We start from the raw sequence: 288,358 nt of genomic DNA on the forward strand, positions 1-288,358 counted from the left end.
AAATTCGTCAAAAAAAATACAGACAAAAATAAAAGATAATATTAATACGTAAATATCATATAACTAGATAAAATTTTGGCTTTGCACTGACCTTTCAATAACCTATTATATAGAATACAGTAAGCAATACAAATTCTTTCATACATGTGACTTTACATAATAGTTTACACAAGTATTATGTGGTTAAACAATTCAATCAATAGCGTCAGCAATGACGAATATGTGCAGGTAAGAGTCTCATAACTTTTCACAAACAGTAATACACAAAAAATCAGTTTATACAAATATTCACATAAACGCTTTCCATAGCCCAAGAATAAGCAGTTGACAGTTCCAGCAGTAGCACCCAGCAATGGTCAACAGGTGCAAAAACCAACAAGTGACATTTTTTTAGTAGAAACAGTCCATCAGTGGCACCCAGTAATGTTAAACAGGTGCAGACACGAACAAGTGACATCATTTCAGTAGAAGCAGTCCATCAGTGGCACCCAGCAATGTTGAGCAGGTGCAGACAGCGACAGGTGACATCTTTTCAGTAGAAACAGTCCATCAGTGGCACCCAGCAATGTTGAGCAGGTGCAGACATCAACAAGTAACACCATTTCAGTAGAAGCAGTCCATCAGTGGTACCCAGCAATGTTGAGCAGGTGCAGACATCAACAAGTAACACCATTTCAGTAGAAGCAGTTCCATTAGTGGCACCAGCAATGTTGAGCAGGTACAGATATCAACAGGTGACATCTTTTCAGTAGAAACAGTCCATCAGTGGCACCCAGCAATGTTGAGCAGGTGCAGACATCAACAAGTCACATTTCTCAGCAGAAGCAGTTCCATAAAATTCACTAGCACTGATCACACTGTTCATCAGAGTTTATAAGCAGAAATTAAACATGTCCTAGCGGCACCAATCATGTAGAAAAGGTACAAGTAACAGTCCATAATTTTTTACAATCACTGATCACACAGTTCATCAGCAGAAATTAAACATGACTAAATGTCACGCATCATGTTGAAAAGTGCAGCACCATCACTAATCAGACAGTTCAGGCATGAACAATAGTTTGAATACACATACAATGCTTTTACACTAAACATACAAATCATAACAAACACACAAATGATATCAGATAATTGTCCTATTAACTATTACAATACACAAATGCCAGTAAACCTATAACATTTATGGGTGTCAGTGCAAGCCACTACCAACAAATAAAATAATATTTAGGAGATAGGTGGGTAGGATTAGGAAAGGAAAACACACAAAACACACTCACTCATCTTTCATCCACATTAAGTACTACTGTGTAATTGAATAGTGTTAACTGTGTAAATGTAACTCTGTCCAAGATTTGATGTTCATCATGTGTACCAAGTAGTAGTGGCAGCAATGTATAACAGTCAATAATAGTTAAGTCAACGTCATAGTCATCATGTCAAGACCAATGTTTGCCAAGCCAGATCAAAATGTACGGTTGCTGAACAACTGTCAGTGTACCAAGATATGCAAATGCTTCCTCTCTCAAAAAAAAGTATATACTGCTTTGTGATTTGACAAAGTGTGTGTGTAGACAATCTTCCTTCTACTTGAGTGTTCTAGTCTGCCATCTTCATCCTCCTTGTTCCATATGGACCAACAAAAAAAAAAAATATGCTCCTCACTTACTTTACCTCTTATCCACCAAAACTACAATAATCGTCAGCATAATCTCAATAATTCACTAATACCTCTTCAATACGTCGATACATATAAACCTTATCATCAATATCATTTACCTTACCTCTTGTCCACGAAAACTCCAATAATCATCACTTAATCTTAATACTTCAATAATACCTCTTCACTACGTCGATATATATAAACCGCAGCACCAATATCATTTCACTTCCATAACAACTCTCTCCTCTAGTCAGTCTCCTCGAACAAGTACAGACAAAATCCTAGTGCAACTTCAATTCATCATCCCATACAATCCCAAGACACAGTGTCTACACACAACCTCTGTGTAATCCATCTGACCCAAATTTTCTACTCATTATAAATTATAAGACACATTTTGCTTCCTTGTCCATCATTAAATAAAAGAAATGCATACATGACCTCTAACAGCCTTTAGTTTGAATAACTTTCAGTAATTAAGTACGATTACGGAGTGTGAATGATCATAATATTTCACAGTGTGTACACCACTTCAAAAATTATGGCAAACAGAAGCAAACATATGGAGTATTTCTTGTGTCAAGTGTCACTTCCTATTTCAATTGCTCACGAAGAATGCAGTGTAATAACTGTTAATGGTCTAACCTAGCGTTGGTATGTCATGTCGTTAGCTTCCTTCCTATTAGCATAAATTTATACACCTTCCATAAAACCTCCAGCTCATGTGGCTTCTGTGAAGTTTCTTGTACTAATGTCGTTCGTCGAATTATAGCAGTTCATTTTCTTATCTTAAAATATAAGGCACTGAGCATAAGCAAAACATGCAATAGCGAGTAAATATACCAGTAGAGAACAGAATGTCAACAAGTGGATGCAGCACAATTCTTACAACGAGGCTCTGCCAAGCGAACAATCTATAATTAATACCACAGTGTAACCTAAACTCTATGTTCGTACACTGTACATCATCATTGCTATATTCTAAATTGGAGAGTAGTTATGACAACAAAACAGAAATGTGTAAATATGCAATCCATACAAAAAGCAGCAAACATATATCTTACGTAATAAACAAGTCATTAGCATCATATCAGCATAAGCAAATAAATGTTCGTATGTAATCTTAATAAGTAAACATGAAGGCGCAAGCAGATAAATCACAAAGTGTAACCTACATACATAACAGCACAACTAATAGGGTGACAATTATAATTTAAATAAATAAGCACAGCAGGCACATAATAAAAATTATGACATCAGTGAAAAAGCAGTGCAGCCAAGCAATGCATAATATATACAAATAACAACCTTGTTCATTAGTCAATCATTGTCAAAATCAGTTAATGTGCGCAAGCACGTCGCTTCACTAGTAAATTCATAGAACATGAAATTTAGCACAAAGTATGAATCACGTAATCGCGAGCAGCAAATTACGTCTAAAGTACGTACCTAAGTGGAAATATGTTACCTGAAAAATAAACTCAATTAATCGTTACCTTTTTGGTTTTTTACTTCCTTTTTTTTTTTTTTTTGAAATTACATTCTTTCTGAAATTTTCTCCTCTTAACGTCGGACACACATAGAATTTACCTGAAGGTCTTAAATATTTTATACAACCGTATCCTGAAAAATACTGAACGTTAATAACATAATTTATGAAGTCCTTATAGCTTTATACAGAATTTAGTCGGAGAAATTAGACTGTGTATTTGTTTACGTCTGTCAGTGCATTCCCACTGAGCGCTCGATCAGCTGTAGGCGCGTGACGTAGGAAGTGATTGTTTGCGGTCAACGACTGCCTCGTGCGCCGCGCAGACTTCACTGTTGCTTTGAGTATCTGCCGCCGCCGGAACACGGCGCGGTATCCTTGTACTCTCCGCATGTTTACATGTAGCTGTTAGTTTCTCTAAAGTATGTCATTCCACAAAAATTTTTACGTTCGATATATGATGTATTCCCTTAGAGCGCCGAGATTTAAGAGTTTCTACTTCAACAGTGTTATCATGAATAATTTTGCGAACTCTATATGGACCGTTATAAAGCAGAAAAAATTTGCGACACAAGCCTTTTCCTCTGTGAGACGGTGAGACTTAATTATTACCTTTTTACCAACTGACAAGATTTTTAAACGACCAGGACTTAATTAATACCTTTTGACCAACTGACAAGATTTTTAAACGACCAGGACGTTTCGCTGATTTCTCTCTTCTAGCAGCCGCAGATGCAATATTTCGTAGAGCCAGGTTGACAACTTCAGAATGCCGCAGTTTCCATGTGGGCGGAAAAGGAACGATTTCAGAAATGCGATTTGTTGGTACTTTATTTTTTAATATCAATAGAGGCGGTAAAGAAGTTGAGTCATTAGGAAGTTCATTCAGTATGTTTTGAAAAATATGAAGATACTGATCCCAAGTTCTGTGATTCTGATGACAATAAAGACGGCACAATTTATTGATTTCCTTCATCCATCTCTCTGAAGCGTTAGATTGAGGGTGAAAAAGTGAAATAAAAATTGGTTTAATCTTACGACGCCGTAGAGTACGAAGCCAAATTTTAGAGCGAAACTGTGATCCATTATCTGATATAACCTTATCAACATGACCAACTTCTTTAAGAAAATGTTTGATGAAAGCGTTAGATACTGAACGAGCTGTTGCTTTGCGTAAAGGTGTAAAACACACATATTTTGATGTCAATTCCACTGCTACAAAAATGTACGCAAAACCATTAGTAGATCGAACCACTGGACCGAACAAATCAACTGCAGCCATCTCCTTTAATTTCGCTGGAATGATAGGAAACAACGGTGCTCTGTGAGAAATTGTTGGCGGCTTAGCCTTTTGACATAATTTGCATTTGGCAAGAACAGATCGAATACGTTTTTCCATATTACTGAAGTAGCAATTTTCTCGTAATTTATGAAAGCATTTTCTGGGACCAAAGTGCGCATAACTAAAATGTGTGTACCAAATCAATTTATTGACCCACTCATCAGGAATACAAACTAACCAAACAGAGTTGTCGACCGATTTTCGTTTGAAAAGAATGTCATTGCGAACTAAATAATGCTGTCTAATCGCTACGCTTTCCTTTCTCCTCCACTTCTCCTTAATGTCCTTCCAGATTGGATCCTTATTTTGCTCCTTAGCGATGTCCTGGAGCGAAGACGAAATAAAGTTCTCAAACGCAACACCTTGAATGTACATCAAACAATAATGGTTTTCTTTGCAGTCCTCTTCAGCACTTTGTTTCAAACCCATAGGTGCACGTGATAAAGCATCAGCAACAATATTTGAAGATCCCTGTATGTAAACAATACTAAAATCAAATTCCTGTAGATACAGCGCCCATCGTGACAATCTGCCATGAGTTAATTTTGTCGACATAAGAAATTCCAAAGCTCGATGATCAGTGTAAACCTTAGTATGTCTACCAAACAAAAATGTGCGAAATTTTGTGAAAGCCCAAACAACAGCCAAAGCTTCAAGTTCCGTAATCGAATAATTCTTTTCGGATTTAGAGAGAACACGACTTCCAAATGCAATAGTCTTCTGTACTACAACGCCGTTTTCTTCTATCTCTTGAAATAAATGTGCACCTAGGCCTTTGTATGATGAGTCCGTCGCCAAACAAAAATCTTTAGATAAATCCGGATGTGAAAGAAGTGGAGCAGCAACTAAAGCGTCACGAAGTTGTTCAAATTCTGATTGAGCTTCCTCATCCCAACACCAATTAGAATTCTTTCCAGATAGTTCACATAAACGAGGTGTGGCCAAATTGTCCAATCTAACAAAGCGTCTAAGAAAATTACAGACACCAAGGAAACTACGAACATCACGTTTTGTGGTAGGAACAGCATAATTACGAATAGCGTCTAGTTTTTCTGGATCAGGAAGAATACCTTCTGTAGAAATAATGTGACCGAGAAATTTCACCTGAGAACGACCAAATTCAGATTTTTCCAAGTTCACTGTCATGCCAACTCGTGCAAAAATACGTAATAATGAATCCAAAATTTTGTTATGCTCACTCCAAGAACGTTTAGCAATAAGAATATCGTCAACATATGAAGTAATATTGTCACGAAGATAAACAGGTAAAATTTCATTTAAGCTACGAATGAATGCTGCTGAAGATACAGTAAGTCCAAACGGTAATTTCCAAAACTGGTAACAGTTACCAAAGGCTAAAAAGGCAGTATATTTTCTACAATCAGGGTGGAGTTCTATTTGCCAAAAACTTGCGCGCATATCAATCGTGGATAAAACTTTAATTCCATGGAAATGTTGAAGAAGTTCATCTAAATTTTGTGGACGGTCAGTTTCAGGAATAATAATATTATTTATCTGTCTGGAATCCAGAACCAAACGAATTGACCCATCCTTTTTAAGAACAACGTGTAATGGGCTGTTATAAGGGCTGACTGCTGGCTCAATAATGCCCTGATCTAACATGTATTGAAGTTCATTCTTAACCTTGTCTCTGTAAGCCGAAGGAATAGCGTACGTTTTCCCGCGAAATGGTGTGTGTTCTTTTACTTTAAATAAATATTGTAAGCCTTGTATAGTTCCTGTGTGATAATTAAACACTGTAGCATGTGAAGTCAAAATATGGTGCAGTTCTTCTCTTGCAACGTCATCTGGCACTTCAGCTTTTTTAACCTTTTCATTAATTAATTCTTCGCTACTAATTATATCCTCCATCGCGTCTCTGTATCTATTGTCATTGTCATGAATAAACACACTGTCGTCATAATGCTCAACGAAAACATCAGAAGTAAGAAACCTTAAACATTTTGTATCTGATTCAGATCTTGCTAAACACTCGAAAAATTTCAAACATTTCGGCATTCCGGCAACAGTCAAATTCACACTTCCTTCTTTAAAGTTCAAAATTGCCTTATGTGTGTTAAGAAACTCCATACCTAATATAATCTGTGTACTGAGTAATGGAACAATAATAAAATTAGCAGACAATTCGTATCCTTGACAAATGAAATTTAGGTTGGTCTGTTGTTTAACTTCCACACCTTTTCCAGAAATCGCTCCTCGAATTGTAGTTTTAGAAATAGGTAACACAGGACAGGCAATAGTTCTTTCACATATACGAAAAACTGATTCACTAATGACGTTCAATGGGCTCCCAGAATCTAAAACTGCAGTGAACTTATTCTTACCCACACATACTTCAATAACAGGATGTAAAAATGCGTCTACATTATTTTCCTTTTCGCCTAGCAAAATGTCTCTCATATCTTCCAGGCGTACGTAGTGTAAAGTTGTAGTGTCATTACTTTCTGAACCGTCTATATTGCTGCCAGAAGCAGAAGCTGCTAGTCATTGTCGATTGTTTGCGTCACGTCTTTGATTATTCCCGACATTTCGCGGATCAATTTCTACTATTTCCACTTGTCTCTCTGAATTTCTGTCACGTGGAGGATGCCAATTAGGTCCTTCCTGTCTGTTAGATGCAAATTCTTGGTTGTGTCTGTTATTAAAATTTCTGTTTTCCTCTCTGTCTGCATAACTACTCCTTGTATAATTTCGACTGTCACTTCTGAAATTATTGTTAGACCTACTACCCTGGTTATTTCTGTAGTAAGAGTTTCTATTATTGTATGAATAATTTCTGTCTTGATGATACCGATTACTGTTTCCGTATGATTGATCATTCCGGTAAGAATTACCGTTATTATAATTGTCTGTGTAATTTCTGTTAGAACGTCTGTTATTGTCATAGGGCTGGTATCTATTGTCCTGTCTCAAAATTACTCATATAACGCCCGTTCCGATCACTATCCCTTTTCTCTGAAAATCTATCGTAATTACTGTTACTGAAAAAGTTACAAGAAGTCCCGTCGTCGTTGTCATACTCAAGTTCTTGCAATAAAGTCTCGATGTCGTCTTTACATCTTCCAGCTAAAGCAATTTGTCTTATGGATTGTGGCAGCTTAGTTAAACAAATGCGAATTAATTCAGTCGGGCTATAAGGGTTGGAAAGGAACTGATTCTTTCGAATCATGTCTTCAAAATATTCCGCTGGCGTGCGGAACTCAGACTGTTTGAAATTACGCTGCATAATAAGACTGTGTTTGACTCTGTCTTGCGTGCTTTCGGACCAATATGCCGATAGAAATGCATGATAAAAATCATTCAGATTATTACAATCTCTAATGAGTGCGCGCATCCGCGTCGCCGATTCGTTTTCTAAATATCCACACATAAGTTCCAGTTTGTGACTTAGTGGCCAATTTGGTGGGAGTGCGTACATAAATTGATCTAACCATGCACATGGATGTATGTCATTCTTAGAATTGCGGAAGATTTTAAATTTCCGAACAGTCAAAAAGTGTTTATAGTCAAAGTTTTCGCCTCGTGGCGACAAAGACCTACCGCATCTGTCCCAGTTTGAATGTCGATTATTGTCAAGTTCGCGCGCCTGGCGCTCTCTTGTTGCGTCCCGTAAATGAAACAAATTATCTTCTTCAAAGCCCTCTACTATCTGTGATTCTAAATTTCTTCTGCTGTCTTTTCCTACGATTTCGCCTTCAATTTGTTTGACTTGCTTTTTTAATGCCTCAAATTCCCTTTTAACGCGTTCATTAAATTTTCCCTGATTGTCAACATGTTTATTTATGTTCTGGTACTCTTCGGTCTCTGCAAATGGTAATGGAGCTGTATCATCCGAATCTCTGTCCCCATGAAAACTAAGATTTGTCAATTTATCTGAAATCTCCTCAACTCTTTCCGATAAGTCACCTATTTTTTCTTTCTGTTTACTTAGTCTTCCGTAAGTGTCGCGACTCGGGTTTCAGTATTGACACATTTGGTAGTTAACTGTCCATATTGTTGTGTTAGGTTATTTAATCTGTCATTTGGTACGGATTCCTCGATTCTCTCAAATATTTCTTCCTTATCGTGTGCACGTTGTGAATTTAACTCTGAAAATTTTTGTACTATCACGCGATCTCTTTCCTCCTGTTCTCTATCCTGTTCCCTTTGTCTAATCTCTACTGCAATTAATCTATTATTGTGAGCATTCAAAATCGGTTGTACTTCTTCTCTGATTTCTTTCTTTAATTCATCTTTCATATTTTTGAAACATGTCCCTATTCGTGAATCTAACCGTGTTTCCATTGTTCCCATCTCAGTTTTTAATTCAGATCCAAACCGTGTTTCCATTGTTCCCATCCGTGTTTCCATTTGTGTCTAACCATGTTGCCAAAGTTCCCATCTCTGTTTTAAATTCAGATCGTAACTGTGATCCCATTGTTCCCAGCTCAGTTTTAATTGTTCCTATTTGTGATCCCAAATTTAATATTGCACCCATCAACTGCTCCATAATAGCCGGTTCGAAATTCTTTTCGCCACTAACATTTCCCGCGAAACCAACTTCTTTCGTCATAGCTATAAAGCTATCTGTGTTCGATACTATTTCAGAATCTTCTGTCGTTAATCTCGGATTCTGTGAATTTTCTGATTGAGAAAAATTTTGAAATGGTTCCGGACTATTTTCCCGACTTATTACATTGTTTTCCACTTCATTATCCATCATACTGTTTTCCTCTGTTGGCGAGTTCGCCATGTTAACAATTTCGTCATTCTCACTATCCATCATTTTCGCCTTTTTCATTGATCGCGTAATCATTTACAAAACATACAAAACTCGTCACTGTACGGAAATTATACATAATGACTCTTTATCTCCAACAATACCATTCACTCGAAATGTTTCCCTCAAACACGATTAACGAACAATTGAAATAATTGCACTAAATCGTCAAACGCGTATACAAGACAACAATCAAATTCAGAGAAAAAAAATACCATTAGAAGAATGACAATTACCAAATCTACACATGCAAAATAGACTACAATTACTAAATTACAAATTACTACAACAATACTACTGTCTACTATTTTTACAATCAGAAGAATTCCAAGGGACGATCCGAAGCAGCGGTCGCCACGTGCATGGGGGCTTATTTAAAATAGAATGCAAATAATTTTAACTTTTTGCTTCAGTAGCTGTTTGTCCGATTACGAAGTCTCGTAACGGTTGGCCCTGACTAGTATTATTACGCTATCTGACTGCATAGAACAATAACAAAGAATGAAATGGAAATTTTCATTAACACAATTAATTAATTAAGTCCCCAGCAACTATAAAACCTACGAAACCAAAGCACAAGTGTATCTGTTCTGCGTGTGGAAGTATAACTCAACGTACACATCTGGCACGGTTCTTCTTCAACAACACAAGAAATTTTAAATATCATTTATACTGAATTAATTAAAGAAAATAAAAATACCATAATTACTCAAGAGAACCAGAATTACACTCTAATCCAAGAACACAAGCCAGATGCTTTGTTGACTGAACCTGTAATGACGCATTATTTAAAACATGGAAATAATGAAAAATAAATCAAGTTTCGTTACCTTCATATATTGACCAAAATCACTCTAATCATTACAATATATCTCCACACCGACTCGCTATTACCACATCTCAACAAGAACCTTTCAGTATCACATCTCAGCAAGCACTCCCTACTAGCACATCTGAACACGAACTGACTACTACGAGTCCTCGGCAAGCACTCCCACTACGACATCTCAATAATCACCGCCAGTGGAGGCGGCGGAACAATGCTCTCTAGCGATCTCTGGCGCTGTGGCTCAGTGTAGCCACCTTTCAACGTGGAAACGTGTAGTACAACGTTATTATCAAACGCTCCCAAACAGGACCAACGAGCTGTTATTCTCTTCTTGGCTGCCGAAGGACAAACAGCGGTAGACATCAATCGGGGAGTAAATGTGCTGTGTGGAGCAGCACGTCCCTCGAAAACCACCATTGTGAGATGACGCGCCAGAGGGTGGCGCTGCTGCATAGTAACGCAAGTCCCCATATCACAAACGTCGTAACGCAAAAAAATGGTTCAAATGGCTCTGAGCACTATGGGACTTAACATCGCAGGTCATCAGTCCCCTAGAACTTAGAACTACTTAAACCTAACTAACCTAAGGACATCACACACATCCATGCCCGAGGCAGGATTCGAACCTGCGACCGTAGCGGTCGCGCGGTTCCAGACTGAAGCGCCTAGAACCGCTCGGCCACCCCGGCCGGCCGTCGTAACGCATAAATTAGGCCAACTCAAGTTGGGGACACTCGAGTACCTACCTGAGCCGTGTATCGACTCGTGCTACACCTTGTATTTAGATTGCATTGGTTTTCCTTTACTTCCCGTGGCATGTTTGATATGTTGTCTGTCATTAAGTGGCTGCTTGGTTGTCTTTTCCCTCTGCTATCGATATCTGCATTTACTTCCGGGAAACTGCTATGGAGGAAGTGAGATCTTTGACCGGTTGTAACCTCGTGTGGTGGCGCGGAAGTAGGGGCGTTGCGCGCAGAGAGTGTGGTGGACACGGGAGGGCAGTGTGGCTCTCCAGCGCGAAGCAGGCGTGGTCGGTTGTACCGAGTCGCCACGTGATGTGTGTCGGTTGTGTGTAACGAGCGGGTCGAGTTGACGGAAGAGCTCCCCGCGTGTTGGTTGTACACAGAAACGCCCCACGAGTAGTTGCTGTTCATTTCGCCTTGGTGGGACGTTAACGAGCTTCTTTAAATCCTCCGTTTCAACACTGGAGTTTAAAAGGAGACACCTAACATGAAGGAGCGGTCACTACCCGTCAACGTTGCAGAGAAGACGTGAACTCCGGTGACAGAGCGTGTTGTCGCGTGACCGTGGCGTGTCGGGTACGCTGGCGACGCGTGCGCGGTCGGGTGTGTGGATCCTTGCCATCGGAGGTCGTGTACTGCCTGTTAGAGCATAATTGCAAGTTAAGTTCGTGGAAGGTTTAATCGTTAAGCAATAATTATGTGTAAGCAGCGTCTCTTCTGCCTTGTGGCCTCCGGCGACCGGGTTTCCTGTGCCTGGCACCGGTGTTATTGAAGACAGTGATCTTTCCTCCTCCTCTCGTTACTGTCCGATGGGAGGTGTAGTTTTGGCAGTTTAATTGTTTCGCTATTCTGTCGTGGGTTATGAGTAAATTCATGCTTCTTGTTGGTTGATCATGTGTTCACTCATTCAGGACTGTGTGGTGTAATGTTTCCTTGCACGAGGTTACCTCTAATTCTGTCAGCAAGTTAAGCCATCTTATAACAAGTTTTCGCTGGCTAAAAGTCGGTGCAGTGACCAGCCTGAGTGTGGCAATTGTGTTTACGGGCGTATTTAAATTGGTCAGTATTCTACCTAGCCTGAGCATCCCTGAGTGGGTGATTTGTGGCCGCCTTACACGGGTCCGTCATATCTGTTATGTTCTAATGATATTCCAGGACACTTTTGTTTAAATTTTTTTTAAATTCCTCCAAGTTTGTCGACATAAAAGTTTTCTGGGTTTGGAACCGTGTCATAATGTAAAAACTACTGCTGCTATAGAAAAACAAACGTTTCGGCCACGATTGCAGCGGCCTTCTTCTGGGTCATAGAAAACTTTTATGTCGAATGACTCTGGCCGCGGAAGCCTACGCAATTATACCCTCCAACTTTGTAAATTGCTTTTATTGCCATTAATCGTGTGTTTGCTGAGACCTTTTTAATTTTTTTAATGGCGGTGTTGTTAGCTTCACTACCTCACCGTACTTTGTTAATAAAGTTCTGTATTTACTTTAGGAGCCTGTTTACTAATGCTCTTTAATTTTTTTTTAAATTGTGGTATTGCTATAAATTACTTGATTGCCATTAGCGGCGTGTTTTAAAAGGTTGTTTATTGCCGTACTGCTAGCTTCTGTGTTTTTTCTAAATTTATTTGTTGTATTGCTATAAATTACTGGATTGCCGTTAGCGGCGTGTTTAAAAGGCTGTTTATTGCCCTACTGCTAGTCTCTGTAAGATACGAATAAAACATTTGTGAAAATCTCAACTCGACAGTAAACTAGTAGAAATTTGGCCCCGTTTCCCAGCTTGTAGTGTGGCTTGTAGTAACCGCAACCACTGTGTGTGTCACTACCTTACAGTCCTAATCCCTCCCCATGCGATTATCATGCCTTCAGTTCTTTTTTTTATTTTTCAAAAAGCCTTTGAATAGTGTACGATTCCTATTGGACGAGGATGTGCAGCAGGCAGTTACGGACTCCTTCACACAGCAGGACACCGTACTTCTAGCAGACGTGTATCTTCAGCCCGGTGCGTCGTTGTGATGATTGGCCTTCGGTGCTCACGGTTATTTTGTATCATTGACATACCCATTCTGAATACGACCTTCGAACGGAAACTTTGTAAGACGTCTATGTTTCTATTGTCTAATGTCAAACCACAATTTATGAAAGATGTTTATATTTTATTAATAGGATTAAGTAGGAATAATTAATATTTGACATGTTGGAAATAATTGTGGTAGCAGGGAATGTCTGCACCAAAGTATTGTTGGCAAGAGAGACCGCAATTTGATATAATTTTAAAAAGGGCGGGAAGACCGCGTATGGATACTTTTTAAGAAAAGAGCGGGAAAGACCGCGCAGTGATACATTTTGTAATGGTAGCAGGGATTGTCTGCACCAGAAAGCATTGTTGGCAGGAGAGACCGCACTTTAGCGTTCGTAGGAAGTCAGTAGTAAGCGAGATGTGAAGCGAGTCGGTAGCAGGTCTGAAGCGAGAGGTTGAGAGGAGCGGTGTGCCTGCCAGCCACTAACTATGATTTACAAGAGATTATAAACGGATGTACAGAGACATCAGCTAACTATTATAATAAGAGGAACTAATATTATTGAATTAATTTTTTGGGAAACTCAAGACTAATGAAGGTATGTTTGCGCATTGCTAGTTGTAAGATTATTGTAAAAAGTAAGTCCCATTTGAACCTTTGTAAAATCATTTCATTCAGAATATAATTAATTTTTGCCAGCAATATTGCATTTCTAATTATAACCCATCCCAAAAACCATCAACGTAAAACTTTGCAAAATGTTATTGTTGTCAAGAAAAAGTTTAACTATGAATTACGTAACTTCAGTCAAATTAATTAAAGAATAACGTCAGCTTTGGTAATAAATACAGACACATATTATGAAAGCCCACCAGCAGCTAATAGAGTATAGTAAAACAGAGTAAGTATATTCATGTCGCAGTTCGATGTAGCAGTCAGATGGCGATCCAGTAACAGTAAAAAAGGTAAGGAACAGTTTTGGGTTATTGCAGGTAACGACTGAGGGCCACGACGACGACAAATTCTATGTTTCGTCGAAATAATCAGAAAATCACTTTTAATAAGCAGCAATTAAATTTTTATGCGAAGATTGAGAAAGAGAATAAATTTCAAAGGGAAGATTTCATTTGTTATTATTAAGCAAGAGATAGAAATCCCAAGGATAGGTTTTATAGGTTATTGTAGAAGGGAATGTTGCGTAACAAAAAAAAAAAAAAAAAAAAAAAAAAAAAAAAAAAAAAAAAAAAAGAGAGAGAGAGAGAGAGAGAGAGGTATAGAGGAGACGGGAAGGTTTCAACTTTTCGATGTCCCCGTATAATTTTACCGTTACCGTCACTTGTGTGAAAACTACACACTAATAATAAAATTTATCAAAGTACGACGTGAATAACAATTTGGCGCCGGCCGGTGTGGCCGAGCGGTTCTACGTGCTTCAGTCTGGAACCGCGCGACCGCTACGGTCGCAGGTTCGAATCCTGCCTCGGGCACGGATGTGTGTGATGTCCTTAGGTTAGTTAGGTTTAAGTAGTTCTAGGGGACTAATGACCTTAGATATTAATCCCATAGTGCTCAGAGCCATTTGAACCATTTTTGAACAATTTGGCAATCTTCTGCCTTCATGGTATGTGACTTGCATGAAGAAAATACGCTGAAGCACCAAAGAAACTGGTATAAGCATGCGTACTGAAATAAAGAAATATATAAACGGGCAGAATATGGCGCTACGGGCGGCAGCACCTATTAAGAGACAACGGTCTGGTACAATGGTAGTTTACAATGGTAGGTTACCAACATTTAACTTAGTTTGAACATGGTGTTATAGTCAGCGCACGAGCGATGGGACACGCTATCTCAGAGATAGCGATGAGGGGGAAATTTTCGTGCCCGACTATTTCACGAGTGTAGCCTGAATATGACGAATCCGGTAAAACATCAAATCTCCGACATCGCTGCGGCCGGAAAAAGATCCTGCGAGAACGGCTCCGACGACGACTGAAAAGAATCTTTCAGCATATACTAAGATGGTATCTGTTCTTTAGGACATGTCCATACCATCAGTGGCCATGTAGCTAGTTAGAATGAAATTACAATGAAATGAACACCCTTCGCTGCTTACAGGCGTTGACATACGTCAACGGGGACAGGTGAAAATTTGTGCCCCGACCGGGACTCGAACCCGGGATCTCCTATTTACATGGCAGATGCTCTATCCATCTGAGCCACCGAGGACACAGAGTGTAACGCGACTGCAGGGATTTATGTCTGGCACGCCTCCCGCGAAACCCACATTCTCAACGTATTGTCCCGCACTACATTTGTAGTGCCCCCGCCCATTATACTCATTACTCGCGGCGCGTTGCCGATTCCCTTCCGCCAATTTCTGCGTATTTCAATGCTGGGCCATCAGAGTGCGAACCATTCACTCAAACATCATCGATATTGGCTTTCGGAGCCCAAGGCCCGCTCGTGTACCCTTCACGATTGGAAAAAACAAAGCTTCGCCTCGCTTCAGCCCGTCGACACCGACATTGGACTGTTGATGACTGGAAAGATGTTACCTGGTCAGACGGGTCTCATTTCAAGTTGTACTGAATGTATGGAGACAACCTCCATGGGGACCCTGCATGTCAACAGGTGACTTTTCAAGCTGGTGAAGGCGCTGTAGTGGTGTGGGGCGTGTGCATTTGCAGTGATATGGGACCCCTGGTACGTCTAGATACGACTGACAGGTGACACGTACGTGAGTATCCTGTCTGATCTCCTGCATCCATTCGTGTCCATTGTGCATTTCGACGGACTTGGGCAATTCCAGCAGGACAATGCGACATCTCACACATTCAGAATTGCTACAGAGTGGATCCAGGAACACTCTTCTGAGTTTAAACAGTTACACTGGCTGCCAGACTCCCCAGACACGAACATTATCGAGCATATCTTGGATGCCTTGGAACGTGCTGTTCGGATCTTCAACCCCTCGTACTCTTACGGATCTATCTATAGCCCTGCAGGATTCGTGGTGTTAGTTCCCTCCTGTACTACTCCAGACATTGCTCGAGTCCATGCCACGTCGTGTTGCGGCCGTTCTGCGTGCCTACATTGTATTGGGCAGGTGTACCAACTTCTTTGGCTCTTCAGTTTATACCAGCAAACAATTACAAAAAAATGTTGTTTTAAGGAATGGAGCCGCCTCGTTACGTTTCACGAGTTTGTAATTAGCTAGCGTGAAATAAACAGACGGGTAAAATATCATGTGATTTCTAAATAGTCGCAAATACAGGGTGAAAAGTATTTAAACCGACAAACTCTGGGAGGTTGTAGGGGACATCAAAACAAACATTTTTCCCTAATGTCACTTTTTCCTACGAGGATTATTTAAACCGGTGGAGGCCGTATTACGCTCTTCAGTTGTAGGCAACTGCTCTCCACCAGTGTAATAGTGCATTGTCTCTGTTTACTAATGGAGCGATACACCTGGAGTGAGTACACTGATATGATTGGTGCGTACTACGTAGCGCACCACAACGGACGAGCTGCACAGCGGGTTTATGAACAACAATATCCTAATCGCCGTATCCCGCATCATACGACCTTCGCTGCTGTGTACCAACGTCTGCGTGAGATGGGGCATTTAGCAGATTACCTGGACAGGGACGCCGTCGCACGGTAAGAACGCTGCAATTTGAGGAAGCTGTCTTGCAGCATGTGGAGCGGGATCCTTCAATCAGCACTCGTGCAATTGCACGTAACATGGGGACGAATGAGACGAGTGTAAGAACAGTCCTTCGAGAGCAGTTGTTTCGTCCATTTCATTTACAGCGTGTCCACAACCTGGAACCAGTAGATTATCCAACCCAGAGCACAGTTTTCGCAGTGGTACCTGGAACAGTGTGAAATGCATCCTACGTGTTGTTTACCAATGAATCAACGTTCGGGAATGTTGGAGTATTCTGTAGTGTCGGCAGACTTGCCAACACTACGCACACTAATTGAAAGAGGCGGCCAAGATGCACGCGCTAACTCACGAAGGATGGAGTGAGGTCTGAAACAGGAGACTTAATGAATGTGATAAAGAAAATACGTATCTTTGGAATATACTTAACTTTTAATACATCCTTGTATACATCGTTCTTGATGAGACATCTGGAGATTGTGGCGATACAAGTGACTCTTTATATACAAGCTATTTAAGGCTAATGGCGCCTTGCTAAGTCGTAGCCATTAACTCAGCTGAAGGCTATTCTAACTGTCTTTCGGCAAATGAGAGAAATGGCTTCGTCCGTATAGTCGCTAGCAATGTCGTCGTACAACTGGGGCGAGTTCTCGTACGTCTCTCGAGACCTGCCGTGTGGTGGCGCTCGGTCTGCGATCACACAGTGGCGACACGCGGGTCCGACATGTACTAATGGACGGCCGATTTAAGCTACCACCTAGCAAGTGTGGTGTCTGGCAGTGACACCACATATTCAACATGCACAAATCGCATGTTTGGAGTGAGGATAACCCACATGCCACAGTTACTAGCGCTCATCAAGTGCGGTTCTTCGTTAATGTGTTGGTCGGTGTTGTTGGGGACTGTTTAATTTGGCCGTATCTGCTACCTAGACCATTAAATGGCAGGCACTATTACAATTTTCTCGCCAGAGCATTGCCAGAACTGCTGGAAGACGTCCCGCTCCCTACAAGACAACGCATGTGGTTCCATGACGGGGCGCCGCCACATTTCAGTCGTCGTGTGCGTCGATTCCTGGACCGACGGATCCGAGAAACGCGGATTAGCAGAGGTGGTCCTGTGCCATGGCCTGCTCGATCCCCAGATATGTCCCCTCTGGATTTTTTTGTGTGGGGAGAGATGCGCAACCTTGTTTACGCAACTCCTGTTGCATCACAAGAGGATCTGGTTGTCCGGATAGTAGCAGCAGCAGGAACAATTCGGGATACTCCTGGGGTTTTTGCCCGTGTCAACTAGAACATGATCCGACGGTGTAACCTCTGTTTACGTGTCAATGGAGGCATTTTTGAAAATATACTGTAACTGCAATTGGGTTGTGTTAATGTGTTGTCTCTTGGTCATAAAAAAAATGGAAAAGTGTTTGTTGGTTTAATTAATTTGCCGCCAGAGGAATCTTCCTCTACCGGTTTAAATACTCCTCATATGAAAAAATGACATTAGGGAAAAATATTTGTTTTGGTGTCCCCTACAACCTCCCAGAGTTTGTCGGTTTAAATATTTTTCACCCAGTATAGCTCTGAGCCAAAAATTCCTTTGCAAAGGAGAAACTAGATTGTAGCACCTGGACCGCACCTGGACCGCTATCCCAGTGAAACAGCGTGTTTTCAAGTACCTCAGGTGTTGGCGCTTCAATTAGGTAGCGGGGTGGGCGGCCCGTATGAGGAGCACTTGACTGATAACACGGTGAGTCAAGTCGCGGTCGTGGACTTTGTAAGAAGCGGGGCTCATATAAAGGCACACGAAGGCGTCTTGTCGGCAGTTGCGAAGCGGACGCTGACGGAAGAACCACTCTTACAGGTACAGCATTAGGCTATTTTGGTTGTTCCTTTTTTTCAATGGAACATTGGCACATTGGACAAGCGTCAGTTACCTAGAGGAGACATCAAGATAATACCGTGTAACTTTTGAGAACGCTTTAGATATAGCGACTTCATATTGCAGTGATAAACATAGTTCTACCTTGTTAACTGAATCTTCCGTCGGTTCTTGGTAGAACAACATTATAATAAATGAAAACAGCTAGTTTTCTTTCATTCTACAGTATTACTTTTATTGTGTTAACTGGTTTTCGGCTTACGAGGCTATCTTATCTGACTATTGTCGCCAAAGAAGCGACAATGTTCGTGGACGACATTGGAGAAGAAATTACACATCTAGACTGATGCAGAAACGTACAGTAAATAAGATCCGTCAAAGATTTCAAGAAAGCTGATCACTTGCTTCGTAAATTGGAATAGTCTGACAACAATCTTACAGCTCGCAACAGCAAATTTACCAAAATAATGTAAATGGGCTTAATTTCTGATAAAAAAATAAATTCTTCAAGAATACCGGTTTGACAATAGCCTTTATTATTAACAATCTTTTGCAGAATAGGCTGAAACATACAACTAGAAACTGCAATAATATCTATCTAAATTTCGGCGTTATTAAAACATTATGTAAACACAGAGACAAATAGTACATTGGTCTGATAGGTCGGAACTTCGCTACTCCTTATGAGGAACACAATTCAGGTACATCTCGTGAGAAGCCAGTATTTGGCCAATACCTGAAGCATCACAATCACGCGGAAGGATCTATAACGAATAATTTAAAAGTTCTTCAGAATGCTCCTAAAGGATTGTTACTCAGCACATTAAAAGAGATAGAAATTTATGCTCATTATGAAAATAAACACTCGTCCATACTCAGCGAGCAAGTAGACTTCAGAGAAAATTATTTCTATGATCTTTTTGATGACTTACTACATAATTTTCCTGCTCTTCTTTTCCTCTTTCATACTTTATTTTGTTTTTAATGAGAAGTTTTTTGATTGTATAAAACTTCGTTCACTTCATTTTAAACTCTTGTCTGCTTATGTTTTTACTTTTTATTCATGACTGTCTTAATACACCCAGTTTGTTTTATGGCAATTACTGTGCAGCGCCTCCCTTCATGTAATATCATGATTTTGCTCAAGGCTAACCAAAGAATGGTACTTTATTTGTATTCGTCTTCATTACTCCAAATAATAATTGTAAATTAACGCTTACTGCTATTTTACGGATTTTTTGTGACTGTAAACAACTACGTTCAAAGTTTCTTTTAACTTTCGACTTCTTAAGCGTTTGAAACTTCCTGGCAGATTAAAACTGTGTGCCCGACCGAGACTCGAACTCGGGACCTTTGCCTTTCGCGGGCAAGTGCTGTACCATCTGAGCTACCGAAGCACGGCTCACGCCCGGTCCTCACAACTTTACTTCTGCCAGTATCTCGTCTCCTACCTTCCAAACTTTACAGAAGCTCTCCTGCGAACCTTGCAGAACTAGCACTCCTGAAAGAAAGGATATTGCGGAGACATGGCTTAGCCACAACCTGGGGGATGTTTCCAGAATGAGATTTTCACTCTGCAGCGGAGTGTGCGCTGATATGAAACTTCCTGGCAGATTAAAACTGTGCGCACCGACCTTTGCAAAGGTCCCGAGTTCGAGTCTCGGTCGGTGCACACAGTTTTAATTTGCCAGGAAGTTTCATATCAGCGCACACTCCGCTGCAGAGTGAAAATCTCATTCTTAAGCGTTTGTTTTACATTTACAACTACTTAGATGGTTCCATGATGTATTATATCATAGTGATGTAACCTATATTTCCGTACATCTTAAATTATGTAGCCCTATTTCATGGAATATTTTTGACTATAAACAAGTATGTTCATTTCTTTTAAACTTCAGTTTCTTCTGCTCGTTGTCAATGGCATTTTGTACCGTAGTTCTATTGATGGAATTTATTTTTCCACGCTTTAGGTATTAGGAATGAGTAGGCACTCTCGGATGCAAAATGGTTTTTTTATTTATTCAATTTGCGACTCGCTTCACTCTCACAGGATCATCATCAGGCATCTGGGAGAAAAACAAGTTTCCTCAGCAAAACTTTATGAGCCAGGAATCAGCTATAAAGCTACATTGTCAGTTACATAAACTCCAGCGGGACTACCTATACATTTGCCACTTGTGTTCGTGTGTTTTTACTCGGTGAGTTTGTCTTCGGTTACTATCGTTTCACAACTCATGACGTGGTTTCCCAGTTGCTTTATTTAATTGATAACGTAGCTTCATAGTTGATTCCTGGCTCATGAATTTGTTCTAGGCGCTTCAGTCCGGAACCGCGCTGCTGCTACGGTCACAGGTTCGAAACCTGCCGGCACTGATGTGTATGATGTCCTTAGGCTAGGTTTAAGTAGTTCTAAGTCTAGGGGACTGATGACCTCAGATGTTTAGTCCCATAGTGCGTGTACTGAGGAAACTTGTTTTTCCCCCAGACTTCAGGCAGGCTAGTCGGTTTCAGAAATGTTATTGTCTACAAACCACTGTCCCACAGATGCCGCTTTACGGCAGGGTGCTCTGTCACAGAGTCATCGTCTCCAAGCTGTTCACCGTTTGCTAGAACATATTTCTGTAAAATGTGTTCGTATTCTTGCGTATTTTGCGTTTTCCCAAGTGCAGTAAAGGAACTATAGCCCTAACGACGCCAAACGAACCCAGACCGTAACACCACCTTCCCTGTACTTCATTCTAGGTACCTGGCATGATGACTATAGTTCAATTCTATTATCTTGGCGGCTCGCGCATGCCCGCCCAGACGCGGGAGATTGCTGCGTTGCCAGTTGCAAACGACGCACGCGCCAAGAGAAGCAGCGCCATAGTATAGTACAGTTTGCAAACTTACGTTTAGGGGGGAGCGCGCGGTTTATGAAGTAAAGCCACCACGGCCGCATTAACTCTTCCGCTGCTACAGAGACGTGCTCCCCGCATTCCGGGCTGTGCGCGATTTTGTCATCACTGCACTGCTCGCCTGTGCAGACACATGGGGTTCCGACTGCTCATTCGATTTCACAAAAACTATTTGGCCCAAAAATTTGATTTTTACACATCTTCTTGACTGATACCTTCCCCCCATAAATGAATTAATTTTGTTTCTATGCTCAACGCAGTTATTGTGCAGCATTAAATGTAGTAAACCATTGCACGAAATTTTGAAGAGTTTGCAGAGGTAGAAGTCCATAGCGTATACTTTCCGCATGGTCGATTTTAGTTGCCACAATGTTGAGAATTACATGTGGACAAGATACCTAAATTTCATATACAATTTACTGTGTAACAATATCTCATTCAAGTACCGATAAGTGTTGTATGTAATATTGAGAAATATTCCGTCTTTCGCGACTATAATAAAAGTTTGATTTATACCAGAATCATTTCGCGTTTTTTCTAAAAAGTTCTGATTAGAACAAAGTTGGCGTAGTACACAAAACTGAATTGTGGACGTAATAAAACATAGAAACTAAAATATATTGCCAGTGAAGCGCGGTGTGCAAACAATTTATGTTTGTCACACCGGACAGCAAATACTTGCCAGAATATAGATCAATCGACGAAAACATTGAATATGAAGATGTCGCCAAAGCAGCGAAATAAAGAATTGCGACAGACAATCAAGTAGCTCGGCAACGTACGAGCCGAAATTCTGCTCTAAATAATATTTTTAATAGTGTCACAAAAGAATATATCTCAATATGAATAGTAAAACAGCGACTGCGGAAGAGAAGATATACAAGCAAAACAGATAACATGAATATTGTATGCGTGCCTTTTCATTGTTTTTAACTGCTGTGAAAATTTATTATGATTATAATGAAGAGACAAAGCACTAGAAATTTCAAAAAATTACATTCAAACGAATAAAATTCATGAAGTAAGACACTTAGATATTGTTTTTAAATAAAGAAAATATTAAGCACCGAACAGTGTTGGAATTTGGAACCTTTCGCTTAGCAGTCAAAGACCTTAACCATAGCGATACTGCAACTTGTTTTTCTACAGACTTCCTGGAGGACTCCAAAATGTAACGCAAGACACCGACAAACTCTGTTGGTATGACTATGAATTACTCACGTTTCGTCGAAGTACAATAGGAAATAAACAATTACTGCTGTTATTTATTGCGAAAAAGCGGTTCTTGAGAATGATACAAACACCTTTCCTTGCTATCGCCTGAATTAGGAGGCTTATTGCTTGTTTGGTTTAATTAATTAATAGAATATGAAGCAATTGGTATAAAGAATGCTTTTTCCAAACTTTCTATAAAAGAAAGTCTGCTATCAAGACATTGCTTTTGTTCAACTACTTTATTTATGACTGAACCTTTCTAAAACTGAAGACACTCGTCCGTGCTCTGCACTGCAGTCGAGCTCTGGCAACGTCGTTCTCTGTTCATTGGCTGACTGTGTTTTGTGACGTCAGATGCGCAGAACGAACCTAAACTCGGCCGCCGTCGTAAATGACGCATAGTAACGTTTTCCACGCATTCAGCCAACCCCGACACTCCCATAGTACTGCCACAGGGCAAAGCGTGGTTTGTCGCTCCGAATCAGTGGTTCCCAGTCGTCCACTGTCTTTACACCAGCTCAAGCGTCGCTTAGCATTTATTACTGAAATGTATGGGTTATGTAACGTTGTACCCCAGTCTTTGTAACTCACTGCGCATAGTCAGTTTACTAGCAGCTCGTGGTCTCGCGGTCGCGTTCTTGCTTCCTGAGCATGGGGGTCCCAGGTTCGATTCCTGGTGGGGTCAGGTGTTTTCACCTGCCTCGAGATGACTAGGTGTTTGTGTTGTCCTCATCATTTCATCATCATTCACGAATGTGGCGAGTTAGGACTGAGCAAAGGTTGGGAATTTGTACGGTCGCTGATAACCGTGCAGTTGAGCGCCCCACAAACCAAACATCATCATCATCATCAATGTTCGACCGTCCCTGTTCGTCACTACATGAGGTCTGTGTGATCTTGGTTTATCTGTTGTCATTCCTTCGTGTTTCCACTTCACAAACGCATCACCAGCAGTTGACTTCGGGAGTTCTAGAAGGGTTAAACTGTGCCCGATGGATTTGTCAGTCAGGTGACATCCAATGACTAGTCCACATTCGAAATGACTGAACCCTCCTGAGCGAACCATTCTGATGCTACAACTTCTGTATTGCCAACACAAAACGCCCATCCTCCTTTGACACTGGGGGCTCCATCTCTCATAACATTTAGCAGTCAGTTCCGTATTACACAGGGGTGTCGCGGTATTTTTACGAGGGTAATTCCAAAATCTAAGGTCTCCTATTTTTTATAAGTACATAGACCTGTTTATTTCTACAATGGTTTACATCAGTTTACAGCTTGAACATTATCTAGTTTTCGACATAATCACCATTTCTGTCGATGCATTTTTGTAGACGCTGTGGCAGTTTTTGTATGCCCATGTCATACCAGCTCGCCGCCATGCTGTTCAGAAAGCTATGAACTTCTTCTTTCACCTCTTCGTCGGAGCTGTTTGCCACAAACGAATCATTTAACGAAGAGGAATTGTCTTAAAATCGGTATTTTAGTTGATACTAATTCCCTCTGTGATATTATGCGAAACTAACAGGATACCTACTCCGTCGCTAACTATTATAGTTTTACGTGGACTGCACTGAGCGCTAGATTGCGCCAGACCCTCACGCAGTAAATCGCAGTTTTAACACATTTTTTAACATTTATGGGACACTTTATATGAACGATGATAAAGATGGACTCTCGAAGGAATATTTAAAGCCAATAAAAGAAATGAGGCTAAAAGAAATTTTTACGTCTACATCTGTATTGACACCCCGTAATCCACCTTACGGCGCGTGGCGGAGGGTAAACAGTACCACTACTAGTCATTTGGTTTCCTGTTCCACTCGCAGAAAGAACGAGCAAAAACGTCTGTCTATAAGCCTCCATATGAGCCCTAGTTTCTCGTATCCTATTTTCGTGGTTCTTGAGCGCCAGCCGGCCGCTGTGGCCAAGCGGTTCTAGGCGCTTCACTCCGGAACCACGTGGCTGCTACGATCGCAGGTTCGAATCCTGCCTCAGGCGTGGATATGTGTGATGTCCTTTGTTTAGTTAGGTTTAAGTAGTTCTGTCTAGGGGACTATGATCTTGGTTTGCGTAAGGCTGGGGTCTATCGTATTCCTTGCAGTTGTGGCATGTCATATATTGGTCAGACAATCAGGACTGTGGAAGGCCGGTGTATTGAACATAAGCGTGTCACACACGCTTACAACAGCCGAGCAAAACCGCTATTGCAGAACACTTCCTTGACACCGGTCATCCTATGGAATACAACAAAATGGTTCAAATGGCTCTGAGCACTATGCGACTTAACTTCTGAGGTCATCAGTCGCCTAGAACTTAGAACTAATTAAACCTAACTAACCTAAGGACATCATACACATCCATGCCCGAGGCAGGATTCGAACCTGCGACCGTAGCGGTCGCTCGGCTCCAGACTGTAGCGCCTAGAACCGCACGGCCACTCCGGCCGGCTGGAATACAACAACACGGAGATTCTGGCTTGCACGTCCAGCTATTGGGATAGTGTTATTAAAGAATCTGTTGAAATCAAACTATCGAGCAACCTTATTAACAGAGATGGTGGATTTTGTTTAAATGCTGCTTGGAATCCGGCTCTGTCTCTCATCAAAAAACAGAGGGACAGAATTAGTGCTACCTCACCTGTTGATTAGTCACTATCGATATTTCTGGTGTTGGTCATCATTGATTGTGGATACACTTGTTCTGTGTGTGTGGTATCTTCCTTGTTTCTCCTCTGTGAACCGAGGTATTAAATTACCTTGCACGTTTCTTCCTCCTTGCATCTGTGCCTTGAGAATGGCAGGGTGTGCTCCAGTCGAAACATCGGCGGTGGTCAACGACGTCACCCGTCACCAACCCGTAAGTTGTTCGAATCTTCTATCCTGGTCTAACGCATCGAGTAGGTGGTCGTAACGTTTTGCCGCTTCAGTCTACCTGTTGACGTGCACCTGCTGTTTCCAATACGTCCAGCGTGAGTAGAGCGCGCTGTTTATCAGCTGATCGGAGCCGCCAGGAAGTCGTTCGCCTGGCCGCTCCGGCTTACGTGAACCTAGATCGGTGTCCTAACGCCGTGAGTCAGCCATCAGCTGCCGGAAGTCGCGACCTTGCACCCTGAGCGCATGCGCCGTGGCTGCCTCCACTCAGATCCTTCACAGTCTGCCAGCGACGCGCCGACGCGCAGCATTGCTCAGAGGTACGTCTGGCAAGGTTCTCTCGTTTCACGTTTACTGGCCTCTTGTTTACGTTCTCTGAGGGGGCATAGGGTTAGCAGTTGTCTCTGGTAGTTCGCCTCTCCCATATCGGAATGTTCATCTCAGAGTGGCACTTCGTCATTCATTCACTCACTCAAATTGCTCCGCACATTGAAACGTCCCTTTAGAAAAATTAATGAATGTCTGTGCTGATAAACCACTTACGAATCCTAAGGAAATGAAATTCGAAAACAAAGGAAGTAGGTTACAGTACGCTTGTTCGCCCACTGCTTGAATACTGCTCAGCAGTGTGGGATCCGTACCAGATAGGGTTGATAGAAGAGAGAGAGAAGATCCAACGGAGAGCAGCGCGCTTCGTTACAGGATCATTTAGTAATCGCGAAAGCGTTACGGAGATGATAGATAAACTCCAGTGGAAGACTCTGCAGGAGAGACGCTCAGTAGCTCGGTACGGACTTTTGTTGAAGTTTCGAGAACATACCTTCACCGAAGAGTCAAGCAGTATATTGCTCCCTCCTACGTATATCTCGCGAAGAGACCATGAGGATAAAATCAGAGAGATTAGAGCCCACACAGAGGCATACCGACAATCCTTCTTTCCACGAACAATACGAGACTGGAATAGAAGGGAGAACCGATAGAGGTACTCAAGGTACCCTCCGCCACACACCGTCAGGTGGCTTGCGGAGTATGGATGTAGATGTAGATGTACGTTATTTGATTTTCAAACAGCTGGGCAGAACTCAACGTAGTCAGACGTTTCGCTCTTTACTTATTCTGATCAACACTAAACTGACACACAATATTTTTAGCGCAACGCAATCTGAATTTCAATAATCCCTACAAAAGAATGGCCCTGACTAACGATAACCTATACCTTTCATGAATCACTTACCTCACAAAAATCTTCGTTACTCGAACTACTGCAATACAGGGAGCACCACTACTGCCAGCTAAATAAAAGATTCAAACTACTGAAGGCACTAACTACTGATAGGCATAGTCAGCAAATGAAAGATTTTGATAGAGAACAAACAATGTATTTACCTTAATAATGTTCAAAAGTCATCTCATATATATATATATATATATATATATATATATATATATATATATATATATATATATATATATATATATATCAGTTCATGATGTCCAGTATTACAAATTTCAAATTTACTCTATCTGGCGGACACGCGTCCAGATCGTCAGCTCTCAGAACTCTGCCATCTCTCTCCCCACATCCACCACTGCTGGCGGCTCACCTCCAACTACGCGCTGTTCACATCCAACTGCCCAACACTACAATGGCGAATATTCCAACAATGCCAACCAGCCACAGACTGCGCACAGCACAGCCAGTGATTTTCATACAGAGCGCTAGGTGACGTTACCAACATAAAAACCTAAACAGCCTACTTACCACATTACAACAAGATGCAGAGCCCCCAGGGAGGTGGAACTAATCAAGATCTGCGATAGAAAAAGCAAACCAAATCGTAGCAACTTAACCCATCGGCTTATACTACCGGCTCGAAGCCGGCCGGTGACTTCAAGTCTGTTACTGCAGTGCCGTCTGAGACGGTCCGAGCATACTATAGCTTCTGCTTAGTACTCCTTTTTCTCTGTTAACAGATGGCATGACGTGTTATATACAATTGGAAAGCTGACAAATCGATCTGTTTAGTGCTGTGTAACTGATTCAATTTCTTCCGATATTTTGCTAGGCATAAGCAATCGTTTCACGATTCTGTTAGGATTACCCCCCGTCCGGCCGAATCCCGTCAAGAATGCACCGTCAAGAATGCACCGTCCAGCAAAGCAAGGAAGAAGAAAAGTGATACACGGTATGAATGTGACAAGTGTCTAGTCGTATTACACATGCCTGTATTTTTTGGGATATACCATACCAACAAAAACTTCTACAATACTATTATCTTCACTCCTCGTAACTTCAATAATTAGTAAGTACAGATTTGTAAAGAATTCCTGTCAAAAAGTTATATAATTCTGAGAAAAATTTCTACGACGAAATACACTGATTTTCGTAAATTAAAATAGTAAATATGGGAACGACTATGGGGAAAAATATTAATACGTGAATGGGTTAATAACGATCGTGCGAAACCCAATTCGCTCTGACCGTTCACAAAATACAGAACGCAACAGATACTGGCGCCAAACTAGCTGCCGTATTCCTAGCGGAAGGCATTCGATATAGTTCCGAGCGGGCGAATGTCAGCGAGCGCAATAGCACACATCTTCTCCTTCTTAATCGAGAGAAATCATCATACGTAAAAGTAATTTAGAGTTTACCCAGAGCGAGTATTACAGCACCGTTACTTATCAGAATATATTTAAATCGTCCACTGCATAACGTCGGAATCTCCGTAAGACAATTCGCGGATGGTGGTGGTCTACACAGAGAAATCGCCAGGCTAGAAAATTACAGCGAAATGCAGAAAGAGCTTTGGAGGAAAGTCGCTTGTTGCAGGAAATAGCGGTGGTCCGCAACATACAGGCTGACAATTACTGAACTACACTACTGGCCGTTAAAACTGCTACACCACGAAGATGACGCGCTACAGACGCGAAATTTAACCGACAGGAAGAAGATGCTGTGATATGCAAATGATTAGCTTTTCAGAGCATTCACACAAGGTTGGCGCTGGTGGCGACACCTACAACGTGCTGACATGGGGAAAGTTTCCAACCGATTTCTCATACACAAACAGCAGTTGACCTGCGTTGCCTGGTGAAACGCTGATGTGATGCCTCATGTAAGGAGGAGAAATGCGTACCATCACTTTTCCGACTTTGATAAGGGTCGGATTCTAGCCTATCGCGATTGCGGTTTATCGTATCGCGACATTGTTGCTCGCGTTGGTCGAGATCCAATGACTGTTAGCAGAATATGGAATCGGTGGGTTCAGGAGGGTAATACGGAACGCCGTGCTGGATCCCAACGGCCTCGTATCATTAGCAGTCGAGATGACAGGCATCTTATCCACACGGCTGTAATGGATCGTGCAGCCACGTCTCGATCCCTGAGTCAAAAGATGGGGACGTTCGCAAGACAACAACCATCTTCAGGAACAGTTCGACGACGTTTGCAGCAGCATGGACTATCAGCTCGGAGACCATGGCTGCCGTTACCCTTGACGCTGCATCACAGACAGGAGCGCTTGCGATGGTGTACTGGACGACGAACCTGGGTGCACGAATAGCAAACCGCCATTTTCTCGAATGAATCCAGGTTCTGGTTACAGCATCATGATGGTCGCATCCGTGTTTGGCGACATCGCGGTGAACGCACATTGGAAGCGTGTATTTGTCATCGCCATACTGGCGTATCACCCGGCGTGACAGTATGGGGTGCCATTGGTTACACGTCACGGGCACCTCTTGTTCGCATTGACGGCACTTTGAACAGTGAACGTTACATTTCAGATGCGTTATGACCCGTGGCTCTACCCTTCATTCGATCCCTGCGAAACCCTACATTTCAGCAGGATAATGCACCACTGCGTGTTGCGGGTCCTGTACGGGCCTTTCTGGATACAGAAAATGTTCGACTGCTGCCCTGGCCAGCACATTCTTCAGATCTGAAAACGTCTGGTCAATGTGGTCAATGGTGGCCGAGCAACTGGCTCGTCACAATACGCCAGTCACTACTCTTGATGAACTGTGGTATCATGTTGAAGTTGCATGGGCAGCTGTACCTGTACACGCCATCCAAGCTCTGTTTGACTCAATGCCCAGGCGTATCAAGGCCGTTATTACGGCCAGAGGTGGTTGTGCTGGGTACTGATTTCTCAGCTTCTATGCACCGAAATTGCGTCAAAATGTAATTACATGTCAGTTCTAGTATAATATTTTTGTCCAATGAATACCCGTTTGTCATCTGCATTTCTTCTTGGTGTATCAATTTTATTGGCCAGTAAAAAAAACGTATATTATATACAAACTTCTGTGTGCACACACTTCATTCAACACGTAAACGTCACTACAGATATTCGGATTTAGGTTATGACATGTTCGATGATTCTGCCATCATTGACGAAGATGTGGCTCAGGCGAATACCGAAATTCTACATGACCCATGTCAGAACTTTGATGCTGTCCGTAACCTCCTGAATGGCTGTTTTCAGCTCAGCAGTGGTTTAGAAACTATTGCTGTACACCCTGTTTTTAACATAGCCACACAAAAAAGAGTCGCATGTGTTCAGATCCGGAGAATACGGCGGCCGATCGAGGCCAATGCTAGAACTAGAATTCTGTCCGTAAAGTGCTCCTCCAGAACACCAAGCACTCTCTTGCTTCGTTGGCGTCGGGCTCCGTCTTGCACGAACCACATCTTGTCAGAATGAGGGTCGTTTTGAATAACGGGGATGAAATCATCTTCCAATACCTTCACGTACCGATCGGTAGTCACCGTGCTATTCAGGAATATCGCACCGATTATGCCGTGACTGGACATTGCACACCACACAGTCACCCGTTGAGCGTGAAGAGACTTCTCGATCGCGAAATGCGAATTCTCGGTCCGCCAAATGCGCCAATTTTTCTTATTGACGAGCCCATCCAAACGAAAGTGGGCTTCGTCGCAAAGCCAGACCATGCATGAGCATACTAATTCCCATCATGTCCCGCGACCAACCGTACAGTGTGAACGTCCTAACGCAAACCGTTCAGAAGTTGCGACGATTTTATTTCATATAGTACAATAACTGTCACCTTCCAAACGTGACGTATTGCACACAGATGGACGCAGAGACCAGATAGTGTATAATGACACGATTGCCAAAAAACAATTGGGAGTATGCATACCGAGCGACTTGAAAGAGGAAAGCCACATACGACCAATTGCAGCTCAGGCAGTCATAATTCATTGTAATATTCCTCAGGAACTGTACTTCACCCACGAAGGAGGTACATTAAAAATCCGTCGTTCGACCAATACTCGAATACCGCTCATCAGTCTGCTATCCACACCAATTAGAATTGATGTAGGAAATAGGGAAGATCCAAAGAAGAGCAGTGCGTTTCGTTACAGATTCATTTAGTAAGCGCAAAAGCGTCACGCAGGGGTTTATCCACCACCAGCGGCAGACGCTACAAGAGAGGCGTCTTGCATCACATCGTGGTCTACTGTTAAGGTTCTGAGAAGCCCGCCTGGTTGGCCGTGCAGTCTCACGCACGGCTTTCCGGGCGGGAAGGAGCGCCTGGTCCCCGGCACGAATCCGCCCGGCGGATTTCTATCGACGTCCGGTGAACCGGCCAGTCTGTGGATGGTTTTTAGGCGGTTTTCCATCTACCTCGGCGAATGCGGGCTGGTTTCCCTTATTCCGGCTCAGTTATGCTATGTCGGCGATTGCTGCGAAAAGTTCTCCACGTACGCGTACACCACCATTACTCTACCACGCAAACATAGGGGTTACACTCGTCTGGTGTGAGACGTTCCCTGGGGGGTCCACCGGGGGCCGAACCGCACAATAACCCTGGGTTCGGTGTGGGGCGGCGGAGGGGTGAAGTGGACTGCGGTAGTCGACCACTGCGGCTGCGGCGGGGACGGAGCCTCTCCGTCGTTTATAGGTCCCCGGTTAACATGCAATACAATACAATACATACAAGGTTCTGAGAGAGTGCGTTCCTAGAGGAATAAACAAATATATGGCTTCCATCTACACTCATGCTAATAAATTAAGGATAATTGCAGAATGTGGTGCCACACAACGTGGCACTACGCAAAACTGGCGCTAATAGCATAGGCACATAGGGAACACACACGACACGGATCTGTAAGTTCACGGTATTGGTGATAAGTTGAGAAAACCATGCCTAAACAAATGTACTACAAAACGTTACTGTTTCCTGCGCATTTACCCCGACATCAGTATGGGATATAATCACCATGCACAAGTGCACAGGTAGCACAACGGGTTGGCATACTCTGGATCAGGTGGTCGAAGAGTTGCTGAGGTATAGCCTGCCATTCTTGCCATTCTTGCCTATCCGAGCTCCTGAAGTGTCCTAGGGGATTGAAGACGGGCAGCGATACGTCGACCGAGAGCATCCCAGATGTGCACGATGGGGTTTAGGTCTGGAGAACAGGCAGGCCACTCCATTCGCTTGATATCTTCTGTTTCAAGGCAGCTCAGTGGGGCCGTGCATTATCATCCATCAGGAGGAAAGTGGGACCCACTGCACCCCTGAAAAGGTGGACATACTGATGCAAAATGACGTCCCGATACACCTGACCTGTTACAGTTCCTCTGTCAAAGACATGAACGGGTGTATATGCACCAATTATAATCCCACCCCACACCATCCAACCACGACCTCCATACAGGTTCCTTTCAAGGACATTAAGGGGTCGGTATCTGGTTCCTGGTTCACGCCAGATGAAAACCCGGCGAGGATCATTGTTCGGACTACAACTGGACTCGTCCTTGAACATAACCTGGGACCACTGTTCCAGTGGCCATGTACTATGTTCTTGACACCAGGCTTTACGGGCTCTCCTGTGACCAGGGCTCAGTGGAATGCACCTTGCAGGTCTCCGGGCGAATAAAACATGTCTGTTCAGTCGTCTGTAGTGTGTCTGGAGACAACTGTTCCAGTAGCTGAGGTAAGGTCCCGAGCAAGGCTACCTGCAGTACTCCGTGGCCGTCTGCGGGCACTGATGGTGAGATATCGGTCGTCTTGTGGTGTTGTACACAGTGGACGTCCCGTACTGTAGCGCCTGGACACGTTTCCTGTCTGCTGGAATCGTTGCGAGGTGGCGCAGTGGTTAAACACTGGACTCGCATTCGGGAGGACGACGGTTCAATCCCGCGTCCGGCTATCCTGATTTAGGTTTTCCGTGATTTCCCTAAATCGCTCCAGGCAAATGCCGGGATGGTTCTTTTCAAAGAGCACGGCCGACTTCCTTCCCCGTCCTTCCCTAATCCGATGAGACTGATGACCTCGCTGTGTGGTCTCCTTCCCCAAAACAACCCAACCCCCATAATCTTGAGATCACACTTTGTGGCACACGGAGGGCCCGTGCTACGACCTGCTGTATTTGACCAGCGTCCAGTCGCCATAATATTCTACCCCTCGTAACGTCAACACACAGTCACCATTAGCACGTCTGAAAACGTCTGCACACTTACTCGCTGCACCGTATTCTGACATACACCAACACACATACGCAGGTATGTGGACTGCTGCCAGCGCCACCGTGCGACGACCGCAGGTCAAATGCACCTCATGGTCATACCCCGAAGTGATTTAAACCCGCAAACCGCCCACCAGACCGTTTGTTCATCATTGATCAGCATTATCCGTAATTTATGAGCATGAGTGTACATATACCACACGAAAACTCCAGGGAAGTAAAATTAGAGAGCGCGTTAGTAGACTCCGCGGCCCTGGTGCAGCAACAGGAATCAATCATTCCAAAAGGAAAAAAAAGTCCGTGTTGCAAAAGGCATTTTCGCTAATGACAAAAAAAAGGTTCAAATGGCTCTGAGCACTATGGGACTTAACATCTGGGGTCATCAGTCCCCTAGAACTTAGTACTTAAACCTAACTAACCTAAGGACATCACACACATCCATGCCCGAGGCAGGACTGGAACCTGCAACCGTACCGGTCGGGCGGTTCCAGATTGTAGCGCCTAGAACCGCTCGGCCACTCCGGCCAGCGCTAATGCCACGTTTGACGCGGTTGGCACACGTTCAAATTATTTGCAAGTAATAAAAAAAAAATCCTTTAGATGAAGGTACGCGAACGTATCTGGCACCGACAATCACCGAGAATGAGCTGATGGTGCGGTATAAAATTATTGTACTTGACTTGAAATAGCATAAGGTTCATTAGTCATATTGGGAGCCTAAGTAACATAACACATCAGATGAAATCGAAATTGGGAATAATGACTACCATCAGCTGTTGAATGGAATGACGACAATGAAAATTTGTGCCGGACCGAGACCCGAATCCGGATTTCCCGCCTTACCATTTTCTTTTATTTTTATCTTTAATCTTGTTCGTTATTGGTCATTGTATTTGTTAGGGGCGGACGTCCCATAACGTTCAAGTTCATTGTTGATCCATTAACTCAGTTCTCTCTCTCTCTCTTTTCTTTTTTTTTTTTTTTTATAGGAGAACAGAAGGTGGCTGACCATCTGACCGAACACGCTGAGATATGTCGTCTGACCCGTACGGGAATACACGTAATGGATGTGCGAGTATAGATTGGTATAGATCGTAGACGTATGGTTGAGCACATACAGAAGTTTGGGTTTGCCAGTCACTCGTGTGCGGATAGCTAAACCGTAAGATTACTGCTCGCGATGAGCGGGAAATCAGGGTTCGAATCCACCGTCTGGCACACATTTTCGTTGTCGTTATTCAATTCAACAGCTGATTGTAGTCATTATTCGTAATTGCGAATTAATCTGATGTGTTTAGTAACGGCTGTGGTCGCCGCGGTGAATCGTCATCAGAATAACACCGGCACAGCAATACCGTAAGTAACACGAAATGCGCAATTATCAAGTCTGGACCAGGAGGACGGCGTACAATGCCAAGATGACACAAGTTATATTAAAATCGCTGAGAATCCTATTGAGCTCGTAAATAATATCAAATCCACGTGAGGTAAGGAATAATACACCACTGGCCATTAATATTGCTACACTATGAAGATGACGTGCTACAGACGCGAAATTTAACCTACGGGAAGTAGATGCTGTGATATGCAAATGATTAGCTTTTCAGAGCATTCACACAAGGCTGGCGCCGGTGGCGACACCTGCAACGTGCTGACTTGAGGAAAGTTTCCAACCGATTTCTCATACACAAACAGCAGTTGACCGGCGTTGCCTGGTGAAACGTCGTTGTGATGCCTCGTGTAAGGAGGAGAAATGCGTACCATCACGTTTCCGACTTTGATAAAGGTCGGATTTTAGCATATCGCGATTACGGTTTATCGTATCGCGACATTGCTGCTCGCGTTGGTCGAGATCCTGTGGTGTCACCGCCAGACACCACACTTGCTAGGTGGTAGCCTTTAAATCGGCCGCGGTCCGTTAGTATACGTCGGACCCGCGTGTCGCCACTATCAGTGATTGCAGACCGAGCGCCGCCACACGGCAGGTCTAGAGAGACTTCCTAGCACTCGCCCAGTTGTACAGCCGACTTTGCTAGCGATGGTTCACTGACAAATTACGCTCTCATTTGCCGACGATAGTTAGCATAGCCCTCAGCTACGTCATTTACTACGACCTAGCAAGGCGCCATTGCCAGTTACTATTGATGCTGTAAAACTTGTACCGTCACGAGCGATGTTCACCAGTTGTGGATTAAAGTTAAGTATTCCAGCAGCAACGTACGTTATTGGCTATATTAATTACCTTGTCCTGCTCCAGATCTCACGCCAGCCTGCGTGAGCTTAAACGCGTACCTTTCGGCTTCCTCATAGTGGCTTGGCTGTCTTGCCAAGCCACAACAGATCCAATGACTGTTAGCAGGATTTGTGGGTTCAGGAGGGTAATACGGAACGCCGTGCTGGATCCCTACGGCCTCGTATCACTAGCAGTCGAGATGACAGGCATCTTATCCGCATGGCTGTAACGGATCGTGCAGCCACGTCTCGATCCCTGAGTCAACAGATGGGGACGTTTGCAAGACAACAACCATCTGCACGAACAGTTCGACGACATTTGCAGCTGCATAGACTATCAGCTCGGAGACCGTGGCTGCGGTTACCCTTGGCGCTGCATCACAGACAGGAGCGCCTGCAATGGTGTACCCAAAGACGAACCTGTGTGCACGAATGGCAAAATGTCATTTTTTCGGATGAATCCAGGTTCTGTTTACAGCATCATGATTGTCGCATCTGTGTTTGGCGACATCGCGATGAACGCATATTGGAAGCTTGTATTAGTCATCGCTATACTGGCGTATCACCCGGCGTGATGGTATGGGGTGCCATTGGTTACACGTCTCGGTCACCTCTTGTTCGCACTGACGGCACTTTGAACAGTGAACGTTACATTTCAGATGTGTTACGACCCGTGGCTCTACCCTTCATTCGATCCCTGCGAAACCCTACTTTTCAGCAGGATAATGCACGACCGCATGTTGCAGGTTCTGTACGGGTCTTTCTGGATACAGTAAATGTTCGACTGCTGTCCTGGCCAGCACATTCTCCAGATCTCTCACCAATTGAAAACGTCTGGTCAATGGTGGCCGAGCAACTGGCTCGTCACAATACGCCAGTCACTACTCTTGATGAACTGTGGTATCGTGTTGAAGCTGCATGGGCAGCTGTACCTGTACACACCATCCAAGCTCTGTTTGACTCAATGCCGAGGCATATGAAGGCCGTTATTACGGCCAGAGGTGGTTGTTCTGGGTACTGATTTCTCAAGATCTATGCACCCAAATTGCGTGAAAATGTAATCACATGTCAGTTCTAGTATAATATATTTGTCCAATGAATACCCGTTTGTCATCTGCATTTCTTCTTGGTGTAGCAATTTTAATGGCCAGTAGTGTAATAAAACGAAAGTAAACACAAAGCTGAAGTGTAAAGCTTAGCATCGATATGAAGACGACGACAAACTTGTTAAACGACATGTGATCAGGCAATACAGCGATCCCAGATAACGACCATAGCGAATGGATCGCTAGGTAAGCTAACAAAGAGGACCCTACGAACGCCCCTTGGCGAGCTGATTCATGTTGGTAGTGTGTGTAGGGCACCACCAGGAAATCAACATATGCAAACAGGAAGACGCATCTCTCAGTCGTTTTCAAGAACATCGAGTTTAAAACTTTTTGACTTGCCTGAATACCAAGTATGGTAGCAAATACTCAAGCACTTCGCAGCTGAGCGAATAAATCAAAGCTGAAGACGTACTGTTCCAGGGCAAAGTATACTTTCCCACCGCCAGGACAAACGCCGTAAACTGACGGAAGGGGATGGCCACCCATTATCTGTATCGCACCGATGACGAGAACGTCATAGACTTCTGGTACATGCTGCAAGAGCAACATATCTTGCGGCGACACGTGAACTACACAACATGTTTTTCCAGTTACTTTGATTCGTTATTCACGGAAGGAACAGACAGAAAATGTTGTGGGGAAGGCTAACCAAAGACTGCGTTTTATTGGCGGGACACTTGGATAATGTAACAGATCTACTAAGCAGACTGTCCTCTTTTAGAATACTGCTGCGCGGTGTGGGATCCTTACCAGATAACACTGACGGAGTCCTTCGAAAAAGTTCAAAAAAGGGCAGCACGTTTTGTATTATCGCGAAATATGGGAGAGAGTGTCACAGAAATGATACAGGATTTGCGCTGGACATCATTAAAAGAAAGGCGTTTTTCGTTGCGACGGAATCTTCTCACGAAATTCCAGTCACCAACTTTCTCCACCGAATGCGAAAATATTGTTGATACCGACCTACATAGGGAGGAACTATCACCACGACAAAATAAGGGAAATCAGAGCCCGTACGGAAAGATGCAGGTGTTCATTCTTTCCACGCGCTATACGAGATTGGAATATAGAGAATTGTGAAGGTAATTCGATAAATACCTCTGCCAGGCACTTAAATGTTATTTGCAGACTATCCATGTAGATGTAGATGTAGACCCTCCGGCTAATTGGGGTGTTCCGGGTATGAGAAGTGAAATGAGGAGATAGCTCAACGTTCAGGAACTAACGTTCATGCCCGATGTATTCAGTGAACGTCCCGTTAGAAATATGTGAACTACTGTGCTGATAAAACTCTCACGTTATTTGATTTTCAAACAGCTGAGCAAAACTGAACGTATTCAGACATTTCGCTCTTTATTTATCCTGATCAACACTAAACTGACACACAATATTTTTAGCGCAACGCAATCCGACTTTCAAAAATCCCTACAAAAGAATGGCCCTGACTAACAATAACCTATACCTTTCATGAATCACTTACCTCAAAAAAAACTTCGTTACTCGAACTACTGCAATACAGCGAGCGCCAATACTGCCAACTAAATAAAAGATTCAAACTACTGAAGGCACTAACTTCTGATAGACATAGTTACCAAATTAATGATTTTGATAGAGAACAAACAATGTATTTACCTTAATAGTGTTCAAAAGTCATTATATATACATATACATACATACACATATATACACTCCTGGAAATTGAAATAAGAACGTGAATTTATTGTCCCAGGAAGGGGAAACTTTATTGACACATCCCTGGGGTCAGATACATCACATGATCACACTGACAGAACCACAGGCACATAGACACAGGCAACAGAGCATGCACAATGTCGGCACTAGTACAGTGTATATCCACCTTTCGCAGCAATGCAGGCTGCTATTCTCCCATGGAGACGATCGTAGAGATGCTGGATGTAGTCCTGTGGAACGGCTTGCCATGCCATTTCCACCTGGCGCCTCAGTTGGACCAGCGTTCGTGCTGGACGTGCAGACCGCGTGAGACGACGCTTCATCCAGTCCCAAACATGCTCAATGGGGGACAGATCCGGAGATCTTGCTGGCCAGGGTAGTTGACTTACACCTTATAGAGCACGTTGGGTGGCACGGGATACATGCGGACGTGCATTGTCCTGTTGGAACAGCAAGTTCCCTTGCCGGTCTAGGAATGGTAGAACGATGGGTTCGATGACGGTTTGGATGTACCGTGCACTATTTAGTGTCCCCTCGACGATCACCAGTGGTGTACGGCCAGTGTAGGAGATCGCTCCCCACACCATGATGCCGGGTGTTGGCCCTGTGTGCCTCGGTCGTATGCAGTCCTGATTGTGGCGCTCACCTGCACGGCGCCAAACACGCATACGACCATCATTGGCACCAAGGCAGAAGCGACTCTCATCGCTGAAGACGACACGTCTCCATTCGTCCCTCCATTCACGCCTGTCGCGACACCACTGGAGGCGGGCTGCACGATGTTGGGGCGTGAGCGGAAGACGGCCTAACGATGTGCGGGACCGTAGCCCAGCTTCATGGAGACGGTTGCGAATGGTCCTCGCCGATACCCCAGGAGCAACAGTGTCCCTAATTTGCTGGGAAGTGGCGGTGCGGTCCCCTACGGCACTGCGTAGGATCCTACGGTCTTGGCGTGCATCCGTGCGTCGCTGCGGTCCGGTCCCAGGTCGACGGGCACGTGCACCTTCCGCCGACCACTGGCGACAACATCGATGTACTGTGGAGACCTCACGCCCCACGTGTTGAGCAATTCGGCAGTACGTACACCCGGCCTCCGGCATGCCCACTATACGCCCTCGCTCAAAGTCCGTCAACTGCACATACGGTTCACGTCCACGCTGTCGCGGCATGCTACCAGTGTTAAGGACTGCGATGGAGCTCCGTATGCCACGGCAAACTGGCTGACACTGACGGCGGCGGTGCACAAATGCTGCGCAGCTAGCGCTATTCGACGGCCAACACCGCGATTCCTGGTGTGTCCGCTGTGCCGTGCGTGTGATCACTGCTTGTACAGCCCTCTCGCAGTGTCCGGAGCAAGTATGGTGGGTCTGACACACCGGTGTCAATGTGTTCTTTCTTCCATTTCCAGGAGTGTATATATACAGGGTGTTTCAAAAATGACCGGTATATTTGAAACGGCAATAAAAACTAAACGAGCAGCGATAGAATAACACCGTTTGTTGCAATATGCTTGGGACAACAGTACATTTTCAGGCAGACAAACTTTCGAAATTACAGTAGTTACAATTGTCAACAACAGATGGCGCTGCGGTCTGGGAAACTCTATAGTACGTTATTTTCCACATATCCACCATGCGTAGCAATAATATGGCGTAGTCTCTGAATGAAATTACCCGAAACCTTTGACAACGTGTCTGGCGGAATGGCTTCACATCCAGATGAGATGTACTGCTTCAGCTGTTCAATTGTTTCTGGATTCTGGCGGTACACCTGGTCTTTCAAGTGTCCCCACAGAAAGAAGTCACAGGGGTTCATGTCTGGCGAATAGGGAGGCCAATCCACGCCGCCTCCTGTATGTTTCGGATAGCCCAAAGCAATCACACGATCATCGAAATATTCATTCAGGAAATTAAAGACGTCGGCCGTGCTATGTGGCCAGGCACCATCTTGCATAAACCACGAGGTGTTCGCAGTGTCGTCTAAGGCAGTTTGTACCGCCACAAATTCACGAAGAATGTCCAGATAGCGTGATGCAGTAATCGTTTCGGATCTGAAAAATGGGCCAATGATTCCTTTGGAAGAAATGGCGGCCCAGACCAGTACTTCTTGAGGATGCAGGGACGATGGGACTGCAACATGGGGCTTTTCGGTTCCCCATATGCGCCAGTTCTGTTTATTGACGAAGCCGTCCAGGTAAAAATAAGTTTCGTCAGTAAACCAAATGCTGCCCACATGCATATCGCCGTCATCAATCCTGTGCACTATATCGTTAGCGAATGTCTCTCGTGCAGCAATGGTAGCGGCGCTGAGGGGTTGCCGCGTTTGAATTTTGTATGGATAGAGGTGTAAACTCTGGCGCATGAGACGATACGTGGACGTTGGCGTCATTTGGACCACAGCTGCAACACGGCGAACGGAAACCCGAGGCCGCTGTTGGATCACCTGCTGCACTAGCTGCGCGTTGCCCTCTGTGGTTGCCGTACGCGGTTGCCCTACCTTTCCAGCACGTTCATCCGTCACGTTCCCAGTCCGTTGAAATTTTTCAAACAGATCCTTTATTGTATCGCTTTTCGGTCCTTTGGTTACATTAAACCTCCGTTGAAAACTTCGTCTTGTTGCAACAACACTGTGTTCTAGGCGGTGGAATTCCAACACCAGAAAAATCCTCTGTTCTAAGGAATAAACCATGTTGTCTACAGCACACTTGCACGTTGTGAACAGCACACGCTTACAGCAGAAAGACGACGTACAGAATGGCGCACCCACAGACTGCGTTGTCTTCTATATCTTTCACATCACTTGCAGCGCCATCTGTTGTTGAAAATTGTAACTACTGTAATTTCGAAAGTTTGTCCGCCTGAAAATGTACTGTTGTCCCAAGCATATTGCAACAAACGGTGTATTTCTGTCGCTGCTCGTTTAGTTTTTATTGCCGTTTCAAATATACCGGTCATTTTTGAAACACCCTCATGATATCTAGTATTACAAATTTACTCTTTCTGACGGACACACGTCCAGATCGACGCTCTTAAAATTCTGCCATCTCTCTCTCCACATCCAGCACTGCTGACGGCTCACCCCGAACTGCGCAACTCTAAGCGCTATTCACATCCAACCGCCCAACACTACAATAATAAATATTCCAACAATGCAAACCAGCCACAGACTTTACACAGCACAGTCAGTGATTTTCATATAGAGCGCTACGTGGCATTACCAACATAAAAACCTAAACAGCCTACTTACAACTATACATCGTTTTTAAGTTAGCGGGGAGCCGACATGGATACGCGCCAACAGGGCCATTGCAGGGTCCCGTTTTCTTTTCTTTCTTTTTCTAGTGAACTCTCTAGATGGCGTTAGGAGCCTTTCTTACGTTTGGATGTGTTGAATGGCATCTTTCGGTTTTTGTATGTTGTGTTTAGTACCCAGGAAAGGCAATAAAAATCAATAGCCACAGCAGATACCTCAAATAAAAATTTGAAAAATATGAAAAGAAAAATAATAAGAAAATCCCTTTCACATCTTGGACCACATCCCCAGAAAAGGGAGGGTGGAGACATTGTGACCAAACCTCCTGATGCGACCCTTGTTCTACCTGCCTCCGCCAGCCAATAACCTAATCCCCCTCATATAAAAAAAAAAAAAAAAAAAAAAAAAATAGTGAAAAAGTGGCGAGGTGAAAAAAATAGGCGCGTAGTTTTGTATGTGCGAGGTCTCTTGATCGAACCCCGCTGTTGGTAATTTTTCATTCCCACGTAATTCTAACAACGGATTTATTACGACTATTCAAATTATCAATATTTAATTTTTCACCAATTATTTAAAAAAAATTTATCCTGAAGAAAGGAGGAAAATATTTTTCGTAAGGATATAAGGAAGTAAAAAAAAGGGTGCAAGGGAACTGTCAATGAAATCATTATAGTTATTTAATTTATGTTATTGTATTTACATTTTTGATAAGTATTGTATGTAATTTATGGAGCACTGCGCGAATCAGAATGATGATAATAGTAGGAACTTGGAAAACAACAATTATTCCGACATAAAAATTGTGTGTGAATACCTAAGGGACCAAACTGCTGGGGTTATCGGTCCCTAGACATACACATTACTTCAACTAACTTAAGCTAACGTATACTAAGAACAACACACACACTAATGCCCGAGGGAGGACTCGAACCTCCGGCGGGAGGGGCCGCGCAATCCGTTACATAGCGCCTCTAACCGCGTGTCTATAAAAGCCTTTCAAACGGTTTTCGCAACACACAACTGATGCAAAACTATATGAATCCCGTACAGGCTATGATGTCATACATACCCAACAACAAGAAAAACCAGCAGAAGATATCACTGACATCGATTTCTGGGCATCGACTGGCCCCTTCTCCCTCAAGTGCCACACCAGCCACTACAGTAACGAACAATGGACAAAAAGTTCTAGGTTAATTTAGTTTAAGACAATTTATTTTTAAGTAACGTTGCTCTGTATGTATGTATGTATGTACAAACGCCTGTTGGTGAACAGAACATGTTCGAAATGCGTTGTATTATTTTAGATTAAACATAAAACAAACAAAAGTGATTGGTAGCAGAAATTACAAATAAATAATTCGCCCAATATTGCTACCAACGAATGATAGTGTACGATTGATTGAATTTTTATAACGTCTACTACAGAAGCTATTCTTTCCGATGATGTACGCGCAATTTTGTAATCGTTTTATGATGTTCTTCTCTTGCATTTAAAAACAAAAGTCGCTCGGCTACACCAGCGTAACACATTTGAGAGGGTATTACATTAATACTGCACGTTGGCAGAATAACGTGGGAAAGAAAAAAGTACCAGCAGCCAGATTCGATCAAGGCACCTCGCGATTATGGTTAGGTTAGGTTAGTGTTGTTTAACGTCCCGTCGACAACGAGGTCATTAGAGACGGAGCGCAAGCTCAGGTTAGGGAAGGATGGGGAAGGAAATCGGCCGTGCCCTTTCAAAGGAACCATCCCGGCATTTGCCTGAAACGATTTAGGAAAATCACGGAAAACCCAAATCAGGATGGCTGGAGACGGGATTAAACCGTCGTCCTCCCGAATGCGAGTCCAGTGTGCTAACCACTGCGCCACCTCGCTCGGTCGCGATTATGAAACTAACCACTTAACTCACCCAGCTGCGGACTCCTTGGATGATGATGATCTTTCAGAGTATGTAGGCGGGCATAAAATTTTCAAACTATTATTTTCTCGAAAATGGTTGAGAGTTGCATCTTCCTGTTTAGATATGTTAGTCGTGTCTTACACATCCGGCCAATATGAAACCGGTGAGGGGAAGTTCGTACGGCTCCCTTATAATAGGGACTAGCGAGGTCCAAGAAAGGGCCGAGTGGGTTACCTCAACCGATCCACTCATTCTAATTATTAAGTGGATACGCTACATTGTTCAAATGTATTAAATGTTTATGACAGCCTTCCTAGCCACGAAACGCTTTCCATTTTAGCTTGGTGAGTATTTACTTCCGTACTCTGATTATTCTTTATCTCAAGTGGATTATATGTTGATTCTTAGGTCAATAGAATTTTTAATAATTTTAATATAACTTCACTCTTTTCGCCATTCTGTGCCGTCCTCCTGACCCAAAGTTGACTACTGCTTATTTAGTTTTTGCCTTATGTTACTGAGGCGTCCCACTATCTGACTAATGAATCTTTCGCTGTTTCATGGGGGGGGGGGGGGGGGGGACAATAATTTTTACACCCCATCTCAGTGATTGTTACTATCAGATAGATCCGCACACTTCCGTGTAACAGAAACTTTTGTGTCATTACTTGCAAACATTCTGAAGAGGAATCAATCGTGCGAAACGCGTCGTTAGCTGTAAATCCTTTTACAATAGAGATTTATTTTTCTTTTTGAAAAAAATTGAGAAGTTCGATCTGACACGAGGCTCACTAGGAATCGTTCTTTCCCCGTAACTTCGCGTTTGGAACAGTGGTACCTAAAGTACCCTCCGCCACACACAAATGAGGTGGTTTGCGGAGCATAGGTGTAGATACAGACGTACGCTTTATTAACAAAAAGCTCACAATCACTCGCCCCGGAAACTTCAGCAGACGGTCATTTAAAGCTTTTTCTGGAGATTCGCCCTCATTAGTGCCTAGCATTCTACGGATCGGAGCGTGGAATGTCAGATCCCTTAATCGGGCAGGTAGGTTAGAAAATTTAAAAAGGGAAATGGATAGGTTAAAGTTAGATATAGTTGGAATTAGTGAAGTTCGGTGGCAGGAGGAACAAGACTTTTGGTCAGGTGATTACAGGGTTATAAATACAAAATCAGATAGGGGTAATGCAGGAGTAGGTTTAATAATGAATAAAAAAATAGGAGTGCGGGTTAGCTACTACAAACACCATAGTGAACGCATTATTGTGGCCAAGATAGACACAAAGCCCATGCCTACTACAGTAGTACAAGTTTATATGCCAACTAGCTCTGCAGATGACGAAGAAATTGATGAAATGTATGACGAGATAAAAGAAATTATTCAGGTAGTGAAGGGAGACGAAAATTTAATAGTCATGGGTGACTGGAATTCGTCAGTAGGAAAAGGGAGAGAAGGAAACATATAGGTGAATATGGATTGGGGGGAAGAAATGAAAGAGGAAGCCGCCTTGTAGAATTTTGCACAGAGCATAACTTAATCATAGCTAACACTTGGTTCAAGAATCATAAAAGAAGGTTGTATACCTGGAAGAATCCTGGAGATACTAATAGGTATCAGATTATATAATGGTAAGACAGAGATTTAGGAACCAGGTTTTAAATTGTAAGACATTTCCAGGGGCAGATGTGGATTCTGACCACAATCTATTGGTTATGAACTGCAGATTGAAACTGAAGAAACTGCAAAAAGGTGGGAATTTAAGGAGATGGGACCTGGATAAACTGAAAGAACCAGAGGTTGTACAGAGTTTCAGGGAGAGCATAAGGGAACAATTGACAGGAATGGGGGAAAGAAATACAGTAGAAGAAGAATGGGTAGCTCTGAGGGATGAAGTAGTGAAGGCAGCAGAGGATCAAGTAGGTAAAAAGACGAGGGCTAATAGAAATCCTTGGGTAACAGAAGAAATATTGAATTTAATTGATGAAAGGAGAAAATATAAAAATGCAGTAAATGAAGCAGGCAAAAGGGAATACAAACGTCTCAAAAATGAGATCGACAGAAAGTGCAAAATGGCTAAGTAGGGATGGCTAGAGGACAAATGTAAGGATGTAGAGGCTTATCTCACTAGGGGTAAGATAGATACTGCCTACAGGAAAATTAAAGAGACCTTTGGAGAGAAGAGAACCACTTGTATGAATATCAAGAGCTCAGATGGCAACCCAGTTCTAAGCAAAGAAGGGAAGGCAGAAAGGTGGAAGGAGTATATAGAGGGTTTATACAAGGGCGATGTACTTGAGGACAGTATTATGGAAATGGAAGAGGATGTAGATGAAGACGAAATGGGAGATAAGATACTGCGTGAAGAGTTTGACAGAGCACTGAAAGACCTGAGTCGAAACAAGGCCCCGGGAGTAGACAACATTCCATTAGAACTACTGATGGCCTTGGGAGAGCCAGTCATGACAAAACTCTACCATCTGGTGAGCAAGATGTATGAGACAGGCGAAATACCCACAGACTTCAAGAAGAATATAATAATTCCAATACCAAAGAAAGCAGGTGTTGACAGATGTGAAAATTACCGAACTATCAGTTTAATAAGTCACAGCTGCAAAATACTAACGCGAATTCTTTACAGACGAATGGAAAAACTGGTAGAAGCGGACCTCGGGGAAGATCAGTTTGGATTCCGTAGAAATGTTGGAACACGTGAGGCAATACTAACCTTACGACTTATCATAGAAGAAAGATTAAGAAAAGGCAAACCTACGTTTCTAGCATTTGTAGACTTAGAGAAAGCTTTTGACAACGTTAACTGGAATACTCTTTTTCAAATTCTGAAGGTGGCAGGGGTAAAATACAGGGAGCGAAAGGCTATTTAGAATTTGTACAGAAACCAGATGGCAGTTATAAGAGTCGAGGGGCATGAAAGGGAAGCAGTGGTTGGGAAAGGAGTGAGACAGGGTTGTAGCCTCTCCCCGACGTTATTCAATCTGTATATTGAGCAAGCAGTAAAGGAAACAAAAGAAAAATTCGGAGTAGGTATTAAAATTCATGGAGAAGAAGTAAAAACTTTGAGGTTCGCCGATGACATTGTAATTCTGTCAGAGACAGCAAAGGACTTGGAAGAGCAGTTGAACGGAATGGACAGTGTCTTGAAAGGAGGATATAAGATGAACATCAACAAAAGCAAAACGAGGATAATGGAATGTAGTCAAATTAAATCGGGTGATGCTGAGGGGATTAGATTAGGAAATGAGACACTTAAAGTAGTAAAGGAGTTTTGCTATTTGGGGAGCAAAATAACTGATGATGGTCGAAGTAGAGAGGATATAAAATGTAGACTGGCAATGGCAAGGAAATCGTTTCTGAAGAAGAGAAATTTGTTAACATCGAGTATAGATTTAAGTGTCAGGAAGTCGTTTCTGAAAGTATTTGTATGGAGTGTAGCCATGTATGGAAGTGAAACATGGACGATAACCAGTTTGGACAAGAAGTGAATAGAAGCTTTCGAAATGTGGTGCTACAGAAGAATGCTGAAGATAAGGTGGGTAGATCACGTAACTAATGAGGAGGTATTGAATGGGATTGGGGAGAAGAGAAGTTTGTGGCACAACTTGACTAGAAGAAGGGATCGGTTGGTAGGACATGTTTTGAGGCATCAAGGGATCACAAATTTAGCATTGGAGGGCAGCGTGGAAGGTAAAAATCGTAGAGGGAGACCAAGAGATCAATACACTAAGCAGATTCAGAAGGATGTAGGTTGCAGTAGGTACTGGGAGATGAAGAAGCTTGCACAGGATAGAGTAGCATGGAGAGCTGCATCAAACCAGTCTCAGGACTGAAGACCACAACAACAGTGCCTAGCACAGAGTTTCCCAAGTTGTGTCCCACGGAACACTGGTGTTCCACAGGAATTGAATAACTGCTCCGCGAAAATGTATGATTAACGCGAAAATGAATAATTAATAAAGCTGGGCTTTTTCCACATTTTTCCTTATTTAAAAAAAATTATTATGGTTCACCACGTCTGGGCGTTGGTCAACAGGAACCTGTCAGGAGGAACTAAAATTAGTGTATCATCCCATACATTGGCAGACTTTCAAATAACCTCGTCAAAAATTTAGTCTCGCAACCACCGATTTGCTTTTTATAATATCAACAGCAAATCAAGAATTCAATAGTAATGACAAACTGCAGCCATTCGCACAGAGTTGCGGGTATAAAATTACAATTTAGAACTGTGGAAAAGCATAGTTAGGTCACTCAGGGAGAGCTGTGGCAATTATTTTATCTGAACATGACAAATTTGTCATAAATGGTACGAGGTGTGTGAGAAAAATAAAGAGACTGACAACTCTTCGAGCGACCTGGCAACGCTGTGTTGTTCTGCTTGTGCAGACCGGTGTGTCCATCCTTTCCAGATGCTCAGTCGGAGGTTCAGCTCCACACAGCCATCACATTATTCTTGAGAGCGCCTCCACTGAAGTTCTGCTTTTGTCGTGCATTGCGAAAATGAAAGAGCAGAGTTCAGAGCAACGTTATGCCACCGAGTTCTGTGTTAAAATTGCGGAATTCGCCAGTGTGACCATTGAAAAGCTGAAACAGACCTATGGGGAACATTTCTTATCAAGAGCACAAAGTTTTTCGCTGGCACAAATCATTTTTTGCAAGGCCGACAACACGTTGAAGACGAACCTCGCTCAGGAGGTCTTAAACTGCAAAAACTCACGAAAACGCCAACGTGTGCGTTCTCTTGTGAGATCAGACCGACGTTTAACATTAGAGATGATAAGTGACCTGTTAAACACTGTCACCGTACATCGAATTTCGACCTTAGATTTGCGCAAAGGTTTGTGCGAAAATGGTCCCGAAAAGCCTCACAACTGAGCAAACGGCAATCGAAGAAATGTGTGCATTGATCTTCTTGAGGGGACTGCTAATGACGATGAATGGTTGAATCGTGTGGTAACAGGTGATGAATCCTGGATTTTTGAGCACGTTTCTGAGACAAAACGTCAAATGAGACTCCTCCACGACCGAAAAAAGTTCGAATGAGAAAATCATAGTTCAAATCAAGGCTGATCTGCTTTTTTGACATTAGGGACACCTTGCTATGGAATTTGTTCCTCTAGGATAAACTGTGGACAAAGGCTCAAGGAAAGGATGAATCGAGTGAGACCCGACTTTGCAAACAAGTGGATGGTGCATCATTGCAACGCCCCACGTCACTCAGCCACTCCCATCACAGAATTTTTGACCTCAAAAGGCGTTCCTGTTGCTCAACAGCTCCCCTTTTCAGCTGATCTAAGTCCTTGTGACTTTTTTCTTTTTCCGAAATTGAAAAATGTTTTAAAAGGACCTTATTTTGGGACTCTGGAGAAGATTAAAAAGAATGTGATCTGCATGTTAAAGGCCCTATCAACTAAAATCTTTCGGTGCTGCTACCAAGACTGGAAAGAACGACCCCACCGGTGTACAGCTGCCGAAGGGAACTAACCTGAGGGGACAATTTTGTTGTTTGAAAAACGTAAAAACTTTGGTAGATAAAAAATCAATCTCATTGCTTTTCACACACCTCGCATACCTCTTTTTCCAAATAATAGAGCAGATCATAGAATTAGGAATAATCTTTATAAAGATTCAAAGTCACTATAGATCCGAAAGGCCTCCATTGTCCAGCAGCACACATTTTCAATAACTTGCAAGCACTCATAATATAGTTAGCTACTTATAAAGGTCTGTTTAAGGGATGCCGAATGATTTATTTGTGATCTTCCCCTTCTACTTCACTGACAATTTTCTTCGTGTAAAAGCAATCCACCTACACACTATCACCAACATCAAAAAACCTCTGTGTTACGTAAAACCCGACCCCTGAACGTTTTAGAGCAGTAATGCAACCTGTGTACCTAAGAGCTGTAACCCGCTTTCTGTTTGATGAGGTCTGTTTGCACATGCTTTCTGTTATCTGAGTCCGAGATCGGCTTCCATACAATGCTATTCCCCACACGCACGTTGTCAGAAATTTCTTTTTCAAAACGAGGCCCATGTTTAACACTAGCAGACTTTTGTAACGGCGACTGCCCTCTTGGTCTGTGTTAATCTGTTTCTTATGCCCTCACTGCTTCGTCCAATCTGCATTATTTTGCTTTCAAGGTAGCAGACCTTTTCGTTTCTACTTTGTGACCACCGATGTTGATGGTATAGTGCGAACTTTGGATGAAGGGCAACAGGCACATGGAAATTTCTATATTTCCCCGTGCAGGCTGTGAACGTAGATACGAGCGAGTGGAATAATTTCACAGATATATGAGTGCCTCGACGACTTCTTAAGTAATAGAACCCAGTACGTTATTCTCGACGGCGAGTGTTCATCAGAGTCAAGGTTAGAGTCAGGAGTGCCCCAATTAAGTTGTTGTTGAGATCTTCAGTCCTGAGACTGGTTTCATGCAGGTCTCCATGCTACTCTATCCTGTGCAACCCGGGAGGACGACGGTTCAATCCCGCATCCGGCCATCCTGATTTAGGTTTTCCGTGATTTCCCTAAATCGCTCCAGGCAAATGCCGGGATGGTTCCTTTCAAAGGGCACGGCCGAAATCCTTCCCCGTCCTTCCCTAATCCGATGAGACCGATGACCTCGCTGTCTGGTCTCCATCCCCAAAACCAACCAACCAACCAACCTGTGCAACCTTCTTCATCTCCCAGTACTTATTGCAACCGACATCCTTCCGAATCTGCTTAGTGTATTCATCTCTTGGTCTCCCTCTACGAGTTTTACCCACCACGCTGCCTCCAATGCTAAATTTGTGATCCCTTGATGCCTCAGAACATGTCCTACCAACCGGTCCCTTCTTCTTGTCAAGTTGTGCCATAAAATCTTCTTCTCCCCAGTTCTATTCAGTACCTCCTCATTAGTTATGTGATTTACCCATCTAATCTTCAGCATTCTTCTGTAGCACCTTACCTCGAAAGCTTCTATTCGCTTCTTGTCCAAACTATTTATCGTCCATGTTTCACTTCCATACATGGCTACACTCCATACAAATACTTTCAGAAACGACTTCCTGACACTTAAATCTATAGTAGATGTTAACAAATTTATCTTCTTCAGAAACGCTGTTCTTGTCATTGCCAGTCTACATTTTATATCCTCTCTACTTCGACCATCATCAGTTATTTTGCTCCCCAAATAACAAAACTCTTTAACTACTTTAAGTGTCTCATTTCCTAATCTAATTCCCTCTGCATCATCCGAATTAATTCGACTACATTCCATTATCCTCGTTTTGCTTTTGTTGCTGTCCTTTCAAGACATCGTCCATTCCGTTCAATTCCTCTTCCAAGTCATTTGCTGTCTCTGACAGAACTACAATGTCATCGGCGAACCTCAAAGTTTTTATTTCTGCTCCATGGATTTTAATACCTACACCGAATTTTTCTTTTTGTTTCCTTTACTGCTTGCTCAATATACAGATTGAATAACATCGGGGAGAGGCTACAACCCTGAATCACTCCCTTCCCAACCACTGCTTCCCTTTCATGTCCCTCGACTCTTATAACTGCCATCTGGTTTCCGTACAAATTGTAAATAGCCTTTCGCTCCCTGCGTTTTACCCCTGCCAGCTTTAGAATTTGAAAGAGAGTATTCCAGTCAACATTGCCAAAAGCTTTCTCTAAGTCTACACGCAATGAAGTATGAAAGTGGAAATTTGTGGTAAGACCTTATCGGACCATACTGCTGAGGTCATTGGCCCTTAAGCTTACACTGTATTAAATCTAACGTAAACTAAGGCACGGCAAGGACTACACATACACCCATGCCCGAGGGAGGACTTGAACCTCCAAAGGGCGGAGCCGCGCCGACCGTGACAAGACGCCTGAGACCGCGTGTTTACTCCGCGCGGCAATGTGACAGGACCGGTGCTGTCCTCTACATGCATAAACGATTTGGCGATCAGGGTGGGCATCAGTCTCCGGTTGTTAGCTGATTATGCCCTGGTACATGGTAGGGTGTCGAAGTTGAGTGACTGTAGGAAGATACAAGATGACTTAGACAAAATTTCTAGTTGATGTGGTGAATGGCAGATAGCTCTTTCTTTCTTTCTTTCACTGGTGCCATGTCCCGCACTGATGCAGGGTCGACAGTGTTTGGCAATGTTAGTGGAAAGGGGTGGCCGGATGCCCTTCCTGCCACCACCCCATACCACCCGGGACAGAATTAGTGTACTCCAACTGTCTGCATCTAGTGTAATTAATGGAATAGTGCGAGCGTGTTCAGATGTCTGCGAGTCTTGTAACTGAGGCGGAACGTGGGGACCAGCCGGTATTCACCCAGCGGGATGTGGAAAACCGCCTAAAAACCACATCCTGGCTGTCCGGTACACCGACCCTCGTCGTTAATCCTCCGGGCGGATTCGATCCGGGGCCAGCGCGCCAACCCGAGTCCAGGAAGCAGCGCGTTAGCACTCTCGGCTACCATGGCGGGTAAATGGCAGAAAAATCTGGAAAAATAAAGTTAATGCGCGGATGAGTAGGAAGAACAGACCTGTAGTTTTGATATACAGTATTACTAACGTGCTACTTGACACAGTCAATTCGTTCAAATATCTGGGCGTAATGTTGCAAAGCGATTTGAAATGGAACGAGCATGTATGAACTGTGGTAGGCAAGGCGAATGCTCGACTTCTTTTTGTTAGGAGAATTTAGGAAATAGTGACTCAACTGTAAAGAAGACACCATATAAGACGCTGGTGCGACCTATTCTTGAGTACTGTTAGAGTGTTTGGGGTCCGTACCAGGTCGGATTGATGGAAGCCATCGAAACAATTCAAAGGTGGGCAGCTAGATTTGTTACCGGTAGATCGGAACAACACGTGTTACGGAGATGCTTCCGAAACTCGGATGGGAATCCCTGGAGGGAAGGCGACCGTTCTTTTCGAGAAACACCATTGAGAAAATTTAGAGAACCAGCATTTGAATCTGACTGCCGAACGATTATACTGCCGCCAACATACATTGAGCGTAAGTACCACGAGGATAAGATAGTCCAGAAAAGGGCTCCCTGATTTCAGAATTAAATATCTCGAAAACAAAGATCGATAGAGGAATGCAGTAAACGGTATGTTTATTGTGAAAGCTGTAAGAAGTTTATACAGCAGTTTGAAATAATAGTTACAAAAGCTGCTAACAGATGGCGCTGTACGCTGTACAGCTCATATCAGCATACATAAGTGAAATAATCGTATGAAAACAATCTTTGCAAACAATCACATCACAATGTTTTCAAAATGTTCACCATTGACACTACAGAGGCGGCGCAAACGAAGAATGAAATTCGCCATCACATTTCGTAGTGTCTCAACCGAAATGGATTCACATGCCACAGAGATCGCCGATTCAAGCTCGTCCAGCGTGGCGGGATGCTTGGGGTAGACCATGTCTTTCACTGTGCCCCACAGAAAAAAGTCACAGTAAGTCAAATCCGGCGAATATGGAGGCCAATCCATGCCTGCACCAGTAAATTTGGGATATTCCAAAGCAATGACTCGATTCCCGAAGTATTCCTCAAGAAAGCGAAACACTTGTTCGGTCCGATGTGGTCGGGCTCCATCTTGCATAAACCATTCAGTACCTCGTCGATCCTCTAACGCTTGCTGTGTGGCGACAAATTGTTCCAAAATTGCAACGTAACGTGCACCAGTGACTGTTTCTCGAATGAAAAAAGGGCCAATAATGCCTCTGCTGCATACTGCAGCCCACACATTAACTTTAGGAGAATACAGGGGTTTCGCTTCACATCAATATGGCTTTTCGGAACCCCAAAACCGCCAGTTCTGCTTATTCACGTATCCATTCAGGTGGAAGTGTGCTTCATCTGTAAACCAGATGCAGCCAACATCAAATCCTTCACTATCAATCATTGTGAGCATCTGATTAGCAAAGGCAACCCTTTGTTGCACAGCACGTACGGGTATGGCCTGGTGCGTTTGAATTTTGAATGGAAACATGTGTAGGCTTTTTTTCAGTATTTTCTGCGTGCTGGAACGCTTCAAACCAGTCTCAGATGCAGTTCTACGGACGGATGACATTGGATTTCGCTGAATAATTCCAGAAACTGTGGCGATATTTTCAGGCGTAACTGCGGTTTGCTTGCGGCCAACATGCCCCACTAGATCATCAGTTACGCTGCCTGTTCGTTGAAATTTTGCGAAGAGCGTACGAATGGTTTTCGCATCGGGTCCTTTTGGAACATTAAATCGTGCTTGTAAACTTTGCCTTGTTGCCGTAGGACTCTCTTCTAACCTGTGGTACTCTAGCACCAGAAAAACGCGTTGTTCAATGGAGTACATGGTTTTAATCTCTTCCTTCGGTACGCTAACCTTCTCTCACGTTTCAATAGTGGAACTGATCGCTCTGGGCTTCGGATCACTATTTACACTAGGCATTACGTATGGCGATTACAGCGCCATCTGTTAGCAGCTTTTGTAACTATTATTTCAAACTGCTGTATAAACTTCTTACAGCTTTCACAATAAACATACCGTTTACTGCATTCCTCTATCGATCTTTGTTTTCGAGATATTTTATTTTGAAGTCAGGGAGTCCTTTTCTGGACACCCTGTGTGAGAAATTAGGGGTCATACGGAGACAGTCGTTTCTCCCTCGCTCTGTCTGCGAATAGAATAGGAAAGGAGATGCCAAGTAGTGGTACAGGATACCCTCCGCCATGCAACGTATGGTGACTTGTGGAGCATCTGCGTAGATGTAGATGGCTCAGCCTATATCCTACGCTCGTTTTTCCTGAGAATGGCAATGTCATAGGCGTGTCTTATCTTTTCGAACTGAATTTTATTCCCACCGCTTAACCTTTCTGTTATTTCCAAAAGTGATTCTTCGTAGTACAAGCTGAACAATAGTGGACAAAGATTGCATCCTATTACTTTTCTCTTGGAATTTGTCGCCGAGAGACGTATATTTGTGTCAATCGCCTGAAACCCATCACCGATTCTTTCAAGAATCCACCTACAGTGTATAAAACAGCTTCAAACTTCTGATAACTCTACCAATGAGATAACGTATGTTAGACGGTAAGCATGTAAAACTTTTATGGTTGTAGACGCAAAACCCAATTTATGTTCCTTTTATTAGTTTGGAATTATTCGCTGGATGAGTTTACTGTGGGTAATTTGCGCACCTTTCTAAGAGAGGGTAGTTTTCCGCAGGTCTAAATTTTTATGACATAGTATCTCCTGCATTATGTGCTGCACAATGATATAATTTTACACGGTACATTCAGCGGTATGTGTGGACACTGAAAGCAAAATGTGTTCCTATTAGAGTTGTTAGGAAAGAAGTAACAATGTAGTAAGCGATAAGCTTTCTTCCTGTCATTGTTTTGTGGGGCGTGTCAGCCAGTAAAAGTTCTCAAGTCCGGACGCATGGACAGAAAACAGTCTATACCGACAGGTGTAGCCCACTTAGTGATGCAGTTACAGCCATGCAGAAAACATCAGGTCGTTAAGTCTGTGACGTGTTTGCGGAAAGAGTATTCGTCGCAGAGAAAAAGCTATCAACACGCTGATGTATACAGGGTGAGTCACCTAACGTTACCGCTGGATATGTTTCGTAAACCACATCAAATACTGCCGAACCGTTCCACAGACCGAACGTGAGGAGAGGGGCTAGTGTAATTGTTTAATACAAACCATACAAAAATGCACGGAAGTATGTTTTTTAACACAAACCTACGTTTTTTAAAAATGGAACCACGTTAGTTTTGCTAGCACATCTGAACATTGAAAGGTGGCTACACTGAGCCACAGCGCCAGAGATCGCGATAGAGAGTATTGTTCCGCCGCCTCCACTGGCAGTGATTATTGAGAACTCGTAGTAGTCAGTTCGTATTGAAATGTACTAGTGGGCAGTGCTTGTCGAGGTCTCGTAGTAGTCAGTTCCTGTCGAGAGGTCGTGGTGGAGTGTGCTTGTCGAGATGTTGTAATAAGGAGTGCTTGTTCCATGTTTTATGCAGTTGTTTGATGGGATTGACAGCAGATGGTTCGAATGGAAATACTGTAATGATCAGAGTGCTTTTCGTCAATATATATGAAGGTAAAATATTATGTGTTTTTTTTTCATTATTTCAGTGTCTTAAATAATGCGTCATTACAGGTTCAGTCAACAAAGCATCTGGCACGGTTCTTCTTCAACAACACAAGAAATTTCAAATATCATTATACTGAATTAATTAAAGGAAATAGAAATACCATAATTACTCAAGAAAACCAGAATTGCACTCTAATCCAAGAACACAAGCCAGATGCTTTGTTGACTGAACCTGTAATGACGCATTATTTAAGACACTGAAATAATGAAAAAAAAAAACACATAATATTTTACCTTCATATATATTGACGAAAAGCACTCTGATCATTACAGTATTTCCATTCGAACCATCTGCTGTCTATCCCATCAAACAACTGCATAAAACATGGAACGAGCACTCCTTATTACAACATCTCGACAAGCACACTCCACCACGACCTCTCGACAGGAACTGACTACTACGAGACCTCGACAAGCACTGCCCACTAGTACATTTCAATACGAACTGACTACTACGAGTTCTCAATAATCACTGCCAGTGCAGGCGGCGGAACAATACTCTCTACCGCGATCTCTGGCGCTGTGGCTCAGTGTAGCCACCTTTCATATGCCCTTCCTCCACAGGCTAGAATTTGATGGTATTTTTGCCAGCATTGGTGGTGAAAATACCACCAAATTCGTCAAAAAAATACAGACAAAAATAAAAGATAATATTAATGCGTAAATATCATATAACTAGATAAAATTTTGGCTTTGCACTGACCTTTCAATAACCTAATATATAAAATACAGTAAGCAATACAAATTCCTTCACACATGTGACTTTACATAACAGTTTACACAAGTATTATGTGGTTAAACAGTTCAATCAATAGCGTCAGCAATGACGAATATGTGCAGGTAAGAGTCTCATAACTTTTCACAAACAGTAATACACAAAAAAATCAGTTTATACAAATATTCACATAAACGCTTTCCATAGCTCAAGAATAAGCAGTTGACAGTTCCAGCAGTAGCACCCAGCAATGGTCAACTGGTGCAAAAACCAACAAGTGACATTTTTTCAGTAGAAACAGTCCATCAGTGGCACCCAGTAATGTTGAATAGGTGCAGACACCAACAAGTAACACCATTTCAGTATAAGCAGTTCCATTAGTTGCACCAGCAATGTTGAGCAGGTGCACACAGCAACAGGTGACATCTTTTCAGTAGAAGCAGTCCACCAGTGGCACCCAGCAATGTTGAGCAGGTGCCGACACCAACAAGTGACATCATTTCGGTAGAAGCAGTCCATCAGTGGCACCCAGCAATGTTGAGCAGGTGCAGACATCAACAAGTAACACCGTTTCAGTATAAGCAGTTCCATCAGTGGCACCAGCAATGTTGAACAGGTGCAGATATCAACAGGTGACATCTTTTCAGTAGAAGCAGTCCATCAGTGGCACCCAGTAATGTTGAATAGGTGCAGACACCAACAAGTAACACCATTTCAGTATAAGCAGTTCCATTAGTGGCACCAGCAATGTTGAACAGGTGCAGACCGCAGTCCATAATATTCACTTTCACTAATCACACTGTTCATCAGCAGAAATTAAACATGACTAAATGTCACACATCATGTTGAAAAGTGCAGCACCATCACTAATCAGACAGTTCAGGCATGAACAATAGTTTGAATACACATACAATGCTTTTACACTAAACATACAAATCATAACAAACACACAAATGATATCAGATAATTGTCCTATTAACTATTACAATACACAAATACCAGTAAACCTATAATATTTATGGGTGTCAGTGCAAGCCACAACAAACAAGTAAAATAATATTTAGGAGATAGGTTGGGATCACTTCTCTGGGATTATAAAAGGAAAACACACAAAACACACTCACTCATCTTTCATCCACATTAGTGCTACTGTGTAATTGAATAGTGTTAACTGTGTAAAAGCAATTCTGTTTAATTTTATGTTCATCATGTGTATCAAGTAGTAGTGGCAGCAATGTATAACAGTCAATAATAGTTAGTCAACGTCATAGTCATCATGTCAAGATCAATGTTTGCCAAGCCAGATCAAAATATACGGTTGCTGAACAACTGTCAGTGAGCCAAGATATGCAAATGCTTCTTCTCTCAAAAAAAAGTATATACTGCTTAGTGATTTGACAAAGTGTGTGTGTAGACAATCTTCTTTCTACTTGAGTGTTCTAGTCTGCCATCTTCATCCTCCTTGTTCCATATAGACCAACAAAAAAAAAATATGCTCCTCACTTACTTCACCTCTTATCCACCAAACTCCAATAACCATCAGCATTACATAATCTCAATACTTCAATAATACCTCATTTACCTTACCTCTTGTCCACGAAAACTTCAATAATCATCAACTTCACATAATCTCAATACCTCAATCATACCTCTTCAATACGTCGATATATATAAACCTCAGCACCAATATCATTTCACTTCCATAACAACTCTTTCCTCTAGTCAGTCTCCTCGAACAAGTATAGACAAAATCCTAGTGCAAACTTCAATTCAGCATCCCATACAATCCGAAGACACAGTGTCCACACACAACCTCTGTGTAATCCATCTGACCCAAATTTTCTACTCATTATAAATTATAAGATAAATTTTGGTTCCTTGTTGTTGTTGTTGTGGTCTTCAGTCCTGAGACTGGTTTGATGCAGCTCTCCATGCTACTCTATCCTGTGCAAGCTTCTTCATCTCCCAGTACCTACTGCAACCTACATCCTTCTGAATCTGCTTAGTGTATTGATCTCTTGGTCTCCCTCTACGATTTTTACCCTCCACGCTGCCCTCCAACGCTAAATTTGTGATCCCTTGATGCCTCAAAACATGTCCTACCAACCGATCCCTTCTTCTAGTCAAGTTGTGCCACAAACTTCTCTTCTCCCCAATCCTATTCAATACCTCCTCATTAGTTATGTGATCTACCCACCTTATCTTCAGCATTCTTCTGTAGCACCACATTTCGAAAGCTTCTATTCTCTTCTTGTCCAAACTGGTTATCGTCCATGTTTCACTTCCATACATGGCTACACTCCATACAAATACTTTCAGAAACGACTTCCTGACACTTAAATCTATACTCGATGTTAACAAATTTCTCTTCTTCAGAAACGATTTCCTTGCCATTGCCAGTCTACATTTTATATCCTCTCTACTTCGACCATCATCAGTTATTTTACTCCCTAAATAGCAAAACTCCTTTACTACTTTAAGTGTCTCATTTCCTAATCTAATCCCCTCAGCATCACCCGATTTAATTTGACTACATTCCATTATCCTCGTTTTGCTTTTGTTGATGTTCATCTTATATCCTCCTTTCAAGACACTGTCCATTCCGTTCAACTGCTCTTCCAAGTCCTTTGCTGTCTCTGACAGAATTACAATGTCATCGGCGAACCTCAAAGTTTTTACTTCTTCTCCATGAATTTTAATACCTACTCCGAATTTTTCTTTTGTTTCCTTTACTGCTTGCTCAATATACAGATTGAATAACATCGGGGAGAGGCTACAACCCTGTCTCACTCCTTTCCCAACCACTGCTTCCCTTTCATGCCCCTCGACTCTTATAACTGCCATCTGGTTTCTGTACAAATTGTAAATAGCCTTTCGCTCCCTGTATTTTACCCCTGCCACCTTCAGAATTTGAAAGAGAGTATTCCAGTTAACGTTGTCAAAAGCTTTCTCTAAGTCTACAAATGCTAGAAACGTAGGTTTGCCTTTTCTTAATCTTTCTTCTATGATAAGTCGTAAGGTTAATATTGCCTCACGTGTTCCAACATTTCTACGGAATCCAAACTGATCTTCCCCGAGGTCGGCTTCTACGAGTTTTTCCATTCGTCTTTAAAGAATTCGCGTTAGTATTTTGCAGCTGTGACTTATTAAACTGATAGTTCGGTAATTTTCACATCTGTCAACACCTGCTTTCTTTGGTATTGGAATTATTATATTCTTCTTGAAGTCTGTGGGTATTTCGCCTGTCTCATACATCTTGCTCACCAGATGGTAGAGTTTTGTCATGACTGGCTCTCCCAAGGCCATCAGTAGTTCTAATGGAATGTTGTCTACTCCCGGGGCCTTGTTTCGACTCAGGTCTTTCAGTGCTCTGTCAAACTCATCACGCAGTATCTTATCTCCCATTTCATCTTCATCTACATCCTCTTCCATTTCCATAATACTGTCCTCAAGTACATCGCCCTTGTATAAACCCTCTATATACTCCTTCCACCTTTCTGCCTTCCCTTCTTTGCTTAGAACTGGGTTCCCATCTGAGCTCTTGATATTCATACAAGTGGTTCTCTTCTCTCCAAAGGTCTCTTTAATTTTCCTGTAGGCAGTATCTATCTTACCCCTAGTGAGACAAGCCTCTACATCCTTACATTTGTCCTCTAGCCATCCCTGCTTAGCCATTTTGCACTTTCTGTCGATCTCATTTTTGAGACGTTTGAATTCCCTTTTGCCTGCTTCATGTACTGCAATTTTATATTTTCTCCTTTCATCAATTAAATTCAATATTTCTTCTGTTACCCAAGGATTTCTATTAGCCCTCGTCTTTTTACCTACTTGATCCTCTGCTGCCTTCACTACTTCATCCCTCAGAGCTACCCATTCTTCTTCTACTGTATTTCTTTCCCCCATTCCTGTCAATTGTTCCCTTATTGTCTCCCTGAAACTCTCTACAACTTCTGAATCTTTCAGTTTATCCAGGTCCCATCTCCTTAAATTCCCACCTTTTTGCAGTTTCTTCAGTTTCAATCTGCAGTTCATAACCAATAGATTGTGGTCAGAATCCACATCTGCCCCTGGAAATGTCTTACAATTTAAAACCTGGTTCCTAAATCTCTGTCTTACCATTATATAATCTATCTGATACCTATTAGTATCTCCAGGATTCTTCCAGGTATACAACCTTCTTTTATGATTCTTGAACCAAGTGTTAGCTATGATTAAGTTATGCTCTGTGCAAAATTCTACAAGGCGGCTTCCTCTTTCATTTCTTCCCCCCAATCCATATTCACCTACTATGTTTCCTTCTCTCCCTTTTCCTACTGACGAATTCCAGTCACCCATGACTATTAAATTTTCGTCTCCCTTCATTATCTGAATAAGTTCTTTTATTTCATGATACATTTCTTCAATTTCTTCATCATCTGCAAAGCTAGTTGGCATATAAACTTGTACTACTGTAGTAGGCATGGGCTTTGTGTCTATCTTGGCCACAATAATGCGTTCACTATGGTGTTTGTAGTAGCTAACCCGCACTCCTATTTTTTTATTCATTATTAAACCTACTCCTGCATTACCCCTATCTGATTTTGTATTTATAACCCTGTAATCACCTGACCAAAAGTCTTGTTCCTCCTGCCACCGAACTTCACTAATTCCCACTATATCTAACTTTAACCTATCCATTTCCCTTTTTAAATTTTCTAACCTACCTGCCCGATTAAGGGACCTGACATTCCACGCTCCGATCCGTAGAATGCCAGTTTTCTTTCTCCTGATAACGACGTCGTCTAGAGTAGTCGCCGCCCGGAGATCCGAATGGGGGACTATTTTACCTCCGGAATATTTTACCCAAGAGGACGCCATCATCATTTAATCATACATTAAAGCTGCATGTCCTCGGGAAAAATTACGGCTGTAGTTTCCCCTTGCTTTCAGCCGTTCGCAGTACCAGCACAGCAAGGCCGTTTTGGTTAATGTTACAAGGCCAGATCAGTCAATCATCCAGACTGTTGCCCCTGCAACTACTGAAAAGGCTGCTGCCCCTCTTCATGAACCACATGTTTGTCTGGCCTCTCAACAGATACCCCTCCGTTGTGGTTGCACCTACGGTACGGCCATCTGTATCGCTGAGGCACGCAAGCCTCCCCACCAACGGCAAGGTCCATGGTTCATGGGGGAAGTTTGGTTCCTTGTCCATCATTAAATAAAAGAAATGCATACATGACGTCTAACAGCCTTTAGTTTGAATAACTTTCAGTAAGTAAGTACGATTACAAAGAGTTAATGATCATAATATTTCACAGTGTGTACATCACTTCAAGAATTATGGCAAACAGAAGCAAACATGTGGAGTATTTCTTGTGTCAAGTGTCACTTCCTATTTCAATTGCTCACGAAAAATGCAGTGTAATAACTGTCAATGGTCTAACCTAGTGTTGGTATGTCATGTCGTTAGCTTCCTTCCTATTAGCATAAATTTATACAGCTTCCATAAAACCTCCATCTCATGTGACTTCTATGAAGTTTCTTGTACTAATGTCGTTCGTAGCATTATAGCAGTTCATTTTCTTATCTTAAAAATATCAGGCACTGAGCGTAAGCAAAACATGCAATAGCGAGTAAATATACCAGTAGAGAACAGAATGTCAACAAATGGATACAGCACAATTCCTACAACGAGGCTCTGCCAAGCGAACAATCTATAATTAATACCACAGTGTAACCTAAACTCTATGTACGTACACAGTATATCAGCATTGCTATATTCTAAATTGAAGAGTAGTTGTGACAACAAACAGAAATGTGTAAATATGCAATCCATACGCACAGCAGCAAACATATATCTTACGTAATAAACAAGTCATTAGCATCATATCAGCATAAGCAAATAAATGTTCGTGTGTCATCTTAATAAGTAAACATGAAGGCGCAAGCAGATAAATCACAAAGTATATCTTACATACATAACCACAGTCAGCACAATTAATCAGTTGACAATTACAATTTAAATAAATAAGCACAGCAGGCACATAATAAAAAAATATGACATCAGTGAAAAGCATAGCAGCCAAGCGATGCATAATATACACAAGTAATAACACTGTTCATTAATCAATAATTGTCAAAATCAGTAAATGTACACAAGCACGTCGCTTCACAAGTAAATTCATGGAACATGAAATTTAGCACAAAGTATGAGTCACGTAATCGCGAGCAGCAAATTACATCTAAAATACGTACGTAAGTGGAATTATGTTATCTGAAAAATAAACTCAATTAATAGTTACCCTTTTTTAGTTTATTACTTTTTTTTTTTGAATTTACATTCTTCCTGAAATTTTCTCCATAGCAAGTCATCTTAACGTCGGACACGCACAGAATTTACCTGAAGTCTTAAATATTTTATGCAACCGTATCCTGAAAAATACTGAACGTTAATAACATAATTTATAAAGTCACAATAGCTTTATACTGAATTTAATCCGAGAAATTAGACTGTGTATTTGTTTACGTATGTCAGTGCATTCGCACTGAGCGCTCGATCAGCTGTAGGCGCGTGACGTAGGAAGTGATTGTTTGCGGTCAACGACTGCCTTGTGCGGCGCGCAGACTTCACTGTTGCTTTGAGTATCTGCCGCCGCCAAAACACAGCGCGGTATCCTTGTATTCTCCGCATGTTTACATGTAGCTGTTGGTTTCTCAGAAGTATGTCATTCCACAAAAATTTTAACGTTAGATATGTGATGTATTCCTTTAGAGCGTCGAGATTTAAGAGTTTCTACTTCAATAGTGTTGTCATGAATAATTTTGCGAACTCTATATGGACCGTTATAAAGCAGAAAAAATTTGCGACATAAGCCTTTTCCTTTATGAGACAAACGGTGGGACTTAATTAATACCTTCTGACCAACTGACAAAGTTTTTAAACGACCAGGACGCTTAGCTGATTTCTCTCTTCTAGCAGCCGCAGATGCAATATTTTGTAGAGCCAGGTTGACAACTTCAGAATGCCGCAGTTCCCGTGAAGGCGGAAAAGGAACGATTTCAGAAATGCGATTTGTCGGTGCTTTGTTTTTTAATATCAATTGAGACGGTAAAGAAGTTGAGTCATTAGGAAGTTCATTCAGAATGTTTTGAAAAATATGAAGATACTGATCCCAAGTTCTGTGATTCTGATGACAATAAAGACGACACAATTTATTGATTTCCTTCATCCATCTCTCTGAAGCATTAGATTGAGGGTGAAAAAGTGAAATAAAAATTGGTTTAATCTTACGACGCCGTAGAGTTCGAAGCCAAATTTTAGAGCGAAATTGTGATCCATTATCTGATATAACCTTATCAACATGACCAACTTCTTTAAGAAAATGTTTGATGAAAGCATTAGATACTGAACGAGCTGTTGCTTTGCGTAAAGGTGTAAAACACACATATTTTGATGTTAATTCCACTGCTACGAAAATGTACGCAAAACCATTAGCAGAACGAATCACTGGACCAAACAAATCAACTGCAGCCATCTCCTTTAATTTCGCTGGAATGATAGGAAACAACGGTGCTCTGTGAGAAATCCTTGGCGGCTTAGCCTTTTGACATAATTTGCATTTGGCAAGAACAGATCGAATACGTTTTTCCATATTACTGAAGTAACAATTTTCTCGTAATTTATGAAAGCATTTTCTGGGACCAAAGTGCGCATAACTGAAATGTGTAAACGAGGTGTGGCCAAATCATCCAATCTAACAAAGCGTCTAAGAAAATTACAGACACCAAAGAAACTACGAACATCACGTTTTGTGGTAGGAACAGCACAATTACGAATTGCATCTAGTTTCTCTGAATCAGGAAGAATACCTTCTGTAGAAAGAATGTGACCGAGAAATTTCACCTGAGATCGACCTTCTAAGTTCACTGTAATGGCAACTCTTGCAAAAGTACGTAATAATGAATCCAAAATTTTGTTGTGCTCACTCCAAGAACGTTTAGCAACAAGAATATCGTCAACATATGAAGTAATATTGTCACGAATATAAACAGGTAAAATTTCGTTTAAACTATGAATGCATGCTGCAGAAACTATAGCAAGTCCAAACGGTAATTTCCAAAGTCACTTTTGGGTAAAATCGTCAAATCCGGTTATTCTTTACCTACCGTCTAGGTAGATGGATAGTAGAAGAGTTGTTTTTATAGATACAAAGAATAGTGAAAGAGTAGGCAGCGGTGCAGAAAACTAAAAGGGAAATAGCACCACTACAGCTCGGGGCCCTGTGAGCGCTACGACACATATTCACTTAGTGTAGTGAATCCCCTGAGGACATTAATAGCTGCACATAAATTTCAGTTTGTGACTTAGTGGCAAATTTGGCGTAAGTGCGTACGTAAATTGATCTAACCATGAACATGGATGTATCTCATTCTTAGAATTACGGAAGATTTTAAATTTCCGAACAGTCAAAAAGTGTTTATAGTCAAAGTTTTCGCCTCGTGGCGACAAAGACCTACCGCGTCTGTCCCAGTCCCAATGTCGATTATTGTCAAGTTCGCGCGCCTGGCGCTCTCTTGTTGCATCCCGTAAATGAAACAAATTATTTTCTTCAAACCCCTCCGCTAACTGTGATTCCAAATTTCTTTTGCTGTCTTTTCCTACGATTTCGCTTTCAATATGTTTGTCTTGCTTTAGTAATGCCTCAAATTCCCTTTTAACGCGTTCATTAATTTTTCCTTGATTTTCAACATGTTTATTTATGTTCTGATACTCTTCAGTTTCTGCAAATGGTAATGGAGCTGTATCATCCAAATCTCTGTCCCCATTTAAGCTACGACTTGTCAATTTATCTGAAATCTCAACTCTTTCCGATAAGTTTACGTCTTCCGTAAGTGTCGCAACTCGGGTTTCGGTATTGTCACATTTAGTAGTTGACTGTTCACACTGTTGCGTTAAGTCATTTGGTACGGATTCCTCGATTCTCTCAAATATTTCTTCCTTATCGTGTGCACGTTGTAAATTTAATTCTGAAAATTTTTGTACTATCACGCGATCTCTTTCTTCCCGTTCTCTGTCCTGTTCCTCTTGTCTGATTTCTGTTGAAATTAAGCTATTATTGTGAGCCTTCAAAATCGGTTGTACTTCTTCTCTAATTTCTTTCTTTGATTCATCTTTCATGTCTTTGAAACATGTCCCGGTTCGTGAGCCTAACTGTGTTGTCATTGCTTTCATCTCAGTTATAATTGTTCCTAATTGTGATCCCAATGATTCCATTGTTCCCTTTTGTGAGTCTAACCGAGATCCCAAATTTAATATTGCACTCATCAACTGCTCCATAGTAACTGGTTCGAAATTCTTTTCGCCCCTAACATTTCCCGCAAAACCAGGTTCCTTCGTCATCGCTGTAAAGCTATCTGTGTTCGATACTATTCCAGAATCTTCTGTCGTTAATCTCGTATTCTGTGAATTTTCTGATTGAGAAAAATTTTGAAATGGTCCCGGACTATTTTCCCGACTTATTAAATTGTTTTCAACTCCATTATTTATCGTACTGTTGTCCTGTGTTGGCGAGTTCGCCATGTCAACAATTTCGTCATTCTCACTGTCCATCATTTTTGCCTTTTTCATCGATCGCGTAATCATTTACAAAATATACAATACTCGTCACTATATGAAAATTACACACAATGACACTTTATCTCCAACAATACCATTCACACGAAATGTTTCCCTCAAACACGATTAATCGAACAATTGAAATAATTGCACTAATTGTCAAACCCGTAGACAAGACAATGAAAATTAAATTCTGCCAGTATACCATTAAAAGAATGACAATTACCAAATCTACTCATGCAAATAGACTACAATTACTAAACTACAAATTACTACAACAATACTACTGTCTACTATTTTTACAATCAGAAGAATTCCAAGGGACGATCCGAAGCAGCGGTCGCCACGTGCATGGGGGCTTAATTTAAATAAATACAAATAATTTTAATTTTTAGTATTTGAATGTTCGTTTACAAAGTCTCGTAAACGGTTGGCCCTGACTATTATTATTACGCTATCTGACTGCATAGAACAACAACAAAGAATGAAATGGAAATTTTCATTAACACAATTAATTAATTAAGTCCCCAGCAACTATAAAACCTACGAAACCAAGGCACAAGTGTAACTGTTCTGTGTGTGGAAGTATGACTCAACGTACGCATCTGGCACGGTTCTTCTTCAACAACACAAGAAATTTTAAATATCATTATACTGAATTAATTAAAGGAAATAGAAATACCATAATTACTCAAGAAAACCAGAATTGCACTCTAATCCAAGAACACAAGTCAGATGCTTTGTTGACTGAACCTGTAATGACGCATTATTTAAGACACTGAAATAATGAAAAAAAAACACATAATATTTTACCTTCATATATATTGACGAAAAGCACTCTGATCATTACAGTATTTCCATTCGAACCATCTGCTGGCTATCCCATCAAATAACTGCATAAAACATGGAACAAGCACTCCTTATTACAACATCTCGACAAGCACACTCCACCACGACCTCTCGACAGGAACTGACTACTACGAGACCTCGACAAGCACTGCCCACTAGTACATTTCAATACGAACTGACTACTACGAGTTCTCAATAATCACTGCCAGTGGAGGCGGCGGAACAATACTCTCTATCGCGATCTCTGGCGCTGTGGCTCAGTGTAGCCACCTTTCAACATATAAACAAATACGTAATCAGTGCCGTTTGTTGCATTGTAAAATGTTAATTACATCCGGAGATATTGTAACCTAAAGTTGACGCTTGAAACCTCCGACATTCAGTTGCGTGTTGTAACAAACACGGGCCACGGTCGGCGAGCAGCATCTGCAGGGACATGTTTACGATGACGACCGTGTTTACGAGTGTGGCTGTAGTGCACTGTTGTGGTTTGGTCTAGCTGTCGCAGTGTCCGCATGTAGCGCTTGCTGCTGTTGTTATTCTGCATTCGTCTCCGCACGCAGACCAACTGTAGTACACCGTGTTACCAGACGTCTGTGATAGTGTAGTGTTGTAGGAACTGTGACCATGGTGTATTCGAACTCTGAAAAGGCGGAGATGATACTCATCTATGGCGAGTGTCGACGAAATGCAGCTGAAGCCTGCAGGGTGTATGCAGAACGGTACCCGGACAGAGAGCATCCAACGTGCCGCACATTGCAAAACATCTACCGCCAACTGTATGCAACAGGTATGGTCGTAGCACGCAAACGGGTCCGTAACAGGCCCGTCACAGGAGAAGCGGGTGCAGTTGGTGTGTTAGCTGCTGTTGCCATGAACCCACACATGAGTAGACGGGACATTGCGAGAGCCGGTGGACTGAGTCAAAGTAGTGTCATGCGCATACTGCATCGTCACCGCTTTCACCCGTTTCATGTGTCGCTACATCAGCAATTACATGGTGATGACTTTAATCATCGAGTGCAATTCTGTCAATGGGCATTAACAGAGAATGCGTTGCAGTTCTACCTGTTTACCGATGAAGCGGGTTTCACAAACGACGGGGCAGTGAATCTACGGAACATGCATTACTGGTCCGTGGACAATCCTCGCTGGCTCAGACAGGTAGAGCGACAGCGACCGTGGACTGTAAATGTATGGTGCGGAATCATTGGCGACCACCTCATTGGTCCTCACTTCATTGCAGGGGCCCAAACAGCTGCAACATACATCGCGTTTCTACAGAATGATCTGCCAACGTTGCTCGAAAATGTCCCACTGGAAACGCGTCGACGTGTGTGGTATCAGCATGATGGTGCATCTGCACATTTCGCAATTAACACTAGGCTGACCCTTGACAGGATGTTCGACGGGGGTTTCATAGGACGTGGAGGACGCATAAATTGACCAGCTCGTTCTCCTGACCTTACACCTCTGGACTTCTTTCTGTGGGGTACGTGATGTGACTACAACCCCAGAGGATATGAAACAACGTATTGTGGCAGCCTGCGGCGACATTACACCAGATGTACTGCGGCGTGTACGACGTTCATTACGCCAGAGATTGCAACTGTGTGCAGCAAATGATGGCCACCACATTGAACATCTATTGGCCTGACATGTCGGGACACGCTCTATTCCACTCCGTAATTGAAAACGGAAACCACGTGTGTACGTGTACCTCACCCCCCGTGGTAATGTACATGTGCGTCAGTGAAAAAGACCAATAAAACGGTGTTAGCATGTGGACGTAATGTGCTGTTCCAGTCTCTTCTGTACCTAAGGTCCATCACCGTTCCCTTTGGATCCCTACGTAATTCGGTGCTCTCCGATACACATGATCGAACAGCGGAGGAGTGGTACTCAAGCGTCAACTTTAGGTTACAATATCTCCGGATGTAATTAACATTTTACAATGCAAGAAACGGCACTGATTACGTATTTATTTATATGTTCAGATGTGCTAACAAAACTAACGGGGTTCTATTTAAAAAACGTAGGTTTATGTTAAAAACACATACTTCCGTGCATTTTTTTTATGGTTTGTATTAACCAATTACAATAGCCCCTCTCCTCACGTTCGGTCTGTGGAATCGATTCGTCAGTATTTGATGTGGTTTACGAAATATATCCAGCGGTAATGTTAGGTGACTCATCCTGTTTTCATATTAAGGTACCACATATAAAAATATCTGGACTCATACCCGTTGCACCCTGTACATAGGATGTCCCAGGAATAGTCAGTATTCGAGGATATGACAGGAACGATCATTCAGGACCAAAAGGTCTAGTAAACATACGCTCTAAAAGGCTACAAGAACTCGTTCAGTAGAAGAGATGTGTTTCAGAGTGCCGAAAAATGGCTCAAATGGCTCTGAGCACTATGCGACTTAACTTCTGAGGTCATCACTCGCCTAGAACTTAGAACTAATTAAACCAAACTAACCTAAGGACAACACACACATCCATGCCCGAGGCAGAATTCGAACCTGCGACCGGAGCGGTCGCTCGGTTCCAGACTGTAGCGCCTAGAGCCGCACGGCCACTCCGGCCGGCCAGAGTGCCGAAGATCAACAAGGCTCATAGCTTTTAAGATATCCACTTTACAGCCCATGGTTACTAGTCATTTTTTCTGGTTTTGGTCCATACCACTTCTCAAAATGTGGAAAGCTAAGAGACTCGTATCACAGTAGTGAAGAAGAAATGTTCATAGCACGGAAGTCCGTGTTTACTAGATTTTTTCAAAAATGGCTCTGAGCACTATGCGACTTAACTTCTGAGGGCATCAGTCGCCTAGAGCTTAGAACTAATTAAACCTAACTTACCTAAGGACATCACACACATCCATGCCCGAGGCAGAATTCGAACCTGCGACCGGAGCGGTCGCTCGGTTCCAGATTGTAGCGCCTAGAACCGCACGGTCACTCCGGCCGGCTACTAGATTTTTTGTTTAGATCATCGTTCCTGTTGTTTCCCTAAATACTGACCATTCCTCCTTGGGCACCCTTTTTGTATCATGTTAAGCAATACCCTCATTACGTTGGTGTCGAATGCGAGTAGTAACATTTAAGAGATACGTGTGAGTACAGTACGAAAGGAATCTTGTGTGTAGGTGACTGATCAGAGTTAGTTGGTAGTCGACGATTACGTAGAGTGTCGAACACGTATTAGGACGCGATGTACTTACTCTCCTGCATCTAGTGCTTGCAACATATGACTGAAGCAAGCTAATACATGCAGATCATTTTAGAGGTGGTTTTTTTCCTTACAGGAACGTCGTTACCTTCGAGCTTAAGAATATGCTACAGGATCCTGCAACAGATGCACGTTAAGTTGGTCTGTAATTCCCACTGTGCCTTGGAGAGTGATTATACGTTCTAGAGACTCAACATCACGCTATACTTCCGGGTCGATCTCCTTGAACTACGCGAAACGTTGTTAACCAGAAAAAGCGACTACTAGGGCTCTAGGCGAATACATGAAGTCCACGGCATGTATTTCTCCGAGCTTGCCGCCGTATTCAGTCACCTCGACGACTTAAAATGTGTGTGTTTTCTCTCTCCTTCTCTTTTTCTCTCTCTCTCTCGTACTTTTCAGTGGTTTTTCTGCTGACTTATTCGATATCGTGCGTTCCATTTCACAACTTTCCTTTCGGATTTTGTATGCACATTGAAGTTGTAAAACTCCCTCTAGTGGCATCACTGTTACCTCACATTCATGTTATCAGCATTACTCCTTATACATCGATATATACACGTATTTTCTGCTAAATACAGTGATGTGCGTGGCGGAGGGTACATTTTACTTCAGTAAACAAGGCGTGTTAAAAAATAAGGAGAATCTTCGTTTTTCGGAAACAGTTTTACTTACTCGTGTGCATCAATGTTATCCCATTCAAAATAGCTCCCATTAGATATTATACACTTATGCAAGCGCTTTTTGCAATTCTAATACAACAAAAAAGGTGGGAAAATAAGAATGGAATGCAGTAACAAAGTGCTCGGATTAGAAAAGGTTCAAGAGAGGGACGTAGTCCTTCACCCCCGCCGTCCATTCTAGACATTGAGGAAGCTATGACGAAAATAAAAGGTGAGTCTTATGACTAGGATCAAAATTCAGAGCAAGGATATCAGTGTTAATATTCGCTGCTGATACTGCTGTCTTCAGTGAAACTGATGAAAAATTTGCAGGATCTGTTAAGTGGAATGAATAGCTTACAGTGGATACGCTATGGACTGTGAGTACACAAAAGATGCAAAAGTGCTGATAAGTAGAAGACAGAAGGTTAGTGACAGACTTAAGATCACATCTGGGGGCCGCAAAGCAAACGAAGTTAAGGAAGTCTACTGCTTCAGAAACAAAATGCAAGGAGTACATAAAAAGCAGACTATCACAGGCAAACAGTACACTAAAATAACTGTACTAGTAGGAATTATCAGCCTCAATTTGAGGAAGAAATTTTGTGAAAATGTACGTCTGGAGCACAGCATTTTATGATAGCGAAACATGGACTGTGGGAAAACCTGAACAGAAGAGACTCGAAGCATTTAAGATGTGCTGCAGAAGCATGTTGAAAATTAGGTGGGTTGATAAGACAAATGAGGTGGTTTTCCGAAGATGTGCGATGAGAGGAAAATGTGGAAAACATTGACTAGAACTACTCTGGAACGTTACTTGACGGTCCATCTACCGTAGATGTTTACCTACTAGTTGTTTGGGCATGGATATGACGTCCTAGTCCTGCTAGGTAGACTATTTTTTAATAGTTTCATTCGAATTTTAATTTATAAATGTTAATCTTTAACTTTTTAAAATTTCTTAATTGTTCAACGGAGTAGGTTACAACTGTCCTTTTACGTTAGATTTCAGATGCAGCTGATGATGGGTCTAATACACCGAAACCGTGATAGTGTACAGCGACTTCTGTTGTGAATGACTTGGGCCAATAAAAATATTTTACAACTGTGGCGGATTTCATTACCGTGAACATGTAGTGGAACAGTTGTGGGTGTCGCACAAATAAAAATTTAAATTTGATTTCTTAATTGTTCAACGGAGTAGGTTACAACTGTCTTTCACGTTAGATTTCAGATGCAGCTGATGATGGGGCTAATACACCGAAACCGTGATAGTGTACAGCGACTTCTGTTGTGAATGACTTGGGCCAATAAAAATATTTTACAACTGTGGCGGATTTCATTACCGTGAACATGTAGTGGAACAGTTGTGGGTGTCGCACAAATAAAAATTTAAATTTCATGTGGTTATTGTTCTACAAATAAATGCCATAAATGCCGTTCCCGTGGGAAGGTTATTTTCTTCCTGTTTGTTGTGTTTTCTAAAGGTGTTACGTCGAAAACTTCATTTACATGTGGAAAGAAGCGTCGGACGGGTGTCATTTGCATCTGAATGTTTTCCTGTCGTAATGAATGGGCTTTCGGTGCTCGCCGTAGAGTCGTAACACCTGCTGTCTCAGCTTTTTCGAAAGACAAATGGGAACGCGAGAAGAATGTAGGGAAAAGTCTGGTGTGCTGTCAAGATTGCGATATCTGCTGTGTGTGTGTGTGTGTGTGTGTGTGTGTGTGTGTGTGTGTGTGTGTGTGCGTGTGTGTCTGTCTGTGTATAATGTGTATGGTGAATAGCCATCAGTTGCGAATGAATAGCCTACTATAACGTTCGGTCTTACCAGATAACTCTATTGCAACTGTGCTGAAGTAAAAGTATGTTGTAAACTTTATAGAAATCCTAGTGAAACTAGATCTTGTGCGGGTACGAGATTTTCCAGAGTTTTTGCAGCCAAAGTTTGGAAATAAATAATTTCGTTGAGTCGAAGTGAAACCTCGAGCTAATTTCGAATATAAATCAACAAGCTTTATTAGCAGAAATACATGTATTTTTTGTTGTCCAGTATTGTCGTTCGTAATATGAAATTTTAATTATTATGTAAGAAGATTTATTAGCGGACAAGTCCTGTTTTGTACATTTTATTATTTGCATAGATATTCCGCCTGGTCTCCTTCGAAGACGTACTTGAAGTCTTGAACGACAAAGCAGTCAAAGGCGGCCAATTGTCTCGTGCGCCGGCCACGCTGTCAAGGAATACCTATGACCAGAAGTTTATATCAATAATGTACATATTTATCCATTGAAAAAACGGTTGTTATTCGTCACCCAGAAGGTCTGCTGTAACACGATACTCATCATCTAATATGCGTAGTATTTCAAGGCACTTTTTTTTTTGAATCATCAGTCTTCTGAGTAGCTTGATGCGGACCGTCACGAATTTCTCTCGTGCGCCAACCTTTTCATCTCAGAGTAGCTCTTGCAACCTGCGTCCTCAGTTATCTGCTGGATGTATTCCAATCCCTGTCTCTCTTCATAGTTTTTGCCCTCTACAGCTCCCTGTAATACAATGAAAATCATTCTCTGATGTCTTAACAGATTTCCTATCATCCTGTCCTTTCTCCTTGTCAGTGTTTCCCACATATTACTTTCTACTCCGATTCTGCGCAGAACGTCCTCATTCCCTACCTTATCAGTCCACCTAATTTTCAACATTAGTTTGTAGCACCGCATCTCAAATGCTTCAATTTTCTTCTGTTCCGGTTACCCCACAATCCACGTTTCGCTACCATACAGTGCTGTGCTCCAAACGAACATTCTAGGAAGTTTATTCCTCAAATTAAGGTCTGTGTTTCATATTAGTAGACTTCTCTTTGCCAGGAATGTCCTTTTTGTCAGTGTTAGTCTGCTTTTGATGTCCTCCTTGCTCCGGACTTCATGGGTTGTTTTGCTGCCCTCATCAACTTGGTGACCATCAGCCCTAATGTTAAGTTTCTCGCTGTTCTCATTTCTGTTGCTTTTCATTACTTTCGCCTTTCTTCGATTTTCTCTCCAGCCATATTCTGTACTCATTAGACTGTTCTTTCTATTCAGCACATCACGTAATTCTTCTTCACTTTCACTTAGGGTAGCAATGTTATCAGCGAATCGTATCAATTAGACCTTTCACTTTGAATTTTAATCCATCTCCTGAAAATTTCTTTTACTTCCATCATTGCTTCTTCGATGTACAGATTGAACAGCAGGGGCGAAACACTACATCCCTGTGTTACAGCCTTTTTAATCCTATCACTTCGTTCTTGGTCACCCACTCTTATTATTCCAATCTGGCTCTTGTACATTTTGTATACTAGCTGTCTCTCTCTGTAGCTTATCCCTATTTCTCTCAGAATTTCGAACATCTTGCACCATTTTATATTTTCGAACGCTTTTGCCAGGTTGACAGATCCTATGAACGTGTCTTGATTTATTTTTAGTCTTGCTTCCATTATCAACCGCAACGTCAGAGTTACCTGTCTGGTGCCTTTACCCTTCCTGAATCTAAACTGATCGTCATGCAACACATCCTCAATTTGCTTTTCCGTTCTTCTGTATATAATTCTTGCCAGCGAGTTGGATGCATGAGCTATTAAGCTGATTGTGCCATAATTCTCGCACTTGTCAGCTCTTGCAGTCTTCGGAACTTTATGGATGATATTTTCACGAAAGTCAGGTGGTATGTCGCCAGACCCATACATTCTGCACAACAACGTGAATAGTCGTTTTGTTGCCACTTGAAACGTCGCCTTAGAAAAATTAATGAATTACTGTGCTGATAAACCTCTACGTTATTTGATTTTCAAACAGCTGAGCAGAACTGAACGTACTCAGACATTTCTCTCTTTACTTATTCTGATCATCACTAAACTGACACACAATATTTTTATCGCAACGCAATCCGACTTTCAATAATCCCTACAAAAGAATGGCCCTGACTAACAATAACCTATACCTTCCACGAATCACTTACCTCACAAAAATCTTCGTTACTCGAACTACTGCAATACAGCGAGCGCCAATACTGGCAGCTAAATAAAAGATTCTAACTACTGAAGACACTAACTACTGATAGGCATAGTTAGCAAATGAAAGATTTTGATAGAGAAAAAACAATGTATTTACCTTAATAGTGTTCAACATAAAAACCTAAACAGCCTACTTACACACTTACCCCAATGATTTCAGAAATTCTGACGGAATGTTGTCTATCCCTTCTGCCTCATTTGATCTTAAGTCCTCCAGAGCTGCTTTAGATTTTGATTCCACTACTGGGTCCCCTATCTCTTCTCAATAAATAAAAGCCTTAAAAGATCGGAGTTGCCAACTCCTGGTTTTTAGTAAAAATTGTTCTACAGATATTGAGAATATGTAACAAGTCGTGGTTTTGCAGACTACTCCGAGCTGAAGGTCACAACGAAATAATTGAAAACATAAACGGACCCTCGGAGTCTGTGCATGTACTGAGTGACGTGTTCAGGAAGACTTCTGGCCACGCCAGCATTGTACTCTATCGTACGATCTGCCACAGATCGCTGCCCATCCTGCCTTACAGAGCGGCAAATCGATCTCAACATTCTGTTATGAGGTCCCACGTCCTAACATTGTCACCTACTCGTTTCATCTTCTTTCAACCACATGTCATATATACAGTGGTTACAGTTAAAGTTCCAGCTTAAGAAAAGTTGTAACAAAAACCACTGCTCAGAATTACGTCAAATTTGAACGGAGTAATGCCGAAGATAGGGGACATTGTGCGTAGGAGCTAAGATTTACAGTTAATTTGTTGGATACGATAGTTGGTCCAATGTTTCTTGTTAATGAGCTCTGAAAAGAACTGTTTCTGCTATTTAGTTGATATGTCATTGCCAGGAGATCCTATGGATAGTCTGGCTGCCTGAAATCACTGTTCCTCAATTAGTACCCCCCAGGAGGCACGTGTAGGGTATTTTAAGGTTAAACCTACGGACGTGAGCAACGTTACTCTGAAGTTCCAGGTAATCACTGGAAGCAACATAAGTAAGGAGAGGAAGCTGAACAACGGATTGCCTCAAGGATCAGTTCTGTCACTCTTACTGTTCAACCTATATCTATCTGATCTACCTGACACTTCGTCCAGAAAATACTGCTACGCCGATGGCCTGGCCCTAGCCGTAAAACATCAGGAAATGAAGACAACAGAAGAGATTCTAGCCAATGACCTGTCTGCATTAGATAATTACTTCAAAATTTGGAGACTCCAACCCAGTGTGAGTAAAACAGAAGTGTGTTGCTTCCATCTGAATAACGGGTTGGCGAACGTGAAACTGGAAGTAAGTTTCAGAGGCAGAATTCTTCGTCGTAATTGGAACCCAAAATATCTTGGTGTCATCCTGGATCGTACACTATGCTTCAAACAACACCTTCTTAACTTAGCTCAAAAGTTGGGGACTCGAAACAACATCCTCCGTAAGCTATGCGGAACTACCTGGAGATCTTCAGCAACCACCCTGCGATCTTCAGCTCTGGGCTTTGTGTACTGTACTGTTTTGACGAACAGTCATCACACAAGGCTTGTTGATACTCAGCTGAATACGACAATGCGCATCATATCTGGCGCAATCAGATCTACTCCAGTTTATTGGCTTCCACTGTTAACCGGTATAATGCCTCCTGATCTACGCAGATGTACTGCCCTTATCAGAGAATTCCACAAGATCTCCAGGAATTCTAACCTACCCGTGCATAGCGACCTGCCACTTTTAAATCACAAGAGACTGAAATCACGCCATCCAACTCTGTGTGATGCTGCTGACTTGGTTGCTAAGGATTTCAAACCTCTTGAAGAATGGAAAGGTCGGTGGTAAGCAGTGACAGATGTGCACTTGCATAAAAAACATCTTCTCAGGTGCTAAACTTCCAAGTGGATTCGACCTACCACGCAAGACCTGGACTACTCTCAACAGAATCCGTACCGGCCATGGCCGATGCAGGGATGCTCTCTTTAAGTGGAAGAAGCTGCCTGGTCCAGCTTGTGACTGCGAGGCTCCATACCAGACTGTTCACCACATTGTCAGTGAATGCAGGATTCGATCCTATCACGGCACCAAAGAGGACTTCCTGCTAGTAACTCCAGATGTAGTGCGCTGGATTGAAGGACTGGATATTCAGTTGTAAAGACAAAGTTAAGTTTCTTGTGTGTCAATATGTACATATGTATATGTAATTTAATTTCATGATATGTCTGTATTAGCCATACGTTAAATAAATAATAATAAATGTTAGATCCGAATGTGCTCCAAGTAGTGAAGGTACGGGAAGTGGGTGAGCTGGCACAGGATACGAACTGGGGAAAGTAGACGGATGTGGAGGGGGAGGCGTACAGCTTTCCGCAGAATGCATCCTTCATTGGCCCAAACAGATGCAAGTCGGAAGGTACGATACCCAGGCTGTAGAATGAATGACGAAGAACACTCCCATGATGTTTTGTGAGCTGCTCTCGGGTGCGTAGACTTGTGTGGGGCGTCGCGTTGTCATGGAGAAGAAGTTCGTGTGAATCTTTGTGGCGACGAAGATGCGGAAGTCATTTCTTCAGAGTGTAGCACAATACACTTTAGAGTCGATCATTGCAATGAGAGGGAGTACATCAGGCAGATAACCCTTCAGAGTCTCAGAAGACCATCGCCATCACTTTAACGGTTCACGGTGCGGCTTTGAACCTCTTCTTTGGATTATCGTTTTGTTTCCGGTTCGAAGTGATGAACCCATGTGTCATTACCTGTGATGATGTTTGACAACATATTGTCGCGACCCGGCTCGTAACGCGAATGCAGTTTCGCACAGATGGTTCTTCGTCGCTCTTTATAGTCTTTTGTTAGGCAGCGAAGAACCCAGCATTCACACACCTTTGAGTACCCCGACTGGTCGGCCCAAAAGTGCAGGAGTCACAACTGTGAGCGGCCGGCGCACACACAGGAAATCGAAAAGGTTTGCGCGACCTCGTTGCGATGACAACAGACACCTCGCTCGACGACTCGCCGTGCTTTTGTTCACTGCCAGGTCTCAGTAGACAAGCGCCTGTGAATATCTGCGATGCTCTAGTTTCCCACCAAAAGAATAATAACTCTCTGCCCGGATTGCATCTCCATTACCGACGCCATTCTGAAGACTGCATAGAGCACCGCCACCTTTCACAAGTTCGTAAATTCAAAAGTATTAGTAAGTCAATTTGTTCAACAGACTTTCGATGAGCTCCATCCGCTACACGGTGCTGCATGCGGACCTGTCAGACTTAAATCCTGCAAAAGATTGCTTAGGACCGAGGTAAACGATACCCAAGAGGACTACCCTACCACATAAGAAATGCCCACCACCAATACATCAAGGTGGATAATTTGAAGAACATTGAACCGCATCAGAACCTGTGTAGCACCATTCAAAACAAATGGAACTTAGCGAAATGCAGGACACGGGACATCTACAATGTTCCCTATGTGGCGTAACACGACCGCCTCGAGTATTAGTCTAACTAAAAATGACCGTGCTGGTGGAGGAACCCCGATACGTCTCAACCGGTATCCGACGTGTGTAAGTTTGTAAGCAATTGAAACCAATAATCTTTAATTTTTCCCAGAATTATCCGAATAGTACGTCCACACACGCAAGGAAGGTTTATAAGACTATAAAATAATGACTATTCACACATCTGCCAAAATCAAAAGTTTACTCCTACCAAAGTGCTTAAGTAAACAGACCGGAAAAACCGTGGTTGAATGCTGTCTGCTAAGGTAATGGCGGAAATACAAGTATCTGAACAACAGACGACAGTGATCCACATGAGAATCGGCATAACAACTAGTTAATACGTAAATACAGGAAGTAACACTAGCAAACAAAGTGAATGTGCGTATATGTGTGTTAAAAAGTGAACGAATAATAAAAAAAATGAGGACTTTAGCATCTTTAGTACCGTATTTCCGCCTTAATTCGACAGTTCAGATATGCACTATACTGTTCGTTGTTTCTACAGACAAAATCGCACATCTCTAGCAGTCAGACAACTCGCCGATTTGCATATCCTAGTTTTAAGATTAGTGAGCCGAGTAGTAATTCCGAACGGGAAGCAACGCGACACGTTTGGTAACTAGTTCCTTATCCGCAGCACACAATGAAACCACCAAAGCGTATCACCGATCAAACAGTTATTTTACATCGGCCACTGACAAAGCACAGTTGCACTCGCGTGCCACTATACTCACCTTCTGTGCTCGCTGCAGATTCTTTGTTGGTGTTTTTCTCTGTAAATCTATCGATATGTTTCTACAGCTAAACACATCTCGCTTAACATTACACTTTCAGACATCCCGAGCACATCGATGTATAATTTCATAAAACACTAGAGCTTCACATAGTTATCCTCAGGAAAAGTAATTTTGAATTTGAAGCACATAAACATGCAAACACACAACATCAAAAGCTAAAATTGTTATTCCATTAACCCGCTTGTACTCGTATGATAATTCCTGACACGGTCACTCGCGCAAATGGCACATGTCATTCACAACATGAACGTTGCATTTGGACACTTTGAATGATTTTAGAAGTTTTTTATGTAAATCTAAATATAATATATTTAATGCAAAAATGTAGTAAGGTATAGGCTAAGTGATAAATAGTTTTGAGAACTGAAGCTGGAATATTCCACGATATCCCACAAAAAATTCCGCATTTTTTCAACCGAAACTGGCTGAGAAAAAAAAGTGTTGCATTGCTTATTGAACGCCTCTTATGTTCTCGATACCTCCTACTAAAGCAGAGGACCGCTTTCAGATAAAATAAATACACGTATCATTTACTATTTGTACAGAAACAATGTGGGGGAAAGACCCACCTACGTCACACAGGGCTGGTGTGAAAAATGGGTGACACAGGAGCACGACTCAGGAACACCTGGAGCAGCCAAAGTTTGTATACAGGGTGGTTCAAAACTTCCACAACCAATAGATATTGATCGACCACGATCCTCATGCCGCAGTACAAGCTAGACCTCAACACAGTTTAATATTAACGTCTGGCCTGAAACTGTATTGGTTACTGGTAGGGCCACACGTCGTCCCAGCCTGTCTTACAGGTGATGTCTATGGAAACTTTATTCGGAAAGCCGTCCAACACTAGAAGACGTGCCCCTGAAAATAAGAGCAAACGTGTGATTTGTGCACGGTGGAACTGTAGAACATTTCGGTCTCACAGTTAGAGACGCACTATTCGTTTGCTATCATGACAGGAGGACCACTTCCGCGGTATGTACGTTCCCTGGCCTCAGTCCTTTACATCTCTAGGGACACGTGTTCTGTCCAGCAGACCATCCGGATGCAAAAAGGTCTCGATCTGCTTGTCATGGAAGTTTGCGCAACCATTCCAGATCGTCAGGGAGCACTTGAGAGGGTGCGACAGCCCATGACTCTACGAGACGCCAACCGCCAGTTGCGCTCGGTTATTCAAAACGTGTGACGTCACCCACTGCGAGGAAGCAAGCGTAAATGGAATTTTGCTGCTGTCTTTAGCGAGCCAGGGTGCGAATCGGACACTCACACAAGCTATGATCTCCCTCCAAAGTGTCCCCCGTAGACGGGGACCAAACGTTGGGTTGTAATGTGAAATCCATTTGACCACGGCCTAATAGTCCGGTAGCAAAGAAAACTACAGAATATTAAAAAAAACTAGAAACCCGCCTCGATTGCAAAAAAAGCACGTAGTGTTAACCTAGGTTTCGGCGTAGATAACTACACCTTCTTCAGAACAATAAAACCCACAAGTGCCTAAGAAGACCTTTGTCAATGATTAAGAGAACACCATAGCTATACATTTATAAACGAAAAAGAAAAGGAAACACAAACAGTACATGTGTACAAAGTTAAAACCAGCATATTCCTACTAGAAGCGGTGACGGTACTAAGGGCTCTACTTATGCGGAACACCTTGTGCAAACGGCTCATGCGCCGAGCCCTCCAGTGTATATCGAGTTACTTCATGCCGAGGTTAAGGGCTTAAAACTGGATGTTTTGGAAGAAATGCAGATCTTTAAACATCTGCAACATGATAAAGACAATATCTTTTTTTGAAGGTTTCGCACCTTTAATTTGTTCTTCATACTTGTAAATCTGATGATCTGGGGATTTTCACATGCGCGCGCTGGTTGGCGAGCGCGGTTGGTCAAGCCGTTCATCTTTTTTCTTTTTTTTTTCCTCGTTTTCCTTTTACGATGAAGGTCATTTTAGCCCGTTGAACACCTCACGTTTTATCCCTATATCTTTATTACCACGACGTCTTTAGATTACGTCCCCTCAGCCCCCCCCCCCCCCCCCAAGCTAACTACTGGCTTACTGGCTTTAGGTATAATTTTAAGAGTTCCTCCTGTTGTCATAGGTAGCTTCATATATGTTTCTTTCCTAGCATAAGCAACCGTGTGCGGTTATTTTTAGGTTTCATCTCCTGTTTAGCTCGTCACTTATTCTATCAATTCTATTTTTTGATATACGTTGATCCACGGTTGGGAATATATGGGCTATTTAGCCACGACTCATGTATATACTTTCTCGTATTCGTATGTGCATGCGCATCCAAGTAACTTCCCTTGTCTTGCGCATGAGCATAGGTAGCGGGTCGGGCGCGTAAGTGAGCGACCGTTTGTAGCTGCAGTTTATGGCGGGTCATGGCCCATCGAACATAGGCCGGTGTGAGGTGGAGCTTACACCATTAAGTTAATTAGTGGTTTTGACTTTGTACATATGTACTGTTTGTGTTTTCCTTTTTTTCGTTTATAAATGTATAGCTATGGTGTTCTTTTAATCATTGACAAAGGTCTTCTTAGGCACTTGAGGGTTTTATTGTTCTGAAGAAGGTGTAGTTATCTACGCCGAAACCTGGGTTAAAACTAGATGCTTTTTTCGCAGTCGAGGCGGGTTTCTAGTTTTTTTAATATATTAACCAACGATTGCTGACGCGCTGCGATGTAGAAAGTTCTTAAAAACTACAGAATATCATCTGATATTAAGTTCAACGTCTTTCTTGGAGTAACCGACGTGGACCGATGTAGTCTAGTGGTTGAGGCAAAACGGCGTCACATCGTCATGGTGATACAGGGTCTGTTGATGTTGATGTTGTTCTTGTTGTTGTTCCAGGATGGATCCCTCAGGCAAAGTGGCGCTCATCACGGGAGCGGCTGGCGGGCTGGGAAGGGCCTTCTCAAGGGCGCTGCTCGCCGCTGGAGCCAAGGTCAGCACCGCGGCAGCGAGCCTGTCCTATTGAAATCTGAACTCGTCTCATCAATCTGATCTGATTCTGATCATTCGATACACTCCCGAAGACCCTTTTCCACAGGCAACGAGAACTTGCACATGCGTCCCGCCTGCCAACGCACACGCCAGACAACTGGTCTGAGGTAACAAAATGGTTCAAATGGCTCTGAGCACTATGGGACTTAACTTCTGAGGTCATCAGTCCCCTAGAACTTGGAACTACTTAAACCTAACTAACCTAAGGACATCACAAACATCCATGCCCGAGGCAGAATTCGAACCTGCGACCGTAGCGGTCGCGCGGTTCCAGACTGAAGCGCCTAGGACCGCTCGGTCGACGACATGCCTTGCTCAGGCCGCCTAAGGGCCACTACTGCAGTGGATGACCGCTACCTACGGGTTATGGGTGGGGGGTGGGGGGAACTCTGACAGCAACGCCACCATGCTAAATGCTTTTCGTGCAGCCTCAGGACTCAAACTGCACACAATAGGCTGCATGATGCGCAACCTCACACCAGACGTCTATGTAGAGGTCCATCTTTGCAACCACGACACCACGCAACGCGGTACAGATGGGCGCAACAACATGCCGAATGGACAGCTTGGGATTAGAATCACGGTCTGTTCACTGATGATTGTCGCATAGCCCTTCAACCAGACAATCGTCGGAGACGTGTTTGGAGGCAACCCGGTCAGGCTGAAAGCCTTACACACAATGTCCAGCGAGTGCAGCAAGGTGGAAGTTTTGGGGTGGCGTTACGTGGGGCCGACGTACGCCGCTGGTGGTCAAGGAAGGCGCCGTAACGGCTGTATGATACGTGAATGCCATTCTCCGACCGATAGTGCAACCATATCGGGAGCATATTGGGGAGACATCAGTCTTCATGGACACCAATTCGCGGCCCCATAGTGCACATATTGTGATTGATTTCCTTCAGGATACCGACATCGCTCGACTGGAGAGACCTTCATGTTTTCCAGACATAAACCCTATCGAATATGCCTGGGATAGACTGAAAAGGGCTGTTTATGGACGGCGTGACCCACCAACCACACTGAGGGATGTACGCGGAATCGCCGTTGAGGAGTGGGACAATCTGGACGAACAGTGCCTTGATGAACTTGTGGAAAGTGTGCCACGACGAATACAGGCATACATCAATGCAAGAGGATGTGCTACTGGCTATTAGAGGTACCGGTGTGTACAGCAGTCTGGACCACCACCTCTGAAGGTCTCGCTTTACGCAATGTGTGGTTTTCATTAGCATTAAAAAGGGCGGAAATGATGTTTGCGTTGATCTCTATTCCAATTTTCTGTACAGGTTCCGGAACTCTCGGAACTGTGGTGATGCAAAACTTTTTTTGATGTGTGTATAAAAAATTACGCATTTTTTTAACTGAAATTGGCCGAGAAAAAAAAAAGCGTTGCCTTACTTATTGAACGCCTCTCGTGTTTTCCGCATCTCCTACTTAAGCACAGGACCGCTTTGAACCAGCTTGATAGATATATCATTTACTATCTGTAAATTCTGAAGGTGGCAGGGGTAAAATACAGGGAGAGAAAGGCTATTGACAATTTGTACAGAAACCAGATGACAGATATAAGAGTCGAGGGACATGAAAGGGAAGCAGTGGTTGGGAAGGGAGTGAGGGTTGTAGCCTCTCCCCGATGCTATTCAATTTGTGTATTGAGCAAGCAGTAAAGGAAACAAAAGAAAAGTTCGTATTAAAATCCATCGAGAAGAAATAAAAACTTTGAGGTTCGCCGATGACATTGTAATTCTGTCAGAGACAGAAAAGGACTTGGAACAGCAGTTGAACGGAATGAATGGTGTCTTGAAAGGAGGATATAAGATGAACATCAACAAAAGCAAAACGAGGATAATGGAATGTAGTCGAATTGAGTCGGGTGCTGCTAAGGGAATTAGATTAGGAAATGAGACACTTAAAGTAGTAAAGGAGTTTTGCTATTTGGGGAGGAAAATAACTGATGATGGTCGAAGTAGAGAGGATATAAAATGTAGACTGGCAATGGCAAGGAAAGCGTTTCTGAAGAAGAAAAATTTGCTAACATCGAGTATAGATTTAAATGTCAGGAAGTCGTTTCTGAAAGTATTTGTACGGCGTGTAGCCATGTATGGAAGTGAAACGTAGACGATAAATAGTTTAGACAAGAAGAGAATAGAAGCTTTCGAAATGTGGTGCTACAGAAGAATGCTGAAGATTAGACGGGTAGATCACGTAACTAATCAGGAGGTATTGAATAGAATTGGAGAGAAGAGCAGTTTGTGGCACAACTTGACTGGAAGAAGGGATCGGTTGGTAGGACATGTTCTGAGACATCGAGGTATCACCAATTTAGTATTGGAAGGCAGCGTGGAGGGTAAAAATCGTAGAGGGAGACCAAGAGATGAATACACTAAGCAGATTCAGAAGGGTGTAGGCTGCAGTAGGTACTGGGAGATGAAGCAGCTTGCACAGGATAGAGTAGCATGGAGAGCTGCATCAAACCAGTCTCTGGACTGAAGACCAAAACAACAACAATCTGTACAGAAGCGCTGTGGGAGAAACGAACCTTAAATCTTTCCACCGTCAAACTTACTGGCGTCATGCACCTTCCCTCGTCACTGTCAAAGAGCTGCAATAGCTGCTGTTCATAACTCTGCATTCGTTCGTTCGACAGCACACGTCTTCAATAGTTTGTTTGCTTATGTGTGTACTTAGCTTCTTGGACAAAAAAAAAAAAAAAAAAAAAAAAAAAAAAAAAAAAAAGGAACAAAGGAACAACCACCATACTCCTGAACTTAAGCAGTTCTTTACAATCTCTCATTCGTGATAAAGTAACGCAACAGACTCTTAAGTAAGAAATGTTTCGAATATTATTCGTGCAACAAACACCGATCGACAAAACAATAGAAAAATTATTTGTAAAAAAGCATCCTTAATAGAATGTAAGCTATTTATTTTATTCGCTGACTGCTTTAGATATCTTATAGGATCGGAGTCAGACCATTTTACCCTGTGAAGGTGAGTAATGCGCTTTCTTAGAGGTCAAAGCACTTGAATACAATCATAAGAATAAACTAATATAAAACTGTGACTGGCGTATCTTTGATGACAGCAGGGGACTATGGCGCGCAGCAGTTCGCTCTGGAGAGCTGTGAAGAACACTGCTTAGAGGGGGGTCGGTTCGAGTTACCAAACCGAGTTGAGAGGATTTCAAGTCAGCTCCAGTTGACTTACAACCCGTGTTGTGTACACGCCGTACGCGGCTCCTGCCACACTATCGATCACAGTTTCGCCAGAGGTTGGAGTTTATCGCCGTCACGGCGACCGAATCCGACTTGATCCAAGTCGAGTCTATGCCTACAGAATGGGACTCGCTCACTGTGATCATAAAAAAATGCAGTAGATTATTGCGATTTATTTTGTTTCACAACATTAGCGTAAGGGTCACTCGGGAGTAAGATTTTACGTAGAAGGTGTCTGAGGGAAACGATGACGCCAGCCGCGGTGGCTGACCGGTTCTAGGCGCTCCAGTCCGGAACCGCGCTGCTGCTACGGCCGCGGGTTCGAATCCTGCCTCGGGCATGGATGTGTGTGATGTCCTTAGGTTAGTTAGGTTTAAGTAGTTCTAAGTTCTAGGGGACTGATGACCTCAGATGTTGAGTCCCATAGCGCTCAGAGCCATTTGAACCATTTTTTGAAACGATGACGTAGTGGTAACAGTGAACATTCATGCTCGAGCAGCGCTATCTGGCTACCGTAAGATCGCCTTATCGTCACCAAAATCCCTACAGCAAATTCTGGGTGTCTCGTGAGTAATTTTTAATTTCAGCCCACAACACAGCAACCATTCATGACGAGGCATTTAGCTACCTTACGATCGTCCGATCACCATCCAATTCGGTGCCTCATGAGCATATTTTCAGATTTTAGTCTGTAATTTTGGTCTGTAATGTGGCGTCCATTAATCTTCATGACGAGGCGTTGACTGCCTTACCATTACAGCAAATTCCGGGCGAATCACCATCTTCAAAATTTCATGTCGGAAGACTCGAAGACTCCCGCTTCGCAGTCATACTCGTTGACAGGAATTTGGCTACCACGATCGCCTGATAGTTGTCAAAATCTATACAGCATATTTTTGGAAGATTCGCAAGTCTATTTTTCAAATTTTAAAACAAAAGACCCAAAACTGCGGCTTGTAGCAAATTACGCATTCATGCTCGTCAGCAGGCTTTTGGCTGCCGTATGATCGGCCAATGGCTAACAAAATTTAAAATTTGAATTTTGCATGTTTCACAAGTGTATTTTCAAAGTTTTAAAAAACAGACTCAATAGTGCCACCTGTAGTGGAGTATGCCGTCATAATCGTGAACAGCCATTTGGCTACCTTACGATCGTCCGGTAATTGTCAAAAATCTGTACAGCATGTTTCGTATTTTTCACAAATCTATCTTCAAAATTTCAAGCCGAAAAACCAAAAATAGCGGCTTGTGTAACACACCCGTGACTGTATATATGATCACTGGTTAGGAAACCGCGAATCTCCGGTTGATTGACTGAACTGAATCGTAAGCCGCACAATGGCGAATGAGGGAACGGTGTTGAATGTTGTCTCAGTTTTTTCGTCCAAGTCGTTTTGAACTCGGTTTACGAAAACTTTCAGATCGGTTAACCCGGTTTGGTGTAAACCCGAGGTGGCCCATCAATAACACTGTTGAGTGGAGCTTAGTCGTTCGTGTATATATAGAGAAAGCTCCGTACACCGCCTCCGGCATAGCATCTCTTATAGTAGTAGTAGTAGTAGTAGTAGCAGTAGTAGTAGTAGTAGCAGTAGTAGTAGCTAGTAGTAGCAATCGAAGTAGTTTTAGTAGTTTATTCATCCAGAGACAATTTACACTGCATCCGTATTGTCAGAAAATACGCAGTAGAAATATATGCGTATAAGGATGTACAGTACCCTATACAACGTTACATTGAAATTGTACACACAGCTTCGATTAATGGCATAAAATATATTATTCATGGAAGAATTAGTTGAGATTTAAATAAAAACACAAATAGTTGTAACGCTTCTGTTCAGAATATTAATTCAGATCCTTGGAAACATTTGACAGAAAATGCTATTGACACTGAGTATGGCATATGGTATCAAGATAGAACATTAACTGCTACTAGATTGTTGAAGGTGTTTGTTTACACTGTGATAGCGGTTGGTCATTAAAAAAATGGTGCAAATGGCTCTGAGCACTATGGGACTTAACTTCTGAGGTCATCAGTCCCCTAGAACTTAGAACTACTTAAACCTAACTAACCTAAGGGCATCACACACACCCATGCCCGAGGCAGGATTCGAACCTGCGACCATTGCGGTCGCGCGGCTCTAGACTATAGCGCCTAGAATCGCTCGGCCACCCCAGCCGGCGGTTGGTCATTAAAAACTTGAATATTGCTTCCTTAAATGCAGACGATTTTTTTTAAATCTCTTTCATATGAGCTGGAAGTTTGTTGTACAATTTTGTACTTTGAATTTTTCTTTCTCTCTGTTCACTCTTTTTACATGGATATCATTGCACATATTTGTATTATGTGAATGCAGGTCTGAGTTGGTTTTGAAATTTTCAGTGCACCTTTTTAGATTAACTAGACTTTTTTTGTATGTAGAGTCATGGTAAATATGGAATATTTAGCTATTGAAATAGCTGCTTGGAGGGTATTAGCCTGTTGGTACTTATTGGTAATAGACATTGGTTGTAAGAGATGCCTACATTACGCGGAATAGATTTATAAAAAAATACATTGCTATCAGAAGTATGGTCATAGAATACATAAGATGCTCTAAATGTCATGTAAAAGACATGAGCTACAAAAAGTTCAAAATCAGAGAATAAATCAGTCTCCAGTGAAATTGGCTCATTTAAACGTAAGCTACCTACTGCAGGGACTTAGGCCAGTATTACACTATCAAATTTCTTTGTCAAATATCTTTGTCAAAGATATTTGATGGTGTAATATGGAACTTTGTCAAATGTCGTCCAATATTTGATCAAATCTAGGGCCTCGCTGTATATTTGATCAAAGAAGTCGATTGTCTTCTGTTCACTGCAATGTGACATGTTACCACATGAAACACTAGCATCGCTGCATTCTGTCGTCTGTAGTGTTTTTATAAACATTGCCGGTAAATACAATTGGTGTGTGCCGACAACTACAAAATTAATAGAGATGTATGAAGCTGATGAAGTGCTTTACAACATGAGGCACACTGATTACAAAAATAGATTACGAAGATTGGAGACCTGACTTAACCTAATCTAACCTAGCCTAACCCTCACCTGTAGCAAGGAATCGGAGTGTTACAGTGAGCCTGTCTTCTGCATATGTAACAGTTATTCAGAGAATATTGTGCTTTGTTATATGAGGATACACTTCATTGAACACATACAGAAATGTATGCTCATCCATTCTTAAGTAATTGATGTACGACTTGATGTCCTCCACTATAAGCTCACATAACAAGTTTTGTTGAATGCTTTTATCGTGTCGTCGTAAAACCCACGGCTTCACCCAGGTATGTTTCCTTTTTTTTCCCCCACTTTTCTTCCGCATGTACACACAGTGCAATTGTGGTACATGCAACTGCTGCAGATAATAACAAGTTGTTGTTGTCAGCCATATTGAACTTTGACGAAAAATATGATGACAGTCTATATATATTTGACGGAATATTTGATCACATCTTTGATCAAATCTTTGACAAAGAAATTTGATAGTGTAATACCGGCCTTAGGGCAGACGTAATGGTAAGTAGTAGAGCAAGTGCAAGCTAACAGCATTCTCTATAGCCAGTCCTGTATAATTAAATATGCCTGAGCGAAGTAGCGCTGTGGTTAGCACACTGGACTCGCGTTAGAGAGGACGACGGTTGAAACATGCGTCCGGCCATACTGATTTAGATTTTTCGTGATTTCCTTAAATCGCTTCCGGAAAATGCCAGGATGGTTCCTTTGAAAGGGTATGCCATACTTACGTCCCCATCTTTCCCTAATCCGATGGGGCCGATGACCTCACAGTCTGGTCCCCTCTGCAAAATAAACCAACCAACCAACCATAATTAAATACGCCACAAGAGAGTTTGTCTGTTAACACGTGCGAAAGGGCACCAAACATCATGAAAATTCATGGTCAGTTGTAAAAAGGAATACCTTGCCCAGATAAATTTTCCATAGTCTTGTCGTAATATATCGGTTTCGCGTGAATCTTGCTTCATGAAGCTTTCACGCAGACTTCATCAAACATGTAGACTGTTATTTAAATGTAACACTGCCGCATCGTTTTGAACATTGGTAGTTTATAGTCTGTTATAAAGTGTACGCATAACATACATCTTTACAGATTTACGAAGGGTGTTTGAAAAGTCAGTGCAAAAATAGAAACTACTTACGTCTTTCGGGCAAACCTTTTTTATTTTTCGACATAGTCTCCTTGTGACTTATATACACTTCGTCCAACGATGTCCTAATTTGTTGATCCCTTCTGAATAATAGGAATTGTCCAAGTCTGCAAAATAGCTATTAGTTGCTGCAATCACCTCCTCGTTTGAATAAAATGCTTGTCCCATCAGCCATTTCTTCAAATTGGGGAACAAACAGTAGTCCGAGGGAACCAAGTCTGGAGAATAGGGGGGATTTGAAACGATTTGGAATCCTATTTCCATTAATTTTGCCACCACAACCGCTGAGGTGTGTGCTGGTGCACTGTCATGATGAAAAGGGGCGTCTTTGCAGTCCAATCGCCGGCGTTTTTCTTGCAGCTCGGTTTTCAAACGGTCCAATAACGATGAATAATATTCACCTGTAATAGTTTTACCCTTTTGCAGATAGTCGATGAGGATTATCCCTTGCGAATCCCGAAAGACAGTCGCCATAACCTTTCTGGCGAAAGGAATGGTCTTCGCCTTTTCTGGTGCAGATTCTCCCTTGGTAACCCATTGTTTAGATTGTTGTTTGGTCTCAGGAGTATAGTAATGTATCCATGTTTCATCCACAGTGCCAAAACGACGCTTAAAGTCCTGCGGATACTTCCTGAACGGCTGCAAACAATCCTCGCAACACTTCACATGATTCCATTTTTGATCAAGCATGAGCAATCGCAGAACCCATCTTGTGGATAGCTTTCTCATGTCCAAATGTTTATACAAAATATTATCTACCCATTCATTTGAGGTGCCCAGAGCACTATCAATCTCACGCACCTGAACTCTTCTGTCATCCATCACCATGTCATGGATTTTATCGATGATTTCTGGAGTTGTAACCTCCACAGGGCGTCCAGAAAGTTCAGCATCACTTGTGCCCACATGGCCACTCCAAAATTTTGAAACCACTTATAAACTGTTCGAACAGAAGGTGCAGTCACCATAATGTTTATCAATCTTCTCTCTAGTCTCCTGAGACGTTTTGCCTTTCGTAAAGTAATGTTTAATCACCAAACGAAATTCTTTTCAATTCATTTTTTGACAATCACTCGACTTCCTTGATTTTCACGAATGCCAAACACAAAGGAATAGACCAGAATGGCTGAAACTTGGTCAGATGTTGTAACAGATGCAAGTGGTAGGGGTTGAAATGCAAAATGCCGCCTCGAAATATTCCACAATGGTTTCTGCCGAAAGTTCTGTTCACAGATTGCATGCGCAGCTGATGTTTGTGGCACAAAGCTCTGTCTCTTGCCCGCCACTATCTCCTATGAGACACGTGTTCGTCCTGTTCTTTTCCCTTTGCACTGTCACTCAGTATCACGAAACTGGCGAAACCAACCCAAAATGCTCTGGTGGCCAAGTCAACATTTTCTGTGATTGCTTACGATGAATGCACACTGAACGCTCATAACCAACAAACACTTCGCGTATTCTAACACACAAAATCTCGCCTCCTGCAGTGCTGCCATCTTGTGGATTGCCATCACAAGCCTGCCATCTAGCGTGCTCACGAGTCACAATGCAGGCTTTTTAAGTTGGACAATGTATCTATTTTTTCATGTACCACCCATCTTTGTACATCGTACACGTCAGTAAACAATTCTCTGAAACCAGATTAATCATTAAAGATATCTCTGTACGATGCTGCCTGCATGGTGTGCAAATGAAACGTTAATCAGTGAATGCAAATAAAAAATATTTACATGGCCTCCAGACAATAATCAGATTAAGCCACATTCATATGACTGAATGAATTCTCTCCTAACGTTGGTGTCTGGATGTAACAAAATATTATCAGCATTCATGTCTCCCTCTGTAGTCGATCCAAGCTGACACCATCTACTTTCGACTGGTTTCAGGTGGTGCTGTCGGATGTTGATGAGGCGGCTGGCAAAAAGGCAGTGGACGAGCTGGAAAAAGAATTTGGGAAGGGGAACGCCATCTTTGTCAAAGCCGATGTCACCAACTCTGCTTCCCTGGAAGGTGAGAAGTGCTCTTGCTGCCAATGAAGTCACAAATGGAAGGTCGTTTTCCAGCGCCATTATCGTCATCAGTCATCTGACGTCCAGCTCTGCATAAAGGAGTCCTCTAGACATCTCCGTTCATAGTTGTCTTCAGCTATACAGTTTTATGACCTGATGTGTGTTTTTTCATCTGTCAACTTTATACAATGTGGCTGTTACAACTGCGGCACCGTGAAGGCAGCTTGTAACAAATGTCAGAACCAGGCACGGCTCGTGGTTTCTATACTGGGGAAGGCTGCGGCATTTATCGGAGCCAACATAGACCTCGGGTTACGCTACAGATTAGTCTGAAATAAACAACTAAGAATTCAGGGGGAGGGGGGTGGGCAGTTCACTCTCTACCCATAATTTTACGTACAGTATCTTCTATAGTCAGGTATTAAATATCATTAGAAGCTAACTTCGAGTTAAAATCTTTGGTTAGTGTTTTTATACGTCATCATTACATTTTCTGACACTTTGCAGTAAATCATATCTATCAGTTTACCCAGAAAATAACGATTTTTTGATACATTTTCATTGTATATCTTTATATTACGGCGGTAAGCACTGTCTAATTGGCACATAATGTCCACTTCCCCTAGCATTGAAAACTCAATGAAGCCATATAAATGTTTTTCGCTGGAATTATGTTTTTTCACCTTTGCGTGAAAATTCTTTAAGTCAGTGATACCAGTTTCAGTCCAGGCACAATCAGTACTATTTGTAAGAAGAAGGTAAAACAGAAAAATGCATTTTTCACTTCACAAACACTCAGCAGCATCGTACATTGCTCCATTAAAACTGCGTTTGTATCCTTGCCTACATTTGCACTGTTTCTGTTCTTGATTGATAGTTAGATCGGGTCTGGGTGCACCTAGTTCTTTCACTAAAATCTTGCAAAATACACTCCGAAAAAGAAACTTGCTAATATCACATGGTATCATCAAAAGCAGTCAGCATCAGCAAGCAAGGAAAGGAGAGTAAAGTAACGGGACAAATTTCGCGCGCTTTGTCCTCTAATCACTTATAAAACTCTCGCTAGATGGCAGTACCGTTATGTTACTGTAGTCTAGTGAACTCTGGCGGGATATTTGCAAACTTATTCTAAATGTGGATATAATAGCCAATGGCAGAAACAAAACAACTACGTAAAACATTATCAAAACAATAATACTAAACGTAGATTAATGACGCATCGAAGCGTAGTAGAGATGTGCAGAGACAGAGATTGGATAGAGAAGTTTAGGCCACTCTACATTCCTTTATTACATAGATAGTGGAACGTGAAAAACATGTGGTGGTTGGTATGACACCCTTAGGCTGCAAGCTCTGAGCCTTCGGGTCGCCCATAAAGAGCAGTACTATGTAGAAGCCACGCCCCCAAACCGCTACTACATGCAGCTTCCGGACGTTCCAAGGCGCAGCCTACACACTACTAACCGTTCGGAAAACATCTATCGATACAAACAGTTCCAAAAACGTTGACCGTCGTTATTTTAATCGGAATGGGAAATATGCGAAATTCGTCCTGATAATTTAAATTATGTAATACGTTATTGCGAAATTTAGCATATATTTTGGGGCGGCTCCGCCTCAGAGCCTTTAATTACGAGCCGCGCCTGGTCAGAACTGTATGATTGGATATGCAAATCATTAGCATTTTAGCGTAACTGTATGAAGTAGGTAGTATTGAAGACATCTACATTCTGTATGTGTGGAAAGATTATGCAGTGGGTTTCCCATTCAGAAATTGTTATTTGTATGCGGGAAGATCGTGTTTTACTGTGGGTAAGAAGGGGAAACATGTTCCAGAACATGTTGGAATCGGACAGCATCAGGACCATGGCATATCGCAAGTGTGTTTTAGGATTCTCTGGTGCTGTTACTCGCTTTCATCTGGATCCAACATCCATAGATCCGTGATACTGTTGTTTGCATTACTCGGAAACGTTGGACAGCCGTACGAATATGGGATTCATAGGATCAATGGGGCCGTAGTAGATGCCACTAAAACTATTTGCCGGATGAGGACTTAAACTTGGAACCTTTGCCTTTTATGGATAAGTCTTGTACCAACAGAGTTATCCAACCATAACTCATGGCCCGCCATCGCAGCTTTACTTCTGCAAAGGTTCCAGGTTTTTCTTGCAGTCTGGCACACAGTTTTAATTGGTTGAAATTGCTCTGAGCACTATGGGACTTAACTTCTGAGGTCATCAGTCACCTAGAACTTAGAACTACTAACCTAAGGACATCACACACATCCATGCCCGAGGCAGGATTCGAACCTGCGACCGTAGCGGTCGCGCAGTTCCAGACTGTTGCGCCTAGAACCGCTCGGCCACCCCGGCCGGCACAGTTTTAATTACTAGGAAATTTCAAATTAGCGCACACTCCACTGTAAAATGAAGATTCATTCTAGACACGTTATTTTCCTTGCACAGTATCAGAATTCTTCCATGAATAATGACAGACTAATATGTTACGTCTGTGCTATTTAATATTCTCTAAATTGGTACCTCCTAACATACGTACAAACAAATCTCTTATATACAAAATGAAAAATGATTTGCTTCCCATCATTTCTATGTAAATCACGTAAATGATCACTGGAAAATGTAACTAAGTGGCTGACTGTTCTTTGCAGAGGTGTTTAAGGCAGCCAAGTCGACATTCAAGCGCCTCGACATTGTCGTCAGCAATGCAGGGATCATGAGAGACTCCTTGTGGGAAAAGCAAATCGACATCAACATTGTGAGTACTGTGGCTGCTGCCGTAAAATTACTGTATGTGATGATTAATTTAAACACGTGGCCCCGTGTGACTTCATTCCAAAAACAACCAAATAATTCGTTGAGTACAATGCATCTTTAGCATCTGATATTTCATTGCATTAGTAGTATCTATACATAGAAACTTAAGTGCCATCTATAACACTGTTTGCTCACAAAACTTCACATCAGATTTCGTTAACTTAGCTACTGCACTATTTTCATGCCATTTTTAAAGTACTGACTGATATAATTAATGTTCAACAATATGAGTTTTGAAAGCTATTGTTTTGGCTTATTTGTGTAAAGTGTGACTCACTCTGTTGTCTCATTGGTGCTATTTGAGAGGAGCAGGCTATTTGACTGTTTTTCACCTTTTCCCTTTCTTTAACCCAAAGGAACACCACCTTCGAATTAGCTGGAAAAACTGATCCCTTATGTCTGAACCAAGATATTCCTCATCTCCCCATTTTGACACTTTCGCAGCCATGGCAGTTCCATTCCATAGAGTTTGAATTTGATAAGGTCCCTGCTCCTGGAGAAGACGTCTTTTTGACTCTGAACTTCCTGGCATTTCCTCTCTCTTATGGACAAATGGTGAAGTAAAGCTGTAATTAATTTTGTAGCAGAGTTGGGGAAGAGGTGGTGGGGAGATTGTCCTTGTGGGAATTGGGCATGTGTGTGCCAATGACCTTGTTGCGTTGGATACAACGTTTCCCATCAGATCACCAAGTTAACCCCACATGTGTATGGCACTTGAGTGCATAACCATCCTGGCATGTTATGTGCTATTGGCAGTTTTACATTTGCCTTTACAGCAAAGTGGAGAAGCAGCGTGGTGTAAAGTTCCCAGTCACCAGTCCTTGGATTAAATTCCAAACCTTTCCTCAGTGTGTATTGAGGTGAAGGAATGTGGTGATGTTTACGGTCACCTGTCCATTGGATGGAGTCATTAAACTCTGTTGTCTCATTGGTGCTATTTGAGAGGAGCAGGCTATCTGACTGTGTTTCACCTTCTCCCTTTCTTTAACCCAAAGGAACACAAATCTGACAGTGGACCATACAAGCACATGTTGAAGTCAGGCACACAACACAGCCACAGGTACACTTCACAAGAGGTTGGAGGAAGACAATGTCAAACTATCTCCATTAGAGCCTTTCAATGAACTATGATATAGGATTCCTGCTTATGCTCCCCTACAATCATTCCTGGAGTCTGGGAGCACTTTGATATAATTCAATAAAATTTTGCTATAGCCTACAATTTGTGACGTGCTAAGGTAATGAGATTAAAAGAACTTTTATTTGGCACTTTCACTATTCATTTCACATAAAGTAGTTTGTATTTCATGGTAGTACTTAATTACAGAGAAAATCATCATATTACAAATGAAATTTTAGTCTGTCACATTTCTGTTATGCACCTACTATGACTGGTACAGCCATGCTACAAGTTATGTGTTATCCCCTGCTCTCATAATATTGTAATAGTTATGTTGACAAATGCTTCACGTTATTTGGAGATAACTATTACGATAAAAAATAGTTTCCTGCAAAAAACTATTTTTTTTGGAAAATTCAATTCCTTGTTTGACTATTGAGTCTCCTGCTAAAATGCTCAAGACGGTCACATGACCTAGCTATGACGAAATGAGTCAGTAAGCTATCTGTCAGACGCTACGGGTCTTAAGCCTTCATAGAAATTTCTTGGAATTCATTGTTAACGAATAAAATTAGCCTATCTGAAAATGGTTTATCCCAACTTCAAGAGATGAAGAATCTGTGTGTGGCTGCAACACTGAGCCAAAAGTAATTATGGGGCTTGGTTTGTATGAAATGAGGTATGCAAATAATTAGCTTCCCATGAAACTGAAATTGGTTCAAACCACCAAGACTCAGTAAAAATTTTTCTTAGTGACTCTACCAACTGAAGTGTCAAGGATTTGATAGGGTGCCAGTGAGAATTTGAGGCAAGGTGAATCCTGACTTAATTCATATCAGCTGTCCACTGAAAAATGCATCTGAATAAAAACAGAGCTCCTCGTCCAGGTCCTGAAGGCAGAAGGGATGTCGACAGACAGCCGTGTCATCCTCTGCCTTGTGCTGTCATGCAGTATGGAGGGGTACGTGGTCAGTATACTAGTGTTCCAGCCTTTTGTAAACTTCCCACACTGTGCAGCTGCTGCTTCTCATTCCTGTAGCACCCCAACTGGCAACATGAGACTGAGTGTACCTATTGTATTGTATTGTATTGTATTTTTATTGATCCAGGCAATCATAGTGTACAGGATGGCGGGTATGGGCAGGCGGTGGGCGTTATGGAATAATAGAGTAATTTTTAGAGAAAGGCCATTTATTGGCTAAAGCATGTTGAACGGGGATACATAGGCCTAGGGAGGTGAGGGTGAGCCAGAGCTTACAATTTGGCGAACATTGTTCACGAAGCTACCGAAAGTGGTTGTCTGCCAAAACTAAGTCCACAGTGCCGCAGCACCAGAAGAAGCGGGAGATGTTCAATGCTACAGGGCGCGCATCCGACTCGCGGGTGAGCAAGAATGCAAGAGCGCGGGCCCGGCGACGGGCGGCCGGGTATATTCGACGCACCACGCGGCTTCCTCCGCCCTGATTGGTCAGGACCGAGCAAACCGTGCGGGCGGCATGGAACTTTCCAGAGCTGGGGCGGCGTTACCTCGTAAGCACATGAGAGAGGCGCGTGTCCAAGGTGCCCTTCCTCGGTGCTGACTTCCTGTTACTAGACCGTGGGACGAAAGAATTTACAGGCAGCTAACACTGCCGGCCGTGGCTTGGCCGTAATGGAAAAATGAAGTTACCGGTTGGAGGCTCATATAATAAAGTAAAATCCCTTATTGTCTGGCTCATCCTTTACAATAGTATTGTACAGCTGTACATATGATATTGGACAGGTCAAGAGAGCTATTTACAAGTAATTTTTACAAATTGATTTTTACATTATTTTGTAGCAAGGAAATTATCTATCTTAAACAAAACACTTAATACAAATCATAGAATTGTACGGTTGTACATATGATTTTGGACAGATCAAGAGTACATATTTGCAAGTAATTTTCAATAAATTGATTTTACATTATTTTGTAATGGGGAAGTTAGCTATCTTTAACAAAACAGTAAATACAAATGTTGTATAGTAAAATACAAACAGCCAATACAAATGTAATAGTAAAATAATCCAGTATATTTCATAGACATGCACAGTATATAATAACCCAGTATATTTCTTAGACATGCACAGTATATAATTTTCAGACCTAATTGAACATTTATCACGAAATTGTTTACAATTTTAACCCCTTTCAAAAAAATGATCAACTGCATAAAGCAATGGTCCAAGAGATATTTTTTTAACTTATGTGTGAAGGCTCTTGCGTTCTTTGTTGCTTTGATTTCATTTTGTAAATTATTATACATTTATATTACAACATTTAAAACACTTTTTTGGTAGCAGGTAGTTCTGGACTGAATCATATGTGGGTCAGATTGCTGCCTTGTTGCATAGTTATGAATATCTCCATTGAATTTTAATGTGTAGTCATCAGGAATGACTTGACAAATGAGATGATATTATAAATGTAAGCAGAGGGCATTTGTTTTGAAATGGGAACCTCATGTCAGTTCCCCCACCAAGGAGAGAACCTTAACAGTAATGCGAGTCAAACCTGTGTCCTCCTTATGGCAGCCATTTACACTGACCACTCAGCTATTTTGGTGGATCCAGCTGAGTGAGCCCATAAAATCTACATTTATATGCGCTACAACTACATTGCAGTACTGAAGCTGAAATTTTTTCTATTAAATTTCTATGGTGCAGGCCTCTTTGTGGCATGGGCCTTAGCCTTGCTGCTCAGATAGTCTGCTTTGTCAATTATGAACCTAAATGGTAAGTTTTAGTACATGTGTACTATAGCCCAAATTAGGCTCGAAGTGATTTTTGCCTCTTTAGGTGCAGGAAAAAGTGACTCTATTCCTAATGCTGTCATGGGCTGGCTGCAGTCTCAGGAAGCAGATTCATTGTTATATGAATTGCTTGCTTAGCTGTAGCGTGATTTACTGTGGAAATATGGGTACAGAAAAACAAACTTTCTAATTTCGAAAAGGGGCTATTGGTATAATGAAACGAGTTCCCCATTGGAAGCCGTACAGGAAATATATAAAAAATTTAAAATAATGACACTTGTGCATTAAAGTATAAATTTTCAGCATTGAACAATCACGTTCATAACTACAAAGCAAAAAACAGAGATGATTTCCACAGATATGCTATCACAAACCCATCCTTTGTAACTATTGAAAGTCATATATTGTTCTTGTACACTTCCTTAGGTGAAGTAACACCAAGTGTGTGCAAACATTTTAAGTGAGAAGTAAGTTAGAAATAACACTTAAAAAACTAAAAACTATGCTCATCTGGTTATTGTAGATCTTCGTCAGTACTTGTATTATGGCTTGATGTTAACTGACAGGTATGATTGGGTCAGTTATTGACAAATAAGAACTCTGTTGTACAATGAATTTTTACCCTTTCTTTTTGTTTTTATGTCATATTTCAGTATAATTTCACAATTTTTTTCAATTCTTCAACATCACAATGTCATGACAGACACTTCACAATATTCCTCTGTAACTCACTGTGACACTAGTATTACTTATGTAATAACATTTTACAACTAACTGCTGCAGCTCTGCGACTACAGACTGATACACAATGATTAACTACAAAGATACAATATCTCACAGCTCAGAAGTATTTGAATTCATCAATCTTTACATTCAAAGACTCTAATACAGTTAGTATTTCTTGTTAAAGATTTCCAGAATAAATCATATAAATATGAGTAATGATAGTAGTTTCAGATTAGAGTTAGTGTTTAAAATTAATTTGCTAATAAATCTTGTGTTAATAGTGTCCAGTAGTTTTATTTATGAGAAAATATCGTAATTATTTTGGTTTCTAGATAACAAAAATCGTTAACACTGGTTTATGTCGTAGTCAATGTGTGTGTGTGTGTGTGTGGGTGGGTGGTGTGTGTGTGTGAGTGTGTAAAACAGAGAGAGATAAGGAGGGAAAGAGGGGGGAGGAGAGAGAGAGAAAGAGAGAGAGAGAGAGAGAGAGAGAGAGAGAGAGAGAGAGTGAGTGAGTGAGTGAGGTGCCCTGACCAGTTCCATTGCAACAATTAGAAAGCCATTCATGAAAAATTGTATATCATCAAGCCAAAATACTTTTTAGTGCATTGCCTGGTATAATAAAGAAACTTGTGAAATTCCATAAATTCAAAATAGAAATAAAACAGTTATTAATAACACATAGCTTTTAAACAATAAAGAATATCTGATTGTAAGAAAGTAATATTATTTACACATATCAAAGTGAGGGACATGAATTTGTAGATAACTTAAATATGAGAAGTTTTATAGCAATTAGCTCTGGCTATTAACTGACTACATTCATACAATGCGCATAGTTAATGGGCGAATAAAGGGAATGATTTGTTAACTGTTCAAAAGGAATTTGTCAGCCCATTAAGGAGTGTGACACACTTAAATGTGAATTGTGATTATGTAGATTTTTGATAGCAACATGCACTTCTATAACTTTTCTAATAAATCTTTTCTAACAGTATTGTTATTTTATTTGTATGTTATCAGGAGTAACTTAACTTCCATGCAGTTCACAGTGCTTTGCATAGTATGGTGTAGATTGGATGTAGGTGTAACCCTTGTACTTCTGAAATCTTGGCTTAACAGAAGGTAGGCATCAGATTTAAATTCAATGTTTTCAGCAGCGAGGGTGCTGACTCACTAATACTGATTCAGTCATATAATACGCACCTAAATCTCAGCCTTCAGGGACATGAAATTAATCGAGTTAAAAATTAGTAGGCATAACAACTACTACAGCCTACATTTTTAAAAATATAGTGTTCTAACAACAAATTCAGATAACCTACTTGTAAGCTATTCAGCTGTTTTTTTCCCTAATTCTTCAAATAAAGCATTTTTTTTGTATCTGTACACAAAACACCACAGGTACCAGCTACCTGTGTACCGGATCAATTACAACATTACTGTTAAATGGGATTTACATATCTAACATGATCTTTTACTTTGTTTTTGGATATCTGTGGATTTTCAATTTCCAGACTTTTGCACCATATTAAAAAGCTTGCAGTGTCACCTAAATATTATATCAGGAACTTGGGTAGTAAGTCTCACTGATATCAAGAATTTCCAAACAGTAATGTTCATGAGTTTTTAAAATTGATTTTGACTGTCTTCTTTCTTCTAGCTTTAGAGAGAAACATAAAAGATGCCATGTTATAGAAACACTTTTGTCATGGGATTGCATGAGTATGGAAGCTTATTAATGTATGTATAGCTTGGCTCATAGTTTACTAAATATTGTGATCAACCTTGGATTTCAGAGTTATTATTGGATTCAACCCTGTGGGTAATACATGCTTAACTGAAGACTCACCTATTTGGGTTAAAGAATATGCAGTCTTTAAAACAAAGACCCCTCCCCCTCCCCCCAAAAAAATAAATTATCTAGAATATTACATACTACCTTAAAAACTCAATTCTAATTCCTGCATAAGAATGCACAGTCTGTATGCAAATTATTTTTACATCAGGTACTGCATTTTTGAAATACATAGTTTATGCTATATTCACATAATGTTATGAGGGAGTACACAGTATCATGAAAGAATAAACATTTTGGCACATAGTCTAAGCGTAGGTATCCCCATGTTCCTAACAACGATTCTGAAACATATTAAGCATCAACTTTAAATAGCATTCTTACAATCTGTTTATGCACAATAAATACTTTTTCGACTCTGACTGTACTACTCCAGATGATTAGGACAGTAGTGGGTGAAAGTGTGCTAATAATCCCATCTGCAGGTCAGCACACGGAGAGAGACTTTTAAGTGGAAAGCAGACAGAATTGAACTATTAGCTTAATTTAAAGGCGTGTTGGTGATAGCTCAATTTATTATTCACTTGGATGCCCTGGAACATCACACATAGAGATCATCTGGAGTGTGCTTATTGATCTTGTGACCTTAAGATTGTTTTCACTATATATTTTAATTTCAAACCTGGCTGCTTATTACTCCAATAAACAAATATATCGGAACATTTGAGAACAGCAATCACAGCATATATTTACTTATCTTGTGTTTCATTGGAACTCTTGAAAGATCCTAGCCAAATAATTTGCAGTTTCTATCATAGTTCTGAGTTTGTCTCAACTTTTGAATGCTGCAAGTGGAATTTATCTTTGAATTTTCTTATACGCCAACTCCTCTCTCTTTTCAATTTTTCATTGCATACAGCATTTATTTGCTTTTATTTTCAAAATGTTACTTTTGTGGAGAGAAGACATCTTCACAGCTGGTTCATGCTAATACCAAATCTTATCTGTACAATCACCAAAGATGCCATAATAAACAAAGATAAAAATATAAAGACGAACTTAGAATATTTTGGCATGCAGGCCTTCTATGTAAATAATTTACCCTTTAAATTTTCATATGATTATTATTAAAAATTTGGATTTATTATTTTATAAAATGAAAGAAATTTTTGGAATGTTACAACTGTATAATGTGACTAAAAATGTATGAAAGTTAACATTAGTCAATTTGGATGTGATGCAACCACATGCACAGGTATTATTCCACAAAATTTGTAGCAGTCAGAGAATCTAAAATGATGAAACTGTGTCCCACACCATGAAAATGAAAAATTGAATTAACTGATAATGAATGGTAATAATGAAGAAGAGGCTGATTCACATCTGAATGAAATCCAATACCCTCGAAATTTTGCAATCTGAAAAGCTGAATGTTATTTTTATTTCTTTCAAATTTTGTAATATTAGGCTTAATAGGATTAAGTTCTTTCTCACGAACACTTTATAAGTCTGATCTAACATTCACCTGATCTTGTATAGTATAGACCATAGCTTTAGAAGAGGCATTTATTATCTTTAGTAAATCACTTATGTAGGTCAAGAACTGGGCTGAGCCAAGAACAAAATCTTGTGGTACACCGTGTTTAATGTTTACCCACTCCAGATTTAGTCTCATTTCTGCGATATAATTTGACTGTGTTATCTTGATTTGCAGAAGGGTGTTGTGCACACGATGTTGCTGGCTTACAAGCACATGGGCAAGCACGAAGGTGGAAGCGGTGGTGTTGTGGTCAACCTGTCCTCTGTAGCAGGCCTGGAGCCAGTATCTGTGCTTCCCATCTATGCGGGCACAAAGCATGCAGTGGCTGCTATGACCCGTTCCTATGGGGTCAGTAACTACTCACATCTGCACATCTCTAAAATAAATGTGTTGTGTAAAGCAATCAGACACCCATCTGAAGTAGTGCAGGGACACTGACATGTTCTTATGAACTGCCTTGCAAGCTTACATTTTCAGTTATTATACACAGCTGTTCCACCACACACCTACTTTGCTTTCCACACTGTGTCTTGAGATCTACCTGTGTTTAGTTTTTGCCATAAAATTTGTGCTCCTATCAGTAGTTTCTCAAATCAATAATTCCTATGGCTATACATATCATTTTATACTCATCTCATTCAGAGTCACACACACATGGCTTGATATTTCTGAGGTAATGTGAAACAGTTGAATAACACAAAAAACTTTGCATTATTATTGTTTATTATTATGGTATTCACCACAAAAAGAAAATATATTGCTACACTTCAGTATGGCTGTCATCAGTGTGTCATCAGTCTGCTAGCAACTGCTGAAGCTCACAGAAATATGGCCTGCCTTCAGCAGAGGCTGCTTATTTTCTTACAGTGACTTCTGATGTCATTATTGTGTCAGCCAACCACTACATCATAATTATGAATTACATTTTGCATCAAATTATTATTTGTACAATTTAAAATTATTCTGAAGGCCAGTATCCAGCAAGTGCCAAGATCCATCTTGTTAGCTTTATAAATAGTTTGGACAAGAAGAGAATAGAAGCTTTTGAAATGTGGTGCTACAGAAGAATGCTGAAGATTAGATGGGTAGATCACATAACTAATGAGGAGGTATTGAATGGGATTGGGGAGAAGAGAAGTTTGTGGCACAAATTGACTAGAGGAAGGGATCGGTTGGTAGGACATGTTCTGAGGCATCAAGGGATCACCAATTTAGTATTGGAGGGCAGTGTGGAGGGTAAAAATCGTAGAGGAGGACCAAGAGATGAATAAACTAAGCAGATTCAGAAGGATGTAGGTTGCAGTAAGTACTGGGGGATGAAGAAGCTTGCACAGGATAGAGTAGCATGGAGAGCTGCATCAAACCAGTCTCAGGACTGAAGACCACAACAACAACAACCATTTCTTTGCTTACACGCAGCTTTCTCTCCCATACACCCAAACCAATATATTGAGTCTGATGCCTTCTGTGTCATCCATCCTACCATCCAATCATTCTGATTCCCCCTTCAGCTCCACATCAACCATTGCATTTCCATAAGCTCCATAGAAACCTTTATAAGGAAAATTACCCACCCATGCCATCCCAGAGATCCTTACCCAAATATACAAACATCCAGCCCACCTAATTAAAATAGTAAAATAAGTAGAACTACCACTCAAGCACTTGTAATACCCAATCCACTAATCATTCATGAATATGCCAAATTAGATTGAAACTACTAAAAGTACTAATTGACTGAACATGGATACTAAATCACATGATCATCATCCACACATAAAAGACCATTGTGTACCTCAACCTAACCCATATGAATGTGGCATGCATTTCCAAACTGTGCAAGTTCTGTCACTCCCACCAAATTCTTGAACAATAGCCACTATGGCTCACTTTCAACATTTGGCTACCTGCTCCCATCCGTGCACACTGAGGTGACAAGTTACAAGACAATGATATGAGCATATGCAGGTGGCCATAGTATTGTGTCAATGAGATATAAAAGGGTAGTGCATTGACCGAGATGTCATTTGTGCTAAGCTGATCCATGTGAAAAGATTTCCAATGTGGCTATGGCTACACAATGGGAATTAATGGACTTTGAAGATAGAATGATAGTTGGAGCTAGATGCATGGGACATTCTATTTTGCAAATCCTTAGGGAATTCAATATACCAAGATTCACAGTGTCAAGAGTGTGCTAGGAATACCAAATTTTGGATATTACTTCTCCCCATAGACAACCCAGTGGCTGACGGCCTTCATTTAATGACAGAGAGCAGCGGTGTTTTTGTAGAGTTGTCAGTGCTACGAGGCAAGCAACACTACATGAAATAACCACAGTAATCAGTGAAGGATGTGTGAAAAACATGTCCAATATGGCACTGTGGAGAAATTTAGCATTAGTGGGCTATGGGAGCAGATAACTGATGCGAGTGCCTTTGCTAAAGTGCGCATCATTTATGAGGGCAGCCAAGTTTAGGTTCGTTCTGCGCATCTGACGTCACAAAACAAAGTCAACCAATAAACAGAGAACGATGTTGCCAGAGCTCGACTGCAGCGCAGAGAATGGACGAGTGTCTTCAGTTTTAGAAACGTTCAGTCATAAATAAAGTAATTGAACAAAAGCAATGTCTTGATAGCAGACTTTCTTTTATAGAAAGTTTGGAAAAAGCATTCTTTATACCAATCGCTTCATATTCGATTAATTAATTAAACCAAACAAGCAATAAGCCTCCTAATTCAGGCGATAGCAAGGAAAGGTGTTTGTATCATTCTCACTAACCGCTTTTTCACAATAAAGAACAGCGGTAATTGTTTATTTCCTATTGTACTTCGACGAAACGTGAGTAATTCATAATCATACCAACAGTGTTTGTCGCTATTTTGCGTGATATTTTAAAGCCCTCCGGAGATATATTGAATGAGAAGGTGCGTTAGCATAATGGCTAAAGTGTATGGCTGCTGAGCAAAAGGTTCTGAATTCAAACCTTGATCGGTACTTAATATTTTCTTTATTTAAAAACAATTTCAAAGTGCATGAATTTTATTCGTTTGAATGTAATTTTTTTAAATTTCTAGTGGCAACTAAAATCGACCATACGGAAAGTATATGCTATGGACTTTTATCTCTGTAAACTCTTCAAAATTTCGTGCAGTGGTGTAATATATCTAATACTGCACAATAACTGCGTTGAACATCGAAACAAAATTAAGTCATTTATGGGGGGAAGGTATCAGTCAAGAAAGATGTGTAAAAATCAAATTTTTGGGCCAAATAGTTTTTGTGAATTCGAATGATAAAGTGTGTCAAAGCAGTCAAAACACCATGTGTCTGTACAGGCGAGCAGTGCAATGATGACAAAATCGCACCCATCGCGGAATGCAGGGAGCACGTCTCTGTAGCAGCGAAAGGGTTAATGCGGCCGTGGGGGCTTTACTTCAGAAACTGCGTGCTCCCCCCTAAATGGAAGTTTGTGAACTATACTGTGGCACTGCTTCTCTTGGCGCGTACAACTGGCAATGCAGCAATCTCCCGCATCTGGGCAGGCATGAGCGAACCGCCAAGATAAAAGAATTGAACTATAACAGCATTTCACCTGCAGCAATTGTGACCATATCAGTTGGACTGTAGATGACTGGAAAACCATGGCCTGGTCAGATGAGTCCCAATATCAGTCGGGATTAGTGTGTGCTGCAGACCCCATGAAGCCCCGGACCCAAGTTCCCAACAAGGGACTGTACAAGCTGGCGGTAATTCCGTAACAGTGTGGGCTGTTTTTACATGGAAAGGACTGCAGCCTGTGGTCCAACTCAACCAATCATTAACTAGAAATGGTTATGTTCAGCTACTTGGGGAGGATTTTCAGCCATTAATGGATTCATATTCCTGAACAACAGACAGTTTAAGTTAATGGTTTGGAAACCCACATCACTTGACTTAAATCACACTGAACTTTTATGGGACAAATCAAGAACTCAGTTCATGCACAAAATCCTGCACTGGCAGCAGTTCCACATTTATGTATGGCTATAGAGGCAGCATGGCTCAGTATTTCTGAAGGGAATTCCAGTGTCTTTTCGAGTCCACGTCACATCGAGTTGCTGCACGGCACCGGGTGAGAGGGGGCTTGCCATCATATTAGGAGTCATCTAACTACTTCTGTCACCTCACTGTATTGTACCAGATTATACAATTCCTTCACCTCATGAATTTCCAAAAATATCTTGACCTGACCTACATCCTTAAAGGGGGGTAGGACGTCAAACGGGCCGACTTGGTGCAGGAGAGGCACCATAGGATATTTTAATTTCCACTGTCTATACTTTTACAAATAAATTCATAAAACTTTGTCAGCATGACCAGGAAGGATTCAGGATTCACATTCATAGCAGTGGAAGTTCAAAAACATAACAAAATAAATTTTTTTTATGTGAAATTCCATCATATTTTCACTTACTGTTGGCTTCATTTGTTGCTATAGGTACATTTTCTTCACAAGTAACAGAGATTCTTTGATGAATTTTGCACAACATACAAACCATACTTACAGGTGTATGAAACTGTAGAATTTTCCAAATCTATTAAAAACTGTAGTAAAAATTGAGATTAATTAACTACAAAATTTGATTTTTTCTAAACATAAAGTTTAAAACGTAACAGCTCATTCATTTTTTCATAAATTAAATAGATTCTAGAGTTTCAGACACCTGTAAGTACGGTTTGTATGCTGTACAAAATTCATCCAACTGTCTCTTTTACTTATGAAGAAAAGTGTACCTATAGCAACAAATGCAGCCAATAGTAAGTAAAAAAATGATGAACTTTCACATATAAAAAAAATTATTTTGTTATGGTTTGAACTTCTGCTGCTACAAGTGTGAATCCTGAATCCTTCCTGGTCATGCTGATAAAGTTTTATGAATTTACTTGTAAAAGTATAGACAGTGGAAATTAAAATGTCATGTGCTGCCTCTCCTGCTGCAAGTAGGCCCGTTTGACATCCTACCCCCCCCTTAATAAAACTTGATTCATGACACCACATTGTATCCATAATCTTTGAAACCCTTATACTTACGAGCTCATTCCACCTTCCTTCCTATTCAAAATACTTCACATTCTCCCTCAATGGAATTATAACATCTGTGAGCTTAACCTGAGACAATTCCTGAGATGCAAATATATCATTATTTCTATCCTACCCAGCCATTTGATCCCATATTAATGCTTCACTCCAAATGTTTACCCACACTGCATTCATTATTTCACTAACAGTGTGATAGTAATATTTATAAAAATAAAGAACTTTTTGTGTTTGCAGGATAAACTGCACCTGGACAAGACTGGAGTGTCTGTAATGGCACTGTGCCCCGGGGCCTCAGACACTCCTCTGGTGCACGATGCCCATCAGTTTGTGCTTCACGACTACCTCACGGAACCCCTTGTCCATGCTCTCAACATGTTCCCCATCAACAAGTAAGTCACCCTTACTTAATTTGTAACACATAATATGGAGTTAGATAAGTTAGTGGTAAAACCGAAATGCTTCTCTTGGGAAATAAAATGTGAATGTCTTGGGAGTGATTAAATTTTTTAAAAACACTTAATGTGACAATTTTCTATACTACTAGCATTTAAATAAGTAAGGCAAAAAGTCAGTGTGACGTCACAATAGAGAGATGACCAATGACAAAATACAAAATATCTCATAGCTTCTGCCACTCATATATTTATATTTTCTAAATAATTTGGTCATAATATTTTTGTCCTTGGAGTCTTTCATGGTGGAATGCTTCAATAAAACCTTCCTGGTTTACAAGCTGCATAATTTTGAATAAAACACTTGAGCTTACAACAGCTGTCTCCACCAGTAACACGAGGAGTTGAAATCACTGACTGCTGATACTGGCACAGAGCTCTGCTTATGTAGATGTAATGGCAATGTGGAACCTTGCAGAGAGGGCTGGGGTGGAAGGCAAGTTGGGCAGCTCCTAGTAGCTCTGTCCCATCACGGAGACAAGTGACGTCACATTAGTACAAGCAGTTGAGGCCACATTTGAAACTGCTGCTGCCATGTCCCTGCCAACATCAAGCCTACATCTTTGCATTTGCTCAATATCAAAAGCCTGCCTCCATGCCCCACTAAATGGGTGCCCCTGGTTTTTGTCATAAAATTTATCACAATGAGTTTCATTATGTTGCAACAGATTTTGCATAATTTATTATATTACATTTTCTTAACTTGATTCTTTCAACTTAAATGTTATTTTCCTTCTCAAGACATTCTTCATACATAAAAAATTCAAATTTATGCTTTCAATTCAATTTCTAATTTCATCCTTGATTTTATATGACTAATTTTGGGTTTCATTACTCACCCATGTGAATATGATGATGTAACATAATTTTAAAACTACAATCAGTTTTGGTTTTTTATATTAAAATAATTGTTTTGAAATAATTTAGAATTTACATTCCATAAACAATGTAGTCCCTCATACTTTTGTATTTTTACTAGACATTATTAAATTTAACAATAACAATATTCAATTACAAAATGAAACAATTTCCTCAAATCAGTAACCAACAGTGTCTAGAACAGGACTGCATCAGGTGCTGCACAAATTCTTCATATCACATACTACTTGTACATCTGGCTAAGATTGCTAAATTTCCACCTCTAGGCTACCTTACCATGCCTGTGGGTCTGAGAAGCTATGAAAGTCATTTATGTTTTCTTCCGTTACACACAAAAATCATAACCAGACATTATCTAATTGGATATATATCCTGTGCTATGGAAGACTAAACACATCTCCTTCAGGTACATAATGTATGAAATGTATGAGAAGGAAGAACTTATGCTCTTATTTACATTTGTTTAATTCTGGTGAGTGTCCACTGTCTGATAGTAATTGTGGCTTAACTTTTTTCCCAGTTTTTAAACCCTAGACGGAATCTATTTTAATGGCAAAGAACAAGAAGTTGCTTGACTGTGGGTCTGAGAAGCTATGAAAGTCATTTATGTTTTCTTCCGTTACACACAAAAATCATAACCAGACATTATCTAATTGGATATATATCCTGTGCTATGGAAGACTAAACACATCTCCTTCAGGTACATAATGTATGAAATGTATGAGAAGGAAGAACTTATGCTCTTATTTACATTTGTTTAATTCTGGTGAGTGTCCACTGTCTGATAGTAATTGTGGCTTAACTTTTTTCCCAGTTTTTAAACCCTAGACGGAATCTATTTTAATGGCAAAGAACAAGAAGTTGCTTGACTGAAAAAAACAAAAACTGAGAAATGGAAGTTTATGTAACTGTTTCTGAAAAGCAAGTTCAGTTTGGCACATATTTTCATTTGTCATGACATTTTCATTATGCTGCAAGTTCTGCAATTATGAATGGTTTTCACTTATATAACTTCATTACATTACATTTTCATTGATTTCATCCTCATTGACTCATTTTATTTCAGTGAATTTTATTAAACTGAAATAATCTTTTTTCTGATGAATAAAGGAGAATCCAGAATAGCAGCATTCCTCTAAATTTTCAAGAACATTAGAGTAAAAAATGAGTTGCATGATAAAGAAATGAGATTTATATTTTAAATAGTCTGATGGTAGGGTTACTGGAAAAGGAAATGCTTAATCACAGGACATTTGGCATATGACAGTATCCAGAACTGTAGAAACCATATGAAATTGTACACTTATTTCGAGAAAGAGGTACTGCCTCTTCTGCGATACCAAAACAAGTAATATAGGATATGGTGATGTGTCTTCTTGAAAAATTGTAAGTCCTCCCTCAAAAAGTCATTAGTGGTGCTATTGAATCCACATTATTTATGTCTGAAGTACTGGTGACAGTTCATTTTGATCACAGACCATAAAAAGCAACTACAAATGAAGTTTCTTTGTCTGTGTATGTGCCGCCTTTGGATTCAGACCTGATTTTGGTTTTGATGTGATAATATGCTGGCAGCAAATTGTTCATACTTATGACACCTAATTTAGGAAGCTTCTACTCTTATACCTACATCCATAGTCTGCAAACCACTGTGAATTGTACTCTCCACAGTATAAGTGAAGAACATAAGAATATGCTATAGCCTTCCACATATCCTTTGCACAGGGACCACAAAGAAATGATGTATTAATTACTGTGCAGACAGAAGAATTTAAGCAATCATTCTTCCTGACTATATACATATATGGCATGGAAAGAAATTCTAATACATTGTGGTTCTTGAAATTTTGTTACTAGGCTTTGGCAAGATAATTGACATTTTTTTTTTCAGCATCTACCAGAATTTCTGTTTTACTCTCCCATAGGTTAAACAATTGTGTGACCATTCATGTTGCTCTTTGTTGTATACATTCAACATCCTCTGTTAGTCTTATTTGAAATGTGTCTCACGCACTCGATAAATGTTCTAGTGTGGTTCTTATGAAATTTCGTAAAGTATCTCTTTTGTAGACTTAGAGCTGAAATGACCTGGCCTATTCTAGACTGCTGCACTTCAGGATGTACAAGAGAAGATTGAATGCGCAGTTAAACAGTGGTAGTATAGATAGATGTTTATTCATGCAGCTTTATACGGCAATCTGGTCCACCTCAAGATTGCACTGTGTGCATGGATACTCAGCTGACTGCAGACTGCACTGATCCTCCAGTCATGCGGTCGACATCCATTGTCCAAAGTCGCAGGTGGCAGCTGCCATGGCACCACATCAATTACCAGCAGGCAGAGAATGACAGTGGCTCACTAGTCACCCCTGTACATACTCATTACCACCATGACTGCCCTAATGCTGAGCAGTAATGTCCCAGTCACCCTCCAGGGGTAGAATGGGGCAGTGGCCAAAGATGTCTCATTGGCTAGGAGACCACGAGGGTGGACATCCCCCAAGAGGATTGTAGAAAGTTTGCAATCCATAGGTCCTAGCTACTCACAGGACAGAGGCTGGCTGGACCCCAGCTCCCCTCATTGGTGAAACTCCCGCAGCCACGATGCTACATTTATGGTGCCCCTTGTGCCAGAACTCAATGAGTGAATCAGTGGGCAGGTTACCTGCTGAGTTTCATCAACAAATGTTAGCCATGGTTTCTCTGAAACTCAAAAACTCATCATTCTCTCCATTTCAGAACAGACAGAACGGCTGCATGATTAAATGCCTTGATCCCCTAAGCTCGATTATTTATGAATAACAATATCAACACTTAAAAATCAATAACCATTCAAATTTTTTCTAGGCATTACTCATTCAGAAATCAAGCTTTGTGCACTTCTATAAGCATCTTTTGGGTGTACTCATTTATTCTATGACAACTCACCACTGTAATTTGACTTCTAATGTGGATAACTTCCCTAAAGCTGGGACCCCATAATTGTCCATCTATGACATGGAAATATAAGCATTGTGAGTACCCATCACTGTTTCTTTTTGAATGCCAGCACTATGGTTCCGTATTTCTACCATTTCAAAAATTTCATATACTGATTTGTATTTTTGACAGAAACCTGAGGATGTGTCTATACTGACATGAACCGAGTAGCTGCAAATAAAGCACCTTCATATAGCTATGCACCTTTTGGAAACACCTCATCATTCTTCACTTTTTAACTGTTGTAATTTTTATCATAATTTGAATGGTTGCTGAGTGCCGAGTGATGTTATTGTTATTCATAATATCTGTAAGCTGTGGTTGCCCTCCCAAGAAAGTTTCTTTTTTTATATAATTTCTACACAACATACTTGCCCCATCAGGTTCTCAAAGCGTCCTTGGATCCAAGCACCAGTGTTCTGGATGGACTAATTTGCAGTGTGAGAGTTTCTTGGTAGCAAAGAAGTGATCTGAGTTAAAATATAGAGAAATAATTATTGTTGGTTTAGATATGCATCTAAATTATGAACTTATGTTGCTATTAGGAATTGTTTAGCTGCTGTTTGCATTTTGGCAGCAGGTTTCATTTGAAGAGAGAGAGTATTGAACACTTTCTTGTGTAATGAACTCCATTCTGCGCAGTGCTAAGGTTTTGTTAGTTCACAAAGCAGGTCAAATTTTCTTATTGTGTTGTGACTGTGACAGGGGTTTTTGGTTTGTGCACATGGTTATGAATATCAAAAAACCTCAATGAGTGTATATATTGGTATATTATTCTCAAACTTCTTAAGTTTCTATTTAGGTTTCTGCATGAATGACTAAGATGGAACAGAATGTGTGGATGAATGATTGGATGAATCCAGCACAATTTAAATATTCTCTCCAACTCATGTGCGAATGATTACTCTGGAGAGGAGGGATGAAAATACTGCAGCATACTGTATCTTATGTGTCCTCTGCTTTCTGCTTGCAGGCCAGAGTTCATCGCTGAGGGATTAATACGAGTCATTCGTGAAGGTGAATCTGGATCCGTGTGGGTAGCAACCCTTCAAATGATCAAGCCAGTGATCTACCCAAGGCTGTTGCAGCTTTCTACATAAGAATGTCTGAAAACAAGAACTATGTAATACACATTCTATGGAAACAAAAAACATTGCTGTAAACTTCATGTTTACTTCATTATGCTGTAACTGAGTACAAAAATTCCACACTTAGAAGGAAACAGGCTACTCAAATAAATATTATCTAAATGATTAATGGAAAATCTCATATAAAGATGTGAAACAAATACTTTGTTAGTATTTGTTTCAAATAAATATTATATCACACACAAACACAAATGCCTGGGACTACAGAATTATGGATATGTAGGGACAATTCTAAATCTGTGCCAGACCAGGCCTCAAACCAGGTTTCCTGCTCACTGCAAGCATTAACCTTAACCACAAAGGTTGCAAAGCACAACACTAGGCCTCATTTAAACTTTCATTTTCACTGTTCCTACCTATGATTTCTGAACACTAGTGCTCAAGATCCTCTCCATCATTCTTAAAATTCCTATTTTGCATCTGAAAAAGCTTCAAACACAGCAGTCTATTACTGCACAATATTTATTAACATGGAGTAAAAGATAGAAAAATAAACTTGGTATGTTTGTGACAGATAGTGCTGAGGGCTGTCATTAAACAACATGACACACTTAGCTCCTTTCAGACATTTTCACTGTATGTGTATCACCCATAAAATCATCAAATTTTTGTGTTTTTAGTGATGTTAAGCTTGGTGGCATGTTTGAAACTTAGTTGGGAGGACAGGAAGGAGGAGGGCTAGCCGCTAGCACAACAGTTGCTAAGATGGACTGGAGTTGGATTCACTATGAGGGTCCTATATCCTCACACACTGTCCTCGGTATTTTCTTTTAGCCATTAAGATTTTGCTTGTTTCTTTTTTCAGCTGTCTGTTATGCTATTACACTAGTGATTGTTACCATGTGAAAATGTGACAAATATTAATTGGCTGATACAAGAATAAATCAAATTCTTTAAGTTACTCATTGACAACTACAAGCAGTAAGAAAGTATTTTTTGAACTGACTATAGAAGTCATCATTGTATGATAGTAAAAGATTTTAATAGGCTGTCAATCAGAGATGTTGTTGTCTGCATAGGCAAAGTGATATTATTATGTTTGGAATATTATCTAGTTTGTTGTGAAAGCAATTTAAGCATTAGTGTCAAATGTCCTTAGCAACTCAAAATTAGATTTGAAGTACACATTTGAATCTAGTGGCGTACAACATTATGCAATCTTGTGTCAACTTTCTTTAGTATTTATCACAGTATATGTGTTTGATACTATAAATACAAATTTTATTGCCTCATTTTTGTTTTCGTCCATTAGAAACCATACCTTCCACATTATTCTCCAGTCCTGAATGAACATTCTGTCATGAGCATTTCACGCAGAGTAATTTACGGGCAATATTTGACTGAATAGAACACATTCATTCCCCAGGCTTTAATGACTGTAATACAACTTCTGCTATAAGGCAAATACAAACCATTCATAGTTACACCCTAAAAATGAAAAACTGCTTTAACAAATGAGGTGTAAACTATAAATTCCTGTAATTGTTCATATTATAGATATGTTTGCATGGCAGACTGCTACACATTAGAACAAAGTTAAATTAACTGCTCATGGAGATTAATGAACCATACTGTGCTGAGTGGTTGAGTAGGGAGATTTTAGTCATTTAGTTATTTGGAAACACAGCTATCTTGCATTGTTAGCGTCCATCGCTTTAGCTAATGTTTTGTAGTAAAAATTTGCTGTGTTATTAATTGTTACTGAATTAATAAAGCTTGAAGTATTTTTCTGTGTTTCTTTTGTTATTAACTGTCAATTTTTTTTTGATAATGTCTCTGAAAAACTGCTTTCTAGAGTTTTAAAGTTTTTTTATTATTTTATTTTCAAAATTTCCTTTAATTGAAATTCTGGAAATTTGTGGTAAATTCCGATGGGACCAAACTGCTGAGGTGATCAGTCCCTCGGCTCACGCACTACTTAATCTAACTTAAACTAACTTACACTAAGGACATCACACACATGCCCGAGGAAGGACTCAAACCTCCAGGGGGGTGGGGGGGTGGGGTGGGGTGGGGTGGGGTGGGGGGGTGGGGGGTAGGAGGGATGGTGGAGCCGTGCAAACCATGCCAAGGCACCTCAGTCTGCGCATTGTAGCCACGAGGCCCTTTAATTGAGGTTATGCTGCTGCAAAATAAATTTTAATATTGTATGGAGGGTTAACTGAGCTAAACACTCAGTGAAACCCACAAAAATCCTTTATGCCCTCTCTTATAATTATTGTTATATATAAATCAATAGAAACATTATAATTAGACATACTGTGAATTACAGGATTGATAATTTCAAAATAACATAACAAAAACCACCAATTGTTGAGAACATCCGCAATGACAAGTTTACTTGCAAATATGACAATCATTCACTGGTGTCTGGGGAGCAACTCTTAAACAATGTACAGAAAAGGTTTTCACCTTAGGAATTGATGATTTCAGTTTTAAGCAGTCAAATGAACATTTGAAAATTTTCACAGAAGTTCAAGAAAGAATGCTTCCTGACTATGGCTTATTGTCACTGCATGTGATAGCCATTAAGGCTTAAAGACAAAAACCGACAGCATTCTGACATTATAATCTGCAAAGGGGAGTCAAAAATCTATACTGAACAAATGGTAAAGAGAGAAAATGGGAGGACTGATATAGCTCTCGGTGTTCATAAAATGAAACTGACCTCCAATGCAAATACAAGTTTCAGCAAGAAGACACACACTAGCCGGGTAAGGTAGCAACCACTGTCTAGAAGTCACTGATAGTACTGACTCAAATAGTCTGCAGAGCACTTGGACAGCCTCCACTTACTAATAGAGGTGAACTTGTGGCCATGGTTGCAATAATTATTGCTTCAGGGGCAGTTATGTCCCAGTTAATGATCACATGCTACTCAATGTCCTGCCTGGAGCTTCAAGTAGTGCTATAATATTAGACTGCATCAACAGTTGATTACATTTATCAGTTCCACAGCACACCATCAGACAAGAAGGCCCACAATTTTATGCTGCTAAAATTTTGCATGTCCTAAGAGATGGAGACACTTTACTGATGTTTGACTAGTACAATTAAATTTAGGCCTACAGGTGAAACAAGTTTTGTATGTGAGACGAAAGTTGAACATGTTGTAATTACTGAATCCAGTTCTTTTATGATCATTTGAATGTGCAAAGTGTTGTGAATGAACTCACATTGTATTAGCTTTTATTAGCATTTTGTAAGCTATTGTGATTTTATTATTTTTTGTTTGTATGTCAGTATGCTGTATTCCATAACATGCAGTCATTAGTTGCCTTGATATGTATTATGTTTTTGAATGTATACCAATTAACAATAGTGGCTCAGTGTACCTCACATCATGGATCAGTTTACCTCCTGCAGAGGGTTGAGTAGCCACTTACAATTATGGAACTTTTTGTTCCCTGTCTTCGTTAATATTTGGAGAGGGCATTTAATATTTTTTTCAGATATTTATCAACACAATGGCATGTTCAACATTTACCTAGTTTCAAAAATATTGACAGGAAAAATTAAAAAGTAAAAGCTGTCTCAAGTTTCTTTCTCCATCAGTTTTCCAGTCATAGACAATGAATTAATATTTAGAAAATAACCACATTGTTCTGCAAACTGAATTCCGAATTCAGATACTGAGAAGCTGTTGTTAGTACCTGCAGTTCCTTCAGCAGGTAACTGTAGGATGTTCTTGAGGTCACTGCACAAATAATTCTTATTACTCGATTGTAGACTCAGAAAACTGTACCTTGGATTGGAGAAATTACCCTGAAAAAGTATCACATATAAAATTAAGGAATGAAAGTAACTCAAGTATGCTATTTTTTTTACTTTTGTATCATGTATTTGACAATATCTGCAGAAATAAAGTTTATTTTATGTACTGAAGCAGTCTGTGGTATGCTCATCCCACTTGAATTTATTAACAAATTGTTATGCCAAGAATTTAATAGTCAACTTCTTCTACATGCTTGTAATTGTATTTTAGATATGCCGGAAGAAAACCTATTGCAATCACCCAACTGCATATAGTGTGTATTTTCAAAGTTCAGTGTGCAAATAATTGGGCAGGATCCACTTGATAATGTTCATAAAAATTTCATTAAGTGCTCTTCCCGAAACTTTAATGATGTGGTTTTTATTGCAATGTTTTCATCATCTGATAATGAAACAAAATTGGCATTTGATAACATTACTTATGGAAGGTGATTCATAGACTCAAGAAAAAGCAAAGCCCTAACATGAAATTAGGGGTGATACTGCATGTAATTAATTTCCAGTAGGATGGTGACACAGCTTAATGCAAGACTCTTTTCTGTTGACATTCTTTGTTTATTGGTAGGAAGAGATCATTTGAACCATTTCTGCCATTTCCTGTAATAACTTACTTAAAATATATTCTGGTTCACACAAGTGCCTTTGACAGACACAGAATATAGCAGTAGCCAGTAACTTAGTGTCTAATGAATTAAGTCCCTTCTCACTGTATGAGTAAATAGCGTTCTTGGTACTGAGACCTTGTAAAAATCTAAACTGTGACTAAACCAAGTCATAATGAGTCTTTATCAGTTGGTATGTGAAGACAAGGGGTAGTTTAAGTACTGAGGTGGTCTTATAGACTGCATTGAAATTTCTGTCATGGCACTCCACAAATCACTCTCACAGCATGTTTCTGTAAGTTAGAAATTTCTCAGTTCTTGTGCACTTTTCTAGTATTATCCTGGTGCAGTAAACCGAAAATTTTAAACAATTATATTTACCTAACATAGTGAAAACTATTTCTAAAAGAAAAACATAACTGTAGACCAGTACCCTCATTCCATTATGATCAACTATGCATTCAGCATCCCAGAATTTTTTTATATTTTGCTGGTAATGTGTACTATTAAATCTTGAGTTACTTTATTTGCTATAAACAATTTCTATGTTTGTTGTATTACTGTCACTGTTGTTTTTTGATCATGTGGCAGTCATAAAATAGTTGCTTACCTCTCTCTCTCTCTCTCTCTCTCTCTCTCTCTGTGTGTGTGTGTGTGTGTGTGTGTGTGTGTGTGTTCCACAGCTGGAATGCCATGAATGTAAATCATAAATGAATTTGAAGGAATGATGGTCAGTGAAATTGTTACCTTAATTCCAAGATGAATCTTTCATCCTGCCATGGAATGTTTGCTGCTTTGAAACATTGTGGAAGATTAAAATTGTGTGTCAGACGGGGACTCAGCTGAAAATGTTGCTTTTGTGGACAATGTTCTCGGTGTATGATGTACCCAGGCAAAAGCATGACCTTCTCTCACAGCTTCAACTCTACCAGTAACTATCTCCTCAACAAGGAATTTAATTTTATAAGTGTTCCTGCATTCCAAATTTTGTGCTGTAGCTGCAACCTCTATTTGTGAAGGCTGTTCTTTGTTTGCTGTTACATAAATATGACACATCTTTCAGTAATGATTTATCACTTATACAGTAAAAAACAGAGCAGCTTGTGTGTGTGAGAAAATGTTGAGTATCATGACCAATATGTGAAAAGTGGTCCTAGAATCATGTTAAATAGTTCATAGAGTTTGATTTGGTATGTCATTGGTAGTCTGTGAGGGAAAAAATGTGGCAGGAAAATGAGATAAGATAAAATGTGGCAGGTAAATTAGACATGTAAGGTACCTCACAGCTGACGTATGAAGCTGAAAGTCTGCTTAGGTGCCAACAATGAGGGACTTCACGGTCAACAACCTGTTCCCAGCTCCTGTATTTTTATGCTCATTCAACAATTCTATCTATGTCTTTGTTGTGATTGCACCATTGGCTGTTTCAGTCTTTGCTTTAGATTATTTACTTATATTTATTGCATTGTTACGTGCAACTGGAGAAAGGTGAACTTTGTTGGTCCTGCATATTTACTGATTTTCACAGAGAGAAACTCATGCTGCAGTGTTCTTCTTTGGCACACCAGTGTATAAGTGTGAACAAGAACAGCTAAGCGAAAAATCCATGCAACACACATGTTTATTTATATATAAAAGCCAACTTCAGAATTTTTGTTTTTGTGAGACCATGTGTACAAGATTTTTGTGTTGATTTGAAGTTCAAGATTCACATATTTTACTGTTCACATCACTTTTGCATAATCTTTCACCAACTGTTATCAGCACTTACTTGTATTCTGATATACTTCAATCATTCCAGTGGCTGGCAGAGAAGGTTGAGAGATCCAGCCTTGTGCAGCAAGTTTCAATGAAGCTCACACAATTTGCAGCATTGTCTTCAAAACTGTTTGTGGGCTTTTGGTTCTGCATTGAGTGGAAGGACTGAACCAGAGACTTTGAAGGTTCTATGACAAGCTAGGTGGTGAGTTTCCGGACTTGCCCCATAGGGCTGAGAACTGTAGGGTCTCCCTAAATGGGTCAGGTGTGCACTATTGAACAAAGGCTGCTACTCAGGTAGCTGACTGTGTGTGTAGTGCACTCAAGGGATACTAGATTAGGTGACTCTCCATCCAGTCCAGATAACAATAGCTGCAGGAAACACAGAAGTATCAGTGTAACATCAAAAGAAATGCCTCACACAGGTGTCAGTATCAAAATCCTAATGGTAAACTGCAAAAGCATTCACAACAAAGTGCCAGAGTTTGAAGTGCTCATAAAAAGCAGTGAAGCTCACGTAATACTAGGTACAGAAAGCTGAATGAAACCTGAAAGTGAGATTTTAGGGGAAAAGTTAATAGTATTTTGAAAGAATAGGCAGACGGGAAGTGGATATGGTGTATTTGTTGCAATATATAAGAAACTCAAATCCACCAAGATAGAAACTGAAGTTACGTGCAAAATTGTTTGGATAAGATTCTGTGTCAGGGCACAAATAATGGAAATGCCATGTGGCTAGGGCCTCCCTTCGGGTAGACCGTTCGCCTGGTGCAAGTCTTTCGAGTGGATGCCCCTTTGGTGACTTGCATGTCGATGGGGATGAAATGATGATGACAAGGACAGCTCAAATCTCCGGCCCAGCTGGGAATTGAACTCTGGCCATTAGGTATGACATTCCGTCATACCAGACGCTCAGCTACCAGGGGCGGACAGTGCACATAAAAAATGCTAGCTGAAGCCTTTTGTTGTCTACCAGACTCATCTACCAAGGTAACAAAAAGCTTCAGAGAAAACCTCAGTTCACTTGCAGGTAGGGTCCACAGTCATACTGCAATCATTGATTGAGACTTCAATTATCCAACAATTGACTGGGAAAATTACAGTTTTGATAGGGGTTTGAGTGATAAGACATGCTGTGAAGCATTACTAAATGACTTCACTGAAAACTACCTACAACAGATAGTTAGGAACCCCACTCATGATAGAAATATGTTGGATATAATGGCAACAAGTAGATCTGACCATTTTGAGGATGTCCACACTGAAAGTAGTATCAGCGACCATGACATGACTATGGCAACAATGATTAACAAAGTACAAAGGACAACTAAAACAAGAACAAAGATATGTGTGTTCAGTAAACTAGATAAAAATCAGTTGTCAAACAATGGGAAATCCAGGATGGAATGTAACAATATCAGAGAAGGAAAGTTGCTATTCACCACCAACACTAGCTTTTCTGAATTGTGCAGGTGGGAACGTTCCCTGCAATACATCCTACGTTCCCGTAACCCTCCTGGCCTCAACCTTCGTTCGTCACTGTCCTCACCCATCCAGCCCCCTCCCTGTTCCCATTCCAGCACTACACAGCCTTCATTTCACCGCCACACCCAGTCTTTTAAACTATTTTTATTTTTCTTATTATTTTTACTTTTCCTATTGTTTTTATTTCTCTGCTTTCCACTACTTACTCCCTCCCCCATCAGTACCTTCCGTCTTGCCCTCTATCTAAACTGCAACACTTCACTGTCCTCAACTCCCACCATACCTCCCTCCCCCTCCCCGCCCCAGCCTCTTCCTTACCCCCACCCAGTCGCCACTCCCATCATGCACTGCTGCTGCTGCTTGCAGTGTAGTTTCAGCTCTCTGAGACTGCAGACATGTGTGCAAGTTGTGTTTGCACGAGTGTGTGTGTGCATGTGTGTATGTGTGTCTACTGCTGAAAAAGGCCTTAATGGCCGAAAGCTATGATTGTGTGAATCTCTTTATTGTGCCTATAGCGACTCAGCATCTCCGCTATATGGTGAGTAGCAACTTTCCTTCTCTGGTATTGTGAAAATCAGTAGTGGCATACCTCATTGAGTAACTTGAAACTTTCATCACAGGACAGGAGCATGGAGAGGAACTATGGCTCAAGTTTAAAATAATAACTGACCATGCACTAGATACATATGTATCAAGTAGAATGGGAGGGAATCTCCAAGGTATACAGTCATTGTAAATAAGCTTCTGAAGAAACAGTGAGTCCTGCATTATAGGTGTAAAATAAGATGTAGGGCTGCAGATAGAGATGCTGAATGAAACATGTTTGGCTGTTAAGAGAGCAATGCATGATGCCTTCAATGACTACGATAGCAGGATATTGTCAAATGATCTTTCATAAAACCCAAAGAAATTCTGGTTGCATGAGACAGGAAACTGTGTTAGAAACTGTATGCATTTAACTGAAAAGTACATGTAAATGTATAACTTCAGCTGACAAAGCCAACTACATGGTAAATATGCTGAATGGCTAATAAATAAACATCTAAACACTTTATGCAATCGTGTGTTTACACTGAGGTGACAAAAGTCATGGGACAGCTATATGCAGATATACCACAGGCATAAGATATAAAAGGGCAGGGCATTGGCAGAACTGTTATTTGTACTAGGTTATTCTTGTGAAACAGTTTCTGATGTCATTGTCACTGAACAACAGGAATTAACAGGGATTAAGACATAGGACATTCTACTTCAGAAATCATTAGGGAATTTGATTCTCTGAGATTCATACTGTCAAGAGTGTGCTGGGAATGCCAAATTTCAGTATTATCTCTCACCATGGACAATGCAGTGGCTGACAGCCTTCACTTAACAACTGAGAGCAGTAGTACTTGCATAGAGTTATCATTGTTGACAGACAAAGGCTGTTACTGGCACCAAACTTAGTGACCAGTCCCTAGTGAATGAGACAGGAACTGAAATTGAGGGTAGCACAGCAAAAGCTGAAATGTTTAACTCTGTTTTAAAATTTTCCTTTACCAAGGAAAACCCAGAACAATTTTCCCAATTTAATCCTTGTTGTTGTTGTTGTGGTCTTCAGTCCTGAGACTGGTTTGATGCAGCTCTCCATGCTACTCTATCCTGTGCAAGCTTCTTCATCTCCCAGTACCTACTGCAACCTACATCCTTCTGAATCTGCTTAGTGTATTCATCTCTTGGTCTCCCTCAACGATTTTTACCCTCCACACTGCCCTCCAATGCTAAATTTGTGATCCCTTGATGCTTCAAAACATGTCCTACCAACCAATCCCTTCTTCTAGTCAAGTTGTGCCACAAACTCCTCTTCTTCCCTATCCTATTCAACACCTCCTCATTAGTTATGTGATCTACCCATCTAATCTTCAGCATTCTTCTGTAGCACCACATTTCAAAAGCTTCTATTCTCTTCTTGTCCATACTAGTTATCGTCCATGTTTCACTTCCATACATGGCTACACTCCATACAAATACTTTCAGAAACGACTTCCTGACACTTAAATCTATACTCGATGTTAATAAATTTTTCTTCTTCAGAAACGATTTCCTTGCCATTAACAGTCTACATTTTATATCCTCCCTACTTCGACCATCATCAGTTATTTTACTCCCTAAATAGGAAAACTCCTTTACTACTTTAAGTGTCTCATTTCCTAATCTAAGTCCCTCAGCATCACCCGACTTAATTCGACTACATTCCATTATTCTCGTTTTGCTTTTGTTGATGTTCATCTTATATCCTCCTTTCAAGACACTGTCCATTCCGTTCAACTGCTCTTCCAAGTCCTTTGCTGTCTCTGACAGAATTACATTGTCATCGGCGAACCTCAAAGTTTTTACTTCTTCTCCATGAATTTTAATACCTACTCCGAATTTTTCTTTTGTTTCCTTACTGCTTGCTCAATATACAGATTGAATAACGTCGGGGAGAGGCTACAACCCTGTCTCACTCCCTTCCAAACCACTGCTTCCCTTTCATGTCCCTCAACTCTTATAACTGCCATCTGGTTTCTGTACAAATTGTAAATAGCCTTTCGCTCCCTGTATTTTACCCCTGCAACCTTTAGAATGTGAAAGAGAGTATTCCAGTCAACATTGTCAAAAGCTTTCTCTAAGTCTACAAATGCTAGAAACGTCGGTTTGCCTTTTCTTAATCTTTCTTCTAAGATAAGTCGTAATGTTAGTATTGCCTCACGTGTTCCAACATTTCTATGGAATCCAAACTGATCTTCCCCGAGGTCCGCTTCTACCAGTTTTTCTATTTGTCTGTAAAGAATTCGCGTTAGTATTTTGCAGCTGTGACTTATTAAACTGATAGTTCAGTAATTTTCACATCTGTCAACACCTGCTTTCTTTGGGATTGGAATTATTATATTCTTCTTGAAGTCTGAGGGTATTTCACCTGTCTCATACATCTTGCTCACCAGATGATAGAGTTTTGTCAGGACTGGCTCTCCCAAGGCCGTCAGTAGTTCTAATGGAATGTTGTCTACTCCCGGGGCCTTGTTTCGACTCAGGTCTTTCAGTGCTCTGTCAAACTCTTCACGCAGTATCGTATCTCCCATTTCATCTCCCATTTAATCCTTGTACCACTGAAAAGATGAATGAAATAAATATTAGTGGCAGTGGTGTTGAGAAACTGCTGACATCATTAAAACTGAACTATGCTCCATGGCCCAATGGAATCCCTGTCAGATTATATACTTAATTTGAGACTGAGTTTGCCCCTCTTTTAACTGTTATCTCTCAAACAAAAAACTGTGCTCAGTTCTTGGAAAAAAGCACAGATCACACCCATCTGCAAGAAGGATAATAGAAGAGACCCAAACAACCATCAAATATCCTTGACATTGATTTGTTGTAGGATCTTAGAACATATTCTGAGCTCAAACATGATGAAGTGTCTTGATCAGAATGACCCTCTCAATGCCAACCATCATGGACTCCAAAAATATCGATGATGTGAAACCCAACTTACACTTTTCTCACATGATGTACTGAAAGCTTTCAATCAAGGCAGTCAGGTAGATGAAGTATTTCTTGATTTCCCAAACGCATCTGACTCTGTACTACACCTGTGATTATATGTGGTATTAAATAAAATTTGTGATTGGACTGGGGACAAATGATCACATAGGCTAGCTGTAGCTAAATTTTATTTATATTTTATTTATTTCATATTCCATCAATCCATATTGTGATAATTCACGTGGATGTGGAATAAGTCAAGATTATATAGCACAAATATAATACATGTATATAAAATGACAAAAATGCACCATAAAATGATGAGTAAGCTTGTCAGTTAAAATCAAATCAAAGAGATAACACAAATCAATTGCTTAACAAGAAAATATAGTACATTGTCCAACTTAAACAGTTAAAAATGAGTTATAGCAAAACACATTAAAACTAAGTTTTAAGAATATAAATACCAACGGCAATACGATTTACAAAAAACAATCATTGCTTTATCTGCAGGTACTCGTCAATAGAGTAGAAAGAATTTCCCATTATGTATCCTCTTAGTTTATGTTTAAAAGTAGGTAAGACATTATCGTGAACTTCAATATCCAAAAGAAGAAAGTTGAAATTTTTTGTGGCCGAATAATGAACACCTTTTTGCAAAATACTTAAATGTTTCAGATTCCTATGTAAATAATTTTTTGACCTAGTATCATGATCATGACATTCACTGTTAGTTTTAAAAAGAGACTGGTTATTAGAAACAAAAATCATGAAAGAAAATATGTATCGAGAGGTGACTGTTAATATTTGCAACTCATGGAACAGACTTCTGTAAGGATATCTTGGATGATCACGGCTCATGATTCTCACAGCTCTCTTCTGTCCAGTAAATATTTTTTTGGCTAAAAGCTCGTTACCCCAAAATATGACATCGTAGAATGGAAATAACCAAAGTAGGCAGCTTTCATAGCATCCAAGTCACGAATGGGGGTGACTACACACAGAGCATAAGTTGGCACACTGAGCCTTTTATGCATGTCTAGGATATGCACAGACCAGTTCAACTTGCCATCAATTAGAATGCTCAAGAACTTTGATGATTCACAGGTAGTGTATTTAGTTTACCACAGTTTAAGTAGCATACATCATATTCTTGCTGACATGTATGAAATGGCATAAACAAAGTTTTTATAATATTTAGAGTTAGTCCATTGCGCTTAAACCAGTGTAGGATGTCAACAAGTACAGCATTATATTTATTTTCTGGGTCATTGTTAGCAGAATAGTGGTATCATCAGCAAAAAGAGTAAATTTACACTCATTGTCAGTACAAAGTGGGAGATCATTGATGAAATTAAGAAAAAGCAAAGGTCCCAAAATGGACGTTCGGAGCACTCAACATTTTAATGTGCCCCAGTCAGATGAGATGGGACTATCATTTGCACCATTAATTATCACCTTATTTTTTTCTGTTTTGTAGCTATGATTCAATCCACCTACCAATGCTACCTCCCAAGCCATAAGACTTAGCCTTCTGTAAGAGAACATTGTGGTCTACACAGTCAAAAGTCTTTGACAAGTCACAGAAGATTCCAACAGGCAACATTTAATCATTTATGTCAATACTGTGCCGCCTGCACTTCACTGACCTTGCCCTTGTCAAAACAAACAGCTGCGCGATATGCAATCCCGCCACAGCTACCGCACCTGCATCCTGTCAACAACTCGATGACACTATGCACGCTTACCGCCCGGCCGTTCACTACTCGATCACGCCTATAACTTGTTCACCCACCCTAGAAGATGATTTCAGCTGTATCAATGCTTCATACAGCAATGAACGTGTTCTCACTCTGCCGCCACCGAGTACTGAGTTTCACATACGCAATCGCACACACGATCTCTTCTACTCGAACTGTTACGTTGGGTCAATTGCCCGTATCCCTAGATTTACAGATAAAAAATCTAACTTACTTTTGAGACTTCTTATATTGTGATGAAAAATAATAAGCTTCTTACAGCTACCTTCACTGTCCTTATGCAGGACTGTTTGCTCATTCACACTATTTTCCCCTGTGCGCTCAATACTGTGTTGGATGCATTTTGATCTATGTTGCAGCTAGAAGTTTGTTCACTAGTTGTCGTTGGTAAGGTCATGTTGGTGCTGGCCATAAAAAATCAGTTTCCCTTTGGCAGTCTTCTTCCTCTTGTAGAAAACTGTGGAACACCCTTTTTCCTTGAAGATACTGCATCATAATTACTTTCCAGATCTTGAGGTTCTTTGTGTGGAATGGTACTGATTTAACTTTGGAAGGTGTTTGTGATGAAATTACATCACTGCTGCTGGTTTTAGAAGAAGGATCAGTCATGTATCTAGATAATACAGTATTTTCTTTACATTTGGCAGTGTCAGGATAAGATACAGCTATACATCTGTTCCTTTCATTCACATGAGTTCTCTGCATATCTTAGCATGGCTTGGCTTCTACTACACCACATGTGACTTTCCTTGCAGAGCTTGTTGCAAGTGTTTTTACTACTTCACACTGTTTCCATGGGTTTGATACTGAAGAAGCAATGTTTCTGCACTGCCTCATGTTTTGTTCAAGTGTAGACCATGATTAGTGTAATCATACCTTTGGAAGAATAAATTGACATTAATTACAAACACTTTAACATTAGCAAACTTAGACAAGAAGTTCATTGTATATTCATTCAATCTGTACACTGTTTTGCTAACTTCTGGCTTGTCATAACAGTAAGGAATGGTAGATAACAATAGGTTTGTATGATCAACTGCTACAGTCCACTTTTATAAGTCTGGAAAAAAGTTGTTTTGCTTATGAATGTCATTTGTTCTTGCAAGGAGAATAACTACATTGTCCCATTTGAAATCACTAGTAAGTTCCAGTGCCCATTCAACTAAACCACTGAGGCATGCATTTGGTTTAACAACTGATGTTGTATAGTAATTGGGCCTTATAAAGTCATTTAGCAAATATGCACAGTTTTGCCCATGACTGTCTGATAGTAATAAGATTTTTTTCATTGGCTAACACACAGGTGGTTTTTCTGATGGATTTTTAGGAACATTGTCCCTTTTTACTGCTAGAGAAGATTTCTCTGTTTCATCAACTTTATCATTTGAGGCACTACAATGGTTGCTTGTATTCAGATGATATAACTGCTGAGAGATGAGATGTTTTGCTGACTTCCTGGGCAGGTGCCAAATTGTTCTGTCGATTTGGTTTCCACATTTATTCCTTTGACTTTTGGCAGACAATTTGACATTTTCAGCTTTCAGTATTTGCAGCTCTTCTAACAACACAATTATTTTTCCTTTGCTGTCTTTAGTGGTCACTTTTATGCAGTTATCACATCTACAACTCTTGTTTTGATTCTGCATTTGCAGAGTTGTAATGGTAAAAAGTTTTACATTGATTGATTGATTTATTGATCCACTTTCATCTATAGCTGCACAATGTGCAAGAGATATTTAGATTTTTATGTTAATATTATTATGAGATAAAAGCATATAATAACCTCACTGTAAGTGTATCAAGCACAGCAAGCTTCCATATGGAATGCAGCACATAATTTCTATGTTCTGAAAAAATAATCTCAAAAGACATTGTATTTTAATGTAGGACTGACACACTACTAACTTCCTAACATAACATTGCTCCATTTACCAGGCAAATGGAGTGTTGTGAATAAATCAGAATTGTGGGGATTTGTGCTCACTTGAATTACCTTTTTTATCAAAAGTGTTTTACTAAATTTGTTTACTCTGGTTTTAAATGTTTTATGTATATTGTTTTGGAGAAGATAATTTCATATTATTTACTCACAACAAATGAGACATAGCAGTGAGACCAAAGAAACAGAAACACATTCATTCTTACAGAAACACATTCATTCTTATACTCGTGACAAGAGTCACACTCTATGGTATTCAGGAGTTCACATTCTTACAACTTCTTCTGCAGCTTTACAACTCATGTTGAGTCTTGACCTCTTCAACTATCTCCTTCCATTCTTTGTGGATCCTTGCTAGCATGTTCCACTTCCTGTAGCCCATCTTCCAAAGGTGACTCTTCCATGACTCCATTCTCCCCTCTAGTTTTCGGTTGAACAGTTCCTCTCTGTCCACCTGGTGTTCATTGTGAAATCTTTTTTGGTATTTCTCTATCAGTCATCTGTGCCACACTCCATGTCCAGCCCATCTAATCCCTCACAACATGTCCTACCCACTTCAGCTTAGATGACTTCACAATTCTTGTAATTTAAGTTTCCTGTGATTTCCCTAAATCACTTCAGGCAAATGCCAGGATGGCTCCCTTGAAAGGGAATAGCTTACTTCCTTTCCCATCCTTCCCTAATCTTATGAGACTGATGACCTCACTGTTTGGTCCCCTACCGCAAATCAACCTACCAGTTGATTCTTGTAACAGGCTGATCTTTGTTGTAAAACTCCTCCATCCTTCCCTTTCACAAATTGGGCCAATGACTCTCCCAGGCATCCTTCTATCAAAGGCATGCAATGATTCACCATCCTTTGCTCTCCAGAGATGTATGTAAGCACTGATCTGATTAGCATTTTGCAGATGGTTAGTTTTGTGATTTGAGTCAGGAACCTTGAAGATAAGCTTTACTGGCTGCAATTAGTCTCTGATTTATTTCATAAGACCTTCATTTCAACAGGTTACAATCAAACCCAGTTACTTGAAATGACTGACTTCTTCAAAAGTAGAACTACCCATTATTATTTCAGCTGGTATTTTCTCGCTGTGCACTTTCCCAGCAGCTAGGTTTGTTTTCTGCTCATTGATATTTAGTTCTATATCCCTGCTGGCCTGTTTGAGTGTGGTGAATGTCTCCTTCACTACCATCAGAGTTCTTGCTACTGTGTTGACGTTGTCCACAAAGGCCAGTATCAGCACAGCTTTATAAAAAATTGTTCCCCTTTTCAGGTTATTTGATTCTCTCATCACCTTCTCTGAAACAGTGTTGAATAGGAGACATGCCTGTGCATCACCTTGCTGTACTCCATTTCTCATTTCCAAAGTATTGAACAACATTCCTCCAGTTTTTATCGCCCTTGCATTCCTCTCATTGCCATTCTTACTACCTTATCAGTTTCTTTGGAATATCCAATTCACCAAGAGCTTGATATAATTTCTCTCTGTCATACACTGCTTTAAAACTGTTAAAAAGATGATATGTTCTGAGCCCACATTCCTCTTTTTTTTACAGAATTTGTCATAGTGTAAATATGTAGTCGATAGTTAACTTACCAGAAATAAAGCCACATTAGTACTGCCCCATTTCCCTCTGTATTATTGGAAGGAGTCGGTCATACAGTGTGTTAGAGAGGATTTTATGTCCTGATAAAGCAGTGTGATCCGTCTACAGTTACTGCATTTCATCCAGTCTCCTTTCTTATATATATGGCATATTATTCTCTCTTTCCGTGTTTGAGGCATTTACTCTTCTTCCTGCCTTAGATAACCAGTTTCAAGATGTTCCTTTCCAATTCAGGGCCTTCTTCCTTGAAAATTTCTGCTGTAATGCCATATTTTCCTGTTGTCATGTTGTTCTTCAACTTTCTCATTGTAGTTCTTACATCTTCTATGTTAGGTGGATCCACACTATTATCTAGGTCCTCTTCCTCCTGTATTTATGCTGGATCCCTTGATACAACTGGTCTCAGGTTAAGGAGTTTATCAAAGTAGTGATGCCATCTCTAACATAGCTCCTTTTCTTCACTTTTAGTTTCACCCTCTTCATCTTTTATTAAATTTATCCTGCCTCCGAAAGGTTCCATACCATACTGACTTTTCTATAAAATTTTTGTGCCTCATTTTCACTTCTCAATAGCTCCATTTCTTCAATATTTGTCTTCATCCACTTCCTCTTTTTCCTTTGATAGGTCCTTTTTTCAGTTCTCCATTTTCTTTTACATTCTTTCATTATCCTCCTGCTACAATATGGTTGTAATGTCCTTCTATATGTCTCATTTTTTCATTTGTTACTGTTTCACATTTGGTATCAAACCACAATGTTATTTGTCTTACGTTGTTCCTGGGTGTTTTGCTTAGTGCTATCTGCACTGCTTTTTGTACCCTTTCCCACTGATCTTCAATGTTGTTACGTCATCCAACGTTTTCAAGGGACTGAATTATTATCTCCTGGTATCATTCCCTTGCTTCCTCTGATTCTAATGCTGCAATGTTATATTTCTGTATACTGGGCCACGCTCCTCTGACTGCCTTAGATATTCTTGCCCTCAATCGTACCCAAATTAGGAAGTGGTCTGTGTTGGTATTTGGACCTCTTAAACTCCTTACATACAGTAAGTCTGAACTGTGCCTTGTATCAGTTAGTAGGTGGTTGATCTGATTTATTGTATTTCCATCTGGTGCTTTCTATGTTCCTTTATGTATTTCCTTGTGTGGAAAAAATGTTGAGCCTACCACCATGTTTCTAGATGTTGCAAATAGTATCAACCTTGTCCCATTTTCATTACTTATGGCATGTTTACAATAGGTACCTATTGTTTTTTTTAAATGACAGAGCTGGAAGCTGCGGTAAGTAGAAACTCTTATCACCAGTAATCTCTCTCACATCAGAACATTTGTTATTAATGGACCGTCATGTAAGGCCACACACCACTTCTCTATAGATCTATTCTCTTCCCACTTGGGCATTTAAGTCTGGCTTCTATTTTTATATCATGCCCTGGGCATTCATCGTACACTCTTCCCACAGATTCTCAGAAAGGTTATTTCTCCTCATCTTCTTATTCTTCAGTTGGTGCATGGGCATTAATTATGGAGTAACTGCAGAATTTCCCTTTTATCCTAAGTGTTGATAGTCTTGCATTTATGGGGCTGAATACTATTACTAAGTGCTTTAGTTGGTGATGCACCACAAATCCTGTCCTGAACACTCATGATTCCTTTTTCTACAGCTATAAGATATGTTTGTTTCCACCTTTTGTAGGATTCCACTCCTGGCCCATCTTACTTCTTGTAATGCTATTATGCTCTGTTCCAGGTTCATTATTTGGTCTAGCATTACTTTGAGGGCTCCTGGGTGGCATATCTCATATTTCAAGTATCAATGAATAAATCTGATATACACTCTATATTATTTTCTTCATTTTCTGACTTTTCTTGTTTTCATTGTTTGGTTGACCATCCCCTATAACCTTGTCTATGTCATGTCTGTCATCCTTCATCCACCCAGCTTTTCTTTGTTGAAGTTTCATAAAACATATTTTTTACAGAGTGGTCTGTCAACCCTACATTCAACCTCTTCAGGAGCACGGGTAAGTTTTATTCAGTGTTTTCTTCCCTCAGCCTTTGGAGACCCAACTCACAGCTGCAAGGCAGCAGTCTGCTAGTTTTGGTCCACCCTGGGTACTTTATTTTCCCAGTGTCCACCATATATGGTGAATGTTCCCATATCTGCTAGTTGGCGAGGCTCCTGATGGGAGACAAGCAACTCCACACAACACACGAATATAATATGAAGTTATCTTCTTCAAAACAATGCAAATGAAACATGTAAAAACAGAGTAAACAAATCTAGTAACACACTTTTGATAAAAAAAAGGGTAATTTAATTGAGCACAAGTCTTCACAATTTTGATTTACTCATGATGCACCGATATCACAACAAATGAAACATGGCAATGAGACCAAAGAAATAGAAACACATTCATTCTTACACTCATGACAGCTCAGTCACATTGCGTGGTATTCAAAAGTTCACATTCTTACAGTACTAGTCGCAAATAACTAGATCAATGGCATCTATTTAAGTTAATGGCAGTAATGGTATGTAAATAAATAAACAAGTTCTAACACTACTGTACCAGTTGTCAGATGCAATGGATTTGCAACAAATTCATCAGATGATTAATTACTGAAAGAACAATTCTGATGATTCTCATTAGAATTTAGGACAGAGGAACAGATTTTAGTTTAGAACACAACTTAAGTTCATTTAAAGCACTATATTCTCAATTGTAATGTGTATGAAATTACTAAGTGGTCAATCTGCAAAACTTAAAGAAGCCTAACTAAGGTACAGCAGTTCTTCATCATGTTCCCATAGCTGTTGACATGTAGAAAAATGTTGCTAATGCCTCAACCTTCATCAGTGAGCAACTCCACACTTACTTTTTCTCCTTAAGAAATGAGATTGTCATCTACAGACATATTCCCCATTTTCCCTATTTACGTATGCTCAGTACTCTTCTCACACATCTGCTCATAATCATATGCAGTTACTCTTTACTGCGCATGCCTGTCTAACAAGAAGCAGACCGAGTGAAGTGAGACAGTGGTTAACACACTAGACTGGCATTTGGGAGGTTGTAGAGAGCTTCAGGGAGAGCATTAGGGAACGATTGACAAGATTGGGGGAAAGAAATGCAATAGAAGAAGAATGGGTGGCTTTGAGAGATGAAATAGTGAAGGTAGCAGAGGATTAAGTAGGTATAAAGACAAGGGCTAATAGAAATCCTTGGATGACAGAAGACATGTTGAATTTAATTGATGAAAGGAGAAAATGCAAAACTGCAGTAAATGAAGCAGGCAAAAAGGAATACAAACATCTCAAAAATGAGATCAACAGGAAGTGCAAAATGGGTAAACAGGGATGGCTAGGGGACAAATGTAAGGATGTAGAAGTGCATATCACTAGGTATAAGATAGATACTGCCTACAGGAAAATTAAAAGAGATCTTTGGAGAAAAGAGAACGACTTCCATGAATATCAAGAGCTCAGATGGAAACCCAGTACTAAGCAAAGAAGGGAAAGCAGAAAGGTGGATGGAGTATATAGAGGGTCTATACAAGGGCGATGTTCTTGAGGACAATATTATAGAAATGGAAGAGAATGTAGCTGAAGATGAAATACGAGATATGATACTGTGTGAAGAGTTTGACAGAGCACTGAAAGACCTAAGTCGAAACAAGGGAGTAGACAACATCCCATTAGAACTAATGATAACCTTGGGAGAGCCAGGCCTAACAAAACTCTACCATCTAGTGAGCAAGATGTATGAGACAGGCGAAATACCCTCAGACTTCAAGAAGAATGTAATAATTCCAATCCCTAAAGGCAGGTGTTGACGGATGGGAAAATTACCGAACTATCAGTATTATAAGACACAGCTGCAAAATTCTAACACAAATTCTTTACAGACAAATTGAAAAACTGGTAGAAGCTGACCTCAGGGAAGATCAGTCTGGTTTCCGTAGAAATATTGGAACACGCGAGGCAATACTGACACTACGACTTATCTTAGAAAATAGATTAAGGAAAGACAAACCTACGTTTCTAGCATTTGTAGACTTAGAGAAAGCTTTTGACAATGTTGACTGGAATACGCTCTTTCAAATTCTGAAGGTGGCAGGGGTAAAATATAGGGAGCGAAAGGCTATTTACAATTTGTACAGAAACCAGATGGCAGTTATAAGAGTCAAGGGACATGAAAGGGAAGCAGTGGTTGGGAAGGGTGTGAGACAGGGTTGTAGCCTATCCCTGATATTCAATCTGTATATTGAGCAAGCAGTAAAGGAAACAAAAGAAAAATTCGGAGTAGGAATTAAAATCCATGGAGAAGAAATAAAAACTTTGAGGTTCACCGACAACATTGTAATTCTGTCAGAGAGAGTAAAGGACCTGGAAGAGCAGTTGAACAGAATGTACAGTGTCTTGAAAGGAGGATATAAGATGAACATCAACAAAAGCAAAACGAGGATAATGGAATGTAGTCGAATTAAATCGGGTGTTGCTGCTGGAATTAGATTAGGAAATGAGACACTTAAAGTAGTCAAGGAGTTTTGCTATTTGGGGAGCAAAATAACTTATGATGGTCGAAGTAGAGAGGATCTAAAATGTAGACTGGCAGTGGCAAGGTTAGTGTTTCTGAAGAAAAGAAATTTGTTAACATCGAGTATAGATTTAAGTGTCAAGAAGTCGTTTCTGAAAGTATTTGTATGGAGTGTAGCCATGTATGGAAGTGAAACGTAGACAATAAATAGTTTGGACAAGAAGAGAATAGAAGCTTTTGAAATGTGGTGCTACAGAAGAATGCTCGTAAAAAACAAAAAAGAAGCCATGGACAGGCTAACATGTTACTTTGATGACAATGACTTAATAATAAAAACTGAAAAAACTGTAGCTCACAGCACAAACAAAAAATCTGATATCACCCTATCTAGAGCTATATGGACAGACAATTGCGAAAACAGCCTGTACCAAATTTCTCAGACTTCATCTACGAGAGAACTTGAAATGGAAAGCACATATTGAGCAAATTAAAAAAAAAAAAAATTAAGTACTTCTTGTTTTGTGTTACATACATTAAAAAATTGTACCAGCTACAACACACTTCAGTGTGTATATTATGCGATAATTAAATGATTCAATATACATATATATATATGTCTAATTTTCAGACTTGTGAATTTTTGTCAGCCATATAATCACTGTGTCACAGCAGGACACACAGACAGAATTATTGGCAATATTTATCCTGGTGTAGTTTTTATCTATGCCACATTAGGACATGGAATGAACATTTGGGCAAGAATGGGCATACCTTGCAGTGACTTGGTTGTGCCACCATTGCCTCAGTTGCCCAGTCTCTTTATTTCTGCCAATTTTTGTAAGATGTATGGTCATAATTCTCATTATATGTTCTCCAACTAATGTTTTACATTTGAAAATGACAACATAGTTTGTTGAAGCTGGTAATTTATCCCCTTTGTTAAAGAAAATAAATTATGTATTGTGACTATGGCTTCACTATTGTAGTGTCAAATAAATTTTTAAAATGACCATGGATTATTTTCCAATTTGTATCAAATCTCAGAAATTTCAGTTTTAAAATCTATGAACTGGACAGAACACATCAAGTTTTATTGTAGGCACTCCATCCTTATTGTTAACACAAGGAACAGAAAGAAGCTGATGGGATCCAATTACAATTTTAGTGGCAAGCTTCTGGATCTTGTTATATTATGAAACTGTTTGGGGCTAATATTATGAAGCAATACAAAGTCTAATGAAGTTGTGAAATCAGCAATAGGAGTGTCATATTGAAGACTTAAATTGTTGGGAAGATTTTGGAAAAGTTCCATGTATCTGAAAAGATGTCATCCATGATGTGAAGCATATAACTTTTGAACCCTTCTTTTTCCTAGTTATCTAATCATCTTCATTCAATATTTCTGCTAGTTGCATGACAAATACAGTATCCATTGAATCCATGCCTATGCACACAACAGATAGATAACTGTTATTTTCTGCTATGTATGAATTTGTTTAAGCAAATATTAAAGCAGCAATGGAAGACAAACACTTGTAACTGAGTAAAAAGCACCTTTTTCCTTTTTAATGGTATTTATACTCATTTTGTATGAAGGAATATTAGGGTGCAACATTGCACCAAGAATGATGTATTTAGAGGCAGAGCACAAGCAACTTGGAGGCAGGAGGAGGGTTGGAAGGAATAGATGCTACACCAAGATCTGGACCGTGTACTGAACACCAGGTCAGAGAAAGGGGGGGAGGAGATATAATTCCAGTCCAGCTCCTAGACAATCAGTTCATCAGAGCACCTCATGATGGAAATGTGCCCATGGACACTGATTTTACCCATGAACTATTTCTTCACTTTAAAAACCAATGTCACATTTTACCACATGTCTGCAGTCAATGCAAATAGAAGAGATACATAGATTATTCCCTGGAGAGAACTGGCAGTAACTTTAAAATATCTTTTAGAGTGGCAATCTCATTTTAAAATAGCCTATGTATGGGTACAGTTGGTTCTCCATGAAACTGCAGAAGTTCTGAAGCAGTCTAAACACAGCACTGGATGCATAAAGGGAACCAGAAGGGAGGAGGAGGAATTACAGCATATGTGGGCATAAGGACAGGTAATAAATATGACACTGGAACTATAATATTAAGCATTAGTAAATTATAAAAAGAAAAATATGGATCTTGTTTGTTATTTAATTCTACAATTCTTAACTTGATACTCACCAGACACATAAGTACACTCCCTTAAACATTCACAATAATGCACTTTATGAATAAATAATCAGTTTTTCACCAAGAAATAATGCAAGGATCCATCACCATTACAAATTATGTGGGCACTACATCATGTCAGTTTTAGGTAGGGTGTGTTTTACATCTGTAGTCATGTAAGATACTGGCCTGATCTACCACTGCCATCTGCAGCAAACAATTTCACTGCAGTCACTAACAAATGCTTCATGTACTCCAGTTTGTTTTGTGTTGCGGATTGCTTATTTTTTTCCTCATTTTGAAATGAATGAAGAGACTATTCCTGTTGCATAAAGGGATTTAAATGGGACTCTCACAACAGTATAAGGAACCAATGACCCCTATGACTGTTATTTCAGTTCTGCTTTCATGGAAACACAGAATGTGGATGAATGACAACAGCCCTTCGAGAAGGGGTCGATCTAATTTCCCACACCACTCCTCTCTCCTTGGGCAGTCTAATTTCTAATTTGTTTGTGGTCACAGCCAACTTCCACAATGTAGTGTACACATAATACCTGATTTTGTTGACAAATTGAGCAGCTATACATAATACAGATTAAAGGGTACTGAGAATCACAGCAATGCGCAAAGGTATGGTATGTGCATAGAATATTCAAATAAACTAATTATCACATTACTGGGTAAGAAAATAATAGTAAATCTACAATTTATTAAAGAAAATGATACAATGTTCAAACCCTAATGCCAACACAGGATTTAAAAAATAAATGAGTTTTCCACATAGCTCCAGCAGACTGCATTTCTCATTGTTGTATTCTTCTGTCTTTCTGGACAATACCTGCATGCAAACATTGGCTGATACGTTCTGGATTATGCTGCTTCCATTTTCCCTTGGCACATCCTGTAGTGTTTTGCTCTGTTAGATGTGAAAGCCTCTAGACCTTACATCAAAATAGACTAAAGATGGTGTTCCAAGCAAAGTACTTAAATCTTGTGCTGAACAGATAGCACCTCACCTGCCTACTACTCCCACCCCAGCCCAAAGTAATCTTCTTTATCAGTCAATGAGACACGACATATTTCCAGAAAGACTGAAATACAGACAAGTAATATCCATTTACAAAAATGGAAATAAGGAAGTGACCTCTAAATTATAGACCTATCTCCCTTCTTTCTGTTCTCTAAACTTACGGGAAGATAGCCTACAACAGTATACTCAGCCTCTTTCCTAATAATAATTTATTTATTTTATTTAATCTATCAGTAACATCTCAGACTGGCTTCACTGGAGGATTCTCACTAGTGAAAGCAAAATATCATCTCATCAATTTACTTCTGGAAGAATCAAACAAGAAATAATGTGCTATTAGCATTTTTGTCACCTTTTGGAAGCCTTCAATTGTGTACAATGCAACATTTTACTAGTGAAATTAAAATGTTATGGAATGAATGGTAAGCCTCCTGTATCATAAAATCATACCTCTTGAAAAGAAAACAGAGTTGAGAAACGTAAATATTGTATCCTCAAGATTCAATACTTGGACATCTTCTGTTCTGACTGATGTTTTCTGGCCACTGAAGGACCCTTCAAAATTTTTCATTTTTTCCCATTATACTGGTTAATTAATACATGACTCACACACATCCATATAAAACAGTCAGTAAAACACTGGAACATGGTTAACATTTAAGACATAGCAGCATGCTGCCATAATGCTGCCCATAATACTCAAACTGACAGTTAGCTGAAATAATCAAAACTAAAAATTCAAAAACACAGCTAATGAGAAAACATCTGAAATGATGCAAGATTTTATTACAATAGGAATGTTACAACCAGCTTAATAATAGTAGTATGTGACGTGGAGATATTTATGTTTTAATTAGGAGTGGCTATCAGAACTGAGTCAAAGGTGACTGGAGCACAGGTAAGCCAGATGGCACAGACACAGCCAGGGGCCTCCAGTACTGCCAGTCACTATGAATTTGTTTTGACATAATGATAATGTAAAACCAATTGATTTGAAGATACCGGGCCTTGGCAATATAGTTTGATTCTATCATAATCAGTTCCCCTTTATTAGTGGTTGTATCTAAGATCTCAAAGTGTGATTGTGTTGAAAAATTTATTAGGCAGAATTCACAGGTCAGAGTGCAGCATATAGATCACAACATTAGAGGTAAAGACAAGTTAGTTCACACACACACACACACACACACACACACACACACACACACACACACACACACACACCTGTAAACTCTGGTGCCTGCTGTAACAGTGAGTTATGACTGAGAGTATGTTGTTCAAGTAGGGTCTGTCATTCCATTTTCTCTCAGAGTCAGCCAATGTAATTTTGTTGTATTCTGCACCAGTTCAACTGTATGACCTGCAGGTTAATTTAATTTGACCATAGGAGGATGTAGGAAATGTTACAATTTGGTTTCCAGCAAACATCCTGAGTCTTATTGGCTTTACAAAATGCAGTATTATGCAGTTTCAAAGAAATGTAAATGATTTAGAGGTCCAAGAAGTAGAGCTCAATGAGTATATAATAAACAACATTAAATTACTAGGCATCCAGATATGCATAGCAAACCAAAGTGGCACTATCATGTACACAAGTTAATTAAAAAGCTTGGTTCTGCCTGCTTTGAACTTAGAAATCAATCTGATTGTGTTGACCAGCAAATGGTATTCTTAGCACACTTTCATTTACTACTGTCATATGACATTAGCTGTGAAAATCTAGCAAAGGTCAAGAAAATATTTATATGCTGTAGGAATATTGTGTAAAATTGATAACCTAACATCTTGTAGATGCCCCTACAGTGACCTAGGAATTCTCACTCTTTTGTGCCAATACATATACCGCATAAAGATGTTTTTGTTTAATAAGAAGACTAAATTATGTGAACTGTAAAATTCACAATCACATAACTAATGTAAAAATAATTTTCGTGTGGATGATCCATATGGAATGGAGTATTATATTCTTGTTGGATAAGTATACAATAGGCCATTGGTAGACATCAGGCAGGACTCTGGAAAGCAGGAGATTTCTGACAATGATGTGGTGTTAGATATTTAAACTGTTCACAAGTTGAGGTTGCCTCTCACAACACTAAACACTCAGTGTACAGTTTTAAAACACAGGTTACAGTGAACATTGCATACTGATGAGTCATTTCATCAACATAGAAAACTGTGCACCGGAGCCCACCATGCCCATGTAAAAAGATCCATAAGGCATTAAATACAGGTACCCATATTGATGCAGTGTTCTGATTTCCAGAAGGCATTCACTAGGATTCCTCAGCATCATCTGGTGATATTTGAAATCACAAAATCGCAGACCAGGTTTGTGTTTGGATGTAGGGCTTCCTAGTTGAGGAAACTCAATGTGTAAAGCTTATGGTGTGAAATCACCAGATGTAAAAGTAATTTTGTGAGTAACCAAAGAGTGTGTTATGGGATTGTTACTGTTCTTTCAAAATATGGGGAAGGTCCATGAGGCTGTTCACAGGTGATGCTGATAGAAGTGGGAAAATCATAACACCAAATGTACTAACAAATCTGGAAGGCAGAGGATTGGCACTTGGTGCAGGGACTGGCAGATACTCTCCAACATAAACAAATGTAATTTATTGTACATGTAAAGATGAAAAACCCAGTATTGTTTAATAGATTATTGACAATGGATATGTGGAGACAGTAACGTTACAATACGAAAGTGTGGCACACTTCTGGCACCTGCTACTAGTGTTACATTATAGCTGATGATTTTGCTACAGCAGCTGGTCATCCACAACATGGTGGCATTGCAGCAATATGACGTACAGGTTTGTGTCAACTTCATTAAGTAACACTACCATAGTAGCAGCCCAATGAACTACCTCTGGGGCACCTTTCATATGCGTCCATCCAGCCACCAGATATTTTTGAGCCAGTGGCCATCGTAACCAGATAAAAGCCCCACACTGCTCAATCGAGCCTTCCATTGCATTTATTATCCATACAGCATCCATTGGACAGCAATCACTAAATGCAACTCATATGCATAGGCATGTGGTATGTAGCTCCGAGTTGCCCAGTAGTTAATGCTGTAGATTCAAATGTAAGCGGATATGTGTGATGTCCTTAGGTTAGTTAGGTTTAAGTAGTTCTAAGTCCAGGGGACTGATGACCTTAGATGTTAAGTCCCATAGTACTCAGAGCCATTTTCAAATGTAAGCTGAGCTGTGAGCTCTAGACTGCCAGCAGCTCCAGTGTCACTGAATCAGAGTCAGCTGTGTCCAGCATAGTGTTGCTTCAGTCATGGCTTAATCTACCATTGGTCCTGTTGCCTCAGTGCACCCTCACTTCACTTGAGCCAGAGGCTGATGCCTGATGTCAATTCCCAATCATGCCTGTGGAACATGTATGACTGCCCATCTGTGGCAAATGTACCTTAGATCCTGTGTTGAAACAACAGTTCAGCCCAGCTTTTGACATCTTGAGGATAGGTTCCTGATCTCCAAAATTGTTGTTGAGCCTACAAAACTCCAGAAGCAGAATGGCTATGCAGTCCTGACAAACTGGAAGAACAGCTTCTTATCCTTCCTGTAGTAGTCATACCATGATGTGAACATTACAGTAACAACCATAAAATATCTCAGAATACCTGTGTGGAATGGCCAAAAGTGGAATGACCACATAAAACTAGTTATACAAAAGCAGTTGCTCAGCTTATAATCACTGAAACAATCTTAAGGAAATGTAATTCACCCATGAAAGAGGCAGCTTACAAAACCACCATTAAAGTGATTCCTGAGTACATTTTGTCAATCTCGTGTCCTTACCAGGAAAGGTTAAAAGATGTGATGAGAATATCCAGGGAAGAGAGGTATCTTTTATAATACATTTTTTAAGCAATCATAAGTGATGCTCATAAAAAGTCACTGGTAGGAACACCACACAAGCCAAAATGGTGAAACTGTATAAATTTTAGTTCATATGAAGGCTTGATGAAAACTTTTTCTCTGTGCATAGTTCTTCAATGGTACATAAAGGTGGGGAAATGATAGAGGCACCTTAACTGAGAACATAAATATATATGTAGGGTAGTTCCTAATATGGGGGATCAGGTAATAGCTACATCATGGCCTTGTAGTTTAAATAGGCCACAAAAATTCCTCTACCCTCTAAAGAAGAACTGACATCTAATAGTCCAGTGATAACAACAAGTATTCTCATATGTACTCCCCAATACATCACTTCACTCTCATTGTGAGTTCTGGCTTGATCTGCTCAGATTCTTTCTCTCCATTCTGGCCTTTCCACTAATTGTACACATGTCTGTCCAGTTCTCATGCTAATAGTCATCCCATTGTGTGAAAATAGGAATCAAATCCTTAGTCTTCATGAATTCCAATGAAATAGCAGCTATGATGGTCAAATTCATTACAAGACATTATGTGTCCTTATTTGAAGCAACACACCACGGCAATACATATAGCGACCTGAATCTTCCATAAATGAACTGACAGTTGTTATAGCTGTGAACTGTTTTATAGAGCTAAATTTACAGCTGTCTTGTATCTGCACAGAAATAGCATCTACAATGTTTATATAACCAGCAGAATAATGGTGTATGTCATAACAGAGCACAAAGTCAGGAAAAAAATACAAAAATTAAGGAAAAAGAGCCAACATGCCTAGATGAGATCCCAAGTTCTGTTCTGAAGGCATGTGTACACAGACCATGATGCTCAAATTTTAATACCGAAAGGTTTTTCTACATAAATAAATTTTATATATATTTACAAACTATGTAGAAAAGCTAATCCAGTGGAAATAGATAGTTTCTTAAAACTCATTAAGGAACAAGAGTGGTACCAGTAGGATATTTATAGTCCTGATAACATGGATGACAAATATAATGATTTCCTTAACACATTCTTTGAAAGTTTCTTTCCATTGGAATATTCTAAACAGGATACTAGCAGTAAAAGGCCATCTGGGACGCTGACTAGTGGGCTAAGGATATCATGTGGAAGAAAAAGTATTGTAAGGTGCTTATCTACCCCTTACATTATTCTTATAATTTGTTTTTGAAATTTGAATGTTTTGATTGCATCTCCAGAATTTCCCGAGAACATAATCCCATACCGGAGGTGAGAGTGTACAACAGCATAATATACACACCAAAGGGTGTTGTAGCTGGTACAATTTTTTAATGTATGTAACACAAAACAAGAAGTACTTAATTTTTTGTTAATTCACTCAATATGTGCTTTCCATTTCAAGTTGTCTTGTAGATGAAGTCCAAGAAATTTGGTACAGGCTGTTTTGGCAATTGTCTGTCCATATAGCTCTAGATTGGGTGATATCAGATTTTTTGTTTGTGATGTTTGTATATCCATAGCTACAGTTTTTTCAGTGTTTATTATTAAGTCATTGTCATCAAAGTAATGTGTTAGCCTATCAGTGGCTTCTTTTATGTTTTTCACAAGAGTTTCTTTTGAATTTCCTGTAATTAGAACACTCGTATAATCAGCAAATTGACATATTTTACTGCTGTCATTGCTTATGTTTAGGTCATTTACATAGAGTAAGAACAGAACAGGACCCATTACTGATCCTTGTGGCACTCCATATCTAACAGTGAGCAGTTTGGAATTATATTTCCTAATGACATTGTCCCTTTCTTGATCTATTTACACATATTGTTCCCTGTTCTTAAGATAAGGGCTGAGCCAGTTGTTAGCTGTTTCCCTAATGCCAAGATTTTCTAGCTTGGGTAGCAATTTGTCATGATTTTTGGTGTCAAATGCCTTTGACAAATCTAAAAATATGACCATGGTAAGTTTTTTGTTGTCTAATGCTATCAGTGCCTCTAATAGAAAGGAGTGAACCGCTGATTCGGTCGAACGGTTTGCTCTAAATCCATGTTGAGATTCTGACAGAATGCCATTATCCTCTAAGAAGTCTGATTAGCCTCTTATTGAAAAGCCTTTCTAATATTTTTGAGAAAACAGACAGAAGTGCCAGTGGTCTGTAGCTGGAAATATCATCTTTGTTTCCTTTCTTGTCTAATGGCTTTACTTTTGCTATTTTCAAACATGAAGGAAAAGTTCCTGCAGCAAAAGATATGTTACATAGGTGGGTTAAGGGCTCAGTGACCAAGTCCCCACATTTCTTTATAATGAAATCAGGCATATCTACACCTGCAGAGTGTTTCATTTTGAGACCTTTTATTGTAACCTGTACTTCTTCTACATTTGTTGGGTAGAGAAACATTGATCTGCGTGAGACTTTTTTCCCTGTTTCTGTATGCTGTTCTCTATTAGAGGTCTGTTGTAGTAGTTTCTCTGTTACATTTATAAAATAGTTATTAAACATATTAGCTACTTCCTGTGGGTTATGAACATTTTCCAAGCCAGCCTGTAACACTATATTATTAACTCTATTTTTGTATGAGTTGGTTTCTTTCTTTACAACTTGCCAGATTGCTTTGGTTCTGTTTGAAGCATCTTCTATGTATTTGTCATTGTCTCGTTTCTTTGCCTCCTTTATTATTTTATCTAAGATAGATGAAATGGATCAATAAATCAATCAAAATGTCATTAGGAAGGCAAAGGGTATGTGGTATGCAAATAGAATAGCTAAGACACAAGATAAAGTTAAAACTGTATGGTCGTCATGAAGAGATGTGTCTGACACCAGAACAAGGTCAGTTCGTAGTAAAAATGTTTCTGTTATTGATAAGTCAGAAAGATGTACAGTATATAACAATCACTTTCTGACAATTGCTGGTGAATTAAATAAAAACTTAGTTCCTACATGGAATCATGTAACTTAACTCTCTTGAAAAATGCCTTTCCAAGACTGATGTCTGAAATACTCCTATGTGGTATTGGCAAGGCAGAGACTGAGTCAGTAATTAAATCACTGAATGCTATGGGCTCTTATGGATTGATGGAGTAACTAACAGAATAATAAAGCCCTGTACTTAGCCATAGTTATAATTTTTCCTTCAAGAACGGTCAGTTTCCTGTGAAAATGCTGTATTGCCTTTTATCTGAGAGGTACTGGATGGATTAAACAAAAGGTTCCAAATGTTAGGCATCTTTTTTGGTTTAACTAAGGCATTTGATTGTGTTGATCACAAAATATTGCTGCAGAAGTTTGACCATGGAATATGGGGAGTAGCTCACAATTGGTAAACATCTTACTTTAATAACAGATAGGAAGAGATTTTTTTCCACAGTGGTGAGAACTGGTATGCCCCACGGATCAGTGCTGGGCCACTGCTGTTCCTTATGAATATAAGTGATATGCCCTCAAGTATTATACGTGATCCTAAAATATTTCTGTTTGCTGACCACACTAGTTTGGTAGTACATGATGTTGTGTGCAGTGTTGGCACCATTTCAAATATTGTAGCTCAAGACATAAAAGTTCAAGGTTTTTAGAAAATAAGTTAATGTTAAATCACAGTTTTTATAGTTTCTACCACACAATTCAACAAAACCTGATATTTTAATTTCACAGAATGGGCATATGATTGGTGTAAGTGAACAGTTCAGACTTCTAGGTGTTCAGAGAGATAGTAAGCTCATGATCAGGATCTTGTTCAAAGACTTAATGTTGCCATTTTTATTGTTCGAAGGGTACCTGAATAAGTGATAGTGTGATGTGAAAAGTAGTCTACTTTGCTTATTTTCATTTGCTTACCCGACGCATGGTATTACATTTCGTTATATTTTGGTGTAACTCTTTCCCATCTAAAAGAATATTTTTGGCTCAGAAATGGGCGGTTTGGGCAATAAGTGGTGTAAGTTTGTAAACCCCTGTTCATGAGTCTGGGTATTCTGACATTGGCCTCTCAACATGTACAATCTTTACTGTGATTTATTATTAACAATATCAGCTTATTCCTGAGAATCATCAGCTTTTATTGAGTTAATACTAGGCAGAAATACAATCTGCATTTGGATTGCACTTCCTTCACTCTTGTGCAGAAAGGCCTGCAGCAGACTGTTACATCCATTTTCAATGAGCTGCCACAAGAATTTTTAAAAAAACTTAGCAGTAGTCCATGCACTTTCACACTGGAACTGAAGAGTTTCCTCATGAGTCACTATTCTGTCAACGAGTTACTTGAAAAATTAAGCTGCTTCCTGTGTTATATTATTGACTGCGTTTGCATAAGCTTATGGCTTGTCTTTTTCTGGGTTCATAAAGATTTGATTTTATTTGTTATCATTTTTATGTATACTGACACATTCCTCAATTTAGTTCTATGGAACCAGACATGTTAAATAAAAATAAATAAAAACAGCCCACAAACTCCATTATCAAGTACTATATCTGAATCTTTTGGTTTGGGTATTTTAGGAAAATCTAAGCACTCATAAAATGCGTCACAACTGGAAAGAGATAAGGCAGAAAATACCGAAAAAACAGACACATTCTCAAAACTAATAGAATCAATCATGAGAGGCAGACTGTAAGTTACCCAAACCTCAGTTTGACCTCCAAGGTAGTTAAAATAGAATAGCAGCCATAACAGGGTTCTCAACAGTATTACATGAAGCTCTCAACTGAAATAACTGTATTGCAAGCATATTTACTTGTCCAAGGTTTGCTGCACTGTCGAACACAATACACTATTAAATTAGAAGCACTAAACATAAGAGCAGCAGATAATGACTGGTTCCAGCTATACCTGAAAAGTAAGGGTGCAAAAAGTAAAAACGGACTAAACTTCTGATAGTGTTAAATTTTTTATGAAACAATTATCAGACCCAATACATATCAATATGAATTTTCCTCCACAGGGGAGTATATTAGGATCAAGTCTCTCCTTAATATATATCAATGACTTTCCATATAATGTAAGACATAGAGGAAAAGGTCTATAGCTTTTAACTAATATTGTGTTTATACTGGTTGCTGGTGAGGAGGAAAGTTAGTTATTAGTATTTTATTAATGATCTCATTCATAAGCAGCCATATCACAGTCATCACAGTCTCTCAAGAAAGTTATAATTAAGCTTTACTTGTTTAATCAGAATAGGACGATGACTCTCCTTGCCCGCAGTCTTGATGATTCAAAGTGAACTGCAATCCTGTGTAGACAAAATATCTTGGTTTTCTTGCGTTGCATAGTCAGTCGGGAATCCTCAGATCAGGCGGAAAGTTTGCTTTGATAGAGTTTAACTATCCGATGAAATAATGGAGCTCTTGGATCTAATAATTGCAGGTTCGTTTCCAATTCATCGGAAGTTCCCTTCTGATTACCAATGAAACGACACCTCCATGCAAATTTCCAATTAGAGAATACATATATAATGAAAGTCCTTACACACCTTTGATGTAAATGCTCAGTATATATTTTCTTGAGTGGCATACATTACAATTATTCAATGCGGCTATTCGGCACGGAGAAGATGCTAGAAGTCCTCTTAACACATTGTGAGATGGTTACAAAACAAATAGAAACTCTAAAAAAAATGCGCAGGGAAAGTCGGCCTGCAAATATCATTTGTAAAGACAGTGTTTACAACAACAAATCTAGAAATTTTCAAATTGCAAACCACATACAGTGAAATTAACAGAGATCCACACTTTAAATATCTAGGAGAAATTATCTCTGCAAAATGTGCACAACAAGAAAGCATACAAAAAGCTCGTAAAGATTTAGGATTAGTGGAAAACTTCTATAATAAAAATGCTTATCTTTAAATGCCAAAATTAGACATTAGAAAACAGTAATTAAACCATCAATGTTATATGCTAGCAAAACCTTTGTACTAAACGGGAAAACTAGCATAGGAAATCTAAAGAAAGAAGAAAGAAAAATAATTAGGAACATTTTGGGACCAAGATGGGCCGAGAATGGATATAGGCAACAGAAAACGTGCAAAATTGAAGAACATTCTAACATGGGGGCAGACTTGAGGAAAAGACGCCTCAAATTCTAAGGCCACATAATTAGACTTCCCGAACACAGACTAACAAAAACAATAGTAAAACACGTAGATTCCCTCGCTAATGGAGGAGAATGGATCCAGAATGTTAAAAAAAGTCTTGGAATTAGCCAAAATCACCAAAGAAGGAATAGACGTAAGGAACAATTTTAGAATAAAAGTAGAAAACTGGGAGGTTAAACCAGAGACAAAAGCCCGAACAACCGTAACAAAATGGGGCGAAGAAAGAAGAGCTAAATTTTCGCAAACAATGAAAAACTGGTGGGCAAATAAAGAGGAATCAGAAGAACGGAAGATGAACTATCTTTACTTAGCGTCTTCCACTCTGGGATCTTTGCGACTAATAATAATAATAATAATAATAATAATAATAAGTTTTATATATTCTTCATATAACAACCAGAAAATTACAAACACGAGTTTCAGTAAATACGAACAAGTTTCACAAGACAGCACCGTTAATTAATCAAAGTGCCTGGCAACGTAAAACATGCCGTAACAGGCGTGAATCGATCATTTTATCACCGCTTCATGTCTGAAAGGTCTTTATTACTGTCGATTTCGTATAATACTTATGACAATGAAACAGCTGGCTTTCTAAAACAGTGCTATGCTGTAGTTCGACAGCTACTTCAGAACAGATGTCAACGAGTCGTCTGTGCTCTTTGGAGCCCCCCAGGATTCAGTCTTTAGTCCACTGCTATATATAAATGATATTGCGTCGGTGCTTCATTCTTGTAAACACCATTTTTATTCTGGCGACATTTAGCTGCATTTAAGCGCCAGCCCTCATTACGGTGCTGGTACCATATTATATTTGAATGATAATCATTGTTCAGTACCACAATAGGTACGAAAGCGTGGTCTTGAACTAAACCCTGTCACAGGTCATCCCAAAATCATAGCGGAAGTTGATCCGCGGATATTTTCGTGAAAATTGCCATGATTTGTTCTTAATAGTATCCACGTAACCTACTGAAAAATTAGCAATATGCCTCACCTTAACTTTCGATGGGCTTTTAAAGTGGGAATAGTGGGGATGACTCTCATGCACACCAACTGATAGAGAACAATCTGAGGCAATAATCATAAAGTCATCAATAATGCTGAAGCATCGTGGAAAAAGTAGCGTAACTGACGTATAGGAGAGACAAAATACGACGTATCTCAAGTCCGTGCTGACGAATTAAAGGACTTTTCCTCATTCGGAGCCAGCTCTCACATTGCGGTAAATAATCAGCAGTAGGACACTATCTTATCGACGGACGCGTCTTCCTTAAAACACAATACGTTGAGCAATCATTATAATCTCTTCTGAGGCAGCAAGTCAAGCCAGAGCAAGCATCGGTGTGGTAAAAAAGTTGTCAGTACTATCAACCTAGTTCTCACAGACATATTCAATCTCACTCTTGTTTGTGTTCCACATCCTATTGGGTGGAAGCAAAGTTTAATTCGTCCAGTAGACGAAATGAGAACCCAAAATTGCCATACATCTATAGTCCGATCAACATATTATCCACCATTTCAGAAGCCTTTACGTACATTGTTCAAGAACGGCTGGTTGACTGCCTTAAAACTACACTACTGGCCATTAAAATTGCTACTACAAGAAGAAATGCAGATGATAAACGGGTATTCATTGGACAAATATATTATACTAGAACTGATATGTGATTACATTTTCACGCAATTTGGTTGCATCGATCCTGAGAAATCAGTACCGAGAACAACCACCTCTGGCCGTAGGGCCTAATAACGGCCTTGATACTCCTGGGCATTGAGTCAAACAGAACTTGGATGGCATGTACAGGTACAGCTGCCCATGCAGCTACAACACGATACCACAGTTCATCAAGAATAGTGACTGGCGTATTGTGACGAGCCAGTTGCTCGGCCACCATTGACCACACGTTATCAATTGGTGAGAGATCTGGAGAATGTGCTGGCCAGGGCAGCAGTCGAACATTTTCTGTATCCAGAAAGGCCCGTACAGTACCTGCAACATGCGGTCGTGGATTATCCTGCTGAAATGTAGGGTTTCGCAGGAATCAAATGAAGGGTAGAGCCAAGGGTCGTAACACATCTGAAATGTAACGTCCACTGCTCAAAGTGCCGTCAATGCGAACAAGAGGTGACCGAGAATTGTAACCAGTGGCACCCCATACCATCACGCCGGGTGATACGCCAGTATGGCGATGACGAATACATGCTTCCAATGCGCGTTCACCAAGATGTCACCAAACACGGACCCGACCATCATGATACTGTAAACAGAACCTGGATTGATCCGAAAAAATGACGTTTTGTCGTTCGTGCACCCAGGTTCGTCGTTGAGTACACAATCGCAGGAGCTCCTGTCTGTGATGCAGCGTCAAGGGTAACCGCAGCCACGGTCTCTGAGCTGATAGTCCATGCTGCTGCAAACGTCGTCGAACTGTTCGTGCAGATGGTTGTTGTCTTGCAAACGTCCCCATCTGTTGACTCAGGGATCGAGGACGTGGCTGCACCATCCGTTAGCCATGCGGATAAGATGCCTGTCATCTCGACTGCTAGTGATACGAGGCCATTGGGATCCAGCACAGCGTTCCGTATTACCCTCCTGAACCCACCGATTCCATATTCTGCTAAGCATCATTGGATCTCGACCAACGCAAGCAGCAATGTCACGATACGATAAACCGCAATCGCGATATGCTACAATCCGACCTTTATCAAAGTCGGAAACGTGATGGCACGCATTTCTCCTCCGTACACGAGGCATCACAACAACGTTTCACCAGGCAACGCCGGTCAACTGCTGTTTGTGTATGAGAAACGGGTTGGAAACTTTCCTCGTGTCAGCGCGTTGTAGGTGTCGCCACCGGCGCCAACCTTGTGTGAATGCTCTGAAAAGCTAATCATTTGCATATCACAGCATCTTCTTCCTGTCGGTTAAATTTCGCGTCTGTAGCACGTCATCTTCGTGGTGTAGCAATTTTAATGGCCAGTAGTGTAATTTCTCGATAAATGTCAATCGGCCCTCCGAAAACACCTGAGCGCAGGAACTGCTTCAATGAAAACAACGGACACCATCAGACATGTGATGGACGTGCATGAATCGACTGTTTTAATACTGTTTGCTGTCATTGTGGTTTTGATCCTGTTCATTTCGATATATTACTTAAGAAAACGAGAGAACTGAGTTTCTCAAACAGTGCGATGCTATCTCGAAACAGATGCCAACGAGCCGTCTGTGCTATCTGGAGTACCCCAATGTGCAGTCATTGGCCCATCGCTTTTCTAGCTGTACAGCAACGTTAATCCATCTGGGCTTCATTCTTGCAACGACCTCTTATATTCCAACAACAGTCGGGTCTATGCGCCAACCCTAAAAACATTTCTGCTGCCGTTTCAGGGTTGGGTTGTTTTCGGGGAGGAGACCAGACAGCGAGGTCATCGGTCTCCGCGGATTAGGGAAGGACGGGGAAGGGCGAGTCTTTACACTAGGATAAATAAACTGTTGAAGCATGCAGGAAATATGAATTTTTTTTGCATGAAATTCAAAAATTTGGAAAAATATTTCCATCTGAAATTAAACAGAAATCAGTCCTGTGTTTAGTCCCGCCAGATATTTACTACTGAGTTATTTCAACACGCTGAAAATAGTGCAAACTCTAGACAACTTGTAATGGCACCTGTCAGCTGTTTCCAAAGAGACATACGTAAGATAAAAAAAGGAAGCAATGCACTGCGACAGAGATGCTGTTAGATGAGAGACATGTGACGGTCACTTTTCTTTACGTCGGCAGCTTCGATCTATGGTCGAAGGTCGGCAGAAAGAGAGGGATCTGTGGCGTGTGTTGATGAAGACAGGACGCGAACATTGTAACAGCTCTGTTAATAATATTCGATTTTGGGCTAATGTCAATAACATCAAGTAAAATACAGTGCTTGTCTATTTATCTGACAAACAGTTCATCTAACGCACCAAAATATGAGTTCCTTTCATTATGCAACACGGTGAACAAGCAGTAACTTTTGCGGAGGCTGTATTCGAGACGACCATCCCAGCAGAAAGAGGAGGTAAAGTTTACCACTGGGAAAAAGATACAACTAAGAACATTTACTATTAAAATCCTAGAAAATATATTTCGGATATGTCTGATGGTGTCGCTTCGGCAACTGGCCATAAAAGCATCTCATTAACTTCTGTTAATGATTTCATAGTTAAAAGTCATATAACATTTCCAATTTAAAAACTCTAATCCATTACCCAGCCAGTAGTAAAAATAGAATATAATACAGACTCGAGGTAGCTATGAATGATTACGTAAGATGTGTGTGTAACATTCAGTTGTTTGATCACATCAAACCTGAACAAATGCGGCCAGATAACCAACGTGATTTTCACACGCCTCGATGCCCTGTTGGGTTGATCGGTTTCTCAGTCACTAACGTCTTCAATGTCTCACACCGCAAATGAAATAATACCGTCATGTCGTAATGCAATACCTCCCGTCGCAGCTAGCTCATCTGTTTTCATTCTACGCAACAAGAAATTAGCATCTTTGTCACATTGGCACCTATCTTCGCTTTTCCCATTCCTTTTTATTTTTCTTTCCTTACTTTATCCATTCTGATAGCTGTTAAATACAACAGCAGATATTTATTTTGAACAATTCGCTATTGGTTTCTGTCAACGACCATTATCAAACTTAGTCAAAAACGAATAAATGAAACCGTTAGAGTTTGCAGGAAAATATGAGGTTAAATAGTGTTTCACTTACTGGCATAAATGGCAGGAAAGTTATACCATAATCTGAACGAAAGTATTTTGCTCTTTTAAGCAAACCATAGTACGTAAGTTTGTTTCTCACAATAATAACTGTGTACGATAATTTTCGTCAAGAAGCAAGTCCACATCGGCAGCTAGTAACACACTGACAGATGGAACTAGGCCAGTCAAGAATAAAGTCAAAGACGATGCCACATCAGAGACAAAACTATTGTAAAATAACTATTGCAGAATAAATTTACTAAGAATACATTATAATATTTACTTAAAAGTAAACCCTGTACATTAGTGAGCTCGATCGTGAAATTCCGTATGTATAAGACAATACGTCAAGAATTGTCGCACTGGCGACCTTTCTAACGTAAAATACATCATAACTGCTGAAAACAAATCAGCTTAACCCAGAGAAAATCATTTAATGACGACAATACACCAGATAAAACCAAGTTGACGAAATTTTGTATATTACAAAACTTTTAACCGCCGAAAACTATGTCAGTTAGGACATATTACTGGGTTAAGATGTTGTTATGTTTACAGATAAATAACAAAATAGCATATACTAGACAGTAAACATCAGCTCACAAAATGATGCATAATAAAATTTCATTGCAGTGTGACTACCAAGAAAGTCAACCTCACACAGTGTCCTATACCAAAATATATTAAAGTGACATGCATTCCTCTTGAACATAGAAATTAAAACTAAACCTCAATCAATAATTTCTCGTACATCCTCTGAGTACTCAGCTTCGTCTCCACATAGATTCTTTCTGTATTGCTGCTAGTCATTCCTGTTAGTTATCACTACTCAGATGTAGCAAGAAAGCAATGACAAAATTGTTTAACAGGATGTTAACAAGACGGAATTTCTTAAGTTCAAAATATTCATTACTGAGTACAAAGCCTGACAAAGAAAGCAAAGCATCCAGAAGATATAGTCTGATGTCAGTGTAACTTAGTACACATGCACACGTTCCGTGGGAATGTAAATGATCAGTGTTGGTTTTCACTGTGACATATTCAATGTGGCACTCGTGCAAAGCGGTTTCGTTGGAAAATATGAAGGCAGTTTTTACACTAACAATGAATATGCCTATGATTTCTAAGATGGAATTAGGTGACATATGGTAAAACTAGGTAGATGTCATCTCCCATCTTCGATTTTTCCATGTGTTCATTAACACTGTTTTCTGCTCAAAATGTATAGCGTCTGGGACATGAAAGGGAAGCAGTGGTTGGGAAGGGAGTGAGACAGGGTTGTAGCCTCTCCCCGAAGTTATTCAATCTCTATATTGAGCAAGCAGTGAAGGAAACAAAAGAAAAATTCGGAGTAGGTATCAAAATCCATGGAGAAGAAATAAAAACTTTGAGGTTCGCTGATGACATTGTAATTCTGTCAGAGACAGCAAAGGACTTGGAAGAGGAGTTGAACGGAATGGACAGCGTCTTGAAAGGAGGGTATAAGATGAACATCAACAAAAGCAAAACAAGGGTAATGGAATGTAGTCGAATTAAGTGGGGTGATGCTGAAGGAATTAGATTAGGAAATGAGACAAAGTAGTAAAGGAGTTTTGCTATTTGGGGAGCAAGATAACTGATGATGGTCGAAGTAGAGAGGATATAAAATGTAGACGGGCAATGGCAAGGAAAGCATTTCTGAAGAAGAGAAATTTTTTAACATCGAGAATAGATTTAAGCGTCAGGAATTCGTTTCTGAAAGTATTTGTGTGGAGTGTAGCCATGTATGGAAGTGGAACATGGACGATAAATAGTTTGGACAAGAAGAGAATAGAAGCTTTCGAAATGTGGTGCTACGGAAGAATGCTGAAGAGTAGATGGATAGATCACATAACTAGTGAGGAAGAACTGAATAGGATTGGGGAGAACAGAAGTTTGTGGCACAACTTGACTAGAAGAAGGGATCGGTTGGTAGGACATGTTCTGAGGCATCAAGGGATCACCAATTTAGTATTGGAGGGCAGCGTGGAGGGTAAAAATCGTAGAGGGAGACCAAGAGATGAATACACTAAGCGGATTCAGAAGGATATAGGTTGCAGTAGGTACTGGGAGATGAAGAAGCTTGCACAGCATAGAGTAGCATGGAGGGCTGCATCAAGCCAGTCTCAGGACTGAAGACCACAACAACAACTGGATAAAACGTGGTTGAGAAAAATAGAAAACAATAAGTTAAGACTGTTTGCTGTTAACCAATTTTACATCCGATTAGTTATCACCTGGGATGTGATTGAAAAGAATGAATCTGAACCCTGTTTTTTGAGCCGTCATTTACAATCATCAGAAGATCACTTATGGAGGTTCACAATAATACAGGGCCCAGTACCGTGCCTCGTGGTACCTTATACCTTATGTTCTGCTATTTTGATGTAAATCAGTCACTGAGACCGAGCGAGATGGCGCAGTAGTTAGCACACTGGACTCGTATTTGGGAGGACGACGGTTCAAATCCGCGTCTGGCCATACAGGTTTAGGTTTTCTGTGATTTACCTAAATCGCTTCAGGGAAAAGCCGGGATGGTTCCTTTGAGAGAGCACAGCCGACTTCTTTCCCCATTCTTACCTAGTCCTATGGAACCGATGATCTCGCTGTCTGGTCCCCTCCTCCTAACTCAATCAACCACCCAGTCATAGAGAGTCTCTGCTTTCTGTTACGAAGGCTAGATTTCATAGAGGAGAAAGACAATTAATGCCTTAACTGTCTAGTTAGTCTGTGATCTATATAACTAAAGGCACTGGTGAGGTCACATATGCTCACAGCATAATTTTTCTGGATCAGTTTTAGTGTCTGATTCCATTCGTCGGCTTTGAGCAATGACGTCGTAAAAGGCAGAGACGCTACATAGAGGTAATATTTAAGAGTAACTGATCATATTCGTAAGCGAACGAATGTAGCATACGATAAAATTACAGTCACAGTTCACGTGATTAATTACTGAGCCAGAAATTATATCGAAAATAATTTAAAGGAGCTAAAATAAGAGCAGAAATAGAGAAGTATACATGCCTGAAATAAATTATTATCTTAGTGAATGCGAGTAACTTTTAAATCCATTACAGTACAGCGCATGATGAAGTCATAATATTGTGAAATAGCGTTAACTGTCAATAATAATTATTGAATATAACGGAGCTAGTACACAGGTAGAGAAAATTCACAAATGTAAGGTCTAACAAATATTAGAATCGGTAATTAAGCTATATAGGTCAATTCTATTTACCGTTTCCAAGCATACATTATTTAGGTAGTTGTTCCATCAGGTGTCAGCACTGAAATGTAATAGGATTTCTGCATTTGTAATTGCTCTCTGAATGTGTGCAGAAAAATGGCTACTTTTGGAATCGATAAGTAGGATTGATCTATAAAGGTTTATTCCAGTAAACCGGTTCCAACCATTCAACGGTTCGTTATTTACACCGTTTTAACAACAAGTGTGTGCACTGATATGTTACAGGATTTCTACATTTGATATTACTCTCTCCATTACTATGAAAAAGAGAAGAGTATGGAATCGGTATTTACCTAGTCCACAGATTTACTCCAAAGTTCTCCAAAATTATGTACCATCGAATTGCTGGAATCGGTAACTAGAATTGATCTTCAATAAAGGTCTGTTTTAGTTACCGATTCCACTCACTTGATGGTTCATTAATTAGACTGTTTTTTCAGAAGATGTCTGCACTAAAATGTACACTAATATGATTTTTGCACTTGTAATTGCTCTCTGAACCACAACGAAAAAGTTACGAATATTGGAATACGTAAGTAGAATTGACCTGTGAGGTTAATTTAGGTTAGGTTAGTGTTTTTTAACGTCCCGTCGACAACGAGGTCATTAGAGACGGAGCGCTAGCTCGGGGTTAGGGAAAGATGGGGAAGGAAATCGGCCGTGCCATTTCAAAGGAACCATCCCGGCATTTGCCTGAAACGATTTAGGGAAATCACGGAAAACCTAAATCAGGATGGCTGGAGACGGGATTGAATCGTCGTCCTCCCGAATGCGAGTCCAGTGTGCTAACCACTGCGCCACCTCGCTCGGTGTGTGAGGTTAATTATAGTTACTGATTCAAATACTCCTTATTTTTGTGGATTTTCATTAGTTATGTACTGTCTTTTCTTTTAGAATTTAGTGCCTCTGTTTCTTCACATTTCATGCTACTGTTTCATATTTGTTATCATTAATTTTATTTTTCCGTTTTTCAGTTACATTTTAGATTATTCCCGCCCAAAATCCCAACTTCCCTCCAGTTCTCCCGTTAGATTAAGTAATTAATAGTAAAAGTAACGATATTTTAGAAATACGAACCACCTTTGCCTTACGAGGCCCACAAGAAAGACAGGCCGCGGCGCGTACGTCACGAAGGTAGTCCTGATCTCGTTCGCTCACTCAGCTCAGCAGACAAAATGCGTTTCTGAACCTGTTAACTGTGTGCTGGGCGTGTAAGTACTAACGAGAATTGCTTCTTCCACCGGACTCTGCTATTATGAAGTCTTACTGGTTAACAGCACTAAAACAAAATTTAATTTAAGATCAAATGGTATAACGGCTTGTTTATAGCATTTAGTCTCTTTTGCTTAAAGTACTCATTACATGCTGGAAGTGGTGCCTTATGCAACTGGTAATCATTTTTCTTTTATTGTACGCCAGTACAGCCGTAACAAATTATAAGTAGGTCCAAGGACTTCCCATCATTATAGGACCAATAACAGTAAGATTCCATAATAGCGGATTCCGGTAGAAGATTCAGTTTTAGTTTTGTACGGACACGCCTAGATACGAGGTAACAGGTGTAGAAACGTACAGGGTGTTTAAAAAATGACCGGTATATTTGAAACGGCAATAAAAACTAAACGAGCAGCGATAGAAACACACCGTTTGTTGCAATATGCTTGGGACAACAGTACATTTTCAGGCGGACAAACTTTCGAAATTACAGTAGTTACAATTTTCAACAACAGATGGCGCTGCAAGTGATGTGAAAGATATAGAAGACAACGCGGTCTGTGGGTGCGCCATTCTGTATGTCGTCTTTCTGCTGTAAGCGTGTGCTGTTCACAACGTGCACGTGTGCTGTAGACAACATGGTTTATTCCTTAGAACAGAGGATTTTTCTGGTGTTGGAATTCCACCGCCTAGAACACAGTGTTGTTGCAACAAGACGACGTTTTCAACGGAGGTTTAATGTAACCAAAGGACCGAAAAGCGATACAATAAAGGATCTGTTTGAAAAATTTCAACGGACTGGGAACGTGACGGATGAACGTGCTGGAAAGGTAGGGCGACCGCGTACGGCAACCACAGAGGGCAACGCGCAGCTAGTGCAGCAGGTGATCCAACAGCGGCCTCGGGTTTCCGTTCGCCGTGTTGCAGCTGCGGTCCAAATGACGCCAACGTCCACGTATCGTCTCATGCGCCAGAGCTTACACCTCTATCCATACAAAATTCAAACGCGGCAACCCCTCAGCGCCGCTACCATTGCTGCACGAGAGACATTCGCTAACGATATAGTGCACAGGATTGATGACGGCGATATGCATGTGGGCAGCATTTGGTTTACTGACGAAGCTTATTTTTACCTGGACGGCTTCGTCAATAAACAGAACTGGCGCATATGGGGAACCGAAAAGCCCCATGTTGCAGTCCCATCGTCCCTGCATCCTCAAAAAGTACTGGTCTGTGCCGCCATTTCTTCCAAAGGAAATATTGCCCCATTTTTTAGATCCGAAACGATTACTGCATCACGCTATCTGGACATTCTTCGTGAATTTGTGGCGGTACAAACTGCCTTAGACGACACTGCGAACACCTCGTGGTTTATGAAAGATGGTGCCCGGCCACATCGCACGGCCGACGTCTTTAATTTCCTGAATGAATATTTCGCTGATCGTGTGATTGCTTTGGGCTATCCGAAACATACAGGAGGCGGCGTGGATTGGCCTCCCTATTCGCCAGACATGAACCCCTGTGACTTCTTTCTGTGGGGACACTTGAAAGACCAGGTGTACCGCCAGAATCCAGAAACATTTGAACAGCTGAAGCAGTACATCTCATCTGCATGTGAAGCCATTCCGCCAGACACGTTGTCAAAGGTTTCGGGTAATTTCATTCAGAGACTACGCCATATTATTGCTACGCATGGTGGATATGTGGAAAATATCGTACTATAGAGTTTCCCAGACCGCAGCGCCATCTGTTGTTGAAAATTGTAACTACTGTAATTTCGAAAGTTTGTCCGCCTGAAAATGTACTGTTGTCCCAAGCATATTGCAACAAACGGTGTATTTCTATCGCTGCTCGTTTAGTTTTTATCGCCGTTTCAAATATACCGGTCATTTTTGAAACACCCTGTAGTTTGTTGATTTGAGCGAGCGAGCGAGCGCAGGACCACCTGCGTGACGTACGCGCCGCGGCCTGTCTTTCTCGTAGGCCTCGTTTGCCTTATGTATGACGTCATTGCCGAAACCCGACGAGTGGAATCGGACACTAGAATTTATCAATTTCTCTGATCAGAAACGAAATTCCTCGCATAAAGAAGGAAATGTAGTAGCTTACGTGATGAAAGTATGTCTTATCGAAATGAAATAAGATACCGGCACTGAGATAAGATAAACTGTACGTATAGCAATACTGCGCGCTTGAGTGAAAGAGAACCAGTCGTGAGCTGAAAACTTCAAACTGCGGAATACATCCAGTACTACTAAAGGTGTCATTTCGTTCTGTAACTTGTCGATGCAAAGGTGAGTAGTTCGAAAGTGTGTAGCAAATGAACAGTTTTCACTTGCTCGGACGGTCCTTGATAAGTCCTGGCCCACTGCAGAGACGTTCTGACTATGCGTCACGTAAATGCATTGTTGTGCTTCTCAGGAATTCATTGCAACGCCTGTGATATTTATTGGGACGAGGCAGGCATTTAGTCTATGATACGTCGATGGTTGTGAATTTTCATTAAGTGTGTTCATTGTGAAGGCTGGAACATGAGTAGTTTCCAAGTGACAGAGGAATTGTTGGAAACTGTTGAGACTGCAATTACTGGATACAGCCGCTTTAAAAAAAAATACAGTCGTTTTCAGAAAAGAAACAGACCTTGAGCGTCTAGAGATAGAATGTTCATATTCACAGCACAAGTACGTTAGCATGTTCTGCAGAAAGCATTTCAGTCACTTCGGTTCAGCACGTGTCCTGTTGCGGAGTAGCCCAGGATCCGCCATGGGCCCTGATGACTTGTTCCATGCGAGATGGCATCGATTCACGTAATGAGCGTGTGGCGTTCTGTGGTATAGCCATCCATGCTGAATTTACCTGGTTCCATCCATCTCGTCGTGTTCTACGACCTTCAGTGAACCATTTTTTACACATCCCTTGCACTGCCGAAACACTTCGTTCCACACGAGCAGCAATTTCCCGGATGGATTATCACGTTCTCTCATGACAATAATGCGCCCTCTTTCAAACTCACGTCTGCGAGGCATCCTGCAGGTCTGTTCAAGTCGCACTGATCCATTACCTTCGGTTTACAGTGACAACCAGAGCCACAAGCACATTTGACCGGTAGGCGGTTTTTCGTAGTGGTATCAATGTTGACTTGAACCCGTATAAGTTTTTCGCTTCTCCAAAAAATTTTACTTTTGGTGGCATTATGCGTTTTCAAAAATTGTTCCTCACACATATACATTGTGAGAAGCATGCAGTACGATACGTTACTATTTCTGATAACAAAATTCTTATTCCACCATTCAGTGTTGTACATATCCATTAGATACACAATAGAAATGGAACAAAATTATTACTTAAGAACGTCTTTGGTACACATTTTGCAATTTTCTCCTGAATAAAACGCCTTTTCTCGTAGCAGTTTTCTTGTGGCGTTCGTGAGCTCATTGACAAAAGAAATGCTTGTACAGACTACTTGTTAAATAACTGCAAACTCATGTATGTGTACAACTGTCTTTAGTTTTCATGAGACTGGAAGGTGGAATATCAGTCTGTTGCTTTTGGTGTTTGCCATGTTGATGACTATCAAACTTTATGATTCTTTTGGTTTATTTTGTTGTTATTAAATAATTTAAGATAAAGAGGGACGTAACAGTCAGTTTAGTAAAAAAAGGTAGTCTACAAGACTCTTTGCTTTTGAAGCCACAAGTGTATCTGCTTTGCCAGCCGGAGTGGCCGGTTCTAGGCGCTACAGTGTGGAACCGCGCGACCGCTACGGTCGCAGGCTCGAATCCTGCCTCGGGCATGTATGTGTGTGATATCCGTAGGTTAGTTAGGTTTAAGTAGTTCTAAGTTCTAGGGGACTGATGACCTCTGGAGTTAAGTCCCATAGTGCTCAGAGCCATTTGTATCTGCTTGCCTTTCTTTTGCCAAATAACATTTTAATAAGATTTTTTTTTTTTTGTTGCTTCAGAGGAACTGCCTCATACCGAAACCGATAAATCAGTGGTTGTGCAAAATGGCATAGTGGGAACAGCAGATTATTATTGACACTAGACCTATGTTAATTAATTTTTTATGTAACACATGCTAACTTTGTTCATAGATATTCATGAAAATTTTGAGTTGTGATGGATGCCAAGACGGTTAGCAGAAACATGGTCACTGTGATTGTTTCATTCACAATGTGAAGAAATTTCTTGCAATTTTTTCATGATTAACCCGCAGTTCTTTGGTTCCGTAACGTGCACTGACGCTCGGAGACGATCTTTACTTTGATGGCGCTTGAATGCTGCTAAGTCTTTCCAGCTGGAAGAAATGTGTTGTCACATGTGTATAGTGTGGACTTATACTGCATAAAATAAGTATGAACAGGAGATGTTCGAACACAACACCTTGCGGCATACTCCACGCGACATCCAGAACATTTGGTTTCCTGCTATTGAACTGTTCTAACTGTTTCTATGATTCAGGTATATGTGATCAAAGAGTGTCTCCAAATCCGTAGCAGCAGAGTTTTTACTGGCGGAATCATGTAATCGGCGTTGTTAGCTTACTGGGTCCCACAAGCGTACAATTATGTGACCTACCCCTCGAATTCTGGGCTGGAATTAGAATGTCTCATCACGCCTGATGTGATTTCATCACTACAAGCTACGTTTCTGTCAAACAAAATCAGATAGCAAATTATACTTAACTTTCTTTTTGACTATCTTATAGAAATCGAAACGGTGTACACTCCTGGAAATGGAAAAAAGAACACATTGACACCGGTGTGTCAGACCCACCATACTTGCTCCGGACACTGCGAGAGGGCTGTACAAGCAATGATCACACGCACGGCACAGCGGACACACCAGGAACCGCGGTGTTGGCCGTCGAATGGCGCTAGCTGCGCAGCATTTGTGCACCGCCGCCGTCAGTGTCAGCCAGTTTGCCGTGGCATACGGAGCTCAATCGCAGTCTTTAACACTGGTAGCATGCCGCGACAGCGTGGACGTGAACCGTATGTGCAGTTGACGGACTTTGAGCGAGGGCGTATAGTGGGCATGCGGGAGGCCGGGTGGACGTACCGCCGAATTGCTCAACACGTGGGGCGTGAGGTCTCCACAGTACATCGATGTTGTCGCCAGTGGTCGGCGGAAGGTGCACGTGCCCGTCGACCTGGGACCGGACCGCAGCGACGCACGGATGCACGCCAAGACCGTAGGATCCTACGCAGTGCCGTAGGGGGCCGCACCGCCACTTCCCAGCAAATTAGGGACACTGTTGCTCCTGGGGTATCGGCGAGGACCATTCGCAACCGTCTCCATGAAGCTGGGCTACGGTCCCGCACACCGTTAGGTCGTCTTCCGCTCACGCCCCAACATCGTGCAGCCCGCCTCCAGTGGTGTCGCGACAGGCGTGAATGGAGGGACGAATGGAGACGTGTCGTCTTCAGCGATGAGAGTCGCTTCTGCCTTGGTGCCAATGATGGTCGTATGTGTGTTTGGCGCCGTGCAGGTGAGCGCCACAATCAGGACTGCATACGACCGAGGCACACAGGGCCAACACCCGGCATCATGGTGTGGGGAGCGATCTCCTACACTGGCCGTACACCACTGGTGATCGTCGAGGGGACACTGAATAGTGCACGGTACATCCAAACCGTCATCGAACCCATCGTTCTACCATTCCTAGACCGGCAAGGGAACTTGCTGTTCCAACAGGACAATGCACGTCCGCATGTATCCCGTGCCACCCAACGTGCTCTAGAAGGTGTAAGTCAACTACCCTGGCCAGCAAGATCTCCGGATCTGTCCCCCAATTGAGCATGTTTGGGACTGGATGAAGCGTCGTCTCACGCGGTCTGCACGTCCAGCACGAACGCTGGTCCAACTGAGGCGCCAGGTGGAAATGGCATGGCAAGCCGTTCCACAGGACTACATCCAGCATCTCTACGATCGTCTCCATGGGAGAATAGCAGCCTGCAATGCTGCGAAAGGTGGATATACACTGTACTAGTGCCGACATTGTGCATGCTCTGTTGCCTGTGTCTATGTGCCTGTGGTTCTGTCAGTGTGATCATGTGATGTATCTGACCCCAGGAATGTGTCAATAAAGTTTCCCCTTCCTGGAACAATGAATTCACGGTGTTCTTATTTCAATTTCCAGGAGTGTAAGACGTGACCAATAGTTGCATCAGTTTTAAGGAACACAAGAGGAACTGTCGTCTGAGTAACACGGTTAAATCGGCAGCAGCACATCACGCAAATTGATCTGGGAAGTGCCATATTCGTTTCTCTATTTCGTTTCCTTAAGATCGGATAACACAAATCGACATGATTCTGTGATCTTAGGTAGTGGTCTAATGACGTCATGGATCAACTGTTGCCTGGATGCGTATAAAAAGTTCGGTTTCTATAGCTTTTATGAGATTGTAACATCTGACGATGTGTCCAGCATTGTAAGACGAAACGTTAGGCAGAGAAATACGCCTTGAGCCACGATCTAATGTCCAGAAACCAAATATAATCGAAATTTTATAAATCAACCTTTTAATTGCCCCATTGTAACATCTTTTATTACATACAGTATGATTTGTTCAGTAGTTAAAGGGCGTGAAGCTCCACTGCTATATGATTCACGAGGAGATTTTGTCATTTCCAACACAACGGACTTTAGATAACATTATCTTCTTCACAACCCCGACTGCATCTAACAACTTCAACATACAGGATACTGTTCTCTTTCTTCATTCGATGGCACACAGTCTGATCAACCAGAACATTATGACCATCTACCTAATAGCCGGTATGTCCATCTTTGGCACGGATGAGGCGACACGTCGTGGCATGGAAGCAATGATACCTTGGTAGATCGCTGGAGGGAATCGGCACCCCATTTTCGCACAAGTCACCTAGTCCCCTAAATTCGTGGGTGGGGCGATGAGCTCTGACACCACGATCAATCACATCCCAGATGTGTTCGACCGGGTTCAGATCTGACTAGTTTGGGGGCCAGCACACCAATTGGAACTCGCCACTGTGTTCCTCGAACTACTCCATCGAGCTCGTGAGCTTATGACATAGCGCATTATCTTTTACAGTTTGCCATACCCCAATTTCGTCTCCAAAAGCCCAATTTTTTTTGTTCTATCAAATAACAGATCCAGTTTGTGCTCATATTTCAGAAATTGTTAACTTGATTCACCTGTCCCATTAACTGATCCCCACTGCATTTATTCAGGTAATCTCCTCTTTAACACATCTGCCTGTGTTAACTCATCAAAAGAGTGACTAAAGCGAACTAACAATTTCATCCAATAATCGTCTTGCGAATGTTGCAGTTCTTCTTATTTCTGTGCTTGCTAAGAAAATTGGAGTGGAATTCAGCCTTACATATGACACGTTCGTAGTTTTATTTTCACCCAGACAACACGATACAAAGTGATTCGCGATCGAAAAAGTGCAGGGTGATTCAAAAAGAATACCACAACTTTAGGAATTTAAAACTCTGCAACGACAAAAGGCAGAGCTAAGCACTATCTGTCGGCGAATTAAGGGAGCTATAAAGTTTCATTTAGTTGTACATTTGTTCGCTTGAGGCGCTGTTGACTAGGCGTCAGCGTCAGTTGATGCTAAGATGGCGACCGCTCAACAGAAAGCTTTTTGTGTTATTGAGTACGGCAGAAGTGAATCGACGACAGTTGTTCAGCGTGCATTTCGAACGAAGTATGGTGTTAAACCTCCTGATAGGTGGTGTATTAAACGTTGGTATAAACAGTTTACAGAGAATGGGTGTTTGTGCAAAGGGAAAAGTTCTGGACGGCCGAGAACGAGTGATGAAAATGTAGCACGCATCCAGCAAGCATTTGTTCGCAGCCCAGGAAAATCGACTCGCAGAGCTAGCAGAGAGCTGCAAATTCCACAATCAACTGTATGGAGAGTCCTACGAAAAAGGTTAGTTATGAAACCTGAACGTCAACTACCCGAGGCGATGGATCGGCCGCCAGGCAGCCCGTGATAGAGCACGTCATCACTGGCCTCCAAGAAGCCCTGATCTTACCCCCTGCGATTTTTTCTTATGGGGGTATGTTAAGGATATGGTGTTTCGGCCACCTCTCCCAGCCACCATTGATGATTTGAAACGAGAAATAACAGCAGCTATCCAAAATGTTACACCTGATATGCTACAGAGAGTGTGGAACGAGTTGGAGTATCGGGTTGATATTGCTCGTGTGTCTGGAGGGGGCCATATTGAACATCTCTGAACTTGTTTTTGAGGAAAAAAAACCTTTTTAAATACTCTTTGTAATGATGTATAACAGAAGGTTATATTATGTTTCTTTCATTAAATACACATTTTTAAAGTTGTGGTATTCTTTTTGAATCACCCTGTATAATAAATAGAAAAATAAAATAACGTTCTGCTGTTTACAGATGACAAACTATAGATAGTGTAGAATCCTGAAGCTTCTAGCATAAATAGTCAGTAGCTCCGTCTGTGGATGTATACTAATGGATACATCCACTTTATTTCCAATTGTACTATTTAACTAGAAAACTTAGACACATCGTAAACAAAATAGAATGCCTCAACTCAGTTATACATGTCTCAGATCTGTACTGTATGCAAACGAATGTAAAAGCATTCGACAATAGTCGCTCACTCTACAAAAGTGAGTATTTTGCACGAAAAGTCTCTTTAAAGGTTAATATGTAACAATTTTGCCAAAGGAAAATAAACAAACGCACTGCACAGAGCACAAAAATTACTGAAACATCTGGGTTAAAACAAAACTACAAAGGCGTTTGTATAAGGCGGAATTCCTCTCGAGTATCAACGAAGTTTTCAAAATTATTTCATACCTCCCCTCTGATCTCCGTAGCATAGTTCTCTTGTAATTGTTGCTATTGCTTTTGGACATTAACCAAGTTCTCTTTCAAATTTTTTATATTACTTCTGCACTGATCATCAGTATCAGAAACTTTGCCACTTATTCATTATTCTTATCATAACTTTAATGTGGACATTGTTATTACTTTTAACAATTTGGATTTGTCATTTAACTGTAAATGGACATTTAAAATTCCATCTCTGAGGTCAGACTTCGCCTCACTCACCTTCAGTCCTAACGATTTCAGCTTGGAATCTGTGGAAGTCACTCTGTTCCTACATTCTTCACCCTCTCGGTATGACTACCTTCTTTGTCAATTACAGCTGCTACTTGACAACTCAGCCCACTAGTAGAATGAGATATCTCAGCACTCACTTTGCTGATTGTTTTGTTATGTGTTTTTGAGAACTTTCTATCTGTTTTGCAAAGCTCTTATGAAATCTTATCTGCTACCGAGGTGTTGTTATCAATTCGGGGAGTTATTTTGAAATTTTGTTACCTATATGACAAATATCTCCTGAAATTTCAGCTCTTACAAGGGGAGGCCGCCAATTGTGAAATTCAGATTCGATTCATACCGCGCATAATAAAAGCTCATGGCCAGAGGTGTAATGTGGCAAAGCACCAAGATGCACTTCTCAGCCGTTGTCGAGAAAATCGACAGTTAAAAGAAACCGTTGCGGTGAAATACTCTCTACGATTAAAAACTTTCCACAGCGTCGTGGCGCAGCGGTAAGCGCTTGGGTTCGTTATCCGAAGGTCGCCGGATCGAATCTCGCGCCATGCAATTTTTTTTATTATTAGTTTTTTGTAATTCAAATATATATATATATATATATATATATATATATATATATATATATATATATATATATAATGCATGTTGGTGAAGGCGGATCGCTCTCCAATTGTACAGCCTCCATTTTTCCGTTTTTTTAACAGGGTGTACCAAAGCTCTCCCGTCCGCATTGATTTTCGACGATGTTATAAGTTGCGCTAGGGACCGCATCTACCTTCTTTCGAAGTTAGCAGGTAACTACGCTGTTATGCGGCGGCTCGTTTCGGCCCATTCAACATCTGTCCTTCAAGTGTAACGAGCGAGTAACGGAGTTTATATTTCATACCTGCCACAGCGAATTTGTGTTCGTGGCGTCTCTATTCTAATTCGAACGTTTGACTTACGCTATACGTATTCGTTTCCGTTAACTATACGTGGTTAACATTATGAAGACAATTAATAACATTTGTGAAATACAACTTTGTTTGCGGAAAACATAATGATGTTCGAAGTCGCTAGTTTTTCCACAACAAACGACATTCAACAACTTATTATATGCATAATTGTTGCAACTGATTGCCGGGAATTATATATATATACACATTTGAATTACAAAAAACAATCACTAAAAAAAAAAAAAAGTTGCATGGTGCGAGATTCGACCCGGCGACCTTCGGATTACAAACCAGAGCGCTTACCGCTGCACCACGACGCTGTGGAACATTATAAATCGTAGAGAGTATTTCACCGCAACGGTTTCTTTTAACTGTCCTCTGGCCATGAGCTTTTATTATGCGCAGTATGAATCGAATCTGAATTTCACAATTGGCGGCCTCCCCTTGTTAGTCTATGTTCTGTTTCAGACATCAGTTTAGTCTTCCTTTAAGCATTTATTCTAGTATGCTCTCATTCCCTGATAAAACACTGTCCACACTTTGATTTAGTCCTGAACCGCCATCTCCCTCCTCCCCCCCCCCCCCCTCGCCCCCTCCCACAAGCTGGTTCATGTTTCACTTCCTCAGTGACAGTTTGGACTGCCATATCGGAAAATTCAAATAACTCTAACGGTAAAAAAATATAAACGTTAAGTATGGTTATAAACACAAGCTATGTTCCTCGCAGTTTCATAAGGTTTAGCCCAACATCAAAAAATAAATGAAGTATCGTAGCCACGTGTATACTATCGTCTACAATTAACTCTTCAAAATAAACCATTCTACTCTCTCTATCGTCTCTATCGCTGAAAACATCCTTCGTGGCTCTTGTTAACACGTATGGCCCTAAACTATTCTGGGAAAGATAGTACAGTGCACTGTTTTCTGCAGTAACTATATCTTTTCCATGACATCAGCTGTGACTCCCCCCTCTAATTGCTCAGCTGTGTTGTCTTGTCTGACTTCAGTTCAGCATTACAAACTCTGTTTCTGTCCACTAAGATTAGGAAACAAAATACACTTCATTTTGCCCTCCATGACATCGCAGAAGGCTAATCTGGGTAGATATCATCCGCATCTTCATAGACGCAGCTCTGTGGGAGTTTACATAGTGGATTTTGCAAATTTCTCCGAAGTAAGAAATAGCCAATAGTTTCACCAACATTAAGAAACACAAGAGCAATAGTCATTTGGGTTCAAAATGGTTCAAATGGCTCTAAGCACTATGGGACTGAGGTCATAAGTCCCCTAGACATAGAACTACTTAAACCTAACTAACCTAAGGACATCACACACATCCATGGCCGAGGAAGGATTTCAACCTGCGACTGTAGAAGCAGCGCGGTTCCGGACTGAAGCACCTAGAACCGCTCGATCACAGCGGACGGCAGTCATTTGGGCAACAACTATATATCGGCAAGAGGGGAACGTGCACTGGGACCAGGAAACCACCATATTCGATTCTCTAATATCTTGGTTTTATCAAGATCAAATCATTGCGGTGCTAGGATATACAGTGAGGCGATAGAAACTCAAAAGCACAAAAACAAGTTTGGCAGAAAAGGAGAAGGATAAAAATAAGACAAATTGTAGGGCTTAGTACTGAATAAATGTCCATAACGTACGTCCACGCGACTCTGCAATCTTAGGAGGTGCTCTCATGACGTCACAAACTGACTGTTGCCTGGATTCCTATAAACAGTTCTGCTTGGTGAGCTAGTTTGAGACTGTAATAGCTTTATGAATACTTACAACCTTCAGCCACACTACTAAATGATTAATGAGCAGAATTACACACACACACACACACATATATATATATATATATATATATATATATATATATAATGAGCAGAATTACACACACACACACACACACACACACACACACACACACACACACATATATATATATATATATATATATATATATATATATATATATATATATATATATATATAGTCATGTTCAGAAATAAGGTAACATTAGACAGTAATTTGGTCTTTAGAACTATCCGCAACAACAAATGTGATAAAGTTATTGAATTGTTGAAAGCAAGAATTTACACCTGTATTTAGATCAAATATGACCATTACACAACATTGTAGTTATTACATTATTGTTGATATCATCTGTTTAACAAGTCACCTAAATCTGAACAATTATCTTCGAACTGCATAAAGAAGCTAATATGTAAGAGTTCTCTCGAATGATGAGATGCATCAAGTGTGACACGGAAAAACGTCGCAGCAGTGCTCCCCATTCCCACATGTTTGAATTTTGAAATATTGCCCTGTTCAGATCTATCTTCAAGACAGTAGTTTGCAAGCCATTCTCTTCTTAATGCGGCCTGTTCGAATAATTACTGCTGCCAATGTTAATAATTATTACTGTTAATGTTAATAATCATTGTTGTTAATGAAACAGTGTCATCGCCAGCCAAATCCGCATCTTATAGCACGTCGAGTGTTCTCGATTGTAATGCACGCAATTGACATGTAATTTCAGTTCTAGCGTAGTGCTTGATGAATTACAGTACCTTTATTCCTTATCTCAAAACTAAGTCTAGAAGAAACGTGAACAGTTCTGGTGACATTCTAAGATAATTAAAAGAACTTTTTGGTTCTTACATTACAAATTATTTCAGCAAGAATGCAGAGCAACCGAGCTCAAGTCTTTTCTTCATCCTGTCACGAATCGAAACACGTTTCTTATTTTTTTCTTATGCGGCGATTCCACGCAAAAAGCTTTAACTCCATCACAACTCGTGCGACGGGCAGCTGCCAAAACTTTCGTTTCAGACATGACTCAGGAACCCACAAAACGACGAAACTGAAGTGTATACTGGTTTCGCCGTGTCGGCAGTCAAATATGAAACCATTTGGCGTGCAACTCATTCCACGTAACGAGTAATGTCGTCGTGTAAACTAGGCTTTACTCCGTGTGAGGCGGGCAATACACAGAATAGATAAGTGTTGAGAGTCTGCGTTAAACTAGTCTTCACACTGAAAACTGCAACAATAAAACTGTGCGTGAATTTTAATTGTGGCACATTTTATAGTAGCAGAGTGAATGTTTTTTTAATTTTACGTGCAATATTTGCCTCTCATAATTTTTGGCGATGATTTATTGACATGAAAAATGCCAACTTTCTCTGTGGTTCGGTGTACGCATTAAAATGTGTTGTTCTCATATAACTGATTGGGTGAATCAGTTCGAAAATCAGACGGATGCGAGGACACACCACTTCCTTAGGAATCTGCCTAGTCAAGAACTGGAGTGTTCATACCACGCTTCCCACTGAAGATAGCTTATCTCATATTATATCACAATTCACACATTTTGAGCTGTTCTATAAGAGCTGCGAAAGCAGCAGACGTAAACGGACTAGTTTTGTTACTAATAATGCTACTTCTAATGTTTTACAGGATGTCGTTCTTCGAGGAGCGGGCTAGACTGTTGCAGATGTCAACTGAGTGAGTACTAAATACAAAAAGACGACCAGATTCACGAGATCTATCTTTCTGGCAAATACTTGAAATTTGTCTTAGTGGCTTCTACATCTACATTTACATTTATTCTCCGCAAGCCACACAACGGTGTGTGGCGGAGGGCACTTTACGTGCCACTGTCATTACCTCCCTTTCCTGTTCCAGTCGCGTACGGTTCGCGGGAAGAACGACTGCCGGAAGCCTCCGTGCGCGCTCGAATCTCTCTGATTTTACGTTCGTGATCTCCTCGGGAGGTATAAGTAGGGGGAAGCGATATATTCGGTACCTCATCCAGAAACGCACCCTCTCGGAACCTGGACAGCAAGCTACACCGCGATGCAGAGCGCCTCTCTTGCAGAGTCTGCCACTTGAGTTTGCTAAAATTCTCCGTAACGCTATCACGCTTACCAAATAACCCTGTGACGAAACGCGCCGCTCTTCTTTGGATCTTCTCTATCTCCTCTGTGAACCCGAACTGGTACGGATCCCACACAGATGAGCAATACTCAAGTATAGGTCGAACGAGTGTTTTGTAAGCCACCTCCTTTGTTGATGGACTACATTTTCTAAGGACTCTCCCAATGAATCTCAACCTGGCACGCGCCTTACCAACAATTAATTTTATATGATCATTCCACTTCAAATCGTTCCGCACGCATACTCCCAGATATTTTACAGAAGTAACTGCTACCAGTGTTTGTTCCGCTATCATGTAATCATACAATAAAGGATCCTTCTTTCTATGTATTCGCAATACATTACATTTGTCTATGTTAAGGGTCAGTTGCCACTTCCTGCACCAAGTGCCTATCCGCTGCAGATCGTCCTGCATTTCGCTGCAATTTTCCAATGCTGCAACTTCTCTGTATACTACAGCATCATCCGCGAAAAGCCGCATGGAACTTCCGACACTATCTACTAGGTCATTTATATACATTGTGAAAAGAAATAGTCCCATAACACTCCCCTGTGGCACGCCAGAGGTTACATTAGCGTCTGTAGACGTCTCTCCATTGAGAACAACATGGTGTGTTCTGTTTCCTAAAAACTCTTCAATCCAGCCACACAGCTGGTCTGATATTCCGTAGGCTCTTACTATGTTTATCAGGCGACAGTGCGGAACTGTATCGAACGCCTTCGGGAAGTCATGGAAAATAGCATCTACCTGGGAGCCTGTATCTAATATTTTCTGGGTCTCACGAACAAATAAAGCGGGTTGGGTCTCACACGATCGCTGTTTCCGGAATCCATGTTGATTCCTACAGAGTAGATTCTGGGTTTCCAGAAACGACATGATACACGAGCAAAAAACATGTTCTAAAATTCTACAACAGATCTGTCTATAGTTTTCGCATCTGCTCGACGGCCCTTCCTGAAGACTGGGACTACCTGTGCTCTTTTCCAATCATTTGGAACCTTCCGTTCCTCTAGAGACTTGCGGTACACGGCTGTTAGAAGGGGGCCAAGTTCTTTCGCGTACTCTGTGTAGACTCTAACTGGTATCCCGTCAGGTCCAGTGGACTTTCCTCTGTTGAGTGATTCCAGTGAACAACGTGAGATTTAGCGTTTGCGACACTTCAGGGACAAGGAATTTCTATGGCAGTAAAGTGATCGTTTTCCGCGATCCATCTCTGTAAAACGAACCAGTCACCTCTGTGATATTGATTCCACAGGAAACAGTAGATCTGCCCAACTAACGAGTGATGTGGTACAGCGATCAAGGCACAGTGAGAAGTGGTGTTCAAATCTGTCTCCAGCTGTCCAAATTCAGATTGCCAGTATCTTAACTGACGCAGCTGAGGTAATTCGAGAGTGCTTTGCGGCCGTTTTTGTTTTTTGCTCTTTACAGTTCAGTCTCAGCTCTGTCTCTACTGACCGCGTTTCTCTGTGGCGTGAACTGCTAATCTTAGGGGTTTCACTCAAGAAGCCAGTTCTTATGGTATATGTAGTGAGCAATATTCGAATGAGTGGCTCGCTTGTTTTCGTAGCGAGGCGATTTAAGACTCGCGTTCAGGAGAGACGGTTCAAATGCCCATCTGGTCAGGTTTTTCTGCGGCTTTTCTGAATCCCTTAAGCCTACTGTGAGGTTGGATCGTTTCAAAAGGACACAGCTAATTTTCTTCCATATCCTTCCCAAATGTGAGTTTGCGTGCCGCCTCCAAGGAGGCTGTGGTCGACGAGAAGTAAAAACTTGAGTGATCGTGGTATGTGGTATGAAGATGATGATTGCTCATTTTATTCTAACAAAAAGAGAAAACAACATTGGTACCATATGGAGCTTTGTAAAAGTTAACGGTGGTACCTCTGACCTCTCAGAGACGTCACAGTTCGTAGTGATGGACAGTAAATCATCGAGTAGAACAGAAGTGATATCTGGCGTTCCGCAAGATAGTGTCATAGGCCCTCTGCTGTTCCTGATTTACATAAATGATCTAGGTGATAATCAGAGCAGCCCCCTTAGATTTTTTGCAGATGGCACTGTAATTTAGCGTCTAGTAAAATCATCAGACGATCAATTCCAATTACAAAATGATCTAGAAAGAGTTTCTGTATGGTGCGAAGCAATTGGCACTAAACAAAGAAAAGTGTGAGGTCGTCCAGATGGGTACTAAAAGAAATCCGATAAATTTTGGATACACGATAAATCACACAAATATAGGGGCTGACAATTCGACTAAATACCTAGGAAGTACAATTACGAGCAACTTAAATTCGAAATACAACATAGATAATATTGTGGGGAAGGCAAATCAGAGACTGCGCTTTGTTGGCAGAACACTTAGAAGATGCGACAAACACATTAAAGAGACAGCCTACATTCCACTCGTTCGTCCTCTGTTAGAATATTGCTGCGCGGTGTGGGATCCTTACCAGGTAGGACTGACGGAGGACACCGAAAAAGAGCAAAAAAGGGCAGCCCGTTTCGTGTTATCGCGCAATACGGGTGCGAGTGTCACTGATGTGATACGCTAGTTGGGGTAGCAGTCACTGAAACAAAGGCGGTTTTCTTTGCGGCGAGATCTATTTACGAAATTTCAGTCACCAACTTTCTCTTCCGAATGCGAAAATGTTTTGTTGACACCCACCTACGTAGGGAGAAAAATGATCATCATAATAAAATAAATCAGAACTCGAACGGAAAGATTTAGGTGTTCCTTTTTCCCATGCGCCATTCGAGAGTGGAATGATAGAGAAGTAGTATGAAAATGGTTCGATGAACCCTCTGCCAAGCACTTAAGAATGAATTGCAGAGTAACCATGGAGATGCAGATGTAGATTAATGTTAGACATGACGTCTCAGTGTGTTACTGGGCACTATGAGGACCCCGGGAGCCTGTCACATCTTTGCTATAGGCCATATATTGTCCAAAATCATTTAGATGTTGTACAGGGTCCAGTCACGTTAATGTGGCGACCAGTCAAAAGCCTGAATAACCACCTTTTACAGCGTGGACCGCTGCGAGACTTCAGGTAAGAGAGTGAATGAGGTTTCGGAAGGTACCGACATGGATGTGTAGCCATGCCGACTCCAGACCCGTGGCCATCTGCGCTAGGTTTCGCGGATGACGATCCTCGGCGCCAACTGCCCGATAAAAATGGTCCCATAGTTTTTCGACTGCGTTTAAATCCGGGAAGTTTGGTGGCTAGGGGAGTACGGTAAACTCATCCTTGTGCTTTTCGATCCACGGCATTAGAAAGCATCGCTCCTGCGAAACGCAACTCGCCCTTTTTTCACATGATATCTTGCGAACCATGGATGAAGGGTATCAGACGGATGCCATATTCCTTGACTTCCGGAAAGCGTTTGACTCGGTGCCCCACTGCAGACTTCTAACTAAGGTACTTGCATATGGGATTGGTTTCCAAGTATGTGAGTGGCTCGAAGACTTCTTAAGTAATAGAACCCAGTACGTTGTCCTCGATGGTGAGTGTTCATCAGAGGTGAGGGTATCATCTGGAGTGCCCCAGGGAAGTGTGGTAGGTCCGCTGTTGTTTTATATCTACATAAATGATCTTTTGGATAGGGTTGATAACAATGTGCGGCTGTTTGCTGATGATGCTGTGGTGTACGGGAAGGTGTCGTCATTGAGTGACTGTAGGAGGATACAAGATGACTTGGTCAGGATTTGTGATTGGTGTAAAGAATGGCAGCTAACTCTAAATATAGATAAATGTAAATTAATGCAGATGAATAGGAAAAAGAATCCTGTAATGTTTGAATGCTCCATTAGTAGTGCAGCGCTTGACACAGTCACGTCGATTAAATATTTGGGCGTAACATTGCAGAGTGTTATGAAGTGGGACAAGCTTGTAATGGCAGTTGTGGGGAAGGCGGATAGTCGTCTTCGGTTCATTGGTAGAATTTTGGGAAGATGTGGTTCATCTGTAAAGGAGACCGCTTATAAAACACTAATACGACCTATTCTTGAGTACTGCTCGAGCGTTTGGGATCCCTATCAGGTTGGATTGAGGGAGGGCAAAGAAGCAATTCAGAGGCGGGCTGCTAGATTTGTTACTGGTAGGTTTGATCATCACGCGAGTGTTACGGAAATGCTTCAGGAACTCGGGTGGAAGTCTCTGGAAGAAAGGAGGCGTTCTTTTCGTGAATCGCTACTGAGGAAATTTTGAGAACCAGCAATTGAGGCTGACTGCAGTACAATTTTACTGCCGCCAACTTACATTTCGCGGAAAGACCACAAAGATAAGATAAGAGAGATTAGGGGTCGTACAGAGGCATATAGACAGTCATTTTTCCCTCGTTCTGTTTGGGAGTGGAACAGGAAGATAAGATGCTAGTTGTGGTACGAGGTACCCTGCGCCAAGCACCGTATGGTAGATTGCGGAGTATGTATGTAGATGTAGATGTAGCCGTATGTACACTGCGAGCTGTGTGCCATGTTGCGTTGTCCTGATGGTGGACGCCATAGCGCCGAGGACAGGGGTGGACATGGTCCGCTCGGATAGATGCATACTTGTGTTGATCCACTGTGGCTTCTAGAATGACGGGATCACCCTGGGGTGCCAAGGAAATATTCTCCACATCGTAACGCTCCCTCCCGTGATGCAGGGAGTTTGTTTTTGGCCGGTTCACACCGTACACAACAACATCCATCTGTCCCATGGAGCTTGAAGAGTGATTAATCAGAAAAGGTCATGTGTCGCCATTCAACGGACGTCCAGTTTCGATACTGGCGTGTAGATTCCAGCCGGCCAACTGCAGTCACCGTGGGTATACATTACTGGCCATTAAAATTGCTACACCAAGAAGATATGCAGATGATAAACGGGTATTCATTGGACAAATATATTATACTAGAACTGACACATATTTACATTTTGACGCAATTTCGGTGCATAGATCCTGAGAAATCAGTACCCAGCACAACCACCTCTGGCCGTAATAACGGCCTTGATACGCCTGTGCATTGAGTCGGACAGAGCTTGGATGGCTGCCCATGCAGCTTCAACACGATACCACAGTTCATCAAGAGTAGTGACTCGTGCATTGTGACGAGCCAGTTGCTCGGCCACCATTGACCAGACGTTTTCAATTGGTGAGAGATCTGGAGAATGTGCTGGACAGGGCGGCAGTCGAACATTTTCTGTATCCAGAAAGGACCGTACAGGACCTGCAACATGCAGTGGTGCAATATCTTGCTGAAAAGTAGGGTTTCCCAGGGATCAAATGAAGGGTAGAGCCAGGGGTCGTAACACATCTGAAAGGTAACGTCCACTGTTCAAAGTGCCGTCAATGCGAACAAGAGGTGACCGAGATGTGTAGCCAATGGCAGCCGATACCATCACGCCGGCTGAGACGCCAGTATGACGATGACGAATACACGCTTCCAATGTGCGTTTACCGCGATGTCGGCAAACACAGATGCGACCATCACGATGCTGTAAATGGAACCTGGATTGATCCGAAAAAATGACGTTTTGCCACTCGTGCACCCAGGTTCGTCGTCGAGCACACCATTGCAGGCCCTCCTGTCTGTGATGCAGCGTCAAGGGTAACCACAACCATGGTCTCCGAGTTGATAGTCCGTGCTGCTGCAAACGTCGTCTAAATGTTCGTGCAGATGGTTATTGTCTTGCAAACGTCCCCATCTGTTGACTCAGGGATCGAGACGTGGCTGCACGATCCGTTACAGCCATGCGGATAAGATGTCTGTCATCTCGACTGAGAGTGGTACGAGGCCGTTTGGATCCAGCACGGCGTTCCGTATTACCCTCCTGAACCCACCGATTCCATATTCTGCTAACAGTCATTGGATCTCGACCAACGCGAGCAGCAATGTCGCGATACGATAAACCGCAATCGCGATAGGCTACCATCCGACTTTTATCAAAGTCGGAAACGTGATGGTACGCATTCCTCCTCCTTACACGAGGCATCAGAACAACGTTTCACCAGGCAACGGTGGTCAACTGCTGTATGTGTATGAGAAATCGGTTGGAAACTTTCCTCATGTCAGCTCGTTGTAGGTGTCGCCACCGGCGCCAACCTTGTGTTAATGCTCTGAAAAGCTAATCATTTGCATATCACAGCATCTTCTTCCTGTCGGTTAAATTTCGCGTCTGTAGCACGTCACCTTCGTGGTGTAGCAATTTTAATGGCCAGTAGTGTATGAAGAACGCTTCTGCTGCGGAGGTCCGTACGCAGCAGTGTTCACTGAACAGGCGTTGAGGAGGCATTGTTGGTAGCCCCGTGCTTCATGTCGGCGGTCAGTTGCCCAAGTGTAGCATGTCTGTTTGCCTGTTCGCATTATAACCTTCGTACCCCATGCAATCGCTTTTCTCCGTGGTTCACCACAGTTGCCTTGGTGCTGATTTTAGACAGTGCCATTTGAACATGCACGGCATACTTCAACCACGGTGGCATGCGAACGTTTTACAGACTAAGCCGTCTGGGGAATGGTTCCACCGTTAGTCCAAAAACCAATAGACGTCAGATAAATCGCTCTGTTTCCTCTTTGCGACAGCTACTGCACTATCTACCACGTGATCCGACAAAATTTATATACCCTCCACTGCTAGGACTGCCATCTGGCGTCTGTGAGTGATTATTGCATGTTACGCGAGCATAGGAGGTGGTCAGATTAATATGACAGGACCGCGTAGAAAGTCATGTAGGCAGTAAACCATTGTGTTACTAGTGCAGCGACTGATAGTGGATAGCAGAGAAAAACTGAATTTAAATGAACACGAGCAATCGTATGAAATATTGACACACACAGTGGTTACGGTTACTACAAGCCACACCACAAGTTGGGAAACGGGGCCAAATTTCTAGTACAGGGCTATTACAAATGATTGAAGCGATTTCATAAATTCACTGTAGCTCCATTCATTGACATATGGTCACGACACACTACAGATACGTAGAAAAACTCATAAAGTTTTGTTCGGCTGAAGCCGCACTTCAGGTTTCTGCCGCCAGAGCGCTCGAGAGCGCAGTGAGACAAAATGGCGACAGGAGACGAGAAAGCGTATGTCGTGCTTGAAATGCACTCACATCAGTCAGTCATAACAGTGCAACGACACTTCAGGACGAAGTTCAACAAAGATCCACCAACTGCTAACTCCATTCGGCGATGGTATGCGCAGTTTAAAGCTTCTGGATGCCTCTGTAAGAGGAAATCAACGGGTCGGCCTGCAGTGAGCGAAGAAACGGTTGAACGCGTGCGGGCAAGTTTCACGCGTAGCCCGCGGAAGTCGACGAATAAAGCAAGCAGGGAGCTAAACGTACCACAGCCGGCGGTTTGGAAAATCTTATGGAAAAGGCTAAAGCAGAAGCCTTACCGTTTCGAACTCATTGATGGGGACACGCTGCGCCGAGTGTGGGAGGGATTATCGGCTTGACGTCTGCCGAATCACTAAAGGAGCACATATCGAACATTTGTGAATGCCTAAAAAAACTTTTTGAGTTTTTGTATGTGTGTGCAAAGCATTGTGAAAATATCTCAAATAATAAAGTTATTATAGAGCTGTGAAATCGCTTCAATCATTTGTAATAACCCTGTAGTTTACTGTCGAGTTGAGATTTTCACAAATGTTTTAATCATATCTTACAGAAACTAGCAGTACGGCAATAAACAGCCTTTTAAACACGCCGCTAAAGGCAATCAAGTGATTTATACCAATACAACAATTTAAAAACATTTAAAGAACATCAGTAAACAGGCTACTAAAGTAACAGAACTCTGTGAGGTAGTGAAGCTACCAACACTACCATTTAAAAAATTAAACAGGTCTCAGCAAACACACGATTAATGGCAATAAAAGGAATTTACAAACTTGAAGAAATTTAAAAAAAATTTAAACAAAATTGTCCTGGAATATCATTAGAACATAACAGATATGATGGACCCGTGTAAGGCGGCTACAAATCACTTACTCAGGGATGCTCAGGCTAGACAGAATACTGACCAATTTAAATACGCCCGTAAACACAATTGCCACTCTCACGCTGGTCACTGCACCGACTTTTAGCCAGCGATAAATTGTTATAAGATGGCTTAACTTGCTGACAGAATTAGAGCTAACCTCGTGCAAGGAAACATTACACCACCCAGTCCTGAATGAGCGACCACATGATCAATCAACAAGAAGCACGAATTTACTCATAGCCCACGACAGAACAGCGAAACAGTTAAACTGCCAAAACTACACCTCCCATCGGGCAGTAACGAGAGGAGGAGAAAAGATCACTGTCTTCAATTACACCAGTGCCAGGGACAGGAAACCCGGTCGCCGGAGGCCACAAGGCAGAAGAGACGCTGGTTACGCACACTTATTACTTAATGATTAAACCTTCCACGAACTTAACTTGCAGTTATGCTCGAACAGGCAGTACACGACCTCCGATGGCAAGGATCCACACATCCGACCGCGCACGCGTCGCCAGTGTACCCGACACGCCACGGTCACGCGACTACACGCTCTGTCACCGGAGTTCACGTCTTCTCTGCAACGTTGACGGGTAGTGACCGCTCCTTTATGTTAGGTGTCTCCTTTTGAACTCCAGTGTTGAAACGGAGGATTTAAAAATGCTTGTTAACGTTCCACCAAGGCGAAATGAACAGCAACTACTCGTGGGGCGATTCTGTATACAATCAACACGCGGGGAGCTCTTCCGCCAACTCGACCCGCTCGTTACACACAACCGACATACATCACGTGGCGACTCGGTACAACCGACCACGCCTGCTTCGCGCTGGAGAGCCACACTGCCCTCCCGTGTCCACCACACTCTCTGCGTGCAACGCCCCTACTTCCGCGCCACCACACGAGGTTACAAACGGTCAGAGATCTCACTTCCTCCACAGCAGTTTCCCGGAAGCAAAAACACATATATCGATAGCAGAGGGAAAAGACAACCAAGCAGCCATTTAATGACAGACAACATATCAAACAAACATATCAGGGGAAGAAAAGGAAAACCGATGCAATCTAAACACAAGGTGTATCACGAGTCGATACACAGCTCAAATATCTTATCCAAAAACACGGCTTCTATGCGGCTGCAGTGCAAATGGACATGAGGACTCAATTGGTTAGATTGATATTCAAATATTTCATTTTCCTTTTTCTTCGGTGCATCTGTCTTATGACTGGTTTCAACTGAAGGCTTTTCATCGTGTCCTGTCCTAGCCATCGTCCTTGATGTTTAAGTTCCATAATTCCAAATCTCTTCTTACGTCTTCCTCTCATTCCTTCCACTTTTCCCTGTGTAATTGTTTGTTGCAGGCAATTTTTACGCAGCATTTGTCCCACCCAAGAATTTTTCTCTTTCGTATCACTTCCAATAATTTTCTTGCTTTACTTCTTGAATTATTTCATGATTCTTAAATTTGTGTGTCCACTGCACCATAAGCATTCTTCAGCATAGCCACTATTCAAAACTTTGTAAACATCTTTCTTCTTTCTTTCTAACTGTCCGTTAATCACTCCAGTGTATCGCTCACTGGAAATATAACATTCACCAAATCTATTCCTCAGCTCCGCTGGAATTATTCTAGACGTCATAACTATTTCATCTTTTCTCTTTCACATCAAAAAAAGTTCCCAGTACTCCTGAAGATAAGCGTTCACAGTGTGTTTTGTATCACAGACGCAGTCCCTTTGATTGTTCAGAGATGCCACTAAACCCGCCCAAAGGTGTAAACAACCATGCCTGAGCAGCGCCTATTAGACGGAGGAGGTCCGGCAGACGATCAGTTCTGGTCATTCCACCATGAAGGAGGTATACGGCTCGTGCCTACACGGTCAATACCGCGGTTCGATCTCGAGCGCATTGTTACTTTGTGTCAGGAACGGATCTCAACAAGGGTCGTGTCCAGGTGTCCTGGAGTGAACCAAAGCGATGTGGTTTGGACGTGGAGGACATGCAGAGAGGCAGGAATTGTCAATGACATGCTTCGCTCAGGCCGCCCAAGGCCTTCTACTGCAGTGGATGACCGCTACCTACGAATTATGGCTCGGAGGAACCCTGACAGCAACGCCACCGTATTGAATAATGCTTTTCGTGCAGCCACAGGACGTCGTGTTGCGACTCAAAGTGTGCACAACAGGCTGCATGATGCGCAACTTCACTCTCGACGTCCATGGCGAGCTCCATCTTTGCATCGTACAGATGGGCCCAACAACACGCCAAATGGACTGCTCACGACTGGCATCACGTTCTCTTCATCAATGAGTGTCGCATATGCCTTCAACCAGACAATCGTCGGTGACGTATTTGGAGGCAACACGGTCAGGCTGAACGCCTTAGACACACTGTCCAGCGAGTGGAGCAAGGTGGAGGTTCCCTGCTGTTTTGGGGTGGCATTATGTGGGGCCGACGTACGCCGATTGTGGTCATGGAAGGCGCCATAACGGCTGTACGATACGTGAATGCCATTCTCCGACCGATTGTGCAATCACATTGGCAGCATACTGGCGAGGCATTCGTTTTCATGGACGACAATTCACGCCCTCATTGTCCACATCTTGTGAATGACTTCCTTCAGGATAACGACATCGCTCGACTAGAGAGGCCAGCGTGTTTTCTAGACATGAATCCTATCAATCATGCCTGGGATAGATCGGAAAGGGTTGTTTACGGAAGACGCGACCCACCAACCACTCTGAGGGGTCTACGCCGAATCGCAGTTGAGGACTATGTGGACCAACCAGTGGCTTGATGAACTTGGGGATAGTACGCTACGAAGAATACAGGCTTGCATCAATGCTGGGTATCAGAGATACCGGTGTGTACAGGAATCTGTACCACCACCTCTGAAGGTCTCGCTGTAGAGTGGTACAACATGCAATGTGTGGTTTTCATGAGCAGTGGAAAGGGCGTAAATGATCTTTGTGTTGGTATCTATTCCAGTTTTCTGTACAGATTCCGGAACTCTCGGAACCGAGGTGATGGAAAACTTTTTTTCATGTGTGTGGATACTCTCCTCCTTATTTATTGTGTAGAGCGTCCGTACCATGTCATTAAAATTCCTAGGTACAGCAAGGATTTTCATAGTTCTGTCTTTCTCCCGTCCAACAATTTCTTAATTGGAGCTTGCTTCTTGCTTACTTTTCATCAGATTTGCCTCTGCTGTATTTATCTTCATTCCATATTCCTTGTCACTTGTTGCAATACTCTTCAGCGTCTGCTGTGGCCCCCATTTTCATTTCGCCAGCTCTGCTTTTCAGTTACATACATTTCATCCTTCCTGCAGTTACAGGGCCTCTTGTATCCTCTCTGGCCTTAACTATAAGTTATTCTCCATATACACCGATCAGCCATATACACTGACCAGCCAGAACATTATGGTCATCGACCTACTATCGATATAAACACTTTCAGGCGATAACAGTGTCACCTGTCGAGTAATGAGTGCTAGACACAGAATCGGTGCACATAGTATCAGCGAGTGTGCTGTCTGTCTGTGTGTAGAATAGAGAAGGCGTCGGATCTATCTGAGTTTGTCCAAGGGCAGATTGTGACGGCCCAGAGCCTCGGCACGAGCATTTTGAAAATTGCAAATTGTTAGAGAAGTACTGTGATGCGTGTCTTCAAGACCAAGGTGGAACCACGTCCAGGAGTCGTGGGGCTGGCAGCCACCCCTCATTATAGATGTCGGACGTCATGGGTGTGGTCCGACTGGCAAAACGGGGCAAGCGTTGGACTGTGGCAGAACTATAGTGCGCGTCATTTACGACGGCGGCCGAGTTTAGGTTTGTTCTACGCATCTGCCGTCAGAAAACACAGTCAGCCAATGAACAGAGAACGACGTTGCCATAGCTCGATTGCAGTGCACAGCACGGAAGAGTGTCTTCAGTTTTAGAAACATCCAGTCACAAATAAAGTAATTGAACAAAAGCAATGTTTTGATAGCAGACTTTCTTTTATAGAAATTCTGGAAAAAAGCATTCTTTATACCAGTTGCTTGATATTTTATTAATTAATAAAGCCAAATAAGCAATAAGCCTCCTGATTCAGGCGATAGCAAGGGAAGGTGTTTGTATCATTCTCACAAACCGCCTTTTTGCGATAAAGAACAGTGATAATTGTTTATTTCCTAATGTACTTCGACGAAACGTCAGTAATTCACAGTCCTACCAACAGTGTTTATTGGTATTTTGCGTGATGTTTTATATCCTCCAGGAGTTCAGATGAACAACGAGCCTAATGTAATGTGTTAGGCTGCTAAGTAAAAGGTTTAGAGTTCAAGTCTTGTTTTCTTTATTTAAAAACAATATCGAAGTGTCTTACATCACGAATTTTATTCGTTTGAATGTAATTTTTTGAAATTTCTTGTGCTTTGTCTCTTCGTTATAATCATAATAAGTTTTAGGTTTTTGTAATTTTGTCCTCCAATATTTCTTTTCAGAGCAATTAAAAACAATGAAAAGGCACACATATAATATTCATGTTATCTGTTTTGTTTGTATATCTTCTCTACCGCAGTCGCTGTTTTACTAATCATATTGAGATATATTGTTTTGTGACAGTATTAAAAGTATTATTTAGAGCAGAATTTCGGCTCGTACGTTGCCGAGCTACTTGATTGTCTGACGCAATTCTTTGCTTCGCTGCTTTGGCAACATCATATTCAATGTTTTCGTCTACCTATGTTTTGGCAAGTATTTGCTGTCCGTTGTGACAAATTGTTTGCGCACTGCGCCTCACTGACAATATATTTTATTTTCTATGTTTTATTACGTCCACAATTCAGTTTTGTGTACTTCGCCAACTTTGTTTTAATCAGAACTTTTTAGAAAAAGGCGAAATGACTATGGTATAAATAAAACTTTTCTTATACTCGCGAAAGGCGGAATATTTCTCAATTATATTACATACGACACCTATCTGGTACTTAAATTAAATGAGATATTTTTATACAGTAAATTTTATATGAAACTTAGGTATCTTCTCCACATTTCATTCTCAACATTGTGGCAACTAAAATCGACCATACGGAAAGTATAAGCTACGGACTTTTACCTCTGCAAACTCTTCAAAACTTCGTGCAATGGTTTACTACATTTAATGCTGCACAATAACTACGCTGAACATCGAAACAACATTAAATTATTTATGGGGGAAAGGTATCAGTCAAGAAGATGTGTAAAAATCAAATTTTTGGGCCAAGTAGTTTTTGTGAAATCAAATGATAAGTGTGTCAAAGCAGTCGGAACGCCATGTGTCTGCACAGGCGAGCAGTGCAGTGATGACAAAATGGCGCACAGCGCGGAATGCGGGATGCACGTCTCTGTAGCAGCGAAAGGGTTAATGCGGCCGTGGTGGCTTTACTTCATAAACTGCGCGCTCCCACCTAAACGTAAGTTTGCGAACTATACTGTACTACGGCGCTGCTTCTCTTTACGCGTGCGTCGTTTGCAAGTGGCAGCGCATCAATCTCCCGCCTCTGAGCGGGCGTGCGCGATTTGCCAAGATAAAAGAATTGAACTATAACATGAGAGTTTAATGCTGGACAGAGTACGACTGTGTGTGAACACAGAGGGCACCGAACGCTCCTGAGGATGGGCCTCTACAGCCGACGACCCGTGCGTGTGCCAGAGTTAACACCACGACATCAGCAACTGCAACTGAAATGGGCACTTGACCATTGGCACTGGATGTTGACACAGTGACAGAGTTTTGCACGGTCTGATGGATCACGGTCCCTTCTTTACCATGCTGATGGGACGGCGCGAATCCGTCGTCTTCAAGGGGAACAGCCCCTTGACACCTGTACTGCGAGACGGAGACAAGCTGGTGGCTGCTCCATTATGCTCTGGGGAAGACGAAGCCCAAAAAGTGCAAGTGCAAGTGCTGCGTCATACAGTAGACGGACGACCGCCTCCACCATCCACTCGAATCGCACTGCACGGAGTGAACATTTGCGATGGCTTTCTCGTCACTTCTCCCCGGTCCAGTAAACTTTTCACGAATCTCGCCAAACGGGCAAAACCATCCGCGCTTCGGAAACGCGTATTTGACGGATGTAGCAGTTCGGAGAGCTTACGTATGCAAGAACTTAAAATTTCGTTGCAGACCGTTCCGTCCGAGAGCAAATTTTTAAGCGTACGACTAACAATATTTCCATTTTGAGTTCTTCTCCAAACGACACAGAATTACAAGAGTTATTACCCACTTCAGTTTCATTAAAGGGTTTTTACAAATAAGTGCAGCTCATTGTCAAACACAATTTGCCGCAGAGAAAAAATTTTTTAAAATAAAGTTTGACCATCAGTTCTCGATGAATTGTATAATAAGAAACTGACCAGTAGAAACATAACTGCACTTCGCACTACACTATCAGAATAGAGAAAACTTAAAAAAAAAAAAGAAACATAACACGCAAATGTTCACTCGACACTGAGGACCATTACCTGCTGTTTCATCTCTCCTCATTTACCTTTCAGCGCCCCTCCTGTCAATTCAGCAAAATTCATTTTGTTTATGAAATAGAAAGGCCAATTCGTTTGAAAAATTATTCTCCAGTGTGGAAAAACTGACAAGTTGCCTGCAATCACCGATAGTGCTAATATAAATGTGTATAATGGAAAAAAAAAACTTTGTACAAGAGTTATGGACTATTCGTTCGTGTGGTGCATTATTTCTGCTTGTGCTTCTTGAAGTGTTGACAGAAGAGCCAACACCGTGTTGCTAGAGGAGGCCGAAATGCACGCTTTTAGCTCACGCAGATTGGCGTGAGGTCTGGAACAAGGTAAAGTAATTATCCTATAAAGAAAAGAACGTAGTTCTTGGAATACTTAACTTTAATCCACAATTGTAGAACATCGCACTTTATGATACATGCTTCATATAATAAATATCAATTGAATATGGCGTCTTGCTAGGTCGTAGCAAATGACGTAGCTGAAGGCTATGCTAACTATCGTCTCGGCAAATGAGAGCGTATTTGTCAGTGTAGCGTCGCTAGCAAAGACGGCTGTACAACTGGGGCGAGTGCGAGGACGTCTCTCTAGACCTGCCGTGTGGCGGCGCTCGGTCTGCAATCACTGACAGTGGCGACACGCGGGTCCGACGTATACTAGCGGACCGCGGCCGATTTAAAGGCTACCACCTAGCAAGTGTGGTGTCTGGCGGTGACACCACACTTCTGACATAGACACTTGCATAACATACAGACTTCTGAAAGGAGGAAGAAACTGATGCTTAATTGTGAAGAGTGGAGTTCAGGTTAGCCTTCTGCTTCTATGTCTCGGGGTAACACAGTTGGTAAGGTATAAAAAATGTTGCAGACATTTTGTCCTCCCGGTGGGACTGTGCACCCTAGCCGCAGGGACTAAAGGTTCCTTAGTGTACAGAGATGGATGTGACCGTCACCAGAGTCACCAGAGTTTGTGAAATTCTAAAATAAAATTATTATAATATTAATAAAATATATTATTAATCCACGTCGGCATCCATGGCTCCGTGACGGCCAAAGAGCATCGTACACCGGTTGCAGACCACGTACACTCCTTCATGACGATCATGTTTCCGGTTGGCAGCGGCATTTTCCAGCAAGATAATGCGCCGTGTCACAAAGCCAAGAATGTGATGGACTGGCTCGGCGAACACAGCGGCAATTTCCGACTGATGTGCTGGCTCCCCAACTCACCAGATCTGAACCCGGTCGAACACATCTGGGATGTGATGGAACATGGCGTCGGAGCTCATCACCCCTCCTCGGGATTTACGGGAATTGGGTGCCTTGTGTTTTGCAGATGTGGTCCAGAGACCTAGCAAGACCTCATTTCTTCCACGGCACGACGCGTCGCCGCTGTTATCTATGCCAAAGGCGGACATGCCGGCTATTAGGCAGGTGGTCGTAATGTTCAGGCTGATCAATGGACGTAGCGATAGCTGTTAACTTCGATGTTAGTCGCAGTGAGAAACAGAACAGATGCTATCAGTTGCTGAAGAAAAATGGTGCATTTCACATCGTTTCAATAGGTAAATGAGTGGCCAGGAAAATAGAATTTAAATATTTAATTCCAATCCCAAAGAAAGCAAGTGGTGATAGATGTGAAAATTACCAAACAATCAGTTTAATAAGTCACGGATGCAAAATACTAACGAGAATTCTTTACAGACGAATGGAAAAACTGGTAAAAGCCGACATCGGGGAAGATCAGTTTGGATTCTGTAGAAATATTGGAACACGTGAGGCAATACTGACCCTACGACTTATCTTAGAAGCTAGATTAAGGAAAGGCAAACCTACGTTTCTAGCATTTGTAGACTTAGAGAAAGATTTTGACAATGTTGACTGGAATACTCTCTTTCAAATTCTGAAGGTGGCAGGGGTAAAATACAGGGAGCGAAAGACTGTTTACAATTTGTACAGAAACCAGATGGCAGTTATAAGAGTCGAGGGGCATGAAAGGGAAGCAGTGGTTGGGAAGGGAGTGAGACAGGGTTGTAGCCTATCCACGATGTTATTCAATCTGTATATTGAGCAAGCAGTAAAGGAAACAAAAGAAAAATTCGGAGTAGGTATTAAAATCCATGGAGAAGAAATAAAAACTTTGAGGTTCGCCGATGACATTGTAATTCCGTCAGACAGCAAAGGACTTGGAAGAGCAGTTGAACGGAATGAGGGAATTAGATTAGGAAATGAGACACTGAAAGTAGTAAAGGAGTTTTGCTATTTGGGGAGCAAAATAACTGATGATGGTCGAAGTAGAGAGGATATAAAATGTGGACTGGCAATGGCAAGGAAAGCGTTTCTGAAGAAGAGAAATTTGTTAACATCGAGTATAGATTTAAGTGTCAGGAAGTCGTTTCTGAAAGTATTTGAATGGAGCGTAGCCATGTATGGAAGTGAAACATGGACGATAACTAGTTTGGACAAGAAGAGAATAGGAGCTTTCGAAATGTGGTGCTACAGAAGAATACTGAAGATTAGATGGGTAGATCATACAACTAATGAGGAGGTACTGAATAGGATTGGGGAGAAGAGAAGTTTGTGGCTCGACTAGAAGAAGGGATCGGTTTGTAGGACATGTTCTGAGGCATCAGGGGATCACAAATTTAGCATTCGAGGGCAGCGTGGAGGGTAAAAATCGTAGAGGGAGACCAACGGATGAATACACTAAACAGATTCAGAAGGATGTAGGTTGCAGTAGGTACTGGGAGATGAAGAAGCTTGCACAGAATAGAGTAGCATGGAGAGCTGCATGAAACCAGTCTCACGACTGAAGGCCACAACAACAACAACAACCTAAACTTGTATAAATGTCTTCAGAAAAGTAAGTAAATCATAGTAACACATACAATACTGGTGTGCAAGAAACATATGGCAGACAACTTTCCGCTACGTAAGAAAATCAAGCAGACCAAGTTCAGTACAAGTCGCAAAGCATTTACATAGATTATTTGATAGGGAGGATGACTAAATTTTCCGAGAGCATCTTCAGTTTTAATACGTGAGGCACGCAATACTTTCACTGAAATTCAAGTTGAAAATGCTCTGGCACATATTCACAGTAACTTCGGCTTCCTTTGCCTTTGCCTTTGCAGAAACTATTAGAAATTGTTGAGTATGGTAAATGCACTGATTCTAGCGGCGCCATCCGGCTGTGAGTAGTGAATAAGTTTGACGCTCCTTTGTCAAGAAATCTAGGCTACCCGCCTTTTGCTACTACCTGCAGAAGCCTATGTGGGTAGAAAAAGTCGCTTTAGCAGGCTACGCTTCAGGAATATCTGAGCATCTAAAATTTGCGCCATCGACGTTCTGTGGTGATGAGATATCGTAGTCCTTCTTCAGAAATATTCTTTCTGATCGTGATGTTTTATGCCTGCTGATAATTGAGAAACGTACCTGGTTATTCATTGTGCTTCACATTGAAAGGCTGATTATTGATTGTGCTTCAGATTGAAAGGCAAGGTAGGTCATCTCAGTAATTTCAGTGGAGGCGGACTTTTTAGTAATTTCCTTTTACTACCGTAGAATAGACTTTCAAACAGCCGGCAGTTATAAAAGTGGAGGCGCGTGAAAACGAAGCACTGATTGAAAAGGAGTGAGATAGGGTTGGAGCGTGTCCCCCATGTTGTTCAATATGTACAATGAACAAACAATAAACGAAACCAAAGAAAAATTTGGAGTAGGAACTAAAGTTTTGGAAGAAGAAATAAAAACCTTCAGGTGTTCAAATGGCTCTGAGCACTATGGGACTCAACTGCTGAGGTCATTAGTCCCCCTCGCGGTTCCAGACTGCAGCGCCTTTAACCGCACGGCCACTTCGGCCGGCACCTTCAGGTGTGCCGGTGACATTGTAATTCTGTCAGAGACAGCAAAGGATTTCGAAGATCAGTTGAAGAGAAAGGACGGTGTTTTGAGAGGAGGATATAAGCTGAACATCAAAAAAAGCAAAACAAGACTATGGAATGTAGTCGAATTAAATCAGGGGATGGTAAGGGGATCAGATTAGGAAACGAGATACTGAAAGTAGTAGATGAATTTTGCTATTTGGGAATCTATATGATAATGGCCAAAGTAGGAGGATATAACACGTAGACTGGCAATGGCAAGAAAAGCATTTCTAAAGCAGAGAAATTTGTTAACATCGAATATAGACAAAGTGTTAGGAAGTCTTCTCTGAAGGTATTTGCCTGGAGTGTAGCCATATATGGAAGTGAAACATGAACGATAAACACTTTAGATAAAAAGACAATAGAAACTTTCGAAATATGGTGCTACAGAAAAATGCTGAAGACTGGATACTTAGATCATGTAACTAATGTTGAAGTGACGAATAGAATTGGAAAAACAAGAAATTTGTTGCACAATTTGACCAAAATAAGGGGTCGGTTGATAGAACAATTCTGTGACATCAAGGGATCACTAATTTATTATTGGAGGGAAGTGTTAGGGGTAAAATTCATAGAGGGACACCAAGAGGTGAATACATTAATCAGATTCAGAAAGATGTGGGTTGTAGTAGTTATTCATAGATGAAGGGGCTTGCACAGGACGGAGAGATGCATCAAACCAGTCTTCGAACTGAAGACCACAACAACATTGAAAATAAAAAAAATGAAATAGAATAAAATTGCCTTCTTAATATACCTTTCGTGTTTATGGTATGTTTAAGTGCCTATTAAGGTCATATGGTAAGCTGTCGTGTAAATCAGAAGTCGATTTCCAATGGAATTATTATTTCATGTTAACCATGCAGTAAAATTTTTTTGTGATGTTACGTATTTTCTTACATATCTGACACATTTTCATGACTTATATTTTGCATGTTGGCAGTTCGTCAAAATCTGGGCTCTATTACTGGCCCATGCTTTTAGTAAAACTAAACGAAGTTATGAAAGTAAAAATGTGGCGTGTCTTGCTTACAGACAGCGGAATGCGGGGAAAAGAGACGACGCTGAGGGAAACTGAATTTTCATCAAGCCATGGCTGTTCTTAAAAGCTTGCAGTGTACACATTTTGAATCCACTTGTTATAAGACATCACACCACATAATTTTAAGAGAAAAAGAAATTGACTTGTTGGAACGAAGTGACCACTGTGAGTCTAATGTGGCCAATGCCATCACTACAAGATCCTACGTTTGTTGTTCTGATTTCTGGACATATTTTGTAGGCATCCTGGTGCCCTAGTGTCTGGAACAAAACCAAACAGATACAATAGGTAGTTTTCAGTAGACTTTTTCTATTAGACCAAGTAGACCAGAGATACTTTTAGATTTTTTAAAATAATAGCTGTATAATTTAAGTAATTCAACACATTCCCAAAGGGAATGGAACTGATATGCAATAGTAACTAGTTTGTACACTCAATTAAAATGTGTGAGCAGTACCCACTCGTCACCACATTTCACAGCTCTGTATGTTATGCAACATTCCACTAATAATTTGGATACTGAACAAAACGATAACGCAATCACATTGAAACAAAAACTTACTGTACCTTCATTATATTCGTTTAGGGGACTCAAAGAGTAAGGTTTTTTACCCATGTGTTGCTTAATGTCTTTCAAAGGAAGTTTTTGAACAATCTGATGTATGAACCACCGATTTTGATCTCACACTTTTCTCTGAATTGCATTTTGTGCTGCAAGTGAAATAGAACAAATTAATTATTCATGTATAGTATAGGTACAAATACCTCGAAATAAGAACAATGTAGAAGCTCGATTTTTTTCTGTAAGTTATTTACACAAGTATGTTTGAAGTTGGCTTTTAAACAGATGTTGCTGCCATCAGTTATAATTAAAAATTTTTTAATAATGATCATAAAAAATTCTGTAAGTAGCTTAAAGCTTTTCTTTAAAAAGTAATTAATTTCCACATTTACGTCATGAGAAGAGTCTAGTTTCAGTGAAGCAAGTTTTAAGATAGTACGAAATATCTGTCTTTAATAACTTTTAACCAATGAGTGCCAGAACTTCAAAAAAGTGAACTTCTGGGTAATTCAAGTTGAAGTTGAACTTGGTTCCACACCAAACCAGCATGACACTAACGCACCCCAGGTTGGTATTTAACTTCTTTCTGGTGTTGTTCTCCCTCCCTTTCCTTCTTCACACGGCTTCTGTTCTGGCTTTTATGGTGGCTACTAACACTGATTTCTTTGCTCTGAAGAATCTCCTGTGATCAATGGCAATCAAAGTTCTTTGCATATTCAGTCCACCAGGCGTTCCCATCAATTATGTATCTTAAACCTTGACACTGAATCAACACTGAAACACAGCAGAGCATCCAGGGCACTTATTTTCAAGGTATTTAAGCCGACCAGGACAGTTTGTAGGAACCATTCCCATATAAAGTTGTTAAAGCGCTCATTTGGGTTTTCAGCCCTACTACGTAATTACTTTTCTAATAACCTTACGTCACTAAGACATTATAGATTAAGAAGTCATAAAAAACAAGCAAGTGTGAACAAAATTTTGTTTTTAACAGACCTGTTTGCGTGAAATGGGGGTGGTGTCATCTGTGAAGACACTTTTAAATTCCTTTAATTTTTGGGCTTTCTCCGATACAATTTCCTCGAAATAACACTGTCTTTGTTCAGAAAACCATCGAGAATTTTGTAAGACAAAAATTAAAAAATCGATTTTTTGACACATATTCACCTATCAGTCCCCTTAAATAAGGATCATCTAGTCGTGGGAGATACTTTAGAAACTAGAATTGCATAAATGGAAGTCGATATCACAATTACCAAACATTTATTGTAATTTAAACGAAAAAACAGCGCAGAATGTGCAACGTGACTATTAGGAAACGTAAACACAGAAATCTAACATGAAATACTGGAGCTAATTATGTGGGATTTTGACTGACATCGTTATAATCACTGAAAACAGAACGAAATCAGGGTTCCTCACCTGACCAAATGGCAGTTTTCAATCACCAAGCGAAATAGTGGAGCGAACTTCACACTCAAGATGCACAAAGGGCCAGTCAAATGCGAGCTACTCAGAGTACAGTCTCAGAAATGTGAAACTAACATCTCATGCTCTTAGCAATAGGGACACTTACATCTTCGAACTGCACAGTCAACACCAGACGAAGACCAGAAAGCAAGAGATAAGAATTCAAAGTTTTCTTTTCTCAGCACGAACTGCGTTAGAGGGGCCATGGCATGGTTGTAAAAATGTGATGAACGTGGGAGTGTCTCAGAGCAAGAAAACTGAGGGAAACACTGCAAAACTTTGCCAGATATGCCAAAAAATGCATATAAACAGTTCATTAGTATGGTATCGAGTTCGAATGATGTTATTTGTTGACGTAACACACATGGTGTGTAGCAGAGGAGGCCACACACAGGATTGGCCGGACGAAAATTCTTATGAGGTGGTACGAAATTTCCCGCGTTTCGTTGGGTACTAGTAGGTGGAATTATTGTAGACGCAATGGTAAATAGATACTTGCCCCATCTGAAGTTGGCACTTGGGGGCTAAGGCACCCTTGCGGCCGCTTGTAGGGGATTAACGCCTGGAAGTTGCAACTTCAAGAGTATGGCGAGTAGGCCCGGGAACCTTCCAAGGCTGCCACCCAACCTCAGGCAAGCTCTTCTGTCGCAGCTCAGTGGCAAACAATGGTTGTTTCGGAATCCACGTCATTACGTGAGAAGCTTTCAAACATTTCCCAACAGTTTGTACTTCTCACTATAATCAGTATACAGGGTGTTACAAAAAGGTACGGCCAGACTTTCAGGAAACATTCCTCATACACAAATAAAGAAAATATGTTATGTGGACATGTGTCCGGAAACGCTTACTTTCCATGTTAGAGCTCATTTTATTACTTCTCCTCAAATCACATTAATCATGGAATGGAACACACAATGGAAACAAACAGCAACAGAACGTACCAGCGTGACTTCAAACACTTTGTTACAGGAAATGTTCAAAATGTCCTCCGTTAGCGAGGATACATGCATCCACACTCCGTCGCGTGGAATCCCTGATGCGCTGTTGCAGCCCAGGAGAATGGCGTATTGTACCACAGCCGTCCACAAAACGAGCACGAAGAGTCTCTATATTTGGTACCGGGGTTGCGTGGACAAGAGCTTTCAAATGCCCCCCATAAATGAAAGTCAAGAGGGTTGAGGTCAGGAGAGCGTGGAGGCCATGGAATTGGTCCGCCTCTACCAATCCATCGGTCACCGAATCTGTTGTTGAGAAGCTTACGAACACTTCGACTGAAATGTGCAGGAGCTCCATCGTGCATGAACCACATGCTGTGTCGTACTTGTAAAGGCACATGTTCTAGCAGTACAGGTAGAGTATCCCGTATGAAATCATGATAACGTGCTCCATTGAGCGTAGGTGGAAGAACATGGGGCCCAATCAAGACATCACCAACAATGCCTGCCCAAACGTTCACAGAAAATCTGTGTTGATGACGTGATTGCACAATTGCGTGCGGATTCTCGTCAGCCCACACATGTTGATTGTGAAAATTTGCAATTTGATCACGTTGGAATGAAGCCTCATCCGTAAAGAGAACATTTGCACTGAAATGAGGATTGACACATTGTTGGATGAACCATTCGCAGAAGTGTACCCGTGGAGGCCAATCAGCTGATGATAGTGCCTGCACACGCTGTACATGGTACGGAAACAACTGGTTCTCCCGTAGCACTCTGCATACAGTGACGTGGTCAACGTTACCTTGTACAGCAGCAACTTCTCTGACGCTGACATTAGGGTTATCGTCAACTGCACGAAGAATTGCCTCGTCCATTGCAGGTGTCCTCGTCGTTATAGGTCTTCCCCAGTCGCGAGTCACAGGCTGGCATGTTCCGTGCTCCCTAAGACGCCGATCAATTGCTTCGAACGTCGGGACACCTTCGTTCTGGAAATCTGTGTCGATACAAAGGTACCGCGCCACGGATATTGCCCCGTGCTAATCCATACATCAAATGGGCATCTGCCAACTTCGCATTTGTAAAGACTGCACTGACTGCAAAACCACGTTCGTCATGAACACTAACCTGTTGATGCTACGTACTGATGTGCTTGATGCTAGTACTGTAGAGCAATGAGTCGCATGTCAACACAAGCACCGAAGTCAACATTACCTTCCTTCAATTGGGCCAACTAGCGGTGAATCGAGGAAGTACGGTACATACTGACAAAACTAAAATGAGCTCTTACATGGAAATTAATCGTTTCCGGACACATGTCCACATAACATCTTTTCTTTATTTGTGTGTCAGGAATGTTTCCTGAAAGTTTGGCCGTACCTTTTTGTAACACGCTGTAATGCTATTTCGATGAGGTGTTGATCTTCTCGATGGAGTGTGGGGAGGTGGGCGTGTTAGTGTGTGTGTGTGTGGGGGGGGGGATCAAGGTTGTGCTACCTGACACATATCGTGTTTACATTACGTGAACAATTCTGCACTCACCCGTTGCACTACCAAAACACTTCGCCTCAGGCGAGCGGCAATTCCCTGGATGGATGCATCACATTTTCTCATGAGAATAATGCGGCCTCTTTCAAACTCAGTGCTTTGACAATACGGTTCGGGCATGGGTCTGCGATGCATCCGGGACGTCTGCTCAAGTCGCACTTATCCATTACCTTCGGTTTGGAGCGACAACGAGAACCGCAGGCAGATTTCACCGGTAGGTATTGTTGCGCCGCGATATCTATGTTCACCTAGAACCCGAGGGCGTGGTTGAAATGCTAATCATTTCCGCAGAACATACTAATGTACCTGTCCTGTGTGTAGGAACGTCAAGTCTCTAGTCGTTCAAGGTGATCGGATTTTTCTCAACATGAGTGAAACGTGGTGTGTGTTCCCTACCAAGAAATCCTGACACCAGCGAAAATTGCCGGACTTTGTTCAACAAGTTTTGATGTGGTACTGATCCAAATGTTTTTTGGAACTCGACTGTCCTAATCCATGGCTCTCATGATATGGAACAAAAGACACCGCTGAGTTTCGCGTAAAAAACTCGACACATTATTTACGCCGAACGATGCAATGGTTTTTTTCTGTATGTTTCAGGACAGACCAGCTGAAATACGAGAAGGCATCCGACCACTTGAGTGCAGAAGCGGGTGGACGCTATGAGGAGTGCACTTTGGCCCTGGTGTTCCTGCGCAGCCTTCGAGAGGGACTGCAGTTCATCCTCTCGTCAAACGATGCCGCGGCTGACAAGTTCGACGATGTTGTGCTCTGCTGGAACGACGAGGAAGACTCCACTGTATCGGCCCTCTTCGGACAACTGAAATACAAGACGTCAGCTAAGCGCACAACTATAAGCAGATCCAGTCTAATGGGGAATAAAAAGGATTTTAGCCTTAGGACGTACCGCGACTCTTACGTTAAAATCAGAGACTCTTTAGATGGTGGCAGTTACGCACTTGTACTGTCCACAAATATTGACCTAGACGACGACGCACAGAGTATGTTTGTCAGACACGAACCAGAAACAGTTCCCGGAATGAAACTTCTGGATTCGGGCGGTTGTTGCTACAAGCTGAATCCAAACGACAAGGGCGTTAAACAGGCACTGAAACGCGACGAGCAATTTATGCAACACTTTTATCTTTTGTGTAATCAGAGCGATTTGAAAACAATGAAGGACAAGATTAAGACAGAACTGAAATTGTTACTCGGTGCCGATGGAAGTTGCTGCGAGCGCATGTGTGACAATTTGTGCGATAATCTCAGGGAGTGGATGAACACGCAGGATCTTTGTCTCACCAACACCTGGGAAAGCTGGCTGAATATTGTAGATATGTACATAAAGGGAGTGTCTAAATGCAATAGTATGCTGACCCCCATAAAGTATAGTAGTGTAGAAGCACTTGAGAGGCACATCCAGCGCAGCAATCCAGCTTGGATTAGGCCGCCAGGGAAGGAAGCGACGGGGCTCTCGACCACGAAAGTTCATCAAGCAATCCGTGATGAGAGACACATAGTGGTCAGCGTGACACGTCTCTGGGAGATGGAGGAAACAATTTTGTGTTGTTGGGGCCCGTTCTGCCGGTGGCTGGTAAGTTTGAGTATAATTTTTATTTACTACTTCTTCATAAAGTACACTGATGGAAGTGAAAGTGATACACCATGAAGTACCAGCGCCGTACTTGTCAAACAGTGGAGATATTCATCATTTGATGGATATTAAATGATTGAGCTTCCTTTTGGATCTGGGAATATCATCAGTATCTGTATGACGTGTAAACCCCCACCCTTCTTGTATTCGATACGGGACAGAAGCAAACACTCTTTGAATGTAAACTTGCCACGTCTGAAACACGTCCTACCTCTCGAAAGCAACACATTTTGTTTCCGAAAGCAGACTGATTTTATTCAGGATTCCAATATACTTTATCATTTCTTACTGTAGTGGCTACGAAACCATATTTTTCAACATAATCTCTGTCCAATGCGACAGGCTTACACCATCTTCCTGGGAGGACCTTAACGCCCGCATAGTATCACTCTATTAGTCGACGCAGCAGCCATTGTCTTACTGCGTCAATTGTAGTGGACTGTTAAGGCAGCCAGTCCACAGTGAAGTAGCCGAAAGGGCACGCGTCAACTCACGCCGTCTGGCGTTAAGTCTGGAACAGGATTCGTAATGAATGTGATAAAGAAAAGAACGTAGCTACTAGAACACTTAACTTTTATATTGTCCTTTGGTATACAGCATTCTGGATGATACAAGTGAGACTGTATCTTGAGGTACATGCAACGTTACAAATGGTGAATGGCGCCTTGCTAGGTCGTAGCCATTAACTTAGCTGAAGGCTATTCTAACTGTCTCTCGGCAAATGAGAGAAAGGCTTCGTCAGTGTAGTCGCTAGCAACGTCGTCGTACAACTGGGGCGAGTGCTAGTCCGTCTCACTAGACCTGCCGTGTGGTGGCGCTCGGTCTACGATCACACAGTGGCGACACGCGGGTCCGACATGTACTAATGGACCGCGGCCGATTTAAGCTACCACCTAGCAAGTGTGGTGTCTGGCGGTGACACCACGTCAATGACTTCTCAATCATCCACGCACTACTTCCTATGAATGACATCCTTCAATGGGCCAAGCAGATGGAAGTCTGAAGGTGCGAGTTCCAGGCTGTAGCGTGGATGAGGAAGAACACTCCAATAAAGATTTGTGAGCTCATCTCGGATGTCTTGTAGGACGTCCAGTTAAGCAGCGAGACGTTCGACTGTGATCCACCTCCAATGAAAGTGTCCTCACGTTCCAACATTGTAAGGGTCACAGCTGTGCGCGACCGGCCAGCACACAGAACATCAGACAGGTTTGCGCGGCCTTGTTGCGAAGGTGACAGACGCCGCGCCCAGTGACTCATCGTGCTTTTGTTCACTGCAGTGTCTCCGTAGATATTCTGTGAGCGCCTATGAATATCTCTGGTGCTTCTGTTTTCCGCCAAAAGAAACTCAATGACAGCTCTTTGCGAACGTATCTCCGTTACAGACGCCACTATCAAGACTACGTATAGCGCCGCCATATTTAGGGGCCGAAACGGGAACATTCCACGATGTCCCGCAACAGCTTCCGCATTTTCCAGCTGAAATAGGCGGACAAAGAAAAAGTTTTCCATTACTTATTTAACACCCCTACTAGTATACGGCTCCCCATCGCATCCTGTACATGCTCTATGGTTTACAAATCAGGAGACTGGCCGCCCCAGGCAAGGATCCGTGCATTCCTCGAAGTGTTTCTGTATGTACTGCAACGGGGTCTTGCGTTATCCGGTTGGAATATGTAATTTGCTACCCTGGTCATGAAGGGCACGACAGAAGAGGTTTACCATTTTTGCCACATACTGGCGAGAATCCATCCTTCCCTCTAGAATGACCAAACTGTTCTGTTTATCTTGCCCAGTAGCTTCCCACAGCAAGATTCCATGAGTTGAGGAGGTGTGGGCCTCGAGAAGCGCCGCTTCAGTGACATGTCACCAGTTCATCTACAGATACATTTTGGCATCGATCTGAGTGCCAGAAAACGGAGCGAGACTCATCGCTAGAAACCACAGAATGCCACTCAACGTCCCAATTGGAACTGGCTCAGCATCATGTAAGATTTTGTTTCCTGTCGGTGGTAAACAATGCATGGTAACCCACTTATGGTAGCCTGTTGTGAATGATTCGTGGTGACACTCTGCCTGTGAATTCCGGCCGGATTTCATCCGACTGTTAGTCAGATGATGACGATGATTTTTGATTTGTGGGGTGCTCAACGTCGTAGTTATCAGCGCCTGTACGAATTCCCAACCTGACCAATTGCAGTCTTGCCAATTCCTGAATGATGATGAAATATGAGGGCAACACAAACACCGGCAGTCCCTGGACTGATTAAATCCCTGACCCAGCTGGAAATCGAACCCAGGATTTGTTGATCTAGAGGCAACAACGCTAACCACTAGACCATGAGCTATCTGTGTATACTAGTCAGGGCCAGGTCAAGTGTTACACGTTCTTCTTGTACAGTGTGGAGCTGGTGTCTAGTCCTTTTATCACGCTATTGTCCCGAGTTGATCAGCATGACTGCTAAGTGTCCAGGTATCTGTGAGATCTGTCGGTATGATGCTTCCATGTCCTTCATGGCAATAAATCGACCTTTCTCAAAGTCTGAAAGATAGCGAGAAGCTGTACATGCGTCTCCTCTGGGATTCTTGAGTTGCGATCTCAACTTGAAAAGTTACGGTATCCCCCTCACCATTCTACATCTGTAGGAATGTCTTTTTTGCGCACTGATAATACCGACGGGAACCAAACACAGGGATGAAATTTTCCTCAACATCTCTAACAGAAATACAAATACAGTTTGCTAGCGTTCGCTCAAGGTGTTGATGATGTAGTACTTCCCAATTCCATCCGTGTGTAAATGTACGCACTTGAGCTCAAATAATGTACAGGACAGTGTCGATGTTGTTGTTGTTGTCTTCAGTCCTGAGACTGGTTTGATGCAGCTCTCCATGCTACTCTATCCTGTGCAAGCTTCTTCATCTCCCAGTACTTGCTGCAACCTACATCCTTCTGAATCTGCTTAATGTATTCATCTCTTGGTCTCCCTTTACGATTTTTACCCTCCACGCTGCACTCCAATGCAAAAATTATCATCCCTTGATGCCTCAGAACACGTCCTACCAACTGGTTCCCTACTTCTTGTCAAGTTGTGCCACAAACTCCTCTTCTCCCGAATTCTATTCAATAACTAACTAATGTGATCTACCCACCTAATCTTCAGCATTCTTCTGTAGCATCACATTTCGAAATCTTTTATTCTCTTCTTGTCCAAACTATTTATCGTCCATGTTTCACAACCCTACGTGGCTACACTCCATACAAATAGTTTCAGAAACGACTTGCTGACACTTAAATCTATACTCGACGTTAACAAATTTCTCTTCTTCGGAAACGCTTTCCTTGCTATTGGCAGTCTACATTTTATATCCTCTCTACTTCGACCATCGTCAGTTATTTTGCTCCCCAAATAGCAAAACTCCTTTACTACTTTAAGTGTCTCATTTCCCAATCTAATTCCCTCAGCATCACCTGACTTAATTCGACTACATTCCATTATCCTCGTTTTGCTTTTGTTGATGTTCATCTTATATCCTCCTTTCAAGACACTGTCCATTCCGTTCAACTGCTCTTCCAAGTCCTTTGCTGTCTCTGACAGAATTACAATGTCATCGGCGAACCTCGACGTTTTTATTTCTTCTCCATGGATTTTAATACCTACTCCGAATTTTTCTTTTGTTTCCTTTACTGCTTGCTCAATATACAGATTAAATAACATCGGGGACGAGCTACAACCCTGTCTCACTCCCTTCCCAACCGCTGCTTCCCTTTCATGCCCCTCGACTCTTATAACTGCCATCTGGTTTCTGTACAAATTGTAAATAGCCTTTCGCTCCCTGTATTTTACCCCTGCCACCTTTAGTATTTGAAAGAGAGTATTCCAGTCAACATTGTCGACAGCTTTCTCTAAGTCTGAAAATGCTAGAAACGTAGGTTTGTCTTTCCTTAATCTATTTTCTAAGATAAGTCGTAGGGTCAGTATTGCCTGACGTGTTCCAACATTTCTGCGGAATCCAAACTGATTTTCCCCGAGGTTGGCTTCTACCAATTTTTTCATTCGTCTGTAAAGAATTCGCGTTGGTATTTTGCAGCTGTGACTTATTAAACTGATAGTTCGATAATTTTCACATCTGTCTACACCTGCTTTCTTTGGGATTGGAATTATTATATTCTTCTTGAAGTCAGGATGGTCGAAAAGTCAATGTTTGTGAACTATCGCTTGGCCTAGACAGATGGAATTTAATCTGTAGTGTGCTATTCTTAAAAGCTACACGAAAAATTGAATACCTTAATAAATATTGGATTAGAAGGTAACGACGCACCATGAAGGCAATACGAGGAAAATAGTAGATCTCATGTACATACACAAACGAATGATTACAATTGCAGAAAAATTGGATGATTTACTTAAGACAAAGAGGTTCACAAACAGAGCAAGTCAATAACGCGTCGGTCCACTTCCGGTCCTTGTGCAAGCAGTCAGTCTGCTTGCCATTGATAGAGTTGTTGGATGTCCTCGTGGGGGATGTCGCACCAAATTCTGTGCAACTGGTGGGTTTGATCGTCGAAATCTCGAACTGGTCGAAGAGCTGTGCCCGTAATGCTCCAAACTTTCTCGATTGGGGAGAGATTTGGCGACCTTGCTGGCCAAGGCAGGGTTTGGCAAGCAGGGAGACAATCGGTTGAAACTCACTGTGTGTGCACGTGGGCGTTATCTTGCTGAAATGTAAGCCAAGGATGGCTTGCCATGAACGGCAACAAAACTGGGAGTAGAATATCGTCGACGTATGGCTGTGCTGTAAGGGTGCCGCGGCTGGCAACTAAACGGGTCCTGCCGTGAAAATACCGGGTGATCAAAAAGTCAGTATCAATTTGAAAACTGAATAAATCACGGAATAATTTTGATGGAGAGGTACAAATTGACACACATGCTTGGAATGACATGGGGTTTTATTAGAACCAAAAAAATACAACGTTCAAAAAATGTCCGACAGATGGCGCTTCATCTGATCAGAATAGCAATAATTAGCATAACAAAGTAAGACAAATCAAAGATGATGTTCTTTACAGGAAATGTTCAGTATGTCCACGATCATTCCTCAACTATAGCTGTGGTCGAGGAATAATGTGATCAGCACTGTAAAGCATGTCCGGAGTTATGGTGAGGCATTGGTGTCGGATGTTGTCTTTCAGCATCCTTAGAAATGTCGGTCTATCACGATACACTTGCGACTTCAGGTAACCCCAAAGCCAATAATCGCACGAACTGAGGTCTGGGGACCTGGGAGGCCAAGCATGACGAACGTGGCGGCTGAGCACACGATCATCACCAAACGACGCGCGCAAGAGATCTTTCACGCGTCTAGCAATACTTTTTGTTTTTGGTTCTAATAAAACCCCATGTCATTCCAAGCATGTGTGTCAATTTTTACCTCTCTATTTACATTATTCCGTGGTTTATTAAGTTTTCAAATTTATACTGACTTTTTGACCACCCGATATATGACACACCAGATCGTCAGTTCCGGATGTCGGGCCATTTGGCAGGCAAAAGTAGAGTTCGTATCCCACCGCTGTGCGACCTGTCTCCAGACAAGTCATTGCTGGTCATTGGCGCTCACTTCGAAGCGGAATTCACCACTGAAGGCGATTCTACTCCAGTCAATTAGACCCAGATCATTTGTTTTTTTGTACATGTACATCACGTTTACCGATTTCCGTTCCACCTGGATAATTCCTTCGAGGAGCGATTTCAGTATATATATATATATATATATATATATATATATATATATATATATATATATATATATATTTCAGTCCAGATCCATTAGTGTTTCTATTTTTTCCATGTGTTGAAGTAAAAACAAAATATTGTGTGGAAAAGTTCCTGTAACATTAGGGTTTATTATTTTTCATTAAGGCTGGAAAGAATTTTTTTTTGGAAAGCACTGCATCATATTCTATACTAGGAATACTGATGTCTAGCATCTTCTTCGGAATTTTTACAAACATTTGAAAGTATCACTAGCTGGCAATGCTGTAAGATGGTGAGATGATCTCGAGCCGCTTAGACACGTGACAAGCACCACAGTATACAACCTCTATATCAGACAGTTTCATGCAGGTGTCTATGTTTTTGTGTCAGTGGTCGAAGAGTTTAGTCTGTCACTGAATTCAAGGTATCGGAATTATTACTGGTTTTGTACTCTCTTCCACTTGTAACTCAACTGTGTTTCGCCTCTGCATGTGCATGTATCTTCCCCATTTAACAATACCGGCCTATGTGCACAACAATTGGACTTCAGTTTTCGCTCAGGTTTGTCACCGGCTGCATACAGTGCTAATCTTGCCTGTGTCTTTCTTCAGTTTAGCTCCAGGGCACTTTAGTGCTAAAATTAAGATTTGTTTGATCAAGGCTCAGTGGGTGTAATTTACAGGCATGAGCAGTATCCGTTAAAATGTGTTGTTTCTGTGGCTGAGGAATGTAGTGATTCTAATAAATGGTGTATGCCGTGTATACTAAACTGTGTGTGTAGCAGTCTTTCATCACTTCATTAGTGCTGTGTGCTCCTTGGTTTACTGACGAGATAAGAACTATTAAGCTTCACATATTTCCATTCTAACTACATGTTTGTAAACATTAGAGACTGTAAGAGACCTTGTTATCGCCTGTAGGATCTTAAGGACGCGATTAAAGGCGGGTGAACTTGCAATTTTGAACTTTTAAAAAGTTCTGGCTATTTGCTTCAGTGATAAATGCCGCAGACGCCCATTCAGGTGGTGTTTCAGCGAAACTGCGCAGCTGCCAAGGCTTATCACGTGACCAGGTGATTATGTTACATACTCAACGGTACCCCAATACCATCATCCCTTGACCCGTGCTGGTATAGCTACGACGAATGCAGAGTGACAACTTCCGTTCCACTTTGAGTCTCCACGCATGAACATGTCAATCATGCTGTTGTACCCTGTTGTGAAACCTGTCTGAGGAATCGAGGTGGTGCAACGCCGTATGCTGTGTCCAGTGTCTGTCCCCTACCACGTTAGGCAATCTGCAGCAACGGTCGCCGTGCTGACAGTCCATGGTGCTTGAGACATCGTCGCAGTGGCATTTTATTGTCTTTTGGAAGACTGTGTTCCGCATCTGTACAGTCCTGCACTACTGAGAGAACAGTGCGTCTGCTTACGTGAAAGATACTGCTCGAGTGGCTATTTCATTAGGACTCAGATTTACAGAGACATTGATTGTGGACCCTGAACTACTGAAGACATCAGTAGATGTTTCTGCAGTTCAGATCCTACGAGGCAGCAGACATTGCGGCAGAAGAAACAAAGCAGCAACTCATTATACTCTCAAGTGGTTCTTTCATTGCAGTTTTGGAGGTTATTGCTGCCTTTTTCTCCTAAATAGCTGAGAACCGGCAATCTTCGTCATCGCAACTTACATGAATTTTACAAAAAGTAGTACAGGATCACAATTATTGAATTATATAAAATGAAATCGTCACAACTTCTGAACGTTTGCGTTAGGACGTTCAAACTGAACGGTTGGTCGCAGGGCATGATGGGAATTAGTATGCGCATGCGCCTTGTTGCTGTTGGCCATTTGCACGGTACAAACATTGCCTCAGCATACAGTGCTTGTGAAGCCCTACTATGCGATCAATAACAGCCCAACTCCCTCTCAAAGGAAGTTTGCGACTGAGTTCAAGCTGAAGACAACGGGTGCATATTTGCTAACAATCAAGAATGTGATTCGCAAGTTAGAGAGATGGTTCAAATGGCTCTGAGCACTATGGGACTCAACTGCTGTGGTTATCGGTCCCCTAGAACTTAGAACTACTTAAACCTACCTAACCTAAGGACATCACACACATCCATGCCCGAGGCAGGAGTCGAACCTGCGACCGTAGCAGTCGCAAGTTAGAGAGAAAGGGCGGTGTTCGTGATGACAGTGTTGGCAATGTCGGTCGTCCTAAAAGGAAGAAAACACCTGAAAACATGAAGCAGAGACGCTATGTGTTTCAAACCAGCTCCAGGAAAACGATCAGACGAGGTTCACAACAGGTCGAAATCAACAGGGAGACAATGCGACAAATTGTTGTTGAAGATCTGCATATCTTCCCATACGAGATCAAACCCATCTGCCATTAAGCCCCAGGGCCTTGGAACAGTGGTTTTGTTTCACCAACACTAATGTCCACAGAACTATCGAACAGGTCTTTGATGTGAATACAGTTTAGTTTAGCAACGAAGCCCACATTCATTTGGATGGATTCGTCAATAAGCAAAATTGGTGCATTTGGTGGACTGAGAAGTCTCTTCACCCTCAAACAGGTGACTGTGTGGTGTGCAGTGTACAGTCACGGAATAATCGGTGTGATATTCCTTGATGCCACGGTCTCTACCATACGGTACGTGAATATTTTGGAATATTTATCATTTGGATTTGCAGCTCCTTGTGTTTATCGTGTTTGCAGTTAAAATTGTAGGATGTGAGGTCCGCCAGTTATGCAAAATACTGTTTTTTCGACGTTCACAAACATTTTTCAGCACCACTGTGTCATCATCAGTGAGTTTCCGTTTCATTTAATCTCTAATGTGAACATTTTTACTAAATGATTAAAAAAATATGTGGATAGCCCTCGATTGGCCGCCATATTCTCCGGATCTGAACACATGCGATTCGATTTTGTGAGGCTAAATTAAAGACAAAGTGTACAGCAATGACCCCAAAACCATTCCTGAGCTGAAAACAGTTATTTAGGGGGTAACTGACAGTATCGATGTTCTGACACTTCAGCGTGTCATGCAGAATTTGGCTTTTCGTCTGCGCCACATCATCGCCAATGATGGCAGGCATATCGAACATCCCATAACCTAAATCCGGATGTCTGTAGTTAATAAACCGGCCGCTGTGGTCGAGCGGTTCTAGGCCCTTCAGTCCGGAACAGCGCTGCTCATATGGTCGCAGGTTCGAATCCTGCCTCGGGCATGGCTGTGTGTGACGTCCTTATGTTAGTTAGGTTTAAGTAGTTGTAAGTCTAGGGAACTGATGACCTGCTTAGAGCCATTGAACCATTTGTAGCTAATAGTGTGCACGGCGTAGTTTGTAACTAATTTACGTTTTTTCATGTAGGTCAATAATTGTCACCCTGTAGGTTCCCCACTAGTAAATGATTATATGTTTTTGCTAAAGTGGCGTCACCATTTGGGTTCAGTGGCTTCGTCGGTGAGCTACAGGGTGGTGCACGAAATGTGTTGCCAATTGTTTCTTTCTCAATTTACGACGCACATTAGATATCCAGCTGGGATCTCTACAGCAGTACCAGCAGAGCTTGGAAAAACAAATGAGTTACGAAATGACGTGTAATTCACGATACTGCCGCTAGGAGACTAGTAAGCAGCAATGGGTGACAAAGGAAGACTGACGACACAGCAACGATCGGCAATTGTGTTAATTTTTCATGAAACAAAAAGCCTTGTTGTGACTCAGAGGAGTTTTCGACAACAGTTTAACACACGATGGGTCCCTTGCAAGAAGACCATCCACAGGCTGTACGATAAATTTGTACAGGAAGGAACAGTATTGGAAGCGAAGCGACCTCGGCCTAAGCCTGTTTGTTCGCCGGGGAATATTGAAGCGGTACGAGTTGCTGTACAGAGAAGTCCCAGGAAATCGTGTAGAAAGGCAGCAGTGCAACTCGGAATATCCAGACGCCCCGTTCAATGCATTCTTAAAAGTGACCTCCATATGTACCCATACAAGATGACCTGTGCACAGAAGCTCACTGAAGAACACAAGCAGCAGAGACTACTGTTTGCTCAGTGGGCGGAGGATATGGAAGAAAATCTCAACAACGTTTGGTTTTCAGACGAGGTGCATTTTCATTTTGACGGTGTGGTGAACAAACAAAATGTACGCTTTTGGGCCACTGAAAACCCACAAGTGCTTCATGAACGACAACATTATGCTCCGAGGATTACAGCGTGGGCAGCAATTTCCAGTCATGGACTTATTGGACCCTTCTTCTTTGAAGAAACTGTGAACAGCGAACGTTATTTGAGCATGCTTCGCAATAGCTTAATTCCACAGCTTCTTGCTGCTGCCTTGCCGTTCAACACGCAGTGGTTCATGCAAGATGGAGCAAGGCCACATACTGCAAACACTGTGTTGGAGGTTTTACACGAGCATTTCGACATGCGGATCATTTCACTCAGGTTTCCAGGTAGCTTCAATGACGGACAAAATTGGCCCCCTAATAGTCCAGACCTCAATAAATGTGACTTTTTTCTTTGGGGGTATCTAAAGGAAAAAATTTTCCCGAAACGTAAACGTGATTTAATGGAGCTCAGAAGACTTATTATTCAAGCTTGCAGTGAAATTACGGAAGACATGTGCCGTAGGGTAATCACTAGCTTCAATGATCGTTTGAAGGAAGTTAGGAAACGAAATGGTGGACATATTGAGCATGTGCTGAGTTAGAACAAATCTCCATGGACGGCTCTTCATTGTAGTATATGTTCCTTTCAGATTGTATTGACAATAAAGTTTATATTCAAAAACAAAATGGTAACACATTTCGTGCGCCACCCTGTATACTAAACTAAAACTCTAGACATTAATACTGAATTAGTGCTGTGATTTTTTTTACACTGTTTTGAAATTTCTAAGGACCGGAGACGTTGTTGGAGAAGAATTATCGCACTCAATGGTGGTCGACATGAAACACAGTACAAACGTAATAGATATGGAGTGGTATAATTAAAATGAAAAATGGTACACATTTCACTCCAAGAAAGAGTAACAAAATGGACGTAAATGACGTTCATGTTTGGCACTGGTCAGACTTACATCATAAAGGTCAGTATCGGACTATCAGTAAGCAAAATGCCCTCCTCGGGCACTAACCCAAATTTTGTACTTATTATTCATGCTGGCTACTATACCGCTGACGAGTCCTTGGAGCATATTGCCCATCTCCTCTCTCAGGGCTATATTCCATTCTTTCGGGTTCGGAGACGGCGTGTTAGTTGAGAAACACGGCTGTCTAGCTCATCCCATGCATGCGCGTTAGGGTTTAGGATCGGGAAGTATTCAGGTCATTCCATACGTTGAATATCTTCACCTTCCAGTGTGTCTGACACTCCAGCGGTCCTGTGTGAGCGGACATTTTCGTCCATAAACGGAAAGTTGGGAACTATCAAAGACCTAAGTAGACGGACATGATCCAGAATAATCTCCCTGCAATACCACTGTGCTCCAGTTCAAAAATGGTTCAAATGGCTCTGAGCACTATGGGACTCATCTGCTGAGGTCATTAGTCCCCTAGAACTTAGAACTAGTTAAACCTAACTAACCTAAGGACATCACAAACATCCATGCCCGAGGCAGGATTCGAACCTGCGACCGTAGCGGTCCTGCGGTTCCAGACTGCAGCGCCTTTAACCGCACGGCCACTTCGGCCGGCTGTGCTCCAGTGTTGGGCCATTGTGCAGAATGACTGCCCACACCATAACGCTAGGCCATACCGACGACGTTCATAAACATATGAACATTCTCTTATGTGAAACGCATCCCCCGCCCCTCCCGCTCTCTTCACACTAACTGGTGGTGGGCGGAACCACTTAGCACAGTGAAGCGGGATTCATCGGAGAACACAACTCTGAACCACTGTTACTGACATCAGTCAACATGTTCTGCATAAACAATTTCTCGGCGGTGGAGCGGTTGCAGTGGGATCCGTTTAACAGGCTTCCGAGCATACAAACCAGCCTGATTTAATCGTGATAGTGGTTGTGCTGTGGCCTTCCCCACCAGACATCACGGCGCCTAGAGTATCAGCAACCAAACTGACAGCCTGCAGCCGCGGGTTGCATGCATCGCAGGCACACTGAAGCACTACACAACCGACAGGCAATATTGATGAATGGCCACAACAACAACACCACAGCAAAGACACCAGGGGCCACTACCGGCCCACATAAATATAAGGAAGAGGTCGCTGCAGATCCCGCAACTATTTTCACATGTCAAACCACGTGATGGAAAATAGTTCCGAGGTACTCATCCGCCGAAGCGCTATAAAGGCCGGCGCTCGGCCGCACATCGGCTCTCCTTACCATCCAAAACAAAGCTCACAACCGCCTCCGCCTCCTGAAACTCCTGTCCGGCCGGACATGGGGTCTGCATCCTTCCACTATCCTCCACACCTACAAATCCATGATCCGCCCCATCCTTTGTTATGCCAGCATCGCTTGGATTTCCGCCCCTCCCCGGTTCTATAACGCCCTCCAAATCCTCGAACGCCATGCGCTCCGCATCGCCTTCCGCATCCGCCTTCCGTCCCCCACGCGCATCCTCTATGACCTCATCCCCTTCCCCCACCTTCTCCTTTTCCTTGAACACATCCGCACACTATATATTGTCCGTCGCCTTGATCCCCCTCACCCCCTGGTGTCTCCCTTCCTCTCCACTCCCGACCAGTTGCCGCGCCTTTACCGTTGTGTCCCTCCCTCTCTCCATCTCCACACCCTCCATCTCCTTTCCCAACACAACTTCCACCGTCTACCACTCCCGGATGATGAGCTTCGCCCTGACATCTACCCTTCCTACCAACTCTGACCCCCTCTTCCTGCCTCCTCCTCAGGGCTCCCTCTCCTCCCCCTCCCTCCTTCTGAGCGGATTTCCCCTCCTACTCCCCCTCCATCTCTTGTGCCTTCTTTCAGTGTCTCTGCGCTCCCTCCTGCCCTGTCTTCCCTTTTCCTCTCCCGCCCCATGTGTCTCCTGCCTCTTCATGAACCCACGGTTGCCCCTCCTCCCTTCATCCCGCCGCTTCCCCAGCTGCTCCGTGCTCTCCCCTCCTTTTCCATCCTCTCTGACCTTTCCCTCGGCAGGTCCCAGCTGGTAGTTTTATTCTTTGTCGTGTGTGCTCCAAGTGGGTTTTAAGTGTGTTGTTTCGGAGTGTTTTTAATACTGTGGCCGACTTTTAAACTGTGCCTGCGCATCCAGTGACTTCTCTGTGTTTTAAGAATCGCCAACTGTGTTTTTTCAACTTTCTGGTGACTTTTTTAACTGTCCCCAATGAACGTCTACATATCAGTGTATTTTTACCTCCATTTTCTCCCCTTACTCTGTTTTATGTTCCCCTTTTTTACCTCCTTATGTATGTATTATTTTCTTCTTGTTTTAATTGTCATGTCACTCGGCTGAAGAGCGGCGGATTGTGCTGCTGACAGCCCTCCCCTGCCCATATGGGGCAGGGGAATGAAATCACAATAAAGAAAAAAAAAAGCCGCACATCGGCAGTTCATCGACCGCCAGCAGACGTGGATAGCTGCTGCCCCAGCAGTCCGGCCTTGGATCTTCTCGCTGATCTCTGCATTAGGCTTGGTATATCGGAGAAGTCTCTGGCGGAGATTAGTAGGAAATTATTTCAGTTATTTTCTGTCTTATTCTTGTATGTAGTTGTGATTCGAAGACGGATCACTGTTTTCTGTTGGTGTTATACTTGGAGAATTTGTTTTGGTTAAGTGAACAGTCCAATAAATTGTTTTCGGACTTTGATCGTTAGTTTCTTCTGCTTACGCAGACATATCAGGTTGCAAGGTCCGCAGCGACCTGTGTAGGTGTAAGATGTTTGGTCCTTTTCGCTATTAGCGACGTGTATCGAACCTCTTGCGGTATGTAGGTCCGTTTAGGACTACCTGCGCGCTTTCACATAGCATTTCCACCCCCAGCGGCTTTTTTAAATCGCGAGATGCCACTTTCGGACGCACCCACTACTGTGACCACAGTAGTGATACTCTGACCAGCTTCGAGCCGTCCAGCCGCTGATTCACGACTGTAAAAACTCAAATGATGTCTTGCAGACATGTTGCCATACCACAAGGAATATCGAAGTTATTCGTTCGTCAAACATCATACTGCATGAACTGTCGAATGCATGCACAGCGTTCACGTACAGGCTTTGCTCCAGTTAACACGTCCCGCCTTCTACATATCCTTTTACCGTCACTTGTCGGATGTTCTGTAGCAATTGTCGGTTGTTACGTAGGAATTGACAGCTGTTCCTTAGCATCGATCATCTTGGGCGACTACCGCCAAGCTATGCTAAGTATATTCGCACTGTCTTGCACACCTCACCTGTATCAGGAAAGAGTGAGGGTGGTGGGGGAGGGGGGGGGGTGTTGGAGGTTTGAGCAGCGCAAATGTAACAACTCACAATTCTTCTGCTGCTATTGCAAGTCACTGAACCCATTAACTGTGCGTATTGTGTGCCAACACATATTCAAGTTACAGAATTTTTCAAAAAGGTTTTATGATTTTTTTTCTGAGCGCAGGATATGACAGAAAGCGTGAGTTTGTTTTGAAGATCTCTTTTTGTGGTTGTAAGAAGCTACTGGCACCGAGACGGTACACTGCGATATGAATCTTATAAAGAGTGATATTTAAGTGTGATTCTGTCCGCGCTGGAACTCGCCATTAACAACGTGCATTGATATTCCCAAAGCCTGTAACGCACAGAACCAGTACAATTGATTTATAGAAACAACGTGTGTGTGTGTGTGTGTGTGTGTGTGTGTGTGTGTGTGTGTGTGTGTGTGTGTGTGTGTGTGGTTTTCGGGCGCTAAACGGCGTGGTCATCAGCGCCCAAACGCATAGAAACAGGAACACATGCAGTGAAGGGATGAAGACGGACAGCGAACAAGGAGAACGGCTAAAAGACACAGACCTGACGCAGTTACAAATCCTCATATACAGAGGCAAAACAAGAGGAGAAGAAACGCACTAAAAGGGAAAGGAAACACAAGGAAAAGAGAACAGAAATCTAAGTGAAACAAGTAGGTAATCGTGACTGGCGGACATCTTACTTAAAACCTGGGTGAGCCAGTCACCCGGCAGTACATTAAAATCCTCTCCCTAAAATCCGAGGCAACAAATTGGACAGGACACAAAACCGTAAGACCTTAACCACGGTCGTTGCGTCGTCTTGCAAAACAGAGGGCAAATCCCGTGGCAAGGAAACCACCGCCCTCTGGTCAGAGAATAAAGGACAGTCAAGTAAAATGTGGCGGACAGTAATCTGGACGCCACAAGCACTGCAGATTGGGGGGTCCTCCCGCTGGAGTAAAAAACCATGCGTTAAGGGACTGTGCCCGATGCGGAGGCGAGTGAGGAGAACCTCATCCCGCCTGCATGACTGGTAGGACGTACGCCATGGCCGCGTGGTGGCCTTGACCAGACGCAGCTTATTTTCACCGACTGCCAGCCACTCCTCTTCCCATTGACGCATAACACGAAAACGCAAAAGGGAGGTAACAGCATGGAGGGGGACGGCACATTCAACAACGTGAGGGAGGGAACATGCATCTTTGGCAGCCACATCCGCCAGTTCGTTTCCCCTAATACCCACGTGCCCCGGCACCCAGCAGAAAGAAACCTCCTTCCCCTGCCGTTGCAGCTGGAGTAGGGCATCATGGATGTTCTGGACGACCGTATCCGCTGGGTACAAGTGTTGCATGGTCTGAAGGGCACTCAGGGAGTCAGAACAGATGAGAAACTTAAGACTGGGAACACATCTCATCTGCTCCAATGCCCGCAAGATCGCAAACAATTCGGCATCAAAGATGGTAAACGCCGCAGGAAGCCGTAACTTGACGACTCGATCAGGGAAAACAACAGCACAACCAACAGAGTCCCCCTGTTTAGAGCCATCCGTAAATACTGGTACATGGTCGGGATGCTGGTTTAAAATATCGTAAAATAAGGAGGTAAAAACAAACGCAGGAGTGCAGCTCCTCCGGTACTCTGCCAAGTCTAAAAGGACGCTGGGCCTCTGGAGCAACCAGGGAGGCAGGCGAATAAAACCCTGGGGTGCCACACGCGCCACACCAAGGGACTCAAGCAAATGTTTGGCACAAATCCCTTAATATATCCTGTCGCACTGCAAGGGTATCAGTTTTTATGATGTGGGTGATTTTGGTCTGTAAGCCATGTAGGCGAACCAACATACACCCACTGACAAAAAATGTTAAACACCTTGAAAAAGAGAGGGAAAACAAATGGAACTCGCGTATTGAGATATCATACTGTTGTATTTTAACCATTAAAGTTGAACAATAAACCAACTTTGCACATTCAGTATCATACTTTCTCTTTTATCTCGCAGGTTCTCGTCGATGATGCTGAACACAGCTACGACACTCTTCTTCGCATGGAGCAACTGGCGGGACCCACACGCCGCCTCGTCATCTTGTCGTACAAGGGGGAAGACTCGTTTCCGGATACGTGCAAATCAGGCGACATTCGTGACGATAGCTGGAACGACCTCATAGATGTCACTATCAGACTGAACAGCGAACAACATCTTTGCTGCCTGGGGGATCTCTGTGACAAAGAAAGTCTCAAGGCGATGTTAGATGGCAAGCCCGAAGCACTACTCGCTCTATCGCAGCTGTCGGGCCCTGTGAGGATGGGACAAGACTTGGACCCACTACCAACGAAACACATACCCAGACAGGTTACTTTTCGGATGCGGATCAGAGAAGAATTTTTTTCATTACTAGGAGAGAGGGAAGTGTGCATCACAGATGACGTGTCCTATAAGCACTTGACCAACATCTCTGTTGTGAGTAATTCCATCAAGTTTGAACAGCTTGAGAATTACCTCAGTACTTCAGACACAGTTTGGCCTCTCTTTGTCGCTACCGATGATATCGATCGTTCTGCAGTTCAAATGATATGCAGTAAACATGCAGACATACATGTATATGTTTTAAGTTATGTAGACGACGGCTGGGAAGTTCTGTTCCTGCATAGAGGCAGTGCGAAAATTCGACTATTCGTTGAAGAGGAATCGAGAAGCCTATTACAAACAGTGAATGGCTTGAGTAATCGAGTTATCGTTGAAGGGAAACCAGGTGTAGGGAAATCTACTATGTTACTCGACGTGGCAAGCCAACTGAAAGGCCAGCATCCCTCGTGGTGGATCCTGAGAATCGATTTACTGAAGTACTCAGAAGTCTTTGACAGCTGTGGCAGTGGTATCGAAGCCAGCAAGGATATCTTGCTCCGAGCAGTGTACAACAGGGAAAACCTGGGCCTATTGGAACACTCACTTCTTCAGTACTGCTTGCTGGAGTATCCCCGTATCATCTGCATGGTGGACGGCTTCGATGAGGTCTGCCCAGACTATGCAGACAAATGCTTACAAGCTCTGCAGGAGTTATCCCCACGCCGGGGCAAGCTGCTGGTAACTACTCGGTCCTCCGTGACGGGCCGCCTCGAGGGTGCGCTGGGACTTCTGGCACACACACTGCCTGCCTTCAGCGAAGAACAACTCTGCGATTTCCATGGGTGGAGCGGGTCAGAGATAGGCGTTACTGAGGTGGTTAGGGACCTGTTGAGGATTCCTTTGTTCTCAAAAATGTATGCAGAATCGTTCGAGAGTGGAATTACGGTATATGACATTGTGAGCCTCTATGAAGCCTTCTTTGAAAGGAAATTCAGAAGAATGTTTGAGGAGAAGTGGCTTGATGATTTATCTATAGCTGGGAAGAAGAAAAAGATCGAGAGGGAACGTCGGGAGCACGAGCAACAGTTGGGGTTTCTTGCAATGTCACACCTTCTCCCCAGACTGGAAGTACCACGCCTTGTACAGTTGTCCTCGGTGGACAGAGACGATCTGGTGAAGGCTGGTATCATTTACCAATTCATTTATGACAAGCCAGTTTTCATACACAGGACCTTTGCCGAGTATTTCTTAGCCAAGTGGTGCTTTTCTGACGATGCAGACGGTTTGCATAAACATCTGTACCGCAAAGCTCTGTCTGATAACAGCCTAGAGTTCTTCGTCGAGACTTTCGACCGAATGGCGAGTAGGGGCCGACCACTCCTGATGGCTGTGCTGAACGGTCGTGAGAGGGAAGTTAATTCGCTGCTAGAGAAGGGTGCGGACCCCACAGAGAGGGATGAGATGGGACGTAATTCACTGCATCTGGTACCAGCGTACAGTGATGACTCTGCAATACTGAGACTGCTTGTAGAACACCTGGGGATGGTGCGGGTGACGACGGCGGGAGGATCAGCATCAGGGTCTGCAGAAGTGACCCGGCAGCCAGTGGAGGCGGAGGCAGTGTCTGGGGTGGATGAGGCAGCGAGGTGGGTCGAGGAAGGGAGGGCTAAGGAATCCGAATGGGTGGCAAGTGAGTCGGGGTTGGCGGAGGGTTCAAGGACGGCAGGAGTATTGGGGGTTGAGGAGATGGTGGGAGTAGATGGGCCATCGCTGTATGTGGAGGCAGTGAAGGCTGCGTCTGTAGCCCTGGGTGCAGAGGACGGCCTGCTGCGCTGGACGCCTCTGCGCTACGCGGCAGAGCGCCGTCGTTGGTGTGCAGTGGCTGCTCTTCTGGAGATGGGCGCCAGGCTGCAGCACCTGGGGGACTTCCAGCGCGGGCTGCACAGTGCCGAGGTGCTGTGGCGTATTTTCAAGGAAGAGGGCTACAAAGCGCTGTTTGATCACGTACTTGGCAAGACTGAGTCTGGGTGGAGTCCGGGAGTAGGTCAACAGCCAGTCGAAAACAAGAGGTGTTTAGACATAAAGGTAACCTATACTCATTTATTTTTACGTTGTAAAGAAGCGAGTTCCACAGATTTGAAAATGAAAATTCTGGGAATTGAAATAAATAATTCTTATTTACGATAAGTTATATCTGCTTTAGATCAGCATTTACACACATCCTATGCAAACAACTGTGAAGTGCATGGCAGAGGGAACTTAGCATGGTACCATATGTTAAGAATCCTTCCCACTCCAGTCACGAATGGAACGCAGGAAGAATGAGTGCTTAAATGCCTCTGTGATTCACAAGCGGGGACACTGTCGCGAATAAAACAGCGCCACGTATATACAGGGTGATCAAAAAGTCAGTAGAAATTTGAAAACTGAATAAATCACGGAATAATGTAGATAGAGAGGTACAAATTGACACACATGCTTGGAATGACATGGGGTTTTATTAGAACCAAAAAAATACAAACGTTCAAAAAATTTACGACAGATGGCGCTACATCAGATCAGAATAGGAATAATTAGCATAACGAAGTAAGACAAAGCAAAGATGATGTTCTTTACAGGAAATGCTCAATATGTCCACCATCATTCCTCAACAATAGCAGTAGTCGAGGAATAATGTCGTGAACAGCACTGTAAAGCATGTCCGGAGTTATGGTGAGGCATTGGCATCGGATGTTGTCTTTCAGCATACCTAGAGATGTCGATTGATCACGATACACTTGCAACTTCAGGTAACCCCAAAGCCAATAATTGTACGAACTGAGGTCTGGGGACCTGGTAGGCCAAGCATGACGAAAGTGGCGGCTGAGCACACGATCATCACCAAGCGACGTGCGCAAGAGATCTTTCACGCGCCTAACAATACTTTCTTTGGTTCTAATAAAACCCCACGTCATTCCAAGCATGTGTGTCAATTTTTACCTCTCTATGTACATTATTACGTGGTTTATTAAGTTTTCAAATATATACTGACTTTTTGATCACCCTGTACAATAAGTTTCCTTTAATTTATGTCTATGGTCACAAACATTTTGTTAACAGATAACCGGTTGCGGTGTATAATGACCATCACGAGATCTGCAGTAAAAAGTGGGAAAAACATAAATATACTAGCAGATTGTCTACAACTTAAAAACAATACATAGAGCATAAAGAAAAGTACCACTGATAAATATATGCAGTTTTGCGTTTTAGGTATGAAGAGGCATACCTGCTTTATAAAAACAAAGTCCTAATGTACTGCAGCCATAGTGGCATCGTCAATTGTTAAATGCAGAATCAGCACCAACATCGTCAAATACACTCCTGGAAATGGAAAAAAGAACACATTGACACCGGTGTGTCAGACCCACCATACTTGCTCCGGACACTGCGAGACGGCTGTACAAGCAATGATCACACGCACGGCACAGCGGACACACCAGGAACCGCGGTGTTGGCCGTCGAATGGCGCTAGCTGCGCAGCATTTGTGCACCGCCGCCGTCAGTGTCAGCCAGTTTGCCGTGGCATACGGAGCTCCATCGCAGTCTTTAACACTGGTAGCATGCCGCGACAGCGTGTACGTGAACCGTATGTGCAGTTGACGGACTTTGAGCGAGGGCGTATAGTGGGCATGCGGGAGGCCGGGTGGACGTACCGCCGAATTGCGCAACACGTGGGGCGTGAGGTCTCCACAGTACATCGATGTTGTCGCCAGTGGTCGGCGGAAGGTGCACGTGCCCGTCGACCTGGGACCGGACCGCAGCGACGCACGGATGCACGCCAAGACCGTAGGATCCTACGCAGTGCCGTAGGGGACCGCACCGCCACTTCCCAGCAAATTAGGGACACTGTTGCTCCTGGGGTATCGGCGAGGACCATTCGCAACCATCTCCATGAAGCTGGGCTACGGTCCCGCACACCGTTAGGCCGTCTTCCGCTCACGCCCCAACATCGTGCAGCCCGCCTCCAGTGGTGTCGCGACAGGCGTGAATGGAGGGACGAATGGAGACGTGTCGTCTTCAGCGATGAGAGTCGCTTCTGCCTTGGTGCCAATGATGGTCGTATGCGTGTTTGGCGCCGTGCAGGTGAGCGCCACAATCAGGACTGCATACGACCGAGGCACACAGGGCCAACACCCGGCATCATGGTGTGGGGAGCGATCTCCTACACTGGCCGTACACCACTGGTGATCGTCGAGGGGACACTGAATAGTGCACGGTACATCCAAACCGTCATCGAACCCATCGTTCTACCATTCCTAGACCGGCAAGGGAACTTGCTGTTCCAACAGGACAATGCACGTCCGCATGTATCCCGTGCACCCAACGTGCTCTAGAAGGTGTAAGTCAACTACCCTGGCCAGCAAGATCTCCGGATCTGTCCCCCATTGAGCATGTTTGGGACTGGATGAAGCGTCGTCTCACGCGGTCTGCACGGCCGGCACGAACGCTGGTCCAACTGAGGCGCCAGGTGGAAATGGCATGGCAAGCCGTTCCACAGGACTACATCCAGCATCTCTACGATCGTCTCCATGGGAGAATAGCAGCCTGCATTGCTGCGAAAGGTGGATATACACTGTACTAGTGCCGACATTGTGCATGCTCTGTTGCCTGTGTCTATGTGCCTGTGGTTCTGTCAGTGTGATCATGTGATGTATCTGACCCCAGGAATGTGTCAATAAAGTTTCCCCTTCCTGGGACAATGAATTCACGGTGTTCTTATTTCAATTTCCAGGAGTGTATATACGTAAATAACATCATATGCACGAGTCATGTTGTCAGTAGCACTACTGTTCAAAACAAGCTGCTGTACAATAGCCACAAGATGTTTGTGTTCTAGGTTCACCAGATGTCGCTTATGTCGGCATACACTAGTTTTCAATAATTAATTGAAGAGTGAAAATAAAGGTGGATACAATAGCTGAAGTCTGTAATGAGCTTATAACGTATAAAAGGTGTGCCTCTGTGATTGCTGTAATCACTCTAACCTCGCCACGATCCATACGTGAGGCACACCTAGGGAGCTGGATAATATCTCTAGATTCTTGTTTTTATACTGGTTCTGAAAGTTTTGTTGCTAACTTATCGCAAGATAATTTGCATCCCTCTTTAAGAGTGTCCTAAATCAATTTGTTTAGCATTTGCGTGATGCAGTCCTGTGATAAACCTATTTAAACTCGTAGTCCTATTTCCTGTGGATTTCACACGCTTGAACAGTATTCCAGGATGACACTCACAAGTGATATGTGAGAAGCCTCCTCCCAACAAACCTACGGTTGATTCTGTGACATCATTCCATTTCACATACGTACAAACTGCTCTAGCCAGGGATTTGTACGAGTTGACTGATCCCAGTTATAAACTCGTTGATATTGTAGTCACAGGAGGCTAGTTTTCTGCGTTTTGTAATTAGCGCAGTCTTACATTATGTCACATTTTAAACAAGATGCCAATAATCTGCACCACTCTGAAACCATATCACGACGTTCTTGGATATTTATACAGTTTTCTTTCAGACAGTACTTCACAAATATACACTGGTACGCCAGAACATTGACTACTGCCTGTCGCGGCGTTGGAAGTCGACTGGTGGCTTTGAGGGCACTTGACGGGGTAACAAAAGTAGTAATCGGAGCAGAGACGGACGTGGGATCACCGTAGGGAAGACAGGGGCTGGGAATGGGGAAATCCACTGAGGTATGCGACTTTGACAAGGGGCAGATTATTATTATGCGGTGCCTGTGAACGAGTATCTCGAAAACGGCGAAAATGATAGAATTTTCACATGATACTGTCGTGATAGGTAGAGGGACAGTGAAAATACCACTAGGTGCTAAATGGTTGAACGTCCACGACTCTTAACAGAGCGTAAAGTTCGTGTGGTGTGCGTACTGTAAGACCTTCAGTCCACATACCATCAGATTATTTGACTTGTCGCTCTAACGAAGTAGCTGAGTGTCAGCAATATGTCTCGTGGTCTTATCGTGGCATATTTATCTTCTTCCGTTAGGTTAGACGATAGAAATGCCACTTGCACACTTAGAGTAGCAGATTGACGGTAACCAACTTTAAACAGAAATTGATTAATTTTCACGCACATTTATTAAAATAATAACAAGCATAAAAATTATTTAACTTGGTTCTGGATGCTATTTACAATTGACAATCTAAAGTTCCTTTGGTATTGGTACGTTAATCTTATTCCAACATATATCTCTGATACTTGACAAAAGTGTCTATACATTTATCTTCATGGCTATGTACAGGAATATGGTAGTCTTATTAGGCGCAGACTGAAACTTGACTATAGACTGGTACAGACAAATGTAGAACTCGTTCAAACTGGTACAGACTAATGCAGACTGGTACAGACTGATGCAGACTGGTACAGACTGATGCAGACTGACTAATCGGAGGTTTGTATACTCGTTATAATACCTCCTGCGTTCATGTATCAGGCCGCGAGTGTGATCCGCAAGGAGAAAAGGTTCTACGTTAGCAGCAATCTCATTGGCTGCGTTACATATTTAATACGCGGATCGGCGGGAGCAGAATTTGGTCCGTCTCTAAGGCAACGCCATCTCGTAGTGCGGAGACGGACGAGCGCTGCGACTGCGCTGTTGTGCTTAGCGGGGTGCGCTCTAGTGGGAAAGTTGTGTACGCGCTGACTACGCGGAACTATGAACACAACAGTTCGGAGGTTTGTCTGATGAGTAAAGTAGGATGGATGGTGGTCTGTGGCAGATCTGCTGAAAGAACACAATGCTGGTGCACGCACAAGTGTTCCGGAACACGCCGATCATCGTACATTGTTGAACATGGAGTCCTGCAGCAGACCACCCCTAAGTGTTGACATGTTAACACAATGACATCGTCAATTACGATTGCAGTGGGCACGGGACCATCAGGATTCGACCATCGATCAGTGGAAACGTGTCGGCTCTTCGGCTATACTAATTTGGTCGTCTTCACAAACGTCGCAACCAGGTGAACGGCGGCTAGAAACGTGTAGCTCGTCACGGACGCAGGCTGGTGGGAGCAGTATTATGCAATGGGAGGCATTGTCCTGTGCTTGAATGGGACCTGTGGTAGTAATCTAAGACACGCTGACAGCTGCATCCAATTCATGCTTGATGTCTTCCCCGAATGTGATGTCATCTGCCAGCAGTGTAATTGTCCGTGTACAGGAGCCAGAACTGCGCTACAGTGGTTTTAGGAGCATTATACTGAACTCTCGTTGATGTCTCTGCGACCAAATTCGCCTGATGTAAATCCTATGGAAGCCATGTTGGTCGGTATCGGGCTCCATCACCACGCACGAAAAATGCGAATTAATTGCCCGGTGCGTAGACATCTAGTGCCACATACCTTCACAAACCTACCAACACACTTTCGAATTCCTGCTATGCAAAATTGGTAATATATTTCGCTCAAAACACGAAGATACTAGCTATGCCCCAGGGAAGTGTGGTAGGTCTGCTGTTGTTTTCTATCTACATAAATGATCTTTTGGATTGGGTGGACAGCAATGTGCGGCTGTTTGCTGATGATGCTGTGGTGTACGGAAAGGTGTCGTCGTTGAGTGACTGTAAGAGGATACAAGATGACTTGGACAGGATTTGTGATTGGTGTAAAGAATGGCAGCTAACTCTAAATATAGATAAATGTAAATTAATGCAGATGAATAGGAAAAAGAATCCTGTAATGTCTGAATACTCCATTAGTAGTGTAGCGCTTGACACAGTCACGTCGATTAAATGTTTGGGCGTAACATTGCAGAGCGATATGAAGTGGCACAAGCACGTAATGGCGGTTGTGGTGAAGGCGGATAGTCGTCTTCGGTTCATTGGTAGAATTTTGGGAAGATGTGGTTCATTTCTGAAAGAGACCGCTTATAAAACACTATTACGACCTATTCTTGAGTACTGCTCGAGCGTTTGGGATCCCTATCAGGTCGGATTGAGGGAGGACCTACAAGCGATTCAGAGGCGGGCTGCTAGATTTGTTACTGGTACGTTTGATCATCACGCGAGTGTTACGGAAATGCTTCAGGAACTCGGGTGGGGGTCTCTGGAGTAATGGAGGCCTTCTTTTCGTGAATCGCTAGTGAGGAAATTTAGAGAACCAGCATTTGAGGCTGACTGCAGTACAATTTTACTGCCGCCAACTTACATTTCGCGGAAAGACCACAAAGATAAGAAACGAGAGATTAGGGCTCGTACAGAGTCATATCGGCAGTCATTTTTCCCTCGTTCTGTTTGGGAGTGGAACAGGGAGAGAAGATGCTATTTGTGGTACGAGGTACCCTCCGCCACGCACCGTATGGTGGATTGCGGAGTATGGATGTAGATGTAGATTTAGATGTATTAAGCAGGTGGTCACAATGTTTTGGCTCGTTAGTGTACATTACAAAAGTGGATGTATGTGTGCAAGTATGTATGTTCTGTATCTACTCCTAAACCTCTGTAGTGATTTCATTCTCACTTGGTCCACGTGTCACGTACAGTACTGAAAGAACCACAGTGAGGATAATAACCACCTACCCATGAAAGCGATGGGGGTGAGCGTGAAAAGCAAGTATAGCTCGCGACGTTTAAATAGCCAGACTGTGTCTAACCACTATATGAGAATGAGTGCTGTTAGTGATTCGCATCCCAACTTTACACATAATTCCGAACTGTTACACGACGTTTTCTCGCTGACACAAAATGTCGAAAAGAAAACTAGTTTATCGCTTACTACGTATTCGCTGTTCATGCCGTAAAACTGCAACGTCACGGATGACCTTTTAATTTATTGCTTCTTTACTACTAACTCTACTTGCAACACACTTTTCAGACAGTGTTCTCATCTACGACGGGGAGTTCTTGCAGAAAGATGTCATTATACGACTTCTAGTTCAGGAGACAAAGTGTTATAAGCACTGAGATGCAGCAGAATGAGCCATATCATGCATTGCATTTTAAATTCATACCTCGTTAATGCAAATTCTATTCGCAACATACACTACTGGCCATTAAAATTGCTACACCACGAAGATCACGTGCTACATACGCGAAATTTAACAGACAGGAAGAAGATGCTGTTATATGCAAATGATTACCTTTTCAGAGCATTCACACAAGATTGCCACTGGTGGCGACATCTACAACGTGCTGACACGAGGAAAGTTTCCAACCGATTTCTTATACACCAACAGCAGTTGACCGGCGTTGCCTGGTAAAACGTTGCCGTGTAAGCAGGAGAAATGCGTACCATCACGTTTCCGACTTTGATAAAGGTCGGTTTGTACCCTATCGCGATTGCGGTTTATCGTATCGCGCCATTGGTGCTCGCGTTGGTTGAAATCCAATGACTGTTAGCAGAATATGGAATCGGTGGGTTCAGGAGGGAAATAAGGAACGCCGTGCTGGATCCCAACGGCCTCGTATCACTAGCAGTCGAAATGACAGGCATCTTATCCGTATGGCTGTAACCGATCGTGCAGCCACGTCTCGACCCCTGACACAACAGCTGGGGACGTTTGCAAGACAGCAACCATCTGCACGAACAGTTCGACAACATTTGCAGCAGCACGGACTCAGCTCGGAGACCATGGCTGCGGTTACCCTTGACGGTGCATCACAGACAGGAGCGCCTGCGACGGTGTACTCAACGACGAACCTGGGTGCAGGAATGGCAAAACGTCATTTTTTCGGATGAATCCTGGTTCTGTTTACAGCACGATGATGGTCCCATCCGTGTTTGGCGACATCGCGGTCAACGTACATTGGAAGCGTGTATTCGTCATCGCCATACTGATGTATCAACCGGCGTGATGGTATGGGGTGGCATTCCTTACACGTCTCGGTCACCTCTTGTTCACATTGACGGCACTTTGAACAGTGGACGTTACATTTCAGATGTGGTACGACCCGTGGCTGTACCCTTCATTCGATCGCTCCGATACCGTACATTTCAGCAGGATAATGCGCGACCGTATGTTGCATGTCCTGTATTGGCCTTTCTGGATACAGAAAATGTTCGACTGCTGCCCCAGCCAGCACATTCTCCAGATCTCTCACCAATTGAAAACGTCTGGTCAATGGTGGCCGAGCAACTGGCTTGGCACAATACGCCAGTCACTACGCTTGATGAACTGTGGTATAGTGTTGAAGCTGCATAGGCAGCTGTACCTGTACACACCATCCAAGCTCTGTTTGACTATGCCCAGGCGTATCGAGGCCTTTATTACGGCCAGAGGTGGTTGTTGTGGGTACTGATTTCTCAGGATCTACGCACCCAAATTGCGTGAAAATGTAATCACATGTCAGTTCTAGCATAACCTATTTGTCGAATGAATACCCGTTTATCACCTGCATTTCTTATTGGTGTAGAAATTATAATGGCCAGTAGCAACGTAGAAACCAAAGTGTAGGGCGAAATTCGCTAGGGGTGCAGATGACGCATCTACATCTGCGTCACAGTCCGCAAGCCACCTAACGGTGTGTGGCAGAGGGTACCTTCGGTACCACTATCTGATCTCTGCAACCCTGTTCCACTCGCCAATAGTCCGTGGGAAGAATGATTGTCGGTAAGTCTCTATACTGGTTCTAATTTCTCGAATTTTCTCCTCGTGGTCAATACGCGAGATGTATGTGGGGGCGATGGCGATGGGGAGGGGCGGGGGGGGGGGGGGTGGAAGCCGCGGTGGCGCGCGACTGCTACGGTCGTAGGTTCGAATCCTGCCTCTGGCATGGATGTGTGTATGTCCTTGGTTAGTTAGGTTTCAGTAGTTTTATGATTTAGGGGACTGATGACCTCAGATGTTAAGTCCCTTAGTGCTGAGAGCCATCTGAACCATTTTATGTGGGGGGAAGTATTATGATGTCCGCCTACTCCTGAAAAGTACTGCCCCAAAATTTCTGTAGTAAATCTCTCCGTGATGCACAACGCCTTGCAACGACTGCCAGTGGAGTCTGTTTAGCCTCTCCGTAACGCTCTCTCGCCAGCTAAACGATCCCGTGACGTAACGCGCCGCTCTTCGTTGGACTTCTCTACCTCCTCCATCAGTCCTAACTGATAGGAATCCCAGATAGATGAACAATACTCAAGAATCGGACGAAGAAGCGCCTTATAAGCCACTTCTTTCGTGGATGAGTTACATTTCCTCAAGATTCTTCCGATGAATTTGAGTCTGCTTTTCCCACTATCTGTTTTATATGCTCATTCCATTTAAGGTCGCTCTGGATAGTTACGCCTGGATATTTTACGGCAGACGCTTTCTCCAGCTGTTTGTCATCAATAGTATAGCTGTACAGCAGTGGATTTTTTTCTATGTATGCCCAATATATTACACTTATTTACGTACACGGCCAACTGCTAGAGTCTACGCCATTCATCAATTCTTTGGAGGTCGTTCTGCAAAGTCTTACATCTTCTGGCATTGCTAATTTGGTATACACAACTGCATCATCTGCGTAGGCGTAAAGAGTACCCGACGCTTTCTACAAGATCATTTACATATATTGTAAACAGCAACGGTCCTATCTCACTTTTCTGTGGTACTCCGGATATTAGCATTGCATCTGTCGATTTTGTTCCGTTTAAGGTGCCATGTTGAGTTCTATCTGCAAGAAAGTCTTGAATTCAACCACGGGTCTGCTCCGATACTCCGTAAGCTCATATTTTTTTTTTTCATTAAACGACAATGCGGGATGGCATCAAACGCCTTACTGAAATCAAGGAACACCGCATCAGCCTGAGCGCCACTGCTCTATGGATCTCATGGAGGAACAGAGCGAGCTGAGTTTCGCAGGATCTCTGTTTGCGGAATCCGTGTTGATTTTTATAGAGGAGCCCTTCATTTTCCAAGAACGTCATAATTGTTGGGCATAAAACATGTTCCATAACTCTACAACAGACTGACGTCAGCGATATAGGTCTATAATAGTGAGGATCTGTCTCGTTGTTGCTGTTGTGGTCTTCAGTCCTGAGACTGGTTTGATGCAGCTCTCCATGCTACTCTATCCTGTGCAAGCTTCTTCATCTCGCAGTACTTACTGAAACCTACATCCTTCTGAATCTACTTAGTGTATTCATCTCTTGGTCTACGATTGTTACCCTCCACGCTGCCCTCCAGTACTAAGTTGGTGATCCCTTGATGCCTCAGAACATGTCCTACCAACCGATCCCTTCTTCTAGTCAAGTTGTGCCACAAACTCCTCTTCTCCACAATTCTATTCAATACCTCCTCATTAGTTATGTGATCTACTCACCTAATCTTCAGCATTCTTCTGTAGTACCACATTTCGAAAGCTTCTATTCTCTTCTTGTCTAAACTATTTATCGTCCATGTTTCACTTCCATACATGGCTACCCCCCATGCAAATACTTTGAGAAGCGACTTCCTGACACTTAAATCTACACTCGATGTTAACAAATTTCTTCAGAAACGCTTTCCTTGCCATTGTCGGTCTACATTTTATATCCTCCCTACTTCGACCATCACCAGTTAATTTGCTCCCCAAATAGCAAAACTCCTATACTACTTTAAGTGTCTCATTTCCTAATCTAATTCCCGCAGCATCACCCGACTTAATTTGACTACATTCCATTATCCTCGTTTTGATTTTGTTGATGTTCATCTTATATCCCCTTTTCAAGGCACTGTTCATTCCGTTCAACTGCTCTTCCAAGTCCTTTGCTGTCTCTGACAGAATTACAATGTCACCGGCGAACCTTAAAGTTTTTATTTCTTCTCCATGGATTTTAATACCTACTCCGAATTTTTCTTTTGTTTCCTTTACTGCTTGCTCAATATACAGATTGAATAACATCGGGGAGAGGCTACAACCCTGTCTCACTCCTTTCCCAACCACTGCATCCCTTTCACACCCCTCGACTCTTATAACTGCCATCTGGTTTCTGTAAAAATTGTAAATAGCCTTTCGCTCCCTGTATTTTATCCCTGCCACGTTCAGAATTTGAAAGAGAGTATTCCAGTCAACATTGTCAAAAGCTTTCTCTAGGTCTACAAATGCTAGAAACGTAGGTTTGACTTTCCTTAATCTTCCTTCTAAGATAAGTCGTAAGGTCAGTATTGCCTCACGTGTTCCAATATTTCTACGGAATCCAAACTGATCTTCCCCGAGTCCGACTTCTACCAGCTTTTCCATTCGTCTGTAAACAATTGGTGTTAGTATTGTGCAGCCGTTGCTTATTAAACTGATAGTGTTACGCCTTTCTTAAAGACGCCATTGACCTGCGCCTTTTTCCAGTCGTTGGGTACCTTTCGTTGCTCATGCGATCTACGTTAGATTACTGGTAGAAAGGGAGCAAGTTCTTGCGCGTAGTCTTTATAGAATCTTATAGGTATCTCATCTAATTCTGAAGCCTTTCCACTACTAAACGATTGTAGCTGCATTTCAGTTCTGCGATCGGTTATCTCAATACCTGCCATTTCGATGTTCGTGCGACGATTGAAATGCAGGACAGTATTACCACCTTCCGCGATGAAAACACTTCGGAAGACCGAATTCAGTAGTTCGGCCTTCTCTCTGTGTACACGCATGTGTACGGATATGTATTAAGCACAAATGATATTTATTGACACGTGCATATGTTGGCAAAGCTGCAGACATAAAGCTCCTGGATATAATTCAGTCACATTTGGTACTCGTATTACTTCCTGCCTTGGAAGAAATGCTGTGTGGTCAGAAGCAGCAAACTACAATTGTGGGGGGAAGGGGGAGGGATAGGGGGGGATAACGTGAAGCGAGAGGTGAGGGAAGAGAAGATGGACATACGATGGCAGGGAAGAGAAGGACACGGATAGAGACAGGATGAGATGGATACAGGGAGGGTGGGGGGGAATGGGGGAAGAGGAGGAGATGCACAGAGCAAAGGGAGAGAAGTAATTGGCCAAAGACAGGTGGAGGAGGTATTGTACGGGAAAAGGGAGTATGAGCAGATGGGCAGTGAGAGGCAAAAGGGAGAGATGGACAGAGTCAGGAAAGAGGGGGAGGCGGACAGAGAGAGATAGAGGATTAAACGTACGGAGAGAGGGAGGGGAAGGAGTTGAACAGCCAGAAACGAGAGGGCGAGATGCGTTTTTCGATTATATCACAGACAGGCCAGACATATTTTAAAATTTCGACATGCACTTGAGATTGGCTGTAAAGTCGAAATCATGATTTACACACACAGTGGTTACGGTTACTACAAGCCACACCACAAGTTGGGAAACGGGGCCAAATTTCTAGTAGTTTACTGTCGAGTTGAGATTTTCACACACAAATGTTTCATTCATATCTTACGGAAACTAGCAGTACGGCAATAAACAGCCTGTTAAACACGCCGCTAACGGCAATCAAGTAATTTATAGCAATACAACAGTTTAAAAAAATTTAAAGAACATTAGTAAACAGGCTACAGAGCTTTATTAACAAAGTACGGTGAGGAAGTGAAGCTACCAACACCGCCAATAACAAAAATCATAAGTCTCAGCAAACACACGATTACTGGCAATACAGGAATGGAAGAATAAAAAAAGGTTTTAAACAAAAGTGTCCTGGAATATCATTAGAACATAACAGATATTACGGACGTGTAAGGCGGCCGCTAATCACCCACTCAGGGATGCTCAGGGTAGGCAGAATACTGAGCAATTTAAATACGCCCGCAAACACAATTGCCACTCTCAGGCTGGTCACTGCACCGACTTTTAGCCAGCGAAAACTTGTTAGAAGATGGCTTAACTTGCCGACAGAATTAGAGATTACTTTGTGCAAGGAAACATTACACCACACAGTCCTGAATGAGCGACCACATGATCAACCAACAAGAAGCATGAATTTACTCATAACCCACGACAGAATAGCGAAACAATTAAACTGCCAAAACTACACCTCCCATCGGGCAGTAACGAGAGGAGGAGGAAAGATCACTGTCTTCAATTACACCGGTGCCAGGGACAGGAAACCCGGTCGCCGGAGGCCACAAGGCAGAAGAGGCGCTGGTTACATAAAATTATTACTTAATGATTAAACCTTCCACGAACTTAATTTGTAATTACGCTCGAACAGGCAGTACACGACTTCCGATGGCAAGGATGCACACATCCGACCGCGCACGCGTCGCCAGTGTACCCGACACGCCACGGTCACGCGACTACACGCTCTGTCACCGGAGTTCACGTCTTCTCTGCAACGTTGACGGGTAGTGACCGCTCCTTTATGTTAGGTGTCTCCTTTTGAACTCCAGTGTTGAAACGGAGGATTTAAAAATGCTTGTTAACGTCCCACCAAGGCGAAATGAACAGCAACTACTCGTGGGGCGATTCTGTATACAACCAACACGCGGGGAGCTTTCCGTCAACTCGACTCGTTACACACAACCGACATACATCACGTGGCGACTCGGTACAACCGACCACACTGCTTCACGCTGGAGAGCCACACTGCCCTCCCGTGTCCACCACACTCTCTCTGCGCGCAACGCCCCTACTTCCGCGCCACCACACGAGGTTACAACCGGTCAAAGATCTCACTTCCTCCATAACAGTTTCCCGGAAGCAAAACGCCGATATCGATAGCAGAGGGAAAAGACAACCAAGCAGTCACTTAATGACAGGCAACATATCAAGCTAACATGTCAGGGGAAGAAAAGGAAAACCAGTGCAATCTAAATACAAGGTGTAGCACGAGTCGATACACGGTTCAATGATGGCGTAAAATAATAAAGAATTAGTAGTCGAACTGCAAAAATTTCTTTAAAATAATAATAATTATTAATACATCAGAGAACTCGAAAACAAAAAGAGGTTTCTTTTACTAGAAATATCGCAACAACCTTTTGTGACAATCTCACCGACAAAAGAGGTGATGTGTATTAGAATTAGTACGACCATTTCTCGGCAGGCAGCAGCGCTGTTCCAGGCAAAAAGATATACAACGGCCACATTTCTCGTTCTCACCACTCTACCACGCCTTCGTCTAATGACCTTACTATTAATTTGTAACCTACATAGATTAGTATGATCTTTTAATTAATAACGACTGCAGCATGAGAGACAGTCACAAATGTTTACTAAATGTTTTGAAAGTAATTTTTTTCTACTCATTCCACTGCATTACAACAGCCATACTTTGATTTCGTATTACTTGCTACAAACATATACTTTGTACCACATATGAAGATGACCGTCTTTAAAATGCGCATTGACGAATCCATGTTATCTCCTTTTGTCATTTATACTAGAGCAGCAGATCGATGCTAGTTCCGCACACTCTTGAGTTGCCAACAAACGTAAAAATACACTGATGGAGTAAAAATCGCAACGCCAAAAAAAGTAGTGCACAGTAATGAAATTTGGGGTATACATTCGTGTAGGTAACATACACTACTGCCCATTAAAATTGCTACACCAAGAAGAAATGCAGATGATAAACGGATATTCATTGGACAAATACATTATACTAGAACGGACATGTGATTACATTTTCACGCAATTTCGGTGCATAGATCCTGAGAAATCTGTACCCAGAACAACCACCTCTGGCCGTAATAACGGCCTTGATACGCATAGGCATTGTGTCAAATAGACCTTAGATGGCGTGTACAGGTACAGCTCGCCATGCAGCTTCAACACGATACCACAGTTCATCAAAAGTAGTGACTGGCGTATTGTGACGAGGCAGTTGCTCGGCCACCATTGACCACGTGTTTTCAGTTGGTGAGAGATCTGGAGAATGTGCTGGCCAGGGCAGCAGTCGAACATTTTCTGTATCCAGAATGGCCTTTACAAGACCTGCAACATGCGGTCGTGCATTATCCTTCTGAAATGTAGGGTTTCGCAGGGATCGAATGAAGGGTAGAGCCACGGGTCGCAACACATCAGAAATGTAACGTCCACTGTTCAAAGTGCCGTCAATGCGAACAAGAGGTGACCGAGACGTGTAACCAATGGCACCCCATACCATCACGCCGGGTGATAAGCCAGTACGGCGATGACGAATACACGCATCCAATGTGCGTTCACCGCGATGTCGCCAAACACGGATGCGACCATCATGATGCTGTAAACAGAACTTGGATTCATCCGAAAAAATGACGTTCTGCCATTCGTGCACCCAGGTTCGTTGTTGAGTACACCATCGCAGGCGCTCCTGTCTGTGATGCAGCGTCAAGGATACCCGCAGCCATCGTCTCCGAGCTGATAGTCCATACTGCTGCAAACGTCGTCGCAATGTTCGTGCAGATGGTTGTTGTCTTGCAGGCGTGCCCATCTGTTGACTCAGGGATCGAGACGTGGCTACACGATCCGTTACAGCCATTCGGATAAGATGCCTGTCATCTCGACTGCTAGTTATTTGAGGCCGTTGGGATCCAGCATGGCGTTCCGTATTACCCTCCTGAACCCACCGATTCCATATTCTGCTAACAGTCATTGGATCTCGACCTACGCGTACAGCAATGTCGCGATACGATAAACCGCAATCGCGATAGGCTACGATCCGACCTTTATGAAAGTCGGAAACGTGATGGTACGCATTTCTCCTCCGTACACGAGGCATCACAACAACGTTTCACCAGGCAACGCCGGTCAACTGCTGTTTATGTATGAGAAATCGGTTGGAGACTTTCCTCATGTCAGCACGTTTTAGGTGACGCCACCGTCGCCAACCTTGTGTGAATGCTCTGAAAATCTAATCATTTGCATATCACAGCATCTTCTTCCTGTCGGTTAAATTTCGCGTCTGCAGCACGTCATCTTCGTGGTGTAGCAATTTTAATGACCGGTAGTGTATTTAAGCAATTAACATTGGAGGATAACAGGAAAACGTGAGCACGAGATAAGCCACTGCAACTGTAAATTACTGCCACAATAATGACCTGTATAACCGCCAGAATATTGAATGCAAGCAAACGTGCATGCATTTTGTTGTACAGGAAATTGGAAATTTGTGGTAAGGTCTTATGGGACCGAACTGCTGAGGTCATCTGTCCCTATGCCTACAGACTACTTAATCTAACTTAAACTAGCTTACGCTATAGACAACGCAGACACCCATGCCTGAGGGAGGACTCGAACGTCCGACGTGGGGAGCCTTACGTACCGTGAAAAGACCTCTCAGATGGCGCGGCTACCCCGGGGGGCTTACAGTATTTAAAACTGACAGAATAATTACATTCGGTTCTTAGATATACAGTGTATGTGTTAGGAGAGCAGGACTGTATCCTTGTGTTACCCCTTTGCAATCCAAGAACTTCTGTCTTGATATAGGAATGTTTCATACTAAACGATTTTGACACAAAATTCGCTGATTGCGGCTCAAAATTTAGCTTTCGTCAGTCACCTCCAGATTGAAATAGAATAGCTTTCCTTCGAATAATCATCAGTGGGAGGTCTTTTAGAATTTTCTTTTAAGAAATCCAACTTCAGTAGCTGCAGTAGTTTTCTACGGTACAATTACACCGTTGAGGAGTAGACGTAGTTGACACACACTTAGTTAACATTCGGTTTACTTTAAGAATGTTGACACAATGGTCATACAAGTTCAAGACCTTATGTAGAACTGATATAGTTTTACATTTTCACTATCAAAGAGACTAGGCATTCTTCGGGTGTTTATTTAGAGCTTTGCGTTCACGCTCGTTCCATGCAGTGTCTCGCCTTCTGCCTATTGTATATGGCGCATTATCTCCTGAACTACGCATAAAAAGTGATATAATTATGCAGTTACGTTCAAAGCTATACCTCCTGAAATTTTCTGGGACATTAAACCTGTGTGCCGGACCGAGATCGAAATCCCGACCCTTGCCCGGGAAAGGCTGAGGTGCCGAGTTTGAGTCTCGGTCACGCACACAGTTTTAATCTGCCAGGAAGTTTCATATTAGCGTGCACTCTGCTGCAGAGTGAAAATTTCGTTCTATACCTGTTGATCTCAGCACAGAGTCCAAACTGCTTCACTATGTTGTTCTCTTTGTTGTGTAGGTTGGTGTGTCTATCGTCTGCACCGAGATGTCTGAGCAGCAGTATGGAGAGATCGTGCAAGAGGCCAGTAAAAATGGCGATGCAGAGGTAAGTCGAACTTAACAGCAAACGTCATCATTCCTGACAAAATGAAACACTTTATGCTGAGTGACCTCATTCGCTGCAAAATTAACTCGCTCATCATTTCTCTCTCATCACTGAAACATTTGTTTTGGCTGCACGGATTGTAGAACGTAAGACCAGCTTTGCTTACACAAAAAGTGAGGTCATGGTATGAACTTTGTAATGAACAGGTACATAGCCCAACCTTAAAAGTTAATAACGTCGTGATGAATATATTATAAACATTTACTAAATATACTGTACTACACTGCAGCATATGGAGTTAATAGGAAGTGAAAGGTTAAGCAGACCAGTTACACAGATATAATAAATTTCCAATGCAAATGCCGTTATTTGACAAAATATTCACATTTGGACTACAGGTAAATTAGTTTCATTTGCCATTTACACGTCATTTTCTGAAACATTAATATTACCCATTACGAACGTTTAAGAACCTGTGACTGTTTATTCAATATAAATGCAGGAAACTGCAGCCAGCCAACTTTTTGAATTACTAGTTTCTTCCATAAACCGGTTTTCGAACCTTTTCTGGCCATCTACAGATGGGGCACAGAGGATGTTCAACCTTCTGCTCACAGAGCCAGCAGCTAGTGTTACGCTATGAAAAACCCATCTAACCCCCTGTTTTCCATCAGAAGAATGGCCTGAAAAGGTTCGAAAAACGGTTCATGGACTAAAGAAGCACTTAAAAAAAGTGGCTAGTTGCAGTCTCGCGTATTTACATTTTGTAACAATTAAAAACCTTTCCATCACATTTTACAATAAAAAATTCCAATCTCAGGATCGCTTGTGAGTGCATTCGTTAGTGAGACATTGGCAGGCAGGCTCCTTACACAAGTGGTGCATGCATTTCACTGCAAATGGCGCTGGTTGACTCCAGCAGAAAGCAGCCATTACATCTCTCTGGTTGAGGTCCCGCTCGATTTCCAACAACTCCAGCTGATGATCAACACTTCTGAGAACAATCGAAGTCATTAGCGATCCCCCAGCAGATGTTGAAGTGCTTCAGATTAGGACTCATGATATTTTAAAAAATATCGAGAATTCGATACATCGATTTTTAGATCAGTTACCACTATCTGGCCACGATGATCGAAAAATGTGATTATATATATATATATATATATATATATATATATAAAGGAATGGAAATCGATGTACTGGCCTATATTGAGCAAGAAGTAAAGGAAACAAAAGAAAAGTTCGGAGTAGGCATTAAAACCCATGGAGAAGAAATAAAAAATCTGAGGTTCGCCAATGACATTGTAATTCTGTCAGAGACAGCAAAGGACTTACAAAAGCAGTTGAACGGAATGGACAGTGTCTTGAAAGGAGGGTATAAGATGAACATCAACAAAAGCGAAACGAGGATAATGGAATATAGTTGAATTAAGTCGGGTGATGCTGAGGGAATTGGATTAGGAAATGAGACACTTAAAGTAGTAACGGAGTTTTGCTATTTGGGGAGCAAAATAACTGATGATGGTCGAAGTAGAGAGGATATAAAATATAGACTGGCAATGGCAAGGAAAGCATTTCTGAAGAAGAGAAATTTGTTAACATCGAGTATAGATTTAAGTGTCATGAAGTCGTTTCTGAATGTATTTGTATGGAGTGTAGCCATGTATGGAAGTGAAACATTGACGATAAATAGTTTGGACAAGAAGAGAATAGAAGCTTTCGAAATGTCGAAATGTGGTGCTACAGAAGAATGTTGAAGATTAGATGGGTAGATCAGATAACTAATGAGGAGGTATTGAATTGGGGAGAAGAGGGGTTTGTGGCACAACTTGACTAGAAGAAGGGATCGGTTGGTAGGACATGTTCTGAGGCATGAAGGGATCACCAGTTTAGTACTGGAGGGCAGTGTGGAGGGTAAAAATCGTAGAGGGATACCAAGAGATGAATACACTAAGCAGATGCAGAAGGATATAGGTTGCAGTAAGTACTGGGAGATGAAGAAGCTTGCACAGAATAGAGTAGCATGGAGAGCTGCATCAAAGCAGTCTCAGGACTGAAGACCACAACAACAACAACAGGCCTCCAGTGTATCCCCCCCCCCCACCCCCCGCTGCTCCCCGATAACGTCTTATACCAGAAGAGTGTAATGCCAAGTCTTTGCGTAGTGAAATAATTATGGTGTACCACGCATGTTGGAAACGGTGTTTGCGCAGCAATCGCCGACACGTGTAACTGAAATTTCGATCTTAAATAATTTCATTTATCGTAAACGTTGTTTACGGATTTCCTACTACAGTACAAATAACTATTTAAAATATTTGCGCTAGCTACATTTTTTCAGGCGCGGCAAGACACGTTTTAGTAAGTTATTCCCGTTTTAGAGTGCTGTAGAGTTCTTCATAAGTTGAGCTCGAAAAGTAGTAAGACTCCTTCACACAGTGAAACTAAAAGTGTGCTCTACTAAGATTTCAAAAGAACTATTTCAAATATTTGCCAAAATTTGAAAAAAAAATATAAAATAAAAATATCCCACTCGGTATTGCCATTTCAGTATCAATATATCAGTGTATCGGGGGACATACGTCGCTGATATATATCGATATTCTTCGAGGATGGTATCGATATATAATATATCGACATTTTTGAACAGTGCAACCACAAATACAGCCTCGAAAACACACTGGCAAATCTCTCACCTACTATTGTGGAAAATCTTCTGTGATAGTGTTTATAAATTTTATTGGACAGTTGGGATTATTTCTCTCGTTAGTCATACTGTCACAGCATAATCACGATCCAGTCAAAATCTGAATGCAGGATCGTGAGTGAAGTGCAACGCTCAGCATGCAAATCACGTTTATTACGAACACAACGAACAGATACAACAGAACTGACTTCTTGGACAGAGAGTGATGCTGTTTATACAAAAATCAGATATTCCTGAATATACAGACATCAGAAATTTCTAGAATGGTCCAGAAGTGATAAATACTCGATACAAATAATTTATGATGGTTGAGTTTGAACCGGCGACCGACAGCACACAAACCGGGGACGCTAGCCGCTACAACACAATGCATGCAACACTGTTTGCTGTATTGTTCCATCACCTGGAGAAAAAGCGACCCAGAGTTTCAGAAATTCTCAATGGCGCTGACTACCGTACCGAAGTCGATCTGCGCCTCATAGTTGTAGCAGGGCTCCATCTACATCTACATACACACTCCGCAATCCACCATACGGTGCGTGGCGGAGGGTACGTCGTACCACAATTGGCATCTTCTCTCCCTGTTCCACTCCCAAACAGAACGAGGGAAAAATGACTGCCTATATGCCTCTGTACGAGCCCTAATCTCTCTTATCTTCGTGGTCTTTCCGCGAAATGTATGTTGGCGGTAGTAAAATTGTACTGCAGTCAGCCTCAAATGCTAGTTCTCCAAATTTCCTCAGTATCGATTCACGAAAAGAACGCCTCCTTTCCTCTAGAGACTCCCATCCGAGTTCCTGAAGCATTTCCGTAACACTCGCGTGATGATCAAACCTACCAGAAACAAATCTAGCAGCCCGCCTCTGAATTGCTTCTATGTCCTCCCTCAATCCGACCTGATAGGGATCCCAAACGCTCGAGCAGTACTCAAGAATAGGTCGTATTAGTGTTTTATAAGCGGTCTCCTTTACAGATGAACCACATCTTCCCAAAATTCTATCAATGAACCGAAGACGACCATCCGCCTTCCCCAGAGCTGCCATTGCATGCTTGTGCCGCTTCATATCGCTCTACAATGTTACGCCCAGATATTTAATCGACATGACTATGTCAAGCGCTACACTACTAATGGAGTATTCAAACATTACAGGATTCTTTTTCCTATTCATCTGCATTAATTTACATTTATCTATATTTAGAGTTAGCTGCCATTCTTTACACCAATCACAGATCCTGTCCAAGTCATCTTGTATCCTCCTTCAGTCACTCAACGACGACGCCTTCCCGTACACCACAGCATCATCAGCAAACAGCCGCACATTGCTATCCACCCTATCCAAAAGATCATCTATGGAGATCGAAAACAACAGCGGACCTACCACACTTCCCTGGGGCACTCCAAATGATACCCTCACTTCCGATGAACACTTACCATCGAGGACAACGTTGAGGATCCGTCCTCGATCTGAAGCGCATGGACAACTTCTCTGCACTTGTGTCTTCATGATGAAGGGCTAGATTCCTTGACGTAGTACGTGTGACGTCCTACAAGCGGCAGAGGATATGATTCGGTCGAAAGTAGTGCTTTAGTAACTTTTCCAGTAGTCCCACTTTTCGCACAGGCGCAGAAATCTGTAGTGCGTGGCTACTATAGTCCCCTGGTCCTTCTACTGGGCGTCTAGTATCCGTATGCAAGCCAGCTGCCATCGGTACTGGTGATGAGGTGTTTCATATAGTCATCCTGAATACCATCCACTTGAAACGACAGCAATGTATCAGTCGTTGCTTCGTTCTTGTGCTCGTGGAGCAGAAAGAATTGTGTGAAGCCTGTACTGTTTTCTTTGGCCGTGCTATAAATGAATGTCACGATGGGCAGAACTGCATCCAAACAAATTTGACGTCAATGTACAGCGAGAGTGTGTGTGCCGACATCTTATGAAAACATTGCGTGCGGCCATTCGTCTGTGGTGCCAGACAGTTTTCATACTGTTGGTGACGTCACAATGTGAAATTCGGGGCCAACGAGATATACGGACCCTGCAACGAACTTGTGACGTCATACTCGTCGGGTTCTCCGCCACTCTTCGGGAGCACTCGGCTCTCTGCAGGACCAACGAGGAATCATTTTGTGATTGGAAAAGTACCCGCTAAAAGCCTTAACTTTGAATTTAAGAACCTTCAACATCGCAGCACGTCAGCAATCGTTGGTTAATACGAGGGCGGTTCAGAAAGTAACCTCCGATTGGTCACAGTGCGGGTTGTGGGGGGAGTAGCGACGCCATCTGTGCGTTCACGCACTCAACAGGTCAGTCGGCATCAAGCCGTGGTCGAGTGAACGTCGTACCTGCGCTAGTTTAGTTTTTGTGGCAGTTTGAAATGTGTGCTGCAATAGAAAACCCCGCCAAATGTGAAGTGCGTGCTGTCATAAGGTTTTTTACAGCCAAAGGATATTCTGCAGCAGCTATTCATCGTGAGCTTTGTGCCATGTATGGACCAAGAGTTATGAGTGAAGGAGTTGTCCGTGAATGGGTACATTTATTTAAAAGTGGACGAGAAAACGTTCATGATGAAGAGAGGAGTGGTAGACCATCATTGGTGACTGACGAACTCGTTCAGACAGTTGATGCAAAAGTTCGTGAAAATCGACGTTTCTCAATGTCGGAGTTGTCTACTGGTTTTCCACAGATTTCTAAGACTCTCTTGTACGAGATAGTGACAGCAAGATTGGGTTACCGTAAGTTCTGTGCACGATGGGTGCCCAAAATTCTTACCGACCACCACAAAACTCAAAGAATGGCCTCTGCATTAGACTTTCTGTCACGTTATGAGGACGAAGGAGAACCATTGTTAAACAGAATCGTGACCGGTGACGAAACCTGGATTAAGTACGTGAACCCTGAGACAAAAGAACAATCAAAGATGTGGGCACATTCAAATTCGGCTACCAAACCAAGAAAAGCCTCGCAAGATTTTTCTGCCTGAAAACTGATGGCAACGGTGTTGTGGGATGCCAAAGGGGTGTTGTTGGTTGCATTCATGGAACGTGGTACGACCATTAATCAAGACGTGTACTGTGAAACAATAAAAAAGTTACGACGGGCTATACAGAACAAACGCCGTGGTATGCTGACTTCCGGTATCGTTTTTTTGCACGATAACGCCCGTCCTCACTCTGCTCGCAGAACAACGGCCCTTCTTGAGTCCTTCAAGTGGGACGTTATCAACCATCCACCTTACAGCCCAGACCTGGCGCCAAGTGATTATCACCTCTTCATGCATTTGAAGAAATGGCTCGGGTCACAGCGGTTTGATGACGACGAAGAGCTCAAAGATGCGGTCACAGGCTGGCTCCAGGCACAAGCGGGTGATTTTTATGCAGAAGGAATTTCAAAGCTTGTGAAGAGATACGATAAGTGCCTCAATCGCTATGGAGACTATGTAGAAAAATAGTGCAAAGATGTAGTTGTAAGATGTATATATTAAAATATTTTATTTAACTTGGTGTATTTTTTTAAATCAACCGGAGGTTACTTTCTGAACGGCCCTCGTATATTAAAAACTAAAAACCCGCCTCGATTGCGAAAAAAGCACTTACTGTTAAATGTTAACCCAGGTTTTGGCGTAGATAACTACACCTTCTTCAGAACAACAATAAAACCCACAAGTGCCTACGAAGACCTTTGCCAATGATTAAAAGAACACCATAGCTATACATTTATAAACGAAAAAGAAAAGGTAAACACAAACAGTACATACGTACAAAGTCAAGACCACTACTTAACTTACTGGTGTACGCTGCACCTCACACCGGCCTATGTTCGATGGGCCATGACCCGCCATAAACTGCAGCTACAGAGTAAGAGCGATAAAGTTTCCCAATCAGGAGTATATAAAATCACATGCGGGGATTGTCCAAAAAATTTTACATCGGGCAAACGGGGCGAGCTCTGGGACTCAGGTATAAAGAGCATATTCCCGCTAGAAGCGGTGACGGTACTAAGGGCTCTGCTTATGCGAAACACCTTGTGCAAACGGCTCATGCGCCGAGCCCTCCAATTAATATCGAGTTACTTCATGCCGAGGTTAAGGGCTTAACACTGGATGTTTCGGAAGAAATGCAGATCCTTAAGCATCTGCAACATGTTAAAGACAATATCCTAAATGACCAACTCCTACTAAGAAACAGAAAATTTTTTGAAGGTTTCGCGTCTTTACTTTGTTCACCATACTTGTAAATCTGGTGATCTGGGGATTTTCACATGCGCGCGCTGATTGGCGAGCGCGGTTGGTCAAGCTGTTCATCTTCTTTCTTTTTATCCTCATTTTCCTTTTACGATGAAGGTGATTTTAGCCCGTTGATCACCTCACATTTTATCCCTGTATCTTTATTATCACGACGTCTTTAGATTACGTCCCCTCAGCGCCGCCCCCCCCCCCCCCCCCCTTCCAGGCTAACTACTGGCTTTAGGTATAGTTTTTAAGAGTTCCTCCTGTTGTCGTAGGTAGCTTCATATTTAAGTTTCTTTACGAGCATAAGCAACCCTGTGCGGTTATTTTTAGCTTGCATCTCCTATTTAGCTCGTCTCTTGTTCTACTCATTTCATTTTTTGATATACGTTGATCCACGGTTGGGGATATATGGGCTATTTAGGCCCGACCCATGTATAAACTTTCTCGTGTTCGAATGCGCATGCGCACTCTAGTAACTTCCCTTGTCTTGCGCATAGATAACGGATCAGTGTTGTAAGTGAGCGACCGTTTGTAGCTGCAGTTTATGGCGGGTCATGGCCCATTGAACATAGGTCGGTGTGTGGTGGAGCGTACACCATTAAGTTAAGTAGTGGTCTTGACTTTGTACATATGTACTGTAGGTGTTTTCCTTTTCTTTTTCGTTTATAAATGTATAGCTATGGTGCTCTTTTAATCATTGGCAAAGGTCTTCGTAGGCACTTGTGGGTTTTATTGTTGTTCTGAAGAAGGTGCAGTTATCTACGCCGAAACCTGGGTTAACATTTAACACTAGGTGCTTTTTTCGCAATCGAGGCGGGTTTTTAGTTTTTTAATATATTAACTTTGAATGCTTTTCAGCACGCAGTCAACAATAATAACCTGTTACCGGCTCCCTGCCAGAGACGACTGCTGGTACCCATAAGATCTTTCGTGTCACGTGATATGACGTAAGCGCCACGGAGTGTCTTTCTCGTGCACCACGGTGAAATTACCTCCAACACTAGCCTCGAATGGAAAACTTTTACACGATCAGACATCATCAGTTTTGGATCACTGTACTTCAAAATACTGTCATTTACAAGGCTCCTTGCAATTTCCGGAGCTTCAGCAGTTTGCTACGGATTTCATAACCACGTAGTCGGTGAAGCTATCAGTGCAGACTATACTCAATAAATCCCGTTTCTCAACTTCGGCAGCCTCCCCAAGAGGTCGATTCCAGTCAGGTGGAATAGCACTGCTGCAGGCGGAATTTATACAGATACCTCAGTGGTAGTTGTGGTATATGCTTCTGTACAGTGGATGTCATAGTGTCTAACGGATCGGTAGAAATCTGGCCACTGAAACGTGTGTGTTATTCTATCTACAGTCTTCACGAAGCCTAGGTGACAAGATATTGGAGAGCTGTGGAAAAACGTAACGATAGCTGGCAGTAAATGGGTTGGGATGACAAGCAAAATTTTTAACCCCATTGTTCCGTTTGGTAACTGGAATACTCCTTTCGCCGGTTCCTCCTTTTTCAAGGTGTCTATGGTTTTCAGCAACGCTGGATTTTTCCAGTGTTCAGCAACAATGTCATTTAATACAGCGGTTATTGAGATTTCGTCCACTCAACTGTGTTACGCCACACGAGTCTTTGAAAGGCAGTCAGCATCCTTGTGTTTGCGTCAGTTTTTGTATACCACTGTCATATCATACTAATAAAGCCTCACTGTCCATCTCGCCAGTGCACACGACGGATTTTTCAAGGTAGTCCGCCAACATAGAGAATGGTCGTCCATCACAGCAGTGATTGGTTAGCCAAAGAAATATGGCCGGGACTGGTTGATAGTCGAAACAACCGCAAGGCACCTTTTCTCGTTTATCGTGTAGCTGTACTCGGAGTAGGAGAGCAAAAATTCAAATTCTGAAGGTGACATGGGTAAAATACAGGGAGCGAAAGGCTATTTACGATTTGTACAGAGACCAGATAGCAGTTATAAGAGTCTAGGCGCATGAAGGCGAAGCAGTGGTTAGGAAGGGAGTGAGACAGGGTTGTAGCCTCTCCCCGATGTTATTCAGTCTGTATATTGAGCAAGCAGTAAAGGAAACAAAAGAAGAATTTGGAGTAGGTATTAAAATCCATGGAGAAGAGGTAAAAACTTTGAGGTTCGCCGATGACATTGTAATTCTGTCAGAGACAGCAAAGGACTTGGAAGAGCAGTTGAACGGAATGGACAGTGTCTTGAAAGGACGGTATAAGATGGACATCAACAAAAGCAAAACGTGGATAATGGAATGTAGTCGAATTAAGTCAGGTGATGCTGAGGGAATTAATTAGGAAATGAGAAGGAGATTTGGTATTTGGGGAGTAAAATAACTGATGATGATCGAAGTAGAGAGGATATAAAATGTAGACTGGCAATGGCAAGGAAAGCGTTTCTGAAGAAGAGAAATTCGTTAACATCGAGTTTAGATTTAAGTGTCAGGAAGTCATTTCTGAAAGTATTTGTATGGAGTGTAGCCATGTATGGAAGCGAAACATGGACGATAAATAGTTTGGACAAGAAGGGAATCGAAGCTTTGGAAATGTGGTGCTACAGAAGAATGCTGAAGATAAATGGGTAGATCACATAACTAATGAGGAGGTATTGAGTAGAATTGGGGAGAAGAGGAGTTTGTGGCACAACTTGACAAAAAGAAGGGATCGGTTGGTCGGACATGTTTTGAGGCTTCAAGGGATCACAAATTTAGCATTGGAGGGCAGCGTGGAGGGTAAAAATCGTAGAGGGAGACCAAGAGATGAATACACTAAGCAGATTCAGAAGGATGTAGGTTGCAATAAGTACTGGGAGATGAAGAAGCTTGCACAGGTTAGAGTAGCATGGAGAGCTGCATCAAACCAGTCTCAGGACTGAAGACCACAACAAACATCAACAGGAGAGCACTCTGGAAGCATAAGCTATCGCCCTTTCTGTACATTCATGAATTTGTATTAGAATAGCGTCTCCCACCCCTAACCACTAGTGATAATATCAAGTTCTGTCTTGGCAGCATCGTCGTACAATACTGGAACTGCAAAAAATGGTACAGACCATTGTCAGCAAAAACTGATGCAAACATTGAAAAAATCGGTAAACTTGTTCGACAAGATCGCCGTTTAACAATCAGAGCAGTGTCTGAGTTAACAGGAGTTGACAAGGAAAGTGTCGAACAAGTTTACCGATTTTTTCAATGTTTGCATCAGTTTTTGCTGACAATGGTCTGCCAGTGCGAGTGTCATCACTGGTGTCTTCGCGGCCATCTTTAAATCTTTTAAACCACTCAAACACTTGTGTTCGCGATAAACAATCATCGCCGTACACTTGTTGTAACATTACAAACGTTTCATTTGCAGATTTTCCTAGTTTGAAACAAAATTTGATGTTAACACGCTGTTCTTTCTGTACACTCAACATTTTCCGACGCACAGACATAACGTCAACTACTTAAAACAGACGCCACGGGCAGACTGAGTGCAGGAGGCAGATGAAACTCGAGCAGTAGGCGGAGCGAGAGTCACGTGACAGGCCACGCGACTTTCAGCCATATTGCATTCGTTTTATTGTTTCACCAGTACTAGTCCGGTTTTTTTCTAGCCACACCTCGTATACATCTTTCAGCTGCAACACGCTGTGGGAGTGCTGGGTAATTAGTGGACGATCCCCATGGTTGGTATGGAGTTTTACCATGGGCCGATTCGTCTGTCTTTTCATCCCTCAGAAAGCGTCAGAAAATTGGATCAGAACAGCTAACAATCGTTGACATGGTTCCTCGGTCAGGTCGTGGTTCCTAGAGCAAAGGGCCGCGAGTCTCCACAGGGCTGGAATTCACCAGCATAAACAGCGGCCACAAGAGAACTGCTGTGAGTCACGAAAACGCTGCACCTGACTACAAGCTGCCAATTCGCTTTCGCCTACTAATCACTTTCTGAAGTGGGAAAGGCAGTAATTTACCACACGTGTTTTTGAAATAAACCAGATTCAGCTGGGTGAACTTTTACAGGAGCATGACCGGCGTGATGTCAGATCACATCTTCAGGTGTACATCTACAAGATAGGAAACGAACGCTCGACATTATGAGAGACAAAGAGGTGCCTATCCTAATAATCTATGCTCATGAAACAAATACTCACCCGTCAATAAAATATTTAAGCACTGATAAGATGGAGTTGGCAACCAAAGCGTTTCTGAAGAAGAGACATTTGTTAACAACGAGTATAGATTTAAGTGTCAGGAAGTCGTTTCTGAAAGTATTTGTATGGAGTGTAGCCACATATGGAAGTGAAACATGGACGATAACTAGTGTGGACAAGATGAGAATAGAAGCTTTCGAAATGTGGAGCTACAGAAGAATGCTGAAGATTAGATGGGTAGATCATATAACTAATGAGGAGGTATTGAATAAGATTGGGGAGGAGTTTGCGGCACAACTTGAACTAGAAGAAGGGATCTGTTGGTAGGACATGTTCTGAAGCATCAAGGGATCACCAGTTTAGTACTGGAGGGCAGCGTGGAGGGTAAAAACCGTAGAGGGAGGCCAAGAGATGAATATACTCAGCAGATTCAGAAGGGTGTAGGTTGCACAGGATAGACTAGCGTCAAATCAGTCTCAGGACTAAAGACCACCACAACAACAACAACAAGATGGACTGAGCCTTCTCAAAACACAAATACAGTTAGTCGAAACAAGGGGGTCATATTTCAAACTGACCAGCTGCGAAACGTGACGTGTTAAAAGCTTGTTTCCCTACAATGAAAAGAGCGATAGAAGAAAACAAGAAAAGGTACGAAGCCGCAGCTAGCAACACTGAAACCCTATGATTGAGAAACCCACTTCGTACCAGGAAGTGGCGGATAGCAACGCCCCAACAGCCACACTGCTATAGTCTGTTCATTATTACTTGGCAGTTGACACTTCAGGCTTTGTAGCTGGTTTATTCCAATCAGAGCGCTCAACTCTCATGTCCAAAATGTTCGCCGTTGCCCAACTGCCACAACAATTGGTCAGTTCACTTCTAATTTCTTGTCCAGCATTTTTTCTAGATGTGTTAGGATCCCGGATCGTTAGCCTGGCACTTTTAACACACACACACACACACACACACACACACACACACACACACACACACACACACACACACACACACGCATAACGACGCTAATGAAATACACATGTTTCATACATAGCACTAACGCCGCGTGGAGTGGCCGTGTGGTTAAACAACACACACACACACACACACACACACACACACACACACACACACAACGACGCTAATGAAATACACACGTTTCATACATAGCACTAATGCCACGTGGAGTGGCCGTGTGGTTAAACACACACACACACACACACACACACACACACACACACACACACACACACACACACACACACACACATATAACGACGCTAATGAAATATACACGTTTCACACATAGAACTAACGCCGCGTGGAGTGGCCATGTGGTTAAACAACACACACACACACACAAACACACACACACACACACACACACACACACACGCATAACGACGCTAATGAAATACACACGTTTCATACATAGCACTAATGCCGCGTGGAGTGGCCGTGTGGTTAAACAACACACACACACACACAAACACACACACACACACACACACACACACACACACACACACACAATGACGCTAATGAAATACACATGTTTCATACATAGCACTAACGCCACGTGGAGTGGCCGTGGTTAAACACACACACACACACACACACACACACACACACACACACACACATAACGACGCTAATGAAATACACACGTTTCATACATAGCACTAACGCCGCGTGGAGTGGCCGTGGTTAAACACACACACACACACACACACACACACACACACACACACACACACACACACATATAACGACGCTAATGAAACACACACGTTTCATACATAGAACTAACGCCGCGTGGAGTGGCCGTGTGGTTAAACAACACAGACAAACACCCACACACACCCACAAACACACAAACACGCATAACGACGCTAATGAAATACACACGTTTCATACATAGCACTAACGCCGCGTGGAGTGGCCGTGTGGTTAAACAACACACACACACACACACACACACACACACACACACATACACACACGACGCTAATGAAATACACACGTTTCATACATAGCACTAACGCCGCGTGGAGTGGCCGTGTGGTTAAACACAAACACACAAAAACACACACACACACACACACACACACACACACACACACACACACACACACACACACACACATAACGACGCTAATGATATACACACGTTTCATACATAGCACTAACGCCACGCGGAGTGGCCGTGTGGTTTGAGGCGTCATGTAACGGACTGTGTGGCCCTTTCCGCCGGAGGTTCGAGTTCTCCCTCGGGCGTGGGTGTGTGTGTGTTGTTCTTAGCATAAGTAGTGTGTAAGACTAGGGACCGATGACCTAAGCAGTTTGGTCCCTTCGGAATTCACATACACATGGCGCTAACGAAACACTATTGGATGCTGCCGCATGAGACTCGATGCAGCGTCACACGAGCTTTTATAGGGTGACAGTTATTGAACTGTGCGAAAAAAGGCAATTAGTTACAAACTACGGCGTGCACACACTTTATTCAACATGTAAACGTCACTGCAGATATTCGGATATAGGTTAGGGCATGTTCGATATGTCTGCCATCATTGTCGATGGTGTGGCGCAGACGAATAGCGAAATTCTGCATGACCCGCTGAAGTGTCAGAACATCGATACTGTCCATGACATCCTGAATGTCTGCTTTCAGCTCAACAATGGTCCTGGGGTTACTACTGTACACCTTGTGTGTAATATAGCCCCACAACAAGGAGTCGCATGTTTTCAGATCCGGAGAATATGGCGACCAATCGAGGCCCACACCAGTGGCCTCTCGGTACCCCAGAGCCAGAATGCGGAACCCAGAATGCTCTTCCAGGACATAAAACACTCTCCTGAGTCGAGCTCCGTCTTGTATGAACCACATGTTGCTGAAATCAGGGTAACTTTGGATAATGGGGATGAAATCATCTTCCAAAACCTTCACTACTGTTCATTTTCACCGTGCCATCAAGGAACATCGCTACGATTATTCAAAAAATGTTCATATATGTGTGAAATCTTACGGGACTTAACTGCTAAGGTCATCAGTCCCAAAGCTTACACACTACTTAACCTAAATTAACCTAAGGACAAACACACACACACCCATGCCCGAGGGACCAGCCACACAGACCATGACTGCAGCGCCTAAGATCGCTCGGCTAATCCCGCGCGGCGCACCGATCATTCCGTGACTGGACATTGCACACCACACAGTCGCCCGTTGAGGCTGAAGACACTTCTCGATCGCAAATCCGGTTTCTCAGTCCCCCAAATGCGCCAGTGGTGCTTCTTGACGAACCCATATAAATGAAAGTGGGCTTAGTACGCGCATACATGGTTTGGTTTAGCGACGAATTCCCGTCATGCCCCGCGGCCAACCATGCAGTTTGAATGTCCTAAGGCAAACCGTTCAGAAGTTACGGAGATTTAATTTCATATAGTTCAATAACTGCCACCCTGTATAACAATGGCAGAAATCGGCTTACGTTAGATAACTTGGCACGACATTGCATGAATCCGATGTTTTAAAGACTGTAATACACACTGCGAGTGGGTGAATACAGTAAAAAATACAACTAAGTGCCTCAGTGTTCTACTAAACCGATGATATTAACGACAACGACGCCTGAAATTAACACGAAGAAGATAATGTACACGGGTTTCAAAATGTTCCCGGCTTCAAAGATGAGAATAGTCACGTGGCTTATATATTCTTATACAAACTACGTCATCAACGATGGAGGTGATTCCGTAACCGAATTGAATCTATGCTTCCACAAAGAAAGAGGAAATTGTCAGAAAGAACTGGAAAAACGAAAAATTTGGCCCATTCATATACTTTTTGTAAAAATAAGGATGATGTATAAAGGGAAACAACAAACAATTACTTTTTAAAGGAAATCTCGGGTCTATGTAGGAGTAAAGCTCGGTTCCCTTATTTCAGATGCAATCAGAACATAATTTTAATTCTTCTAGACACAAAAATAGTGCAACGGTTAGCGTATTAACGAGTCATGTTGAAGGTTGTGGGTTCGAATCTTGTCAAATGTCGCCAGTTTTTATAAATTTCTAAACCTAATCGAAAGAGTTTATCATTTTTAGTCAATTAATTGGTTTAAATGTATTTTTTATTTCTAACTGTTTGCGCGTCATTTTTATCACGTTATTGACTTTTGTATTTGCTCTTATTTTTCAACCTATCATTCTTTTTCATCTGGACTGTTCGCGGTTCGTCTATAATAGGCAACCAGGTATCTGCGAGGACTATTCGTCGGCGGGTAACGCGACGACTCGTATAGCCCAGTGGGAGGTTAGTTTTAGGTAACCAATGGTAGCAAGTAATTACTGTCCGCTTTTAGTGCTGAAACTGAACTTCTTCTGGCTTGAGTTTGCTAGTAGAGGTTAGCTTTAATGGCCGTGAACAAAGCGATGGTGATTTTAGTTCTGCTGCAGATTGTCGAACACCGCTCTCTCGGCACGTAACGAAGCTGTGGTTAGCTTAGGAGTAGAGTTTAAATTCAGGACTACAAAACTCGTCTCCTCCTGCAGTTCAGGCATTGGTCACTTTAAATCAACTGTGGACAGAGAACCTCGCATTTCCTACGGTTGCTTCCAACTTTGCTCCACGTTACACGTTAACGCCATTTGTAAAATGACTTGGCGTGCTTGTGTGTTACTGATGACAGAGCAGTAGCCGATGTGGCAATACCGTAGTGGCAAATGACAGACGTCAACTATCACGTAATTGTAAACGGCCTCCTGTCAATGTGCTCGTGTGGCTCACGAAGGGCGCTAGCCCCACCACGCACATAGCTGGGAAAGTTACAAACATTTTCACGTGCATCCAGATGTCATGAAAATGATCGAGTCTACTTTAAATAGCCACTTCCGTGATTCTGGCCACTCAATGACAGGTGTAGCTAATAATTTGAAAGTTCTTCACAGAGAAGCCTGTTGTGTCTTGTCGAATATGGGGTACATAGGAAACCTGCTTTCTCGGATCGCTAAAGTGCGGGTCATTTACGACGGCGGCCGAGTTTAGGTTCGTTCTGCGCATCTGACATCACCAAACACAGTCAGCCACTGAACAGACAACGACGTTGCCAGAGCTCGACTGCAGTGCAGAGCACGGACGAGTGTCTTCAGTTTTAGAAACGTTCAGTCATAAATAAAGTAATTGAACAAAAGCAATGTCTTGATAGCAGACTTTCTTTTATATATAGTTGGGAAAAAGCTTCATATTCTATTAATTAATTAAACCAAACAAGCAATAAGCCTCCTAATTCAGGCGATTACAAGGAAAGGTGTCTGTATCATTCTCACTAACCGCTTTTTCGCAATAAAGAACAGCGGTAATTGTTTATTTCCTATTGTACTTCGACGAAACGTCAGTAATTCATAGTCCTACCAACAGTGTTTGCCGGTATTTTGCGTGAAATTTTAAAGTCGACCGTGAGGGCTCATTGAATGACGAGCTGTGTTAGCATGATAGTTGAAGTGTTTACATGCTAAGCGAAAGGTTCTAGGTTCAAACCTTGTTCGGTGCTTAATATTTTCTTTATTTAAAAACAATATCGAAGTTTCTTACTTCATGAATTTTATTCGTTTGAATGTAATTTTTTGAAATTTCTAGTGGAAACTAAAATTGACCATACGGAAAGTATACGCTATGGACTTTTACCTCTGCAAATTCTTCAAAATTTCGTGCAATGGTTTACTACATCTAACGCTGCGCAACAACTGCGTTGAACATCGAAACAAAATTAAGTCATTTGTGGGAGGAAGATATCCCTCAAGAAGATGTGTAAAAATCAAATTTTTGGGTCAAATAGTTTTTGTGAAATCGTATGATAAGTGTGTCAAAGCAGTCGGAACACCGTGTGTCTGCACAGGAGGGCAGTGCAGTGATGACAAAATCGCGCACAGCGCGGAATGCGGGGAGCACGTCTCTGTAGCAGCGAAAGGGTTAATGCGGCCGTGGTGGTTTTACTTCATAAACTGCGCGCTCCCCCCTAAACGTAAGTTTGCGAACTATACTATGGCGCTGCTTCTCTTGGCGCGTGCGTCGTTTGCAACTTGCAACGCAGCAATCTCCCGCGTCTGGGCGGGCATGCGCGAACCGCCGAGATAAAAGAATTGAACTATAGACAACAATTCAAGCTAATTGTACTAATGAATTTTATTTACAGAAAACAAATGACAATATTTTGAGAAGTTTACAATGCTGTGTCGCAGCCAATGGACGACAGACATATAATAAGTCTCATCACTATAGTCAATGCTTAATACAAGTGAAATTATACAGTTCCTAAGTCGCTGCTATACAGCTCATAAACGCCTAGTCTTCAATTGGGGCCGCGGGGCTTATGTCCTCTTCGCCTAGAGGCTGCTGCTGTCTCTGTGGCGTCCTGGAGAGGGGTCAGTCAGCGTGCTATTGGCTGACTTCATCACACCCCTCTCTGCTCTAACGTGCTTGACCGTCGCTCCGGCGTTTGACGTTACGTCGCAACAAAGCAGAGGGTCAGACCGTAAACGTTACGGGAGAGGTTGAAATTACGCGAATTCTACATCTATACTCCCAACACACACTTAACAGTCAGATGGAGTTAAGACTTCACAATACACTGTCGAACTTTGATTGCCTTTGAAGGACATAATGTCGCTCTTGGCGGACAGCTTCGTTATTGATTCTGGGGATGTTGTTATATGCTCTTTTTTATGCTCTTTCGGCCGGTCTGGTTTGAACGATTTTTACGTTGTAAAAAGGGACAGTGTTTTGAAAGGAGGATATAAGATGAACATCAACAAAAGGGAAACGAGGATAATGGAATGTAGTCGAATTCAGTAGGGTGATGCTGAGGGAATTAGATTAGGAAATGAGACACCTAAAGTAGTAAATGAGTTTTGCTGTTTGGGGAGCAAAATAACTGATGATGGTCGAAGTAGAGAAGATATAAAATGTAGACTGGCAATGACAAGGAAAGCATTTCTGAAGAAGAGAAGTTTGGTAACATTGAGTATAGATTTAAGTGTCAGGAAGTCGTTTCTGAAAGTATTTGTATGGAGTGTAGCCATGTGTGGAAGTGAAGCATGGACGATAAATAGTTTGGACAAGAAGCGAATAGAAGCTTTTGAAATGTGGTGCTACAGAAGAATGCTGAAGATTAGATGGGTAGATCACATAACTAATGAGGAGGTATTAAACAGAATTGGGGAGAAGAGGAGTTTGTGGCACAAATTGACTAGAAGGAGGGACAGGTTGGGAGGACATGTTCTGAGGCATCAAGGGATCACAAATTTAGCATTGGAGGACAGCGTGGAGGGCAAAAATCGTAGAGGGAGACCAAGAGATGAATACGCTAAACAGATACAGAAGGATGTAGGTTGCAGTTGGTATTGGGAGATGAAGAAGTTTGCACAGGATAGAGTAGCACGGAGAGCTGCATCAAACCAGTCTCAGGACTGAAGACCACAACAACAACGTTGTAATATTTTATAGTTTATATGCTTGTGTAACACATTACCATGATGTTCGGATACGCGCGAAAACGTTTCTAAGTTTCCCCGCTATTTCTATGGTGGCGTTAGTGCCCTCATGAGCACGTTGACTATCAGTGTGCCACTGCCGTTGGAGGGATGGTGTCTGCCATTCCTGGCATGAAGTGAGTTTGCTTAACCACGGACTTTCAATGTTGCTAGCTCGGGCTTATTGCTTCTTCCTCTTCACTTACCTTGCTCTTCTCATTGCAGGTAAACGCTGTTTGGCCTGTCAGTTTTTCAACTTGTCAATTTGAACTATGACGCCCTGCTTGTTGCGAGTAACAGCATTTTACTTTGAGAAGGTTGAGTGCCCCTCCTTCTCGTATCAAAGCTTCAGTGTTTTGCTGACGTGTGAGTATTTCAGATTGGTTGTCATAGAGTATAGATTATCAGAATTTTTGTCAGAATGTCGATTGTGTGTTTTCTATCTAGTAGATGTACAGTTGTGGACAAAACGAGCGAGACTCCTCGCCTTTTCGTTATGCTGATCCGCACAGCTTTGAAGTCTGCTACATAGCATACCAGGCAAGGCGACGAAGTGCTACCAACATACTATGTGCACAGGCGTGAAATTGACGGACTTTCCGAACTTTGAAACTTCCTGGCAGATTAAAACTGTGTGCCCGACCGAGACTCGAACTCGGGACCTAGCCTTTCGCGGGCAAGTGCTCTACCAACTGAGCTACCGAAGCACGACTCACGCCCGGTACTCACAGCTTTACTTCTGCCAGTACCTCGTCTCCTACCTTCCAAACTTTACAGAAGCTCTCCTGCGAACCTTGCAGAACTAGCACTCCTGAAAGAAAGGATATTGCGGAGACATGGCTTAGCCACAGCCTGGGGGATGTTTCCAGAATGAGATTTTCACTCTGCAGCGGAGTGTGCGCTGATATGAAACTTCCTGGCAGATTAAAACTGTGTGCCCGACCGAGACTCGAACTCGGGACCTGTGCCTTTCGCGGGCAAGTGCTCTACCAACTGAGCTACCGAAGCACGACTCACGCCCGGTACTCACAGCTTTACTTCTGCCAGTACCTCGTCTCCTACCTTCCAAACTTTACAGAAGCTCTCCTGCGAACCTTGCAGAACTAGCACTCCTGAAAGAAAGGATATTGCGGAGACATGGCTTAGCCACAGCCTGGGGGATGTTTCCAGAATGAGATTTTCACTCTGCAGCGGAGTGTGCGCTGATATGAAACTTCCTGGCAGATTAAAACTGTGTGCCCGACCGAGACTCGAACTCGGTCGGGCACACAGTTTTAATCTGCCAGGAAGTTTCATATCAGCGCACACTCCGCTGCAGAGTGAAAATCTCATTCTTTCCGAACTTTGTCAGACTGTTTTCAATCATGTGTATGACTATGCTGATTAGTGTATTAAATACAACACGTAAATATAAGATGTAAATGAAAGAAGAAACACTAGTTACTGTGAACTGTACTAATAAAAATGAATTTCAGTTCATCGAGACAACATAACTGTTTTAGTAAGACAAAGTACCCCAGATCGTTACGAATTAGCAAAATATTATGCGTATTCGGCTGCGAAACGGTCTGTGTCAACGTTCAGACCAGTTATACTGGATTACCGTTGGTGACCTACCATGAATTTGTGCAAATTTAGCAATGCTTGAAGATTCATAACGAAATTCAGTCAAAAATCATTCAGTGCCACACGTAAGTCAATTCAGTTATTGACAGAAGCGGAAAAAGTAATCAGTAAGAAGTATGAAACTCTACAAGATCTTCATATTTACATCCACAGGACGCCGGTACATAATAAATGTAGCAATAAAACGTATTGGGGGCGCGACAATTTCTTAAAATTGCTTTACTGCCAGACCATCTGCCTCCATCGAGATTAGAACCGAAAAAAACACCTTTCACTACGCTAGCAGACAACCCAGGCAAACAGCCCCCTATTATTACCCCAGACACGAATAAGCCCGCAATTTCGCAATGAAAATGGCAAAATGATCTGCAGTTTCTGTTGCACAGGGCTTTCTGGACTCAAAAACAAGATTTTTCTACCTTTATGTCACCGCTTATGTGACAATTATTCGGGATGTTTACGGAAATAACAAAATTTGTTATTAGCGAGTAAATTTAGAAGGATAATTCTGCACCACCCCAGGAAATGAACGGCTACGTAGGTGCCAAACGTATTCTACAATGTTTCGAATTCTCCACTAGACTCGCCACAGCCAGAAAACGTTCATTAGCCGAAGTGTTTCTTAAGCTCCCTAGCAATGGGAGTGCTCGCACTTCTAAAACGTGGTGTCATTAATACTGGGATCTGAATTACCACGTGTATAGGCAAATGGATTTTATTTGCATTCCTGTAAACGTGATTTGGATCGAAAGCATAGCTACGAGTATTATGCTGATGTATCGACTGCAACTGGAACATTTCGAATAAAGAGAAGAGGGGTGGGGGGGTTATTTTTGCGGCCCTCATCTTCAGTAACTGTCGTAGCTATTTGCGTTGTTTGGATTTCGTCACCTAAATCAGTAAAAATTGAACCCCACTAGTCTCACTTTCTTGACCGTCTGTCTACCAAGCCCTTAATACCCGATTTGCTAATTCGTAACGATCTGGGGTACTTGGTCTTACTTATCTTATATTTACGTGTTGTGTTTAACACACTAATCATCATTAATATAGTCATACCCTTGATTGAAAACAGTCTGAGGAAATTCGGATAGTTTGTCAATTTCACGCCTGTGCATAGTATGTTGGTAGCACTTCGTCGCCTTGTCTGTTATGCTGTGTAGCAGACTTCAAAGCTGAGACTTCAAAGCTGTGCGCATCAGCATAACGAAAAGGCGAGGGGTCTCGCTCGTTTTGTCCACGACTGATTCGGTCGTGTTACTGTAAACGTTCATATACGGCTGAAAGCAGCTTATGTAGAAGAAACGTGGATTACTACAGCTGCGCTTGCGCTCAAGGGAAAGTGGCGCACCTCACGGCAGTCCTGCACAATCGTCTTGACTTTGTGAAATGACACTGAAAACTGCGACATCATTTGTTACCTGATAATCCCAATATACGGTAAAAATAGGGAATACCACCCCTAGAACTCGGCAGTTCATTTACCCTGAAGGAAACTGCAGCATAGATGGTGGAAACGGCGCTTCTGTAGTTATTCGTAGTAACACGGCCTCACGCGCAAAACCATTTTATTCCAGTTGACAACGGCTGTGGAAATATACACGCTTATGCACCTAATTTTAGATTCGGCAGCCACAGCCAAATTTCTACATTTTGAATGAAATGATCCGCAAGGGTTGTAAAATACTTTTTACGAGAAGCCACGACTGACCTCGCGACAATTGAAGACGCATCCTCAGAACACAGAGATTCTTTTTAACAATCGTAGCGGAAAGGTGGCTGCCTTAGAGCCACTACCCGTCATTCGTGTCGAGTTGTAAACAAATAGCGGCCTAAAAGCAGTAGTGCGTAGTTGAAACGAAGGGGGTATCGGTACCATGCTACGAGTGGGATCGCGGCTGAACGGTAGCAGCTCAAGGCAGTACCGACCGCTCTGCAGTTCCTGCTCGTACAGTGGTTCTGCCACGCCCTTCATTCTGACCATAGACTACCGCTTTTGGAGCGTTATCTGTTTACAACTTGGCATGAATGACCAACAGTGATTCTGAGGCACTTAACTTTCCGCTATGACTTGTTAGAAAGAATCTCTAACGGTTGTGGATGTGTCTTCAATTAACGTGAAAGCGTGGGTCCGTCTTCAACTGACGCTAAGCCCCTCGTGACTATTAAAAAGTATTGATACGCCCTGCTAATCCCGCAGGACAGTACAGATAGTATGAATTGTAGAAAGGGGCCGAAATAAGGGCTGTCAGTTACACTCGAACATACAACTTTATTATTTGATCACAGCATTACAAGATCCCAAAATACTAAAAAAAAACCACACACACACACACACACACACACACACACACACACACACACACACACACACAGCTTTAATACTTGGGACTTAATTACCGGCTGAAAGCCACTTTAATTCGAAAACGGTTGAAGGCCAATAATTTAAAACGCAAGCATAATCAGAAATTTAACAATCTTATCTTAAAACAGTTCTTTAGTTAGGCGGAAGTAAACAAGTGAAATTCAAATCGGCTAAAGGCCGAACACTTAAAACTCCAAAACATAAATTGAAAAAAAAAAAGAACCAAAGTCGTTACGTGAAACAGTGTGGTGTCACCGCCAGACACCACACTTGCTAGGTGGTAGCCTCTAAATCGGCTGCGGTCCGTTGGTATACGTCGGACCCGCGTGTCGCCACTATCAGTGATTGCAGACCGAGCGCCGCCACACGGCAGGTCTAGAGAGACTTCCTGCACTCGCCCCAGTTGTACAGCCGACTTTGCTAGCGATGGTTCACTGACAAATTACGCTCTCATTTGCCGAGACGATAGTTAGCATAGCCTTCAGCTACGTCATTTGCTACGACCTAGCAAGGCGCCATTATCATTTGCTATTTATCTTGTGATGCATGTACCGTCAGACCGATGTTCACCAATTATGGATTAAAGTTAAGTATTCCAGAAGCTACGTACTTTTTTTTACTAGACTCAACTCCTTTAACTGTTCCAGACCTCACGCCAGCCTGCGTGAGCTTAAACGCGTGCCTTTCGGCTACCTCCTAGTGGCTTGGCTGTCTTGCCAAGTCACAACAAACAGTTCTTTAATTTAGGCTGAAGGCCTTAAGAACAAACAACTGAAACTCAAACCGGCTGAAGACTTAAAAATTCAATAGGTTCAAGTAAACGAGTTAAATTCAAATCCGCTCAAGGCAGAAGACTTAAAAATTCAATATTTTTTTTTAAATGCCAAAGGGCTCTCGTGAAACAGTACTTTAAACTAGGCTGAAGGCCTTAAGAGTAAAACAACTCTAATTTAAAACACAAACCGGCTAGAACCCATACAAGTACCAACAACAAAAACCAATAAAAATATAAGGCAGTATGTAGTGTTAGTAGTTAGCCAACACTACGCACACTACTTGGTTGAGGAGGCCGAATGCACGCGTTAACTCACGCTGGCTGGCGTGAGGTCTGAAACAGGATACGTAATGAATGCTATAAAGAAAAGTACGTAGCTGCTGGAATACTTAACTTTAATCCATCATTTGTATACATCGTTCTTGATGAGAAATGCTTCATAAGATAACTATCAATTGCTATGGCGCCTTGCTAGGTCGTAGCCATTGACTTAGCTGAAGGCTATTCTAACTATCTGCTCTGCAAATGAGCGAGGCTTCGTCAGTGTGCATCGCTAGCTAAGTCGTCCGTACAACTGGGGCGAGTGCTAGTCCGTCTCTCGAGACCTGCCATGTGGTGGCGCTCGGTCTGCGATCACTGACAGTGGCGACACGCGGGTCCGACATGTACTAATGGACCGCGGCCGATTTAAAGCTACCACCTAGCAAGTGTGGTGTCTGGCGGTGACACCACACAGTGCACACAAGGGCGCCCATATGTTCGAGGATCGGCCTGTAACTGTAACACTAATGCTCGCTTAGGTGAGACAGGCAGTCGGGCCAACCATTCACGATCCGATGACAACCCAACCGACCGACAGTCAGCGGACCCAACGACAAGATAACCTCCATTTCACCAGACCAGGGCACAACAGGGAGTTCAACGGAACAGCGTGGAAGATATTGGCGTCCACAACCAATCATACACGGAGCTGTCAAACTACACACCGTGCTGGACAGCAAAAACACGATGAGGAAACTACACTGCCTGAAATTTACGTCAACGCCCCGGGCAGGTAACCGGAACGCTAACGGGCACAAGGCAGAAGATTCCGCTGGTGCAATTCAATTCAAATGGCCAAATACAGTGAAACTCCACCGGAGGATGGCTAGAATTTTCCAACTTGAAAACCACGTTGCTGCTCGCGGGAATATCACCACAGCCGACAACGAACTCCAAACGACACAGTGTGAACAGTCTTGACTTGCTGGTAGGTTAAATCAGAACTCAACTTTCGTGTCCAGGGTCGGTGAGCCACGGACCCCGTAGCAAAGGGAACAGCCCCACACTCTCCGACACCGCGTAGAGACCGCCAGCGGGCCCCGGCCAAACTACGTCCTGCCGAGAATTCCTCGCTGCTCCACGCCACGCGAATGACTGAGAGCCAGTACGCCGACAACATTTAAAATTACTTGTCAGTCAAAATCACACAAACTACACACAGTTTCACGAACACTTGCACGAAGGACTAGACAACGCTAACGGCAGTGACTGTACAATAACAGTGACGAATCACGAGTCGGCACACACAGCCAACCTATAAGCGATCGCCGGCCAAATACACGTCGTCCGGCAAGACGACCGACCGACGACCAACCAAAGTCGTCGCCACTCCAATCGTGTGTGTCGGCAAGCGTCGGGCGAGACATGGCGGTCCGGACCTAACTGCTGCCGCGCCCCGACTGAACTTGTGCCGCGTGCCAACCCAAACACTGCCAGGTCCGAACTAACTACTGGCACGTTCCAACTGACTACACGATACACTACGACCGGGAAGTAGTAGCAGTCCAGCAAAGATAATCGGCAGAGCTTATATCGATAAGCGCTGCTGCTGCTGCTCACGGACAGGCAAAGCAGCAACTCAGTGACACCAGTAATTGAAACTAAAATAAAGAGGTGGCAGTATCGAAAAAACAGGATGTTAAATAAGAGATGGCACGAACAGGAGCCACGCACGGCTCAAGTATTTTACAGCAAGTGCGGATAATTCCATTCAAAATCTACCTCTTAGCGGCGACTAAGTAATATTTTTATTCGACGGATAATCTATTGTTAGAGAGTAAAAGATGTTGTTTACATCTGGTTTAGTTAATTTCATTACATCGCCCTGTTCTGGCGTTAATGTATCCCAACAGATTATAAACTAAACGCGAACTCCGGTCGCATAATAAAACACTCCACACCTAGATGAGAGTTGTTTCTTTAAACACGATGTTGTTCATGGTATTCGATGATGTTTGGTTTGGCTTCTAGTAATGTAAAAAGTATAGAATGAAAAGCGAAACGATTACGACCGCCGGCCGGTGTGGCCGTGCGGTTCTAGGCGCTTCAGTCTGGAACCGCGTGACCGCTACGGTCGCAGGTTCGAATCCTGCCTGGGGCATGGATGTGTGTGATGTCCTTAGGTTAGTTAGGTTTAAGTAGTTCTACGTTCTAGGGGACTGATGACCACAGGTGTTAAGTCCCGTAGTGCTCACAGCCATCTGAACCACTTGATTACGACCACTGCCCAACGCGACTTTGGATTCCGCTTGGTGGTCTTATGGGCACGTGACGCAGTAACAAAAGTGTGTAAGGGGAGCAGACATGGACAGCGGTCACACTACCAAAGATATGGACTGTAAATGGGATAATCAGTCGAGATAAGCGACTTTAACGCAGGGCAGATTACTTAACTCGCGGTGTGACCTTTCTGTAACGTATACCAGAGGTGGGGTCTCTGGGACCCCTATGTTAAAACCGAGATTTAAGGCAAAAATCATTTGAAACTTTTAATTTATGCTACATAACATTTAGTTTTACAATTATTTAAGTGTTGTCAACGGCCTTGCCGCAGTGGATACACCGGTTCCCGTGAGATCACCGAAGTTAACCGCTGTAGGGCGTGGTCGGCATTTGGATCGGTGACCATTTGGGCCGCCATGCGCTGTTGCCATTTTTCGGCGTGTACTCAGCCTCGTGATGCCAACTGAGGAGCCGAATAGTAGCGGCTTCGGTCAAGAATACCATCAGCGAGTGTAATGGCCGCTATCGACAGGGCATGTCAAGTTGATTCCGTATTTCTAGACTTCCGGAAAGCTTTTGTCACCGTTCCTCACAAGGGACTTCTAATCAAGCTGCGGGCCTAAGGGGTATCGTCTCAGTTGTGCGACTGGATTCGTGATTTCCTGTCAGGAAGGTCGCAGTTCGTAGTAATAGACGGCAAATCATCGAGTAAAACTGAAGTGATATCAGGTGTTCCCCAGGGAAGCGTCCTGGGACCTCTGCTGTTCCTGATCTATATAAATGACCTGGGTGACAATCTGAGCAGGTTGTTCGCAGATGATGCTGTAATTTACCGTCTAGTAAGGTGATCCGAAGACCAGTATCAGTTGCAAAGCGATTTAGAAAAGATTGCTGTGGCAGTTGGAGCTAAATAACGAAAGGTGTGAGGTGATCCACATGAGTTCCAAAAGAAATCTGTTAGAATTCGATTACTCGATGAATTGTACAATTATCAAGGCTGTCAATTCAACTAAGTACCTGGGTGTTAAAAATACGAACAACTTCAATTGGAAAGACCACATAGATAATATTGTGGCAGGACACTTAGAAGATGCAACAAGTCCACTAAAGAGACAGCTTACACTACACTCGTTCGTCCTCTGTTAGAATATTGCTGCGCGGTGTGGGATCCTTACCAGGTGGGATTGACGGAGTACATCGAAAGGGTGCAAAAAAGGGCAGCTTGCAGCTCGTTTTGTATTATCACGTTATAGGGGAGAGAGTGTGGCAGATATGATAAGCGAGTTGGGATGGAAGTCATTAAAGCAAAGACGTTTTTCGTCGCGGCGAGATCTATTTACGAAATTTCGGTCACCAACTTTCTCTTCCGAATGCGAAAATATTTTGTTGAGCCCAACCTACATAGGTAGGAATGATCATCAAGATAAAATAAGAGAAATCAGAGCTCGAACAGAAAGGTTTAGGTGTTCGTTTTTCCTGCGCACTGTTCGGGAGTGGAATGGTAGAGAGATAGTATGATTGTGGTTCGATGAACCCTCAGCCAATCACTTAATGTGAATTGCAGAGTAATCATGTAGATGTAGATGTAGGTGTGCTGACCCCACGCCCCTCCTATCCGCATCCTCCACCGAGGATGACACGGCGGTTGGATGGTCCCGGTAGGCCACTCGTGGCCTGCAGACGGAGTGCTTTTTTTAATTATTTAAGTGTGGTTTAAATGCTTCTAGTTTATTTTGCTGCAGTTAACAAAGCCTTCAGCATTTTTCTATTTATCACGCAAAAGTACATTAATAGCCGCTGTCACCGAGCGGTTCTAGGCGCCTCAGTCCGGAACCGTGCTGCTGCTGCAGTCGCAGGTTCGAATCCTGCCTCGGGCATGGATGTGTGTGATGTCCTTAGGTTTGTTAGGTTTGACTAGTTCTAAGCCTATAGGACTGATGACCTCAGATGTTAAGTCACATAGTGCTTAGAGCCACTTGAACCATTTTTTTAGACTGCTACAGTACTGAATTTTACATTCTGAAAGATTCTACGATCTCTGTAGCAAATAAATTTCCAAGTAAAACTAAATTCCAGGGTTCAAATTTGCGCATAATAATTCCACCCGATAGGTATAAAAAGAAAGTCTGTGAAATTGACATTCATTGCTAGGAATTACATTTCTCTTATCACCACTCAGAACACATTCGATTTTAACAGACAATTTAAGTATTTCATTGAAGAAACAGACAGATCCCCATCACAACTTTCCTGAAGTTATTCCTAAGTTATTCCTCTGGATGATACTCTTGTTCGATAGCAGTACTGTGATCACTGGGTAATCTAAAATCGTCATCTTTTTCGTTTATTTCTTGATCTATATCACTCACACCTTCCTCCACAGACGAACTAACAATTTCATCAAACTCAGAAAAGTTAAAAATGACACATTCATGATAATACATTTTGAGCGATATGGTACCGTACTGTAGAAACATGTACGTAGTTCACCAGGCGCGGTCTAGGAGACGTCAACACCTTTCAGTAACACGTGTCAACAATAAACACAGAAGGTTATAATGCAACAGACAACAAAACATCGTAGGCATGGCAATTTAAGAAAGGTAGAGGGAGTATAGAAGCTTTTCACCACAACTGGCAGTGGAGAGCGAGTTCGAAAATTTGCGCGGGGTCTGAGAGATTACACATCGTGAGTAAAGGGTTAAGCAGAGCCTGTGAGCGGGTATCTCTAGACGACGAAGCTGATAGAATGTTGACATGGTATTGTAGTGAGCGTCTTCTGAAAGAGTTAGAAAGACAGTGAAACTACCACTAGGCGTTAGATGGTTGGACGTCCACAACTCTTCACAGAACATGGGGTTCGGAGGCTTGTCTGCTCTATAAAGCAGAAGAGATGGTAATCTGTGGCATCTCTACCAAAAGAGCACAACGCTGGTGTACGCACAAGTATTTCGGAGCACACCGTTCATCGTACGTTGTCCACCCCGATAGCTGAGTGGTCAGCGTGACGGATTGCCGTCCTGAGGGCCCGGGTTGGATTTCCGGCTGGGTGGGGGATTTTCTCCGCTCAGGGACTGGGTGTTGTGCTGTCTTCATCATCATTTCCTCCCCATTCCGGGGCGCAGGTCGCCCAATGTGGCGTCGAATGTAATAAGACCTGCACCGAGGCGGTCGGACCTGCCCCACAAGGGGCCTTCCGGCCAAACGGTCATTTCCATTTCCATCGTACGTTGTTGAACACAGCAACGATATCGCCAATTACGAATAGAGTGGGCACAAGAATATCGGGGCTCAATCGTCGGTAAATGGAAACGTGTCTGCTCTTCGGGAGAAACACGTTTTAAACGTCCAGCGGACCACTGATGCTGTGTGGTTGGAGCAGTACAGTGCTACGTGAGGCATTCTCCTGCGCTTGCACAGGACATGCGGTAGTATAAGATACGCTGACAGCTGCGAATCACCTGAATCCCATCATGCTGGATGTCTTCCCTGACGCCGATGTTGTCATTCAGCAGTAAGATTGTCCGTGGTTTGAGGAGCACTACAGTGAACTCACGTTGTTGTCTCGGCAACCAAATTCCCCTGATGTAAATCCCACGGAACTCATCCGTGTTGCTACCAGCCTCCGCCACTGCGAACGCAAATCAGCGGCCTGTTATTTACGCAAATTACATGTCCTGTGCGTACAGATCTAGTGCCACATATCTCCGCAAACCTACCAACAATCTGATCCCTGAGAGAATCAGTGAGGTATTTCGTCCCAGCCACGCGGTCGTAGATGCCTTGCCACGGTTTGTGCGGCTTCCCCCGTCGGAGGTTCGAGTCTTCCCTCGGGCATAGGTGTGTGTATTGTCCTTAGCGTAAGTTAGTTTAAGTTACATTAAGTAGTGTGTAAGCCTAGGGACCGATGACCTCAGCAGTGTGGTCCCATAGTAACTTGCCACAAATCTCCAAAAAAAAAAAAAAACCTTCGTTCCAGTGGTGGAAAAACAAACTGATGTGTTGGCAGAAGAGCCAACACCGTGTTGCTAGAGGACGCCGAAATGCACGCGTTCAAGCTCACGCAGACTGTCGTGAGGTCTGGAACAATTAAAGGAGTTGAGTCTAATAAATAAAGTACGAAGCTCTTGGAATACTTAACTTTAATCCATAATTGGAGAACATCGCTCTTGTTGATACATTAATTACAATCTCAATACAAACTGGTAATGGCGCCTTGCTAGGTCGTAGCAAATGACGTAGCTGACGGCTATGCTAACTATCGTCTCGGCAAATGAGAGCGTATTTGTCAGTGATCCATCTCTGGCAAAGTCTGCTGTACAACTGGGGCGAGTGCTAGGACGTCTCTCTAGACCTGCCGTGTGGCGGCGCTCGGTCTGCAATCACTGACAGTGGCGACACGCAGGTCTCTTTCATTCAAAAGTCTGTAAAATAACTCGGATATATGCTGACTCTTACACATGTGTTACAAGCCCACTTGTCATCCTTTGCTGACTAAAAATGTGATAGAAAATACCAAAATTAATCAGTGATGTAATTGCATTCACTCTGAAACCTTATTGTTGTTTACAGGTGGCGACGCTCGTATGGCGTAAACAGTTGGACACGCCGGACAAGTCAACAAATGTTGGATCTCCAGCAGTGGAGCGGCTCGAGCACTCCACTGGAATTGGTCAACTTGACGAGTGGAGACAGATACTTCACGAAGAAGGGATTGACGGTGTAGTGCAGCAGCTGGCAAGAGTTGGTGGTGGTGCGACGCTCTTCGAGGTGTTTGGTGATAAGATGTTGCTCGACGCTGCGAGAAAAGGCGACACAGAATGTATACGGCAGTTGATCGAGGCAGGGGCTGACGTTGACTTTCAGACCGGTGATGGTGCTAGAGCGATACATTTCGCCGCAGTTGCTGGCAATGCTGACTGCATAAAATGGCTGCTGTCTGCAGGAGCTGACGTTAATGTTAAGGACAAGGCAGGTAGCACTCCACAGCACTATGCGGCAGTGAGGGGTAGTGCGGAGAGTGTGCGGCTACTGTTGGCCGCTGGCGCAGACGCGCTTCTCGAGGACTCGCAGTGTGTAACACCGCTGCTTTCCGCCGCCATGTTGGGGAATGCGGAATGTGTGAGGCTGCTGGCCTGTGCAGTGAGGAACCTGGAGTCCACAGATCTGCAAGGTTTCACAGCAATGCACCACGCTGCGCGAAATGGCGACGCTGAAAGCCTGAAGCACCTGTTGCGTGCGGGCGCTCGCAGCAGCCCGGTGACCGGTAGTCTGAACACGCCTCTGCACCAGGCAGCAGTCACAGGTAACGCCGAGTGTGTGAGGGTGCTGCTGCAGGCGGGGGCGGACGTGGCGGCGAGGGACGCCGACGGCTTCACCGCGCTGCACTTCGCCGTGCTGGGCGGCAACCCGGACTGCCTGAGGCACCTCCTGGCAGCGGGCGCGGACGTCCGGGCGCAGGAAGCTTCTGGTTTCACGCCGCTGCACATTGCTGCAGCGGCGGGCGCACCGGATGCCGTCAGGCTGTTGTTGGAAGGAGGAGCCGACGTGAACCAGAAGAACGACGTCGGCCACACACCGCTACACCACGCAGCGTCGCAGGGCAAGGCTGAGAATGTGAAGCTACTGTTGGACGCCGGTGCTGACGCTCTCGCCCAGGACTCGAAAGGTCGCATTCCACTGCAACTGCCAGCCACCGTGACGCACGGAGAATGTGTCGCGTTGCTGGAGTGTGCGATCCAGGGCAGGCACCAAATACGTGAATGAAGATGGTCGTGCTCCACCCTACCGTGAAGCTACATCTGGTGTCAGGATGCATGTTCCACTGGCGGAATTGAGTGAGGTGTTCAAACTTTACAACTTGTGGCGTCCCCGCACTCCAACCGCGTGCTGATATTGTCGACGCCGTAGAGCTGCTACTGCCACAGCTCTCGCAGTGGGTGTTAAAAAATATATCGGCTCAACCACTTGTTTACAGTGTAACGCGTTTCGGAAGTCAAGCTTCGATCATCAGAATAATGAATGTAAAAGAGCCTCTTAAAACTTGCTAAAATGGAACATGCACCAGGCACAATGAAATTGTTAATAAAACATAGTGGCTACTTCCCTTGCTGCAGCCGTGTCTTCCAAGGTGCATCTCCACATAGTCGTCAAAATATAAAAAACTCTAAAATGATGTCGCCTATGGTGTTCAATATCTAACCACATGGCTCTCTCCTCTATCGTCGTAAATCGCCCGTGCGTCTTCATTGATCCCACACACCACGTAGCCAAACACGACACTGAAACGCGAGTGAGGTCACGCGCAAGTAAACAAGGAAGTCACAGAGATGTCTATACAAACAGATAATGTATACATCGCTGGATCTACTAGAACAGGTGGAAATTACGATACATAGCGTGGATAATCAGAACACATTGATTGAACAGCTAACTGGTGATACAAATAACTTTTTCAAACATTTCACTGGTTTTTTTTAGTAACTACATTTTCAGTAATTGGTAGGACACCATCGGCGGTCGGGGTGGCCGAGCGGTTCTAGGCGCTACAGTCTGGAACGGTGTGACTGCAACGGTCGCAGGTTCGAATCCTGCCCCAGCATGGGTGTGTGTGATGTCCTTAGGTTGGTTAGGTTTAAGTAGTTCTACGTTCTAGGGGACTGACGACCACAGCAGTTGAGTCCCATAGTGCTCAGAGCCATTTTTAGGATACCATCTTTTCATGAGGTTCTTGGAACATGTATACATTATCTGTATAGACATCTCTGTGACTTCCTTGTTTACTCGCGCGTGAGCTCACTCGCGTTTCAGTGTCGTGTTTGGCTACGTGGTGTGTGGTATCAATGAAGACGCACGGGCGGTTTACGACGATAGAGGAGAGAGCCATGTGGTTAGATGTTGAACACCATAGGCGACACCATTTTAGAGTTTTTTATATTTTTACGACTTTGTGGATATGCACCTTGGAAGACACGGCTGAAACAAGGGAAGTAGCCATGATGTTTTAATTTTATTAACATGTTCATTGTGCCTGCTGCATGTTCCATTTTAGCGAGTTTTAACAGGTTCTTTAATTTTTTATTATTCTGATGATGGAAGCTTGTCTCCCGAAACGCGTCAATCTTAGTGTGTTACACTATAGACAAGTGGTTCAGCCGATATATTTTTTAACATTGACATTCACAACCACGACCTCTCATCCAGTATGGATAAACTCTCGCAGTGGAAGTTGAGACACGATGCGCGATGACGTAGGTCCCCGTTGGTGAACGGGAGACAGAAATGCGAACTCGTACGATGGATGCTTCTTCTGATTTAAGATTGAATGATTCATTGCCCGGATATGCAGTAGTTGTTAAATCTTATCTCATCCGCATCGTACACACCACCAGTTGCGGGGAAACATTGTAATTACCAGTCTTCTCGTACGTTGTTGGCTCGTTGCTATGGAGTTGTTGAACCTGTGTGAAGCGAGATCCACCGATACTGTTTGATCACGTCTGAGTGAACCTACGCCGTAATTAAAAAAAAATGTGCAAAAGTTCTCTTTTCAATTAATGAAGTAGGTATTTTGATATTCAGATTAAATTTTCCCTGCTGAATAGTCGTTGGTTAACTATCATTGATTAAATCACTTAATAATGTAGTCCACGCTTGATATTTCACTTGGAACGAACAGTTTATTGTTCCTTGGCCACTAATACTTTATAACACGCACACACAGTTGGTTGGTAAAGTCAGTTCTCTTAAAATCAAGTTTCTTGACAATTACGACAACTTGACTCTTCAGCGTAATTGTATTATCTTCGTGAAGTCGTGTAATTGTGTCCTACTCGAGACTAATTGAGTGTCGTCCTTTGATATACTATCCACTCTTCTTTCAGTTCCATCTATTTGAAAGTCAAGTCCAATATTCACTAGTTTCGTCAATAAAGCTCACTTAATCCGTTATACACGGTTAAACGCGTCTATCAGTTCCTGTCTCTGCTTAGAAAATTAGTTTCCCAAGTTCGTGAGTCACGTCACGCAAGAAACACTTCTGAACTCAAAACAATCTCGTCGCGATCTGTACTCTCAATAACCAAGACAAGAATTGTTCTCGCACGTATTTACAGGACGAGAGCCAGCAAGCGACTTCTTCTGTGAAAGAGTATTGTAGGCGCATTGAATTTCTTCGTGCGCTTACAGCTCTCTTCCACATAAATGTTATCTCTAACATCACCTTGGACTTAGCTTTCAAGATATTAATTGCAATGAACACTTGGATATTTGTCCATTAATTAAATCCGAGGTTTCTTCCTCCTCTTATCATAACAAAAACTCTCAGTGATGTAAAATGTTGTTGTTATCAAAACTTCTTGGTGTTAGCTTATCGGCAAAGATGTCGTATTTGCCAAGATAACTCTTCCCTACTTCATATTATGATATTCTGTCTTAATTGACTTTAAGGGGGTCGTTGGGGTGCTATAAACTCCACTGCAGGTCGTCTAGAATACATACCGAGATGGGAACAGTAGTGATGTCTGGCGTTCCGCAAGGTAGTGTCACAGGCCCTCTGCTGTTCCCGATTTACACAATTGATCTAGGTGATAATCTGAGCAGCCCCCTTAGATTTTTTGCAGATGAAGCTGTAATTTACCGTCTTGTAAAATCATCTGACGATCAATTCCAATTACAAAATGACGCAGAGAGAATTTCTGTATGGTGCGAAAAGTAGCAATTAGCACTAAACCAAGAAAAGTGCGATATCATCCACAAGGGTACTAAAAGAAATCCGATAAATTTTGGGTATACGATAAACCCCACAAATCTAAGGGCTGTCAATTCGACTAAATGCCTAGGAATTACAATTACGAGCAACTTAAAGAGCACATAGATAATATTGTGGGAAAGACGAAACAAAGCTGCGCTTTGTTTGCAGAATAATTATAAGATGCGACAAACCCACTAAAGAGACAGCCTACATTAGTCTTGTCCATCCTCTGCTGGAATATTGCTGCGCGGTGTGGGATCCTTACCATGTAGGATTGACGGAGGACACCGAAAAAGTGCAAAGAAGGGCAACACAGGTGAGGGTGTCACTGATATAATACGCGAGTTGGGGTGGCAGTCACTGAAACAAAGGCTGTTTTCTTTGCGGCAAGATGTATTTACGAAATTTCAATCACCAACTTTCTCTTCCGAATGCGAAAATGTTTTGTTGACACCCACCTACGTAGGGAGAAATGATCATCATAAGAAAATAAGAGAAATCAGCTCGAACGGAGAGATTTAGGTGTTACTTTTTCTGACGCGCCATTAGAGAGTGGAATGGTAGAGAAGTAGTATGAAAATGGTTCGATGAACCCTCTGCCAGGCACTTAAGTGCGAATTGCAGAGTAACCATGTAGATGTAGAAGTATATTTAGAAAAATGGACACTCGTTTCAACATCTCACTTTTCTACATCTATACGCTGCAAACCACCACGAGGTGCAGGGCAAAGGGTACGTCCCATTGTACCAGTTATTAGGGTTTCTTCCAGTTCCATTCACGTATGGTGCACGGGCAGAATGATGGTCTGAATCCCACTACGCAAGCAGTAATTATTCGAATCTTACCCTCACGATCCCTGTATGAGCGATACGTAGGGTATTGTAGTATATTCCTTGAGTAACCATTTCAGTCTGGTTCTTGAAACTGTATTAATGGACTTTCTCGGGATATTTTAAGTCCACCATCAAGAAATGGAAATGTCGTGTGGCTAGGGCCTCCCGTCGGGTAGACCGTTCGCCTGGTGCAAGTCTTCCGAGTTGACGCCACTTCGGCGACTTGCGTGTCGATGGGGATGAAATGATGATGAAAGACACACAACATCCAGTCATCACGAGGCAGAGAAAATCCCTGGCCCCGCTGGGAATCGAACCCGGGACCCCGTGCGCGGGAAGCGAGAAGGCTACCGCAAGACCACGGGCTGCGGACCACCTCCAAGAATCTTCCAGTTCAGTTCCTTCAGAATCTCTGTAACACTCTCCAAAGGGTTGAACAAACCTATGACCGTTCGAGCTGCCCTTCTCTGTATTCGTTCAATATCCCCTGTTAGTCCTATTTGGTACAGGTCACACACTCTTGAGCAATATTCTAGGATGGGTCGCACGAGTGAATTGTAAGCAATCTTCTTTGTAGACTAATTACACTTCCCCAATATTCTACCAATAATCCGAAGTCTACCACCTGATTTACACACGAGTGAGCCTATGCGATAATTCCATTTCATACCCCTACAAAGTGTTACATCTAGCTATTTGTATGAGTTGGCAGATTGCAACAGGGACTCACTGATATTATAGTCATACGATACCACGTTTTTTTTTTAGTTTTGCGAAGTGCACTATTTTACATTTCTGAACATTTAAAGCAAGTTTCCAATCTTTGCACCACTTTGAAATCTTATCAAGGTCTGACTGAATACTTCTGCAGCTTTGTTCAGATAGTATTTCATTATCTAAGTATGGATACTCTGCCACCAGAACATCCCCTCAAACACAGCGAATGATGCACAGCCTGTTGCGTTCACCCCTGAGACATTGAACGCTTGGCTTCTACCTTCACCGACTCAGATATTTTAAAATTTCGTTACCAGTATGAAGACTGTGAGACTGCAGACCGCTATTGGGAGCGGCGTCACAAAGGATGTAGACCGAATGAAATTTAAGAAATTTGGTTTGCGTATCGCGATTTGGTATTTTCTGAATGACTGCAGCTTCCACACGTACTACAGGTAAGAATGGACACTGCGACGAAAAGTGAAATAAACATGAGAACTGGTGAAAAGGTAATGAAACGGCACTTAGGTAGCTCAAAAGAAGTTAGTATAGTGTGAAAGTATTACATCTACATATCAAGATGCTTACATGTCGAAAACTGAAAACAGAAAGACAAGTGCAAGCAGACAGGTTTCTGCTAGCTGCTCTCTAAAAAAAAAACTTGAAGGCTGCACCTTAATTTATTAATTTATTTATTATTGGTTGCATATCTTTCGAAAAAATTTTACTCAAAATATAGTTAGCTTTCTTTCCTTTTTTTTTTTTTTTTAAAAAAAAGGGTATTATAGTTTCTAGCTCCATAATTGAAATTTATAAAAATATTACACAATTTGTTTTGTACACAGTTGGTTTAACAAAATCAGTTACGCGTTACAAAAAATAATGTTACGTTTAGAAATTGTAGTTCGTTGCTTTACTCTCTGGAAAATAACTAAATAAACTACGTTCATAACTCAGCAATAAGAGTAACGGTACTTATGCTTAAGCATCTACGTAAATATCTCTTTCACTTATTGTTTTGTAAGTTACAGTGAAAACACCTTATCTAAAAAACACTGTCTATTACGATAAGCAATGTGTAAGCTACATCCAATAAGAAAACAACTTTTATAATTACAACAATGTGACCGGACGAAACAACAGTCGTCGTGTCGTACCTGTGGGTTTTCTGACTGCTCTGAGAAAAGGCACATCAAACTATACCACATGCAATACTGGTTCACTTTATTACATAAATAAATGAAACATTTACTCAACTTTAAGACACTTCTTAGACAGGATTGTTGTATAATTTACAGATGTCATTGACTGGTAAAGCTTCACTTGAACACTTATTAACAAATTGTTCTCTTGCAACACAAAATGCAACATTAACAATTTCGTCAGAAACCTTGACAACTCGTGGGGCATAATGTCGCTAGCACTGTGACTATTGATGATATCGGTGGTGCTACATCCTATATCCTTTATCTTTCACTTCTACTACTTCTTCTTCTTCTTCTTCTTTTCTTCCACTGCTATCTGTCGCCACCATGCGTGAGAGCTGTTTAATAGCTTCAGATAGAGACTGTTCTCGCTCCTGCTGCCTTGTTTTACCAGCTGCAGTTTGCGATGAATGATTGTCCGCGCCTCTATAACTCTGCATTCTGTCGACATGCTGTCATATACGAGGGTCTCTCCAAAAGAAATGCACACTATTTTTGTAAAAAATACAGTTTTCATTCTGCACGTGTGAAAGTTTTACAGTGTGTAGATACATCCTTCCCGCTTGTTTTCAAACTTAGTTCAACCTGTTCCCGTGAGTGGCGCCGTCACAGCATGTCTGCAAGATGACTGCTACACTTGGCGTTCGTCAGAAGCAACGTCCTGTCATAGAATTCCCGTGCTGTGAAAACCAGACAGTGAGAAACATCCACAAGAGGTTGAAAAAGGTGTACGGAGATGCTGCTGTCGATCGCAGTACAGTTAGTCGGTGGGCAAGCAGGTTACGTGATGAAAGTGGGCACGGCAGTGTTGAGGATTGTCCTCGCAGGGGCAGACCTCGTATTGCACACACTCCAGACAATGTGCAGAGAGTTAACGAATTGGTGACTGGTGACACACGCATCACAGTGAACGAGTTGTCACGCTACGTCGGGATAGGGGAAGGAAGTGTTTGCAGAATACTGAAAGTGTTGGCGTTAAAAAAGGTTTGTGCCGGGTGGGTTCCCAGGATGTTGACAGTGGTTCACAAAGAAACAAGAAAAACGGTATGCAGCGAACATGGAACAGTACGAGAATGGTGGAGATGAATTTCTTGGAAGAACTGTGACAGGTGATGAAACATGGCTCCATCATTTTTCACCAGGGACGAAGAGGCAATCAATGGAGTGGCATCGTGCAAATTCACCCAAGGAAAAAAAATTCAAAACCACACCTTCTGCTGGAAAAGTTATGGCTACTGTGTTTTCCGATTCCGAAGGACTCTTGCTTGTGGACATCGTGCCAAGTGGAACCACCATAAATTCTGATGCATAAGTGACGACACTGAAGAAACTTGAAGCTCGACTGAGTCGTGTTCGAATACATCGGCAAAAGCGAGATGTTTTGCTGTTGCACGACAATGCACGGTCACATGGCAGTCAAAAAACCATGGAAGCGATCACAAAACTCGGATGGACAACAGTGAAATACCCGCCTTACAATCCTGACCTGGCTCCATGTGACTATCATCTCTTTGGGAAGCTGAAAGACTCTCTTCGTGGAACAAGGTTTGAAGATGATGACTCCCTTGTGCACGCTGCCAAACAGTGGCTCCAACAGGTTGGTCCAGAATTTTACCGTGCGGGTATACAGCCGCTGGTTCCAAGATGGCGTAAGGCAGTTGAGAGGGGTGGAAATTATGTGGAGAAATGAAAATATTGTTCCTAAAGGATGTATCTACACACTGTAAAACTTTCAAACATGTAGAATAAAAGATGGATTAAAAAAAATAGTGTGTATTTCTTTTGGAGTGAGATAGAACACATCATATACAGGCCAGTAACGGTTTTCTCGTCTATCTTTCCATTTATTATATTGAGTAACTTCAGAAGGGTTTTATCGCCATCTTTCCTAGTTCCTCTATATTGATCTTTGCATTTCTAATATTGATATACGACTGTATTCTATTATTCAACTGCTTCTCCTGAGATTCACTTTTCGTAGCTGCTGCCTCGATAATTCTATCGAATTATGTTAGCCTTACGTTGAGTGCTTGCTCACTTCACTTGATTGTGTCATTCACTTGTGGTTAGGCTCTTGCAGCTGATGCCTTAACACCCTTATACAATTCCAAACACCTTGCGCTGATTGCCTAGATTTTTCTGTCAACTTATAAACATATGTTTAGCTTTAGCTTAATACCATCAGAATGAGCAAATTGCATACACGCGAATTTATCCATAACCTACAATATAATGAGACAGTTACGTTTTGGTACGGTACCTTTTATGCAGAATCTCGGCTGTATCGGTCTTAATACAATTTGCTAATTTTATCAGTAACCATAAAGCATAATGTGAGTTTATTCCAGCTATCGCAACAACTGTCGATACATTCATTGAATGATACGTCGGTTCCTATATGCACTTGGTAAAGATGTTTTAAATTCAGACTTTTCTGTTTGAAAGGTTCGTATTTTCCGTACCAGCTGCTTCGGGATCCGTTAGTATGGCTGCCTCAAATAAAATATATCGAATTGCATATGGAGGACCAAGCAGATAGATCTCCGACACTGTCAAACATGAATACGCTGTGTGATTTAATTTTTTCAGCCAATGGAATATCGCTGTTTTCGCTGAAGATCTGGTATGTTCCTCCCTCAATGCCTTGCAAAATCCGATGCAGTACCTGATATTTTGGCTGAAACGGGAATCTTGAGAAAATGTGCACATGCGCGAAGTGGACACCCTATCGATGTTTTAACAGTGTTGCAACAATTCTTGCAGTCTGAAGGTCCAATAATTAAAGAACGTATGTCCTTGGGAAGTAATGTTCCATGCCCCTGCTTCTCCTAGTTTCCAGCATCATCAGTGGAGGACTAGTCGCTTACTACAAGACTCATGTCGTGGGAATGCTCCGTCCAATCAGTCATGGTGACGACTAAGTGCTCACATTGGCATAAAGGGTATTCTAAAGAGAACACAAACACATGTAGCCACTAAACTTTTTTATTTATGTTGCAGGATCTACGAACAGACTTACGTACGATCACAGTTCTGTGTCTGTATCTGGAACGCTTGGTTCATACGTGTCACAACACGAATCACACAGCTGAACAACAGTTTCTTCCAGTGCGCACAGAGTTTGGCGCGGACGCTCCAACAGTTTGCTCCACAATGTTTCGTGTAATTGGTGTAGAGACGATTCACACCTTAGTCGGCAGTCTACAGCATACTAATTTGTGTACTTTAGATCGTTAAACGTCTGTTCTTGCTGGTCTACGCACTCTGTGCTGTTAAATACACTCCTGGAAATTGAAATAAGAACACCGTGAATTCATTGTCCCAGGAAGGGGAAACTTTATTGACACATTCCTGGGGTCAGATACATCACATGATCACACTGACACAACCACAGGCACATAGACACAGGCAACAGAGCATGCACAATGTCGGCACTAGTACAGTGTATATCCACCTTTCGCAGCAATGCAGGCTGCTATTCTCCCATGGAGACGATCGTAGAGATGCTGGATGTAGTCCTGTGGAACGGCTTGCCATGCCATTTCCACCTGGCGCCTCAGTTGGACCAGCGTTCGTGCTGGACGTGCAGACCGCGTGAGACGACGCTTCATCCAGTCCCAAACATGCTCAATGGGGGACAGATCCGGAGATCTTGCTGGCCAGGGTAGTTGACTTACACCTTCTAGAGCACGTTGGGTGGCACGGGATACATGCGGACGTGCATTGTCCTGTTGGAACAGCAAGTTCCCTTGCCGGTCTAGGAATGGTAGAACGATGGGTTCGATGACGGTTTGGATGTACCGTGCACTATTCAGTGTCCCCTCGACGATCACCAGTGGTGTACGGCCAGTGTAGGAGATCGCTCCCCACACCATGATGCCGGGTGTTGGCCCTGTGTGCCTCGGTCGTATGCAGTCCTGATTGTGGCGCTCACCTGCACGGCGCCAAACACGCATACGACCATCATTGGCACCGAGGCAGAAGCGACTCTCATCGCTGAAGACGACACGTCTCCATTCGTCCCTCCATTCACGCCTGTTGCGACACCACTGGAGGCGGGCTGCACGACGTTGGGGCGTGAGCGGAAGACGGCCTAACGGTGTGCGGGACCGTAGCCCAGCTTCATGGAGACGGTTGCGAATGGTCCTCGCCGATACCCCAGGAGCAACAGTGTCCCTAATTTGCTGGGAAGTGGCGGTGCGGTCCCCTACGGCACTGCGTAGGATCCTACGGTCTTGGCGTGCATCCGTGCGTCGCTGCGGTCCGGTCCCAGGTCGACGGGCACGTGCACCTTCCGCCGACCACTGGCGACAACATCGATGTACTGTGGAGACCTCACGCCCCACGTGTTGAGCAATTCGGCGGTACGTCCACCCGGCCTCCCGCATGCCCACTATACGGCCTCGCTCAAAGTCCGTCAACGGCACATACGGTTCACGTCCACGCTGTCGCGGCATGCTACCAGTGTTAAAGACTGCGATGGAGCTCCGTATGCCACGGCAAACTGGCTGACACTGACGGCGGCGGTGCACAAATGCTGCGCAGCTAGCGCCATTCGACGGCCAACACAGCGGGTCCTGGTGTGTCCGCTGTGCCGTGCGTGTGATCATTGCTTGTACAGCCCTCTCGCAGTATCCGGAGCAAGTATGGTGGGTCTGACACACCGGTGTCAATGTGTTCTTTTTTCCATTTCCAGGAGTGTATTTTATTTGTCCACGGGAAGTCCCCTCTCTGACCATATGACCTCCTTTCGTTACTCATGGCGTGTGAACTTTGCTGCAGAACATAGCAGAAATACGCACATATCTCACAATCTAAACCAGTCTTCCTTGGATAATACCACTTTAGCATCACAGAATCCTGGCTTTTCGAATACAATCACTGTATAGAATTCCCGGTCCAAAATCACCCCAGCACTGGTGTATTTACAGCCTGTTTAGACTGTACATAACATTAAACAACAAAATTACAATATATTGTGTCTGTTTCTTCATTTTATCTGCTATGCCGAGAGGTTCTGGCGCTTCAGTCCGGAACCACACGGCTGATGCGGTCGCGGGTTCGAGTTCTGCCTCGAACGTGGATGTGTGTGATGTCCTTAAGGTTAGTTAGGTTTAGGTAGTTGTAAGTTCTAGGGGACTGATGACCTCAGATGTTAAGTCCCATAATGCTCAGAGCCATTTGAACCATTTTGCTATGCACCTTGACATCTTAGCCCTTTGCCGGTTCTCTCCCGACTGGGTGAGTTAACCATTGATCACTGTTTATGTGCATTATTTGCAGCAGTGTATGCGAATTTTTAAAAATACACAGTGAAAGACAAATACGCTGGCCTCTACTGCCAGTTCATGGTTAGTATGGTTAAGGCAGTGAGTGCATACTGCAAGTGAGACCCACAGTCACTATTTGGGGAAAACAGTGACTGCACTACTTTGGAGCATATAGGAAAACGACGTAACGCAGATGTTTTGGATATCCCCAAGTAAGTTATGAGGATGCAGCTCGAGGACTACCAAGATAATGACAGGTGAGTAACTACTGATATTACATATCATTTTGGACAGTTTGCAGCCTCTGGCTGGGTCTGTATGGAACTTAGGCCTCTCCATTGTCTTCTGTCTTGCCACCATCTTTCCGTCTTCACCTTGGTCCAGTCTTCTGGACGCATTCCTCTACTCCTTTCAGCTATCTGTCTCTCGGTCTTCCTCTTGGTCTCTTTCCTTTCAGTTTCATCTCGTGTATTCTCCTGGGTATCTACTTCTGCTCCATTCTCTTAACGTGTCCATTCCATCTCAGCCTTGATTTCTCTGTCTCCTCCTGTAATGGTTCTACCTTCATTCTCTCCGATCCCCTCATTTCGTAACCTGTCTATCTTTGTCACTCCAATACTGTTTCTCAAGAATTTCATCTCATTAGCTTGAACTTTGCTTTTCTCTCTTCCTTTCATAACCCAGGTTTCTGATGCATATGTCAGAATCGGGTCATAATATGACCAGGATATAACCTTTTTATTGATTTGGGGTACATCCTTTCTCTATATCAGGCTTCTCACACTCTTCCGAAATGCTTCTGCTTTTCTCCCCCGCTCGTTTATTTCTCTGTCGTTTTTTCCATCTTCCTGTATCAGGTTCCTAGGTACTTGAAACTCTCCACTCTCCTCAATCGTTTCCCACCAATTGTTATTCCAGTTGTTCCTCTCTCCTACTTTCTTGTTGTGATAATAATCACCTCACTCTTACTTATACTAAATTTCATCCCATATTCTTGTACGGTTCGTTCCCATACGTCCAACTGGTGTTGTACTTCCTCCTCCTTATTCCCCCAAATCATCAGATTATCTGCAAACGCCGTAGCTTTCATCTTCCTTTCATTAATTACTTGCGCTACTGTACTCATTATATCATCCATCACTACAATGGCGAGTAATGGTAAAAATGCACTTCCGTGCCTCAAGCCATTTTCTGTTCAATCCAAGCTGATCTCTCTGCTCCCACTTTCACACAGCTCACACTTCCATGGTGCATTTCCCTTATCCTCCAAATAATCTGTTTTGTTACTCCTTTGTTGTCCAGGGCTTTCCACACTTTGCTTCTATGTACACTATCATATGCTTTTTCAATGTCCAGGAAGGTCATTAGTAGACCTATTCCATATTCATAGTGCTGTTCCTGCAGTGGTCTTACAGCAAAAATTAGATCCACCGTGGACCTTCCTGTTCTGAAGCCATGTTGCTCTTCTCTCATTCTTCCTCCTAATTTTGCCCGAATTCGTGATTCCAAAATCATTGAGAAAATTTTTGAGAAAATTTTGGAAGCACGAATTCTGGCAGACCAGTATGGCAGACATTTTTTCGCCTCGTGTGGTAGCCGCGGGGTCTGAGGCGCCTTGTCACGGTTCGCAGGACTTCCCCCCCCTCCCCCCGTCGGAGGTTCGAGTCCTCCCTCGGGCATGGGTGTGTGCATTGTCCTTAGTGTAAGTTAGTTTAAGTTCCATTTATTAATGTGTAAGCCTAGAGACTGAAGACAGCAGTTTGGTCCCATAGCACCTTACCACAAATTTCCAAATACATTTTCCGGCGTGAATACGGAGTATAACTAATGAGTACCCTCCGTCTGAAGTACGTTCGAACTGGCAAAAGCTCCTTCCCACAATTCGTCCCATTTACTTGCCCCAGAAACAAACTCGTTTCACACATCTGCATATCAGTCCATACCTCCCCACCCAGACAGATCACCAATTACTCTATCACCCCCTCCCTCTTTTTGAGAACGCACAATCCACAAAGAAAAAACAATATCGCTAAAAACGACATGGAAAACTAACAGCTTCGCAAAAAAAGTAAAAAAAAAACAATATCCCTATAGCAAAAAATACATATTTCCTGATATAGGCTTCTAAACCAAAATAAAAAACCTAACAAATTACAGGTATACAGCATTCTTACGCCACCTGAACCTGTCCGATACATCATACACCTTACGTTGCTCACCAATTCCAGGTTCCTTCTTATCCTTTGTATTTTTCACCACCTGATTGGATGCCGATAACTGTGCTATCTCCTATTAGAGACGTTGTTATGGGGAACTGTATCTTCACGTTGACCAGTGAGGTGATTTCCATGACCTGGTATGGTCCCTGACATTTTGATAAAATTTGATTCGTTTTTCCCTTTGCCTGATAGGTACGAGAGACCAGTACCCATTGCCCCACGTGGTATTGCGGTAGTTTGCCCATGCGACAGTTTCACAGTCCCTGGCGTTCTGGTGCTTTCGCTTTTGCCTTTTGCACATTCTTCCAACGTCCCTAATTCTTCTGGCAAACTTCCTCACCGACTCACTATCTGGTTCCAGTTCAGGAATCAAAACGTCAAAGGGAGATGGCATTTTTCTGCTGTACACCAACTCAAATGGTGACAAGCCCATTGCAGTTTGAACCAATTATAGGTGCACTGTAGGCACTGTACAGACAAAAGGTAAATAGGCGTCCCAGCCATCGTGTCTGGAACATATGTAATAGATCAACATCTTTGGAATTGTCTTTTGCATCCGTTACGTTCTCCCGTTAGTCTACAGATGAAACGGCCTCGTCCGTAACGTCCTTATATGCAACACGCGGCATAGCTGCTCATTAAATTCGAGACAAAATTCGCACCTTGGTCCGTAATTATGGTCTCAGCACCGCAAACTGTATTATCCAATTGTTTGCAAATGGCTTTCTTGCTTCCAGGTAATCACCCAGGTCTCACTTGCATAGAGCAGTGTGGGTACTGCAACAGTTTTGTAAAATTTAATTTGAGTGACTTTCATCGGTTTGTTTTTTAGGTTTCTGTTAATTATTCGGCATACCGGGCTGAATTGACTAAGCTTAATTTCAATATCTCTGCTGTAGCCATATGTCATTTCACATCCGAGGTAATTGAAATGGTTTACTTGCTCTAAAATCTTCTGATCTATCACTATTTTGGTTCTGATTGGTTCTTTCCCCATGAAGGCCAAGAAAGCCGGATTCAGGCACAAGAAATGAAATTCCTTAGAGGTGTTAAAGGTTGCACAAGAGAAGATAGGCTAAGAAATCATTATAGAAGAACTGCAAATCTTTAGCCTCAATGATAAAATTCGAGATTACAGAACAACTGAACGAACATCTCCAAAGAATGGAGAGGGAGAGACTTCCCTTAAAGGCAAGAAATTATAAGTGCCGTGGGAGAAGAGACACAGAAAGACCCCTACAGAGACGGGTAAAGTAACAGGCTATTCCTGCCTAAAACCTGAAGAGAAGATGAAGATGGTAACAAACGCCTGTTCTACAGTGCTAACCCGCTGGTCTGGAATAGTTACCATTGGAAAAAAGTGAGAAAAATGATCCTGCATGTCTCTTATTAAATGGACATATGACATCCAATCATAGCAAAGAAAACGAACTGGACGCTTCTGGTAACCTGGTAACGGCATTTTGAGATGCGTAATGGTGGCCCTCTGCGCGCATTGCACGCAGTCCTTAGCACACTGCTCCACTTTATGGTTCCTGTTTCTCCACCAAAACTGCCCCGCTACACATCTGTCCGTTTCATTTCGCCCACCATGACCTCGCAACACTTGGTCGTGAGCTTGCTGCAAAACGTCCTTCCGAAAACCCTCTGCAACCACCATTCGTGGTCCGCACCTTGTCGCACCCTCGTGCATAACCAAACGCATATGAAGATAGTAACTGTTCTCGAAAGAACAGATACCACTGATGACCGTGCAGCTTCTCTAGAATAAATGATAATAAATTGAAACCCTCAGCTGCCGACAGGTGCTGTTGATATACCTCGATGGGGACAGCTGAAAATGTGTGCCCCGACCGGGACTCGAACCCGGGATCGCCTGCTTACATGCAAACGCTCAATCCATCTGACTCACAGAGGACACAGATGTAGGGCGCGACTGCAGTGACTTATCCCTTGCACGCTTCCCGTGAGACTCACATTCCCAACTGTCCACAATCTACACACATGTTCAGCTGTCCCCATCGAGGTATATCAACAACACCTGTCGGCAGCTGAGGGTTTCAATTAACTATCATTTATAACCAAATGTGGCTGTGACTTAAATGCCTGACACTATCCATTGCTGTGTCTGTTGCCACTCTGCAACGCTCTTCCCTAGCGTTCCAGACACTGCTGTCCCGCGGCTTAACGAATCTGCATTTGCGTGTGATCTCGCCGGCCGATGTGGCCGAGCGGTTCTAGGCGCTACAGTCTGGAGCCGAGCGACCGTTACGGTCGCAGGTTCGAATCCTGCCTCGGGCATGGATGTCTGTGATGTCCTTAGGTCTGTTAGGTTTCAGTAGTTCTAAGTTCTAGGGGACTGATGACCTCAGAAGTTAAGTCCTATAGTGCTCAGAGCCATTTGAAGCATTTGAACAGATAAAAACGAAAATATCCAAGACCATACACACTGAAGAGCCAAAGAAACTGGTACACCTGCCTAATATCGTGTAGAGCACGTGAAGTGGGGCCGACGCAGTTCCAGATAAGTTTTATAGTCTGACGATGATTTATGGATTTATAGTTTTAGCTTGCCGATGTCCACTATGGACAAACGGTAATTACTGTTATTCTGAAGGAGGTTGGGTTATCCCGACTGAAATCTAGGTAAATTCTAGGTAAACGGTGCAACTGAGGCTGTTAATTATTAAAATTAAATTAATATCTACACAGTTGCTGACAGGGCCGCGAAATGTTGAAGATCCACTACTGGCCATTAAATTTGCTACACCACGAAGATGACGTGCTACAGACGCGAAATTTAACCGACAGCAAGAAGATGCTGTGATATGCAAATGATTAGCTTTTCAGAGCATTCACACAAGGTTGGCGCCGCTGGCGACACCTATAACGTGCTGACACGAGGAAAGTTGCCAACCGATTTCTTATATACAAACAGCAGTTGACCGGCGTTGCCTGGTGAAACGTTGTTGTGATGCCTCGTGTACAGAGGAGAAATGCGTACCATTACGTTTCCGACTTTGACAAAGGTCGGATTGTAGCCTATTGCGATTGCGGTTTATCGTATCGCGACATTGCTGCTCGCGTTGGTCGAGATCCAATGACTGTTAGCAGAATATGGAATCGGTGGGTTCAGATGGGTAATACGGAACGCCGTGCTGGATCCCAACGGCCTCGAAAAAAAAATGGTTCAAATGGCTCTGAGCACTATGGGACTCAACTGCTGTGGTCATAAGTCCCCTAGAACTTAGAACTACTTAAACCTAACTAACCTAAGGACAGCACACAACACCCAGCCATCACGAGGCAGAGAAAATCCCTGACCCCGCCGGGAATCGAACCCGGGAACCCGGGCGTGGGAAGCGAGAACGCTACCGCACGACCACGAGATGCGGGCCCAACGGCCTCGTATCACTAGCAGTCGGGAGTGACAGGCATCTTATCCGCACGGCTGTAACGGATCGTGCAGCCACGTCTCGATCCCTGAGTCAACAGATGGGGACGTTTGCAAGGCAACAACCATCTGTACGAACAGTTCGACGACGTTTGCAGCAGCATGGACTATCAGCTCGGAGACGATGGCTGCGGTTACCCTTGACGCTGCATCACAGACAGGAGAGCCTGCGATGGTGTACTCGACGACAAATCTGGGTGCACGAATGGCAAAACGTCATTTTTTCGGATGAATACAGGTTCTATTTACAGCATCGTGATGGTCGCATCTGTGTTTGGCGACATCGCGGTGAATGCACATTGGAAGCGTGTATTCGTCATCGCCATACTGGCGTATCCCCCGGCGTGATGGTATGGGATGCAATTGGTTACACGTCTCGGTCACCTCTTGTTCGCATTGACGGTACTTTGAACAGTGGACGTTACATTTCAGATGAGTTACGACCCGTGGCTGTACCCTTCATTCGATGCCTGCGAAACCCTACATTTCAGCAGGACAATGGACGACCGCATGTTGCAGGTCCTGTACGGGCCTTTCTGGATACAGAAAATGTTGGACTGCTGCAGTGGCCAGCACATTCTCCAGATCTCTCACCAATTGGAAACGTCTGGTCAATGGTGGCCGAGCAACTGGGTCGTCAGAATACGCCAGTCACTACTCTTGATGAACTGTGGTATCGTGTTGAAGCTGCATGGGCAGCTGTAACTGAACACGCCATCCAAGCTCTGTTTGACTCAATGTCCAGGCGTATCAAGGCCGTTATTACGGCCAGAGGTGGTTGTTCTGGGTACTGATTTCTCAGGATCTATGCACCCAAATCGGGTGAAAATGGAGTCACATGTCAGTTCTAGTATAATGTACTTGTCCAATGAATTTCTTCTTGGTGTAGTAATTTTAATGGCCAGTAGTGTATTTAAGGTTTGTTATCAGTCTGCAACTTCCGAGCGGGGAGGAGCAAGTGCAGAAAGACAAATTCCTAGTGAAGGCAGTTTGATGACTTAAATCAGCACCAGACACTGTCACAGGGCACCTAGGAGAGGTGCCGATTCTCGGAAGCGAACGGAAGCTTGTAGCATGAGGCTCATGGGATTCAGAGGTCTGATCAACAGTATTTACTTGTTATCACACCAAATACTACACTGAAGGCTAATTCTAAGCATTAGAAAAGGTAAGGAGGAAATTGGTTGCACAGTAGAGGTCAGTGTTTGGAGCTACGGGGGCAAGTGATAGAAGAAGTAGGGATCACTAGCAGCACGTTAAGTACAATCTGGAGAGCAGCGCTCCAAGTGAGGAAAACAGGCATGTCGGAGCTTACCGAGGCTGACCACGAGCGAAACGGAGTCGGCGCCCCAGCGATATGACTGAGAACTCCCTCTGAATTCAAAAATATGGGTCGTGGTGGCTCACCATTTGCCCGCTCCTGTTGTTGACCCACAAATCCACCTCCAGGTAGCCTCTGGCCAACCACATTTATATTCCTCCCCTTACTACGACTCGGTAGGTAGGGACACTTCTGGATCTTAATGAAGGAAGTCCAGGTTTGGTATCAACAGATTTACAGCTAAACGTCACTGCTACTCCTATTATGGCCAGCAACAACAATGTTTTACTCCACATGGCCCCTCCCTTCGTCCTTCTGGGGGTCGAGATTGCTGTAGCAGCCCTCTAACTTGTGTAAACCCACTGACGTTGCAGTTGTCAGGAGCAAGTATCAAGCTTGCTGCCTTTGCTAAGATGTGCCTTTTCGTGGTCATCTTCTACAGTGACACCTTATGACAACGTATATTTAGTGGATGGAGTTACCAGTTAATTCTCTAAAGTCAAGCTGCCCAGAGCGTCTGACATCTGCACAGCTCTAGTGTTACTATTTATCTCTGGTAATCTAAACGCTACCACTTTTGCCTGCTCTGTGCATTGTATCGCTGAATTCCTACCTTGGAATGCCTTTGATCGCTCAGAACAGCCTTAAGCGTAACAACATGCAATCATTATGTCGTCAATATATGACATTCTGTCACAATGGCGAAATTATTATCTGGTGATACACCCACAGTTACTCATTTATATCCACACAGAGCCACTTTATATGTGTTAGCAAACATACTCTCCTGCGGTTCCGGGAGCTGTGGTCATTCCAATGGTGTGACAGCTGATGCTGTGATGCTGCTGCCGTGGCTGTGGCGGTGTTGTGTTGTTGAACAACACCGGGCCCAGTAAATCAGAAAGAACAACTGTGCGCTGCTATGGCAGTGCGGCCAATAGTGTGTGAATGCCCTCGTCCAGCAGTTCCGCTGCTACCAGAACAACGTGCCCTGAACTTCTGGAACCATAACGAACAAAGTATAACCTAACACATATTTGTTAATAACAGTATTTACAACAGTGACTCTCAAAACTAACACTTTTATTTATCTTGTGCCTAGGCGATGTGCTTGATCATCATATGACTGTTGTAGCATAACGACTGTATATGGGTATATTATTGTGACTAACCCTCCCGTTACCAAGCTTTTTCACACCTCTATTTTACCAAAGGAAGTATTTGGACTACCCCAAAAGAGTTTTTTGTTTTATTGTAATATTTGTTCTCAGATTTCGTTATTTCCATTGAATAGGTTTATTTAGTATTGAAAAACAGCTTTTCAGGTTGTTAGAACTATTTAATCAGGTCACAGACACAAAGTACAAAAATTTTTTTATATCTTTCACTAAATTCAGTACTCCACGAACAGAAAATTAATAATCTATGTACCTCAACAGTCACTGCAGTAAAATAACAAGACTTTTTTCAACTTTTCAGTCAAGTAAATTTTTGCACTGTATGCACTTCACAGTAATAGTTTCTTTTCTGTGTATATTACAAACAGGTTTCTTGCACGTTACGCAACAGAATCTTGTTTTCCGATCTTCGTTTCTCTTTCAATCTTGACATGGTTGTGGCGTTGGTAACGTGGAACACTGGGTCTGGATCACTGCTGTAGGAATTGCAATACCACAAGCTTTCAGTGCATCTTGTACATCTTTATGAAGACCGTTGATATGTTTCGCTCTTTCTTTCTTGTTGCCTTTGTTGAGTCCAAATGCCAGTTCAGTCGTGAAGAGTTTGCGTCGGCTTCCGTTATTCTTCTGCCATTCAGGATATCTTTGGGTGCACGGAATACATGCATTCAGTGCTCCACAATATCTATCATTTCCATGAAGATTCTTAGTGGCCACCGCCTGGTTCCTCTAAAACAACTGTATTCTCTTGTCATTTTGTCCCCATTATCTACAGCACCTTTCGTTTTGCTGTAGTGCAGTTTGATTTCGGGTTTGTGTTCATTTTCTTCACCATTCACTTGTCTCTCATTACGCTGAGTGGAGAGTAGTATTACTGCCATTCCCTTTTTTGGAACATAGGAAACTAGGGTAAAATCATTTGTGAAACCAAACATTGGAGAGTGAATTTCTCTCCTTCTGTCTGGCAAGAATTCCTTCGGAATCTCTTTCTTATTGAAACGCAAGGTACCAACCAATGTCGTATTTCGTTTTAGTAGTTCAGCAGCCAATGGAAAACTGGTGAACAAATTATCAGTTGTTACACCATGACCGTTATTCCGAAATGGTTCCATCAGATCCAAAACAACTCTCTGTCCTTGATTCACTTCCCGAGTATTGTCCACCATTCCTGTTTAAATTTGGATCCTTAATAAGTAAGACGTCTTCACATCAGCACAAGCCCAATTATCAATGTCCTATTCGTTTTCATCGTCACTGACATCAGAATTATATAGAATTTCCATGATCTCTTCGCTAGAAAGTCCTTTGGACATATTTACTTGCAGATGAAATACTGACTCGTGTAATGTCAGCTCAACAGTGTACGTCAAATTCAACTCAATAATAGTAAGAAGCAACAATAACAAACATTGGATATATGGCAAAAATCAACAAAGAAGATATATTTCCCAAAATCTTCTTTTTCTACAAATAAGAAAATAAGACATTTCATACCAAGCATGGTAGTCTCACAACCACACCAATAAATGACTTGAATAACAACGATAAAGCCACAAAAATTAGACAGTCGTGAGTGTGAATTCAACGTCAATCATTTTAGTACAAAGTAATGAAACCACAGGCATGTGACCTTTCAGATATTATTACAGGGAAAAAATCAACCTGGGGTAGTCAGAATTTGATACACTTCCTAACAGTGTGTTGCAGCAACACTGAAGGTGTGCGAGCATGGGATGTTGTCCCTACAGCAATTCGACAAGGCAAGGGTAACGTTGTGAGGTAGGGCAACTTGGCTGAAACAGCGAAATCAGCGGTGTGCACAGACTAGTGCAACAAGAGAAAGCAAATTCCACACTGACAGTGGAAACAGTGTTTTAAGACAAATATGTGCCTGACGAGGACGCCACACGGACTTTTCAGGACAGGTCACTGGTTTGAGGCCACGTCAGGGCAACAGGTGTGTGTACTAAGTTCCTCCCCAGACTTAGTGCCGTGGCGTGGCTGGTTAGATCAGGTCAACGCCAGCGGAATGGCTGATTCTTGTCCAGAGGGCAGTGGGTCACTTCCCATCCACACGAGCTACCGTCCACCACCAATGGATGAGTGTCTCAAGGCAGTGGCCATCCACCATCTGACACAACCAGATGGAGCCCGGCACCGCAGGCAGCCTGTCCAGCTATTTAAATGTACCAGGAAATCATTCAAGTCTTCTTCCTCATGATTCCATATTACAAAGGTATCATCCACTTACCGATACCACTTCGAGGGGCTTTTTTTGGCCGACTGCAGTGCTTGATGTTCAAAATATTCCATGAATAAATTCGCAATTGCGGGACTTAGGGGGCTTCCCATGGCTACCCCATCGATCTGTTCATAGCATAAACCCAAAGATTAAATTTACTATGGAGAAGGAGAAGAACGGACAACTCAACTTCTTGGATGTATCAGTTATCAAACGGGCGGATGGGACCTTAGGCCATAACGTCTACAGGAAAGGTACACATACTGATCGCTACCTCCATAAGAACTCAAACCACCACCCTAGGCAAAAGAGGGGGGTCATAAAAACATTAGTGGATAGGGCCAACAATATTTGTGAACCAGGCTACTTACAAGAAGAACTAAATCATTTACGAATGGCCTTTGCAAAAAATGGTTATACGAAAAACGAGATCAACCGAGCACTTCACCCAAATAGAAAAATGCCTAAAAATAGGAGAGAGCAACAACCATCAGCTGGAAAAGTATTTCTTCCGTTCATCCATAATATCACGGATCGCATTGGGAAAGTACTAGCCAAGTTTCACGTAGAGACCATTTTCAGACCTACTAAGAAAATTAGTGAATGCCTAAGATCAACAAAAGATGCTCGTCACCCCCTAGCCACCGCAGGGGTATATAAAAATCCGTGCAGTTGTGGCAGGGTTTACATAGGAACTACAAAAAGAAGCATCAATACACGGTTGACGGAGCACAAAAGAAACTGTCGCTTGGGACATGTCGACAAATCGGCAGTAGCGGAACATGTTTTTAAGGATGGAGATCACGAAATTAAATTTGGTGAAACAAGCGTGCTAGCGAGGACGTCGCATTATTATACACGTATGTATAGAGAGGCAATTGAAATCCACAAACATCAATACAATTTTAATCGTAAAGAAGAAGGATTAAAATTGGATAAGATATGGCGGTCGACGTTGCATCAATCACGTGACAATCGATTGCCTGCAATCAAGAGAACAGACGATAGCCAGAGATAGCTGCACATCGACGCCACGTGACGTGCGGTGGCGCCCTCTACGATATCCATATAAGCGGCGGCCCCAGCTCCTAGCAGCCAGTCGTTGACTCACCTCCGAAGATGTTCTCCGTAGTTGAGAACGAAACGTCAGGGAGAAGAAGTTTTACAGATCGACCACGGCAACTTATCCCGGAAGTGTTTATTGATGATCTCGGCTATTGTTTCAGACAGAGTGCTCTTTGTCCATGGCAACCTAAATTCTCGCGTAATGGAAGTTGGGTCTCATGTCAAATGCCAATTCCTTCCGGCCACAGCACAATGATTACATCTCCCGTTTCATTTCATATCATTTTGTATTCTTACATTTACTGCGTCAGCTTTCATCATATGAGTTAAATTTTTATTTGGTTTCACGTTTAGAAATCATCCAAAACATTACTGAAAGTTACTGGGAATTAGAAGTACCTGTTTTTCGCAGTGACACAATAGGTTTTGTGGAGAACACATTCTTCGAACTAATCCCACGTAACACAGTTTAAGAGAACTACTCAACGAACTTCGTGCAGTTCCTTTAAAAAGCACTCTGAAGAAAAAAAACAGAGATATCTTGAAGCGGGTGTTGATATTTGTTCGCTATCAGCTTCCTTTTATTACTTGTATGCAATAAAATATAATAAAGTAGTGGAATAGATGATAATAAAATGTTGAAATACGTGGCTTTTTAAAATGTATTGAATTTATGAGATTATTCTTCCGGCATGAATGACAAGCACAATAATATGTCCATTATAATTATCCGGGCTGTTATGCCGTGGTCGGTTGATGAATGCCATGTCGATTCCCAACGTTTCGTCTCCGACTGCGGGAGACATCTTCAAGGGGGTCCGTAGGCAGTCAGTAGTGAGCCAGTGGTTGTGTTGGACCTTCCATCGAGCTACGGACCCCCTTGAAGATGTCTCCCGCAGTCGGAGACGAAACGTTGGGAATCGACATAGCATTCATCAACCGACCACGGCATAACAGCCCGGATAATTATAATGGACATGATATTTCCGGCCGTGAAAGTCTACATTGTAGTATAGGCACAATAAGCTGAGCTATGCCTGGAAATAAGTTCGTATTAGTTCATATTATTTTGTAGGGGGAAGTATTTTCTTTCTCCGCTGTAGGTTTGTGCTTACCCTTCTTTATAATGCTACGTTTGGTCGCCGTGTTCACCTTTGAAGTCTTGACCGTGTTCCCATAGAGCTTTTCGGATCTTCGTAATTTTACGAAATACACAGGTGGTCTTCTTGTAATTATCGTACTATTTGAAATAACAACTCACACGACCTTTCTGTTAATAAAACAATACTGTATTTTCTAAACGGTGCACATATGAAATACATACTCCTCACTTATTCATAGCGACCCCAAAATGGCGGTCTACAATTACTCGCTTAAAATGGCGTGCTTCTCACTTGTTCACTAGCTCAGCGCGAATCCTTCCTTCCTCCTACTGGTACAAGGAAATCTCCTTTCTTTTTTAATAACAGAAAATCAAAAATACATGACGGTAGGCGTAGGCTCTACGAGGGCCTACCGCTTCATCTTTTCTCTTTGCGTTTAAAGAAGACGAAAACAAAAGAAATGCAAAAAGTTTATCACAGCAACAAGCGCGCATTGTCATTTGTGACACCTCGCGTCTGCATTAACATCTCTGCGTCGGTCGCTCTGCATGAAAGCTGGTGACATAATCAGTCAGTCCGCTTCGTGTAGTCGTGAGGTGAGCCGTACGAAAAAATCGAGGACTGATTTTATAATATGGTTTTTGATCCCTTTACTGCGAGACATAATGATTTTTCAAATGATTTGATGAAGACTTCATCATAAGGTAACAATTAATTTTCCTTGCTTTAATTGCGCGCGAACTGCTGCCTGTACATCATTATAACAATATGGTATTCAAAACAGAACATTAAAGGTAATTGAGGAAAGATTAACTAAGTTAGAGCAACCTTTTGTACTCTACAATGAACATATATATTTTGTAATATTATTTCTTTGGAATTCTCGATAACAATGAAAATACTTTTGTAAAGTGACTTTTCTAAGTTTTCCATTACATTTCTTAAAGGAATCGTTATTAACATAATTTACTGCGTCATCATCCATTTTCCCTTCTTTGTCACTCTCTAGATAAAATTTCACAGTTGTAATTTAAAATGCGAACACATTACGTGGACTCACTGTACACGGAGTGCACCTGTAGTTAATTTTCCACTGAGTAAATGAGACGCACCTTTTTAGTAGCTTTCAACTGCAACAGCAGAAGTTTCCAGATAGCAGTTGCCCAAGGGTGATTCATTGCGCCATAAGGCAAAAAGATAAAAATAAAAAAAAGCTACATTTCATATTTCAAGGAACTTCCTTTCATAACTTCATGTCAGGGAAGTAAAAAAGTATGAAACAGGGTGTTGCAATTTTTGAAGGGAACTTAAATAGAATCTGGTTTTCTTTATTGAGAGACTCGGTAACCTTTCTTGGAAATCACGCAGTCAGATCAACTTCTGTTTCGATTCACTGTTTGCAATAGACGCAGCTTCTCCAGCACCGTTTCGGACAATCCAGGCAAAGCAATCGTCAGTGAAAAATCAATGAACAGAAACTTAGCAATATTAATAAATAATTTTTTTAAAGAAACTTTCACTTGGCAACACCTCTTCAAAGGACGGGCTTCGGGGACTTTTTTTTTTTTTGTGAATTTCGTTGTCAGATCTATGTATACTGCTGCGCATTTGTATATTCCTTTTTCAGTATAGTAGTAATGGTTTTGAATTTACAATGTTTAGACTCTGTCCCACCAATATGGCAGATGCTGGAAGAAAAGCTCGGTGCAAAAGCAACCTCAGAATTAGAATTCTTCAGTTCCCAACCCAACCATGTCTTCCGATTAGAAGATAATCACAATATAGGCAACCCTGACGCAAAAATGCAAGAGCGCCGGCATTCCACACGAACAGTTGACTTCCGCTCAACACAGACCCGTTACAGGGTAGTGAATGCATCGACCTCATGTATTCCTTCTTCGGCATTTGACTCCCAGACAGTTCTCGCGATTCTAGAGTGACATACAAGGATTCCATTACAACAGATACCAACTCTCATCAGGTGATGACAGATTTTGCTGTGACAAACTGCGCCACGAAGAACACAAACTAACTGTTCCGCGAC

General features: G+C 42.3%; 3 protein-coding genes across 4 annotated transcripts; all 3 read left to right on the plus strand.

Annotated features, from left to right (window-relative positions):
• The first annotated feature begins 18,336 nt into the window (after positions 1-18,336).
• LOC126210204 (15-hydroxyprostaglandin dehydrogenase [NAD(+)]-like) lies at positions 18,337-114,135 on the plus strand. Of its 2 annotated transcripts, none has more exons than XM_049939382.1 (7): positions 18,337-18,394; positions 81,491-81,584; positions 90,953-91,076; positions 93,747-93,853; positions 102,042-102,215; positions 107,186-107,340; positions 112,235-114,135. In XM_049939382.1, exons 2-7 carry the CDS (start codon positions 81,492-81,494, stop codon positions 112,359-112,361), a joined length of 780 nt encoding a protein of 259 aa, XP_049795339.1. In that variant the 5' UTR covers positions 18,337-18,394; position 81,491; the 3' UTR covers positions 112,362-114,135. The 2 variants fall into 2 exon arrangements, with proteins under 2 accessions (XP_049795339.1, XP_049795340.1); XM_049939383.1 differs by lacking the exon at positions 18,337-18,394 and adding an exon at positions 25,695-25,717.
• A 43,899-nt stretch (positions 114,136-158,034) lies between these two features.
• Positions 158,035-194,943, plus strand: LOC126209969 (uncharacterized). Its single transcript, XM_049939081.1, has 4 exons — positions 158,035-158,102; positions 169,316-169,363; positions 194,353-194,753; positions 194,912-194,943. The coding sequence occupies exons 1-4, from the start codon at positions 158,095-158,097 to the stop codon at positions 194,941-194,943; spliced, it is 489 nt and encodes a 162-aa protein (XP_049795038.1). The 5' UTR covers positions 158,035-158,094.
• Positions 194,944-212,344: 17,401 nt separating this feature from the next.
• On the plus strand, positions 212,345-262,960 carry LOC126209970 (serine/threonine-protein phosphatase 6 regulatory ankyrin repeat subunit A-like). Its single transcript, XM_049939082.1, has 3 exons — positions 212,345-214,006; positions 230,937-231,023; positions 261,527-262,960. The coding sequence occupies exons 1-3, from the start codon at positions 212,345-212,347 to the stop codon at positions 262,718-262,720; spliced, it is 2,943 nt and encodes a 980-aa protein (XP_049795039.1). The 3' UTR covers positions 262,721-262,960.
• Positions 262,961-288,358: the final 25,398 nt, after the last annotated feature.

Source organism: Schistocerca nitens, chromosome 10, assembly GCF_023898315.1.
Source record: "Schistocerca nitens isolate TAMUIC-IGC-003100 chromosome 10, iqSchNite1.1, whole genome shotgun sequence".
Lineage (NCBI taxonomy): Eukaryota > Metazoa > Arthropoda > Insecta > Orthoptera > Acrididae > Schistocerca > Schistocerca nitens.

Coding starts and splice junctions, on each gene's coding strand:
- LOC126210204 (XM_049939382.1), top strand. CDS start 81,492: ATGGATCCCTCAGGCAAAGTGGCGCTCATCACGGGAGCGGCTGGCGGG. Junction 91,077..93,746: donor CAACTCTGCTTCCCTGGAAG/GTGAGAAGTGCT, acceptor TGTTCTTTGCAG/AGGTGTTTAAGGCAGCCAAG. Junction 93,854..102,041: donor AGCAAATCGACATCAACATT/GTGAGTACTGTG, acceptor CTTGATTTGCAG/AAGGGTGTTGTGCACACGAT.
- LOC126209969 (XM_049939081.1), top strand. Junction 169,364..194,352: donor CTGTTGCAGATGTCAACTGA/GTGAGTACTAAA, acceptor TGTATGTTTCAG/GACAGACCAGCTGAAATACG. Junction 194,754..194,911: donor CCTAGACGACGACGCACAGA/GTATGTTTGTCA, acceptor TTGTGTAATCAG/AGCGATTTGAAAACAATGAA.
- LOC126209970 (XM_049939082.1), top strand. CDS start 212,345: ATGTTACTCGACGTGGCAAGCCAACTGAAAGGCCAGCATCCCTCGTGG. Junction 214,007..230,936: donor AGAGGTGTTTAGACATAAAG/GTAACCTATACT, acceptor TTTGTTGTGTAG/GTTGGTGTGTCTATCGTCTG. Junction 231,024..261,526: donor GTAAAAATGGCGATGCAGAG/GTAAGTCGAACT, acceptor TGTTGTTTACAG/GTGGCGACGCTCGTATGGCG.